At 39.1% G+C, this 243,793-nt stretch overlaps 3 protein-coding genes, 1 long non-coding RNA gene and 3 pseudogenes across 12 annotated transcripts; 3 read left to right on the top strand and 4 right to left on the bottom strand.

Moving 5' to 3' along the window:
* Window positions 1-9,548: 9,548 nt before the first annotated feature.
* Window positions 9,549-85,280, top strand: MAP3K1 (mitogen-activated protein kinase kinase kinase 1). Its single transcript, XM_036065669.2, has 20 exons — window positions 9,549-10,038; window positions 51,344-51,494; window positions 54,316-54,516; window positions 58,563-58,763; window positions 59,386-59,502; window positions 59,867-60,015; window positions 65,184-65,305; window positions 65,904-65,985; window positions 66,095-66,278; window positions 68,214-68,492; window positions 72,102-72,223; window positions 73,761-73,852; window positions 74,320-74,509; window positions 74,822-76,100; window positions 76,468-76,620; window positions 77,366-77,528; window positions 79,108-79,239; window positions 80,325-80,467; window positions 81,196-81,327; window positions 82,651-85,280. The coding sequence occupies exons 1-20, from the start codon at window positions 9,557-9,559 to the stop codon at window positions 82,798-82,800; spliced, it is 4,524 nt and encodes a 1,507-aa protein (XP_035921562.1). The 5' UTR covers window positions 9,549-9,556; the 3' UTR covers window positions 82,801-85,280.
* On the bottom strand, window positions 15,251-129,693 carry LOC118518721 (uncharacterized). Of its 3 annotated transcripts, XR_013445809.1 has the most exons (4): window positions 129,535-129,693; window positions 87,525-87,622; window positions 80,629-81,108; window positions 72,797-73,072 (listed from the first exon to the last, which is right to left on the bottom strand). It is a non-coding gene; the product is annotated as an uncharacterized LOC118518721 (long non-coding RNA). The 3 variants fall into 3 exon arrangements; XR_013445808.1 differs by lacking the exons at window positions 72,797-73,072; window positions 80,629-81,108 and adding an exon at window positions 15,251-15,491 and having other exon boundaries at window positions 87,378-87,622; XR_013445810.1 differs by lacking the exons at window positions 72,797-73,072; window positions 80,629-81,108 and adding an exon at window positions 129,274-129,345 and having other exon boundaries at window positions 86,960-87,622.
* LOC118518718 (hsc70-interacting protein pseudogene) lies at window positions 113,655-114,752 on the top strand (annotated as a pseudogene).
* Window positions 129,694-129,713: 20 nt separating the features above from the next.
* Window positions 129,714-136,591, top strand: SETD9 (SET domain containing 9). 3 transcript variants are annotated; one of them, XM_078067308.1, is made up of 6 exons: window positions 129,714-129,846; window positions 131,290-131,657; window positions 132,873-132,996; window positions 133,275-133,390; window positions 134,343-134,391; window positions 136,102-136,591. In XM_078067308.1, the coding sequence occupies exons 1-6, from the start codon at window positions 129,749-129,751 to the stop codon at window positions 136,187-136,189; spliced, it is 843 nt and encodes a 280-aa protein (XP_077923434.1). In that variant the 5' UTR covers window positions 129,714-129,748; the 3' UTR covers window positions 136,190-136,591. The 3 variants fall into 3 exon arrangements, with proteins under 3 accessions (XP_077923434.1, XP_035921565.1, XP_077923435.1); XM_036065672.2 differs by having other exon boundaries at window positions 134,286-134,391; XM_078067309.1 differs by lacking the exon at window positions 134,343-134,391.
* Window positions 136,592-139,826: 3,235 nt separating this feature from the next.
* MIER3 (MIER family member 3) lies at window positions 139,827-179,346 on the bottom strand. 5 transcript variants are annotated; one of them, XM_078067305.1, is made up of 14 exons: window positions 179,242-179,346; window positions 171,500-171,586; window positions 168,969-168,993; window positions 165,813-165,958; window positions 158,320-158,454; window positions 156,975-157,095; window positions 155,941-156,026; window positions 155,682-155,754; window positions 153,338-153,489; window positions 150,997-151,078; window positions 149,272-149,366; window positions 144,161-144,288; window positions 143,935-144,077; window positions 139,827-143,829 (listed from the first exon to the last, which is right to left on the bottom strand). In XM_078067305.1, the coding sequence occupies exons 4-14, from the start codon at window positions 165,909-165,911 to the stop codon at window positions 143,372-143,374; spliced, it is 1,572 nt and encodes a 523-aa protein (XP_077923431.1). In that variant the 5' UTR covers window positions 165,912-165,958; window positions 168,969-168,993; window positions 171,500-171,586; window positions 179,242-179,346; the 3' UTR covers window positions 139,827-143,371. The 5 variants fall into 5 exon arrangements, with proteins under 5 accessions (XP_077923431.1, XP_077923430.1, XP_077923429.1 ...); XM_078067304.1 differs by lacking the exons at window positions 171,500-171,586; window positions 179,242-179,346 and adding an exon at window positions 170,451-170,530; XM_078067303.1 differs by lacking the exons at window positions 171,500-171,586; window positions 179,242-179,346 and adding an exon at window positions 169,841-169,933.
* An 8,584-nt stretch (window positions 179,347-187,930) lies between these two features.
* On the bottom strand, window positions 187,931-189,515 carry LOC118518713 (importin subunit alpha-1 pseudogene; annotated as a pseudogene).
* A 36,833-nt stretch (window positions 189,516-226,348) lies between these two features.
* Window positions 226,349-227,882, bottom strand: LOC118518715 (large ribosomal subunit protein uL30 pseudogene; annotated as a pseudogene).
* Window positions 227,883-243,793: the final 15,911 nt, after the last annotated feature.

The raw sequence follows: 243,793 nt of genomic DNA, 5'->3' as shown, positions 1-243,793 counted from the left end.
TCTTCTTCTTCTTTTTTTTTAACATATAATATATTATTTGTTTCAGAGTTACAGGTCTGTGATTCAACAGTCTTACACAATTCACAGCACTCACCATAGCACATACCCTCCCCAATGTCTATCACCCAGCCACCCCATCCCTCCTACCCCCCACCCCTCCAGGCACCTTCAGTTTGTTTCCTGAGATTAAGAATTCCTCATATCAGTGAGGTCATAATGATACATGTCTTTCTCTGATTGACTTATTTTGCTCAACATAACACCCTCCAGTTCCATCCACGTCGTTGCAAATGGCAAGATCTCATTCCTTTCGATGGCTGCATAATATTCTATTGTGTGTATATATATATATATATATATATATATATATATATATATATATATTAGGTAGCATAATTTTTAAAAATCTAACCACTACTAATTGGCATCTGGTGCACTGTTACTCTGTCATGAATATAAACACCGCTCTAAAGGACATTCTCCGTTTTCCATAGAATAGAAATGGTTCTCTGCAGCATAGAAAACTGTGCTGCTTCAAAGCAAAGTTGTATTGAAAATTTTGGAAGGTATTTCCCATTGCCCTCTATGCTTCTGCACTGGATGCCTCCTATGCCCACCTCGCATCTCAACCACCTTTGATTTCCATTACTGCTGCAGCTTTGTGCAGCTGTCTGCAGCGCAGACATTCCAGCCTGACCTCATCATCTCTCATTTCTCCCCAGGGTCTCTCAAGGCTGTGTGACGGATGCCTGGGGACATTGATCAGCTTTTGCACATGTGCATACCTTGAAATGTGAAAGGCCCACAACACTTCTTGGTGCAACTCTTACCCAATGATGACAGGAGCTGGTGGGTAAATGCTTCCTTCCCCTCCCCCATTCTTCAGGTGGGCAACTGTGGGGCATGATCCACAGAGCTCCTCAGAAGGTCCCTGAGGGAGCCAGTCCAGACTGCCTACAACGGAGGTGACCAGCTAGAAAAGGCTCCCTTGGACTGGCTTTACCCTTCCCTTTTCACTCCCTGACTCCTGTGCCCCTGTCTCAGTCTCTGCTTTTGGGGGGACTTCAGTTAACATAGATACAGATTAAATCCTATCATTGGTGACTGTTTTTTCTTATCCTCAGTCACATCAGGCACTGCCTGCCTTTTTAATTCTTGTCATTGTTATAGGGAAAAGAAATAGATCTCACTGTTATAATTTGCAAGTCTGAATAATAGTAAGTTACATATAAAAAACACTTTAAAACATCAGCAAGTAAACCATAATCAGGAATCTATCATTTCTTCTAACATTAAAACCCTAAGGAAAAACACTTCATTGCCCCCTTTTTCCCCAGATGAAGGTAGTACTTTCTGATTTTTACACAGTAATTGATACAACAGAGACAATAACAAGCATATAACATAAGCAGAAGTCTTTTCCTACTGTCTTATAGCCCTTGACATATTAAGACGGCACTAGCAAATGATGGGTCCGTAATTTGAATTGGGGCCTTTGTCCATATGTGTCAGTCTCTGATAAAATGTTAGACTTTCATAAAATGTTAGCGCTGAAATAGATGTTAAATACATCTTGTTCAGGATCCTTTGAAAATGAAAATCCAGGGAAGGGAAATGACTGAATGACTCACCCAATATGACACAGACAGAGGGAGCGATAATCTGGAACTCCTGACTCTGGGTTTGGTGTTTTTCTTACTAAATTATGCTCTCCTTTCTTCAGAAACTATCATTTAGCTTTTCCAAAACATCCTCAGTCCTTGTGTCTGATAAGAGCCCATTTACTATTGAAATATAATAAGATAAGAAATGTTATTCATAATATCACCATAGAGACATCACAAAGGACTAGAGGTTTCCCCTGCTATACAAAAACAAAGTAACAACCATTAATTTATATGGAGAAGTTTTTGAGCATTCCCTGATGCAAATAATAATAATAATAATAACCTCTCAGGCTTTTCTGATACCTGATGACACGTCTTTCTAACAGATGCCAAAATAAATCGAGATAAGGCACAGAAGCTCACAGACACAGTTCAAAGCTATGGCGGCTTGATGCTGAGATGCTGAGAATTGTGTCTGAGTTCATATTTCTTTTGGTTAGTGAAAATAGGTACCGATGTAGGTCTTCCACAAAAGCAAAGAGCTGTAAGGAGAACTTTTGAAAAGCGGGGGATACCTGTATTTTTAGAGCCGTTATAGCTTTGTAATGGCGACCTCTTGAAAGAGCTTTCTAATGGCTCCAAAATTACAATTGTAAATATAGAATACTTGGGATCCTGGGATCCTGGCACACCTCACCGGTCAAAGGTGACATAAGATACGAGGTCAAGATAAGAATCTAAAATAAAAAACAAAATAAGACAAAACTGACAGTTGCTAGGGAAAAATCAAGATCAATGAATAAAGGGGTCAGAGACTTTAAATTTATTAGAAGCCTATAGCTACCAGCATGTAAAGGGAGCTTGGAGATGACTGCATTCCTGAATTCTCTTTGTCTCCTTGGATATGTGAGAGATTTTCCTTAGTTTTCACATGTATAGTTTCTTTTTGTATGATAAAACCATTTAAAATAATGAAAGTTTTAAAAAGTCATTGGAGGGCAACCCCTTTAGGGGTCCCCTCTCTCCTTGGGAGCTTTGTACTATCACTTTGCTATCGCTCAATAAACTTTGCTTTGCTGCCCACCAGTAAGTAAGTAAGTAAGTAAGTAAGCAAGTAAGTAAGTAAGTAAGTAAGTAAATAAATAAATAAATAAATAAATAAAAGTCTTTGGAGGCGATTTATATATTTAGGCCAACTGAGTTTTAAATGCATTCTTCCAATTCCTATTATGGTTAATTAACTGATAATTCTGCTCAGTTGGTTTTAGTCATATATTATTTCAGTACAGGGAACTGTTAATATTTGTGGAGCACCAGCTAAGTGCTATGCACTTTACATAATTTCAACTTTATTTATTGCTAGCCCCCGTCCTAGTTTGAGTTCCCCTAAAACCAGACATTGAGACAGGATTTTAATGCAAATAGTTGTATGAGAGGGGAATGCAGGGGAGTGGAGAACTGAGACAGTAAAGACAGCTAATAAAGGTTGTATTTCCAAGCTGGCAATCACTAAGTGTAACTGGAGTTCAATCCTGCTGGGGGAAAAAATCTGGAAATCATTGTGGAGCACACTCCTGAATTATCTCACCCCAAGGATAAGAAATTCTGGTATGTTGATCAGTGTTTAACCAACAGCTCTGGTAGAGGATGGGAGTTCTGATTTGGAGCATTTGCTAATAATTCCCATGGTGTAAATACACTCATCATGGTCAATTTTAAGCTACCAATGTGACATCACTGAACTTGAAGTTGGGAAGACACATGCCCTCCAGGTTCTTATAAACTGATGCAGAACCGTCTGCAGTACACCACTGCAACACTCATCATTGGTTAAGGACTGCTCAGGATAGAGGTGTGGGGTCCACTTCCAGCAGCCTATATAGTCAGCAAAGTGACTTCAGAGGCCAGAGAGATGTAGCTGGCATGGAAATCTGGATGATGTACACCGAAGTAGCAGTAACAGTGAGAGGAGAAGGGGGAGGCTCCAACAGAAAATCCCCATGTTTCTGATGACTAAAGTGTGTACAACTTGCCAAAGGTCATGTAGCTAGTAATGGAAGAACTGAGATTCAAACACCAACCTGGCTGATACTGAAGTCTTCTTGGGTCTGCTTCTCCTATCGAAAGCAGTATCACAATGCATTAGTGAACAAAGAAAATTATATTGTATTATTTATGGTAGATTAAATTGTTCTAACAAATAGATCTAAATAAGTAATGGCACAAGACAATAGAATTTTCTTCCTGGGAACAAATTCAGGCTATCTAGAGGGGCTGTCCTCTAGCTAGTCCTTCAGGGACCCTTTCATTCTGTGACTCTGCTATCCCATAGGGCATTGTAGTCATCTGTATCCAGCCAGTGCCATTCCTTTAAAGCCATGGTTCACATTCTATTGATGAGAACCAGTCACATGGCCATATCTAACTGCAGGGACGGCTGGGAAACAGTCCTGGCCGGGCAGCTGCTTCCCAGCTACAACTGTATGGAGCAGATACTTGTTGGTTAATGTTACTTGTGGCTGGAACAAAGGAACAGACACTTGTGGCTGGAGCCGGGGCCTCAGGACAGGGTGAATAGAGAGAGCAGAACAATTAATGGTGGAAAGTAGAAGGAGGAGATAGATTGAGAGGTTCAGGAGGATAGAAAGCATATCTGCTACTTCAATCCTATGGTATTCTTGGGCCTTGTATGGTGACTAGCACATAGGAGAAAATGCACTTAATATTTGTTGAATGAATGAAAGAAGGAATTTGGATTCTATTCTCTATGTGATGTGGAACCATTAAAGAGTTTGAGGAGAAGGGACAGAATCAGAACTGCAGTTTAGAAAAATAACTGACAATAGTGCCTAAAATTTATTTGAAAGGTTAACCACCGGAGGTAGAAAGTAATTTACTTATATGTTACCAATTTCTATCTGTTGTGATTTTTTATTTCCTGAACACATAAACATGGATATTTTTAATTATACCCCAATCTGGCCTAACCAGGCATTTAGGAGCATATCAAACTCATAAGTGTTAGGTACAACGGCTCTAGGACTGGGCTGCCTAAATCACAGCCACTAGCTACATGCGTCTTTTGAGCACCTGAAATGTGGCTAGTCCAAAATGATGTTCGAGATGTTCTGAAGTATAAAATACACACCAGATTTCAAAGATCTAGTACAAAAATAAATGGTAGAAGTTATCATTAATAATATTTTATATATTGATTACATATTGAAATAGTAATATTTAGGATGTATTATATAAAATAGCACAATACTGTAATTAATTTCACTTCTTTTTATTTTTTAATGTGGCTACTAAAAATTTTAAATCACATATGTGACTTGTATTTATGGCTTGCATTAAATTTTATTAGTACTGCTCTAGTAGATGCCAATTTTGTATACCTGTTTAGCAGTTTTCACCCCAAAACAATGCAAATCAATTGCAAAGTGAGGTGCAAATGTTGCAAAAGACGCAGAAGTTAATTAAGCCACTGGAAGTGGTACTGAACTTCTCAGCTCACATGTAAAGCCTTTTCACTATAGGATTCAACAGAGTTGAACCAGACCAACAAGGACATCAGTTCAAAGAAAGCAACTGAGTATTACAGGAGGACCTTGAGATAATGTATGAAGTCTTCAAATACTTTTTGCAAAAATAATAATCAGAAATAAACCACAAAAGTCAAATGGAGAAAGAACACCTCACCATACATCAAAAACATTAACCAACATGACTCATTGAAAGAATTCAAAGAATCAGTGCAGAGTTGTAAAGGTAGCAGAATTTTGCTAACTGTGAGAGAGATCAATTTCATAAGCTATAGTTTTATTTTGAAGTAGAAAAACCTAATTCATCTGTTTTTCATTATTTATAACAAAATTTAGTTTCTGATTTTAAGTACATGCAAATATATGAAAAATATTTAGATGGCTGGTTAATAAAAAGCAATCATAAATATGTATATGTTTATGTATGTTTATAAGATATATATATCTTAAATATCTTATTTTAGCTTAAAACATAAATAACAGGATTTTGTTTTGTATGGTTTGGGTTTTTTTAACCAGTATTTGGCTGTAGGACCTTGGTCTGTTGTATGTGGGTTCGCTATTTAGAGTTTCATATATCTATGTCACATATCTCACTATCTACAATTTTCACTTTTAGTTTTTTAAAGCAAAGTGAGAACTGATAGATACTTGCTTTCCCAATCTTTTACAGTTATCCCATCCACAACTAATTTGATAGAGTTTTTTTTAAGGATTTATTTATATATGATTTGAGAAAGAGAGGGGGGAGGGGAAAGGGGAGAGAGAGAGAGAGAATCTCAAGCTGACTCCCTGCTGAGCATGGAGCCCAACCCCCGGGGGCTTGATTTCATGACCCTGAGATCATGACTTGAGCCAAAATCAAGAGTTGGAGGCTTAACCAACTGAACCACACAGGCGCCCTAAGAGAGACTTTTTTCAGTGTCTCACCTTCTTTCATTTTCCAAAACATTTCACTTAGCTTTCTAACGTTCTTTTTGCATTCACATACCCATGTTTTATTAATTTAATAATTTAAGTGTTTAATTAAATTTCATAAGGACAGTTATAATAGGTATAATCAGGTTTGGGAACAAGTAGGACAGATTTTCTTGGGGCCCACAGTTCACCTGGAGGGAGAAGTGTATAGGCACCATGAGCATTCATTGTGCTCTGGCGTCCCTCTGCATGTTGTACGCCACACTAGGAATGTTGCTGGACGAATCAGCTAAGTGGAGGCTGCTTAAGAAACTTTCTACCATAATGTCACCTACACTGTCCTTGTAGGGGGCCAATTACCCCACAAATGACAAGATTTCCTGACTTAGAACATGTAGAAACACCTGGAAGTATGGTATCTGGAAAGTGGAGAAACCAAATTCTAGCCCAACTCTCCAGCACATATTCTGTATTAAATATATAAATATATATAAGCCTAATAGAACACAAGCATTCTCCAGGTTACATTCGTACTCTTTATGTCAACCTAAGACATAGATCTTACAAACAAGCATGAAAACACACACACACACACACACACACACACAACCACACAGATCTGAAATCCTCTAAGAGTCAGCCTGATAAATACCTAATAAAAATATTTGCAGATAGGAATGTTTTATTTAATTTTGTAAATATGAAAAACAACAAATACTATCTTCAGAGAAGAGGAAAAATCCTTGCATGTGCATGGTAGGGGCTAGGTGTTTAATAAATATATGATGAATGATGTACAGTCTGAAATATTTCTGCTGGTGCCTACTAAATCTGCTCATTCTAAGGTCAGTGATATTTATACACAACCAAGAAATGCACCAACATTAAACTAGATACTCCAAATTAACGTGTGTAGGAACTGAAGTGTGACAATTCCCAGAAGCACTGTGTAGAAGCAGTGATCTGTAAAGCACCGGCATAAAGGTTAGCAAAGTTTTCATGGCATAAATGTAATCATTGCAATGCTTGTATCTAAGAAAGGATAGAACTAAAGAGCTTGGGAATAGTAACTGGAATTTTCAGTGCACAAACAACCTTTGAAAAGACACAAGTCTCCTTTATGCCATTAAAGGAATCAAAATAAGGCACTTGAAGATATGCATTTGAGCAGTAACATAAAGCAGGAGCCAACAGCACCAAAACCAGAGCTAGAGTCCTAACCATGCTTAAGACAGAGAAACTACAGTAGCAATCCCATGGGTTAGAGACTTTGTATTAACATATGACAGAGGAAGAACATCCTTTGCAGTCAAGCATGTCCTTTGATTATTTCTCTCTCCCTGTCTCTCTCTCTCAAAAAAAAAAAATCAGTTTGTCAGTGTACAGATGCATAATGACAACCCAAATATTTACATAAAAGATCAAGGGCAAAATGACTTAAAGCATCAAAAACTCGGCAAAAGACCAGTACTGGGGTTTCTCCATGGTGGTGTGGAGAACTGGGGCTAGTTGACAGTGTTGTGTTTGGTACAAATAAAGAGTTTTGCTGGAATCTTGTTCTACTTTGCTACTATGGCCAAACTTTAAAACTGGAACAATTTTGAAAGGCTAAGGGCGTCCATTTGCTTTTCTCATTTACAGGTACCAGAGTATGTGTATGCCATTTAAAGGTTTTTCAATCTAAATAGGAAAGAGGAAAGTTTATCCTTTTCAATTTAGGATTTGGTGGGTGTGGCAATCTGGGAAGACCTGGGAAATAACTAGTGTTTAGCTTGGATGATACACTTGGCAACCATTAAAAGAGTGTATAATTATAGCCTAAATGTAGACTTCAAATTTTAACAGATTTATCTAAACTTTCCAAAATTTGTACCGTTGAATATAACTATCTAAAACTATCTTACGGCAGATGCAGCAGTACTCAAAATATTGAGCTAATATAAAATCAATACCATTTTTAAAAATCCCTCGAATATCACCACCCTCCTCAGTTAACATTTATAGTCGGGAAGGAGACTTTCATTTTACCTAGTTTCAAGAAGTCAAATGAATTATTTTGTAGACAGTACTGACTTAACGTCTAATTCTATGAACACTGACAAGATAGCGCTCCTTCTGTTCGTGAGGAACCCTCCCCCTCCCACCCACCCCCATGTCTTAATTAACGTGCACAAAATAAATCTAGGGATGCATGTCCCTGGTTGTGGGAGGTTTCCCCTCACAGACAAATCAGCTCGAGGAAAAGGAGAGAGGGGAGAAATAAACGCCACACAGAAGCTCTACTTGTCAGAAGAAAGGTCGAAAATCATTAACATGTAAATGGTGCTTTTTCCATTCCAAGGCTCCTTACCGCCGAGACTGCCCCAAGGACTGGAAGGGTTCGGAACGCCACGTTAGGCAAGTCGGGGGGACTGCAGGGGTGGGGGCGGATGGAACCCGGACGGTGACCCGACCCTGCCGGGAAGAAGGACGTGCCGCCAGAAGCATCGGATTCGGGGAGGGCCAAAACCTGGCCGAGGATGACATTATCGAGCACTTTCTGGCACAGCCTAGGTTCCTTCCCCTAACATGCTCTTTGTGGTCCTGTATACTGCTGCCTTTCCCAAAAACAGCGGAGGGAAAAATAAAGATGTACAAGGACTTCCGCCCCTCCATGTCTCTCTCTAGCGAGGGCGGAGAAAGAGGTGAGAGGGATGTCCCAAATCGGTGACTTCAGGTTGTGAACAAGAGATCCCAGGAAACTTTGAAATTTTTATTTGTAGCTCGTGTTGAGGGAGAGGAGGACAAAAGAGGAGAAAAGGTTTTTTAAAAAACTTTTTTTGGGGGGGGCGCGGCTGCACGTCTGCTAAACATTGGGTTTCTTTCGCTTTGCATCAGGCGACAACCCAGGGCGCCACCTGCGCGTCCCGCGCGGAGTGGGGGAGGAGGATTGGTCCTCGCCCGGGTTCCCCGACGCCCACCGCAAAGGGCAGTGAGAATGACAGACCGCAAACCCTCTCGCCTGCATCCCCTTCAACGCACTACACACCTAAATTCGAACTGCAACTCTCGTTGGGCGACCTCCCGACGAACCGGACCGAGATTGCGGCGGAGAGGAAGCGGCGCACTGTAGCCGCCGAGGCTCCTCCTCTCGCCGGTGCAGCCCGGGACTACCTGGCGCCCAGCGAGTGCAGCACGCTAAGCCCAGGGCGCCTTTGCGGCGGTTACGTCCCAGCCCATTTCGCCGGCCCGCGCGCGAGGCCGGGCGCACAGCCCACTCCTTCCACCTGCTCCCCGCCATCCCACCCCCACCCCCACCCACCCCGGGCCGGAGCCGGTGCGCCTGCCAGACCGTCCAGGCCAAGCACCCGGCGGGCCCTGCTCACGCAGTTGGCGCAGGCGGCTCTACGCTAGCGGCGCAGCGCCCGCCGGTCCGCCCTCCCCCTGCACTCTCCCCGCCCCCTCCCTCCCTCGCAGGGGCCGAGCGAATGTAGCCCGCGAGAGAAAATGGCGGCGGCGGCGGGGAATCGCGCCTCGTCGTCGGGATTCCCGGGCGCCGGGGCGGCGAGCCCCGAGGCGGGCGGCGGCGGAGGGGCTCTCAAGGCGAGCAGCGCGCCCGCGGCAGCCGCGGGACTGCTGCGGGAGGCGGGCAGCGGGGGCCGCGAGCGGGCTGACTGGCGGCGGCGGCAGCTGCGCAAAGTGCGGAGTGTGGAGCTGGACCAGCTGCCGGAGCCGCCGCTCTTCCTCGCCGCCTCGCCGTCGTCCTCTTCCACTTCCCCGTCGCCGGAGCCCTCGGAAGCGGCGGCGGGCGGGAGCGGTTTCCAGCCTGTGGCGGTGCCGCAGTCTCACGGAGCCGCGAACCGTGGCGGCGCCCACCCTCTGGAGCCCGCGGCCGCACAGGACAGCGGCGCCCCGAGCCCCGCGGGGGCCGAGCCCGGGGAGAAGCGGACGCCCGCCGCCGAGGCGCCTCCTGCAGCGGCCCCCGCCGGGTGAGCAGCGCGGCCGGGGACGCGGCGAGGACTTGGGGGGCGGGCGGACAGACGAGGGCAATGAATGAACCCCGGGCACCGCGCACTGCGTCCCGGGGCTCCGCGCAGCGAGGCTGCGCGCCGCTCGCCGGGATCCGAGCCCTCGGGCACCCCCTTTGACCCCTCCGGCGTCGGGCGGTGGCCCGGACCTGGCCTGGGGGACGGAACGGGGACCCGGGGCGGGGACGTGCCGGAGAGTTTGTTATTGTTTGCAGACATGTGACAGGCGTGCGAGCCGCGCTGCAGGGACCCGTTGAGATAAGGTGTGGGGCCCCGGGCTGGCTTTGTGGGGCTCCCGGAATCGGGACTCTCCGAGGTGACCCGGCGAGGGACCCTGGCGCTGCCCTAGGGGCTGGGCTGGGGGGCGGGCAACAGCCCGGCGGCGGCGCCCTCAGACGAGAGTCCCGGGATCGCTGGGGGTGAGGCCCGAGCCTGCAGACAGGCGGTGGTCAAAAAAGGGGCGGGGTGGGTGCGGAGCCCAGCCTTAGGCCGGGTAGGGGGGCTGGGGCGTCGGGGAACGCCGTGAGGTACACCGGACCTTGACAGGCGAGCCCCTCGTCAGGTACCCGGGCCCGGCCGGGAGCCGGCCGAAGGCAGTACGGCCGCAGGGCGCTCCGGGTGGAAGGCTCTGTAACGCCTGTCAAAGCGGTGTGGGCGGGCGGGCGAGCGGGCGGGCTGCAAACTCGGGGACTTGGAATATTTTAGGACTTGGGCTTTCTCATTGCGTCCCTCAGGGGCTCTACATGTTCTTGGGAATGCGCGCAGCGCCACTAAAACTTGAGTGACTTCTGTTTGGAGTTTGAATTTGGCCTTTGAAGTTTGCATTTGGCGGAGTGGTGTAAGAGCCAGGACCGGATGTGTCAGCCATTCAGTTTCAAAGCAGTGGTGACTGCTCCCCGCAGCCTCTCCGGCGTGGCTGGGGACCGCGGCTGGGGTGCGGTGCTTCCTGCTCGTGCAGCTGCGCGGGCTACCCGCCGGCTGCGGGATTCCAGGGACCACAGTGCAGTGGGCTTCGGCTCAGATAGTCCTACGTGCCTATGCATTACGGTACGTGTAAGGTAACAGACCAGCCGTTCTTGGCCTGACACTTTTTTGGCAACTGGAAATCTTTATGTTAAAGGAAATTCTTTTAAGTGTGACAGTCGTAATCCTTGTTTTTAGGAAATCTGACTAGTGTTTGCACAGCGTAGTCTTGATGAGTATTTTGAGTTGCTGGAAATGTTTTCGTGATAGTTAACCATTGCCCTGTTGAGTTTCCTGACCTTTATTCTGGGTATTTTAAAGACTGTGTCTTAGATTTGTTTCCCTAGTGAGACGAATTTGACAATAGGAATCCTTGGTTTGGGTTAATTATCTAAAGTGCTTTGGCACTTTCTGAGCTTGATATTTTTATTTATTTAAAACCACAGTTCATTTATTACCAGGAAGTTGCACACCCCACCAAAAAACAAAAAACCCTAAAAATTATGGTCAACACTGCCATGGCAATCTCGAGAGGAAAGGAGATTTGTGGCTGTGATAGTTTTCTGTGTGCACTTGTAAATATAAGTTAGTGTTACAAGAGCTAAGTTTCTCTACACTTTCCTGCTTCTGTGAAGATTGGATTAAAACCTCACTAGAATAATTCTTTGAAGGCAGTTAGTACTACAAATGAGCTCCAGATAAAAATACTAAACCTTAAATTTTAGAAGTTAATTTTATCTGTTCTTATGAGAGCAACTTTTTGAATACAGTAAATAATTTAGTGTCAGCATTCTAGTCCTGTTGATGAGCTATGACTATAGTAGAGGAGCAACCACTGTAAAAATAATGTATAGAAGTTGTTTAGAGTTGCCTCCACACAAAATAAGACTAAGGTGGAGGCAGATAGAATTGAGGAACTGAGTAACCCATGTTTAATTTTTGCATGTTATAACATAGGTGGTTTTGCCCTCTTAGTTGAAGGAGTGGATTATAATGCAGTGTGTGAAATAAGGAGCTAATCAGCATAATCATTTTTAAAAAATGAATTTCACTAGCCAGAATGCTGTTTGTTCACCCCAAATGTAATACCTACAGACTTCGTTTATAGTAAAATGTTGATTCTCTAAGCTTGAAAATACAGTGATTTTTCCTTCTAGTTCCTTGTGTGTGGGGTTGAAGTTCATTTGCATCTATTGGTATAAATACTTTGATTATAAAGAGTTCAGTGAACTTTACATTTTACTTTTTTGACAGTAGTTTCATTTGTACTTTCTGGAGAAAAATATAGCACTGAGATTTTGAAGTATTTTAATGTTTCAGGAGTAGTATGGGTCTGGAGTTCCCTTCTGTCTAAAGACCTGTTGTATTTTTAAAAGAGAGTTCTATGATTTTTAATTTCGGAATTTCCTTCAGTTTTTTTGATCTTTAGATGTAGAAACTGAAAATGTGGAAAATAAATTTGTGAAGTATAAATTGTGTAAGTTATATTCATATTAAAAATAAAAGATTTTTTGTCTGTCCCTCTCCTTTAAGGTAATAATTGAAATCAATGAAAGTTTTGTGCCTGTAAGTGGCGCCCAAGGGTTTGGAATTTTAATTTATATTACAGAATTAGGAACTTTTTCTTCCTATTTATTGTTTTTGAAGAAAAATTACAGTGTTACTTTCCATTGAACAGGCTGTTGTGAGTTTGGTAGATATAATTACTCTATCCTATTTTTGTAACTTAAAAAAACCCTAACTATCAATTTGCTGGCTCCATGAAAGAACAAGATATGCTGTACTTGTTAATGTTAGTTTTTGTTTAAAACTAAAGCCATTTCATAGGCTGCTTTGATATCCTCATATAGCCCCCAGCTTTCACTTCCTTTTAGAAGCTGCTAGGTTAAAAATATAATTTAGTGACTTTTTACTAGAGGAGATATAGGAACATTATTATCTAAAAATAAGTTGTAAAAAATTAAGTTGGTGATTTTATGAAACAATAGAAGTAGTTACATAAGGTTAACTTATGTGAATGTGTGAGTTTCATAGTTATGAATTGTCTACAAATTCTATTTTAAATCAGGTAAGAACATTAATGCATTCTTCATTATACTTAACCTTATTAAATGTAATTCTGAAAGAAAAATATCAGAGCTATAGTTGTTGCCAACTTTTGTTTTATTTTCATATCTGATTTTGGCAAGGGTGACTGGTTAACCAACATTCCTTAATGTATGATTTCCAGTACATTATAATAACTCCATTTTGTTAGATACAAAAACCAGGAAGTAGCCCTGTTCATTGATACTCTTTCCTGTCTTCTATAGCACCTCCAGCATATGTTGCATGTCTTAGAAATGGTCATTGACTTACTGACTTGAAGATTTCAAAACATGGAAAGAAAGGAGTGTTCTTTGTTTTCAAGAGAGCAAAATAACCAGCTACAGCTTGCCTAGGCTGTCTGCTCATCAGTCCTTGACACTGGCTATAAGCATTCCAGAAGAAGAAATAATGGGGTGGCAAGGCAGTTAATGGTGAATGGATTCCCCTGAGGGAAAATATAGGGCATTCAGAAGTGGTCTGAGTGAGAAAGGACAACTTTTGCATTTGTTACCCATTTTCTTGGGTTGAGAGGTATTTCTCTGTAAAGAAGGCAATAGAAAAACGTGGCATGGAACAGTAATGGTCTCCAGAGGCTGCTTAAGAACTACACTATATTGCACCTCTAACCTTGGGAACACTTTGCCTATGGTGGTTTTCCTCAGTCCTTTCCTCTTTTTATATCCTAAGTCAAAAGTTAGAGCTACTTAAAAATGTAAATGGGTAGAAGATTAATGTGAGGAAATGTGCAGTTTTAGGAACAGACCCAAGTTGTCTTTAACAAATAATTTAAGGACATTTTTAAACATGAAAGAAGTAACCAGGAACAGAATTAAAGTAAATGGTTCATTGCAAAACAGTGAGATTAGTCAGGTGCTCTTCTTACAGCAAGATTATAAGAGGATTTTAGCTGTGGCTAATACATGTTCATTGAGTATACAGATATGTTTGGATTCCTTTTATGTAGTCACCTTTCTTGCCTTCTGCAGGTCAGGCCAGTTATATATAGTATCTCATTTCATTATCACTACAGCCCTCCAAGGCATTGTAATTTCTGTTTTCAAGAGAGGGAAACTCATTTGTGATGCTAAAGCTCTGTGATCACATAACTAGAAGACAGAGCCAGGTCAGTCTGACTCCACAGTTCATTTCTTTGCACCATCTATGCTGCTTTTATTTTTCCAAATTAATAATTAAATTGATAATTTTTAAGGAGGAATTTGTTCTGCAGGAGTCATAATAAACATAATAGGTCTCTACCCAGTGCCATTGCCAATATATTTGTCTCTTTATATGTATATACTGCATAGCTTTCTGTAACCTGGCCTTGTATATGTAATACAAGTAGACTGTACTTAGATCACCTTACTGTGTTAGGCAAGGAGAATAATTGATTCACGTTGAGTGTTAGATTTTTTTGATTTCTGCTGTATTATAAGTGGAGGGAATTAAAGAAGGTGAAATTAACATCACTCATGAATCTTAATCATCACACATGGAGAAAAATTGTTCCAGTACAGTTGTACCCTGCTCCTTTATTATTTTTTATTTCATTCATCCAAGGTTTACAGATCTCTACAAGATGATGGTCTGGGTGGTAGAGAAAAAGATCATTGATGCATGGCCTCTGTTTCTCTTGGTAGGTTCTAGTATGAACGTGTTTAACAGTACTATATTAAGTGCTTTAAGAGAGATGGGAATACAGAGAAACTCCCAGATTAAAAACTAGTGCCCTGAGTCTCATCTACAACCTTCCACACTATATTCCTATAGTGAATACAGTGTTATCTCCCTAACTTCCTGAGGAATTAATTGGCCTTCCAGGCTAGTAGTTAAGGGTGGTGGCTTTGTTCTGCTTTCTGCTTGTATATTTGGGCTGCTAGTTTTTGCTCCTTTCCTTTGGTCTCTTTCCCCTTTCTTAGGACAGGTATATGCTGTAGTTTTTCTATTTCCAGAGTAATGGAAAAAGGAATCTAGATATAGATTAGTTTCAAACTATTTCTGCCTACGCTCTTAAGAGGAATATGTACGGAACTGCGAGTTCAGATGTGGTTTTTTTTTTCTTTCTTGAAAGAGAACATTAAAAGGGGGTATGGAGAGCAAGGAACTCAATATATACCAATGGTGGTTTTAAAATTTAGTCTTTATTATTAGTAACAGCAACTCTGCTAGTTAAGAAAACGTTAGGGGATGCCTGGGTGGCTCAGTCGGTAAGCATCTGCCTTCGGCTCAGGTCATGATCCCAGGTTCCTGGGATGGAGTTCCGCATGGGGCTCCTTATTCAGCAGGGAGCCTGCTTCTCCCTCTGCCTGCCGCTCCCCCTGCTTGTGCATGCTCTCTCTCTCTGACAAATAAATAAATAAAATCTTAAAAAAAAAAAAGAAAACGTTAGGAAATGTCAAATATGCTCTAGAATGTAAGATAATCAAAAAAATATCCTTATCTTAATTTACTCTATGGCATATCATAGTTAGTTTAGGTATGTTTAGGTATGGAAGGGAGTTCTGTATTGTTAGTGATTGAATCCTTTGGAATACCAGTCTGGTTAGTTTGGTTTAATAGATTGAGATGTCAGAGTGCCAAGAACTGTTAAGTTATTAATACCCACCAAGCATATATTTCTGAGTACAGTCTGACACCCGGGAATTATTAATGAGGCCATCGGACCTCTTGAAGACTGGGGGAAGTCCTTGGAGCTTAGACAGTGCTGTAGTTAGTGCATTAACTAAGTTTATCACATGAAAGTATAGTGATGATGGGTGTATATGGAATAAGGAGAGAGTAGATACTGGGTGGAGACTTTGCTCTGACAAATAGACATGATCATTACCTTTTGTTATTGCCTAAATAGTCACTTAACTGATATATTATAAAATAATCTTCAACTGGTCCTACAGCATTCTGATACTAAATATCCGTTATTAACAAATGAGGAACTCTGTCTTACTATTTATTCCACTGCCTAGTACCTAGACTAGTGTCTGACACCCATGAATATTAGGTGCCCATAAATGTTAGGATGAATTAATTTTCCCAAAGTGGTTATTTTTAAATTACTGTATCTGAAGATTACAATTTACTTTGATGTGATTTTAATCATCGTCTAGTTTAAGGCAAGTTTTGAAGGCAAGAACTGTTTCTTATGTTGATAGTAGCAGTAGGTGGTATTTAGCAATCAGTGGTTGATAATATTGACTGATTTTATATAACGTAAAACTTAAAATAATTATTTTAATAGCTAAGTGTAGTTACAAAGTAATTAGAGTCATGCTCAAACTGTCAAATACTGAGAAAATTGAGTTTCTGATACTTGAAGTGACTAGCTATTGGGCTAATACTTGAAGTGACTAGTTATTGGGCTATTTGGTTACCTTCCTGATTTTCTTCTTAACCTTGGCAGTTCTTCCTTGGTGGCCCATCATCACCCTCTGGAACATAAATATTAAAAGATCCTTAGGGTGATCCTAGGGCTTCTGTCATTTTGTCTTCTCCATTCCCACCATTAATGCCTCTAGATAGTTATTAACCATTCACAAGTGATTGCAGAATTTGTTTTCCTAGCCATGACCTCTCCTAAACTCCAGACCTACACCTAACTGTCTGTGTGACATAGCCATACTCAGATATCTAAAATAAAATTCAGGGTTTTCCCTACACCTTGTCCTACTAATATATTCTCTGCTCATGAAATGGCAGAACCAGAACCTAGGAGTTACCCTTGACCACTCCTTGTATTTAGTCCACCATCAGAGCCTGGGGATTTGACCCTGTTACCACATCCCAAGGCCAGACTTGGATGGTCTCTTACTTGGACTGATGTAGTAGCCTCCTGACTTGCTCCCTGTATCCTACTTTCTCCCTTCCCATCTGTTCTCCATTTTATATGGCCAGAGTGATCATTTTAAAATGTTAATCTGATTATAACAATGTTCCTCTAGAAAAGTAAATAAGATTAAGTATAAAAACTTTCAAAAGCTTGCCATTTGGTTAAAGACCAGAGAATCCTTATCATGCCCTACTCAGTCCCTGCCCTGTCTGGCCCTTGCTGCCTCTCCAGGCTCATCTCAGATCACACTTGCCCTTGTTCTCTGCAGGATTGCCTTCTTTCATTTCTTCAAACTCAGCACACCACCTCCTGCCATCGGGCTTTGGCATGCACTGCATGCTCCCTCTGCTGGAACACTTTCCCCAGTCCCAAGTCAGCACTTCATTGTTCAAATCTTAGCTCCCTGATAGCTCTTCAGGGAAGCTCTTCTTCCCTGATCTCCCAGACTGGCTTCACAGCACAGTGTCCTTACTCTCAATGTTGTGATTTTACATTTGTTATCTCATCTGATAAATGGCTGTCTTCTCCAGAAGACTGTAAGACCTGAGTGGGCAGTGCCTGTGGCTGGATAGCGACCCAGCACCTAGCAAAATGCCTGGCCCATAGTTGCCCGTTGGTAAATATTTGTGGAATAAGTGAGTAAGGATAATAATGACATGACGAGTTCATCCTCATAGATCATTTGTTTAACACCTTTGGGCAGATGTAGTCTAGGTCCTAGCTGAGACAGGATTACACAGCAAAAGCCTAGATGATTGGTGTGGCCTAATTCTCAGTTTGTGATAGATTCATTGGGAGGTATCTGGACTGTAAGACCTTCCAAGTGCCTTGAGTGAGGTAGGACAGCTTAATGTGGCATGGAGGAAATAGCTATATAGTAGTCCATGCCTCCCCTTTCCATGGTTTCACTTTCTGAGGCTTTGGTTACCTGCAGTCAGTCACGGTCTGAAAGCAGATGATCCTCCTCCTGACACTGTCATCAGAAGGTCACTAGTAGTTTAACGCTTCATCACAATGCCTACGTCATTCACCTCACTTCATGTCATTGTGTAGCCATTTTATCATGTTACATCATCACAAGAAGGGTGAGTGCTGTACAGTAAGATTTTGAGAGTGACCACGTTCACATAACTGTTTTAAAAGTATATTGCAATAATTGTTCTATTTTATCAGTATTGTTACTCTCTTACTGTGCCTAATTTATAAATTAAACTTTATCATAGGTATGTATGTATAGGAAAAAACATTGTATATATAGGGTTTGGGACTATCTGTGGTTTCAGGCATCACCTGGGGTCTTGCAATGTGTCCCTAGTGGATAAGGGGAGACTGCTGTACTGCGTGATAATCTGCTATAGGTTTGAAGAGTTTACTATCTGTATGTGATTCTTTTGCACTTACTAGGGAGGTGAAAATGGGTGTGTATGTATATTTATGTATATATGATATCTATACTCAGGTTCATATTCATATATACATAAATATACACATAAAGGTTATGCATTATTATAATGATTCATTTTTTCAAATTCTCAGAATGTTATATAAGCTCAAGATGCCATTTTAGGGTTCTTGTCCCTTGAGTATTTATTTCTTGAGTATATTTATGTATATATGAGTATAAATATGCTCAAAAAGGTGTTATGCATTAATGTAATTGTTCTCTTTCAAGTACTCGTAATGTAAACTTAAAATACCACTTCTGGGATTCTTGTCCCAATAACCCTACTGTCATGCAAAATTAATTTTTTATTAATATTAATTCATCTTGGAGTAAATAGAAGTTCACGTTTGCATTGAAGAAAAGATTTGCTAAGCAAATACTGTATGAAATTTTAGGAACCAAGAGCCCACGTAACAGAAAACACTTTAAAGTACTGGTGGTAACTAAATCCTACAGCCTCCCTTATCTAGAACATGGTTTAGCACTAAGAAGTAAGGAAAAAAGGCTCTCAGCCGCCAAAGGGCCTGTAACGAAATCTGTCCTTTGAAGTTCTTTGATTTTACGCTTAACAAGAGTTTCAAGGGCATTGGCTCAGGATTCACTGACACTTATTTAAGATATTATTCTTGTGGTCTTGTCCATTTGGTGTCCCCAACACACAGTGATCAAAAGCAGCCAATTAGAAAGACTAGCAGTACAAGGAAGAGACAGGTTCCCTGATGGCTGCAGTATAGACAGAGAGACTTGACAGCAAGAGAGGAGAGGGAGGGAGAAGAGGACATCACAGCATTGCTGTCAGGGGACACCTGATGTGGGAACATTCATTTCCACATATCTGGATAGCTTCTCAGATTATAGATTTATTAAATGACAGAACTTTCCACATTACTTTTTGGGTACCAGTTTCCTTATGTAGAATGAGTGTGATCAGGATTGTTTGTTTTTATAATGGCGAGTGTGGCTCATCATTACAAGCTTGTGTTTCTGTTTACTCAGTGAACTGAATTAGAAGGCCTATTATATTTTAAGTAGGATTTCCATTCGAGATAGTTGTAGAAAGTATTTTGATCCTCAAAATGGTAAGCTTCTAAGTTACCTAGAAGAGGTAGTCCTATGGCCTTGATGATACTGAATAAATGAAGTGTTCTTTAGAATTGCATAAAATTGGAGGGTACTCAGTAGAAATGTCGTGTGGATTGTCTGTATGGGAAAATCTTTTTTGCTTTATTTGTGGGACTGAGTCATTTTATACCCTGCAGTTTCTTTAAGATGCTTATTAATCACCATCACTGGTATACACTGACCTTCCTCCTAGTGAGACTGTGAAGAGTCAGGCAGTAAGCTCCAACTTTGTAACATTGATCAAGTTACTTGATGACTGCAAGTTTTTTGGTTTAATTACTTCAAAAACATTCTTCATGTCTGTATGCTCTAAGATGAAGAGTGTTTTGAAACAGACATTTCATTTCTTTTTTCTCCTTCAAGATAATGAGTTGGCTACATCTCTTATTTTCTGGATTTCTGTTAGTATTCTTAAATTCTGCTTGTGTAATAAGTAAGATTCTTTTTTTTTTTTTTTAATATTTTATCTATTTATTTGACAGAGAGCGATAGCGAGAGCAGGAACACGAGCAGGGGGTGTGGGTGAGGGAGAAGCAGGCTTCCCGCTGAGCAGGGAGCCCGATGCGGGGCTCAATCCCAGGACCCTGGGATCATGACCTGAGTCGAAGGCAGACGCTTAACGACTGAGCCACCCAGGCGCCCCATAAGTAAGATTATTTTCATTGAAACTTAAATTTTATAAAAGATGTGACAAATTAGTGTAGATATTAATATTCCTGAAAAAGTTTTAGTGTTTTAATCTAAATTTATTTTGAATTTTGAAAATATGTTTCAATTACTCTGGTACACTGACATCTCCAGGCTGTTGTATGAGGTCCTCATGTTTCTGGGATTCAGAATTTATAGTATCAAACCTCATTAATGAAATTATTAGACAATCCCTCTTGAAAGCAACAGAACAATTTTTTTTTAAAACTTACATCTTTATCATTTAACAAAAAGGACTGTACATTGTAGACTACTATAGGCTTTGCTTTTTTCTTGACAGTATTTTGTTATCTTGATACACATAGAGTTGTCTTTTTAATGACTGAATAATATTCCATCTCATGAATGTCACATTAGCCAGTTTCCTGTTTTTAGACATATATAGTTTGTTTTTGGATTGTTAAATTAAGCTTCAGTGACTACCATTGTATATACATTTTCATATATTTGTGCATCTAGTTCTATAAAACAAATACTCAGAAGTGGAATTGCTGAGTCAAAGGACATGCATATTTAAAATTTGATTCTATAGCTGAAGTGCCCTATCAAACATTGTACCAGTTTATATTTACCTCACAGTATGTGAGACTGCCCATGGCCCCACATTTTGGCCAACATTGCATATCATCAGTCTTTCATTTTTTGCCAGTTTGGTAGATGAAAGATGGTTTCTTATCCTAATTTACATTTCTTAGCTTTTTAGCATCATTGTACAACTTGTCCTATTTATTATCAGTTTCATATTTTTTGGTATATTTCCTTTCACACGTGGGTAAGAATTGTTTATTTTTTCTTACTGGTTTGTAATCATCCTTTGTATATTAGAATTTTAGCTCTGACATGTATTGGAATTGTTTTCCTCCACTTCTGTGTTGTGAGTTATGAATTTCGGTTATAGTATTTTTCCATAAAGAAGCTTTAATTATTTTTTCAAATTTCAGTTCTTTCTTTTCATTATTTCTGTCTAGGTCTTATAGAATGGCCCACAGATGCAGTGCTGAATTGTACCTAAGAGTACAGACGCATGAATTCTAATCAGAGTTTCACCACTATCAAGTAGGGTAACCGGACAGTTACTTAGCTTCTTTGACTTCAGTTTTCTTAGCTGTGACATGAAGATACTACTTCGTAGTTGTTGCAAAGACTGTGTGTTTGTATAGTTCTTCAAACAGTGCTTGGTGCATGGTAAACACTGTATAAGTAATAACTATTATTATTCCCAAGTGCAGAATTATCACAATTCACCAGTGTTTTCTAATATGTTTTATGTATTAAAAAATATATTTTTATATATTTATTTGAGTGAGAGAGAGAGAGCATGCGAGGGGTGGAGGGAAAGGGAGAGAGAATCTCAAGCAGACTCCATGCTGAGCGCAGAGCCTGATGCAGGGCTCAGTCTCACGAGCCTGAGATCAGAACCTGAGCCCAAACCAAGAGTCGGATGCTTAACCAACTGAGCCACCCAGGTACCCCTATTTTTATGTATTTTAAAAAAATACTTTAACCTTTGATCCATCTGAAGTTTAAGGGGGTGACAGAGGGCTCTAACTTAATTTTTTCCAAATGACTAGGTGTTCCAGCACTGTTAATTGACAAAAAATATCCCCTTTATCATATACTAAATTTTCAAGCATTTGGAAGTTCCCAAGTATATTTCTTTATTCCAGATCTTTTTCTTACACGAGGGGCCTAAACTTCTAAATAATCACATTTCAAGTTTTGTACAAAGATTAAAAGAAAGTCACTGACTAAAGAGAAAGGATATATTAGATTATTAACTATATGTTTGCTGACTCGTTCTGATTAATATTTTGGTTCCTGAAATGTCTTAGCTTCAGTGACAGAACCCTGCATCCAACTGCCTCTGGGATAGCTTCTCTAGAAGGTACAGCTCTGGCAGGCACTGCAGCTGCCATGTGTCCAAACTGAATCCCTGTCCTCCCCAGCCTTCCTATCCTCTCCCTTAGATTTCTTGGTTGTTTGGGATGCCTGTTGGAGTTCCTGCCACCGTCCCCCTAATTACTGTGCTCTTACTCTACTGGCTTTCTCATCTTCAGCATCCAAGCAGTCTCCGGTTCTAGTGTTCCCAGTTCTCTGCTAGCTTTGGAATCTACACCACAGCTGCTAACCCCGGGTCACGCCACTGTCACCTCATCCCAATTCTTGCAAAGCTTCCTTTGTAACTAGTCTCCTGCTTTTAGACATGTCTTCCTGTCTTTTCCCTACACTGCAGTTAGAGTGGGGCTTCTACAATGCAGGTCTGACCGTGACACTTCCGTCCACGAAACTTTCCTTCATCCTCAGAATGAAGTCCAGACTCCTTATTGTAGCTCAGAAGCCTCTGGTGACCAGCTCTGCTCACCTCTTCACTCCCTCTTCCAGGACACCCTGCTCCAGACATCCATGTTCCTCCATGTTCATATTGTTTTCCTAGCTTGCCCCTTTTTTCTCAGTGTGCTGTTTCCCCTATCTGGAATACTCATTTCATCTCCACTGTGAGATGTTTTTAAATATGTTTTTATTCCCTTTGCAATAAAGAATTATTGGTATTCTACTAAATATAAATGCGGCTATTTGGAGAAGTCAGTACTGTATTGTGAATTCTGGTGAACTCTTTAGAGTTCTTCAGTATCTGAATTAGATTTGCCACTTTTAAACCTCTTCAGTTTTTCCTCTGTCACTGCATGCATGGTCATGTCTTACTGAATGGCAGTGTTTACAAAGAGTTGTTTGGAAAGTATACATTATTGTAAAGTGAGTCAGATTTTTCCATTTGTATTAAAATCTCAAAGGTGCAATGTCAGGAAAATATTTTGGTGCCATACAGTGTATTGCTGTCTTTGAGAATAATCCAAGACCATCCCCAGTCAGAGAACAAACATGCTCCAGTGCTGCAAGCGCAGGGCTTGACTGTGTCGGGGGAACATGATCACAAGGTTTACCTCGGCTGCCTGGCCTCCTCAGGCAAGGTTCCAGGGAGCTAATGGGCTATAGGAAGACAGGCATGTCAGATGTGGGGTCATTTGAAATCTCTTTTTGTCTGGTCTGTGGCTGTTCTCTCTAGAGAAACCAAAGGGCAGAGTAGTGAACATGCCAGGGCGAATGCCCATTGCCAGTGCTCTTATGCCCCCTATGCCACCACTGTCTGTGCCTCCAGGAGCACTCTGCGTGACTGCTGTGAGCCAGGCACCAAGGTTCTAGGAACCCAGCAGGGATGATGCCTGTGAAGGAGTTTAACAAGGTAACAGGCTACTGATGACAGGGTCTGTGCAGGCCTTCGTCAGCAGGGAGTGAGGCGGGTATAGGGAGGGTATTCTGGGAAATGGGAGGTCCGTGCCAAGTCTCAAAGAATGCAGAGTTGTTAAACAGGTGAAAGGGGCTTGCGGGAGGTTTTATGACCGGGGTGGCAGAGTTTGGGGGAGGAGGCCCTCTGCTGACATGGAGAACTGCAAATATAATTCAGATAACTCTGGGTGGAGAGCAGGGTGTAGATGGGGCTCAGGAACGAAGCTGGGGACTGTCCGGAGAGCCATGCAGAGTTCTCTGCTTCCTTATTGCTCCCACTGGCCAGTCCTTAGATCTTTGTGCTTAGGACAAAATAAAAAGCTTTTGTAGTTTGACAGGTAATCACGGTGTGCTAGGAAGTGGGTCAGGAGGCCCAAAGGAGTTACATCAGAGCTGGTGCAAGATAGTCTGCAGCCACAGGTCTTTGCACTGCCAACAGCTCCCACAGTTTCAGAGGTTCACGGATTCAGAGGTGTTCTCTTGTAAAACAAATTCCATCCACTTTGATCTCGCATGTGGTTTTGGAACTGCCCATTTGTATTTCAGAGACAACACAGTGTAGTGATTAGGAACCTGCGTCCTAAGAGTCAGACCTGTTAGCCACTTACTACTATTGGACTCCGGGGAAGTCACTTAACTTCTCTGAATTTCAAATGTTCTACCTCAAAAATGGTGTGAGCGGAGTGATTAGATGAGATAATGAAGCATGATTCTTGACCCAGAAAACTACTCAGTAAACATTAACTGTCAATAATATCACTGCAAGTAACTATGAAGACTCACTAATTAATACTTTGTACAGATGAGGATGAGGTTAAGAGACTCAAGTTTACCTTACTAGTTGCCATTAGTTTAGCAAAGGTAGTGTGTATAGATTATACACCATATTGAGAGCAAGTTATTTTTCTTCATTATTTTGAAATTATTTGCTAGAATAATGGAAAACACAACCTTCAAAACTGTGTGATGTGGGATAAAGCATATCATTGCTAGTACATAGATCAGGGATCTCATCACTTTGTGAGGACATAAGGCTGGTCTCCTGGGTTTGGTTTTCCCATCTGTGAAAAGAAGAGATTGACTTACATAATCTCTTGGTTCCCTTAAAGCTCTAGCAACTTTCCACTAATTTAATTGGAAAATTACCTCTTGTGACTATATTTAGTTGTAATTATTGAAACAACAATTCGTTTTTGAACTTACCATCTCTTGGAATTTTAAACCTGGATATCAACTCTAAGGAGAAATTCAAAGGAGAATTAATGAAGGCTCAGAAAAAAGAAATCATATTTGTTAAATGATGAGAAAATACTTACTTTTTTAAAGCCTATAACTATACTGGGAGAATAGTATTTTGCAAAGTGGAGAGAAATGAGTAGTTAGCATGTTTGTGTTTAACAGATTCTGTTAGAGAGGAATTTTTAAAATAACTTTAAATCTAATTTTTGGGGGAGCCTGGGTGGCTCAGTCGGTTAAGTGGCTGCCTTCGGCTCAGGTTGTGATCCCGGGTTCATGGGATTGAGCCCCACATTGGGCTCCCTGCTCAGTGGGGAGTCTGCTTTTCCCTCTCCCTCTGATGCTCCCCCTGCTTGTGCTTTCTCTCGCTTTCTGTCAAATAAATCTTTAAAAAAAATAAATCTAATTTTTGGTAACTATACTGTTAAAAATTGTCTTTCTTTACTTCAGCTTTAGTTGTATAAGGATGGATATCCCCAGGGATGACCTCTAATAAGCAAAGCCTTGCTTGGACTTTTTCCTGTGTTTATAAAGTTCTTTCCATAAATGCAAATATGTATACATACTTTCCTTTTTAGTTAAAACTTTAAAATATGTGGTTTGGTGACACTTAGTTGTATTGTTTCCTGATCATGAAAATTCAAACTTAATTGTAGTGGGCGGGGTTCTTTGCACGTAATTTGAATAGAGTTGGCAATTCTTAGTAAGTATGAATTTCACTGTGAATTTTTTTTTAATCTAATAATTTGGGGCTCAAGTTCTAGAAAAAGTTGACTTTCAAGTAGATTTGGAATAGGACTTTTTAACTGACTTAATCATTGTGATTGTACCAACTTCAAGCATATCCACAGAAAACTCTTGCCCATTGCTATTCTTCATACACAGAACTGAAGCTGCTTCTAATTCATTGCTGAGCACATCCAGCACTAATTACTGTTTGTTTAGATTCCTGGTAGTGAGGAATACCTGACCCTTCCTGCTTCCATCACAACCCGTACACTTAGTTCTGAATGTTGGGATCAGTTATTCACATATTTGGGAGCGCTTATTACATGCTACAGGCACCTGATTTATTTAGACACAGCTACTGTGAGAAATAGAGCAAGTGCTTTTGAGTCTCAGTTGCATTAGCACCATTCTTCTAGCTTATTGTGATGCATTGTGATAACTAGCAGTAGTTTTTGTTACCGCTAATAAGGCAGGTAAGACTATCATTTGCACAATGCAAACTGAAATCATCCTTCAGTTTTATAAGTGCATGGTGGAACATTCCCTCCGCTGCAGGAGGATTTGCTAGGAGTTTTAAATATGTCAAAGATGCATGAGAACAAAGCCTTCCCTCTTGGGGCTTAGATCCATAAAGGCGGTTTTGGCACCAAAGAGAAAAGGTTTATGCTCAAGAACTTCTTGCTTTCTCTTCTCTCTCTTAATTCCTGGGCCAAGTTTTGGTGATAAGATAGAAAACCATTAGTTTCTGAAGTCAGCTTATCTCTGAATACAGCAACTTGGTAAAGAAATGTGCTCAGAATTACATTGTGTAATATAATGCTTTATTCTTATTGAAGGTTCCCCAAAATACTGAATGTTGCAGATTTTAATTACTAAAAACAAATTAGTAGAAATTTCTTATCTGAGTAGATAATATGGTTGGTCATACACCAAGCCAAGATGAAATTATTTTTTCTGAGTTCTGTCTCTGTTTCATATTCCCTTGCCTACAACACATACACATCCCCTGCCCCGCCCCCGGCCCCCAAACACACATGTAGGTCTTGCCTTTTCATTCGTGCTGACAGGTTGTTCTGGGACTTGCTATTACAGGGTCTTCAGTAAGCCACGTACACTGAATTCTTTGCCATAGCGAGGTTCCTATAATGCCATTGCACTCACACATTTTCATGTATTTCTCAGTTCTTTATTAAAAATAAATCTTTATAAATTATTTATTGAGCATGATAGGGTTTGTCTTTGTGATCAATCTGCTCTACACTTTGAGTTACCTATACCATACTTTTACTCCTAGGCTGATTTTCTGTCCTCATGCTATTGAGTTACTTCTGCCCCAGTATATTACTTTGAGCACAGGAGCTACATTTTATATTGCCTGAAGCCCGATTGTTTTTAACTCTGTCACAAAATTTAGCCCAAAGACCTAGAAAAATATATGCTATCAATTAGTTACTTTTTAAAATACCTAATCTAGGATTGCTTTTTAAATTTTTTAAATTTTTTATTTTTATTTTTTAAAGATTTTATTTATTTATTTGACATAGAGAGAGAGCACAAGCAGGGGGAGTGGCAGGCAGAGGGAGAGGGAGAAGCAGGTTCTCTGCTGAGGAGCCCGATGCGGGGCTTGATCCCAGGACCCTGGGATGATGACCTGAGCCAAAGGCAGCCACTTAACCGACTGAGCCACCCAGGTGCCCCTAGGATTGCTTTTTTTAAAGTGTACTAAGGGAGATTGCCTGCATTAAAAACATTGATAATAGCACTTACATTTTGTAAAAGTTTCTGCTTAAGGGATATATTTTAAATATTCAGTTTTTTCCATATGCTTCATAGCCACATGAATCAAATCTATTTAAATACAATATTAATATTCTCTCTTCTTTCCATAAACCATTAAAATATCCTTGGAAATTTTATAATTTCACCATTCCAGCTCTTTATTCTACAACACTTTTAACTGTGAAAATGGGATAAAATCTTGGGTTTTTAGGATGATGTGTACGAATTTGGGGTTTGGACACTGTGAAGACCTAACAGCCATCACCAACTCTCCTCCAGGATTGTGTGTCATGGAGGAAATGGTGAAGTCAGCACTCTCAGCTGTTGTGGCTTTCATTTTCTGCCCAGCAGCCCAGTAGTTATTTCGGGGTCTCTCCTATAAGTCTGGGAAGTGAAACCTCACTGGGTCTTACCCTGGATCCTGGGCAAAGAGGGGTCCTCTGCTATGCTGCAGCTGAGGCCAGGGTGGACTCCCTGCCCCAGTTCAGTTCAGATACCACAGAACTGCTTTTGGATAATACTCGCTCAGGATATTGACGTGTTCTGCCCTGCTGGAGCATAGAAGCCACCAGTGGGACTTTTTTAGGAGACTGGATCAGGAATGGGTGGGATGGAGAAGAGAAGGGACCGTTACTGGTGGCAGTGGTGGCAGCATCAGCTAGAATCAATCTTTACAACCAGTGGACTACAAAACTTAATCAGGCTTATTTATTACAAGGTAGTTAGACTCTGACAGAGGGAGATGGACCACAGAAGACCCAGGCCTTAATTTTTTGTTAACCCGTGATTTGTAACCTAACGTATTCCTAATTGTTCATTTTGTAATTCAAGTTTAATCGGACTACCAGTGGGCCTTTAGACTGCCCTTTCAAAAAATTGGTAGCGTGTTCATTTCTGCACTTATTAAATGATATTTGGATTCATTAACTGTTTCTTTCTCTTAGAACTTTAAACATTAAAAACAACTTTGAATATTCTAGTCTTTTTACAATTGCTTATGTAGGACTGATGAAAAAAATTAGGAACAAATCAATTTTTCTTTGACCTCTCAAGGGTCAAATAGCCCAACTTAAAGGTGAGAGAATGTGGAAAATACTTTGAAAACCAAAATTATTCTGATATAGCACTTCAACTTTCTTTCCTGTTTCAGTTAAAATTAAAAGCCGAATCAAATTGCGGTTCAAATTCAAGAGTTCCTTATGGATGCATCTGATTCCTTGTTTCCCCGTTCAGCTGTTGTATAGGGAATTTTCATGTGTCTTTAGTGGAAAGGTATTTAACCTGCTGTCCAGGAGCTGATTGTAGTAGACTAAGTATTAGCATTGGCTTACGCCAGCTGGCCTGTCCCCAGTACTGTCTTCTCAGCTCTGCAGGAGATTGAGCCAAGTACTTTAGCCTCTTTGAGTTTGTCCTCATCTATGAATTGGAAATAATACCTTTCGTACTTTTAGAATTAGAGAAGATCAAACGAGATGTTGTATGTGAAAGTGCTTTCAAAGGGTAAAAATAAAGCACTAGGATTTATGGTCCCAGCACTTTAGAATTCCAGAGTGCAAAGCACCTGCCTCCCTAAATATCACAGTAACATTAGAGATGTTCAGTCACCAACAGGGGGTTGAGCAGAGCCGTGGAGTGCGGGGCTGGGGCGGCTGGCCGGTGCTGAGTTCCCTCAGCTCATTCTAGTTCAGCAGTATATTCCTGTGTGCTGGTCTTATTGGAAAGAGCAGTAATAATTCACTTCCTCCATGCCTGGTCCACTGGGTGCATTATATAGTTTCTCTCACTTAAGCCTTGTACTGTCCTTGTGAAGTGCAGTTTTATTCCCATTTTACAAGTGAGAAAGCAGACACTCTGAGAGGTGAGGTAACTTAGCAGCTAGCCAGGCGGTGAAGCCTGGCTGTGAACCCTCATAGTTTGACTCTAAGACTGTGCTCTTAACCTTTAAATAGTCTTTTACACACACACACACACAAAAGATACATATATATATATATATATATAAAATATATATATAGTAGGTATTTTATATATGTATAATATATATATATTTTAAAATCAGGAGATAGGTTTGAGTTCCAATAGCACACACAGTTTATTATCTGTTACTTATTTCTTTGTCTTGGCTTTTATTGAAGTAAAAACTGTATCTGGTGATGACTTTTTAAATTATGTTTGGGTCCTCCAAAATACACAGGAAGCATCATTGAACCATGTTAACGTTTTTCCTTGTGACGTGACGTTCTTATAAAATAAGGCCAGTTGTAAGCACAAATAAATTTAGACTTCACTGTGTTTACTGTGCTAGAGAAGAGAGTAGGCCCCAGGCTGCAAATATAGTTGAATTCCTTAACGCACGGAACTTTGCCCGCAGAATGGGAGATGTGCTTGGAGTGCATATGCATTAGAAGTGGTCATTGTTAACACTGTGGAACCTTCACCCTTCAGAGAGTACACGCACAGACTTTGTGTCCCTCGCACCCTGTGACACAGCCATCATTCCCATTTTGCAGATGGTGAGAATACCTCAGAACAGTTAGCCTCCCCACGCAAGTGAAGTAGTAAGAGGCAGAGGGAAAGTCTGACCCTCTTCTGTATACACACCCACCCCCTCCTATGCTGCCTCTCCTCAGCTTACACTGGAGTGGCCTAGTGCATGCTCTGAGGTAGCTGCCTTGGGTGTTTCAGACGTTTTGAAATTTATTTCTTTATACCTAAGTATAATTATTAGAACTCTTTGTCAGTCCTGAAAAAAATAACTAGTTTTCATGTCCAGTGGTTTTAAATTAAAGCTCAATTCAGGCTTTAGCATTCTTTTAGTTGGTGTATTTTAATTGTTGGCTATTCCTTTTTTTACTAATTTGAGTAAAGATGTCAATATCTAAGGCTACCATCCGATATAGAGGTATGCCTAAATGAATTTTAGTTCATTTATTCTCTTATTGGTGTTTGTTCTTGCCTAGTAATGTAAGTTAACAAATGGCTGCCTACCAAGTGTGGGATCTTTAGTTTGTGTTCAGCAGGCATCTTCTTTGATAATTAAAAGAGCTTAGTGGCTTTGAGAGAATTCAGTAATCTCCCTGACCCTGTGCCTCCCCCACAAACAAAGGAGATAATCTTTGAGTTTAACTACAGAAAGGCCACTCAGGTAAAAATGAAATCTCCTTCAGGGCAAGATAAATATCTTTGCCCTTAACTGTGTGTTATTCCCTTATTTTGTTTTCTTGAAAATAATGGTAATGTGTTTGCTGTCCTATAAATCTTACATATGTGCTGCTTATAGAAACTTAACACTATCATTTCAACTCAGTCCATGTTTACTGGCATACTGTGTATATACTACTGTGGCTAGGAACTCAGTTGGGGAGGTAAGAAGATTCAATTCTTGTGTTCTCTAGCTAGTTATTGACTCCTGGTAGCTAGTTTCAGGAAGAACTCTTGGAGGAAAAAGGAGTTGTCCATTCTACCTGGATTTGACAGTATTCATGTATATACTGGATATGAGGACAGCTTCATAAATGCTGCCTGTTGATTATCCTTTTAGGGTACAAATGATGTAGGCAGTGAAGAAAAAAGATGAAGAAAGAAATACTGTTATGCCTTAAGAAAGCCCTTTTAATAAAAATGTAAATTGGCACACACAAACACACACACCCAAGAAAAAAATCAAGAATGATGCAGCGTCAAACTCCTGAAAATTATTTTATTATGTATATTTTATTTATATACATCTTTTAAGAAAATAACTTGTGGAAAGTAAGATATGCTTAATCTTACATCTTATTACAGTGATAATAATTCCGGCTTTGGGATTGAAGTTTCATGGCTTCTCATGAGTGTTTCTAAGGATACCTTTGCTCACTGAACCCTGGGTTGCTCAGAATCTTCCACAATTGCTGAGGATTGAGGAATGAATGGGGAGTTGGCTGTGGGCAATTTTAATTCCCTTACAGATAGGCCCTGGCTCATATCTGGACCTCTGAAAGAGTGGTAGGGAAATCCTAGTTCAGATTCCTTCTTCTGAGGAGTGCCAGGATTTCCTGGAAGGAGAGCAGAGGAGAACCTGCAAAGGAGCCTGAGATGTCACAGGACAGATGACACCCAAAAGGCAGGGGAGAGGACTTTGTCCAAGGAGAAAATGGTCAGCAGTAGCAGTGTCACTGGGCAAGGAATGCAAGGGTGGCTGTGCATGTCTCCTGACCAGCAGTTTTAGCGCAGCGGTAGGCATCGGAGCCACTGTGCCTCGTTAGGGGGTGACAGAGCAGTGAGGAGGCACAGGCTCCTCTTGAGAAGCTAGTGGAGGGGGGCGCCTGGGTGGCTCAGTCAGTTAAGCGTCTGCCTTCAGCTCAGGTCATGGTCCCAGGGTCCTGGGATCGAGCCCCGCATTGGGCTCCCTGCTCAGCTGGAAGCCTGCTTCTCCCTCTGCCCCTCCCCCTGCTTGTGTTCCCTCTCTTCACTGTGTCTCTCTCTCATAAATACGTAACATCTTAAAAAAAAAAAAGCTAGTGGAGAGAGGGGAATGCCTACAGGTTAGCAAAGGCAAAGAAGCATTTTAGGGTTGATTTGGTTGGTTTTTAAAGAAGGCTAGGAGAGGGAAGAATGCTTATAGGCTGAAGAGATGGAGCAAAGAGAGGAGGTTTTGTTGTTCAAGTAGTGAGCTTGCTTTTCTGAAACACTGACATTTCTTGAGGAGGAGGCTTGGAGGGCACTTGACTGAATGGGAAATAGGAAGCCAGTCTGTGATTAAAAGTTTGCCATGGTGGGCGCCTGGGTGGCTCAGATGGTTAAGCGTCTGCCTTCGGCTCAGGTCATGATCTCAGGGTCCTGGGATCGAGTCCCGCATCGGGCTCCCTGCTCCTTGGGAGCCTGCTTCTCCCTCTGCCTCTCTCTCTTTCTCTCTGTCTCTCATGAATAAATAAATAAAATCTTTAAAAAATAAATAAATAAAAATAAAAAATAAAAGTTTGCCATGGTTATGAAATATGTAGATAGGCATTTTCTCTGTGTTTAAATTATTGCAATTCATGACATAGCAAAACATTCACTCACTCAACGAATTTATTAAGAACTGGCTGTGTGCCAGGTACTAGGAATACACCAGAGATGGAACAGACAAAAAAATCCCTGCTCTTACAGAGATTATGTTCTAACAAAACTAAGTGTTTTAAGTGTGCTTGGAACCCATTTCATGGTTTCTACGTGCACAGTTTGGTCATGTTTTATGGACTTCCCTGCAGATGACAAGGAGCACTTTTTTTTTAAGTGACTTTCCCTGCCCCAGGTGTTCAGAAGATTGCTTTCTTTCCCAGCCCTCTCGGTGGCTCCTTATATTTCTCTACCCCTTCCTATTTGTCACGCATAGTTACCTCTTAGAAATAGTGTCCTTGTCCTTGTCCCATTTTTAACTTGGTCAGCACGCAGACCTAACTGGTAGCCAATCAGAATTTGATGTTGAAGGTGTGGTGTGGTGACGCACCTGGGGAGGTGATGCAAGAGTACTTTCTTGGTAATAATAAAGTATCAAAGTTTTTACATATTTTTAGAAAAATAGTTTAGGACATACTTAGAAATATACCTATAAATATTACTTATGTTACATAACTGGTAGGTAGTTTTCTTGATAAGTGGTAGAGAGATGGCTTATACTTGGCAGGTATGCAGTTTATCTTATCTCTGCCTTAGGTAGAGGGTGACTTATTGCTTAGATATGGCTAGTTGTTGTGCCGTTGACAAATTACACTCTCTAAACAATTTTTTAAAGTTTTGTCATATCTTGTTTATGTAAACATCATATTGTGATTGGAACGTGGTTGAGAACAGCTGCTTTAGCTGATTGGTGAACACTCTGGCCATCCATTCAGTTCTGTTGAAGAGAAAGAACCCAGGAGTGTCCCATGCAGTCCGCCATCCTGAGAATGCTTACTTGGAATCATGAACAAAATTGATTCTCAAGTCTCTAGTCTCATGGTTTACATTAATTAATTCTTTTGAATTTTGTTTTAGTCATCTTTGTATTTTTAACACAAAACTTGCATTGTACCCTCCCCCAAATCTTAGAATAAAATTGGCATTCTAGAAGTAGATGGTCTGTTTTTCATGCTTATGCTGTGGCTTCAAATGCATCCTCCAGCTGTATCCCCCTAAACTAGGAGAACCCAGGTTTGAGGAGTCTGGATTTGGGGTTCCAACACTGCCCCTTCCCTGGACACACTCCATTCGTTGGTCCCCTTAGCTAGTTCCCTCTGAGTTTGCTTCACAGTAAGATGTAGTCTCATGGCTTCTGCCTCTCCCCTCCCAGACACAAAACCTGTTGGGGTATCCTTCAAGACTTTTTATTCTTATTAACCATAGGAAAATCAACAGGCATTAACAAAACTAGAGTTATGGATAAGCTCCAAAGTTATGGGAAAGTTTTTTCACTGAAATACAGATGTCTAGGCTCATGGTTCTTGACTTCTTTTACAGGGGATGAAATCTTTTACTCCACAAGGGATGGTCCCAGCTCTTCTCTCTTTCTGCAGCCCCTAGAACTAATGGTGGATACTTGGTTTAAACAAAGGTTTCAGTGAAGCTTATTTACATCCTAGAGATCTTTCTGGTCTAAAGGCTCATATTGAAAAGGCATTGATTTTTCCCAGCCTGCTATGTACAGGTGCCAAGCATTAGAATGTCCGTAATATTAGAATGGAAGACATGGGCCTTACCCTTAAGAAAAATATAGCACAAGGGGAAAGATCAATCTGTTCCTTTATTGAGCACTTATTTATTAAGTACCAAGCTTTCTGCTAGGGCAGGGAATGTGTTGAGACCCATTTCTGTCCTCAAGGATCATTTCTTGCCCTCACAGTCAAGTGTTGGAGACAGATAAGTAAGAGACCATTTTAATAGTGCTATTTACACTTAGTGGGGATAGAGGAATCCATCCCTCACCCCAACCTCAGACTGAGTTAGAGGGGCTGTGACTAGTGGGGAAGGCTAAAGGCAGTATCTGGGACAGTTTCTCTAAGGTAGAGATGACCCTAGAACTTGAGTGATAAGAGGCAACCACAGGGCACTGAGACTAAGAGATATGCCTAAGGAAAACTAGACAAATTTTATTTTTATCTTTTCCTTCTTCTGTATTGTAGATAAATTACATTTTATTGTCAGCTTTGTTCCCATTTTTCAACTTAAAAGTTTTCAGGTTGAGTATCAGCCAGAATGGTAATGAATTGAGTCGAAGTTACTCCAAGTAAAGGGAATATTCATATGCATGCTTATGAAAAAGAGATGCTGCCACGTTTTTAAACAGCAATAAACACAATAATATAATTTATATAAGTACAATCTTTTGCCCCATTTCCATTCAGATTATTCTTTTTATAACTGAATTCATTAAAATTAGAAATGGTTATAATGACTGTCTTTTGAGGCATATACCAGGCTAAGTCATAAGTCAGAACCTGCCATTTTAAAATAAACGCAATTATTTGGTTCTTCTAAATTGTAGCTTTTGCTACAGTGAAAAAAAAAATTGGCATATTTATGAACACCTCCATTTCTGTTGAAATGAGGAAGACATTATTTAGGTAGAAAGTAATAATTCAGACTATATTTGGAACAGGATATCAGAATTAATATGTCTTTAAAGTGATTCGTGGGGCGGATGACATCTTTGATATTAATATTCGCCTAAGTTACATTTTTAAGGAAAGAGTGCCACCTACTGAATGAGGATTTTTTTCCCCCTTGCCTGTCATTCCATTCTAGAATGTTCTGTTTCACTTTGAATTCTTACTTTTTTTCAACTACAAATAGGTAGCTTATGCCAGCCAGTGAACAAAGAAGTTAGGTTCACTCCTGATATCATCATCTAATGGATTAAATAGGGTGGCTAGTATTCTTAGAGGAAGTTTGTGCCTCCAAAACCAGTTGTAGAAAATAAAACATAAACATAAACATGATCAGCGCTTTGCAAGTTTCAAAACCTTCCCATGATTTTAATGTATTGATTGGCCCAAAGGTTTCTGTTTTGTTTTAAGATGGGTATGTGTACACTCCTTGAGTGGGAATAGGTGAACAAATGGCTGGAAAGAAATTATTCCAACGAATAACTGAAGGGGAGCAAGGAACATATGACATTGGTCTCAACATCTGGTGGGGAGACCTCAGTCACCTGGAGAATAATATTAGTACAGAGATTATTTGATCACAACTTGGCTGTAGGTCATCTGGGGAGATTCCTGAAGTCAAGTTGGAAATCCAAATACCTCTTTCACAGTAATGCATATGGTACTTTTGGTAGTTATGAACAAGATGTTATCTCATCAGTGAAAGGCTGAGAACATGAACACTAGCAAACACACCAGTAACAGAATTAAAAGATTTTATTTGAGAATTTTACATGGCCATTATTTATAGTTTATTGGCACATTTATGGTGTTTTGGCTTAATTTATTGCTAGGCATCAAACATTTGCAGCTTTTTCCACTTGTTTACTGGACTGTGTAAGTAGAGAGTGATTTTTTTCAAGAGGAGCAAGACTGTATGACACATTGATTTATTACTTGCTGTTATAGACGGAGTAATTGTACAGCCCACTGAGGAATGATATTTTATATTAAAATCCTGAACTGAAAACCAAAAAAAATATACAGTGTAGGGCATTAGAATTTATTCCATATAAAATGTTTATGTTGTCTAATCCAAACATGTCAAGCTTGTGTCCTAAATACCAGATGTAATTAACCCAAGGTTAGTCACGTTTTCAGTTTAAAGAATAAATTGCAGCTAAGAGAGTAGATCTTAAAAAATAAATTGTAGTGATGTCTAATCTTATTACATAAGTAAGGAGTGATAATTAGCTGAATGAATGACACGTAGTCTCTGAAAACATATATATATTTTTTAATTTGAGAGAGAGCTCACGAGCTGGTGGGGAGGGACAGAAGGAAGAGAGGGAGAGAGAATCTCAAGCAGACTCCCTGCTGAGCACAGAGCCTGCCGACATGGGGCTTGATCCCATGACTCTGAGATCCCTGAGCTGAAATCAAGAGTCGGGTGCTCAACTGACTGAGCCACCCAGGCACCCTGCAAAACACATAATTTTTAATAATACAAAATACAAATATTTTAGCAGTAATTGGGTTTTCAGGTTAGTATGCAAAATGACACATTAAATATTAACATATCCCAGCTTTTCTTCATTTTAAAAAAGCAAACCATCACTTTTATGACACAGATCAAGCACTTCTGAAATTATGACACCAGATTATGAAAAAAACAAGCTGTGTGGCTGCAAAGAGCCCTGGAACCATGGGAGTTAGGATTCAGCTTGGCCATTGTCGTAAGTGCAGCTGAGACTTGGCCACAAAGCATCCATGCTTCATTTCTCATTTCTGGCCACTACTTCACATCTTTTTGACTTATAGCACTTAAATATGCAAAAATGGTTGTGTCTTTTAAGAAAGAGAAATCTGTGGTTAATTCGTTAAAAAAAAAAACCAAAAACCCAGAAGAATTTTTAACGTAAAACAACCTAAAAATCCATGTTTTGTGGTCTCTCCTTTCTTGAATGTTTGTCCTGACAGTTTGACATTTCTGAGAGAGCTTTGATAGTCTTTTAAATATAATACTCACCCCTTTTCATAATTAGGTTTATTGCTTTTATGGTAGTGACCATCAAGTATACAGAGTCTGAAAGTTTAGTATTTCCTAGCCTAAGTTTTCACAGGGTCTGCGGATCCACCTACGTACTTTGCTGATGATGGTGCTAGTGATGTTAAGAAAGGATTCTCACATTTTAAAATACTGGGAGCCACTGGATCGTAGGAGTAGCAAAGAATATTTTACACAAATAAACTATTAGAAGGTACTCTTCAGATTTAACGAATAAGGGAGTTTATGAGTCATGTTGAGGTTTATCTTTTTTGATATTAATATTTCCCTTGCAGGACTGCAGCATGTATGTAGTGGCATTAATAAATGAGTCATAATGTTCACATTGGATGGCCCTGAAGTATTGCCTTGTAGTCTGATCTGATTTGGTAAATTCTGGAATTCCAGAAAGGTTGTGAATTACTGACGATCATGTAGCTGGTTAATGGCAGTTAGGACTTGACTATGAATCTCCAAACTCCCCAATCTTTTTATTCTTTGGTTCTTGAAGCCTCCCACAATGTAGAGAGTAGTAGTTCCGTAGCATGTGCTTATTTTTAAAGATTTCGGCCATATAGAAAAATACAGAGGGAAAAATATTAGGGAATAGTATAATGAACAGCCATAAAACTTTCGCCTGTATTTAATAAATGTTAATATTTTATAATTTTTGCTGCAGTTGGGTATGTGAATGTGTGTACTTTACAGGAACAAATATTAAACAAACAGTTGGAGGCCTCCTTGTCCCCCTGCCTCCCTCCTGGCACCCCACAGATAGCAGACTACCTGATAGACATGTACAGCAGTTACCTCCTGAAACTAGAAAAAAGTTGTATTTTGCTATTTTCATCTGTTTTTCAACTAATGTATTGTTAAAAGAAAATATGAATCAACATAGTGTGCAAGGAGGAGGATGGGACTTTGAGGCCAAAGAAACCCAGTTTTAAAACTCGGAAATCCCACTTACTTTGAATTCCTAGTCAAGTTACTCGATCTTTCTGCAAGAGTTTCTTTGTGCCCACCATGAAGATGGTGTGTTTCACCTTATAGCCGTGGTGAGAATTAGAGCCACTATATGGACAACATCTAGCATAGTACCTAGTACAGAGGAGGTGCTCCCTAAAGAGTAGCTTTAATCAACATCAACATCATGAATAATAATAGGTAATTTTAGTAGTTAAATTTATTTGGGTCCCTACCATGTAATTGGCACTTGTTGAGTGCTTCATTCATGTTCATTCACTTTAACATTCTGTTAGATGAGAACTATATGCAAAGGGCTTAAAACAGTGAAAAGCACATAGGAAAGTGCATCATAAATAATACCTATCGCCGTTTTGCAGAAGAAACCCTTTTAGGCACTCTACATATATATTAACTTACTTAATCCTACTAGTCACACTATGTGGTAGGTATTATTATCCCCATTTTACAGTGAGGAAGTTGAGGTACAGAGAAGGTAAATACCTTGGGCCAAAGCCATAGCTAATAGTGTCAGATCTTGGATTTGAACCCAGGCAGTTTAGCTCCAGAGTTCATTCCCCTTATCACTGTGCCATACTTTTTGATTATGTGTGTGGTTATGACTTCTGTTTCTACCCTATCCTAGAAACATATCCTTCAAATTATGTCCTCTCTAGTGAATAAAAAGTCTTTTTGGTTTTGTTGTGTGTACAACCCAGATTTTACTGGTTTGAGTGGCTGCTGCCCCCATCAGTACCCCTAAGACACCCCACCCAGCCACCCCCCGCAATACTTTTTAGCTCCCCAGTGCGGGTCTGACATGGCTCGTGAATGCATTTGGTCTGTTGCCCTGTAGCTGTCTCTGGACAGTGCTGCCTCCTTGTCCATTGCCTTTGCTTCCTCCAGCCACATTGGTCTCACTGCTTTTCCTGGGTACTGACGCTCTTTCTGCTCTGACCGCCTTCCCACCAGTCACTGCCAGGAACACGGCTATCAGTGCCAAAGACACAAGAGTGATCCCACTGTGCCAGAGCTTTGGGAGTTTGCAGTGAAGTGAAGACTGTGCCCCAGGTCCCTATTTTATTTCACATTCTGGGGCTTTACTCGAGGCATGTGGAGATGAGAGAAAATGGCTTGTCAGGTTTTTTGTTTTTTTCCTTTGGCTGATGTCTCATCTTCATCCAAGACCCAAGTCCTTGACAAAGAGTGAGTAGACAGGGGCAAATCTTAGTGACAAACTCTGGCCTCTGCTAATAGTTAGACTAGGCGAAGTTTGAATATCTGACACCCCCTTCTCTTAGGATGGGTTCGTATCAGGTGATTTTACCCGTCTCTGAAGCTGGCTGTCAGGTAATCTTTTCCCCCCCATATTTTGAATTCTTAGAGCCTTAGTTGCACTAAAAACATGCTGAATTTTGTGATAGCTTGAGAAGTCTTTTATATTAAGACAGTAAGACAGCTAGTTCTCTGGATTCTTCTTAAACATACTAATTTGAGCCAGAAGGGATTGTAAAGATGATTCAGTACAGATTTCTCACAGTATATCCCCCAAACCACTACTCTATCAAAGGTGTTCTGCTGAAAGGGACTTCTGTGCCAAATATGTGTAAGGAATGCTGTGTACCTTCTTCCCCCCGCCCTTGGAAAATGAAGTGCACATAGGTTTTTAAATAACCTGCTTAACTTCATCTTATCTCACGTTTCCTAACAGCAGAATCATAAACTGTTTAGTATTTTATAGAACATTGTTTTCACCAAAGTTATATCTTTTGTCTAGAAAATCTTTCAGCCTTCATCAGTACCATACCTGCCAGTCCTGTTCTTTCCTTTAAAATTATTCAGGTATGACCTCCTCTGTGGATCTTTCCAGGATTCCCCTAGATAAAATTAAGGATGGATATCCACTCCATCCTTGCAACTGTTTATGATACATTAAAATACTTCATTATAGGAGAGATGGCATCATACTTTCTCTGTTGTGCTAGACTAAGCACCTGGAGGAATAGAGGTCCTATCTTATTTATCTTTTGTTTCTTTATCCCACTTTGTATATCTATGTCTCTTGCCTAGCCCAGAGCTTCCATGTAGTAGACGTGCCAACATTCATTGAACAGAGTGGTTTTCTAGTATTAAAAGCATAAAGAAGAAAAGCAGCATTTGTCAGGAAGTCATTCTTCCTCATTCTGAGCATCCCAGTTAACATGCCTTTCCACCAGCTAGAAGGAAGTACTTTAGAAATACTATCAGCTGTTCTGCAGTATTTGAAAGAAATCATTCTCCTAGCAAAGGCTGTAAGAGCGCTTTGTGCTGTAATCCAGTGCTATACTCTCTTCTCCATTAATCTGGGAACATTAAAAACAGCCCAAGGGTTTTTATTAACATCGATGGCATTCACTCACAATGTTATATTTTTAACTGTAAACCAACTTTTCTTGAAAGGGGAATATGTACAGTAACAGACCAATTTCCCAATTATTAGTCTTACTCATTTGCTCTCTTAAAAGAATACTCAAGAAAAAAAGAAGAAGAAGAATGTAGCAGGAGGGGAAGAATGAAGGGGGGGAAATCGGAGGGGGAGAAGAACCATGAGAGACGATGGACTCTGAAAAACAAACTGAGGGTTCTAGAGGGGAGGGGGGTGGGAGGATGGGTTAGCCTGGTGATGGGTATTGAGGAGGGCACGTTCTGCATGGAGCACTGGGTGTTATGCACAAACAATGAATCAGGGAACACTATATCTAAAACTAATGATGTAATGTATGGGGATTAACATAACAATAAAAAAAATTAAAAAAAAGAATACTCAAACTAAGCTGCCATGTTTTTTGAAAAATAATTGACATAGTAAAAATGCAGTTGCACACCCACTGGAGAAGGTTCCAAAGAAAAGCATACAGAAGAACTTCCATATAACATTGATTTGGGATCTTTTTGATGAAAAGCAAAATGGTGAAGGAACAGCCATCCCTTCCAACAACCCCCTGTCCCCTTACCTGCTTTGTACCATGAACTGTGTACTAGATGGAGGACAGGACACACAGTGCTTTGCTGGAAACTGTCTCACGGTAGTGGTGTAGGGAGTTCCAATCTACTTCTCTAATGTACTGTAAAAGCTCACTATACTTATGCATCATTTGTCATTTAGACATTCCCAACCCTAGATCTGTTATGTAGCACAAAAGGGGAATTCTTGAAAGGAAATACACATTTAGCCAAATACTATAAAATATTAGCATCCTTTTCCTTGCTTACTGATCTGTGTTCAACAGTTAGGAAGAGGATGCTCAAACGTCTCATTTTTTTCAAAGGTTTCTAAAGGTTCTTCGTCAAGTATCAAGGACACACAAAGGAAGAATAAACAGTGGAATTTTTAGCAGTGAATATCAAAAGAATACAAACCTACAGGATAAAAAGTTTTTGAAGCTTTCATGGGTTTTTGCTGGAAAGGAGCAAATGAAAAATGGGACCATATTCGTCTTAAACTCCCTTTGTAAATACTGGCTGTCAGAAACTAAAGTTTATGTTAAGCCTGGTAGATGTCCCACGTTTGTGGGTGCGAAGAAAAGAATAACGTGAATCTTTCTCCCTGGAAATATTGTTACAAAGGTCATTACTTTGATGAGTAAAAAAAAGTATTTTTGAAAAGTAAGAAACATTCCCCTGGCAGCTAGTTAACTTTTCGGTCCATTTGTTTTGTCTGTCATTGCTAGAAGAGTAGCATTCATTGTTTTTCTCTCAGTAAGATTTTCATATATTTTGTGAGTTTGGTGAATCTTAGAAAATCACAAAACTCATTTCTGTTCACTTCTGACCATTTTTACAATTTTCACTTGTCTACCATAAATATTACCATTTCATTTTACACTGAACTTGAGTCATTACAGAACTGAAAGCATGTGTTTCACTTTAGTCTGATTTGTTTTTTATGCCGATACATAAGGGGTGTTACCTTGAAAAGATGTCTGCCTTCACTGTCTCTGCTTTTTCTCTTTGAGTGCTTTTTTACGAACATATTTTCTGATTTCAAATTGCTAATCTTGTAGGATTTTTATTTCCCTACTAACTTGATTACTAACTTGACTTGTCTTATTTCCTTTAGTTTTCTTTAAATTCTTATTGCCTCCTGGCAGGTTTTAACTTCTATTGTAGACATTTTCTTGACCAGTCAGTTACACATTTGTCAGTACACGTGATTATTATCTTACATATCCTCTGACTTGATAAAGTATATATAATTAATTTCAATTGATGTAAATGTATTTTCAGATTCATCTATTAGCACATTTAGAAGGAAGAGTAATTTTTTTTTCCAGATTTGGATAGAATATCACGGTTCCATTACCACGTAATGTCATCAGTAATGCATATTAGACTGATCTGTTTGTGGTAAATTAATTAATTTGAATGTGGTAGTTTTTAATGGAATCTGCCATTACATTTCTGAGAGATACAGATGTACCAAGGAAACTTCTTAACCAGGTTTTTGCATTGCTGCTTTATATTCTTCCTGCGACTAGGCAAGTGTTAAGAGTGATTTTGAACATTATTTTTCACTGTATCTTGTTCTTGGTTTATGTGGTTCTTAGGCACAGGAAACACAGCCCCTTTAGTTTGATGATATTTACTCATGTATAAACGTGTCTACCTGAAAGTCCAACCTTGGTGTTTTACCTTCAGTATGTCAGTAACTTTGAAAGCTACTGAAGTCCATCCAAAGGCTTGTGTGTTAATTACACAAGATTTATTTTTCCTGCAAAGCAGTTTTATCAAACTTGTATTTGAATATTGCTATGGAGATGTGATCAAGAAAGGTGCCTTTTAATCATAAAACAGTTTTGAGTAGAATTAAACAAAAATACAGTTCATAAAAGAAAACAACCTAGAATCTTTTCTTTCTTCACTTAATAATATATGTTATGTACATTAAAAAGTATTTTTAATGGTGTCTGAATTTAAAAGTTGTAATTACCAGTAATAATTCACTTATCAATCCCTTAGAATTTATTCAGTGTTCGTAGAGTATCAATTTCTTTAAATATATCCATACACATTTATCACATATATAAGAACATATAATGTATAACCATGTAGTTAAAATACACTTTTTTTTTTTAAGATTTTATTTTTAAGTGATCTCTACACCCACTGTGGGGCTCGAACTTAAAACCCCAAGATCAAGAGTCCCATGTTCCACTGAGTAAGCCAGCCAGGTGTCCCAAAATACACTTTTCTTTTTGATTTGCTTGAATTCTCTAAAAGGAGCCTTTGAGGCATGTAGTTTACTCCATAGACTAGGTCATAGGTAATTGACTGCCAAAAAATTCCACGTGGAGTTGCTGCCTTTACAAATGCTTTGATAGTGGGGCATCTCCTCTCGGTGGCGCAGTCGGTTAAGTGTCCAGCTTTTGGTTTTGGATCAGGTCGTGATCTCAGGGTTGTGAGATCAAGCCCTGTGTCGGACTCTGCGCTCAGCGCAGAGTCTGCTTAAGACTCCTTCTCCCTCTGCCCCCCCCCAAAATAAATAAATCTTTTTTTTTTAAAATGCTTTGATGCTTTGATACTGTCTAGTAGCTCTTTGCTTTTTGTAAACTCCCTGTTACTATATTTGCATAATGATTGTTGAGCTAATATTTTACAAATTACTAATTTAGAAGTCAGAAAACCTTTTGAATATTCTTCTTGTTCTCTTTGAAATTGTTTTTATGTCCCAGAGATACTGATGGTAGAAGTTATGGATTAAAAAATAGGCTGTGTGTGTCTGCTGGGTACTACATCTGCACAGTGTTATTTCCCAGATAATTTGTTTATTAGAAATGATAACCAGCTACTTCTGACTGAATCAGCAATTATTTATGGAGCCCAGGGCATCTGTTGCTGCGGGTGCCCTCTGTTGGTGGCTGCAGGACATGCCAGGGGAATGCACTTCCTTGTCTGCGGTGGCCTAAGTCAGCAAGTGAACAAGCAATTGCAGTATGTTTACCCATTAATATATTCTATCAGTTTAATTTTGGTTAATTTCATATATACTCTTCACGTTTCTATACCATGTCCAACTTTTCAAAATCTTGTAATTTTTGCTGAATAATTTTAATCTTAAAACTCAGATGAAGTGCCATTTTAACAGAAACTAATCCATGAAGTCAGATAAACTGAATTTTAGTATGTTCAGATAATTTGGAATAATTTATAAATAGAATCAGTCAAAATCACTAAGGTGGTATTAAACTACTTATAATCATTGTTGACAATAAGTTATATTATTGTCTTTGTTATTTGGCCTCCTTATTATTTAACCTTTGATGTTGTTAACCAGAACATGGGCTTTTTGAGGGTGAGATTCTGTGCCTATATCCCTCAAAGGACTAAATAGGAAGATTTGTACAATACTAGAAATAGCTGCCCCCCTCCCCAGTAAAAACTTCTGATAGTGATTCCGCATATTATAACATGATTATACCATGGCCATATCCATATAAGAAATCAATAGTCCTTTGTTGTGACAAAGAGAACATGGTTACTCTTTAGGGGAAAAAGCAATTGCCTGTTTCTCATTGTAAATAAATAGGAGTCGTGCCATCGTTGGTTTTCGGGGTCAAATATTACTGAGCATAAGTTGGAATAAAGCCTTTTGGGGACTAATTATCATACACACGTGAGCCACTTTATATACTATTATTTCTTACGTAAAATTAGATATGTTGTGGTTGTTGTATTATAAAGATGGAAGGGTTGGACGGACCATTGATTTTATTTAATTCTTCCTGCTCAGAAGAGGGAAAATGCCAGTAGTAGCCCATATCTCTCAAGAAATTATCTTATGGGAAAATAGTTTTTACAGATATTTTGGCCTCAGATCTTGGTCAACAAATTTTAGGCACTTGTAAATACTCATTTTCCTTTTGACCTGTAGGATATAAGAGACTGTGGAATCATTCCTGTCTGGGTTTCAATCCTGTATTTTTCACATACAGACTTTATCACCTTGGACACAACTTAACCTCCTTGTTTGTTTTTTCTTATCTGCCATTGGGATAGTAAAAGTCCCAAGTCATGAGAATTGACTGAGGTGACCCATGTGGAGCTGTTAGCACAGTGCCCTGTCCATGGTAAGGGATTGTTAGCCTCTGTTGTTAGCCTTATGCTTCACCACACACTCTCCCCATTCTTACCTAAGTCCTTCCTTCTCTTGACTTTTACCTGGAAACTCAAATTTTAAGGATCCCACAATAGACGAGTCTTATTTTGGAAGATAGTTCCTCCCTTGCTCTTCTCTCCCCTTGGTCACAAAGCTTGTGGGTTTTAATATATGAATTCCTCCTCTTTTGAGAACTTCCCAAGTAGACCTCAGTTGGGTGGCTCTGAATTGTGCCTATCCCAGACATTTCAGTGTATTTTCCAGGGTTCCTTGAGATTCCTTGGACACTGACAGAATTGAGTTTCTTTCTATGTAAAGTTATCCATAATGTGAACTGTTCTGGAAGTATTAAATATACTAAAGTTAAAACTCCATTAGTTTCTAGAAAGGTTTCATATGATCATTACATACTCTTATTACAGTGAAGTGCTCTATTAATGAAGAGAATTAATGTGCTTTTTTAATTCTTATAATAGTCACCATTGTAAAAACTAGTTTAAACTTTGTATTCTCATCAGCTAGATAAACAGCACAGATACCTGTTGTTGAGTCATTGTAAAACCAAATCAGAGTTGACAGTGACCTGCCATAGCAGACAAGAGTCAGATTGACCGGGGTTTGAATCTTGCTCTTGCTCCTTATAAACCGTGTGACCCCAGGCATGTAAATCAGCCTCTCCAAGCCTCAGATGGTAACGACCTCATAGGGTTATTGGGAGGGTGAAGTACATGTAAATATCTATAAAGCACCTAACACCTTGCCTGGCATGTAACATTAATTTTTTTCTATTATGATGTAAGTGTGGCAGCTATTTCTCCGTATCACTAGTTGTTGACTAACATACGTATTTCCATGGTAAAGATGAACCATTTAAGAAATACCTTTTAAAAATCATAATTAACTTGATAGAATTCTATTTTTGAATGTTTTTCTAGTATCTTTTGTGTGCCAGAGCAGTGTGCTGTATTAATGCTGTAGTCAGGCTTTTTGGGGATACAGGGAAGAGAGACATATTAGGGTTTATTTCAGTGCAATGTAAAATGGACCCAAGAAGTTTCCTCCAAGGCAGCGCATACATGTGGCCTCTGGAGAACTTGGTTATTCACCACCCAGGGAAGTTTAAAAGTAGCTCTGATCATTGTTAACAGCATATCATGTGGCCCAGGTACAACTCTTAAGTTTATTTGCATTGCTTTTTCCCTTCCTTCCATTGCCAACCACATCTTCTAATTTCTCTTTCTTCTCTCTTATTTCTGTCTTATTGTTCCTACTTACTGCTTTGCTCTTTTTCTCTATTTCGATGCCATTTTTCCTTCAGTGACACTATCTGTGTATCATGCAATCACATACCCACAGTGGGCAGATATGGTTAAAATGTACAGTACCATCTGGTTTAGAGGGTCTTTGGACCAGGGCACATTCTTGCACTGGCCAACTGTGGACTGCAGGATGGGTTCAAATGTATAAAGCACGGTGCTCCCGAGCATCAGGCACCATCCTTGAAAGGGAAGGTGGCTATGGCTGGATAGGCCCTCTGGCTTTGGTTCATGTGCCTTTTGTGGCCTGTCGAGGACATTTGCTACTGATGATAGAAAAATGAGTAGGATGTTGTAACCTGTCCCAGAAGAACTCCCAGTGTGGTGAGAGAAGCAGATACTTAAACTAATACTCAACTTTATAATGTATTATAATTAATATTAACTCAGTGGGGAGGGAGTGGCAACTGCTATAGAATGGTAGTAGGAAATTCTTTACTGAAGACATGTAAGATGATAGGGTAGTTCTGTCAGGGAAAAAAAAAATCATCTGCAATAGCAGAGAGGTATGAAATACCTTGGTGTGCTTCAGAAGAGTATTTTAGTGCTTCGAGAAGTGGTGGCTAGTGTTTAAGGGGCTCCGGGAAGAGGGTCTGGTATATGATACCAGTGAGGTCAGTCAGAGAGGTAGAAGCAGAACTGGGGAAAAAATCACCTCCTAGAAGTTCAGGGAGAGGAGAGCTATAAGAGTGGCAGTCCAGTCAACAATAGTTGCTACCACAGGTAGTCAGAGGACCAAGTGACTTCATTAAGAAGGGACCATTGAACCATCTCATCTGTTAGCAGGTAAATTCTGTAGGTCTAGAAAGGGACCAGAACAAGAAGCCTAACCTCAGAGAAGAAAGGTTCTTTGAAGCTCTAGGTTGATCAAAGATTCATTCTGAGGAATGTTTAGAACCAAAAAAAGCAAGAAAAATGTTTTGTAAATAAACAGGAAAGGAAGATAAAGCTTAGTTTGTAACAATGTTTAAGTTTCTCACATCTGTCTGGCTAAAATTTCATTTTTTTTTTTTTTTTAAAGAATTTATTTATTTGACAGAGGGAGACACAGCGAGAGAGGGAATACAAGCAGGGGGAGTGGGAGAGGGAGAAGCAGGCTTCCTGCTGAGCAGGGAGCCTGATGCAGGGCTTGATCCCACCCTGGGATCATGACCTGAGCCAAAGGCAGACGCTTAACGACTGAGCCACCCAGGCGCCCCAAAAATTTCATTTATTTTTAAAGTCTTCAGAGTGGTTTCTCAAAATATGTATGTTTGTTTTGTCAAAGAGTCAGAAATGTACAAGCTATTACTTCAGTTACAATAACAGGTATTGGTTGTAGGTACTAATGCAAAAATAACTCTCCAAAACACTCATGTTTAACCAAAATGAATTACAGGCCCTCTAATCTCCTGGTGATTTAGCAACTGTCTGTTTAGATTAGTTTGTGTTTAAAAAAAAAAAAGATGTTTCCTGTTATAGCTATAGTATTAATTGGATAAGAAGATACATGAATGCTATATACATACACACATGATTTTGTTCCTAGCAAGTAGAATAGGATTTACTGTATATTTCATTGAATCTAAGATCCCATTGGTTATAAATTGAACGATTATCTTATATAAACCCTACCATAAATTACAACATTTGATTCTAAGAAGCATTCAGATTTCACAGATAGTAAAATGCAAAAAAATACACATTTTAGAATTAGTGATATATGATTATTATTTAAGAAAACATTAGAAATAACTTTTTGTTTTATATTTATAGATTAATTTAGGAACAACAAAAATTGCTCTACTGAATAAAATCTAAATTACAAATATAGTCTTAATACAGAACTGTAAAAAGATTAACGTGAGTAGTCATTAAATTTTAAAACTAGGAAGGTCCTTAGGGCTGGCAAAGTTGTTAATAAATGATCATTCATTTAATATATGCTTTGAAACCCATCATAAGCCAGACACTGTTAGATGTTGGATATATAATGATGGATAAAACACTGGTCCCTGCCTTCATGGAATTTATAGTTCATGGTGGGGAAATAGGTTTGCAAATTGCAATGAGCACTTTAAAGGAAAAGTACAGTGCTGTGAAGGAATGGAACTAGGGATTCCTAACCGAGATTGGGACCATCTCTGAGGTGTAGAAGAAAAGTTGAAAAGTGAGTAGAAATGAACAAGATGAAAAGCAGACAAGAAACAGTCTGTGCAAAAGTCTTGAGCAGGAGCGATGTTGGAGTTTTTCAGGCAGTGGAAGAAACACAAGGAGGGGGGTGGGGGTCTAAGTGACTTCATTTGAGATAAGACCAGGTGGTGCATGGCCACATAGGACCTGTTAAACATTTTGAATTTTAGTCCAACCCAGGGGGATACCACTGGAGGGTTTTAATAGAGGAAATAACCCTGGCTGCTCTGTGAAGCCTGGATTGGAGTAAGATTCAAAGTGAAAGGGCACCTGGGTGGCTCAGTGGGTTAAGCGACTGCCTTTGGTTCAGGTCATGATCCTGGGGTCCTGGGATCGAGTCCCACATTGGGCACCCGGCTCAGCGGAGAGCCTGCTTCTTCCTCTGACCCTCTTCCCTTTCATGCTGTTTCTCTCTCTCTCTCTCTCAAATAAATAAATAAAATCTTTTAAAAAAATTTACAAAGTGAAGAAGCCTCCTTAGGAGTCTTTTGTTAGTACAGACCAGCTAAGTTGGCAACTTGACCTGGGGGGTTGGAGTAGAAGATACATTTTCTTGAAGGTAATTTGCCAGTATCACCAAAAATCTTAATTTGTGTACAAATTTGACCCAGCAATTCCATTTCACTGCATTTGTTCAGAAGAAATAATCTTATATGTATGTAAAAGTTGAGGTACTAGTATGCTTATCCCCTATTATTTATTAAGAAATTGGTTTAAGTGATTACACTATTTTCCAACAAGTGGAAAGGAAAGAGGCAAATCACGCCAACTTTAAGGAGGCCACATCATCAGGAAGCTTTGTTTAGACAGGGAGAGTCTTCTCCGTGTTTGGGTGTGTGCCAGGGAGAGAGACACTGAAAATACAGAATGGAGAAGAGATACTCATAAAACAAATTTGGGGGAGGAGAGACATTTAGGACCAAAGGGAGGATAAGCTCCTTTGTCCAGGAGTGCAGGAGCTTCTAGGATGAAAATGCACTGCAGTTGTGCAGTGTGACTTATTTTTTGAGAACTAGCCTGGGAACCTAGCCACGCCTTGCAACATTTTTACTGGAGGGGAAAGTGTTTGCTTTTCAAACCAGAGAGTTGTAAGTGAATTTTTGGTATGCAGTCAGCCCATAAATTGGGTTGCCTGTAAATCCGAGCTTCCCTGGGTAAGTAGTAACTGAGCAGGATAAAGTTTTGGGAGAACATTTCTCTACCCTCCCTCCCTTCTTGTCCTTCCCTTTGTCCTCCCCCGCCCAACTCCTTCTCTCTCTCATTCTCTTCTTTCCCTCTCCCTTTCTTTTCCCTTTCTGTCCTCTCTTCCTTTCCCACTCCTCCCTCCCTCTCTACTCTTCCTCTTAGACACCCAAAAAGTTATATTTTATACTATAATCAGAGCAGGAAAAAGAGCCAGGCACTTCTAAGTAAATAAAAATCTCCTTCCTTCCTTCCATTCTTTATTTACCTTTTTTTTTTTTCATATAGGCTCTTTCTTTTCGACAGTTTTCTTATACCTGTATGGCGGAAATATTCTTCTATACGCTCTTAATGCCCATTTGCAAGTTTCAAATGTTTTGTGCTCTTTTGCATTCCTAAAACTATCTAGACCAGTTTCTCTGCACAGGGGTATTTAACTTGTTAATTTCCACTGCCCTCACAGAATTGATGCTTCAGGAAATCCAATTAACCATTTCCTTTCTAGTGCATATTTAGTTTTAAATAGTTTTTTTTTTCTTTTTTTGCTGGTTCTCTGAAGATACTGATGCTCTATGGTTGTAATTAGCTGGAAAATTCCTAGAGGAGTTTGCATTTAACTTTTTATAAGCTTGCGGTTATCGTCTCTGGTATTTCCTTGAGTATTTCCTTTTCCTGTGTAAAAAAAAGAAAAAAAAGTAACTGTTCTGTATCTTTATAGAATGTCCAAAATAGTTATTGAAGTTAGCTTAGTATTTTTTAAATTGTTACTTCTCCCAGAGTACAAATGCTTTAACTATTTCCTTATGAAACAGGTTTTAAAATCCATGCATATGCATTTTGTTTTGTTGTATATATCCATATGTGGATATAAGTGTATTTGAAATTAGTGGATGCTTTACCATTTAGGCTTTGTAGAATTAATTCTCAAAAGTTACTAGCTTCCACATTATTTTATTCTGATAACTCCACACTATATTATGGAGTAAAGGTCAGATGTTTGTACCAATTTTTACTTTTTATATACAGAGTATCCCCAGTGCTTTGATGTGGAATTATTGTTGGGAGAATATAAATTTAATTATTTAGGCTTTGAACAAATATTGTGGGATCATAGAATATGGGTGAGGTTACACTTAGCTTATTAAATATTTATTTAGCTTTTTTCCAGAAAATGAGCATATCCACCAGATTCAATCTATAGTGACTTAAATTACTGAAAATGCTGGGATAAGTTATTGGAAATCCTGGAAATCCTTAAATTATTGGAAATCCTAGAGTAGTAAAATACTCTTCTAAATATCTGTTAAATACTTCAGGACGTGAGAATGGTGTAATTGGAAACAGTGCAATGTTCACGAATGTGTTCGTTAATGCCATACTTAATGTCTTGGGATCCATTTTGTTAACTACCTGGGAACAAAGGTCTGCATTAGTATTATTAGTAAGTCTGTACATTCTAAATAGAACCTTTCTTTTTAAAGGCATTATTAAACTCACATTATCATGTGGCATGGAACATTAGTGTATATGTGATTCACAGTGATACTTTCATACTTGGCTTAAATCATTGGGGGGTTTTTAGCAGTTACCTTTGTAGTTACATGTCCAATGAAAGTATAAAATACTATTTGTTCTTGGAAATTATTTTTTATATATTAATCTCATTCTTGTTTCTCCCTCCATTTTAGTCGTGAGATGGAGAATAAAGAAACTCTCAAGGGGTTGCACAAGATGGATGATCGCCCAGAAGAACGAATGATCAGGGAGAAACTGAAGGCAACCTGTATGCCAGCCTGGAAGCACGAATGGCTGGAAAGGAGAAATAGGAGAGGCCCTGTGGTAAGTGGCTGTGGGTTACCTGATGTAAGGAAGAAAGCATAGGAGGAAGTGGGAAATGAAGCATAAATAGATCCTCTTTTAAGCTTTTTTTCTTCTTGATTTTAAATGCAGTCGTTTCATTTGCTTGATATTCTAGCCACTTGGAACAAAATACTGCTAAAACTATGCTCACTAAGCACCTTAAACTGTTATAGAAACTAAACTGGTTGGGTTGGGGAGGTAATGCTTAAAGCAACACTGCCCCCTACTGTCAGTAGCTAAAATCCTTTTAGTAGAGATTTATATTGTGCTTTAAAAAAGAAAAGCATTTTTTCTCATTTTATTTTGATATTCTTTCTCTAAGGTAGGATCCAAAGATCTGAGTTCCAGAAATCATCCAGGAAAGCAGAAAGGTTGAATAGACTCATGGGGTTTGAGGTAAATTTAAAAGATGCCCAGAGTTTGGGGAAAGAAAACCTAGATTGATAGAATTAGGAAAGAAAGGCATACTCTATCCTTTGCCATGGTTATTTTCTTTTAAAGTAGACAAATACTATGAAATGTGCTTGTCTTTCTAATAAAGGAAGTAGATCTCAATTGTTAATTAAGTGTCCCAGTATCAGTCTGTATCAGCAAGTTTTTATTTGCTTTTTGTTTGTTCTTTATAAGTAAAGATGACAAGTTAAGATTTATTAGGCTTGGGGGAGGGCAAGGGATGGTGGGTATAATCATAAAAGTTATTGGGCAAGCTACTCACTCGGCAATTGAAACCCTTCAGCTGTATGATCATCTAGCCCTACATGCATCCCACTTGCCTTTTTTTTTTTTTTAAGAGAGGGAGAGAAAGGGGGTGGGAGGAGCAGAGGGAGAGGGAGAGAGAATCTTAAACAGGCTTCATGCCCAGTGCCAGAGCCCAACATGGGGTTCGATCTCAAAACCCTGAGATCATACCTGAGCTGAAATCAAGAGTGGGACGCTTAACCAACTGAGCCAGCCAGGTGTCCCCCACTTGCCTATTTAAGTTCAAATATAAATTAATTAAATGTGAATAAGTAAAAATTTCGTTCCTCAGCCACATTAGCCATGTTTCCAATGCTCAAAAGCCACATAGACTTCCCTCATTGAGCTGCGTTCTGTCTTGCACATTCTACCCAATGGTGCTAACCCATGGAGCTAATATAGAATATATTTAATTGTTCCTTTATATACCAGCTTTTTAAGCTAAGCTGCTATATTACCCATGAGTCCTTTCCTTTCCAGCTAAGCTCCCACATTTCTTCCATTTGTTTTTCATATGAAGTAGTATAGTGAGAACCCCTGACTGTTTTAGTAATCATGTCAGAGGATGCAGATGAAGAAATCAGGAATTCATCTTAGCAAAGAGAAAGTTCTTTTGAAACATCTTATAGAAGGGGGTACATTTTTGCCCAGTTAATATAAAGAACCTTTGAGCAGTTTAAACCATCTGAAGTGTGGATGTGCTGCTTTCTTGAGCTCCTTATACTGGTGGAGAGTCCAAATCTTTTGAGAATACCGTAAAGCAGAAATCATAACTTTTTGAAAAGAAGCCAATAAAGCCAATCCTTTATTACATATAAACTAAGGACATTCAGTTATCTAAGGCCAAATTTTTTTTTCTCAAGTACATTATATAGGACAGAGGTAAAGAGGGAAGAGATGTGTGGAATAAGACAACATGTAGTCCTTAAGTTCAGTTATGCTACCCTACATCTCCCTAGTTTACAGATTTCATACTACCCTTAAGTTTATAGTCTACTTGGAAAGTCTGCTTTTGTTTGTTTTTATGTTTTATGTAAATTAAATCAGGTCCTTCTTGAAACGTGAGGTATAAACATCCCCAATTAAGAAAATGCAACTTATAAATAAAAATAAAGGCATGAAATACCACAGAACAGTATGTGACTGTATGCCAAATGTGTGGAGTAGGCAGAGAGCAGTAACAATTTAGAAAGAAAAATGTCAGGCTGATAGAGTTAAGTGCATTTGTAAAACATAGGATTTTAACCGAGCCTTAAAAGATAGGGGTTTTTCACCAGGTGAAGGTATGGTGTCTGGTGTGCTGCAGGCTGAAGATGTGGAGTGGGGGGAGGGGAAGTGAAAGCCCAGGAAGACGACAGGTTAGTCATGTTTGATAGGCACAGCAGCTGGCTAGTAGAACAGTAGAAGAGTAGTGGGAGAAAGGCAGGGAAGGTTAGGTAAGGCTACAGGGTTTGACCTTTTGGTCAGAGCTAGATTAGGTCTGTTGAGAAACAACAGGTCTTGCAACCTGCCTTTCTGCTTAAGAGATTGCTCTTCAAATATGTAGCTTCTATTGGTGATTCTGAAATACATGTCTAAAGCTACTGTAATAAAACATTGCAAAAAAAAAAGACAAAATGGTTTTATATTAATCAGACTATTTGGGCATTTAAATTATGCCCATTATTGTTTTCAAGATCATGTATTTTCTCAATAGAAATGAAAAAGAAAGTATCTCCTTGAATCTAGTTGAATGTAAAAGTGCTTATTTTGCACATTTGTTTATTAACCTGTGATTATTGATTTTGAATGTTAAGTGATTTAGGGCACATAATAACAGATAATACTAAATTCTAAAATTATGTGTAACAATTTAGTGATAAAGCCTAAATGAATGACATCTGTGGGGTAAAAATAGTCTTAACATTTATCGTTTGAAGTAATACTAAATAAAAGTTGATAAATTGTTATGTTTGTATAATATTGTGTAATGAAAACTTGAGTTCATTTCTTGGTCTGATGTATTCAAATTTACTTACTTTTTCTATTTTTAAGTAATCAGAATGTTGGGATTTTAATTTAGGTGGTAAAACCAATCCCTATTAAAGGAGATGGTTCTGAAATTCACAACTTGGCAACTGAGTCTCAAGGAGAGGGCCAGGTGAGCCCCGCGTCACCCGTTCCCAAAGGCCGACGCAGTCCTTCTCCTGGCAGCTCCCCATCAGGTCGCTCAGTGAAGTCAGAATCTCCAGGAGTTCGGAGAAAAAGAGTTTCCCCAGTGCCTGTAAGTTAATGTTTCAACAAGTATGTTAAGTTTCTACAATTTTTAGGTACATTTATAACACAGGAAAGACTGGCTAGCCATCTGTTAGAGCAGCATTTCTCCAAGTGTGGTCCACAGACCCGTGGTTGGGGGAAGAGAGCAGGTCCTGAGACCCTTTCTGTGGATCCATTAGATCAAAATAAATTTTGTAATAAAACTGGATGTTATTTGCCTCTTTCACTGCATTAACATTTACAGTGGTGGGTAAAGCTCATGAACTCACCTAAATTAAAGCTATGACAACAGAAATTGGGGTATTTTTGGCAGACATTTTCCTTAAGATGAGTTAAGTGAAGGAAGGAACTTCAAGAAAGACAATTGAAATGTTCTTTTCACCAGTGAGATTAGAATTTTGGGAAACTCATATCCACCACTGTAAACTTGACAGTTTCCCGATACTTGAATTTTCTAACAAGATCAGTGATGTTATCAAATGTGATTTTTTTTTTTTTAATGTATTGCACAGTGAAATGTGTAAACATTTAGGAGATCTGCATAACTTGGTGAACCAATATTTTCCCAATGACCAATGCATGATGAAACAAAATCATCCTTAGGTAAATGATCCATTCACATTGTGTAAGATAGACCATCTGGATTTTCATGTGTAACAGTAGGAAAAGTTTGTTGATGTGGTTTCAGATTCCATATCACAGTCTTCTTGGGACTAGTATCAAAGAAGAGTGTTCATAATTATTGGAAGAGTCTTTAAAAATACCTTTTCCAGCTGCATATATTTGTGAAGCCACATTTTCTTCATGTACTTTAACCAAAACATCATTATCACAGTAGACTCAATGCAGAGGCATGGATGAGAATCCAGCTGTCTTCTGTATTAAATCAGACATCAGAGAGATTTGCAAAATGATAGGTACTATCTTTCTGAGAGAGAGTAAGACTTCTAGTGGCAGAAATGCAAGTTAAAATTTACTTTCTAAACTTGAAGAGCAAAGAGCAAATGAGTGGGTGGTAGAATGACTAAGATCATGACCACAGGGCGAGATTTGGTTTTCCTTTGATCAGCATATAAATCCTTCCAGAAGTAAATTTTAAGTAAATTTTTTTACATTAAAGCCCAAGATACCCAACAGTATTTATTGGCTTTCTGTTGACACATCTTTAAATGAGCTATTTTTTTTTTAAACTTAAAACAAGAACAATCTTGTTATTGCTCATGAATCTGCAAATTAGGTGGGGCTCAGCAGGAATGACTTATGTCTGTTCCCCATGGTATCTGCTAAAGCTAGAATATCCAAGGTGCTTCCTTACTCATGTGTCTGGTGCTTCAGCTGGGATGCCAGAACAGTTGGAGGCTGTTGGCATCTCTTCCTCATACTGTGGAAGTTGGGTTGCAACACCAAGTTTTGCAAGCTGGGAGAGAGCATGGAACAGATTCTCTGTCTCTGTCCTCAGAGGGGACCCTGCTGACACCTGTTCTTGGACTTCTAGCCTCTGGATCTATGAGAGAAATTTCTATTAAGCCAAAAAAAGATATATCAAGAGGGCAAGTCCAGTGTGGAAGCTTTTATCAAGCTACCTTGTTTCCTAATGCCTTATTGCCCAAAGGTAGTTACATGCTAGTTGCATATCCAGAATCAGTGTGGTGGGGGACTACACAAGGGTATAAATACTGGGAAGTATGGTTTATAGGAGCCATCAAAGTATAAAAGTCTACCACAAGTATATACAGAATTGCGTTTCCCAGAGAAAGACATGTACCATATGACCTCACTGATATGAGGAATTCTTAATCTCAGGAAACAAACTGAGGGTTGCTGGAGTGGGGGGTGGGGTGGGAGGGATGGGGTGACTGGGTGATGGACACTGGGGAGGGTATGTGCTCTGGTAAGCGCTGTGAATTGTGCAAGACTGTTGAATCTCAGATCTGTACCTCTGAAACAAATAATGCAATATATGTTAAGAAAGAAAAAAAGAAGAAGAAGAATGTAGCAGGAGGGGAAGAATGAAGGGGGGGAAATCGGAGGGGGAGAAGAACCAAGAGAGATGATGGACTCTGAAAAACAAACTGAGGGTTCTAGAGGGGAGGGGGGTGGGAGGATGGGTTAGCCTGGTGATGGGTATTGAGGAGGGCACGTTCTGCATGGAGCACTGGGTGTTATGCACAAACAATAAATCATGGAACACTATATCTAAAACTAATGATGTAATGTATGGGGATTAACATAACAATAAAAAAATTAAAAAAAAAAAAGAATTGCGTTTCCCCTTCACTCCCCCACTTTAGGGTATATGTTAGTCAAAGTTACCCCTCATTCTTTTTAACACCAAGTTAGCATTTCATTATCTGGATAAATCATAGTTTATTTAATGAACTGCATACTAATGGGGACATGTATATTCCTTCTTTTCATTACCAAAAAGCAGTCCTGCAAACATACTTTTTATACATACATCATTTTACACATCTGTGAGCATATCCGTAGTCTGAATACTTAGGTCATATAACATGTACATGTATACTTGTTTTTTCTTTTACTTTGTAATAACTGCCTATGAAAAAAACGGCCGGATTGAGATATAATTCCTATACTGTACAATTCACCTGTTTAAATTGTACTATTCATTGGGTTTTGGTCTATTCAGAGTTGTAGCCATCACTACAGTCAACTTTTAAAACATTTTCATCACCTCAAAAAGAAACCCCAGACCAATTAGCAGTCTCTGCCCAGCCCTCAGCAACCATTAATCTGCTTTCTTAGTCTATATATAATTTGCCTATTCTGGTTATTTCATAAACAGTAAATGGAATCATGCAGTATATGTGGTGTTTTGTTACTGGTTTCTTTCACCTACCATTATGTTTTCGAGGTTCATCCATGGTATAACTTGTATCAGTACCCCATTTGTTTTTGCTTGGTTTTTCTGGGTTTTTTTCCCCCACAAAATATGTTTATCAATGTATGCACTGATTTTTGCCATGTACGTATATATCTTAACAAAAATATTAGCTATGCAGTATCATTCTTGTGGTTTTTTTGTTTGTTTAACATTCAAAATTAATTTCCGATTGACCCAATTCTCTGTAATTCTTTTTGGAAGTACTCCATTTTTAATTATAGAATAACATTCTTTTGTATGGATATACACATTTGGTTTATCCATTTGTTAGTTGATGGACGTTTGGGTTGTTTCCACTCTTTGGTTATTATGAATAATCCTGTTGGGAACATTTGCATACGCATCTGTTTGTGTACATATCTTTCACTTCTCTTGGGTTTACACCTGGAAGTGGAATTGCTGGCTCATGTTTTCCAAAGCAGCTGTACCACTTTATTTTCCCACCAGCACTGTATGAGGGTTCTAATCCTTCATGTTCTCACCAACATTTATTATCTTTAACAATTAAACTAGGCATCAAAAGAACTAGAATTTCCACTGGGCATTGATATAGAAAGACCAAGTTCTAGAGGAATCAGTGGAGTGGAATGAGTGATATATATCACCTTCACCACAGGAGATTTTGTCAGCGTTCAGTAAAATGTCTTAATCTGGGGAAAGTCCCTTGCCATTAGTTCTCTACAGAGTGTACCACGGGAGGAATTCCATGGTGGTGTTTATAAATTACCATTGCAAAAGAGCATTTAGTAACACATTAAGTGGAAGCCAGGAAATTGGATGTTTAATTTTTATCACTAGAAACAAGTCATTTTGCTTGCTTATGGATGAATTTTTATGCTTTTAACCTTGGTTTACATAGTACTTTTCAAAGAACTCAGATATTTTCATTTTGTAAAATTACCACATGGTTGTCTCACTCAGCCAAATGTTTATCATTAGTTTTAAGGATGACTGAGATTTTAGAAGTTTACTTGTGATGCATATGTCAGATAAAAAGCATTTGCAAAACGCATTTTATCCCATTTTATTTTGGGGCATTTTTTCAGAATATAAAATGCCACATGGCCATCTGGTGTGACCCTTTTTTAGGTAGTTGTTTCTTACCAAGAAGTAAGCAATTTACCTAATAGAAAAACAATGTTGTAAAGTTTCAGAGTGGGCGAATCACACCACCTCGAAGAGCCCCTTCACCAGATGGCTTCTCACCATATAGCCCTGAGGAGACAAACCGCCGTGTAAACAAAGTTATGCGGGCCAGGCTGTACTTACTGCAACAAATAGGACCCAACTCTTTCCTGATTGGAGGAGACAGCCCAGACAATAAATACCGGGTGTTTATCGGGCCTCAGGTAGGAGTTTTCACCATTTTACATTTTATTAGTATCTAGTACTAACTCAAATGTATGTACTATAACATTCTTAAATTTAGATCAGTTAATTCTCTTTAGTTAACTAAAGTGAATTTAAAATATATTTTGTGCTAGTAAACATTTTTATTTAATGTATTTGTGAACGTCTCTAGTATGACTCAGTATACTTTAGAATACAAATTTGATTTAATAAATTCACCAAAAATAAGAGATTAAGTCATAGTGTAGACTTTTCTTACATATCCTTATATATCTTACTATAGAAGAATAATGAAGCAGGGCGCCTGGGTGGCTCAGTCGTTAAGCGTCTGCCTTCAGCTCAGGTCATGATCCCAGGGTCCTGGGATCGAGCCCCACATTGGGCTCCCTGCTCACCAGGAAGCCTGCTTCTCCCTCTCCCACTCCCCCTGCTTGTGTTCCTGCTCTCGCTATCTCTCTCTCTGTCAAATAAATAAATAAAATCTTTAAAAAAAAAAAAAAGAATAATGAAGAAAATTAATAGAAACTTCGTTAGACTTGGAAATATAAAAAAAGTGATCATCTTAGGAATTCTAATAGAACCGCAGATTTATTACCAATAGGTTCTCTTTTAACTCTTTAGAACTGCAGCTGTGGGCGTGGAACATTTTGTATTCATCTGTTGTTTGTTATGCTCCGGGTATTTCAACTAGAACCTTCAGACCCAATGTTATGGAGAAAAACTTTAAAGAATTTTGAGGTAATTTTTAATAAATGCTTTAGAGTAAAATTGCTAACAAATTTTTATGGCTCATTCCTGACAATTTTCCATGAGCTCTAAATTTAAATAGACAGTGGTCATTTTGAAGCTGTGAAGATATTTAAGAATTATTTGAGGCTTATCTCTTATAATCCATTGACTGATTAGTTTTTTCTTCCAGATTGAAAAGAAAGTAAACACTGACCTGCTGTAAATCTTAGTAAGCTATATATATTCTTATTTTTGAAGCTCTTAAATTGGCTTTATGAAAATTTTATGAAATAAAAGACAATTCAATCTCTAGAACTCTTTATCTGTATATTATAGTGCGAATATCATTGTTACTGTCTTTTTTCAATGTTAGGTTGAAAGTTTGTTCCAGAAATATCACAGTAGGCGTAGCTCAAGGATCAAAGCTCCATCTCGTAACACCATCCAGAAGTTTGTTTCACGCATGTCAAATTCTCATACATTGTCATCATCTAGTACTTCTACATCTAGTTCAGAAAACAGGTTAGTACTTTTTAAGGAATTAAAAGCATTAATCCAGTGTTATTTTTTTATTTGAGAGGTCATTTTTTGTATCTGTTTGTTAAGTTGCTCTAAAATAATTTACTTACTGAATCTTGGCTTTGAAGTTAAAATCAGGGGTAAACAATATTAAAGGTCATCTGAGTATATGTGTGTAGGCACACATATACGCATACATATATATGGACTTTTCATCCTGAAAAACTACACTGTTGGAAAATGGCACCTTAAAAATCAGAGTATAATAAAGAGTCATAAGAAAAATCAGGTGGCAAGTATAAAATATAAGTGGCTACTGTTTATCAATCATTACTTTTTGCCAAGCACCTAATATGGTGTCTCATTCTGTTCATATACCATCCTCATTACGTAGGTTTTATCACTCTTTTGCAGACAATGAAGCTGAGACACTGTGTAAAAAATATGTCTTTAGTTCTTTTATAAACAAATTATATACAAGCCAAAGTGGTTTTCCAAAATCACTTTCCAATGTAGGACCTTTAAATTGTATGACATCACCACTTCTTTCATAGATATTTTCACAGAATCCTCATTACAGGCTGTTTTACTTGTGAGAACACAAGGATGCTCTTCTAAACAGACTAATCATTTGTAATTAAGAGATAACAGTAGCCGTTAATCACAGGTATTGAAAATCTGCAGCGCTTCTCAAACTCTTCCATTGCCTAGCTGCTAATAAGAATGAACATGTAATGTTGAAGGATCTGAGATACAGCCCAAAATGACAGGTGTGAAAAAATTTTCAAGTCTCATGTGAATTTTCTTTCTTTTCCAAGTTCTTTATTGGGTTTCTTCATTGGTTTTAATGTAAAAATGAGTTTTTTAAATTACTCCAGAAAGGAATGCTGCTTCTCTTAAAAGGGTACCTCCTATATGTTCCTGAGGCACCTGTTTGAGAAGCACTAGTCTAAGTGATTAAGTCCCATCTTCATCCAAGCAATTTTTTAAAGTATTATTACTACTTCAAAATTCATGAAGAATAGAAAGTAATCAGGTCAAGGGATTTTTGAAGAAAAGAATGGAGAGACCTATGGGAAAAGTAAATGTTTAAATTTTCTTATTTTTGATTATTGATTTTAGAATTGCAGAGTTTTACAAGTTTTTTGGGAATTTTAGAGATTTCTAGTTTACATGGTTCAGTGATAACTGAAGCCAAAAGAGGTCATGCAGCTCAGCTGAGCAAAGGCAGAACCAGAACCTCAGTATCTTGACTTCTAGTTCAGGGCTCTTTCTCTTACTCCTTATCTCTTCTAAATAGATGAAAAAAGGAGCTTTATTTCTTGCGCTTCCTGACCCAAACGTATTCTGGAGCTCTTCTCCTTTGGATTCACATTCCTGTAGCTTTTTATTTTGGAAAAAATAAAAAATGTTTAAAACCAGGTAGCCAAAGTTAAAGTAGAAAGTTTCTCTCTAAAATAAATGAAGATACCTTCCAAATATGAGCTGGCCATACTATGGAGGTTGTATGAATTCATTTGGATTAATGTATCCATGGGGAGAACCACTGAAGCTGTCATCTTGATATACTGAGTAATTATACTGTGTAGGTAAGTAGGTTAATATTTCATGTAATCACAGATTTTTATATCTAAAGACTACAATTTAAAAAAAAAAAAACAGGAAATTTGTCTGGAGACCTGATTGCATTGTAATTAATTTTAAATTATAGAAGAAACAACAAAAGCCAGAATTGGGACAAAGTGAACCTAAGGTCCTAGTAGGTAAATGGGCAAAGGGCATGAAGAGAATATTCACAAAAGAATTCCAAGAGGCTAACAAACATGAAAATGGTTTAGTTAACCTAATAACTAAGGAAATGATCATTAAAAAAAGATACCAGATTTATTTAGATAATTAGTAGAGACTTTGTCATGAGACAATTTAGTTCTTGTATAAGTATTTGCTTCACTGTATGTCAAGTTCTATAGCCTTTCTGGAAAAAAAAAATGTGGTTTTTAAAATGTTAATATTTGTTGATGCAGTAAATGTACTTTTTTTTTTTGACAAAAAAATTTAATCTGAGAAATGTACAAGATTTATATATATGACTCTTTGTCAGCATTATGGAAAAAAATAAGAACAGCTTAAATATCCAGCAAGGGAATGGTTAAAGTATACCCATATTAGGAATAGTTCATGCAGCTATTAAAATTATGCTTCTAGGGCACCTGGGTGGCTCAGTTGGTTAAGCATCCAACTCTTGATTTCAGCTCAGGTCATGATCTCAGGATTGTGAGATTGAGCCTGGTCTCAGGCTCTGAGCTCCGGAGGGAGTCTGTTTCAGATTCTTTCCACTTTTTACTGCCCCTTCCCCTGTTGTTGCTTGCTGTCTCGCGCTCTCTTTCTCTCTCTCAAATAAATCTTTAAAAAAAAAAATTATGCTTCTGAAGAATACTGAATGGCATGAAACAAAATCTAGGTTGTAATACTGTATGTTATGCCTGAACCCAATTTTTATATATGAAGGTATTGTGGGTGCATACATAATGAGTAAGAATTTTAATGGTTATTAATAGATGGCATTATTATGGGTGACTTTTTTATACTTTGGGCTTTAAGGTTCATCAGGTCTCTGTCAGAACTACTCATCTCTGCCCCTGTAGCAGAAATAGCCATAGAGGATAAGTGAATGAATGGGTATGGCTGTGTTCCAGTAAAACTTTATTTACAAAAGCTGGAACAGGCTAATTTGATCCCCTTGTAGTATGCTAATACCTGCTCTCTACTCAAGTGACTTTACTTCTGAAAAAACTGTGCTAAAAAGAAAATGTGAAATGTAAAAGAAGTGGGTACAAAAATGTTTCTACTGGTTTCTTAAAATGTGAAAATACAGAAACAATTCATGTCCAACAATAAATAGATGCTGAAGTCAGAAAAGCATTTGAGTAATAAGTTGTACTTGCAACTGGACTAAATTGTGGAATTTTATTTTTTCTTCTAAGCTATTTTTGGTGTAATTTTAAAATTACTTGACCTGGGATCGTCTCTGCCATTAATATTTTTATTACAGACTGTTGTACAAATCATTTCTGCCATGGTTCTGTTAATTTTTGTCATTAACCACATGCATATTTGACAGCACTTCCCCACTCCACATAGCTCCATAATTATGAAAAGAGATAAAGAGAAGGGGCAGATAATCAGGAGGGAAAGAGACTAGTGTGTGTGCCTTCACCTCAGGAATCATGCATCATGACTGCTGGACCTGTTTGTTCAGCTTCTATGAAAGTTTTTTAAGCAAACTGTTACTTTGCTGTCAGTCCTTCAGACCTGTTTTTCAGGAATTATATAGCTTAAGGTTGTAGAAGAGTAATATTAGGCCCAGAGAAAAGCCTAAGCTTAGTAGAGACTCGAATTTTTTGGGGTAGGTAGATTATGAGATATTCTCCTCAAATTAAAGCCTACCACAAACTGATTTTATGTCTCTGGCAGCTCATTTAACATCTCAGAACCTAGTCTTTATATTGTAATGGAAATACGGTTACTGATTTTTAAAAGCCACTCATAACATCATGAAGGTTCAACAAAAATTTATAAAATATAAAACAAAACCCCTCTCTCCAGTCTGGGCTGCATACAAAATAACTATTGTTAATAGTTTAATACAGCTTTTAAAAATTAAATAAAGGAAATAAAACTCTACCCTGCATTGTTTTTTTATACAGACACACACACACACTCCTCAGTACTTCTCTCATTATATTTTGATCTGAAACTTGTTTTATTTTTTTTTTAACTTTAGATACCAGGACCATTTTCCTGAGTCAGTACAAAAATACACACTACTTTCTTTTCATGGCTGTATAAGATTATGTAGATACGCCACAATTTATTTTGCCATTGCCATAATTAATGGACATTTAGTACACCTAATTTTTTGCCTATTAAATTTCTTTGTTTATATATTCCAAATAACTCTGTAGGATAGCATCCTAGAAAATAGGTTTTTTAGGTCATGTATATGTACATTAAGTAATTTAAGAAATACTAGCACTTCCCTTTCAAAAAATTTCAGTTTTTACTCCCACCAGCAGTATATATGAGAACTTGTTTTCCTATGCCAATATCAAGGCCAGATGTTACCAACCTATACAATTTGTGTCAATCAGATTATTAAAAAAAAAAAGATATGGTTTCATTAATATGCACTTTATACTTCATTTTTCATACTTAACTGACTATTGGTATTTTTCATTTCAATTGCCTTTTTATCTTCTTTGCCCATTTTACTATTGAATTACTAGTATTTTTCTTACTGATTTTTAAAAGCACTTTGTGTATTAAGAGTATTTCAAATATACACAATAAAGTTGCAATATTGCCATAAATTGGAATCATTCTATACAAATTAGAATTCTGTCATGCTTTTTTTTTTCACCATATAGTATATTGTAGATGTCTTTGTCATTTATGAATGTCTTAGATCCTTTTTAAAAGCTTCACAGTGTGTGGTGTACTATTTTTTTTAACCTTCTTTTGATGTTCATTTGGTTGATTTTTTTCTTTATGCTAAACAATACTGCAGTGAACATTCTTTTATATACATACACACGTTTATTATTTTGTCTGTTTCCTTATGATATATTCCTAGAAGTCTAGTTGAAAGGTTTTGCTTATTAACAATGTGACATATGTTTCTAGCTTAGTTTCTAGGAAAGTTGGATCAGTTTATGGACCCACAAAAAGTGCCTGTGATGGGCTTTCAAACTTACCTAGATAGATGAGCTCTAAGTCCTTTCCAGTAATTGAAATCTTGAAACTATTGACATATCACATGTTTGTATATAGTCAAACCTTATAGCAGTTTGTTCAAAAGGTACAACAGCAGAATTGAGGGGCTACATCGGTCTCTAAGATTGTAGTTCGTATACTGAATTGTATTCATAGCAAGGAAAGGTTAACACATACCCACAATCTATAAATACTAGTGGTGTGAATCTCATTTAAAATTACTGTATAGTAATAGGAGAAATAAATATTTCTCAAATAGTTCCACAGAAGATGCTCCTAACAAGAATTTCTAATCAGTTTTTTCATATTGTAAAGAATCCAAAATTGTTTTTAGCTATGGTGTTAATTCTGTATTATATTCTTTAGCATTTAATGCTTTCCTTTCCCCTTCCTCGTAGTATAAAAGATGAGGAGGAACAGATGTGTCCTATTTGCTTGTTGGGCATGCTTGATGAAGAGAGTCTTACCGTGTGTGAAGATGGCTGCAGGAACAAGCTGCATCACCACTGCATGTCAATCTGTATGTGGCTCTTTTTCTCCCTGTGCTTCCTCAGCACAGTTACTCTAGGAGTCAACTGTATTATTTAGGGTTTTAACCTGACTTTTGGGGGGAGAAGAAAAGAAGTATATCTAGGCCCTTATGTAAAGTTTTCAACGAACTGGAGTTTAGGATTTGTTAGGAGTTGAGCTTTGTAAGCAAAGAAATGTAATATAGTGTGATACATGTAGTAATGGAAGGCATGCACAGAATTAAAAACATAATTCTGGTCTGGAAGGTATACGTGGAAGTGAGGAGGTAGAAGAAGACCTGGGCAGGCATGACAGGGTAACATGAAAGCAAGTTTTGGAATGACATTACCAGGTGATCAAGTGGGCAGAATGTTTTAAAAAATAGTTAGCAAAATACATGTTGTAAGAAAAATAGCATTTGCAAAAGGTACACACATCAGAATAATTTTACCTCCTGTGTTTGCTTGCTTCTAGGTAAATACATCAAATTATTTTTTGAGGTTCCTTTGATATAAACCTATACTAGCCATTAGCAGCAATTATTATATACAACCACTTAATGTTAAGCATTTATATATTTTTTAAGTTTTTTTCCTTTAATTTTTCAGGGGCAGAAGAATGTAGAAGAAATAGAGAACCTTTAATATGTCCCCTTTGTAGGTCTAAGTGGAGATCTCATGATTTCTACAGGTAATTTTGGATTTTGAATTAATGATTTGGATATGTTTAATGAAAGATAAAAATGTTCTCAAAGTGTTATTTAAATCTTTTAACACGCCTTTGTTAATATTTCATTTAGCCACGAGCTGTCAAGCCCTGTGGATTCCCCTTCTTCCCTGCGAGCTGCACAGCAGCAAACCATACAGCAGCAGCCTTTGGCTGGGTCACAACGAAGGAGTCAGGAGAGCAATTTTAACCTTACTCATTATGGAACTCAGCAGATTCCTCCTGCTTACAAAGATTTAGCTGAGCCATGGATTCAGGTAAGTAGTTCTTATTCTTCACTTCTCAAATAAACCTTTATAGACCAATTAATGTAGCTATCTCCCAGTTGTTTATATTGTAATTTGCTTCCCTCCATCATGACTGATAATTCGATTGAAAATTTTACCTCTGGTGTTAACACTCTGCTGCTTATTATAGAGTTTAAACTTCAAAAATTCTTGGAGTCTCACCTCCCATCTCTAGAAAGAGCTCTGAACCATCAGACATCAGGATTATCTAAGGATAGACACTAGACTCCTTCAATGCTAACTTGTTCAAATGTTTAATCCCATTTCTACTAAGAATTTCTGTCATTTTTCTTATTTATCACCATTTAAACTCAATTTCTCTTTTCTGTATCCTCATGGCATATATAGTAGGTGCTTAATAATTGCTGAGTGGATGAATAGGGAAAAAAATGTATGGCTTTTACCTTATATTAGCCATTTTTATTTGAAAGGGCAGTTTCCGGTTTTACTTTCTCTTCTGATGAAATGTTTTTTCTTCCTCAGTAAATTGGAATTTCTGTTGGTTGGTTGGTTGGAGTCTAGTGATTTTCTTTGTCATTGTCTGCTAAGTCTATTATGTTTTTAAAATGTAGAATCCCAAACTAAACAACGTCTCCAGTAGACAGTAGTGAAGTAAATGTTTTCAGTAATCTGTTAAATTCTGTTTAATGCTCTTAAATTTGTAAACAGACACACCAGCTCATTCAACTTGTGTGTCATTAGGATTTCCTTTTTCTTTTTATGACTATTATAGTCCTGCAGCTTTTGAATTCTCTTTTCTCAGCATGTAAGTAACCTATCATGAATCTAATAAAATTTGCAAACTTAATAAACATACTTTATTTCTTTTATCTGGTTCATTAGTGGTATTGAACATAGGCCCTCACCTGCCCCTTCATGAGTCCTCAAGAGAACTCTCGATACTTAGGAGCTATTGGACGCATTCTTTCAAGGCAGTGGTGTAGTCGGTTTTGCTTAAGCTTTAGGCTGGGCTATGCTATCTACTCCTAGTTTTTTACTAAGAATATGACATAAGACAGAATTAAGACTTAATCCATGGTATGCTCTTTAACACTATGTGCCAGGCATATAATAAGTTGACTATATTCTAGTTGATTTATTCTCCTTTACTGTCACCTTGTAACAGAACACATTTAAGTAAATCATCATTTATTTGCCCTAAAATTGTGTTTATTCATCTCTAAAATTTAGAAATTTTTCATATGATAAGTTATCTTAGGTTTTAAGTTTACTTTTACCTAATTGGCCCATAATGTCAAAACCATGTACCCTTTCCTTTATTTAGGGACTCTTGGGCTTTGCAGGCATGGTGATTTGCTGATTTGAACATGAGTTTTTTTCTTTTTTCTTTAGATTTTTCCACTCCCTTCATTATAGTTCCATCTATTTTGTTGAGGGTTTTTTTTTCTTTAACCTTTTTCTACAAGACAAAAATCACAGTAAAAGTTTTTGACTTACCACTGTCATCTATAGGAGAAATACTCTGTATCTCTTGGAGACTCTAGTGCCTTTTTTGGTTTGGCTTTATCTTGCTTCAGTTTTTTCTCTCTTTAACTACCTTAATACAAATATAAAGTTGGGGTTCTTCACAGATTTTTTTTGTCGTAAGTATAGGAGTACAGAAACATATACATATCCATCTAATTACTTAATGGAGTTCACTCTTAATTTTATTTGAGCTAATAAATGTAAAAGAGTTTGGATAATTAGCAGTTAAACTTGAATATAAAATTCCTCCTTCTGATTTTTAAGTGGCCAGACATAATTTGAAACTGTGTAGATTGGTGAAGATTTAAGAAATGTCCACAATTTTCCTTTAGTAATCAAAAATCATGCTTATATTCAAATACTTGAGGTTCATTAGTTTTTCTCCACATTGAATTCATTGTGTTTGTTTGACTATAGGTATTTGGAATGGAACTCGTTGGCTGCTTATTTTCTAGAAACTGGAATGTAAGAGAGATGGCTCTCAGGCGTCTTTCCCACGATGTTAGTGGGGCTCTGCTATTGGCAAATGGGGAGAGCACTGGAAATTCTGGGAGCAACGGTAGAAGCAGCCCGAGTGCTGGAGCCAGCAGTGGGTCTTCCCAGACCAGTATCTCAGGAGACGTGGTAGAGGCATGCTGCAACGTTTTGTCAATGGTCTGTGCTGACCCTGTCTACAAAGTGTACGTTGCTGCTTTAGTAAGTAGCTTTATTACGTAACCAAAGCATTATGGGTGGGTTTTTTGTTTTGTTTAGAGCTTGTAGATACCACTCTTAAGATCCAGTGAAACTACTTTACCTGATTTAATTTTGGAAAATCCAAATCTTTATTCCATAATCCCAAGAAATTGCAATTTTCCATTTATTCTCTTCATTTGGATTTTACTTGTTTTAATCTATTCAAGTTTTCTTATATACTGTTTACTTTTCTCCCCTAAAATAGCCATGTCTTGCTGTTCATATCTTTAAATTTTCCTTCCACCTTACACATGATCAAATTAAAAATGCTTTATGGGATAGCAAGTGATAATTACTTTGATTTTTTAAAAATTTGATTATTAGACATTAAGGAGAACTGGTTATTAATAAACATTGTTGTATGGAAATTCAGGATCCTTTTCACAGAGGAGGGCTCCATGACATAGATGACTGAGTTGTTTTTCTAGTCGAAGCTATTAGAAGTTGTCTTTGATGAGTGGGATGGAATGAGGAGGTTAATTTGTAATTTTGGAGGCTAATTTGACTTTCTCCATTCTGAGTATACATATCTTTAAAACAGGGTTTCTCAACCTCAGCACTCTTGACATTGAGCCAGATAATTATGCTGTCTCGTGCACTGTAGGATGTTTTAGCAGCATCCCTGGCCACTACCCGCTAGATACCAGTAGCAAACCTCTCTTCTCCCTCCCACCCCCTTCATGACAACCAAGAATGTCTCCAGGCATTGCTGAGTGTCCCCTGAGGGTCACAATTGCCCAGTTCACAACCACTGCTTTAGAATAATTCTTACCTAGTTCGTTTTTAAAACTCATTAATCTCTCTGCTTCCACTCTCAGTCTTTTTCTAACCCATCCTATAACAACTATGCCCTGTGAATCTTCTTTTTGAGAGGTAATATAGCCTGACGGTTATGAACATGAATTTGGAGTCAGAACTGAGTGCTTTCATAATTTATCATCCTAACTGGGGTACTTGAATAATCTGCTAGTTAAACTGGGACTAGCCTAGGCAATCTGAACATAAGGTCAAGATTATAGAGACCTTGATTCAAATTCTGGTTCTTCATTTGCTGGCAGTGTGACTTTAGGACTCATTAAATTTCAGCTTTCTCACATATAAAATAATGAAAATGTTACCGCTTAGGTTTGAAATGAGATTGTGTAAAACCTCTAGCCATAATGTCTGGCACATTGTAAGAACATTGACTATACAGTAGCCATCAGTATTCCTTAAAGACCACTTTGATTATTCCCTAGGTTAGAAACCCTTAAGATGATTCTGTTGCTTTAGCTGCATTTCCAAAAGCATATTTCATGACAGTTTGGCAGGATTATGAAAACCTCCCCTGAAGAAAGAGTTCTGTGTTCAGTTAAAATTGACGCGCAATGAATTACACGAGTTAAGTGGGTCTGTTCACTGCATGGCTTCTAGGAACCTTCAGTAAGCTAATGTACATTAGGAATTTTTAAGAGCAAGAAGTAGAATGCATTATTTCCCAAATCTATCTTACCATGGTCTGTTTTTTTATGTAGAATATCCAGGGACCAGCATACTGTAAAGACCAATGTTCTTGGCCCAACTTTTTACCTCTTTTTCTTACTATTTTCCAACACAAACCTTCAGGCATACTTGGTTGTTCAATGTACTGCCTTACTCTCTGGTTGTTTCTTCTTAAGTTCACATGGTTTCCCATGTAGTTTGTGAGCTGTGAAGTGAAGAGACTGAGAATCATACTATATTCTGACTCCTCTATAATTACTTAGTGTGCCATGCACAGTGGAGGCAGAAATGGCTCCTTCCCTTAAAGCTCTCCATTCTTTCTCCCTTCCCTTTTGTCTTTCCTGTTTTCCCTTCCCCTCCCTCATTTGCTGAACCATTTGAGAGTTATTTGCAGGCATCATATGACATTTCAGCTCAAATATTTTAGCGCGTATCTTTTAAGAACAAATACATTCTTCTGTATAACCACAGTGCAATCAGCAGACTCAGGAAATTTAGCATTAATAACAATATTATTATGTACTTATGAAATCCATAATCAGATATCCCCAATTGTTGCCAACAGTGTCCTTTACGGCTAAGCCACAGACCTTACTCAGTTTTTACCAGTTTTTCCATTAATGTCTTTTTTCTGTTTTAGGATCCAGTCCAGAAACTCACATTGCATTTAGTTACCGTGCTCCCTTAATGTCTTCCCATCTGTGACAGTTCCTCAGTCTTTCCTTGTCTTGGATACATCTTGACATTTTTGAAGTGTGCTGGCCACTTATTTTGAAGAATGTCCCTCATTTTGGGTTTATCTCATATTTTCTCATGATTTGATTGAGTTTATGCATTTTTCATAAGAATACGAGAGGTGATGTTGCCATTCTTAGTGCATTGTATCAAGGGGTACATGATGTTGGTGTGTCGTATTATTGGTGATGCTGTCTTTCATCATTTGGTTAAGGTGATGTCTGTTGGGTTTCTTGCTATAAATTACCATTAATAAATGTCTTGGAGGAGATACTTTGAGACTGTGCAAATATCCTGTTTCTCTTAAGAATTTTGCCCACTGATTTTAGCATTTGTCAGTGGATTTGCCTATGGATTGAAAGTATTAGTTTGTCTTGTTGCTTAGATAGAATACTATTTATAATACCTGAACAACATTAGGCAAATTAACAAATAATTTGCAAAATGCATAGTAAATAAATTAGTTTTTCAGGATTAGAGTACATATTTTTCTGATAACTTCATTGCTTTTGTGGCATTTGTTGTGTTGTGTGCTTTCCCGAATACTAAAATTAGGTTGTTTACCTGGTCCCTTCAATGACAGAACATTATAAAAAAAATACAGTAAAGAGATTTTAAGGTATTTGGAACTCACTCAGACTATATAAGAGAACATAAAGTTTTGGATGGGAAGGTTTTATTTTTAAAGCAACAGTCTTACTGAAAATTCAGAAATCAAAACGAGTCTTCTTTTTTATTTTAATGAAATAATCAAAATACGCCTTTTATCTGGTTTACTATTTAAATCAGTATTTGCTCTCTAAGAGCCACTGGTAAAAGTTCTGTGCTTAACACAAATGAGGTAAAACTTACGAAATTATGGAATTAGACCTTATTATTATGGTGCTCTAATGGTGATTTTCTGTTTCCCTCATTCCTTCTATATTAATTAATTGGAATTCTTCTATCAAGAGGAACTGTCTCTTCTCTCCCCATTGATGTATTTCTTCAGTTTTTAAATTTATACCAATATAGGCTGATGGGTATTTATTTTCATCTATGGATTAAAATCCAGTACTATCATCATTTAATTTGTTGCTCATATTATTCCATCTTTGGCATTGGAAGCTCTTTTTTAACTTCTCATTTTGAAATTCATACTTCAAAAATTGCAGAAATAGTTCAGAGAGTTTCTTTGTACCCCATCTGTTTATTTATTCATTTATTTGTATCAGTATGGATTCATGGATTATTTATTTATGGGTTATAATCCTTTCCTGTCATTATTTATTTTATTAAATCACCTCAGATTATGCCAGGGTCTCTGATGCTTTTCAAATGCAATTAAACTGACCTTCAGTTTTTTCCTCCCAGAAAACGTTGAGAGCCATGCTAGTATATACACCTTGCCATAGTTTGGCAGAAAGAATCAAACTGCAGAGACTTCTCCGGCCAGTTGTAGACACCATCCTAGTCAAGTGTGCAGATGCCAATAGGTAAGGCCCTATTGATGAACTGCTTCAAACCCTCTTATATTAAAAGCCTAGCAACAAGCCTCACACCTGGTGAGTATTTGATACATATTTATTAAATGAGGCTTTGAATATTGTTTTCTAATATGAGATTTGAAATTAAAATGTAACACTTAAAGCTGTTGAACACTAGGGAGAAGGACTAATGACAGGCTAACAAACTGCATGGATAACCATATTGTGTTGTGATTGATTTTCTTTTAAAGTAATATTCTTAATCTCAACTCCAGTTGAAAGAACAATAGGTGTTATATACATAATCTCATTTTAGAGAATGAGTTACATGGGATAGGAACCAATAAAATCACTGCATCTGCTTAAAAAAACAAAACAATTCCATATTTGCTGTGTAATGGAATTTTACTCTATGACAGTTTATGCTGAAAAAACCCCACAGCAACAAATTCCGTATAGCCCTGCAATATCCTTAAAAACTGACAAGGAACAAGAGTAATGCTAATTGGAGGGGTAAGGATAGGTAGAGAAGTGAGGCACAATCATAGTAAAAAATAAACTGTGCTTTTATGAGACCACTGGTTCGCTCACTGCTCCTTTAATGAGTACAGCTGGTGCCAAAGGTCATTGGGCATTCTCCCTCTTCCCGTCCCACCCTTCTCTGGGGGCGGGGGGACACTGAATCTCCCTTGTTGTGCCTCAGCCATTATACCCATTTGGAGCTTGCTCAGCCCAACTTTTGTCTTCCTAAGTCACGTGATGTAGTTTGTAGGTTTGTATGGTCTAGGTGCTTAGATTTGACTTGCTTGTCATTTCATGAAGTCTGTCTTGTGCCTCCATTGTTTTCTCTACACAAGCCTATGGATAGAAAGTATTAGAGTTTGTCTTGTTGCTTAGAATACTATAATACCTGAACAACATTAGGCAAATTAACAAATAATTTGCAAAATGCATAGTAAATAAATTACAGTTTTTCAGGATTAGAGTAATTTTTCTGATAACTTCATTGCTTTTGTGGCATTTGTTGTGTTGTGTGCTTTCCCGAATACTAAAATTAGGTTGTTTACCCGGTCCCTTCAATGACAGAACATTATAAAAAAATACAGTAAAGAGATTTTAAGGTATTTGGAACTCACTCAGACTATATAAGAGAACATAAAGTTTTGGATGGGAAGGTTTTATTTTTAAAGCAAGAGAGTCTTACTGAAAATTCAGAAATCAAAATGAGTCTTTTTTATTTTAATGAAATAATCAAAATACGCCTTTTATCTGGTTTGCTATTTTATTTAAATCAGTATTTGCTCTCTAAGAGCCAGTAGTAAAAGTTCTGTGCTTAACACAAATGAGGTAAAACTTATGAAATTAGACCTTAAATAATGAATATTATTATTTGTAGGGACATTGTTAATGTGATCTTAGTGGTGGAAAAGCAAACACTTGTGGAAGCTTTTTTCCCCACCTTTTCACATAGCATTACATTACTATTGTCCTTTTAATGTGTATTTTATCTAAGATCCAAGTCTGACGTTGCTTCTTTCATTTTTAGTCGTACAAGTCAACTGTCTATATCAACACTGCTGGAATTATGCAAAGGCCAAGCAGGAGAGTTGGCAGTTGGCAGAGAAATACTTAAAGCTGGTAATAACTTTTTACTTAATATAGCACGTCTTACCATTTTCCTTCGCCGACTGTCTAATCCCGTAATCTCTGATAGGGCAGTTGTAAACGGGAGTTTGGAGTAATTGTGTAAATTGATTGAGTCAGCTAACATTAGAAATATGAATTAATCTAAGAAATTCTTTCTTTTTTAAAAGATTTATTTATCTGAGAGAGACTGCACAGGGGAAGGGGCAGAGGGAGAGGGAGCAGACTCCCTGCTGAGCACAGAGCCAGACTCAGGGCTCAATGCCAGGACTCTGAGATGATGATCTGAACCAAAATCAAGAGTTGGCCATTTAACTGGACTGAGCCACCCAGGCGCAACCCCTAAGAAATTCTTAAAATGAATATAATTAGAGTATTATTCTTGGCATTATGCTATTTTGATCATGTTTTTAGATTTTCATATCGCTGCTTTTCAATTATTTTTGCTTTCCTTTTCATAGGATCCATTGGTATTGGTGGTGTTGATTATGTCTTAAGTTGTATTCTTGGAAACCAAACTGAATCAAACAACTGGCAAGAACTTCTTGGCCGCCTTTGTCTTATAGACAGACTGCTGTTGGAATTTCCTGCTGAATTTTACCCTCATATTGTCAGTACTGATGTTTCACAAGCTGAGCCTGTTGAAGTCAGGTAATTTTTCTTCTGCAAATATATTACTTTGTTCTTCCTTTCTACTCCATCCCCACTCCCCTAAGAAGGACACATTTTAGATTCATGAAAGACTCAGAAATTACAGAGCATATATAGGTCACTAATACCTTAATCTTTGATTGATATAAAAACCTCAAGTCTAGGCTACTTAATTAAAAATTTATAGATCCTTTGTTCTGAAATTATTTTTTTAAATGTGTAAGTTGTAAATTAGTACCTTTTTTAATTTGCATATATTTTGCAGTAATTTTGACTTGTCTAGTAATTGAATGTGTTTTTTTTTTCTTTCAGGTATAAAAAGCTGCTGTCCCTCTTAACCTTTGCTTTGCAGTCCATTGATAATTCCCACTCAATGGTTGGTAAACTCTCCCGAAGGATATATTTGAGTTCTGCAAGAATGGTTACTGCAGTACCCCATGTATTTTCAAAACTATTAGAAATGCTGAATGTTTCCAGTTCCACTCATTTTGCCAGGATGCGTCGTCGTTTGATGGCTATTGCAGATGAGGTGGAAATTGCTGAGGCCATCCAACTGGGTGTTGGAGACACTTCGGATGGTCGACATGACAGCTTTTCGCAGGTGTCTGTCCCTACCAGCTATCCAGAAACCAGAGAGAACAGCTCCCTTGAGTGCACAGATCATTTAGAGAAAACTGGAAAAGGACTGCGTGCTACAAAACTGAGCGCCAATTCAGAGGACATTACTGACAGACTGGGCAGCATTTCAGTAGGACTTCCCAGTTCAACAACAATGGAGCAACCAAAGCCAATGGTTCAAACAAAAGGCAGACCCCACAGTCAGTGTTTGAACACCTCTCCTTTATCTCATCATTCCCCATTAATGTTTCCACCCTTGTCAACTCCTTCCTCTGCCCCCTCTGCACCAACTGGTACTGGAACAGATGTCTCTAAGCATAGACCTCAGGGATTCATTCCCTGCAAAATACCTTCTGCATCTCCTCAAACACAGCGCAAATTTTCTCTACAGTTCCAGAGAAACTGTTCCGAAAACAGAGACTCAGATAAACTTTCCCCCATCTTTACTCAGTCAAGACCCCTGCCCTCTAGTAATATACACAGGCCAAAGCCATCTCGACCTACCCCAGGTAATACAAGTAAACAGGGAGATGCCTCAAAGAATAGCATGACACTTGATCTGAACAGTCCTGCCAAATGTGATGACAGCTTTGGCAGCAGCAGCAATAGCAGTAATGCTGTCATACCCAGTGATGAGACAGTGTTCACCCCAGTAGAAGAGAAATGCAGATTAGATGTCAATGCAGAGCTCAACTCCAGTATTGAGGACCTTCTTGAAGCATCTATGCCTTCAAGTGACACAACAGTAACTTTTAAGTCAGAAGTTGCTGTGCTCTCTCCTGAAAAGGATGAAAATGATGATACCTACAAAGATGATGTGAATCATAATCAGAAATGCAAAGAAAAGATGGAAGCTGAAGAAGAAGCAGCTTTAGCAATTGCCATGGCAATGTCAGCGTCTCAGGATGCCCTCCCTGTAGTTCCTCAACTACAAGTTGAAAATGGAGAAGACATCATCATTATTCAACAGGATGTAAGTATAGTCTTGAAGAGATTAGAGAGTTTCCTTGGACCAAGCTGAAAGAAATCTAACTCAGAAATGATGCTTTTCACTGAGTTAATCGTGAGAAGCAGTTTTTCACATAGAATTATACAACAGTTTTGTGTCGTTGCTTGACCACAAACACTACTTGCCTATTTCAAAGGCATTTCTGGTTGCTTCTGTAATGGTGATCACTTCTGCATTTGACATTGGTCACCAACACTGTCCCTTCAGAGGTCAACTTTATAGGTGGTTTGGGAAGCCAGACCGAACAAGAATAATATTTTGCCAGACTAATTTCACAAACTCTTCCTCTTGTAACTTAACAGTAAAAAGATTGCTTTCATTTAATACGTAGACACCAGAAACTCTACCAGGACATACCAAAGCAAAACAGCCTTACAGAGAAGACACTGAATGGCTGAAAGGTCAGCAGATAGGCCTTGGAGCATTTTCTTCCTGTTACCAGGCTCAAGATGTGGGAACTGGAACTTTAATGGCTGTTAAACAGGTAAATATCTAGGGAGCACATAAATGACTTAAATTATAAAAACGAAGCATGAGCAAATAAGAAAAATAAAGGATATGTCCCTGTGTGTATACGCTTTAGTTCTTTTCAGAAACCTGAATTTCAAAGTAAATACTGCTGAAGCACCAAAAGCATCATGAATTCTAATGAAAAGCTGAAGCATGATTATTTTAATGAACTATAGAAATGACCCCTGAAAGTATAGTCTTGAAGCATGATTATTTTAAGATGCAGCATCACAATGGGCCTCATAGAGGTTGTTTTTGGTTTGGGTCTGTGCTTTTTATAAACAAGAGTTAGGGTTTCCTACTCCTTTTAGCAGTGTTACCATTGCAGCAGCATCTTGGGATCTCTGTAGTTGACTTTTTATATTGAGCATGCTTATCAAGATAAGAAAATAATAAAGCTTTCATTTTTAAACGATGTTGGTTCTTCTATGAATAGGCTTTTCTCATTCTATCTTTAAACAGTTTTGGAGGATTGGCAACATCCCAGTTTTTTCCCTTTTTCTGATATTTCACTGCTTCTTAAGCTAGACTCTCTTTTCTAAGAGCTTGACTTGGTTTTTTATAAAGTATCTACATTGTATCCATGAGCATAAATGCCAACTCCTGTTAATCTATAAACTGATTTGAATTTGTCCATTTTAGATCAGATTGTTAGTGAAGTTTGTAAATAGAATAATTCATCAGAATTCAAAACTTTGTAAACATGGTTATTGAAACAGGTGACATATGTCAGAAATACATCTTCTGAGCAAGAAGAAGTAGTGGAAGCATTAAGAGAAGAGATCAGAATGATGAGCCATTTGAATCATCCCAACATCATTAGGATGTTGGGAGCCACATGTGAGAAGAGCAATTATAATCTCTTCATCGAATGGATGGCAGGTATGTTCCTGTTTTAAATCGCCAGTAATAGTACATGAATTGAACTTTCTGGCTGATACTAAATTTAGGAAAAACAGTTTAATAAAGACTTATTTTTAATAAGTAGTTGTTTTTCTAAAAGCAAATCATCCCTAACATAATACGAACCGGAAATACTTTTTTTTGTCTTATACTGACTGACTGGTGGGCAGCAAAGCGAAGTTTATTGAGCGATAGTACAAAGCTCCCAAAGACAGAGGGGAGCCAAGAGGGTTGGGTTGCCCATTTTGTCTTACATTTAAATATAAATAAGATATTCATTGTCTCAGTATCATATGATCTCACTGATATGAGGAATTTGAGAAACAAGACAGGATCATAGGGGAAGGGAGGGAAAAATGAAACAAGACGAAACTGGAGAGGGAGACAAACCATAAGAGACTCTTAATCTCAGGAAACAAACTGAGGGTTGCTGGAATGGAGGGGGGGTGGGAGGGATGGGGTGGTTGGGTGATGGACACTGGGGAGGGTATGTGCTATGGTGAGCGCTGTGAATTGTGTAAAGACGGATGAATCACAGACCTGTACCTCTGAAACAAATAATACATTATATATTTATAAAAATATTCATTGTCTCTACCTTTCAAACTTTTTCAGTGTTTCTTTTTAAATGATTGTGTAGCACTGTTTTATAGGAATAATTTTTTTAAAACCTGCTATATATAAGACTCATGTTTTTCCAGGTGGCCATCAGTGGGACAGATTTGAGATGTTTTAACGTGACAATATAAAAATGAAATTAACATATAACTTGGAAAAATTATTGTAGGTAAACTAGCACTGAAGCATAATGTTGAACCTAATTATCTACTTGAACAAATAAAAACTGAATTTTATGTGATATCATATGTACAGTAAAACAAGTAACTTGGTCTGTAATAAATGATAAGTGCGTGGTTTAACTTCTTAGATTTTTTTTTGCAACTGAAGGAATGGATTTCTATTTACATATCTGTTCTTTAGTATGTTCTCTGATGTTGGTTATAGCTGTGTTGATTGTTGTTTTTAGGTTGACTATAATAAATACTTCTCAGTGTGAGGTTTATTGAGTTTGTGACCTGTCCCAGGTCAGAGCTGGTAAATAGTAGAATATGAAGCCTCATGCTGGATCTTCTGGCTCCTCTCTTGTCTGGCTTCTCTCTACCTTCTGCAAAATAACATGTTAGCATTCTTTACTTAAGTCTTACTAAGAAAGGTATTTTGTGTATCTTGGTCAAAAAGAGAGATGAATGGTACATTGCAGAAATAGTTCCATTGTTAAGTTTTTGTTTTAAAGTTGTTAAGTTTTAAAGTTTTCTGAAATCTTGACCTTCCAAAAAACTATTTCATGAAAGCTTGATGAAAATGTCTAATTGATAGGTTTTCAGATTCCTGGAATGTGTTAGTTTTAAAATCTGTTTGACTTCTGATGCAGAGGATAAATTTAACATTTCAGATGTGAATGTGAGCTCTTGTGGCACAAGCTTATATAACCAAAGTGTAATAAATAGTTTCAATTTTGGCTTGAGTTTATGATAACTATTATATGTTTGTCTTATAGGGGGATCTGTGGCTCATTTGCTCAGTAAATACGGAGCCTTCAAGGAATCAGTAGTTATTAACTATACTGAACAATTACTTCGTGGCCTTTCGTATCTCCATGAAAACCAGATCATTCATAGAGATGTCAAAGGTAGGTATTCTTCTAATTATTACCTACTAGTAATAAATAGAAAACAAATGTAGTTTTACAACTTGGACCTTTGTTGATGGTTTCTAACTTGAGATCAACTATGGGATTGTTTCTCCTGAGTAACTCAAACCACTAGAATTAATAGAAGTGAAAGGAACCTGTGGAGTCATGTAATCTACCCGCTTCGGAGAGACTGACTTTTCCAGTGTTACTGCTCATTGATGGCAAACCAGGTATAAAAATCAGGTCTCTGATTTCCTGTCTTGGTCTCATGACCTACTGCCTCCCCAAAAGCTCCTGTTCCTGGTTTTATTTAGAATAATTGGGATATCATGTACTTCTTTTGAGAAAAATCCTTTCAAATCTTTTGCATTTCATCTTATTAAGAACAAACTTTGGGGGGCGCCTGGGTGGTTCCGTTGGTTGAGCGTCTGCCTTCGGCTCAGGTCATGATCCCGGGACCCTGGGATCGAGCCCCGCATCGGGCTCCCTGCTCAGCGGGAAGCCTGCTTCTCCCTCTCCCACTCCCCCTGCTCATTCTCTCTCTCTCTCTCTCTCTAATAAATAAATAAAATCTTAAAAAAAAAAAAAACAGCTTTGGTTTTCTGACATGAATGTCTCTGGCTAGTATTTGACATAACCTATTCAAGTAATTTTACATTAATTTTTTATAATTGTGAAAGGACTATATATTTTGAATTGGTCTAGGTGAGTATGTTTCAATAGCACTTTGTCTTAAAATGGAAACTACACTAAAATTTTAACTTTGAGGGAAGATTTTTGTTGGGAATCATTATATTAAAGGTTTTCAACACTTAGTAACATTTCATTAAATGTCTGCCTTTATCTCTTTCTGCCTTGTTACTTTGATCTTCCCTCTGAGGATTTGGATTTTATTTATTTTGTACTGTTGATACCTGTGTGCCTTTAGCAAGAATGAAGTGAATTCAGAGGGGAGATTTCTCTGAATGCTTCCATGTCCACTTCCTTTGTTACTGTCCTGTTTCGTGAGTAGTATTTTACTGAGTTTTTAATCTGTTCTTTTGTTTTTAACATACAAGGTCATTTGCTGTTTCTGTTGACAGGTGCCAATCTGCTAATTGACAGCACAGGTCAGAGACTGAGAATTGCAGATTTCGGAGCTGCAGCGAGGTTGGCATCAAAAGGAACTGGTGCAGGAGAGTTTCAGGGACAGTTACTGGGGACAATTGCATTTATGGCACCTGAGGTGAGAAGCAGCTTTCAGTGTGATAGAAGAAAATATTTGGAGTTCTGTGTGACAGAATTACAGCAAATTAGTTTGCAGTGTTATTCAGTATATGCTTACCAATTAGAAGCTCATGGCTCTAAAATAAGGTTTTAATGATATCCTTGATTTCAGACCCTTACCTTTCCATCTTTGTCTTGACAAAATTTTAAAAGACACGTTTTAATAGTTTTGCTTATAAGGCTATTTCTAACAAAGAATTTTGGGGTAATTTGTACTACTAGTGTTGTAGTACACCCAAAGAACACATAATTAGGAATCTCAACCATTATTCTCTCCCTATTCCAAAGGGAGGTGAGCACAGAGAAGCTGGTCTTAGTAGTAGTGGAAGAAGTTTAACTAAGCATTGCTATTCTGAATCAGGCTTCTTCTGTTGTGTTCCGAACTCTTCATGTTTATATGTAGTGATAATCATTGTCCTCTGGCTCCACAGTTTACTTAAGTGCACTGGGGATGCTTGGAAATTCTGTGATGCGACTCTTTTTCAGAATCTCCGAATTCTCCAAAATACTTTTGTGCCACATAGGAGATTAAGCTTGTTGATGAAATAAATGAGACATCAGGGTAGTCCATGGAGTTGCTGTCTGTACCAGTGTTTTGATCTGAAATAAAAAACTAGAATCCATAACTACAGAATGTCTTTCTCTTTTTTTAATGAGTCATATTTCCAAATTAACTCTCTATTTTAGGTACTAAGAGGTCAGCAGTATGGTAGGAGCTGTGATGTGTGGAGTGTTGGCTGTGCCATTATAGAAATGGCTTGTGCTAAACCACCTTGGAACGCAGAAAAACACTCCAATCATCTTGCTTTGATATTTAAGGTAACTGTGATATAAAAATTACTTCTCTCTGCTAAAACTGGCAGGAGGCCGATTTTCATGGGTTCTCCTTAACTAACTCTCAATCTCAGGTGAAAGCATATCCTCCTTGAAATAAATATGCATGTATACATCTCCAGGAATTTATATGGTGTGGTGAATGTTGGCAGCATGTACAGTTGGTCCTCATTTTTCACAGTAGTAAAGCTCTATAAAATCACAGTGAACAGTGAGTTAGCAAATGATGAATCATTGTTTCTAGGTGAAACATGTAAATAGATATATCCAACTTTCAAATGTAAAAACATAGAGCTCTTTATGTACACAAGCTGCCAGTTCTTAAAATCTGACTTACTATTTTACACCCGAGTCGGGTACCAAATCCTGTCTGTTCTACCTTTCTGACAACTCTGAAATCCATTCTGTCCATTTCCAGCAGAGAAGAATGTAATAGTTGAGCTTTTTAGCTTTTGATCCAGACATGTGCTAGTTAAAAGCTCGGGCTCTGATGTGGGATGGGGTAACCGGGTGGGACATTGGGGAGGGTATGTGTTGTCATGAGCACTGGGTATTACATAAGACTGATGAATTACAGACCTGTACCCCTGAAACAAATACATTATGTGTTAATTAACTGAATTAAAAAAAAAAAAAAAAGCTCGGGCTCTGGAGTGATACAGACATGGTTTCAAACCGTGGCTCCAGCCTTTAATAGCCCTGTGGCTAGGGAAATGACTTATTCGATCTACCCTCTGTTTTCTTGGTTGTAAAATGGGTATAATGACAGCACCTACTTCATGGGATTATTATGGGAATAAGCAAATTATCTCTGGGGCTGAGTAAAGCGAAGTCCACTGCACCAGCACCCTGTCCCGGCACCTCCCACCTGCCATAACAGCCTCCAGTCCTTCCCACACTTTAGAGCCCTTCCTCAATCGGTGCAGCTGTGTGTCTGATGCACTAAATGGACAGGTGTGGTCTCTCTCACTTTGAATAGCTCTCTGTGCTGAACAATAGAAAATGGAGGCGAGCATATAGTATAAAGTGAATACTTTACCTACCTGTCTAAGCATTTTGGTGCACTTAGTCGTGTTAATTTGAGACAATAAGGGAAACCCATAGATCCATCTGCTCAGGATGTATTTGGTCAAATTTCTAAAAATTCTAAAATTGGAAGGTTCTTGGAGGAAGCCTCCCATCCAGCAGGTGAGTTTTTCCATAGATTCTGTCAGAATAAAGTCCACGCACTTCAGCTTCAATTCTTCCATGTGCAGGATGCATGTGTACTACAGAAGTCCCAACTGTGCCTGGTGGTTTTTCTTACAGATTGCAAGTGCAACTACTGCTCCGTCAATCCCTTCACATTTGTCTCCTGGTTTACGAGATGTGGCTCTTCGGTGTTTAGAACTTCAACCTCAGGACAGACCTCCGTCAAGAGAGCTACTGAAGCATCCAGTCTTCCGTACTACTTGGTAGCCAATTATAAACTATGATGGAGACAGGATGCTCAACAAGGCAAAACTTTTGTGGGGAACCACGCTGATAATATGCTGGCCTTCATGCCACCGAACAGCAATGAACAAGACCAGTGGGGAACCCTTAACCTAAGTATGTGATTGACAAATCATGATCTGTACCTAAGCTTAGTATGCAAAAGTCCACAATTTGTGCAGAAACTAAACCGTGCCTTTCAAAGAACTGGCCATAGGTAAACAGGAAAGCAGTGAAGTTTGCATGACTAATTAACAGAAGCGTATTTTTGGGTTTTTTTGGAGCACTTTTTCAGCAATATTAGCAGCTGAGGGGCTCAGGATCTATTTTAATGTTTCAATTATTCTTCCATTTCATATCGTGATCACAAGCAGGGGGTTCTGCAATTCCGTTGTTTTTTGTCACTGGCTATAAATCAGTATCTGCCTCTTTTAGGTCAGAATATGCTATAACTAGCAGTAAATATATTTTTAAAAGTTGGTAACTTCTTTATGAACCACAGTTGACCTTTATTTTTTAAATGCCCGGGCAATTGTGGTTCACTGTGCATTTTACTGTTGGCCCATTCATTTCGTTTTTGGAAACCATGGTTCTATATTTTCATTTCACCTTCACTTTTGTTTAATATTCAGGGAAAGGTGATCTTTTCAAACCAGAAAAAAAAAAAAATAGAACTAGGTGTGAACTAGAGTTTATTAAATATCTTGCTATTGCAAGAGGCTTTTTTTAATACAGATTTAATTTTGTTTGTTTTTAAAATTGGAATATAATAAAATACTACCCTCACTGAGTCAGTCACTGCTCTTTTCATATAGGTTAAATATAAATTAAGTGAAAATCAACTATTCTCTGTGATGCAGCTCAAAACCAAGATCAAGATTACCTTGAAATTTGATTTTTTTTTTTTTTATGTATTGGTTTCTTTTGTAGGAAACTTCACACTATTGAAGTCTTATTTTGTATGTAACAATCCATCATTCATCATCCATCACCACTAATAGTAACATTAAACTGCTATTTTCCTTCTACCATGCATTATTTCTTTACAATAGGCCTGGCTGATAATTAAAGAAAAATTAACTAATAACTACCAATGAGTAATAGTGTTTTTACAAAATAAATTTGCTTGGAACTCTGAAAACAGTTCAGAACGAAAAGTGAAATTGAATTTGACTTACTAATTCTTGGATTTTGCACAATTATCTAATGGTTTTCATCTGAGTTGAATTCAGATGCATGGAATCCTGAAGGAAAATGGCAGCTCTTTTATCCTTTTTTTGTGAGTCTTTTAAATCAAGTACTGATTAAATATTTAATACAACTTTTTGAGATGTTAAGTTTAACTCTTCAGAAGCCAGTTGAATTATTGCAGAGTGAAACAGAATTGGTTATTCTCAAAGACTCAGGATAAACTAAATAAGCTATATAGAGTACATTTTAAATGTACATCACAAATTGGAAGTAAAATAAGTTACAAGATAAGTTTACAGGGATATATTGCATATAATTTTTAAAAGGCAGGTTTTTTTTTTACGTGAATGTGTCTCTTAGTGAAATTTTACATTCCTTTGTTTTGGAAGATTGGCAATATTTGAAGAGTTAAAAATAGTACCGAAATGTGAAGTTTGGTAGCTCTAAATGTGTTGTACTTGACTTTCTTTTTTATTTTCTATCTTTTTTATGTGTGTGACTACTTAGAATTTTCACAACCCTAATAAGATTGTTTCCGAGTTTCTCATGTGCAAGCTTTAACGGATGCACTCTTGCCATTTTATGTACTGGAAGATCATCACTAGTCAGATTAATACTGTGTCTGACAGAAATGTAAACTGTATAAACTGAGGAACCTCAGCTAATCAGTATTACTTTGTAGATCACCATGCCCACCACATTTCAAACTCAAACTGCCTCTAGATGTCCAAATCCATTGTTTGAGTTTGTTTGCAGTTCCCTCAGCTTGCTGGTAATTGTGGTGTTTTGTTTTTTTGTTTTGTTTTCAATGCAAATGTGATATAATATTCTTATTTTCTTTGGATCAAAGCTGGACTGAAAATTGTATTGTGTAATTATTTTTGTGTAATTATTTTTGTGTTCTTAATGTTATTTGGTACTCAAAAGTTGTAAATAATGTCTACTGCTGTTTATTCCAGGTTCTACTACCTCAGGTGTCCTATAGATTTTTCTTCTACCAAAGTTCACTTTCACAATGAAATTATATTTGCTGTGTGACTATAATTCCTAAGACTTCCAGGGCTTAAGGGCTAACTTCTATTAGCACCTTACTGTGTAAGCAAATGTTACAAAAAAAATCTCTGGGTTAAGAAAATTTGGCTTAAATGTATCCTTTGTTATTTTAAATATATCGAGATATTTTAATTAAAATTTTTACCCCATTGAACCAATTTTATAGTATTTGTACCTATTTTGGTGTTTGTCTTTATAGTAAATAAAAGTTTTTGAACAAAGGTTGGTAATTTTATTTATTTTGCCACCTGCCCAGTTATGTCCTTCATAGCTAAGGGAGCCAGACCAAGATCACGTGTTCCTCGTAGTCAAGTTTCTTCAGTTTCATTCAATCCAGAATCATTCCTGAGTTTTTTCTTGACCTTCATGACTTTAATATTTTTTAAGATTACAACTTATTGTTTTATAGAGGTCCTCCGTTGGAGTTTGGTGCTTCCTCATGACTGGATTCAGAGTATGCATTTGTGACAGGAATATCAGAGAGGTGATGCTCTGCTCTTCTTGGTGTGTCTTTTTTTTTTTTTTTAAGATTTTATTTGAGAGAGTGAGGGGGGGTGGGTGGGCAGAGGGAGAGAGAGAAACAGACTTCCCGCTGAGCAGGGAGCCCTATGCCGGGCTCTTCTTGGTGTGTCTTACCAGGGGGCGCTACAAAGCCAATTTGTCCCAATGCTGGTGATATTAACTGTGATCATCTGAGTAGGCTTCATCACTAAAAAGTTACTGTTTCCCTTTGTAATTAATATCTAGCTTTATGTTAAGTATTTTGCAGAGCTGATACTTTGAGATTACATAGTTTGTTCTTCATTCAACTTTAACTCTCTGCTCTTAGCTTTCTTGGATTCTGAATTATTACTCTGATAGTTGCCAAATGGTGATTTTCTAGTTCTTGCATTATTTTATTTTATTAATGGACATTTTGCTATAAAGAAGAGCTTTCTCTTCTCCCACTTATTATTCATTTATATCAGAGTGGATTTGTGGACTCCGATTCAGTGAGAGAAAATCGATTACTGTCATCATATATTTGCTCAAATGGTCCAACTCAGCCATTGGGTGCCTCTGAAAGCCAGCTTCTCTGTCCACTGGCAAGCCACCAGTATTCTTTGAACACTTCCATACTTAGAGACCCATCTTGTGTGTTCTCTGCTTCAGCCCTGGGATCAGCCATTTTCCAAAGATTCCTTTGATGGAGACTGGTATTTAAAAACAAGGTGCTAAAAATACTCATTGCTCTTGGGTGTCATTTTGTCACTTGCTCCCAGGCTCTCCTGGTAGAGGTAGACAAAACTACTATATATCCACTATACATAGATTTCTTGTGCATATGAGAAATATACATACATACCTACACACACAAACCGTGAGTTCATACCAATCTAATTTCAGTTTACCACCACCAGGTTCATTCAAGTCTCCCCCCTTTCCATATTTTTAACCCTTTCCTGGACAGTGAAAAACCTGACTCCCATGTACCTCAAGATATTGACTTATTTGTTCAAGTCCTTTTCCCCACCCCAACCCCCTGTGTAACCAATCTGATTCCCAACAGGCAGCCTTCCCTGCATGGGGCCCAACCCCTGCTGGACTATCTTTGTTCCCATTTACCTGTGGGCTTTAGTATATATATGTTGCGTATATATTTTTTAAAGCCATCTTACATGTATATTTAAAAGTTGTATAATACATATTGTAGCATATATATATGCAATGTACTTTATTTTTTTAGAGCACTTTTAGGTTCACAGCAAAATTGAGCAGAATATTCAGAGATTACCCATATGGCTCCTGGCCCCATTGACTCACAGCCTCCCCGACTATCAACATCTAAGGACTTTTTGACAACAAGAAGGAAAGCTCTTCCAAAAAAATTAAATTTTTTTTAATCTTAAGTGAAAATTATAACTCTTTTAACAATCTACCTTATGTGGCTTGACATGTTGTATACTTTCACATAAATACTACTACTGTTCCCAGGCAGCACAGATTAAATTTAATTGTTTCTGTTCACACAACTCTTTTTATATTGTGTGGAATTAAAGAAATAATAAAAACTATCCCCTTGGGGCGCCTGGTGGCTCAGTCGTTAGGTGTCTGCCTTCGGCTCGGGTCGTGATCCCAGGGTCCTGGGATTGAGCCCCGTATTGGGCTCCCTGCTTGGTGAGAAGCCTGCTTCTCCCTCTCCCTCTGCCACTCCCCCTGCTTGCGTTCCCTCTCTCGCTGTGTCTCTCTCTGTCAAATACATAAAATCTTTTAATAAAAAAAAAAAAAACTATCCTCTTATGTTAAACTGTTGAGAAGGGGAATGAAGATTTACTCACCAGCAAGTATTTGTCAGGCATACCTTGGAACAGTGATTACACTCGTTTTCACAAATGCGGAAACCAGCCAATTTCAATCATTCTGCAATTCAAGCTACACCAGTGAACTCCTTTGGACTGCCCCACAGTTTTAGTCTTAGATTGTACCTTGTGGTTGTGTGCTCATTTCCACTTTTATCCTTCGTTTTTCTGCCAATAGTCATTTCTCACAGGATCAAACAATCAGAAACAAGATGAATTTAACCCTGCAAAATAGGTAATGTCACGAAGTAAGTGTGGGTTCAGACGGCATTTTCTGTCTCTATGTTTGTCATAAAGGTTCTGTATAATATGAAAATATGCATCTTTTTTTTTTTTTTAAGAGAGGAAGCGAGGGAGGCAGGGATGAGGCACAGGGAGAAGGAGAAAGAGAATCTTAAACAGGCTCCATGCCCAGTGTGGACCCCGACGTGGGGCTCAATCTTACAACCCTGAGATCACAACCTGAGCTGAAATCAAGAGTTGGATGCTTAACCAGGCGCCCCCAAAAATGTGCATCTTTTAAATAGGCTTTAGATATTACTGTTAAAGGGTACACCTCTGTCATTTCCAGAAAATATTACCTTTGAAAACAGGTTTTTGCCTTAGAGGAATTAAAATAAATTCTGTTGTTCTTTGATTCTATTTAAAAGGCATTAATCATTGTGTAAAAGGACCGTATCTGCAGGTTAGATACAATCTAAAAAAATGTTGGGGTATCATGCTTACCTGGAAATGCCAATGAATGCACATGTGAACTAATATAGTAATTCACTTGTTATAAAAAATGAAATACTGCTGCCACTGGGGAAAACAGTGACTAACAGAAACTTCTGCAAACTGTCATCTTTCTACATCATGACAATTTTTAGGTTTCTAGGGAACAGTAGTAGGTCATAAGGACGGACCTGGAAACCACAGAGCATGAAACATACCCTGGGTCAAATCTGGCTCTGCCACTTGACATTTGACCTTCTGAACCTCCACTTCTGCCCCTATAGAATGAAAGTGACAGTGTTGTGTGAAGTAAAAGAACCTATGTAAATGGCCTACAACATTGCCAGGCACACTGGATGCACAATATATGTTTAATTGAATGAATGAGTGATCCAAAGGTTACAGATCAAATACCTATGTGGCTAGAAGTGTCCTTAGCAGGGCCTGTGGCCAACCTGAGAGTTCATGCCAAATTCATGTTCAAGAAGGGGGTCCATGCTTGCCACATTGGAATGGGAAGAAATAAATAACAGTGTTGCCAAAGCCTCTATAAATTTTTTTTAAAAGAAGTTGGAGATCTGGATTTTATCTGCAATTTCCTGGTGTTTAAACATGGGAAACTAATTTAAAATTTGGATTAGGAACTACAGGCTAAACAAAACTCATACGCTAGATCTGACCTGTGGCCAGCCACTTTTTGACCCTGACTTTGGTCCAGGCTTATAAAACAAAAGAAGGTAGAATATTGGAGGAGAATCTCCACTTGACTTTTGTCTTCTAAGAGCTATAAGAAAAGGGGAAAGCGGAGATGCTGATTACAGATGCTACAGAACAAACCCCTGAGGAGAAAATTAATGTCTAATTATATGCACTAATGTGAAATGTTTACCACTAAAGCCTAATTATCATGTAGCAAATTATGCATATGTAGCATTCAAATATGCCATCACTGTGATATCATTAACTTTGTGATTTTATTTGACAACAGATACTCTATCTGTATTATGTGACTGAAGAACTTATCCATGATTGAAGCCAGCCTCATTACTTTGTAGTCAACCTGGAATCACTCTAGCCCATGCCTCATGGCCCTCATAGCTTTGCCAGCCACGTAGGGCTAAACCTAAGCTAACGTGATGATGGAAGAGGCAAAGCCATCACACCCCAAAGTAGCTTTTCCGACAATGCTGAAACAACTATTCGAGTTTAGAGATAATTAAATGCCATTTTCCTTTAAAGTCAATTTGCTGAAGGAGATTTCTCAATATGTATAAAGACATACTGAGGGGCGCCTGGGTGGCTCAGTCAGTTAAGCGTCTGCCTTCAGCTCAGGTCATGATCCCAGGGTCCCGGCATCCAGCCCCACATTGGGCTCCCTGAGTGCTCAGTGGAGAGTCTGCTTCTCCCTCTCCCTCTGCCTGCCACTCCCACTGCTTGTGTTCGCTTGCTCTCTCTCTGCCAAATAAATAAATAAAATCTTTCAAAAAATAAAAAAAAAGACATACTGAGAGAATAAGCGTTTAACTAGGGTGAAAGGGAAAGGAAGGAAAGGAGGAGAAATAACAGGGTACAGGAGATACTGAGAAATCCTTGGCAGGAAGTGGCATGATTGTATTTTGTAAAGATCATTCTAGTAGCATCTTGAAGAAAGAAACACAGTGGTACAAGAAGCCGAGACAAAGTCAGATGATAACTACAGTGTCCAGATAAATTATGAAGGGGGGCGCCTGGGTGGCTCAGCTGGTTAAGCGTATGACTTGATCTCAGCTCAGGTCTTATCTCTGGGTGGGGAGTTCAAGTCCCACAAAAAAAAAAAAAAATTATGGAGAGTGACATAAGTATCATGGCAGCGTAACAGGTCCCTACCAAAACTGAATCATGAACAAACAGAAAATGTGAACAGACTGATAACAAGTAAGGACACTGAATCAGTAATCAAAAAACTACCCCCCCCCCCAAAAAAAAGCCCAGGAGCAAGATGGCAGAGGAAGTAGGAGACCTAAATTTCGTCTGGTCCCAGGAATTCAGCTGGATAGGGATCAAACCATTCTGAACACCTACGAACTCAACAGGAAATCGAAGAAAGAATAGCAGCAACTCTCTGAACAGAAAAGCGACCACTTACTGGAAGGTAGGACGTGCGGAGAAGTGAATCCGAGGCAATATTCGGAAAGACAGACAGTGGGGGAGGGGGCCTCCGTTGGCCGCTTCTGGCAAGTGATAGAGCAGCGGAGCACAAAATCGGAACTTTTAGAAGTCAGCTCCGCTGAGGGACGTCACTCCGGTGGCTAAGCGCGGGGTGGAACCCTCACGGGACAGTGTGGTCTCAGGACCCTCAGGGTCACAGAAAGACCGGGGGTGCGTGAGTGTGGCAGAGCTCCCAGGTATCGGAGCGGGGAAGCCGGCTGCAGAGACAGACCCGAGGAGCAGGCTCTCAGCTCAGGGTTGTCATAAACCGTGATCCGCAGCACAGTCGGACCACTGCTCCTCCAGCAGGGACCCAACAAGCGGCAGATCCGGGGAGACTCCCCTTCCTCCCCTGGGAGGAGTGGCGCGGAAGCGCACCGCAGGGATCTGCTGGGTTTGGAGACTCCACACGGGGTCGTGAGCCAGAGACAGAAACGCTCAGTCACAGGCCGGGTGAGCACGGAGTGCGGCCAGAGACCAGGAAGATGGGAGTGACTGAATGCTTTTCTCTGGGGGCGCACTGAGGAGCAGGGCCCCGAGTTCTCCGCTCCTCTGGGGCGGAGACTGGGAGGCCGCCATTTTCACTCTTGGCCTCCAAAGCTGTATGGAAAGCTTGCAGGGAACAAAAGCTCCCTGAATCAGTAATCAAAAAACTACTATTAATGAGGTGCAATAAAAAATGGAGGCTCTAACTGCTAGGATAAATGAGGCAGAAGAGAGAATCAGTGAGATAGAAGACCAAATGATGGAAAATAAAGAAGCTGAGAAAAAGAGAGATAAACAACTACTGGATCACAAGGGCAGAATTTGAGAGATAAGTGATACCATAAGACAAAACGATATTAGAATAATTGGGATCCCAGAAGAAGAAAGAGAGAGAGGGGCAGAAGGTATATTGGAGCAAATTATAGCAGACAACTTCCCTAATTTGGGGAAGGAAACAGGTATCAAAATCCAGGAGGCACAGAGAACCCCCCCCAAAATCAATAAAAATAGGTCAACACCCTGACATCTAATAGTAAAATTTTTGAGTCTCAGAGACAAAGAGAAAATCCTGAAAGCAGCTCAGGACAAGAGATCTGTAACCTACAATGCTAGAAACATTAGATTGGCAACAGACCTGTCCACAGAGACCTGGCAGGCCAGAAAGGACTGGCATGATACATTCAGAGCACTAAATGAGAAAAATATGCAGCCAAGAATACTATATCCAGCTAGGCTGTCATTGAAAATAGAAGGAGAGATAAAAAGCTTCCAGGACAAACAAAAACTAACGGAATTTGCAAACATGAAACCAGCCCTACGAGACATATTGAAAGGGGTCCTCTAAGCAATGAGAGAGCCTAAAGTAACACAGACCAGAAAGGAACACAGACAATATACAGTAACAGTCACCTTACAGGCAATACAATGGCACTAAATTCATATCTTTCAATAGTTACCCTGAATGTAAATGAGCTAAATGCCCCCATCAAAAGACACGGTATCAGATTGGATAAAAAAACAAGACCCATCAATATGCTGTCTGCAAGAGACTCATTTTAGACCCAAAGACACCCCCAGATTGAAAGTGAGGGGCGCAAAACCATTTACCATGCTAATGGACACCAAAAGAAAGCTGGGGTGGCAATTCGTATATCAGACAAATTGGATTTTAAACCAAAGACTATAATAAGAGATGAGGAAGGACACTATATCCTACTTAAAGGGTCTGTCCAACAAGAAGATCTAACAATTGTAAATATCTATGCCCCTAACATGGGAGCAGCCAATTACACAAGCCAATTAATGAGAAAAGCAAAGAAACACATCGACAACATTACAATAATAGTGGGGGACTTTAACACCCCCCTCACTGAAATGGACAGATCATCTAAACAAAAGATCAACAAGGAAATAAAGACTTTAAATGACACACTGGACCAAATGGACTTCACAGACATATTCAGAACATTCCATCCCAAAGCAACGGAATACACATTCTTCTCTAGTGCCCATGGAACATTCTCCAGAATAGATCACATCCTATGTCACAAACCAGGTCTCAACCGGTACCAAAAGACTGGGATCATTCCCTGCCTATTTTCAGACCACAATGCTTTGAAACTAGAACTCAATCACAAGAGGAAAGTCAGAAAGAACTCAAACACATGGAGGCTAAAGAGCATCCTACTAAAGAATGAATGGGTCAACCAGGAAATTAAAGAAGAGTTTAAAAAATTCATGGAAATAAATGAAAATGAAAACACAACTGTTCAAAATCTTTGGGATGCAGCAAAGGCAGTCCTGAGAGGAAAGTATATAGCAATACAAGCCTTTCTCAAGAAACAAGAAAGGTCTCAAATACACAACCTAACCCTACACCTAAAAGAGCTGGAGAAAGAACAGCAAATAAAGCCTAAACCCAGCAGGAGAAGAGAAATAATAAAGATCAGAGCAGAAATCAATGAAATAGAAACCAAAAGAACAGTAGAACAGATGAACGAAACTAGGAGCTGGTTCTTTGAAAGAATTAATAAGATTGATAAACCCCTGGCCAGACTTTTCAAAAAGAAAAATGACCCAAATAAATAAAATCATGAATGAAAGAGGAGAGATCACAAACAACACCAAAGAAATACAAACAATTATAAGAACATATAATGAGCAACTATATGCCAGCAAATTAGATAAGCTGGAAGAAATGGATGCATTCCTAGAGATCTATAAACTACCAAAACTGAACCAGGAAGAAATAGAAAACCTGAACAGACCTATAACCACTAAGGACATTGAAGCAGTCATCAAAACTCTTCCAACAAACAAAAGCCCAGGGCCAGATGGCTTCCCAGGGGAATTCTACCACACATTTAAAGAAGAATTAATACCTATTCTTCTGAAACTCTTCCAAAAAATAGAAATGGAAGGAAAACTTCCAAACTCGTTTTATGAGGCCACCATTACCTTGATCCCCAAACCAAAGACCCCATCAAAAAGGAGAATTACAGACCAATATCCTTGATGAACATGGATACAAAAATTCTCACCAAAATACTAGCCAACAGGATCCAACAGTACATTCAAAGGATTATTCACCACGACCAAGTGGGATTTATCCCTGGGCTGCAAGGTTGGTTCAACATCCGCAAATCAATCAATGTGTTACAATACATTAATAAAAGAAAGAACAAGAATCATACGATCCTCTCAATAGATGCAGAAAAAGCATTTGACAAAGTACAGCATCCTTTCTTGATCAAAACTCTTCAGAGTAGAGGGATAGAGGGAACATTCCTCAAGTTCATAAAATCCACCTATGAAAAACCCACAGTGAATATCATCCTCAATGGGGAAAAGCTGAGAGCCTTTCCCTTAAGATCAGGAACACGTCAAGGATGCCCACTCTCGCCACTATTGTTCAACATAGTACTAGAAGTCCTAGCCACAGCAATCAGACAACAACAAGAAATAAAAGGCATCCAAATCAGCAAAGAAGAAGTCAAACTCTCACTCTTTGCAGATGATATGATACTTTATGTGGAAAACCCAAAAGACTCCACCCCAAAACTGCTAGAACTCATACAGGAATTCAGTCAAGTGGCAGGATATAAAATCAATGCACAGAAATCAGTGGCATTCCTATACACCAACAACAAGACAGAAGAAAGAGAAATTAAGGAGTCGATCCCATTTACAATTGCACCCAAAACCATAAGATACCTAGGAATATATCTAACCAAAGAGGAAAAGAATCTGTACTCAGAAAACTACAAAATACTCATGAAAGAAATTGAGGAAGACACAAAGAAATGGAAAAACGTTCCATGCTCATGGATTGGAAGAACAAATATTGTGAAGATCTCAATGCTACCTAGACCAATCTACACATTCAATGCAATTCCTATCAAAATACCATCCACTTTTTTCAAAGAAAGGAACAAATAATCCTAAAATTTGTATGGAACCAGAAAAGACCCCGAATAGCCAGAGGAATGTTGAAAAAGAAAAGCAAAGCTGGCGGCATCACAATTCCGGACTTCAAGCTCTATTACAAAGCTGTCATCAACAAGACAGTATGGTACTGGTACAAAAACAGACACTTAGATCAGTGGAACAGAACAGACAACCCAGAAATGGACCCTCAACTCTATGGTCAACTAATCTTCAACAAAGCAGGAAAGAATGTCCAGTGGAAAAAAGACAGTCTCTTCAACAAATGGTGTTGAGAAAATTGGACAGCCACATGCAGAAGAATGAAACCGGACCATTTCCTTACACCACACACAAAAATAGATTCAAAATGGGGGCGCCTGGGTGGCTCAGTCGTTAAGCGTCTGGCTTCGGCTCAGGTCATGATCCCGGGGTCCTGGGATCGAGCCCCGCATCGGGCTCCCCGCTCTGCGGGAAGCCTGCTTCTCCCTCTCCCACTCCCCCTGCTTGTGTTCCCTCTCTCGCCGTGTCTCTCTCTGTCAAATAAATAAATAAAATCTTTTTTTTTTTTTTTTTTTAAAGATTTTATTTATTTATTTGAGAGAGAGAGAGGCAGGGAGAGAGGGAACACAAGCAGGGGGAGTGGGAGAGGGAGAAGCAGGCTTCCCGCAGAGCGGGGAGCCCGATGCGGGGCTCGATCCCAGGACCCCGGGATCATGACCTGAGCCGAAGGCAGACGCTTAACGACTGAGCCACCCAGGCGCCCAATAAATAAAATCTTTAAAAAAAAAAAAAATAGATTCAAAATGGTTGAAAGACCTAAATGTGAGACAGGAGTCCATCAAAATCCTAAAGGAGAACACAGGCAGCAACCTCTTTGACCTCAGCTGCAGCAACTTCTTCCTAGAAACATCGCCAAAGGCAAGGGAAGCAAGGGCAAAAATGAACTCTTGGGACTTCATCAAGATAAAAAGCTTTTGCACAGCAAAGGAAAGAGTCGACAAAACCAAAAGACAACTGACAGAATGGGAGAAGATATTTGCAAATGACATACCAGATAAAGGGGTAGTATCCAAAATCTATAAAGAACTTATCAAACTCAACACCCAAAGAACAAATAATCCAATCAAGAAATGGGCAGATGAACAGACATTTTTCCAAAGACATCCAAATGGCCAACAGACACATGAAAAACTGCCCAACATCGCTCGGCATCAGGGAAATCCAAATCAAAACCTCAATGAGATACCACCTCACACCAGTCAGAATGGCTAAAATTAACAAGTCAGGAAACGACAGATGTTGGCGGGGATGTGGAGAAAGGGGAACCCTCCTACACTGTTGGTGGGAATGCAAGCTGGTGCAGCCACTCTGGAAAACAGTATGGAGGTTCCTCAAAAAGTTGAAAATAAGAGCTACCATACGACCCAGCAATTGCACTACTGGGTATTTACCCCAAAGTTACAAATGTAGGGATCCGAAGGGGTACGTGCACCCTGATATTTATAGCAGCAATGTCCACAATAGCCAAACTATGGAAAGAGCTAAGATGTCCATCGACAGATGATGCATAAAGAACATGTGGTATATATATACAATGGAATATTGTGCAGCCATCAAAAGGAATGAGATCTTGCCATTTGCAACGACGTGGATGGAACTGGAGGGTATTATGCTGAGCTAAATAAGTCAATCAGAGAAAGACATGTATCATATGATCTCATTGATATTAGGAATTCTTTATCTCGGGAAACAAACTGAGGTTTGCTGGAGTGGTGGGGGATGGGAGGGATGGGGTGGCTGGGTGATAGACATTGGGGAGGGTATGTGCTATGGTGAGCGCTGTGAATTGTGTAAGACTGCTGAATCACAGACCTGTACCTCTGAAACAAATAATACATTATATTTAAAAAAAAAAAAGAACAAGATAGCAGGAAGGGAAAAATGAAGGGGGGGAAATCGGATGGGGAGACGAACCATGAGGGACTATGGTCTCTGAGAAACAAACTGAGGGTTCTAGAGGGGAGGAGGGTGGGAGGACGGGTTAGCCTGGTGATGGATACACTAAAGAGGGCACGTACTGAATGGAGCACTGGGTGTTATACGCAAACAATGAATCATGGAACATTACATCAAAAACTAATAATGTAATGTATGGTGATTAACATGATAAAATTAAAAAAATTAAAAAAAAAAAAGCCCAGGACAAGATTGTTTCACAGGTGAATTCTATCAAACATTTAAAGAATTAATATCCTTCTCAAAATTTGCCAAAGAACTGAAGAGGGAACACTCCCAAACTCAATTCATGAGGCCAACATTAGCCTGATACCAAAGCCATATAAGGACTCTACTGGCAAAGAAAACTACAGGCCAAAATCCCTGATAAATACAGATGTGAAAAATCACAACAAAACATCAAACTGAATTCAGCAGCACATCAAAAGGATCACGCACCACGAACAAGAGGAATTTATTCCTGGGATACAAGTATGGTTCAACATATACAAATCAAAAAATGTGATATGCCACATAGATGCAGAAAGCTTTTGACAAAATGGCAATATCATTTTATGATTTAAAAAAAAACGCTCAACAATTGGGGTATAGAAGGAACATACTTCAACATGATAAAGGCCATACATGACAAGTACACAACTAACTAACATCACACTCAACTAAGTTTTCATATATATAATTGTTATTTTCCCTTAAAGTCAATGTACTTAGGGAGATTTCTCAACCTTTACATAAATATGCTGCCAGGATGAGGGCTGTACATAACTTAGTTGTGTAGATGAAAAGTTGATAGCTTTTCCTCTAAGATTAGGAACAATTAGGGGTGCGTACTCTCACCAGTCTTACTCAACATAGTACTGGAATTTCCTGGCCCGAACAATAAGAAAAAAAAAAACTAAAAAGCATCCAAATCAGAAAGAAAGAAGTAAAACTGTCTTTGTCTACAGATGATATAACCTTATATACATAAAATCCAAAAACTCCACCAAAAAACTGTTAGAACTAATAAATGAATTCAGTAAAGTTGAGATACAAAATTGATGCAGAGAAATATGTTGCATTTCTATACAGTGATAATAACTAGCAGAAAGAGAAATTAGGAAAACAATCCCATTTACAATTGCATCAAAAAGAATAAAATACCTAGGAGTAAATTTAACCAAAGAAGTGGAAGACCTGTACTTTGAAAACTATTAAAACACTGATAAAAGAAATTGAAGAAGACACAAATAAATGAAAATATATACCAATATACCATGCTCCTGCTCTGGAAGAATTAATATTGTTAAGATGTCCATACTATCCAAAGCAGTCTATAGATTCAGTGCAGTCCCTATCAAAATACCAACAGGGGCACCTGGGTGGCTCAGTTGGTTAAGCGTCCAACTCAGGTTATGGTCTCATGGATTGTGAGATAGAGCCCTGCGTTGGACTCCCCACTCAGTGGGGAGTCTGCTTGAGATTCTCTTCCTCTGCCCCTCCCCCTACATGTGTGCACTCTCTTGCTCTTTCTCAAATACATCTTTAAAAAAAAATAACCAATAGCATTTTTCACAGAACAAGAACAAAGAACCCTAACATTTATCTGAAACCACAAAAGACCCTGAGAAGCCAAAACAATCCTAAGAGTAACAAAGCTAGAATTATCACAATCCCAGATTTTAAACTATACTACAAAGCTGTAGTAATCAAAACAGTATGGTACTGGCACAAAAACAGAAACATAGCTGAATTGAAGAGAACAGAGAGCCCAGAAATAGAGCCACACTTATATGGTCAAATAATCTATGACAAAGGAGTCAAGAATACACAATGGGGAAAAGACAGTCTCCCCAATAAATGTGTTAGAAAAACTGGACAGCTACAAGTAAAAGAATAAAACAATCACTTTCTTATACCATATACAAAAATAAGTTCAAAGTGGATTAAAGACCTAAACACAGGAGCTAAACCATAAAAATCTTAAAAGAAAACATAGTAAACTCTTGGACATCAGTCTTAGCAGTATTTTTTGGTTCTCTCTCCTCTGGCAAAGGCAGCAAGAGCAAAAATAAACTATTGGGATTATATCACACTAAAAAACTTCTGCACAGTGAAGGCTGCCATCGACAAAACAAAAAGGCAACCTACTAAATAGGAGAAGATATTTGCAAACGATATATACGATGAGGGGTTAATATCCAAATATATAAAGAACTCATACAACTAAACACCAAAAAACAAACAATATGATTTAAAAATGGGCAGAGTACCTGATTAGTTATTTTTCCAAATAACATCTACAGATAGCCAACACACATGAAAAGATGCTCAAAATCATTAATCATCAGGGAAATGCAAATATATATAGTAATCAAAATGGTATGGTACTGGCATCAAAATAGATACAATGACAAATGGAACTAAATTAAGAGCCTAGGCATACACCCTCACATATACAGCCAACTAATATTTGACAAGGGAGTCAAGAATATTCAGTAAGGGAAAAAAAAAAACTCTTTTCAAAATGGTGCTAGAAAAACCTGGGTAACAATTTTCAGGATAATGAAACCAAACACTGATCTTACATCACTCATAAAAATTACCTCGAAATGGATTAAAGACTTAAATATAAGACTTGAAAATGTAAAACTCCTAGAAAAAAAACACAGGGATAAAAACTCTTGATGATGGTCTTGGATCATTGTTTGGATAGAACACCAGAGTGGAAGCAACAAAAGCAAAAGTTAGTAAGTGGAACATGAAACTAAAAACTTCTATACAGCAAAAGAAACAACAAAATGAAAAGGCAACCTACTAAATGGGAGAAAATCTTTGCAAGTCATGTATCTCATAAGGGGTTAATATTCAAAATATGTTAAGAACTCACAACTCAATAGCAAAAGCCAATCTAATTAAAAGATGCACAGAGGATCTGAATAGTTTTTCCAAAGAAGACATACAAATGGCCAAGAGATACATGAACAGGTGCTCAACATCAATAATCATGAAGGAAATGCAAATCTAAAACCACAAGGAGATATCACCTAGGGGAATGTAAATTAGTGCAGCCACTGTGGAAAAGAATATAAAGTTTCCTCAAAAAATTAAAAACAGAACTTCCACATGATCCACTAATTCCACCGCTGGGTATTTATCCAAAAGAAATGAAATTATTATCTCAAAAAGGTATCTGCATTCCCATGTTCACTGCAGCATTATTTTCAATAGCCAACACATAAAAACCACCCAAGTGTCCATCAATTAGATGAAAGGATAAAGATGTGGTGTGCGTGTGTGTGTGTGTGTGTGTGTATGTGTTATTCAGCTGTGAAAAAGAAAGAAATCCTATCATTTGCAACAACATCAATGAACCTCGAGGGCATTATGTTAAGTGAAATAAGTCAGAGAAAAACAAAGATGGTATGATCCACTAATATGTAGCATCTTAAAAAACAAACTCACAGATACATAGAACAGATTGGTGGCTGCCAGGGGTTGGGGGTTATAGGTGGGCAAAATGGGTAAAGGTGGTTAAAAGGTACAAACTGCCAGCTATAAGTCCTAGGAATGTACCGTATTGAGTACAACATGGTGACTACAGCTAACAATACTATATTGTATATTTGAAAGTTGCTGAGAGTAGATCTTAAAAGCTCTCAGCACAAGAAAAAAATTGTAACTATGTGTGGTGATAGATGTTAACTCAACTTATTGTGGTGGTCATTTTGCAGTGTATACATATATCAATCGTTATGTTGTACTTATAAAACTAATACACTGCTATATGTCATTTAAAAAAACTTATCTAGAAGTGAAGGGAAGTAGTCTAGATGGCTTACAAGGTTCTTTTCATGGTCTGACTTCTGCTCAACTCTCTCATCTCCTGGACTATCACCTTCTCAAGACCAAGACAACTTCCCAGCCATTGCTATTTCCCAGCACGGGGAATGTTGTCTTTTATCATCACACTCCTCTACTAGGACATTCTGTCCCTCTCTTCACTTGATTCACTCCAACTTATTCTTCAAGACTTACTCTTAGTTCCTCTAGAAAGTTACCCCTACCCATGCTGAGTCAGATGATTCTCTCCTGTAATGCTTTGGCAGCCATAACTAAACTTTTTCATCCTTCCCCCACTGGGCTATAATCTTTTAATTACATTTCTTCTGTAAGAGACTATGAGTTTTGCAGCTGTAGGAAGAGTATCTTATTTATTTCTGTGCCCTCACTGACTGGGGCAGGGGCTGAAACAGACTAAACCGTGGCTTGTTGAACCAAATGGCAAGGAGAAATTACTGACTAAAAAAATATAGCTGATTTCTAACTTAACTAAAATATTTATAGCTTAAGTGACTGATGAGAACAGTTTTCTGACTGTATATTCTTAGTGGGATATATTCAAGAACTAAAGAAAGCAAATAAATATTTGGTTTCGGTAGCAGTGTCATAATTCTCAAAGCATTTTGCATACTGTAGGACAGAGTGAATAAGTAAATATATTGATGCCACTGAGAAACAGGGTTTTCACTGTGGGAGAAGGAAGATATAAATATGAATGGGAGAAGGTAGGGGAAAATCAAACGTTATTAAATTTCAATTGGCCATGAACTCACGGTTTTTTTGTTTTTTTTGTTTTTTAAAGATTTTATTTATTTATTCGACCACAGAGAGAGAGACAGCGAGAACAGGAACACAAGCCGGGGGAGCGAAAGAGGGAGGAGCAGGCTTCCTGCGCAGCAGGGAGCCCGATGGGGAGCTTGATCCCAGGACTCTGGGATCATGACCTGAGCCGAAGGCAGACGCTTAACGCCTGAGCCACCCAGGCACCCCGAACTCATGGTTTTTAAAATATAGTTTTTAGTAACGATGAGCACACCTCTCTTCTCAAGCTTGGCGTCTAAGGCTGACACCTTAAATGAAAAGAAACAGGGCTCCTTATATAAATAACTAGTTCCAGATCTGGAACAATAAAATAGAAAGTGAGCCTAAAACATAAGCCTAATGGGGCAAGTCAAAAGGATACAGCTTAACAGGGCTCCTACAGAACAAATCTGGGGCAATTTGATCATCAAACAGGATAATGATGTTAATATGCTGGGAAAAAAAAAAAAAAGATCCAAGAGCCAACAGTGATTATGACAGGGCAGAGAATGAGAAAAAGAAAACTGTTCTTTACAAAAGAATACCCTAAAAAAACTAAAAATACAGAAAGGGGGATCAAATTAGAAACACATCATTTCATGAACTCTAGTGTAGTAATGGACTCAGGCAAAAATCCTCATTGATGCTGAAACTACTGAGTGACAGGTTGGGAAAAAGGACCCTCTCATGGCCACAGAGCATCACTCTAGAGATTACTTAAAAATATAATGGGAAACTATTATCTTCCAGTTGAGGTCTGTTGTCACTTTTAAAAAGTGCTCACATGTAGCATCGCGTTACCAGGACAGACCGAAATGATGTGACTCCTGATGCAATGCAGTAAGTACACATTATATATAATATATATTATAAGGATCTGTACCATCAAAATTAAAAGTCTACCTTTTGCCAAAAGTGTCCAAGTTGAATTATGAGGAACAATCAGAAAAATGGTGAATATAAAACATTTATGCAAGACACCAGGTCTGATCTCTTCATAAATGTTTTATGTCTTGGGGCACCTGGGGCTCAGTTGGTTAAGTGTCCAACTCTTGACATCAGCTCAGGTCTTGATCTCAGGGTCGGGAATTCAGGCCCCACGATGGGCTCCACACTGGGTGTGGAGCCTACCAACTAACTAACTAACTAACTAAATAAATGTTTTATGTCATGAAAAACAAAAGCATGGGTAGACTAAATTAGAGCAGATTAAAATAGACAAAATGCAATGCGTGAACTCTGATCCAATTTTAAAAACAAGTCATATTTGAGATAGGAGAAATTTAAATATGGACTATATATTCATGATATTGCATATGATATTGGTATTACATAGAAAAATGTTATTCTTAGACATGTATCATATGACCTCACTGATATGAGGAATTCTTAATCTCAGGAAACAAATGAGGGTTGCTGGAGTGGTGGGGGGTGGGAGGGATGGGGTGGCTGGGTGATGGACATTGGGGAGGGTATGTGCTATGGTGAGCACTGTGAATTGTGTAAGACTGTTGAATCACAGACCTGTACCTCTGAAATAAATAATACATTATATGTTAAAAAAAAAAAAAAAGATAGTAGGAAGGGAAAAATGAAGGGGGGGAAATCAGAGGGGGGGACAAACCAAGAGAGACTATGGACTCTGAAAAACAAACTGGGGCTTCTAGAGGGGAGGGGGTGGGGGGATGGGTTAGCCTGGTGATGGGTATTAAAGAGGGCATGTTCTGCATGGAGCACTGGGTGTTATACGCAAACAATGAATCATGGAACACTACATCAAAAACTAATGATGTAACGTATGGTGATTAACACAATAAAAATAAAAGAAAAAGAAAAATCTTATTCTTGTAAAGCTGTTCAAATGGAAAGGAAAAAAAGAGAGACAAAGGGAGGCAATCTTGCAAAATATTAACAATTGCTGAAACTTAAATGGTTTTTCATTGTACTTTTCCATAGGTTAGAAATTTTCAAATAAAAGTTGGTAAAATACTTCTAAGTTTGTACGGTTTTTGGTTTGCCATCATTTCTTTTTTTACATTTTACCTTGATTTCCTTCTTTTGCAGCTAAGTTCCTCCATTTCAGTGGCAATTCTTCCCACACTAATTGACCACCAGTTTAAGAATTATTTAGGCAATTACCTAATATCCAGAAGAGGGCAGCAGAGTAAAACTTTTCTTTAATTAAAGGATGATCTTGGTGTGTTAAACTTTGCCAGTTATCTGAAAATCAGACTTTACCTCACCTCTCTCTCATGAATAAAGCAGTTGTGTCAGTGTTCCTCTTAGAAAATTAAAAAACTCCAAAGGCTCTCACTGAGACTTCTATTTTTCCAGTCTAAAATCTAGACTCAATGTTTATTATCTGATAGGTCATTCCTATTCTCCTGTCCCCTCTGACAGTTACAACCAAGGAGAGGCTGTATCAAGACACTTGGTAACTTCTTTTCTGGTCTCCTGTTCTGAAAACCATCCTGCTCCTAGCTGGCCATCCACGTGCCCACCCATCCATCCAGCATTCATCTACCCCCCCCATCCCCGCCCCCCATCCGTCTTGGCAACCACTATTCCTCTGAGCTTCCTAAACTATTTCTACATGGTAGTGCTCTGGAACCTTCAATGACTCCCTACCACCTATACCTCAGATCTCAACATTTCCAATGGTGTGATTCTACTCTGCCTGAAAACCTAATTTCCTACTACTCCAAATGCAAATTTTTGCTTTACTCAGATTATATTTTTGCTCTGTGAACCCATTGTGTTCAATCCCATCTCTGTACCTTTGCTCATGCCCATGGTTCTCAAACTTCTTGGTCTCATAATTTGATCTGAGAGGCAGCTGAGAACCAATCGCATGGAATCTTCCAGTTGATATTCAAAGCTGCCACAACCAACAGTGTACTACAGAATTCTATGGGGCATCATTCACACTACTGTCCTAATAGATTTGTGGATTTATTACGTTCCACTAGATGGCAGTAAAGTGTCTGGAGGAAGTGGTGGCTTTTGCTAATTTAAAGACTAACAGAGATCATTTTTTTCTTCTCCTTTTTATGCAACATTTTAGGTCCTATACAGCACAAAATAACTTCCAAATACTTTGTGACTAATTTTGTCAATATGTAATATACTACTGTAATTCAAAGAACTGGCATTAACTCAATATCCAATGAAATGCCTTATCACATACTTTCCTTCTCAAAATTTTGCATCACAGTATGCGGTTCTAACACTCGATTCTAAAACATTTTTGTCCTCAGACTCCATTATACTTTTGAAGATTATCAAGAGTCCCCAAGGGGCTTTTGTTTATATGGGATATATCTACTGATATTTCCTAGATCATATGAAAACTAATGCTCTAAAATATTTATTTATTAATTCATTAAAAATAAAAACTCAAAGCCTATTACATCTTAATATAGATAACATACCTTTAAGAAAAACAGCTAATTCCCACCCCCTCCCAAGTAGTGAGAAGAACAGCATTTTTTACAGTTTTGCACAAGTATTTCCAGCTTAATAAAGGAACTGGATTCTTTTTTTTTTTTTTTAAGATTTTCTTTATTTGACAGAGAGAGAGAGAGAGAGAAAGAACACACTCATGAGAGAGTGAGCACACAAGCAGAGGGAGCAGCAGAGGGAGAGGGAGAAGCAGACTCCCCACTGAGCAAGGAGCCCTAAGCGGGACTCGATCCCAGGACCATGACCTGAGCCAAAGGCAGATGCTTAACTGACTGAGCCACCCAGGCGCCCCAAGAACTGGATTCTTGAGACAGGGGAAGATGGCAGAGTAGGAGGACCCTAGGATCACCTCGCTCCATGAATACAACTAGGTAACTATCAAGTCATCTTAAGTATGCTAGAAATCGACCTTTAGACTGACAAAACAAACTCCACAACTAAAGGTAGAGACCACATTGAAGAAGGTAGGAAGTGCAGAGACGCAGTTTGGGAGAAACAGATTGTGGCCACTGCAGTGGGGAGGGAGCTATGGTCGCAGAGAAGGACTAGAGACAAGCTAACACACAGTGGAAGGCAACGGGAAAATGAATCCCCATAGCAATTGGCTTAGAAAGCAGGAGGGCCTGAATTTCTTGAGTTCTTCCAACCAGCTGGGCTTAAAGCCTGGAGTTCTAAAGGTCAGCATGCTTGGCTCTAAGAGAGTTCCGGAGGACACTGGGGCTGCTGTAAGAGCAAAGGCAGGTCAAACACTCTGCAGACTTACAGCATGGGAACAGTGATCTGAAGAGCACCTGGGGCACACATGATGAGGTTAGTTCCTCATCTCAGAGCATATCACAGAGAGTCAGCATTCATGATGAGACTCCTCCCGGAAGAAAAGAACTCACAGACACCATTTCCCATCCTGCCCCTTAGCATAAGTACAGGGCCACCTGCAGGAACCAGCACAGACAGTTGCCACCTAACTTACACCAAGCCCCGCACCCCCACGCACTGGTGGAGCCATCCCTCCCAGTCACACCTGCCTCAGTCCCAGCATGGCAGGCCCTTCCCCCAGAAGACTGGCCCAAACCCATGCTCACACCTCATCTCCTAATGTGGTAGTTTTGGGACCCTCAGTTCTGGTGGCAGTGGTACAGCCCCAACAGGTCTCATTTCACAAGCAGACCAGAGCACACCTACTTGAAACTCACCACATTCAGGCCAGGGACCAAAGACTGCCCACAAGAGGCAAAGAGAGCCTCTGCAAACGACTGACCCGATAAAGCAGCCAGGACACAAAAGCAGAGTGCATGCAGCACACAATGGATATACTCTCAAGAGCACCAGGCCCTAGGGAACAGGTGACATTACACTGCAGGGACCTCTTCTTCATAAAGCCATTACTCTCAAGAACAGGAGACATAGCAGACTTTCCTAACACAAAGAAACAAGCACAGAGACTTAGACAAAATGAGAAGACAGAGGAATTTGTCCGAAATGAAAGAACAGAACAAGACCACACCAGGGATCTAAGTGAAAAAGAGATCAGTAATAATGCCTAATAGAGAATTTAAAGCAACAATCATAAGGATACTCCCTGGGCTTGAGAAAAGAGTATAGGACATTAGTGAGACTATTAACACAGAGATAAGGAATAACATAGAAGAGATAAATGGCTCAATAAACAAAATGAGAAACATACTTAATAGAATAAACAGCAGGCTGGAAGAAGCAGAGGAATGAATTGGTGACCTGGAAGAAAGAGTAATAAAAGTAATCAAGCTGGGGGCGCCTGGGTGGCTCAGTCGTTAAGCGTCTGCCTTCGGCTCAGGTCATGGTCCCAGAATCCTGGGATCGAGTCCCACATCGGGCTCCCTGCTCCGCGGGAAGCCTGCTTCTCCCTCTCCCGCTCCCCCTGCTTGTGTTCCTGCTCTCACTATGTCTCTCTCTGTCAAATAAATAAATAAAATCTTAAAAAAAAAAAAAAGTAATCAAGCTGAATAAAAGAGAGACAAAAGAATTATGCAAAATGAGAATAGACTTAGGGAACTCAGTGACTCCATCAAACATAGTACATTTGTTATTACAGGAGTCCTAGAAGAAGAAGGAGAAAATGGGGCAGAAAATTTATTTTAAAAAATAATAGCTGAAAACTACCTGACCTGGAAAAGGAAAGATATGCAGATGCAGGAGTCACAGAGAACCGCCAACAAAATCAACAAAAGCAGATCCACACCAAGACATATTGTAATGAAAATGGCAAAATATAGTGATAATGAAAAATATTAAAAGCAGAGAGACATGGGGCATCTGGGTGGCTCAGTCAGTTAAGCATCCAACTCTTGATTTTGGCTCAGGTCATGATGTCAGGGTCCTGGGATCGAGCCCCACATCAGGCTCCACACTCAGCATGGAGTCTGCTTTTCTGCCTCTTTCTCTCCCTCTGCCTTTCCCTGGGTGCACATGCATGCATACCCTCTCTTCTCTCTCTCTCTCAAATGAATATATAAATCTTTTTTTAAAAATAGCAGTGGGGCGCCTGGGTGACTCAGTTGGTTAAGTGTCTGCCTTCGGCTCAAGTCATGATCCCAGGGCCCTGAGATCGAGTCCTACATCAGGCTCCCTGCTCAGCAGGAGCCTGCTTCTCCCTCTCCCCCATGCTCATGTTCTCTCTCTCACTTGCGCTCTCTCTCTCCAATAAATAAATAAGATCTTTAAATAAATAAATACAGCAGTGAGACAAAAGAAGATAGTTACCTACAAAGGAAACCCCATATGGCTATTGGCAGATTTTTCAGCAGGAACTTTCCAAGCCAGAAAGGAGTGGCACGATATACTCATAGTGCTGAATGGGAGGGGCGTCTGGCTGGCTCACTAGGTAGAGCATGCAGCTCTTGATCTCAGGGTCATGAGTTTGAGTCCCACATTGAGTATAGAGATTATTTAAAAAAAAAAAAAAAGTGAAGTGCTGAATGGTAAAAACCTGCACCTCAGAATAATCTATCCAGCAAAGCTCTCATTCAAAATAGAAGGAGAGATGGAGTTTCCCAGACAAACAAAAACTAAAGGAGTCCTGCAAGAAATACTAAAGGGGACTCTTTGAGTGGAAAGGAAAGACCAAAAATGACAGTATGAACGTGTAGGAAACACAAAAGCAGTAAAAATTAATATTTCTATAAAGTATCAATCAAGGAACTCACAAAATAAAAGGATATAAAATATACCTTACACCATATACCTAAAACATAGGGAGGATCCATACTTGGATGATAATGATGATGAGATGGACCCAGAGACAGAAGAAGCTTACAAAAAGTTTTGTTTGGAATCTGAGCATAAGCAAAAACAGTAAAGCTAAATTTCAACATATCAGTTTTATAAATCAGTTATGGTGATTTAGCAGAACACAGGAAAACAAGAAAATGTGTCAAACTTATACCAAATTAAGGATGTTGAGTTATGTTACTAATGTATGCAACTTTAATTTTGTTTAACACTATCTGCCAAAATAAACTTTATTCCCTATAACTTAAAATGTGTGTGTGTGATGCGTGTATATGCATACATATGTGTGTGTGTGTATATATATATATAATAGTTTATTATGTACAGTTAATTCCACTGTTTTGGCTGTAATAATATCAATTTTGAAAAAAAAAATCCTAAGCTTGCCTCATCACTCAAACATGGCTAGATAACTACTGGATCATTCAGAAAACCCAAGAAATCGATCTGAGGACTGAAAGAGCAAACTACACAACTAGGCAGAGAGAAGAGGCCACACTGTGGAAGGTGCAGAGACGAGATCTGGGGGAGAAAAGGATTGTGGGTGTTGCAGAGGAGAAGTAGTGGTGATCATCAAGAGAGGCATGAGAGAGAAAGCGAATACACTGGAAGAGACGGTTCCCCTTCTTGGAGCACATCTGGACGAGGTGGCATTGCCTCACCAAGGACAAAAGAGCCCACAGATGCCATTACCTTCCCCTGACTCTCAGCATAGGTGCAGAGACACCAGGGTGGCTAACCTGGACACTGGCTTTTTGCTGCACTTTACTCCAAACTCCAAGCTCCTGCGCTTTGGTGCGACTGCCCTTCTGGGACAAACCTGTACCAGCCCCAGAAGAGTGAGACCCTCCCCGAGAGCACAAGTGCAGGTATGCCACATACCAGGTCCCTCTATAGTTGAGAGTTTCAAAACTCAGCCAGCCTCCCTGGGATAGAACACAGGTGCACTGTGCTGCAGGACAGGAAGACAGCCCAGAGAGGCACAGACATGGTGAAGGCAGGGATCTGAGGGAGGCCTGGGACACATGAGGGGAGACTGTTCACTCTTCTGTGAGGGTTTCCTGGACAGTGGTGGGCACAAACCCCTCTTCAGAGACAAGGGAGAGGGCTGGCGTTATTTCCCTCCCCAGGCTCTCAGTATAAACTAACACCAGTAAGCAGCACAGCACCAACAGTGGAGGCACAGGCTGCTTACGCTAAGCCCTGCCTCCTGCACTCTGCATGTGCTTCTTTACTAGGCCAAGTGTACCTGAGAACCAGAGCAGCAGGCCCCTCACCCAGAAGACCAGCCAAAGCCCCCCACATGCACCAAGTCTGCTGACCACAGAGTGCTGCAAAGCTTCAGCTCTAATGGAAAGAGCATCAGGTCTCTTTTAACAAGCAGCCCAGAGCACACCTAGTTAAAACTGACCACACTCTGGCCAAAGTGCAAACACTCCCCACTGCAGGCAAGGAGAAATTCTGCAGAGGACTGACTGGAGGAAAAGAGCAGCCAAAACACAGCAGCAGAGTACACATAGCATATACCAGAAACACTTTCTGAATCGCCAGGTCCTGGACAGTTTATGACCTTTTCTTACTAAAACCATTACTCTCAGGAGCAGGAAACATAACAGGCTTTCCTAACACAGAGAAGAAGACAAAGACCTACACAAAAATGACAAGATGGAGGAATTCATCCCCAAAAAAGAAAAGGTCATGGCCAGGGATCTAACTGAAATAGATATAAATAACATGCATGATCCAGAATTTAAAACAACAATCGTAAGGACACTAGCTGGACTTGAGAGAAGCATAGAAGACACTAGGGAGTCCCTTACCACAGAAATAAAAGACCTAAAAACTAGTCAGGCCAAAATAAAAAAAAAATGCTATAAGTGAGATGCAAAACCAACTGAATGTAATGACCACAAGAATGGAAGAAGGAGAGGAATGAATAAGTGATATAGAAGACAAAATTACTGAAAATAATGAATATGAAAAGAGAGAAAGAAAAATATTGGATCACAAATGTAGACTTAAGGAAATCAGCAACTCCATAAAGTGTAATAACATTCATATCATAGGAGTCCCAGAAGAAGAAAAGAGGGGAAAAGGGGCAGAAGGTTTACCTGAGGAAATTATAGCTGAAAACTTCCCTAATCTGGGGAAGGAAACACATATCCATATCCAGGAAGCACAGAGAACTACCATCAAAATCAACAAAAGCAGGCGAACACCAAGACATACAGTAGTAAAATTTGCAAAATACAGAGATAAGGAAAAAATCCTAAAAGCAGCAAGGGAAAAGAAATCCCTAACTTACAAAGAAAGACAAATAAGGTTAGCAGCAGATCTCTTCACAGAAACTTGGCAAGCCAGAAGAGAGTGGCAAGATATATTCAATATATTGAATGAGAAAAATATGCAGCCAAGAATACTCTATCCAGCAAGGCTGTCATTCAGAATAGAAGGAGAGAAAAAGAGTTTCCCAGACAAACAAAACTAAACCAGCCCTACAAGAAATATTAAAGGGGGGCACCTGGGTGGGGCTCAATAGGTTAAGCATCTGCCTTCGGCTCAGTCATGATCCCAGGGTCCTGGGATCAAGTCCCGTACCAGGCTCCCTGCTCAGCGGGGAACCTGCTTCTCCCTCTGCCTCTACCCTTCCCCCCCACCCGCTCTCTCTCTCTCTCTCAAAAATAAATAAAAATTTTAAAAAGCAGTATTAAAGGGGACTCTGAGTGGGCAAGAAAGACTAAAGCGAAAAAGACTAGAAAGGAACAGAGAAAATCTTCAGAAACAACTACTTAACAAGTAATACAACACACTAAATTCATACCTATCAATAATCATTCTACATTTAAATGGATAAAAAACAGGATCAGTCTATATGATGCCTACAGGAGACTAATTTTAGACCTAAAGACACCTGCAGATTGAAAGCGAGGGGATAAATGGAGAAGCATTTATCAAGCTAACGGACACCAAAAGAAAGCCGGAGTAGCCATACTTATTTCAGACAAACTAGACATTAAATCAAAGACTATAACAAGAGATGAAGAAGGGCACTGTATCATAATAAAGGGATCTGTCCTATCCAACAAGAAGATTTAACTATTGTAAATATTTATGTGCCCAACTTGGGAGGACCCAAATACATAAAAAAGTTAATAACAAACAAAGGAACTCATTGATAATAATACAATAATAGTAGGGGACTTTACAATCAGAGAAAGACAAGTATCATATGATCTCACTGATATGAGGAATTCTTAATCTCAGGAAACAAACTGAGGGTTGCTGGAGTGGTGGGGGGTGGGAGGGATGGGGTGGCTGGGTGATGGACATTGGGGAGGGTATGTGTTATGGTGAGCGCTGTGAATTGTGTAAGACTGATGAATCACAGACCTGTACCTCTGATACAAATAATACATTATATGTTAAAAAAAAAAAAGAAGAAGAAGATAGTAGGAAGGGAAAAATGAAGGGGGGGGATCGGAAGGGGAGACGAACCATGAGACTATGGACTCTGAGAAAAAAACTGAGGGTTTTAGAGGAGAGGGGGCTGGGGGGATGGGTTAGCCCAGTGATGGGTATTAAGGAGGGCACGTATTGCATGGAGCACTGGGTGTTATACGCAAACAAGGAATCATGGAACACTACATCAAAAACTAATGATGTAATGTATGGTGACTAACATAATAAAATTAAATTTAAAAAAAAGAGGAGGGGACTTTAACACCCCATTTACAGCAATGGCTATATCATCTAAGCAGAAAATCAACAAGGAAACAATGGCATTGAATGACACACTGGACCAGACGGACTTAACAGACATATTCGAAACATCTCATCCTAAAGCAGGAGAATACACATTCTTCTCGAGTGCACATGGGGCATTCTCCAGAATATTACATACTGGGTCACAAATCAGACCTCAACAAGTACAAAAAAACTGAGATTATACTGTGCACATTTTCTGACCACAATGTTATGAAACTTGAAGTCAATGACAAGAAAAAATGTGGAAAGACCACAAATACACAGAGGTTAAAGAACATCCTATGTTCTTTAAGAATGAATGGGTCAACCAGGAAATTAAAGAAGAAACTTTAAAAATAGATGGAAACAAACAGTAATGAAAACAGGAGAGTCCAAAACCTTTGGGAGGCAGCAAAAGCAGTCATAAAAGGAAAGTATATAGCAATACAGTCCTTCCTCAAGAAGCAAGAAAAATCTCAAATACACAACCTAACCTTACACCTATAGGAGCTAGAAAAAGAACAAATGAAGCCTAAAGCCAGGAGAAGGGAAATAATAAAGATTAGAGCATACATAAAAGATATAGAAACAAACAAAAACCAGTAGAACAGACCAATGAAATCAGGAGCTGGTTCTCTGAAAGAATCAATACAATTGATAACCCCCTAGCCAGTCTTACCAAAAAGAAAAGAGAAAGGTCCCAAATAGTTAAAATCATGAATGAAAAGGGAGAGATAACAACCAACACCACAGGAATACAATTATAAGAGAATATTATGAAAAATTATATGCCAACAAATTAGGCAATCTGGAAGAAATGCATAAATTCCTAGAAACATATTAACTACCAAAACTAAAAATGGAAGAAACAGAAAACTTGAACAGACCAATAGCCAGTAAAGAAATCGAATCAGTAAACAAAAGTCTCCCAACAAACAAAACTCCAGGAGCAGATGGCTTCCCAGGGGAATTCTACCAGACATTTAAAGAAGAGTTAATACCTATTCTTCCAAAATGTTCCAAAAGACAGAAATGGAAGGAAAACTTCCAAACTCTTTCTACAAGGCCAGCATTACCCTGATTCCAAAACCAGACAAAGACCCCACTAAAAAAGAGAATTACAGACTAATATCCCTGATGAAAATGGATATGAAAATTCTCAACAAAATACTAGCAAATCGAATCCCTTCATGAAAAGAATCATTCACCACAGTCAAGTGGGATTTATTCCCCGACTGCAAGGGTGATTCAATATTCGCAAATCAATCAACATGATACACCACATGAATAAAAGAAAGGGTAAGAACCACATATCCTTCCAATAGATGCAAAAAAAGCATTTGACAAAGTATAGCATCCATTCTTGATAAAAACCCTCAAAAAAGTAGGGATATAGGGGACATATCTCAACATCATAAAAGCCATATATAAAATACCCAGAGCTAATATCATTCTCAATAGGGAAAAACTGAGAGCTTTTTCTCTACAGTCAGGAACAAGACAGGGATGTCCACTCTCACCACTGTTATTTAACACAGTACTGGAAGTCCTAGCCTCAGCAATCAGACAGGAAGAAGAAATACAAGGCATCCAAATTGGCAAGGGAGAAGTCAAACCTTCACTATTTGCAGACAACATGATATACTATGAAGAAAACCTGGAAGACTCTACCAAAAAATTGCCAGCACTGATACACAAATTCAGTAAAGTTGCAGACACAAGATCAACATACAGAAGGAAAATCCAAGATGGCAGAGCAGTAGTAGACCTTAGTTTTGTCTGGTCCCAGGAATTCAGCTAGATAGCTACCAAATCATTCTGAACACCTGTGAACTCAACCAGAGAACTAAGAATTGCTGCAACTCTACAAATAGAAAAGCGACCGCTTTCTGCAATAATGACAAAACGGAAAAACTCACCTCAAAAAAGAGAACAAGAGGCAGTACTGTCAGGGACCTAATCAGTATGGATAGAAGTAAGATGTCAGAACTAAAGTTCAGAATAACAATTATAAAGGTAGTAGCTGGGCTTGAAAAAAGCATAGAAGACACTGGAGAAGCCCTTTCTGGAGGAATAAAAGAACTAAAATCTAATCAAGTCGAAATCACAAAGGCTATTAATGAGATGCAATAAAAAATGGAGGCTTTAACTGCTGGGATAAATGAGGCAGAAGAAAGAATTAGTGATATAAAAGACCAAATGATGGAGAATAAAGCTGAGAGAAAGAAATATAAATGGCCCCCTTCCACACGACCACACTGAGCTAGTACCCAGGCCTGGAATCGGGCCGCAACCTCAGCCTCGCCTGCCGCCTGCCACCGCCTCTGGACCATGGACCCCCGCAAAGTGAGCGAGCTTCAGGCCTTCGTGAAAATGTGTAAGCAGGATCCAAGCGTCTGCACACCAAGGAAATGCGCTTCCTGTGGGAGTGGGTGGAGAGCATGGGGGGTAAAATACCACCTGCCACTCATAAAACTATATCAGAAGACAATATGAAGGTAGAAAAAACAGTAAGAAGGCGGAGGAAAACATAAAGACAGATGAACCATCAGGTGAGGAAAGTGATCTAGAAATTGACAATGAAGGTGTGATTGAACCAGATACTGATGCCCCTCAACAAATGGGAGATGAAAATGTAGAGATAACTGAGGAAATGATGGATCAGGCAAATGATAAAAAAGTGGCTGCCATTGATGCCCTAAATGATGGTGAACTACAGAAAGCCATTGACTTGTTCACAGATGCCATCAAACTGAATCCTTGCTTGGCCATTCTGTATGCCAAGAGAGCCAGTGTCTTCATCAAATTACAGAAGCCAAATGCTGCCATTTGAGACTGTGACAGAGCTATTGAAATAAATCCTGATTCAGCTCAGCCTTTTAAGTGGCGAAGGAAAGCACACAGACTTCTGGGCCATTGGGAAGAAGCAGCACATGATCTTGCCCTTGCTTGTAAACTGGATTACGATGAAGATGCTAGTGCAATGCTGAAAGTAGGGGGCCCAGAAAATTGCTGAACATCGGAGAAAGTTATGAGCGAAAACGTGAAGAGCGAGAGATCAAAGAAAGAATAAAAAGGGTTAAGAAGGCTCGGGAAGAACATAAGAGAGCCCAAAGGGAGGAAGAAGCCAGACGACAATCAGGAGCTCAGTATGGCTCTTTCCCAGGTGGCTTTCCTGGGGGAATGCCTGGTAATTTTCCTGGAGGAATGCCTGGAATGGCAGGGGGGATGCCTGGAATGGCAGGAATGCCTGGGCTCAATGAAATTCTTAGTGATCCAGGGGTTCTTGCAGCCATGCAGGATCCAGAAGTTATGATGGCCTTCCAGGATGTGACCCAGAACCCAGCGAATATGTCAAAATATCAGAGCAATTCAAAGGTTATGAATCTCATCAGTAAATTGTCAGCCAAATTTGGAGGTCAAGCATAATGCCCTTCTGACAAATAAAGCCCTTGCTGAAGGAAAAGCAACGATCACCTAATGGATGTCGCAATAATATAAACCAGTGTACCTCTGACCTTCTCATGAAGAATGCTGGGGTGCTGTGAAGAGAATCCCTACCCCTCTGCCCCACATGCAGCTGAAACATTCTATAGTGGTTTGCCATTAGGGTATTCATTCAGATAATGTTTTCCTACTAGGAATTACAAACTTTAAACACTTTTTAAACCTTAAAAATATTTAAAAACATATTAAAAGGGTGTGTTAGTCCCTACATTTTTCTTTACTAATCATTTCAGTTTTTTTCCTTTGGATTAATTGGGCAAGGAAGATACTTCAGTGTGGAAGATTTATTGCTCAGTTTGAGTGAAATAAAGGTTTATTAGTGGGAGGCAAATATAACATTTAAGTAGATTAAAAAAAGAAATATAAACAACTACTGGGTCATGAGGGGAGAACTCAAAACATAAGTGATAGCATAAAGCAAAACAATATTAGAATAATTGGGATCCCAGAAGAAGAGGAAGGGGAGAGAGAGAGAGAAGGGCAGAAGGTATACTGGAGCAAATTATAGCAGAGAACTTCCCTAACCTGGGGAAGGAAACAGGCATACAAGGCCAGGAGGCACAGAGAACCCTCCTCAAAATCAATAAAAATAGGTCAACAACCAACATATAATAGTAAAACTTATGAGTCTCAGAGACAAAGAGAAAATCCTTAAAGCAGCTTGGAACAAGAGGTCCATAACCTACAATGGTAGAAACATTAGACTGGCAGCAGACCTATCCACAGAGACCTGGCAGGCCAGAAAGGACTGGCATGATATATTCAGGGTGCTAAATAAGAAAAATACGCAGCCAAGAATACTTTATGCAGCAAGGATGTCATTCAAAATAGAAGGAGAGATAAAAAGCTTCCAGGACAAAGAGAAACTAAAAGAATTTGTGATCACTAAACCAACCCTGCAAGAAATATTAAAGGGGATCCTTTAAGAGAAAAGACAGCCCAAAAGTAACACAGACCAGAAAGGAATAGAGACAATTTACAGAAACAGTGACTTTCCAGGAAATACAGTGGCACTAAATTCATATCTTTCAGTAGTTACTCTGAATGTAAATGGGTTAAATGCCCCAATCAAAAGACACAGGTATCAGATTAGATAAAAAAGCAAGACCAATCGATATGCTGTCTGCAAGAGACTCATTTTAGGCCCAAAGACACCTCCAGATTGAAAGTGAGGGGGGTGGAAAACCATTTACCATGCTAATGGACATCAAAAGAAAGCCGGGGTAGCAATCCTTATATCAGACAACTTAGATTTTAAACCAAAGACTGTAATAAGAGATGAGGAAGGACACTGTATCATAATTAAAGGGTCTATCCAACAAGAAGATCTAACAATTCTAAATATTGATGCCCCTACCATGGAAGCAGCCAATTATATAAACCAATTAATAACAAAATTAAAGAAACACATTGATAATAATGCAATACTAGTAAGGGACTTTAACACCCTACTCACTGCAATGGACAGATCATCTAAGCAGAAGATCAACAAGGAAACAAGGGCTTTGAATGACACAATGGACCAGATGGACTTCACAGATACATTCAGAGCATTCCATCCTAAAGTAACCGAATACACATTCTTCTCAAGTGCACATGGAACATTCTCCAGAATAGATCACATACTGGGTCACAAATCAGGTCTCAAGCAGTACCAAAGATTGGAATCATTCCCTGCATATTTTCAGACCACAAAGCTTTGAAACTGGAACTCAATCACAAGGGGAAATTTGGAAAAAAACCTCAAATACATGGAGGCTAAAGAACATCCTACTAAAGAATGAATGGGTCAACCAGGAAATTAAAAAAGAATTTAAAAAATTCATGGAAACAAATGAAAATGAAAACACAACTGTTCAAAACCTTTGAGATGTACCAAAGGAGGTCCTAAGACAGAAGAATATAACAATACAAGCCTTAAGAAACAAGAAAGGTCTCAAATACATAAACTAACCTTATACCTAAAGGAGCTGGAGAAAGAACAGAAAATAAAGCCTAAACCCAGCAGAAGAGAAATAATAAAGATTAGAGCAAAAATCAATGAAACAGAAACCAAAAGAACAGTAGAACAGATCAACAAAACTAGAAGCTGGTTCTTTGAAAGAATTAATAAGATCGATAAAGTCCTACCCAGACTTACCAGAAAGAAAAGAGAAAGTACTCCAATAAGTAAAATCATGAATGAAAGAGGAGAGGTCACAACCAACACCGAAGAAATACAAACAATTATAAGAACATAATATGAGTAAACTAATGCCAACAAACTGGGCAATCTGGAAGAAATGGATGTATTCCTGGAAACTTATAAACTACCAAAACCGAAACAGAAAGAAATAGAAAACCTGAACAGACCCATAACCAGCAAGGAAATTGAAGCAGTAATCAAAAATCTCCCAACAAACAAGTGTCCAGGGCCATTTGGCTTCCCTGGGGAACTCTACCAAACATTAAGAATTAATACCTATTCTTCTGAAGCTGTTTCAAAAAATAGAAATGGAAGGAAAACTCCCAAACTTGTTCTATAAGGCCAGCATTACCTTGATCCCAAAACCAGACAAAGACCCCACCAAAAAGGAGAATTATAGACCAATATCCCTGATGAACATGGATGCCAAAATTCTCACCAAGATACTAGCTAATAGGACCCAAAAGTACATTAAAAAGATTATTCACCAGGACCAAGTAGGACTTATTCCTGGGCTGTAAGCGTGGTTCAACATCTGCAAATCAATCAATGTGATACACTATATTAATAAGAAAAAGGACAAGAACCATATGATCCTCTCAGGAGATGCAGAAAAAGCACTGGACAAAGTACTGTATCCTTTCTTGATTAGAACTCTTCACAGTGTAGGGACAGAGGGTACATACCTCAAATCATAAAAGCCATCTATAAAAAACCCACAGTGAATATCATTCTCAATGGGGAAAAACTGAGAGCTTTTCCCCTAAGGTCGGGAACATGGCAGGGATGTCCACTATCATCATGGTTGTTCAATACAGTACTAGAAGTCCTAGCCTCAGACTAACCAATCAGACAACACAAAAAAATAAAAGGCATCAGAATCAGCAAAGAAGTCAAACTCTCACTCTTTGCAGATGACATGATACTCTATGTGGAAAACCCAAAAGACTCCACCCCAAAATTGCTAGAACTCACACAGGAATTCAGCAAAGTGGCAGGATATAAAATCAATGCACAGAAATCAGCTGCATTTCTATACACTAAAAATGAGACAGAAGAAAGAGAAATTAAGGAATTGATCCCATTTACAATTGTACCCAAAACCATAAGATACCTAGGAATAAAGCTAACCAAAGAGGCAAAGGATCTGTACTCAGAAAACTATAGAATACACATGAAAGAAATCGAGGAAGACACAAAGAAATGGAAAAACAGTCTATGTTCATGGACTGGAAGAACAAATATTGTGAAAATGTCTATGCTACCCAAAGCAATCTACACATTCAGTACAATCCCTATCAAAATACCCATCAACTTTTTTTACAGAGCTGGAATAAATAATCCTAAAATTTCTATGGAACCAAAAAAGAACCCGAATAGCCAGAGGAATGTTGAAAAAGAAAAGCAAAGCTGGTGGCATCACAATCCCGGGCTTCAAGCTCTATTACAAAGTCGTAACCATCAAGACGGTATGGTACTGGCACAAAAACAGACACACAGGTCAATGCAACAGAAAAGAAAACCCAGAAATGGACCCTCAACTTTATGGTCAACTGATCTTGAACAAATTAGGAAAGAATATCCAATGAAAAAAAGACAAGTCTCTTGAACAAATGGTGTTGGGAAAATTGGACAGCCACATGCAAAAGAATGAAACTGGACCATTTCCTTACACCATAAACAAAAATAGGCTCAAAATAGATGAAAGACTTAAATGTGAGATAGGAATCCATCAAAATCCTAGAGGAGAACACAGGCCTCAGCCACAGCAACTTCTTCCTAGACACATCTCCAAAGGCAAGGGAAACAAAGGTAAAAATGAACTACTGGGACTTATCAAGATAAAAAGCGTTTGCAAAGGAAACAGTTGACAAAACCAAAAGACAACCGACAGAATGGGAGAAGATATTTGCAAATGTCTTATCAGATAAAGGGCTAGTATCCAAAATCTATAAAGAACTTATCAAACTCAACACCCAAAGAACAAATAATCCAATCAAGAAATGGGCAGAAGACATGAACAGACATTTCTCCAGAGACATACAAATGGCCAACAGATCTATGGAAAAATGCTCAACATCCCTAGGCATCAGGGAAATACAAATCAAAACCACAATGAGATACGACCTCACACTGGTCAGCATGGTTAAAATTAACAATTCAGGAAACGACAGATGTTGGCAAGGATGCGGAGAAAGGGGAACCCTCCTACATCGTTGGTGGGAATGCAAGCTGGTGCAGCCACTCTGGAAAACAGTATGGAGGTTCCTCAAAAAGTTGAAAATAGAGCTACCTATGACCCAGCAATTGCACTACTGGGTATTTACCCCAAAGATACAAATGTAGTGATCCGAAGGGGCACATGCACCCCAATATTTATAGCAGCAATGTCCACAATAGCCAAACTATGGAAAGAGCCCAGATGTCCATAGACAGATGTATGGATAAAGAAGATGTAATATGTATGTGTATATATACACAAACACACACACACACACACACACACATATACATACACACATACATACATATACATACACACAATGGAATACAACTCAGCCATCAAAAAATGAAATCTTGCCATTTGCAATGGCATGGATGGAACTAGAGGGTACTATGCTAAGCAAAACAAGTCAGAGGAAGACAATAATCATATGATCTCACTCATATGTGGAATTTAAGAAACAAAACAGAGGATCATAGGGGAAGAGAGAAAAAAATAAAACAAGATGAAATCATAGAGGGAGACAAAGCATAAGAGACTCTTAATCATAGGAACAAATTGAGGGTTGCTGGAGGGGAGGGAATAGGAGGATGGGATAACAGGGTGGTGAACATTAAAGAGGGTTCGTGATATAATGAGCACTGGGTATTATCACTGACCTCTACCTCTGAAACTAATAATGCATTATATGTTAATTAACTGAATTTAAATTTAAAAAAAGAACACAGTAAGACTTGTATAGATGGGGAAATTTTAATCATATTTCCCCCACCCTCTCCAAAGGGTAGAATAACTAAATGGATTTTGAGACAATGAATCTAGGAAGAAACTATTTGCCATGCTTAAAGTTTAGATGTGAAAAACTTTTGTATTCATCATTAAAGAAAAACTGACAAACCAAAACAACCCAAAACAACAACAAAAACCAAAATCAATATATAGAAATATTGCATTTCCATACACCAGTAATGAAGCAGCAGAAAGAGAAATCAAGGAATCAATCCCATTTACAATTACACCAAAAACCGTAAGATACCTAGGAATAAACCTAACCAAAGAGGTAAAGGATCTGTACTCTGAAAACTATAGAACATTTGTGAAAGAAATTGAAGAGGACACAAAGAAATGGAAAAACATTCTATGCCATTGATTGGAAGAACAAATGTTGTTAAATTGTCTATACTACCCAAAGCAATCCACACATTTTATGCAATCCCTATCAAAATACCACCAACATTTTTCACAGACCTAGAACAAACAATCCTAAAATTTGTATAGAATCAAAAAAGATCCCGAAGAGCCACAGGAATGTTGAAAAAGAAGAGCAAAGCTGGAGGCATCACGATTCCAGACTTTAAGCTGTATTACAAAGCTGTAGTGATCAAGACAGTATGGTACTGGCACAAAAACAGACACATAGATCAACAAAACAGAATAGAAAACCAGAAATGGACCCACAATTATATGGTCAACTGATCTTCAACAAAGCAGGAAAGAATATCCAATGGGAAAAAAACAGTCTCTTCAACAAATGGTATTGGGAAAACTGGACAGCCACATGCAGAATGAAACTGGACCACTTTATTACACCATACACAAAAATAAATTCAAAATAGATTCAAGAGCTAAATGTGAGACAAGAAACCATCAAAATCCTAGAGGAGAACAAAGGCAGCAACCACTTTGACCTCGGCCGCAGCAACTTCTTATTAGCTATGTCTCCAGAGGCAAGGAAAACAAAAGCAAAAATGAATTACTGGGACTTCATCAAGATAAAAAGCTTCTGCACAGCGAAGGAAACAATCAATGAAACTAAAAAAAACTTAAAAAAAAAAAAAAAGGGTTAGTATCCAAAACCTATAAAGAACTTACCAAACTCAACACCCAGTAAAACACATAATCCAGTAAAGAACTGGGCAGAAGACATGAACAGACATTTCTCCAAAGAAGACATCCAGACAACTAACAGACACATGAAAAGATGCTCAACATCACTCATCATAAGGGAAATACAAATCAATACCACAACGAGATACCACCTCACACTGGTGAGAATGGGTAAAATTAACAAGTCAGGAAACAACAGATCTTGGCAAGGATGCAGAGAAAGGGAAACCCTCTCATACTATTGGTAGGAATGCAAACTGGTGCAGCCACTCTGGAAAACAGTATAGAGGTTCATCAAAAAGTTAAAAAGAGAACTACCCTACAATCCAGCAATTGGACTACTAGATATTTACCCAAAAGATACAAAAATACTGATTTTAAGGGACACATGTATCCCAATGTTTATAGCAGCATTATCAACAATAGCCAAATTATGGAAAAAGCCCAAATGCCCACTGACAGATGAATGGATAAAGAAGTTGTGGTGTATGTACACACACACACACACACACACACACACACACACAGGAATGTTACTCAGCCATAAAAAAGAATGAAATCTCGCCATTTGCAATGATGTGGATGGAGCTAGAGTGTATTATGCTAAGCGAAACAAGTCAGTCAGAGAAAGATAAATGTCATATGATTTCACCCATATGTGGAAACAGAACAGATGAACATAGAGAGAAAAAAAGAGAGAGAGGTAAACCATAAAACAGACTCGGGGCATGGCTCAATCAGTTAAGCGTTGGATTCTTGGTTTCAGCTCAGGTCATGATCTCAGGGTCATGAGATCGAGCCCCACACTGGGCTCTGTGCTCAGCGCAGTCTGCTTAAAATTATTTTCCCCCTCTCTCTCCCTCCCCCTCTGCTCCTCTCCCCTCACTCTCTCTCTTTCTCTAGCTCTTAAATAAATAAATAAAGGGGCGCCTGGGTGGCTCAGTCGTTAAGTGTCTGCCTTCGGCTCAGGTCATGATTCCAGGTCCTGGGATTGAGCCCCGCATCGGGCTCCCTGCTCCGCGGGAAGCCTGCTTCTCCCTCTCCCACTCCCCCTGCTTGTGTTCCCTCTCTCGCTGTGTCTCTCTCTCTGTCAAATAAATAAATAAAATCTTTAAAAAAAAAAAAAAAAAATAAATAAATAAATAAAATCTTAAAAACAAAACACAAGACCCTTACCTACAGAGAACAAACTGAGGGTCACTAGAAGGGAGATGGGCAGGGGGATGGGCTAAATGGGTGATGGTTATTAAGGAGAGCACTTGTTGTGATGAGCACTGGATGTTTTATGTAAGTGATGAATCACTAAATTCTACTCCTGAAACTAATATCCCACTATATGTTAACTAAGTGGAATTTAAATGAAAACATGAAACAAAAAAGAAAAAAAGATCTAAAATCAGTGATGTAAGGTTCTACTTATGAAGCTCAAAAAAGAGTAAAACCAAAGAAAGTAGAATGTATAAAATACAGAACAGAAATTAACAAAATAGAAAAAAGACAAACAGAAGAGAAAATTAATAAAGCCAAAATCTTTCTTTGAAAAAAACAGAAAACTCCCAGTTACAACGAGAAAGGAAACACAAACCACCAAAATCAGAAATGAAAATGGGGTTCTCACTATAGATAATATAGACGTTAAAGGGACAATAAGACTGTATTTATGAAAACTTTATGCCAATTTGCCAGATTAAATGAACAAATTCAATGAAAAATATCTTACTAAACTTGAAAGAAGATGAAACAGAAATTTTCAATAGCACTATATCTTTCAAAGAAATTGAATTCAGGAGGAGGGATCGAGATGGCAAAGTAGGAAGATCCTGAGCTTACTTCCTCCCATGGACATACCATCACCAACTACATACAAAACAACTATCTCTGAAGACAAACTGAAGACTACCAGAACAGATCTTATACAACTACAGATATAAAGCCACATCAAGATGGTGGGAGGGGCAGAGATGTGATCTAGTCAGGACCCACAGCCCCTGTGCAGTGATCTCCTGCAGAGGGATAGCACAAACATACAGGCCCTCAAAGAGGAACAAGGGGTCCAAGCCCCACATCTGGATCCCCAGTCAAGAAACATGCATGGGAAAAATGAGTCCCCATTACAAACGGCTGTGAAAACCAGTGGTGCTTACATATGGGAGACCCAGAAGGCAGTAGGACACTTAAAGGGCAGGTGCATAATGTCACTCGCTCCCAGTTCCAGAGCAGAGGCAGCAGTTGGACAAGCACCTGGCTTACACGGAAAGGAGACCCATTCACCAATTTTAGGACATGTGCCACAGGGGAAGGGATCTGTTAGAACATTCTCCAAAGAGTATAGTGTTAACAGACACTTTTTTATTCATTTCCCTTCTCCCCAGCTGGCCCAGCCTGGCAGCAGCCATTTCTAACACTCTACCTACTGCGCTAGCACCAATCATCTGGCCGCAGCCTCCCTCTGCAGACTTCACCAGCCCAACTTGCCTGCCCCAGCCTGGCACCCCCCAAAGCTGTTCCCACCTGGCCACACCTGGACGTGGAGGCGGCTGTACCAGAGTCCCAGCCTCCCCATTACCCCATCCCCGCCAAGCAACCTCCATCCGAGGGGAAAGAGCCGAACACTAGAGGACCTTCGACAGTCACAGCCGGACCTCACCGCCAACCACACGGGAGGCCTATCCCATCCACACACATGCCCACCAGCTGTTGCTCCAGGACTTCACAGCCAACTGCATGAGGGGCCAACCCTGCACATGAGCATGCTCACAGCAGTTATGGCCTGGACTCTCAGCCAGACAGGCACATCCACAGCCGACGTGGCTAGGCTTCACAGAAAGCTGCACTGGGGAACAGCCCTGCACACCAGTGAGTCCACACCAAGTGCAACCCAGCTACAACAGGAGGGTACCTGCAGCCCAAACAGGGGAGACCACTAGGGCACCTGGCTCAAGTAATGAGGGGTTGGGGGGTGGGGTCGCACAACTGGACCTGACAGGATACCTTCTGCATAAAGCCACTCCTTCAAAACTGGAAGGAAACCATCAACAAAATGAAATGCACCCTATCTACTAAATGAGAGAAGATATTTGCAACTGATAAAACAGATAAGGGGTTAATATCCAAAATATATAAAGACCTCATACAGGGGTGATGGGTGGCTCAGTCATTAAGTGTCTGTCTTTGGCTTGGGTCATGATCCCAGGGTCCTGGGATCGAGCCCCACATCGGGCTCCCTGCTCGGCGGGAAGCCTGCTTCTCCCTCTCCCTCTGCCCCTGCTTGTGTTCCCTCTCTCGCTGTGTCTCTCTCTGTCAAACAAACAACAACAACAAAAAATCTTAAAAAAAAAAAAAAATGAACTCATACAACTCTATCAAAAAAAAATCCAATTGAAAATGGATAGAGAACCTAAATAGACATTACTCCAAAGAATACATACAGATGGCGAACAGACACATGAAAAGATGTTCAACATCACTAATCTTCAGTGAAATTCAAACCAAAACTACAGTGAGATATCACCTCATACCTGTCAGAATGGTGAGTATCAAAGACAAGAAATAACAAGGTCAGCAAAGATGTAGAAAAAAGGGAAAACTTGGGTACTGTTGGTGGGAATGCAAAATGGTGCAGCTGCAATGGATAGTCTGGAGGTTCCCCCAAAAATTAAAAATAGAAATACCATACAATCCAGCAATTCCACAGCTGGGTATTACTGGAAGAAAACAAAAGCACTAACTAGAAAAAATATATGAATCCCCTTGTTCACTGCAACATTACTTACAACAGCAGAGATATGGAAACAAGGGTCTATCAATAGATGAATGGATAAAGAATATATGGTATAAAAATATACAATGGAATACTATTCAGCCATTTAAAAAAATGAAACCTTGCCATTTGGGACAACATGGATGGACCCAGAGGGTATTATGCTAAGTGAAGTTGAGTCAGACAGAGAAAGACAACTATCAAATGATTTCACTTATATGAGGAGCCTAAAAACAAACAAACAAAAAAACAGAAACAGACTCATAGATACAGACAATAATCTTGTGGTGCCACAGGGGAAATGGGCAAAATAAGGAAAGGAGATAAAAGGTATAAACTTCTCAGTTATAAAATAAATAAGATGGGAATGCAATGTACACTATAGGAAATATAAGTGATAATAATGTAACAACTTCATCTGGTGACAGATGGTAGCTAGACTTATAATGGTGATCACTTCCTAATGTATATAAATGTTGAATCACTATGTACACCTGAGAATAATATTGTATGACAACTGTACTTCAATTAAAAAAATGAATTCATTATCAAAGAAAACTACAAGCCCAATGGTTTCACTGGTGAATTCTATCAACATTCAAGGAAGGAAAAACAGTACTCATATACAAATTTTTTGGTTTTTTAGAAAGTAGAGAACACTTCTCAACACATTTTATGAGGTCAACATAAGCCTAACACCAAAACCTGAAAACAAAACTACAAATAAGCCATGAAGCTGAAAAATTTAAAACACACTTCAAAATAAATGTGAGACAACAAAAGCATAAAAAAACCTATAGGGTATGACCAAAGTGTTACTCATATATGAGTTATCTCAAGACTTCAAGGATGGTGCGACATTTGACAATGTGCCATTATAATTCACTACATTAACAGAAGAACATAGAGAAATTATGTGATCATCTCAATAAATAGCAGAAAAGCATGTGATATTACCATTTAAAATTAAGACAAAAATTCTTGACAAACCAAAACTAGAAGAGAACTTTTTAAACTCATAAAGTATACCTACCAGAAAATTATAGTAAATATTAAACTTGATGGTAAAACCTTAGAAATAAACAGAATAATAAAGTAGAATTATACAAACTAATATGGAGAGACTCCAAAATATATTTCTGAATAAAAGAAGTTGCAGATATTTACAGTAGTTTAAAAACACTCACACCTATTTCTACGATTTTCTGTAGGAATATACACAGGTATATAAATACATAGAACTAAGATTTGCAGAAAACACATCAGCCTGATAACTTCTGAGACCAGATGAGGACCAGGACTGGAGTAAGTACAAGTCACAGGGTGTGGTTAAAGGAGATTTTAGTCTTTTCTTCCATGTTTCTATTTATTACCAGGAGAATGTTGTTTTTTATGAATAGCTTAGGTAACTAAAAAGTAATTTTAATACCATAAATTTAAATTTAACATAGTACTGGAAGTCCTAGCCAAAGCAATTAGAAAAGAAACAAAGACATCCACATTGAAAAAGAAGTAAAACTGTCACTATTTGCACATTACATGATATTATGTACAGATAATACATCTAGAAAACCCTAAAGACTCTACCAAAAAACTGTTGGAACTAATGAACAAATTCAGTAATGTTACAGGGTAAAAAATCAGTATATAAAATCTGTGGTTCTATACCCTAATGATGAACTATCAGAAAGAGAGATTAAGAAAACAATCTCCTTTACAATTGCATCAGAAAGAATAAAATACAGGGGCACCTGGGTAGCTTAGTCAGTTAAGTGTAGGACTCTTGATTTTGGCTCAGGTCATAATCTCTGGGTCATGAGATGGAGCGCCACATTGGGCTCCACACTGGTGGTCATGGAGCCTGCTTAAGATTCTCTCCCCCCACCCCCCAAAAAAAAGATTCTCTCTCTCTCCTTCCCTCCACCCCACCCCCACCTTCCCCAGGGGGGTGGAAAAAAAGAATACACAGAAATAAATTTAACCCAGGAGGTGAAAGACCTGTACCCTGAAAACTGTAAGACATTAACGAAAGAAAGTGAAGAAGACACAAATAAATGGAAAGATATTCCATGTTCATGGACTGGAAGAACTAATACTGTTAAAATGTCCATACTACTCAAAGCAATCCAAAGATTCAGTGCAACTCCTTTCGAAATTTCAATGGCATTTTTCACAGAACTAGAACAAGTAATCCTAAAATTCATATAGAACCACAAAAGACCCCAAACAGCCAAAGCAATCTTCACAAAGATGAGCAAATCTAGAGGGATCATGCTCCCTGATCTCAAAGTATATTATAAAGCTCTAGTAACCAAATAGTATAGCGTTAGCATATAAACAGACAGATAAATGGAAGAGAATACAGAGTCCAGAAATAAACCTGTATTTACATGGTCAAATAATTTATGACAAAGGAGCCAAGAATATACAATGGGGAAAAGATGGTCTCTTCAACAAATAGTGGTGGAAAAAGCGGGCAGCCTCAAGCAAAAGAATGAAACTGGCTTACTATCATACACCATACACAAAAATGAACTCAAAATGGATTGAAGACTTGAATTTAAGGCCTGAAACCATAAAACAAACTCCTAGGCGATGAGGAAAATACAGGTGGTAAGCTCCTGGACATCAGTCTTCACAATAACTGTTTTATTTCATCTAACACCAAAAGTAAAAATAAATAGTGGGACTACATCAAAGTAAAAAGCTTCTGCACAGCAAAGGAAACCAACAACAAAATGAAAAGGCAACCTATGGAATGGGAGAAAATTTCTGCAAATCATATATCTGATAAGGGGTTAATACCCAAAATATATAAAGAAATCCTACAACTCAACAGAAAAAAAAAAAAACAACACAATCCAATTTAAAAAATTGGCAGAAGACCCGAGTAGACATTTTTTCCAAAGAAGATATACATATGGCCAACAGACACATGAAAAGATGCTCAACATCACTAATCTTCAGGAAAACTGAAATCAAAGCCACAATATCACCTCACATCTGTTAGAATGGCTATTCTGAAAAAGACAAGAAATAACAAGTGTTGGCAAAAAATTAAAAATAGGGATATCTGGATGGCTCAGTCAGTTAAGCATCTGCCTTCAGCTCAGGTCGTTATCCCAGGGTCCTGGGATGGAGTTCGGCAGTGGGCTCCTTGCTCAGCAGGGAGTCTGCTTCTCCCTCTGCCTGTCACTCCCCCTGCTTGTGCGCTCTCTTGCTCTCTCACTCTCTGACAAATAAATAAATAAAATCTTCTAAAAAAATTAAAAACAGACCTACTATATGATCCAGGAATTCTACAGCTGGGTATTTATCCAAAGAAAATAAGAACACTTACTAGAAAAGATATATGCACCCCTATGTTCACTGCAGCACTATTTACAATAGGCATTACATGGAAACCAATGAAGTGTCCATCAGTGGATGAATGGATAAAGAAATCATGGTGCGTATATATGTATACACACACACACATATATAGACACATACAATGGAATATTACTCAGCCATTAAAAAGGAAACCTTGCCATTTGAGACAACAAAGATGAACCCTGAGGGTATCATGCTAAGGGAAAGACGACAGAGAAAGGCAAATAACATATGATTTCATTTATATGTGGAATCTAAAAAATAAAACACGCTCATAGAGAACAGATTGATGGTTGTCAAAGGTTGCCAGGGGCTGGAGGGTAGGGGGTGGTTATAAGATAAGTAAGATCTGGGGATGTAATGTATAGTGTGGTGACTATAGGTAACAATACTGTATATCTGAAAGTTGCTAAAAGAGTAGATCTTAGAAGTCTTCATCACAAGAAAAAAAATGTATGTATGGTGACCAATGTTAAATAGATTTATTGTGGTGATCATTCTGCAATATATACAAATATAGAATCATTATGTTGCACAGGTAAAACTAATATAAGTCATTATACATCAATCAATAATAAATAGGGTCTACGCAAAGTGGTCCCTTGTACTGGATGGACAACAAAGATGATTACCCTACATGATAAAAATTTTAAAAACACTGGAAATATATATAAAAACTTTTTTTAAAGTATATTATTATAGGTAAATATTCTACTAGTTCTTTTGTGCCTTTTAAGTTTAGAGACCATAAAACCACTTTCTTTGAATGCCATTTATTAATACATCCTGGAACTGAATTGACCCCATTTAGCAAACCAGGTAAATCTGCAGGATGCCAATTTACCAAACACAACACCTGACTGCAGAGCCTCTAACGTTTACCAACATCCTGTATTACATTAGAGTGAAAGAGAGACTTTGGCAGATATTCTTTCTCTCCTTGTATTCCTTTTTGGAATTGAACAAATTAGTCCTAAAGCCACCTGCCTTTACCTGAATTTTCACTAGGTCTCACCTGTTTTCTTTAGACTTTTGGTTAGGATTTCACCTTCACTCTCAGGCAAAGAAGCGGAGAGCAGTTTCCGGCCTGAGGAAATGGCACCAACACATTTCTTAATAAACACTTAGTGATTTGAAGATACTTGCAAGATTCTTGTAGTTTGCATCCACTGGAACTAAGCGCGGTCTAAACTTGTCCTAAGTGGGTGTGTGTGCAAATACACGAGCGAATGGAGAAAGTAAAGGGGAAGACAGGGCTTCCCTCAGCTCTACGCACCTCTGATTCAGCCAGCTGGGGTCAAAAAGGAGCGGCACAGACGCCGCCGGCAACAGGCTCCAGGGGAGTACCAGGGCCCCGCAGCACCGAACTGAAGGCGGAGGGCGAGGAGGGGCGGGACGGCGTGGCCTCCGCTCCTCCCCGGGCCGGGGCGGGCCCGAGACCGCGACCCACCTCTCCCGCGCTGCCCTCGTCACAGCGCCGCGGGACAGCCATGCTCGGCCGCCTGCTGCGGGGCCTGTGGCAGCGATGGCGCCGTTACAAGTACCGCTTCGTTCCTTGGATCGCGCTGAACCTAAACCACAACCCGAGGTGAGAGGGCGAGACCGGCAGAGCAGGGCCACCTTCTTTCAGCCCCACGACGCGACCCGGGCCGCTGGACCGGAGGCAAGAGGGCCCTAGGTGGGCGGAGCCTCCGGCGAGCGGAGCTTCAAGCGGACAGAGCTTCAGGCGGGCGGAGCTTCTGGCGGCCCGGGGGCCCGAGGCGGGCGGGCCTGCGGTGGGTGGAACCCGAAGAGGGCGGGGCCCGAAGTGGGCGAGGCCGAGGCTGGTGGAGTCCGAAGAGAGCTGGGATACTGACGAGGGCGGGGGGCCTTAGGAGGGTGGGGCCTGTGGCCTAATCTCCCATGGTACCCCGCGCTGTCAGACGTGCGAGGCGGGCGTTGCCCGCGGGCGGAGGCGCGTGTTCTCGGTTGGAGGTCTGTGCTGACCCGGGCTTCTGTCCCGGCAAAAAAGGAGAGGCTTTTGAAAAAGAACAAAGCTCTTACGGCGTGAGAGTGCGTGGTCTTCTCTCCGCTAAGGCATAGTTAGGAGCTTGAAATTCCCTAGAGAAGCCAAACCGAGGTTTATCTGGTGAAAGCAGCCCAGCTTGGCTGTGAGGATAGCAGCTTGGACTGACGCATAAAAACGAGCAAAATGCCGCTAAAAGCACGTCGGCGTGTTGGGTTTAGAATAGTCTTTGCCTGAAGACAGGGATCTAGCTGCGTGGGTGGCCGGGGAGTCAGTGTCGTTGCCGGCTCTAGTAAGTGGCGTGCTAGTGATCTGGAAGAAGTTCACGTAATGCTCACTGAAATGGGCACACTAGCGCCACTGAAAGCCAGTTAATAACCAGAGAGCTTTTCCAAAGTTTCATTCGGCGGAAAAATGAATTCAGGGCCATCCTTACTATAGAATTGTGAGGCGGGAATTGCTTTCTTTTTGTTAAGAATTAAAAATAATACCATTATGCAAATAAAAATGATGCAGCCATTAAAGAAGTAGGTACTCCCTGGAGAGAATGTGACAAAGTGTATAATGTTAAATTTGTCTTTGAAATTACACATCTATAAAAAGAGCCATTCCAATATGAGGATTCTTACGTGATGTTCACATAATGGCTGTGTATGTGGTGGAAAAATACTAGCTCTGTTTCGGCTTATGGCTCTCCCACTTAACAGCTTTAGGATGTTGGGCAAGCTCCCCAACATCTCCAAGCCTCAGTTTCCCTGTCTGCAAAAAGGAGATAGTGAATGTAAGGACCCAACAGCATTTGGTACAGTTAGAGCTTTCACAAATGTTGGCTATTGTTAACTTGGGTAGGTATTGTCCGGAGTTAGGTCACTAGAACTACCCCCAAACAACTCTTTTCTGAACGTCTTAGTTTCATCGTATTCAGACATAGGAGAATAATCATCATTAAGGCCAGTGAGTCAGAAGGCATGAAGCCTGGCTTTTGTCAGTTGAAGGGTAGTGAACAGAAACTTTTCCTGTTTTCAGGACCCTCCGATATGTTCCAGAGGAATCCAAAGACAAAGTTATCTCAGATGAAGATGTCCTAGGAACATTACTGAAAGTTTTCCAGGCTCTATTCATAAATGATTTCAATAAGCAATCAGATATCTTGACTATGCTTCCAGAAACTGTTAAATCAAAATATCACGACCTACTGTCAGTTCAACATCCAAGGGTGAAACCGCTTGAATACAGACATGAACAGCAAAATACCTTTAAACCAGAAGAAATTCTTTATAAGACATTGGGTTTCAGTGTTGCCCGAGCAACTAGCTCATTGATTTCTGCGGGAAAAGGTGTCTTCGTTACCAGAGGATTGGTACCAAAAGGCGCGGTTGTATCTATGTATCCTGGTAATGGCACAGTTAGTGCTTTGCCAAGAGTTTCCTATTTATCGACTAATATAAGTTCAAGTAAATACATGGTCCTGTAATCCTTCGAGTAAGGGGTTGAATTGGAAACTCAGATTTCCACAGATTTTTAAATCCTGATTTGGAAATTAACCATAAATTATTTTATGTGTTAGAAAGCATCCTTGAGTATTTGTTGGGATAAATGCACTTTTCTTTTAAGGAAATTTTTGTAGCTAATGTTTAAATGTGGACTATAGTATGGCCTACTTTGATAAGATGAATTACTTAGAAAGCACTAGAGAATAAGTCAGTTGGCTTACATAATTGGTAACTAAAGGTAAAAATAGTATGGGTTAAAACAGGAAAGACAGAATTTAAACCCATAAATCACTGGATAAAGACCTTCCTGCCATTTCTACACTTTGAAAGTAAAGCAGCTTCTTTGCAAAAAGGCCATTGACTAGAATGTTCAGGAGAGTATGTTATTTGTTAAACTAAGATGATATTATTTGGTGTAGTACAAAAATGTGTGAATGTTTAAGTCAGACCTATATTTTCAAAAAGTCATTCTGCTATTTTCTAATTTACATCCTTAAGCAAGAAAGTTGGTTTCCTCCTACACAACTAACCTAACTCTGTAAAGACTAAATAGAACAAGCCAGCAACAAATGAATACTGAAACAAATTTCATAAAATAGCATGCCTGGAACATAGGACAGGCCCAGCAAATATTTATTTTGTCCTTTAGTCCATTGCCAGTGAAAGGAGAAACAACCTGAATGTCAGACTCATTTATTCCCATTCTGTCTGCATTATTTTATCAGTTATTAACAAAATACATTTCTTATCAAAAGGCTTTTTAAATGATGTCAAATCACAGCCTACTTTAAAAAGCAAAACCAAACCAAAACAAAAAAACCCCACAACTTTGTAAAACTGAACCTCAAATGTGGTGTTCACATTTTAATTAACCAAGATAGTCACATTTTATTTTGCTGTGTGAACAAGTTGGTCCTCCGCTCCATTTACTATTGAGCACTCTTCAAAGGAGGAAAGTAGCCAAAGAGAATGTGATAATCTAGACTGGAAGTGAAATATTAGAAAAAAGGTAGAGAAATTAAATTTCTTTCATGTTATATATATGTTCCAGAGAAAGGTCCTTGTGATGTTTATGATTTTTACATGTTGCTGTGTCTTTATCTTATTGTATAATAGGTACAGTATATCAGAAGTATGAGCCAATCTTTTTCCAATCCATTGGAAATCCATTTATTTTTAGATGCTTGGATGGGGTACTCATTGATGGAAATGACAAAGGAATATCAAAAGTTGTATACAGGTAAGTTAGTGCCCATGTTCAAATTTAATAGAGGACCACAGCAAAATGTTTATGACCACTAGCCTTTTTACTTTCAATAAAAATCTGTTTAAGCAGTTGCTAAGTAGCCACTCAGTTGCCCTATTGACTAGATAAAACTTTTTTAAGAAAAAAAAAAGAAAAAAAAACTTTTTTAAGAGAAACTGGACTTGTCAGTTCTAGGGTTAATTTTGTACTTTTGGATTTTATTGTAAGATATAAAAGAATAATCCCTTAGCTAATTCTTTCACCTGTTTCAGATCTTGCAATGGGAGGGATCGACTTGGTCCTTTCAAAATGAGTGATAGTACATGGCTAACATCAGAAATTTGTAATCCACTGGCCGTAGGACAGTATGTCAACAATTGTTCAAATGGTAAGTTGGCATCATGGGTCTGTGAGACAAGATATAAATACAGCAGTGGTAATTTTCCTCTTTTGCCCTATGACTGAGTGCGAGAGGCAGTTAAATTTAACATCTCAGCTATTCAAAGCCCATAAGTAAACTATAACATTGTGGGAGCAGATATCAAAGAACCTGGGGAAGTAGTGATATACATTAATTGAATAACTTACTGTTTTTCTTCTGGTTTTGCAATAAATATAGGCAATTGATAACTGCTCTTCTGATCATCATTATTTTAGCATTTTTTAAATAGTTAACTTAGAAATCATTCAGTCAGTGCCTCGGTAGAGCCTAATAGGTTAAACTAGGCTGGTATCCCCTTTCTGTTGCTGTGTGCCTGAGTCACTTACCTTCCCATAGGGCTTGACTTGCCCAAAAGTTTAAATTTGATCTGGCTACATTTAGCATAGGTTTTGGTGTTAGGGAGTTGTGAACTTGAAACCTGACTCTTCTACTTAATCTTTAACCTTTCTGAGCCTCTATAAATAATAGGGGCACCTGGGTGGCTCAGTCCGTTGAGCATCCGACTCCTGATTTCAGCTCAGGTCATGATCTCAGGGTTGTGATATCGAGCCCCAAGTCGAACCCCGAGTTGGGCTCTGAGCTAGGCAGGCAGTCTGCTTGAGATTCTCTCCCTCTGCCCCTCCCCCAACTCACACATGTGCACTCTCTAAAATAAATTTTTCAAAAAGAAATAATAAAATACATATATATATATATAATCTAGTAATGCCTGGAACATAATAGTGATTATTTGAGCATGTTGTTCTAATTTAGAAAACTACACATCAAGTGACGTAATTCAGTACTGTTTTCCACGACCTTATAAAATGACTGTTGCTAAAAATTATATACTTATTCCTAGACAGAGCAGCTAATGTCTGCTATCAGGAATTTGACGTGCCTGCAATTTTCCCTGTAGAGCTGAAGCAATATCTTCCGAACATTGCGTACAGCTGTGACAAACAAAGGTTAGTTTTTTTTCCCTCTCTCCTGTCTTATGCTGTACTTAAAAAAACACATATTTTCTAGGGTGCCTGAGTGGTTCAGTCAGTTACCGACTCTTGGTTTTGGCTCAGGTCATGATCTCAGGGTCCTGGGATCGAGCCCTGTGTGGGGCTTCACACTCAGCTGCTCAGCGAGGAGTCTGCTTGTCCCTCTCCCTCCCCCTCTGCTCCTCCCCCAGCTCCCGGGCCTCTCTCTCTTTCTCAAATAAATAAATAAATAAACCTTTAAAAAAAACACAACTCGGGGTAGTTTTTTTAGTGAAAAATTATGACTTAAATTTTGATTTTCATCATACCTGAATGTGTTAATGTAGGCTTATTTGAAATTTAAAATTTTCCATTAACCTAGCTCATTCTGCTTCTTATTACCCATTTTTATTCTGTGTGGTACTTAAAAGAATCAACCTTAAAATTTTTTTCAAGTGATTCTGTTATTTTTCTCCTTACAAAATCTTCAAATACATTTTTACTTTAATCATTTTAAGGATCATGTTCTTCATTTCACTTGAGAGTACCCAGTTGAACAAAAAGGCCAAATTACACTATTAGTTCTTTTGCCTATTTCACTATTAGGTTTGGAAACTTAACAATGAAAACAAGGTAAATATTCAGAAGATACATATTTGTAATGTAAGGTTTATTTTCTCTTCATTAAGTGGAAAGTCTACTGAAAGTATTCAAGTAACAATTTCTACATAAAAGTACTTCTGTAGAGTTCTTTATCAGCAGTGCTATAAGAAGGTACAATCATTATGTTAGGACAGTTATTAGCAAACTTTACTTTGTCTGGGCCCCATTAAATCATCCTTTTAAGATGAATGAGATTTAAAACTTAGACTATTTTCTTTATTTAAAACTTGAGAACTTCTCTGTCTCTATTCATGTGTGTTTGTATAGCTAACAGTTTGGGTTTTTTCGCCGTATACTCTGGAGTATAGTGTCATTAGTGTTCAACAAGTATAGGAAACGTTAACTGAGTAGGAACATTGAAGGTTACATATGTCTTACGGTGTCCATAAAAGTATTTTTTTTAATTCCAATTTTTTTTTTTTTTTGAGAGAGAGAGAGAGAGATAGAGGATGGGGAGAGGGAGAGAGAGAATCATAAGCAGGCTCCATGCCCAGTGTGGAGCCCAACACGGGGCTCGAACTGACAACCCAGAGATTAAGACCTGAGCAGAAATCAAGGGTCAGATGCATTTAACTGACTGAGCCACCCAGGTGCCCCAAAATTCCAATTAATTTTAAGTAATGTTTCCAGCTTTGCAGAATCCAAAGATACAAATTAATTTTAAAATGTTAAACTATAATAAATGTCATTTTAAAATGCTTTTTGTGATACCAGTTTTGGGAGCCTGAACATAAAAACAACACATTGAAGAACTAGTCAGTTGTATAAAGTTAACTGATTTGTGCTTTTTTTAAATGATATGGAATAGACATAATGTACTTTACCTTCATCAGGGAAAATAAATAAATAAATTTTTAAATAAATAAATAATAAAATAACTCCATCAGGGATAAGAGCTATTTCCTCATGGAAGGCAAATAACTAGGACAGTAGTAAGAAATTTGAGTAAAATTGTGTCTATAAAATCTATATTGGTTATATTAAAAAATGAGCTTGGATCTGTTAATACTTACACATTTTGTATATTTTTCTTTTTGTTTTCAGCCCACTTCGATGTGTCATTCTTGTAGCACTCAGGGACATCAAACAAGGAGAAGAGCTTTTTTCAAACTACTATACAATTGTCAGCTAACTATGAACTAGAAATTAGGTTTTCTGCTATTGAGTTCATTCTAAATGTTTTTTGTTCATCATATCTCTGATTTCTACCAATACAACAAATATTTTGAGGCCTAATTGGAGTGGGAATTTTTTGTTTTTATTGATATTGTTTTTATGATAAAAGCTCTTTGTTTCATTACAATTTCAAATTGTCATATAATTCTGATCTTAATTGGCTTTCCCCTAAATATACAGTAGCTTATTAAATTAAAACCTACTGCCTGAACTTAAAATTTCAAATGTTCTTTTATTTTGTATATCTCTGTGGTGGTTTATAAAATTCCAGCCAAGCCATCATCATTTCTTGCACTGTTGATTTGTACAAACTTCTGTAAAAACTGTATTTTTATGTAATAAACTGAAGCAAAAAATATATGTTGTGTTGTCATGAATTGTGTGTGTGTGTGTGTGTGATTTAAGGATTGTTTTAGCTAGGTAAGGGGGAATTGGAATTTACTCTTACTTGAACATTCACACACATACACAAAGTTTAAAAGAGTGAGAGAGATGGTTTTAGCATGGAAATAGAAGATAGTGGTGGTGGGAAAGACACGGATTCCCATTCTCTTCAGTGGGGAGTGCTGACATTAGTGATGCTCCTGGCCTCTCTCGCCATCTGTTGGAAGAAGAGTGATTTCATGAGATTCTCTTTGGAGAAGAACTAGGCACCCATGGCCCAGACCCCTCTAGTTCCTTCTCTGTGGGCTGTCTGCCCAGCCAATGACAGACAGTGAGTCTATTCAGAGGTGGAGTATTAGTGAGCTGACCTGGCCACAGCTCTGAAGCCACCTTTTCCAAAGAGTTTCACTCATAATACTTACTTTGATCTCCATCGACCTGACTCCTGCATCTAATTCTCAGTTCCAAACTTGGATGGAGAGGAGGGTGTTATTTATTGGACCCCTCAAATCCTAATGTGGAACCTCTATAACCAGACTTTAACCACCTAAACTGCTACATTAACAGCTTTTCTCACTTCATTTATTGCAATTTCAGTAGTCTAATTGCCTTCCCTGTTTCCACTCCTGCTGCCTTTACAGAATGGATCACCAAGAAGGGTTCTTGTAAATGTAACTCAGATCTTGACCCGCCTCTGCTCAAAACCCTCTTATTACTCCTCATACAGTGGAAGAAATGCCCAAGTGCTTCACATATATGATAGAGCCCACTACCTTTCTTTTTTTATTTATTTATTTGAGAGGAAGAGAGCACAAGTGGGGTGAGGGTCAGAGGGAGAAGTAGACTCCCCACCGAGCAGGGAGCCCAATGCGGGACTCAATGCACGACTCGATCCCGGGACTCCAGGATCATGACCTGAGCCGAAGGCAGACGCTTAACAACTGAGCCACCCAGGCGCCCCACTCACTACCTCTCATCTCCTGCTTATTCTACCCCAGGCGAATCTGCCTCCTAACCACTCCTGGAAACTGCTGGGCACACTCGCAATTCAGGCTTCTGTTCTAGTTCTCTGTGCCTGCTGAGGTCTTCCCCCAGGGAGTCACATGGTTCATTCCCTCCCTCTGTCGCCTTGCCCAACCAGCCTACTGAAATTTACAATCCCCAACTGCCAGCCCTGAAAATTCCCATTACACTTTCCTTTTCCTCTATCAGATTTATCATGTATGGATAGTAAATGTACATTTGTGACAGAATCCAATTCCTTTTCTCAGCCTCACTTGTCCTTTATTTGTGTCACCAAGATCCTGGGAAAACAGGGAAACTAATCTTATTTAAAAAAAAAAAAGCCAATCTGCTTGACCACTTGACCAAGAAGATCCTGTTACCCAGAACCTTAAGTAAAATACAGAAATACCTACTCCTGTGGACGTATTTGATGGGCTAAGGTATTTAGGATTGAACTCTTGCAATGTAAATAAATTTAAAACTAGTTCAGGAAAAAAAAAGTACATTACATAGAAAAAGATCAAATATGATAAAATGTCAATTGCTCAATCTGGATTTTTCTTTATTCTGTTCTTTTAACTTTTGTCTTAAAAAGTTCTTCTTTTAAAGCTAGGGGCAAAGTCACCATTAGCTGAAGGGTAATTTATGTCTTCAAGCTTTTAGGGAATACCTACTATGTGAAGGGCCCTGGGAGAGTCAAAGAATAAAATATGGTTCCTGCTCATAAAATGCTCGTGGTGGAGTATAAAGCTTGCCTAGTATCATGATTTGGTCTGCACTGGAAGGGTGAAAAAATTTTTTTAATGTAACATAGATATTTTACAACAGAACCATCTATCTTTCTTACTAGATTAACTGTTTAGATTTATAAATGGCTGATTTCATTTCTGACATTCTGAAATGCTTTTATGAGTTCTATACCAGAAAACAACTCCATGAAGTACAGGCCTTACCTCTGTATAAACATCTCATCAAAACCGAGTTACACAACAGCCTGGGTGTCTCTCGAAAATGAATGTCAACTAGTGTAGTAAACCTAGGAACACATGAGCACTCCTGATCTAGAACCACAAATTCCGTGCCCGTGCCCAGCTTTGTCAGAGAGTCTCCACAGACACAGAGAGGAAAAGGATCAGAGAATACCTACCTGGATGGGAAATGGTAAACAGCGATATGTCCCGGGGATGAGGACATAGTGTATATAATGAAAAATCCAACCTACAGATTGAGAAGTCAGAGAAGCAGCAAGCTCAAAGCCTGTCATTGATGGCAATTATGGCCAACAAGGGTAAGGCCTACAAGTCACGAGAAGCTCTGCTCCCACAGGGCTCTCCTCCCTCCCCTAAAAGCCTCAAGTACTCTGCAGGTCTCACACAGTACGCGGCTGCTCTCTTGGCTAGAGTTGAAACACTGGTGCTTGTCCCCACCTGAAGGCACTTCTGTGTATCTGTCCACCACAGAGGCCTGCACATTAAGGTTCTGTGGGGTCTGTGCATGAGGGAATGTAGTTTTAGACAAGTAACCAAAGCAGAGGAGTCAGAGTGTTTGCTTTCATTTTATCCTCTTCGTGTCCTTGTATAAAATCTGGACCTTATATGCAATCTGATCACTGCATATTAAGAATGGACTAGATTCTTTCTCCCCCTTCTTCTGCTCCTCCCCCCCAATAAATAAATCTTACCAAAAAAAAAAAAAAGAATGGACTAGATAAAGCTCTGCTCAGAGCAAATGAAATATGGGGACAAACTTGTGAAACTAGGCTAAGACGAGATTGTCAGCTTCAAAAGATGAAGGTTTAAAGGTATTCCTAGAGTCTACTAAACTATGAATACTATGGAGAAGACTAGTTTACCACAAATATATTGTCAAATAATAACATCCGATCAAATTTCAGATAACATGTCTTCCTAAAAGACAAAGTTACCTAGAAGAGTGTTTGAAACATAAAAGACATTGAATAAATATTTACTGAATTAAACTAAAAGTGTAACAAGCCTCACTTTGGGACAGCTGTTTTAGTACAGATGAAAATCTGTTGTAGAGGATTTAAAGAAAATTTATCTACCAACTTTGTCACTTACCTATCTTATTTACAACGGCAAAATCCAATTGAAAAGTGGTGAAGTATCTACCCATGTGTTATAGCTTAAGATTTATTAAATAAGTATCCAATTATGGCAAATACTCACACGAACCAAGAAAAAAAAGATTTCCAGATTTTTATTTCTGGAACTGTACACCAGGTATTAAAGTACAACAAATACAAAATAATGCTCAAAAAAATCAGTGTTTATGTACAAATATTAAAATCAATGCAACAATAGCAACTTCCTCTTGAACATCTGATACTAAAACTTGTTGTGATTGTCACTAATTAATCTCATACTCACAGGGTACTTATTTCAAACTGGGACAACTGGAATCACTGGTCATCTAAGAGGAATTTTAATATCTACCATATTTAACAATAAAACTAATAGTTTCCTCCTTTTAGTGAAAAAATTAAGAACTTTTTAAAAAACATAGTAATGTCAATATTTTTATAAATTATTTCAATTTCCATTTGTAGGCAATGTGCTTTGAAACTCTGGGCAAACAATCTCCTTGGTGGTCAGGTTTATTCATTAGTTTACATTCAAAGTTGAAATATTCACTAGAGACTTTGGTTAAATTAAATAGTATCACTATGCTCTATTAGATCTGATGTTCTCAAATATTTATGACCCTCAATTTTAAAAATTAAAAAGGAAACAATTGCACAATTCTTTGACCTAATTGTACACACTTTAGTATTGTTTAAACAGTATTCTACATCCTTCAAGTAAATTCAGCAACTGACCATGACAAGAGGAAAACTAAACATTTAAAAAGCTAGCATGGAAAAGATGAAGTACGACTAACAAAAGTAAAGTATTGCTATAATCACAGCACCAGTTACACTTCTAAATGAATCCGCTGTCCTCTTCAAATTCCCTGTACATAAAAGATACATCAGCCAACAATGCAACAGCTCACCATGGATTTTTGGTTTGTTCATAAGAAAATAATGCGGCAAAAGAAAAAAAGAATTTATCACAGTTTGTTATAAGAATTGTGCTTAACACTTGATAATAAAGGCATTATTGTTTCTTCATGAAATTGCAAATCAGTAATTTTCATGCTCTCAAACGCAATTCTTCTAATAAACAGTAACAAATTCTCTGTTAAGATGCTTAACTGGAGGAAAAAAACAACCCAGTAAACCCAGCGTTCAAAAGAAAATTCAATAAATAGCTATTTTACATGGATAAAGTCATAGTGGTACAATTTATGAATGTCACATCAAACATGCACAAAAATGGTATTTATACATGGCAGAAGCAGTCAGAAAATATTGAATTAGATCTAAAAAGATATGAAGAATTTACATATATATACAAAAATCTTGCAAATTATTGCCTCATTTTAACAAGGAATTAAAAGTAAACGTTACCAGCTAGTTAGCACTCTCTAAGAGGCTAAAATCAGAATGACATTTAAAAATCTGTTTAGCTGGAATTTATTTTTCTCTCATATCATTTTCTGGATTTTGGTCAAAAATCTTTATTTAAATAACTAAAGTGTCCATTCAACTTGCTGATAATCAAAACTTTAGATAAGAAACACTGTTTCCATCTTATATCAAGATCCCAGCAATGCATAGATAAACTGAATATGTTACTGCATCAGCTACTGAGAATGGGCATGTTCATTTAAGTGCAACTGGTATTAGCATTCAGTCATCTTTGTGTAAATTACTTTAGACAAACCAGCCACTGTAAACCCAGAGTGAAAATCAAAGTTATAACAATGGAAGATTATGGCCAGTATCTTACTAAATTATAAAAGGTATACTGATTTTTAACAGAAGAAATAAGGTTCAAAGTTTAGCACAACACCACAGCAATAAGAAGCTGAGAACTTGGATAAAAATATCTGAAAGCAACACAGAGCCCAGGCTACCCATTATTTACTGTGTGCATACAGGAATGCTAGACTTTAGATGTATAAATTAGAGACTGATTTTAAGTTATTAATTTAACTACTTTTGTCCACTGTGCTAAACTAAATTTTATAGTAAATATACTACTGCGTAAACACTTCAAAGCAATCTTCATTAAAATGCTGCAAAGAAAAATAAGAATACACATCATCCAAAACTAAGGATGTCATTGCAGTTCACAGTTTGTATAATAAATACCCTCCCTTTCCATCACTACTAAGGTCACTACAACCTATCTACTCGTCAGCACAACCTTGAAGCAACTTATTCTTACAAATATGAGCAATGCAGCCAAACATTTAAGTTTTTTGCAAAGCAAGACAACTAGTAGAAATTGGAAATTAAGACGGTGCCCCCCCCAAAAAAAAAAAAACCAAAGCAAAATTGTCTTAACTGAACTATAAAAGCAAAGCTTATTACACCCTAATACTGTATTACATATTGTTTGAATTCACCTTTTAACTTAAAGATGCATATCTAGAGAGCAAAAATGGCCAAAGCTTAGGACAATGGCTTCTCATTCATAATGTCTGGAATAAAAATAAAACTGAGTTTGAGATGCATCTGAACGTATATCACTTTTTAAAACTTAAAGTGGTAAAGTACCATTCTATTTCAGATAGAAACTCACATTTTTCTCACCAACTGTTCAAGCTAAACAAAAAAGTTTAAATATACTTCAAGGTTCTACTGCATTAAGTGTAAAATCTAGAAGTCCCTCCAAAATATTAACACTTTGAACTGCAGTGCTACAAACAACTTAAGAAGCGTCCCAAAATGTAAACCATTGAGTGGCAACATCCTAGGCTTTGTAGACCGTGTCCTGAAAGTCAGTTGCCTCAGGATAAACTAAATTATCAATGACCAGTATGATTTTCACAATTATAATCTTGACAATGGTGGACAAAACCCCAACTGAATACCACATCTTCAAATGCCAAATTTTTAGCCAATAAACGGAGGTACACAGAACTCTTCCCACAGTAAAATGACCGATTCTGTGTAAGGTAGCCCTGGTCTAGAATTTTAAAACAGGATCCAAGCAAGCGTCTTCATAATCTGCACGCAGTTCCTCGTGCTGGCTTCCATAAAGATGGACTTGCTGTTTTGTAAACTGAAGTGCTCTAGTTGAATAACATGAGAGAAGTTTCCGTTTTAAAAAAATCCTTGCATGTTTGTGCAGTTTAAAGAAACCTACCCCTGCTTTTATTTAATTAAGAAAATAAAACCAAAAAATGCTACATTGAGCAGGGATTGGGATCGGTACCTGTAAACATTGTTATTCCACTGCATCCATTACGGCAAAAGGAATTTACACGAAAAGAAGCCACTCCATTCAGTTCAGAACATCTGTGCTGGTTTTGAGCTGGTGGCCTCTGTCTACAGGTTTTAAAACTGGGAGTGAGGGCAGTGGGGAACAGAAAAGAATAGAAAAAGAAGGGAGTGGAGAAGAGGTACTGGGGGATGAGGAAGAGATAAGCAGAGCTTAAAGCTGCACCACAGAGTTCAATCTTAGTTCCCAACTCTGCTGATCATAGTTCATTTCCACATTTATGGATTGAAAAATGAAAATACTCTTGATAAATCAAGATATAGTTCTATACATACTGACATCACTGATGTCATAGTGAAAAGGTTCAAACTTCCAGTGAAAGACTAAGCAGACCTGACCCTTTCCTCAAGTTTACCGGTACTGCACACCCACTGCTTCTGGGCCCCCCACTCCCGTCACTCAGAGGGAAGAGCGGCATGCTGATGCAGAGCATGGGCACTGATGAAACCATTGGTCTCGCTGGCAGACAGACTGCCAAAGTCAGCCACAGAGACGGCCATTTTGGCACTGGTGATGTGATGTGTGTGGTTTTCAAAGTCCACACCCAAATTATTTACAGAAACCTCATTCATAAAGGATTCAGGAACAGCAATGCCCATTTTCAATCTCTTTGCCGGTCTTTCTGACTCTTCACTGCACATGTTCATGGGGTTTAGCTCCGAGTGATAAAATCCAGTCTCAAATAAATTAAAACAATCACTTTCCCCATTGCTCGGCAGGGTGAGTAACTCCTCTGTTACGACAGGCACATGATTGACTTGTCCACGGGGTGTGTTGCCCAGTGGAGGAAAGCTATCATCCAAACAATTCACATCCGGGGGGTTGCAGACGGTTGCCACACTGTTGGTCAGAGCTAAAAAGAAATGGAAAATGGTTTAAGGAAGTGGTCCCGTGTCATGAAACAAAGACGACACAATTTTGCCCTAGGCTAACAAACACAAAAAGATGCTCATTTTACCTGTCAAGTCACTGGCAGTGAAAGAGTTGAGAATGTTCAGCTGTTGATCAGGAAGAGGCTCAGGTCGATTAGAAGTTAAGGCTGAAGAATTTACTGTCGAACCCAGAGCTTCTGTTTCATCTACCAAACGATCCATATAGTCCCTGAAAAACATACCCCGATAACTTCAAGACTGCCTATCACAGTTAAAAACAGAAGTCTCTAAAGTCAACCCCACAGTACTTACGTAACTCCAGGGTGATGGTTATATCGTTTCTTTCCAAATCTTGTCTGTTGAGCAAAGTAATCATAACGTTCAGATTTCTTCCACATATAGTAGAATGCTACACATTCAGCAACTGTTCTAGTTCTCACCTAACAAAAAAAAAGTTAAAATTTTAAATAGAAACTAATAGACCCAACCCATTTTTCAGTAACTTCTTTTTTTAAAGATTTTATTTGTTTATTTGACAGAGAGGGCGCGTGCGCACCCGCACAAGCAGGGGGAACTGCAGAGGTAGAGGGAGAAGCGGACTCCCCAGTGAGCAGGGAGCCCAATTCGGCCTCGATCCCAGGACCCTGGGATCATGACCTGAGCCGAAGGCAGATGCTTAACAACTGAGCCACCTGGGCGCCCCACCTTTTTTTTTTTTTTTTTTAACAACACTGTAGTTTCAATCCATGGGTCTTATTTTCTATCCTCCCAATTATAAATTCTGAACATTTAATAGTAAAATGTCATTACATTTACATTTTCAATAATAAGGATACCTTCAAAAGTTCAAGGTTTGTTATTTAAATCAGAATCTATTCATTTATAAAATAAATGTGTATCCAGAAATGATCTTACACCTTTACTGAAAATCTTAAAACAGTGGCAACCTTTACTTTTCCTCACTGAACTCTCACCGTGATTCTGACTGCAGCAGCAGTCCTTCTTAACCCTGAGGGGTCCATGAATGGGATTCACTGGCATCTATTAAATTCCAAAATTATAGGCAGGTATACTTTTCTGGGGACAAAGGATTCCATAATGCAAGAGAGACGTAGAACCCTTAGAAAAGGGAGCCGCACGCAACTGCATCTGCAGTTTAAGATGATTTGTTACCTAACGGCAGGGTGTTTTCCTTCAACATGGGTTTGGTTCACCACTCCAGCAGAGTTTGGTAAAAACAACAACAAAACAATAAAATCTGAGCCTTGCCAACTTGGCTCCACATCCAGACCAGGGCTGCTCAAACTACACAGCTACAGGTATGAGTTCAGACATACAGACAAAATTCTGTATCCTTATCTAATAAATACTTTCTCCACTACTTAATCAGTATCCAATAAAGAAGTTTCAGAGTCTCTATCCTGATTAGTGAGCATGACATGAGTTCATAACATAAGGAACAAGCTTTTTAAGCCAAGAAATAAAGTATACATTTCAATAAACATCATACAGTTTAAGTCTTTGTGGCAAACATAGGCTTTTTGGGGACAGAGACCTTTCCTGTCTTATTCACTCATGTACCTCTAGCACTTAAAACGTCTGGTAAATGGTAGAACTTAATTATTTAGGAAATGAATAGATTTCATAAGTCATTGCAAAACTTATGTTTTATTTTGACTTAAACAACCCAGACTTCTTGAAAAATGTTTTATCTACTCATTAAATTAAATACTTCATCTCATCTTTGAGAAAACACTAGGTTTTCATACATACAAAAAGGCACTAAACTATTCAACATCTTACTGGAAGGTCTAGCAAATGCAGCAAGACAAGAAAAAAATAAAAGGTATACAAGTTGAGAAGGAAGAAATAAAACTGTCTCTGTTCACAGATGACATGATTGTCTACATAGAAAATTCCAAAAATCAGCAAAACATTCATGGAACTAATAAATGATTATAGCTAGGTTGCAGGATACAAGGTTAATATGCAAAAGTCAATTGCTTGCCTATATACCAACAGTGAAAAACCAATACTGAAATTAAAAAATACAATACCATTCACATTAGCACCCCAAAAATGAAATATTTAGGTACAAATCTAACAAACTACATGCAAGACATACATGAGGAAAACTATAAAACCATGATTAAAGAAATCAGAGATCTAAATAAATGGAGAGATATTCCACATTCATGGGTAGGAAGACTCATGACTGTTAAGATGTCAGTTCTTCCCAACTCAACCTACAGATTCAGGGCAATCCCAATCAAAATCCCAGCAAGTTACTGGGTAAGTACTGACAAACTAATTCTAAAGTTTATACGGAAAGGCAAAAAAACAGAGTAGCCAACACAATATTGAGAGAGAAGTACAAAGTTGGAGGAATGACACTACCCAACTTCAAGACTTACTGTAAAGTTACAGTAGTCAAGACAGCGGTCTACTGGCAAAAAAAGAGACAGATTAACGCAAGAGAATGGAGAGCCCAGAAATAGAACCACACAAATGCAGTCAACTAACTTTAATAAAGAGTAAAGGCGATGCAACGAAGGATAGCCTTCTAAACAAATGGTGTTAGAACAACTGGACATCCATATGCAAAAACAAAAAAAAGAAAGAAAGAAAGAAAAAGAAAGAAGCTAGACACAGATCTTAACAACTTTCACAAAAATAAACTAAAAATGGAATATAGACATAAATGTGAAATGCAAAACTATAAAGCTCCTAGGAGAGAACATAGGAGAAAAGCTAGATGACTTTGGGGATGACAATGACTTTTTAGATGTAACACTAAAAGCATGATCAGTAAAAAAATATTTGATTAGTTGAAATTCACTAAAATTAAAACCTTCTACTTTGCAAAAGACACTGTTAGGAGAATGAAGAGCCATATACAGGGAGAAAATAGTTGCAAAACACACATGTGATAAAGGACTATTATCCAAAATGTGTAAAGAGCACTTAAAACTTTACAGTAAGGCAACAAACCATTCAATTAAAAAATAGGCTAAAGGCCTTACCAGACACCTCACAAAGAAGAGACAGAGATGGCAAATAAGCAAATGAAAAGATAGTCCACATCTTATGTCATCAGAGAAATGCAAATGAAAACAACAAGATACACTACACAACTATTATAACAGCCAAAATCTAAAACCCTGACAACACCAAATGCTGGAAGGATGTGGAGCAAGAGGAACTCACAGTGCTGGTGGGAATGCAAAATGGTAAAGCCACTTGAGCAGACATTGTGAAGGTTTTCTAAAAAACCAAACATACTCTCACCATAGAATCCAGCAATCCCACTCATTGGCATTTAGCCAAAGGAGGTGAAAACTTAAGTCCATGCAAAAACCTTCACACCAGGTGTTTACAGCAGCTTGTAACTATCAAAACTTGAACGGGACCACGATGTGCCTCAAGAGGTGAATGGATAAACTGGTATATCCATACAATGGAGTAAAAAGAAATGTGATAAAAAGACATGCACTATCAAGCCATGAAATGACACGAAGAAACCCTTAAATGCGTACTAAGTCAAAGAAGCCAATTGTATTAAAAAATACAATACCATTCACATTAGCACCCCAAAAATGAAATATTTAGGTGTTTAGCCAAAGGAGCAATAAAGGCTACATAGTATATGATTCCAACCATATGACATTCTGAAATGGCAAAAGCATAGAGACAGTAAAAAGCCAGGTGTTGGGGTAGGGCTAGAGGAAGGGAGAGAGGAATAGAATGGAATTGGTTGTAGTACAAGGAATTTTTAGGACTGTGAAACTATTCTGTATGATACTATGTAATGGTACAAATCATTACACACTTGTCAGAACCATACAACACAAAAAGTGAACCATGGACTTCAGTTAATAATAATATATCAATATTGGTTCATTAATTATAACAAATGTATCACACTAATGTAAAATATTAATAGTGGAAGCTGTGTATATGGGGGAAGGGGGTATATGGGAATACTATGTACTTTCTGATCTATTTTTCTGTAAACCATAAATTACTCTAAAAAATAAAGTCTATTAATGAAAAAGAAAAAGGAATAAAATATTGACCTACCCACCTAAATACTTCAGAATCTTATGTTCCTTTAGGATGAAAAGAGATAATAATAAACAAACCATACTTTAAATGAAACTTAATTATTCCAAACTATTGGAATATACACATTCACACACACTTTTTAAAAAACTGACTTTATTTTTTAGAACAGTTTTAGGTTCACAGCTGATGTGAGCAGAAAGTACAGAGTTCCCACATACCATCTTCTGCTCCCAAATATGCACAGCTTCCTCCACTATCAATTTCCCACCACAGTGGTACGTGTTACAATTGATGAATCTATACCCACATATCTTTATTACCCAAAGTCCATCATTTACATTAGGGTTCACTCAGGTATTATACATCATATAGGTAATGACAAATATATATTGACATATATCCACCATTAGAGTATCATACAAAATAGTTCCACTGCCCTAAAAATCCTCTGTACTGTGCCTATTCATCCCTCCCTCTATGATAAATCTTGAAACCACTGATCTATTTATTGTCTCCACAGTTTTGCCTTTTCCAGAATGTCATATAGTTGAAATCATACAGTAGATAACCTTTCCAGATTGGCTTCCTTGACTTAACAATATGCATTTAAAGGTCACCTCATGTCTTTTTGTGGCTTAATAGCTCATTCCTTTTAGAACTGAATTATATGCCAGTGTTTGGATGTGTCACAATGTATTTATCCATCCACCTCAAAGGACACCTTACTTGTCTCCAAGTTCTGGCAATCATGATTAAATGTGCTATTAACATTTTGTGTGGATATAAATTTGCAACTCTTTTGTGTAAATACCAATGAGTACAACTGCTGGATCATATGGTAAGAGTATGGTTAGCTTTGTAAGAAAATGCCAAACTGTCTTTTAAAGGTGCCATACTATTTTGCATTCCCATCAGTAATGAATGAGAGTTCCTGTTGCTCCACATTCTTGCCAGCATTTGATGTTATTAGAACACTTATAGTTGGTTTTAGTAATCAGTGTTTCTTCTTTCAGCAACTGCAGTTCTGGCTGCTAAAGAGAAACATTTCTGAGGCCACAAACATCTGAATAGCTTAGAAAGAAATCAAAGTCAAGGAAAACGGAAGAAAAGTAAGACTACCTAGAAAACAGTCAATCCATTCTCCATGAGTAGAGTGTAACAACTATGTATGTCAAAAGATAGGTGAGTCCTCTATCAGCCATCCCACAAGCAGGCCGTGTAAAGCAATGTAAGAAATGCTAACGTCAGGAAAGCATTAACAAATTCTTCCTTTTTTTTCCCTACCCAAGTGACTTAAAACTTATGTGCTTCTATTCACTGTCATTATTAAGCAATCTGTACTAATTTGCCTAACTTACCTTATTCTTCTGTATAAGATGAAAATCTTTTCCAAAAAGCATGAGTGCATGTTCAAAGCTCCGGCATTCTTCTTCTGTCCACGCAGTCATTCCTTCTAAAGAAATTAAAGAAACTTCATTGGCCTCAGAGCTCTTTTATATGAATTGCTAGTTTACTTTCAGTATGTTTCCCCTATAAAAGGCCATTAACTATCCCTCTCTCTCTCTCTCTCTCTCTCTCACACACACACACACACAGTTCTGTATGCAGGAGATTTCAGTTAGGATTACCAAAAGTAAGCACAATACAATCTTATTTAAAAATCAACAATACCAAAATATAAACACTGGGGTTTTCTCCTCTACATGGAAGGATAAGAATGTAATGTTTTTCTATGATTTATACGCATTGTTTTTCTGACTTTTTTAAACAATGAGCATATATTTTTTCAAATTAAAAAAAAGGTTATTTCCTTTATGACGAAAAAAAAAGCCTCATTTTGATATTATATCAAAACCATAGTGCTTTTAATTAAAGACCATAAATAATCAATACATATTTATTTAAAGTCAGTTTGCAGAGTGCTACACTCTGGAAATCCAGTGGGAATAAGAAACAGCCCATACTCTCAAGACTAAATCCCATTTAACTTCTCAGAAGACGCTAATGTGAGTGACCTCAAATCTGTTTGGGGCAGAGGAAACCTGAAGTCCTTCATTCGAAGACAATGGGGACCAGGTCCCCATCAAGAGTAGTCCACCACAGGGGCGCCAGGGTGGCTCAGTCATTAAGCGTCTGCCTTCAGCTCGGGTCATGATCCCAGGGTCCTGGGATCGAGCCCCGCATCAGGCTCCCTGCTTAGCGAGAGGCCTGCTTCTCCCTCTCCCACTCCCCCTGCTTGTGTTCCCTCTCTCCTGTGTCTCTGTCAAATAAATAAATAAAATCTTAAAAAAAAAAAAAAGAGTAGTCCACCATAAAGATAAAACATAGTTTGAACTAAAGTAAAAACCAGTATTTAGTTTTTGAGATTAGGAGAGCTTAAAAATAATTTTCTCAAAAAAGCAACTTTTATAAGAAAACATTTCAACAGACTATCTCAACCTACAAGTTTAAATGTGCTGTTTTCAGTTTTTCTATTTTTCCAAATCACTTATATACTATTACTGAGTATTATTTCACTCTATATATACTTAATGAAAGCTATGGTGCATGCAATTACTTATATAATGACAAAACTACTGAAATTAAAGTTAACCATTTTCCCCGACACACACAAAACAAAGCCTAAGTATCGTAAAAATTTTATTACATGATTACTAAAAATACCTTCCTTGTAATAAATTCAATGGAATATATTATAATACATGTTTTTTATCTTTAATCTCCTTTTCATTTCCTGTTTGGTTTAAAAAAAAAGAAAAAACAACTTTTCTTTTCAATGAAATCATAAAATCATTCTTTTTAATTACTTTGGATATATTGTCATCTCTGGGGTCTGCTTTGTTCTGTAACTATTTCTTCAAGAAAGTGGAGGTGACAGGGGGGTAACTAATTTGTATTTGAACAATCTCTGGTACGTCTAAAAATAGAGGGCAAGAAAAGGAAAAAATTATTGGCTATGAAGATGAACACAGATCTTACAAAAGTGTAATAGGACTGCTCCATCCTTTACAATACTTTGTTATTCTAATCCCCAAATGAGCATCCCCTTTCATTTCCCTCTCTTGATCCCAAGAGTTCCTCACCTTGAGATGCCTTTCCGTTGCAGCAGTACCTTTCAATTGCTTCCTTTATATTATGGTTACACTTGAGAAGTTCATATAATGCCTACAAGATAAAGGAAAAAAAAAAAAACTATCCAATAAAAATTACCAGAAATTCACACTTAACAACAGCATTAAAACAAATAGACAAAAAAACACCAGGACTAGTAAGAGTCTTGACAAATACTGTCTGAAATGCTCTCTAAATGCAAGACATTTAGGGGTATGCTTGCCGAAACATTTAGTCTACTTAACTGTCCTGGTGATGGACTCTGGTATCCCAGGAGTTTGTTCATTTTCACTCTACCCCTCAGAAGTCACCCACCAGTATCGTTCTTTTTTTTTTTTGCCAGGCCATCTGAGCTGGGCAATTTCCTTATTTTAGATGATTTTTTTCTAGTTGGGAAAAATTAGAACTATGGTCTTATTTCTTGATATCACCTACTCCCTGTCTTTTAGAGTGTTAATAAGAGGGAACATCAGCAGGCCTAGAATAGAAGGATGGGTACTTGAGTGACTAGGGTTTATAATGGTCTCATGGTCTACTATGAAGGGTGTCATTTTCTTAAAATTAGAATTTCTTCTCATTAAATCTGTTTGGAATTACAAATATACTAAATAGCAGTGGAGAGAACTTAATTGGAAGTTATTTAATAATCCACCTTCCCAAGTAATTTCCAAGAAAGGCAAAGATGGCTCAATATTAGTAAATCTATTAATACATCAATAGGCTAATAATCAGAACATAATCATTAAAAAACAATCCAGCTGCTAAAAAAGCATCTGATAAATCAGTATCCATTTCTAATTTTAAAAAGACAAAAACCATAATAAGTGTAAGTGGATGGTTACCACCTTAGTATAATAAAGACAACCTATATCAAACCAAGTACTGGTATTATTCTTAATGTAAAAACCTTAGATATATTACCTCCCATCAAAAGCAGGCCTCAAATCACTACCACTACCAAAAGTCTCTGAGAGTTATGGCTAATGCAGTAAGATAGTAATAGGAGTAAGAGATATAATAAATGGTAAGGAAGGAACCAAGGTATAATTCAATAATGACTTTAAGACTAGAAAGCCTGATAAAAACAACTGAAAAATTATTAGTTTCACTAGCTTGAGAAAAATTAAATTTTTAAAAAATTGGTATTTCTCTATATTAACAGTATATTATAGATCCCATTAACAAAAGTATTAAATACACATAAATATTTAAGATATTGACGAATTAAGTTAATTAGATGCATGTGATATCCAAACAAACAAAAACATCTGAGTGATTAAAAAAGTCAAATACATAGAGAGTCAGATCATGTTCTTGAACTGGAAGGTTTAATGTTTTAAAGGAACTAATTCTTCCAAAATTAATTTATAGTTTAATGGACTATCAGTACAAAAACCCAGTGGGGATTCTTTTTGACAGCTGCAAAGCTACTCTGAAATTCAACTACTACAACTTCTGTATATTACTTGGGAATTCAAGTCTGAATCCAACTATCTCTGGATATTCATTTCAGTTAGGATCATTGAAGCTAAAGATACAGAGTGAAAAGTATACAAGAGGGGCAAAATGATGTCAGAAGGCAAAACCAGGGGCATCCAAAAAAAACCCTTACTAGGCAATACTTCCAGCCCCATCCCACATACAATCAAGAGTATCCTGCAACTATAGGTACACAGTGCTTAACAAATGCTCCTAAAGCAAATTTATACAATCTTAATAGGTAATACTTTTCAACACTTCCTGAATAGAGTTCAAGAATAATGCAAAAAATACCTTTATTATAAAATCTAAAGTCCAACCATAGAGAATGTTTAAATAAGTGATATTACAGCTACAGGATGGAACATTCCATCATCGGGAACGAGATAGTAAAGAATTCTCAATGCCAAGGAAAATAAGTGATTCAAATTAAGATATGTGCATACATAGAGAAGAAAGGACCAGAAGAGAAAACGTGAAACAATATGGAGTAGTTATCACTAGGTCTTGGGACTTTTTTTAACCAGTGTTTTCCAAGTTTTAAAAATCTATATAAAGAGAGATATCCAGTTCACACGTAAGAAATACTTGAATCACATATAAGAAAATCAAGAAGGGTGCCTAGGTGGCTTAGTCGGTCAAGCATCTGACTCCTGATTTCGACTCAGATCATGATCTTAGGGTTGTAAGATTAAGCCCCTCGTCATGCTCTGGGCTGGGCGTGGAGCCTGCTTAAGATTGTCTCTGATCCCCACCCCCGTTCCCCCCCCCCCAAAAAAAGGAAAATCAGGAAGAGATTAGTTAGCTGCTGTTTCAACAGAAGTTAAAGTATACCTGTTCATTGTCCCTTGTGTGTGTTCCTGCAGATATCCTATCCATTATTTTTTCATTTCCAGTTCTTAATGAGGTCTCAACAAGGTACTCCTTAACTTTGCTCTCCAAAACCACACCAGGGCGCCAAAGTAACTGGTCTTCATTTTCATACACTGATAAAGAAAATCCCATTAACACATTAAAAATAGTGAACATACTCCTAGATGCATACAAACTGCTCTTCCTCTTCTTTGATACGCTATACACTGGGACAACTAACTTTGACGACAGCAGCAATTTGACTGTCTCACAACCCACTGGTAAAGGTATAATTTTTTTTTTTTAATTTTATTAAGGGCCAAGTGTTCCAGTGGCTACAGCAAGCAGCTTTCTCACTGGTTGATTTCCTATCCAATCAGAAGGCTTTCTATGCCTAGTGAAATCTAATGTAAAACCCAGAAGGGTGTTTTATATTCTCCTAATGAGGGGGTAAAAATAACCTGTATAAATTCTTTAATAGCCTCTTGAACTCTCTAACTGCCTGTATGATGTGTATACAGGTTAAAAACTGCAAACAAATAAAACACACAAAAATAAATAAAAGCCAAAATATCTGCCAATAATGAAATACCTAAGAAAGGTAGATTTTTACTTTACTAATTTCCTCCCAAAGGGTGAATTTTACTTAAAGGAGGATGCACATTCATCAAAAATGGAAAAGAATGATTAACAGTAAGAGAAGTAAACTTTCCAAAATCTCTTAAAGAGGTTGATACATTAATAAGCAGAGTGTCACTAAAACAAGGTATATATATTATTAATGCACACATTGCCACCATACTTAAAGCTTCTACTTCACACACTAAAGTAACACAGATGGCCCAAATATTTATCCCATTGCTTCAAGTGCAATGCATTCTTCAAGTGTAGGATAAGTACTAAATATAGCTAATAAAATAATTTACTGAAAGCTCCCTATTTACCAGGGACCAGGATCAGTGCTTTATATTCACAACTGTGTGAGGCAGGCATTATCGCTCCCGGTGAACAGGAAAGGTAAAAATAAAATGTGCCTATGAACCAGTAAGACTGACTTTTGATGTAAATTCCTCTCCTCCTTGTCATAACTGAAATAGGTAAAACAGTTTGGGTTTATCCCCTCTAAGGATAGAGAAGGTAGAGCTTCCCTCCTGAATGTGTACAAGTGAGAGAGGATTACATCCATTATGTTTAATCTAAGAACTGATGTGGCTGAGCATGTTCTGATGTCAAGGGTGTGTGTCATTTGGGTGGGGGGGATGGAGAGGCTGGGTCATCTGAATATCAGCCACTGTTTTGCTTCCCTGGGACAACATCATTTTGAAAGTTTAGGAAAACATTGTTATTAGGGGCTGCCAATGCTAACAACCCTAGGGTAGCCAGTCTCCCCTTCCTTTAAATGGAGGATGACCTAACAGGGCAAAGGAAAAAAGAAAAACTCAGGAAGCGCTGTGTCGCTGTACTGTGTTGGCCCCGTGATGTCACAGGGACAAATCGACTCCTTAGGGAAAAGGTCAAATGCACACGGCCAAATCTATATGCTTCCCAAGTTCAGCTAGGGAAAGGTACCTGTATTTTTATTTTCCACCACATTTTCAAGACCAACTATAACTGGGATCTACCAAAAATGCGAAGAAAAACTGATTACACTTAAGTAGGGGTGTACAAAAGAAGAGAGAATCCTTGTGCTCTACCACCTTCTCTTTCAGGGCTTACACAGGAGAATTTCTTCTAGAGTCTTTATTCATCAAGAATTTTCTTTCCAAGAGATTTTATCTCTAATGTGCTCATTATCTCAGGTTATAAGATTCTACCCACTTCTACTAGAGTGGGATGTAGGTCAAGCAGATGCACCTGCAGAGGCGTTCCACTACCCTACCTGGTGCCTTAGCATACCCATAAGGCTAAGAAGCACTGTACAGAGACAGAAGTGGTTCTCTGAGTCTCAGCGTTAATTCTGATATATTATTCCTGAGTCAGGCCCAAACTTTCGCTGACTCCAACTCTATCTTTATTCCGCCAAGGTTGATGGGCACCTAGGTGGCTCAGTTGGCTAAGCATCTGCCTTTGGCTCAGGTTATGATCCCAGCATTCTGGGATCGAGCCCTGCATTGGGCTCTCTGCTTGGTGGGGAGTCGGCTACTCCCCCTCCTTCTGCAGCTCCCCCTGCTTGCACGCTCTCTCTTTCTCTAATAAATAAAATCTTTCAAAAAAAAATTAATGTATACTGCCAAGGTTGATATGTAATCAAATAATTAAACAAACTATTAAGGGATAACTTGGCCTACCATATATTATCAAAATCAAAACCAAAAGTCTTACTTACCTTTCTCATCACCAACATACTCTCCAAGGTAAGGGGGAATCTCTGCCTGATACTGTAAACCAATCATTATTTCCTACAAGAAAATTTAGAAGTAAAAACAACTTATAAAAATATACTGAAAAACAAGTTCCAACTCATTGAATTACTACAAGTCAAAAGAAATTTCATCTTACAACAGCAAAATTATCTTCAATTACTTCAGAAATGAAAAAAGCTACTTTAGTCCAAACTAAGTTATTATGATAGTAACTCAACTTACTTTCCTCAAATCTTCAGGTGAGTTACCACTGTCTGTTTCAACATCTTCAACTTCTGATTCCTTATCTCCATCACATGTAGTATTTGCTTAAAAAAAGAAAATTAAATTTTAAAAAGGTTTTTATTGCCTATTTTTGCAGCACGTGCCTGGCATGTGGCATTTTATAAAAAATCATTTGAATGAATGAGATTAGCACAAATATACTCAACTTCTTGTACTATTCTCACATTTTAACACTAGTCAAAACAAGAAACTGAAAATACTAAGAAAGTGTATGGTACCTTAAAATTTTTTGTTCTACTGTCAAATAGTTTGGGAAGGCAAAAGGAAAACCACTACGGTCACCTTAAAAAAGAACAGAAAGCAATAGAGTTCTTATTATGCTAACCCAGAATGGGACAAAGAGGTGTACATTAACTCCATCAAAATTATGGTTTTGCACAGATACACCTGTATGTGTATTTGCATTTGTTAAGTGAACAGTTCTTCTATGATCAAAATACCTAAAAAATAAGCAAGGCTGCAGATAAGAAATTATTTCACTTCAAAGACCTTTTAAATATTACTGATATACATTAAGGGATAACACCAAGAACTAAAAAGAAAAAGAGAATTAAATAAATCACTAAAAACATAAAAAAATAGTTATTGAGCATCTGATGGTTTTCAAAACCAGGAGAGTAAAGGACCTTTTAAAACAAGTCCAAAAAATGTCCATAAAATTTCATGGTTGAAGAACTATGATTGGTTATGATAGCAACAGATGAATCTTGGGAAAGAAAATAGCCTTGCAAAACTAACCAAATGTTTTAGGTTTTAAAACAACATGTTGGTTCACCTCTATCCCAATAAATAGTTATAATCGTTATCAGATTGTAATAGAATTGTACTTCCATTAAGTAAAACACTTAGAATATTCTGATGAACGATTTTTTTTGTTTTGTTTTAAGTCTGATAAGCTAGTGAATGCCATAAAATGCACTGGAGCCAGAGTATCAGTGCTACTACTCATCTGTAATGACTGAGCTTCTTACATCGTAAAGGCCTAGGGAAGAAATCAGAAGTTTCATGGGAAGTCACAGACGGTGTCAGATCATCTGCAGAAGACTGAGTTTCCTCATCATCACCCGACAACAGGTCTTTTGCTATTTCCTCCTATAAGAATAAGAATGCAGTGCTAGAGTTAGAAATTACTACATCTCATAAAAAAATTTTTTACTTAAAAAAAGGAAATTAGACTTCATCAATTTCATATTATTCATAAACATACTATGTATTATGATACAATTAAGAACTTGTTGAAGGCCCCTTTTGAGAGAAGTAAATCTGAAATGCTCCCATAATTTACTTCATATACATATGTAATAACACTTAATATTTAATTACATATAATATTTAATAACTATATTATTATACACTTAAAAAAATCTGCCTAACTTATGGATAAGCAGAAAGCTTATCTGAACCTGCAAGCTAATTTTTAGTGAATTTACAACAAAAATAATCTTATGTCTAAGTGATTAACAATTAAACTCACTTTCTACCAACGTAAATAAATAAAACCAAAAAATTCCCCGAACTCTTCTCTTCCAATAATTAAAAAAATCTAACCAATGAAAAACTCTGACTAGAGATATAATTTTAAAAGCAACACGTTTGAATTAACTTTTATCTAAGTACAGAGTCATCTGTGTGCCTGGTACATAGGCACTCAGTATTTGCCGAGTGACTACAGTCATTAAAGGTATGGTACATTAATACCACATCTGACTGAAAAGGGGAAACAACAAAACTCACAGGAAGAGGTGCCAAGGTGTGGATTCCTCTCCCTGTCTGAGAGTCCCTTTCCAGAGACCACAGAAAGCTAGCAGAGACCGTGGCTGTGTGAACTGCCCTCAGCAGGGACTATGCCTTCCCCACAACCAACAATGTGACACATGTGTCACCAAGGCCTTGGCTGCTGTGGCTGCCTTCACTCACAGAGCCCAAGAAAACAGAACTTCTCCCCAACCACTCCACATCTAAGCCAGCTTGGATTGAAGGCTTCTGGGGGATTTATTAATCAATGCATTCAAGTGTTCAGAGGATCAAAAAAAGTTAGGGCAAAATCTAAGTTTAGATACTGTATGTCAACATAGGAAAGAAAAACTTTATGGGAGAACGCTCAAACATACAAAGTATTAAGAAGCTACTAGTACTTTTAAAGCAGTGTAATCAAAGCCAAACAATATTTAAATCGGTCACCGAAATGATAAAGAGCAATGGGTCAATAAGAAATTTACATTTCAGAAATACAAAATGCTTTTAATGAAAAGGAAACTAATAAAAACAGCCAATGGTAATGGATTTGGAATTTTTCTTTTAAATGCTTGTACTCACTTTGTCTAGTGTCATGTCTGGTAGTTCATCAGCAAGTTCACTTGGGGAGCTATTTGTACTGGAATTTGCCACTGCCGGAATTGTAGGTTCATAGCCATAGAACGCCAGTAAATCTTCTAAAGGCATGTTTCCTTCCTATTCAAGCCAGGGCACAAACATAAACTCAGTACATGTCACAATACAGAAGCACAGATAAACTGTGATGCCCTTAATGTTCATAAAACACATTATCAAAAAAGCAGTATCAAATCAAAGCCAAGTTTTAGTTTTTCTTTTTGTACTACTGCTAGAAAATAGGCTCAGTCAGAGCTATTATTAACTTATTAACAAAAGCCTAATGATTAACATCTTCATTTTTATTTCCAGCATCATTTCACTCTTTAAAAAATTCCTCAAATATTTAGTGATTTTTTTTTTAAGCATTCAACATTAGTATAAAGATTTACCTTGAAAGAACTTACAAGTAATCAATCAATAACTTCATATAATACTCAGTGTGTTTCCTTGGATTTAACAGTTGACCACTTGGTTTAATTCTTCATGTTAATTGGATGACAGCCGAAGGGCAACCACTTTTAGTATATGTGCTGCCGAAGCGAGCACCAAAGGGCAACCACTAACCCAATAATATTTATGTATTACTCTTCAAAATTATCCTTTCTATTACTAGCACCATATCTGTATTTTGTACAATTGTTTTAGGTTTCTCGTCCATAAACACCTACTGAAGTTTATTATCATTACGGCCATCTTACAGGTGACAAAACGAAGGCTTAGTTCTGGGTTCAAATTCCAGCACCACCAGTTCACTTACTGGCAGCGATGCTTTGATAAAAGTACATACTTTGGCTGCAATGCTTCCTATGTTATGAATACTTATGCTATGCCACATTTTGGCACCCTTTTCCCCCAACTAATCCATCTGGAAATAAGTGGTGTATTTCCTTTTTAAAAATATCTTAATTCAACTACTAAATTATATCCAGCTATTTACAACTATTCAAATATATAAATACAAAATAATATATCTACAGACTAGTTAATTTGCTCAATATTTTAGAGATGTTTATGCTCATCTATTAAGAAATTCATTAAGCTTGCTTATAGGTTTCGTTTTCCCTTTAAGGCAAAATGCCTCAGTCATGAAGCAAAAGCATGAAAATGCTAAAACATGTCCTCAGCTGATCACAAAGTGAGCTGAAATGAGCCAGTGATGATTTCTAGAAAGCCACTGTCAGGCTCGGAGGGGTGCCCAAGAATCTGGCCTTCTTCACCTTTACAGGTCTGGAACTTATATTTTTCACTGTGCCTGCTTCAAACAGATTCATGCTAAATGAGCTTAGAAAAGGTTTATGACAGAATGTGACTTTGTAAATTTGCAGTAGGAGACATGTGCCTTTCCAGTGACCATACCAATCATGTCACTCATGAAATCCTTTCAGCTTGGGATTGGAATCAGTTAAAAAGCTGCTTTGGTAGCATGGAGTCAGCACAAATGGAGTTGGATGGTCAGGATGGACAGAAGTTCACCCATGCCATGGGGAAACCTCGTGAATTATTCTTCTCCCAAATCAAAGAACAGAACCCCTCAAATGTGCCCAGAACCAGATTCAGAGTCTCTCTAGCCCTGCTCCTTGCAGATTCCATGCAGCCCATTCCCTTTGGCTCATATTGGTTCTAAGAGGAGACTGGGTTAAAGCTTTTGCAAACCACCTGTCTGTATTATTTCTTCAAAACCTCATAGTTTCAGATTCTCTCCATGAGCTGGGGAGATGTCAATTTTCATGCATCATACACTAATAATCCACCTTTCCATCAATACAGCATTTACTGGGTTCTAGGTACTATGCAGAGGTTGCTAGCTGTAGATACAGAAATTTAGAGAAAGTCCCTGCTCTGAATGAGTTCAAGTCTTAATGGAAGAAACTGGTAAGTTAACAATTATAATACAATGTGTTGATTGCAAAAATCAATTCCAGAAATGGTAGTATACACTGGTAGGTACAGAGAAGGGAAGAACTAAACTCTAGGAATAATGGCATGCGTGAGGTTAGGGAGGTGCCACATAGGGTGCAAAGACTGAGCTAAGTCTTGACAGATGAGGGCTGTGTACTAGGGACTTGTGGTGTGTCATAAGAAACACTGACTGAGCAGTTACTGGGTGCCAGTAGGCCACTGTGCCAAGTGCCAGTATGAAAAATAGGTCTTGCCCTTCTACAGAATACAGTCTAGGGGGCGGAGGGGAGGGAGGATAATCACAATACACAAATATAAAACTGCCAATTACAATGAATGCAAAGGAAATAAATAGGGTCCAGAATAATGTAGAGTCTACTTTCACAGGGTCAAAGGGAAGACAGAGAGTGTCCTTTACTCCCAGGGTAATGCGAAGTGAATGGAGACTAAAAAAAAAAAAAAGTCGGGGGGGGGGATGAAGGGGGAGTGCCATGACTTTATTTCTTCTTAAATGTTGGGCAACTACATAAAGAAAAGTTTGAGGAGGTGGAGAGATAAGAGAAAAGCAGGGAGACCACCTAAGGGTTTCATGCTGGATTAAGGTAGTGATATAAACATGGAGAGAAGTTAACAGATGATATATATTCTAAGGTGGAATCAAATGGGTTCCTGGATGTGGGAGTAAAAGGGAGAGAAATGTCTCTCCAGATTTCTATTTGAGCAACTGCCTATATGGTGGTAAGTTTTACTGAGATAGAAAGGACTGAAGTCAGTTAAGCATCTGCCTTCGGCTCAGGTCATGATCCCAGGGTCCTGGGATCAAGTCCCGCATCGGGCTCCCTGCTAGGTGGGGAGCCTGCTTCTCCCTCTCCCTCTGCTTGCTGCTCCCCCTGCTTGTGCTCTGTCAAAAAAATAAATAAAATCTTTAAAAAAAAAATAAAAAGAAGAAAGGACTGAGGATGGGTTTCTGAAGGAAACAAAAGTTCTGCAGAAGACACAAGTTAAGTCTGAGAGGACTATGAGACATCTAAGTAGAAGAGTCAAGTTGGCCAGCAGCCTGGTGTTCATCGAGGATCAGGCTGGGCTAAAGATATAAATCTGGCATTTGTTAGCATCTAGATGATATCTAAAGCCAAAGAAGGCAAGAGGATACAAAGAAAAGAGAAGGGAATATATGCTTTATTAGAAGAACTTCCAGATATATTACCCTACAGGCAATGGGAGATGTCTGGAAAATTTTAAGCACAATATGCATTTTGAAAATAACATTCTAGGGGGAATAGAAGAAGGAGAGCCTCAACTAAGGAAGGGAATTATCTGAGCAAAATTAAGAGAAAAGAATGTATTTCTTGACCTACTTGATAAAGTGAATGAAAGTGACAGAGGAGTCTAAAAGGACTGCCTGTTTCTGGCCTGCAAAGGCTAAATACCTATAGCACCGTGATGAGACAGAAACATCAGACAAACTCGAAGGTGGACAGTGGGGTAGTAAATGATAATTCAAGGCAAAAGCTGAAGCAATGGGCTTGAATGAGATCATCCAGAAAAGGCATACAGAGTGAGAAGACAAAAGCTAGAACTCTGGGAAATGCCATCAATTAAAATGTGGGCAAAGAAAGAATGGCTCATAAATACCAGAGAGCAGAACTAAGAGAAAGCAGAATTACATAAGCCAAGGAAGAAGCAAGTGTGGAGAGACCAGAGATAGTCACTTTAGGCCAAATATCAAAGAGAAATCAAGCGAAATAAAGAGAGATAGGAATTCTCTGTACCTGTCAAGCAGGAATTACTGGTGATCCTACAGCCTACTGGGAGAAACAAAGCTGAATCGATGGAGGAGAGAAAGTACATGAATGAACTGAATGGAGGGGAGAGAATACATACAGTATAAAAAGAGAATCACTAAGGGCAACACAGGGTTAAAAGAATTTCTCCCAAATTTAGGAAACATATGAGTAGGATTCTCTGTGCTGATTTTAAAAAGTAAGTGGGAAGGAAAGACTTAGGGCAGGAGGGATGGAATTAAGAGTTAGCTTAGGATGTGGCATATACTCTTGGGACAGTAGGGAGAGAAGAATGAGTATAAAAGTTAAGTTTGTATGTGTGGGCCACATAGGAGATTCCACGTAGTCACTCATGAAAACCCTACTTTCTCTATAAAGACACAAGTATGATCATCTGTTGAGGAAGAAGGTGACTATCTTAGTGGAACTTCATCAACACATTCAAGGAATGACACTAGTTACCTAAAGGGAGCTGGTGCTAAAATACAGAAATTACTTGTACTAAAAACTTGTATAGCAAAACCAGAAAAGGTGAATCTAATCTCTGAAGCACTTCACAAATGAGCTTTCTATTAGACCTATTAATAAAGGACTTAGTTCTCTGAAGCACAAAAGAAGTTTTTTAAAAAAATCAAATGAGTAAAATCTCAGTCTCTGAGATCTGTGGTGGCTAGATCAGCTTAGAAGTTTGATCCAGCACCTTATCACAGGTAGAGAATTTTTCTCTTCTTTTTCTCAGGTATTTTGTTGACCCTATTTAAATTTTAAGGGGCATATTTGAGTCTAGTCATACTTATAAATGAACTATTTTCTAACTCAAAGGTTTTATATCAGGAAGAACATAAAATCTAGAGGCAGAGGACTCACTAACTGCTAACCATTACTGTAGGCAAATCACCTAACTCCCCTCACCTACATTTCTTCATCTGTAAATAGAAAAGTATCATAATTTCCTTGATCCTATGACGCATAACCTCACGTGCCAGAAATTAGGATGCATCCCATTATCAATGTACACATTTCCCATAGTACTGTTCTTCCCTGCCTCCATCTATATTACTTCTTTAAATCTATGGTACATTTCACAATCAACAAGGACTCTTAACCAAGGAAATAATGCTAATACTCATCCAATACACCTGATGGTGTTCCTGGATTGATCAACAGAAATTGTCCAAGTGAAGTGTAGAACAATTTTCATATGATGCCAGTCTGATATCTTAAAATATGCATTGCAAAACAGTATACATATAGTTTTAAAAAATTAAAAAAAACAAACCAACCCACAAAACAGGAAGGATCTATACCAAAGTGCAAGTGGTAGAAAAGGTGATTTTTACTTTCTCATTCCACAATGAATATCAAGGGAGAAATCTACGTATTATTGTAAAGAACTTCTCTAAAAGTTATAGCTGGAGACTATTAAATTAAAACCTCACAAAACAATAACATGAATAAACTATAATAAGACACAATGTAAACCTTATTTTATACGTTTAATAACATAAATCAAGTCACATAATGTATTCTCTATACCAAAGTTCTACTATACAAAACCTGTTTTTATCTCTTATTTTTAATACATACTGTACTAAAAATTTGTAAGCACTAAAATACAGGCCATATTTATAGTCTATAAACTATCCAGTTTACTATGAGTATAAAAACTTACTGTAATTTCTAAAAACAAACATTAACATCAAGCCCCTAAAACTGTGAACACGTACAAATACCTAAATCAAAGTTCCAATAATAAAAGATTAACAGAGTACATTAAATGATATAGAAATAATTTTAAATTTCCTCTATAAACGATCTTTACTCTTTATATTTGTGTCTCTATCTGCTATTTTTTATTCAGTTTCATGTTTCATTAAATATCAACAAAGAATAGAGACCACATCTACATAGTTATGCTTTACTACAGATAAGAATTATAGTTCGGAGGAAGTGGGAAGTCACTCACTCTTAGAAATAGCTCCTCTTATCCATTGTTCAATGAGAGAAAGATTAGGCTTCTAAGTGGAGACACAGTTCTTAGGTCTTCACTAGAATCTGTTTAAAGATCACCTGTAGTTTTCTGTCCCAATTTCCAAGAATGTCATAAAATACCAAGAAGCAAAACTGTCCAAGTACAGAGAAGTTGAAATATTTAAAGACCTCTAATTTTTCTGAATCTTCAAATTAGTGATAGATACCATTACAAAGCAAAAAATTAATTACCAGTGTTTATTTTTTTAAGATTTTTATTTGACAGAGAGATAATGTTAGCTGGATTATATAATTCTCAATTATTCTAGGCTACCCATTCATAAGAGGTAGGAAGAAGTGCCCGAATAAAGCCAAGGCAGAACTCAAGACTCTTGGACATCTTTTCTTATCAAAAGGCAATATTTTATCAATACCCCTGAAAGGATCAATACCCAAAGCTTTTCTTAAGTATTTCCCAACCATTTTATCTCTATATTCTCACATCTGTTTGGCTGTAAGTTGGTTTTGTTTTTTTGGTTTTTTTTAATGATTAAATCTAACAGCAATTGTGTTGGATTAATTTGTCAAGTGAATGAACATGTTTAGAAATTTTCAGGTCTACCAGAGTAAGCCTGGAGTCTAGATCCTGAAGACTGCCTCTGTTTCCCTGTATATTAATATGAAGGGAGAAATGCAATAAGAATTCATCTCTGCCTCACAAAGATAGCAGAAGAGATTATGTAAGAATGTGTCTTGTCTCTTTGAAGAAAAAGAGGTATAAAAACTCAAAGGATTATTATTATTCCTGAAAGCTTTTGTTATTCTGGGCTGATCAGAAATGTGCAAATAAGGTTAATTTATAGATAAGTATAATCCTACATTTTTCAAGTGACCCCTATGGAGACCTCTCTCTGTAGTCCTGGTATAAATATGTGTTTAAAATCCAGTTCATGGGCGCCTGGGTGGCTCAGTCGTTAAGGGTCTGCCTTCGGCTCAGGTCATGACCTCAGGGTCCTGGGATCGAGTCCCACATCGGGCTCCCTGCTCCGCGGGAAGCCTGCTTCTCCCTCTCCCACTCCCCCTGCTTGTGTTCCTGCTCTCGCTATCTCTCTCTCTAATAAATAAATAAAATCTTTAAAAAAAAAAAATAAATAAAAAAATAAAATAAAATCCAGTTCATTTCCATTTCTATTGATTGTGGGTTAAAGAAGTTATAAACTACATTTACTCTTGCCAACTTTTTAAAAGATGGCTGAGGGGTGGAAAATGGGACATTATTATTTTACAATTAAAAATAGAGTAAAACTTTTTCACTTTCAATGTTCTTTTAGTATTCTACCAGATTACAAGTTATTTAAAGGAAAAGACTTCTCCCTGTATCTACTGCAGTGTTTACTTAAACTCAAGTGTGATGCTAAGTAGAATAGTGTGGTATAATGCACTGGGCTGGGCTACGATTCAGAACCAAGTTTAGGGCCCACAGTTCTCTATATCTCATTATTCTCATCTGTAAGATGACCACATGTACCTACTTCACTGTGCTTCAAATACTTAAAAATTAGATTAAGAGATATAAAATAATTTTGAAAAATTAAATAAAAATCTACTTATTAGGCTTTCCTTCAAAATAATGAGAAAATCAGTGACAGTCCATAAAATTAGGTCAAAAACAAAGATCCTGATCCTGTTTTTATTTCAGACAGACTGTAAAATAATTTATAATAGAATTTCAAAATCTTTACTGTAAGTTTGCTATTAAAATACGAAAGTAAAATCCTTTACCTTTTCTAAGTCTTCAATTTCAGAACTGAAGTTTTTACCCTCATCCATCATTTCCTCTTCTTCAAGAGTTCTTTCATCATCATAGTCATGGACCAACATCTCAGCAGTGGGGTCAAAATCATGATCCTCAGAAGACAAAGACCCAACTGGAATGAAACAAACAATCACTTTACACATTCACAACGCTACTTACGAGAGAAAATAATTTGTGTTCTTTTGCCAGTTCCTTTTAATGTTTATATGTGAGCTTTATTAAATGCATTTACTATATACTTAACAGGTTATAAGGACCATACAGTTCTGAAAAGATATCTAAATCAGCAAAAGAACAAGGCAGAGTAATTTAAAAACACTTTAATAAGAAGTCCAGTCCATGAGAACAGAACTTATAATGGCAACAAAGTGATTTAAACGGAGGAGTCCTAAAAAAATGTTCTAAGAGAAAAGTCAAACTTGTTTGTCAGTTAGTTTAATGCATTTGTCTAAAAGCAACAGAAAAATGAAAGAAGGATTATTAATGGAAGATTTCAAAAGAATCTGTTATCCACTAAAGCTCAACACTTCAGGCAAAGAGAATACATATGTTACCCAACTTGCAACCCTCAAAGGTACAAAACACAACAGAAATCTGGTTCATGAGAAAAATACAAGTTTTTGTGAAGCAACTATACAGCAAGTCAGTCTCTAAAAGTAGTATGTCACTTTTCATGTCCATAACTGTATTTCAAGCTCTCCGCACAGGCATTAAATTGTAAGAGCATGCTTTTCTTTGTACGACTAATAAGGTAATTAGTTTTTAAGATTATGTGAAGGAAATATAGAAAAATCATATCTGCAGGTTTTTGGAAGATGTATCCTGCTGCAAGTTGTTTTGGCCAATTCATACCGGTTTATAAAATTGTAATGCTTTTTATAAGCAAATGTGAAGTCAACAGGATACTCTGAAAACAAAGTTGAGAAATGAGTAAGATTCATAATCCCAAGAGAATGAAATCGAATCTATGAAAAACAGAATTTTCTGTTTTACTCTAGTATCTAATTCAATTAGACCAGTAACTCTCGAAGCAGGGAAGCAAAGAAGTACCAGAATCTTGGAGTAGAGGAAGGGTGAAGTGGAAGGAAGTACATTTAACATAAAAAGTTTGGTCTGTTTTTAGTAAAGCTATTTAATATTTTAAATTTCAAACATTTAAGGACAGCATGAGATCATTACCAAAACACTGACCTACACCAAGGATTTTTCACTATGAGAAAAAATACAGACATAATTCAATGATTTTGATTCTGAGTTTGGAGAACTCTAATCATTAGTCCTAAAAATAACACAATTTCTATGGAACTTAATTCTTTAGGAAGCTTACATTATGATGCTATTTTTTTAATGTTGAAAGATATTATCTGTTCATTTTAAAACCTGTTGAAATACAGATGGTTTAACTTAATTTTAAGGAGAAAAATGAGTATTTATTAAAGAGCTCAAAAGCACAACATCCACTATTATCAATTTCCTATTTTGAGGAATTCCTGGAAACCTCTGTGGTATATAAAGTGTCAGGGATGAAACAGATGGTAACTTTTCCACCTCTTTAAGGCAGAGCTCTGTCCTCTTTTGTAATCCCCACATCACTGGTCACAGTGCTCTTCCCTCTTAAAGTGGAAGGTATTCAGTTAAGGGCCAGAAATCAAAGGGCCTAGGGGTCTACTCCTGGCTTTGTCCCTGGCCTGCTGAGACCTGAGGCAAGTCATTTAAACTTTCTGGGCCCAGGTCCAGTTTTTCATTTGTAAAATGCATAGTGTTGGCTTAGATGACCTCAAGAGCCTCTTCTAAGCTCTAATATTTTCTTTAAAATTGGCTAAGTGATTAAAAACAGGTTATAAAAGTTTTTTTAAACACCAAAGCCACAATGTCTTCTTGCTCTTTATTTAGATTGCAACTTCTTAAAAGCAGACAGTGATGCAAAATGGAAAAATTCCATTATCATCCAGATGTTTGGCATCATGTATAGAAATATTCTGTTCCTGAAATCAGTTATGACAAAGAAATGTTTGTCTCAAAATTACAAAAACTTTTTAAAACAATTTTTTAAATGTAAAGATGTAGACAGCTATTTGAAAAATAACCACAAATTTCTTCTGCTTGGTGACTAATTATTTTATAATACCTTGAAGGATAATCAAGTGAGACCTTAAAAGTCAACTAAATGCACAAAATAGCATGCAAGGAAATGGGCTGTTCACTCTAAGGCAACATGTTGCAAGGGAAAATTTGGGAGCTTTTCCAGGCTCTATTAATTAGGTGACTCTCAGTAGAGAAAAAGTCTTATCAAGTGTAAAATAAGGGACCTGGAGTAGTTCAGAGGTACTTTTCCTGTAGACTATCAGAGGGAAAAGACAGCCAAAAAAGGGCTGGAAAGGGGGTGAGAAATTGAAACCAAACTGTCCTCTCCATGATGGGACTCAGGGGAGCCAGAAACCCCAAACTGTATGCAATGATGCATATGTGGAGAGTTCAGGAGACAGTACCCTGCGTTCAATCAGAACCTGACAAGTGTTTCCCATTTCAAAAAGGTTAATCACTACTTGATGATCTAAGGCTGCCTCACCTCAAAATTTTGTATTACCACTTTCCTGTGACAAACTTGGAATTCTATGTTTCTTTTAGGTAGCTTTATTGGAAAACTGGAACTCTCAAGTTCCAATTTTAATACGATCTATAGTCATTTTTCAATTGTGAAAAATTTAAGAGACAAAATAGAGATGGGGAGTAATCCCAAATTTTCGACAATTTAAAGAGTTGATTTCTCGAAAAAGAAAATCTAACCTGGGAAAGTTAGTGGAAAGTTAATTTGAGATTAACTGTTTCAGGCTTGGAGGAAAAAAAACGGTATGTGATAACTAAAGATATATTACTTAAAAAGAACACTTGTCTGTTAGCAGCTTTGTAACTAGTTATTTTTTTCAGCATGAAAAAAAAAGAGAAAAGTGTAACTGTTCCTTCCTCGAACAACTGAATTACCAAAATGTACGTTGAAACTCTTAAGAACAATGAAAAAACTCGCAGGACAAATTTTTGTGCGAAAACCTTTAGTAATAGATCTCCGAGCCCCCCACATTACCCTCTGGGACCCACTGACGGGGTAAGAAAATAGGACAAACCTGGGCTCGAACTTCCAAAAGAAGCCTAGGAGAGAGAAGAAAACGTGCGGTTAGATCGCGCAGCCGGGGGGAAGAGGCAGCGCAGGCAACAGGGCGCAGAGGAGGCGGAGCCCAGAGCTCCTCCGCAGCTGCCAAAAGTACAAGACGTAGCTTCGCTCCAATCGCTCCCAGCCCCTTTCGGGCCCCTCTTGGCTGCCTCGCCTTCCTCCCCGAGTCCCCAGTGTGCAAACTCGCAGACCCGGGACGAAGCCCAGAGTCTAACAAGCAACTCCAAGCCGCCCCTTGGAGCTCAGCAAGTTACAAAGCGGAGAAGCAAAACCCAGAGCAGTCGCCTCACGGCATCGGTCCCCAGTGCCCGGCATCTCGGGAGTCCCCCAAATCCCACCCGGTTCTCCACGGACCCAAACAACACCTCCCAAAGTAATACCCTTTCCTGGAAGGGAATCGTCCTCCGAGCACCTATTCTACCCCTGGGGCCCGAGAGCCCCAATTCCGAGGCTGTCCTCTGACCTGAGCGCAGGCCAGCTCGAAACTGGACACCCGCCCCCAAACCAAAGCGCAAACCCCCCATTCTCTCTCCCGAAACTGGAGACGCGGCCCCTCAGTCCCAGAGATGCTAGTTCCTTCCAGGGTGTTCAATCCTTCCCTAGGCCCGCCAACGAGCCCCTATCCCCAGCGAGCTGCAGCCGAAGGGGCTCCTGCTGCGCCACCCCCTCCCCCCCAAGCTCACCAGTCCCGGGGGACACGTCCAGGGCAGCTTTGCTCGCCCTGCCTCCCTCCTTCAGCCCAGAAGAAAGTGGGGTTACCGAGAGCCCCCAGAGATAACGTCGAGAGTCTTGGACTGCCCCCTTCACACCCAGGGGCTCCCCCACCTCCAGGGCTGCGGGGCGAGGAGTCCCGCTCTCATCCCGCGAAGCTCGGCGGCCGTACATCCCGCTTGCCTCGGTGCCCGGAGCAAAGTGGAGCGTGAGGCTCCTTGGTGCCGCAGCCCGGACCCGGTGGGCCGGGGGCACAGAGCACTCCTCCCGCAGGACAGTGGCGCAGCCCGCTCCCCGCTTTGCAATCCGGCCGCGAAGCGGGGGGAGGGGGGGGCTCGGCCGGTTTCCACCCACCCTGGCCCTAGAAAGCAGCGCGGAGGCTCCGGCGGCCCGCGTCAGCTGCCCGGGGGCATGGCACGGCGCCGTCCCCAGGCCGGGGCTCGCTGCCGCCGGTCGCCACCTCCGGTCCGGCCCCGTCGCGCAGCCGGCTCGGGGCCGGAGCCGCCGCGGCCTAGTCCCGGAGGGAGACCGCTCCCGCGCCCGCTCCCGCCCCCCGGCCGGCCCCGCCACGGTCCGCTGCCGCCCCGCAGCCCCCGCCCCACCGCGCCGCTCCCCCGTGGGGCCGCGGGAAGGGCCCCGGATCCCCCAGGCCGGCTCCGGGGGCGCGGGGGGCCGCCGGGCGCCCGTTCTAGCCCGGCCGCTCCTGCCCGGTTTCTCCGCTCACCTCCGCCATATTGGTACCTTTAGGGCGAACGAGCAGCGCCGAGCCCAGTCCCCGGATGGGGCGCCTGAGCCAATCGCAGCCGCCGCCGCCGCCGCCGCCGCCGCCGCGGTCCGCCCGGCGGCGGAGGCGGCTCGGCCCCTTATAGGGCAGGGCGGCCCGCGACACCCCCGGCCCGCTCGCACGCCCACCCCGCCCGGAGCCCCACGCCGCACCCCGCGCCCCGCGCTCGCTGCGGACGGGCCGATGCGCACCGGCGCTCACCCGCCCTTCCCCTCTCGGCTGGAGTAAAGTTCCTGCCGAATTGGAGGCAAGTGGGGGACAAATGGAAACTCGGGCATGGGACGGACCCACGTCCAGGCAGTCGAGGCCGAAGAGCCGGCCGGGGCAGCGGAGACTCGACGGACGGACACTCTAGTCCGGTCGGACGCGAGGGAGGCCGTCAGGAGACGTGGAGGGACAACTCGACAGACGTCCCCAAGTGAAAAGAAAGGAGGTGATCGATGCAGTGGACTGATGGACAAGAGAAAGCCCCGGAAAATGAGAGAACTGACTGATGGACGGCAGGGTCAGTCCAGAGTGAGAGGACAGCGACCAGGCACTTTGCGGTTTCCCCGAAGAGACCTGAGGAATGCGGGGTGCAAACCGGCATATCCTGGCTCCTGGAGTGGCCGGTGGAAGTGGTCATTTGCCACACAAGCTTTGGAAGATAGCGACAGTACAGAAGAACGGGCAAAAGATCGACAAGGCAAAGAATTTGAAGAGCCTTGCACAATTCAGAGGAGACATTCATAAAATATAAACTGCGCATGTACCCCCAAAATTAGAACAATCCTAGGGGTTATTAGTTACTAAATAGTCCAGGGGATGACCCAGGGGTACACGCTTGATAGGCCTGTAGAAGAGCAAAATAGTATATCCGAGGCCCTAAATTGAGTCTCAAAAACTCTTACCTCCGCCCCAGAAGGCCATTTGCTTAGGGTCAAAAAGAAAACTAGTCCTGTGGGCAAGTGGATGGGTGGAGAAGGGAGAACAAGGCTTAACAGACATACCTGCTCTTACAGGTGCCTTCTGGCCATTTGCTCTTCATTGGGAGAGGTAAGTCTAACTCCTGGCAGATCCATATCCACACTGAACAACTTTAAGCAAAGTACACAGAAACATTCACTAATAAGTCATGGGTAGCCCACAGAAGTAAATCCTGCAAGTTCAAGTCATTATGTCAAGTCGACTTGGTATAGGATTGTCTTGAGGCAGGAAGCCAGAAATAACAATATGTATGGAAAAGAAAGTTAAAAAATGTGGAAGAGAAAAGTCTCCTGTAAGGTGCATGGATAAGGCAGATGCAAATACTCAGAAAAGTATGGCAGGACCCTACAGAGACTTGCAGAGGAGAGTGATCTCGGACATCAGAGTTCTTCTCCCAATTGTTGCTAAAACATGTCATATTAAATGACAGAATTGAGGTTTTTGCTCACAAGTTGAGAACCTTTCTAGAAGCTGAAACTTTCCATACTTTTAATCCACACACGACAGGTCTGCTTTTATGCTGGGGTCACCTTTGATTCTCCACTCCAAGAGAACATACAGAGGCTGAGGCTGAAGACTGGATTATGGATAGGAGGGGAAAGAGTTACTTTCAACATTTTGGCCAAGGCATCTTAAAAATTAAAGTTACTCCATTGGTAAACGTTATTTATTTATGGAAATTTTAGGGGAAAATCACTTCAACCATTTCAAAACATCGTAAAGACATGGAAAATTACACTTTCCCTGCTGTGAAAGATATCTTTCGACCTTTTGTCCAGCCAAAGCTGAACTTTGAAACCAGAGGCTTGGCACACGTTGTATGTACTGTCCTCAATGAGGCGTTTAGAGTTTTCAAAGTTAAAAAAAAATGGCTTGAAATTAAGTGCAAGTGATTAACTTTAGAAATGTTGCAGTGAGCATGCCCTGTGGACAGAGCCATTAAACAGTGTCCTGATCTGCTTGCCCACAGCATGAGCCACCACAGACCAAGTCAAGGATCTGAATCATGAAGAAAGTGTCTCCAGCAGCCTGCCTTGTACTTAATACTAGGAAAAATGTTTTCTTCATAGCAAAACTTGGCTAATCCAAACTATAAATGCAGTCTTAGATTCCATTCTGCCATGTCCAAGAGGTATAGAGACTCATTCATTTGCATGAACTTAGTAGAGTTTCTGCAGATTCTTTTTTTTTTTTAATAAACTGTAAAGATTCCATATAGGCATTTGTAATTTTGACTGCTTATATTCTCATAGTTTATGTAGTCTGTGTCCAGGGTATTAAATAAGGATTCATAGAAAAATAGTGAAGCTAAATAAATTTTCAGTTTAAGGAAGCAGAGCTATTTTCTCACCTTCTAATCACTAGAGAAAAAGTTTATTGCCTAGTCTTACATAACACATTCCTTTTACGATAAAGTGTGTAAAGTCTACCTATGTACATGGATCTTTCATTCTTTTTGATGACAAGACTTCTAGGAGTTGGTAGAGAAAAAAAGTCTCGTTGTTCCAGGGAGTGGAATAAAAAATCGCTTTTTACTGTTGTTTTTATTATTCTGTCACTACACAACGGATGGCATTATATAGAGAACAAGTCCTATGCTGGACACTGGGCACTATAGGATCACCGTAAGATTCCTTATCTCTCAAAAGCTTATAGTGTAACTGTATTCTTGTATGTGGTGGATGGGAACAAGAGGAAGGAAAACTCAAAACTGAAACCGTGGTAACCCTTTAAGGAGAACCAAAATGTAACAGATCCTCCAGCCATCTTTAAAAATGAAGTAAATCAGCCTGGGTGGCTCAGTGGGTTGAACATCCAACCTTGGTTTTGGCTCAGGTGATGATCTCAGGGTTGTGAGATCACGCCTCCCCACCCCTCTACCTGTGGTGGGGCTCCTTGTTCGCTCAGTGGGGAGTCTGCTTGAGATTCTCCTCTCCTTCTCCCTCTCCCTCTGCTCCTCCCCCAATTTGTGCGCGCGCTCTCTCTCTCCCATAAAAAAAATTTTTTTAAAGAAATAATCAAGAAAAGTTTATAAATGTGTACTTTCAGACATTTTACAAAAAATAGGTAAAATAAGAAAATGTAAATATGAAAAATGAGGACCAGGAGGTTAATACCAGAGAAAAAGTTAGAACAAGAATATTCAGATAATGAGATGTAACACAATATGAGAGTTAAACCATAAATTTGGCTTGCAGCTTTCTGAAGAAAAAGCAAATAAATAAATAATTGCAATTAATTGTTTGATTTTCATTGTCTTTGAAGAGAAATATACAAATTCTTCAATGACAACAAAGCTTTTCAGCACACTTTAGAAGAAATATCTTGCCTGAGCTACACAGTAACATAGTAATGTAGAAGGAAATACCCTCTACCAGACACTCAAATGCATTAGCAGGTTTTACAACACTATTTCTTTTAGTGACCATCCATGAAAGTTGAGAGTACTATATGGCTGTATGACCTACTGAAAGCAGTTTTAATAGGGCCACCATAATGCAATGCAAATATTTAGCTTTCTACAGATTCCATCTAACCCAAGGGAAAATAATAGGCTATCCAATGTTAATGTCTATGGTAGTTAGGCAGGCATAATGAATGGGTGAAGTAGGTTAATATGAAGGCAAAAATGGGGGCAATAGCAAACCAATAGATAATAATCCTGCCTAAATGGGGCAGCCACAAACTTAGTCTCAGACTGGCTCTTGCCTTATAAGGATGTGGGCCCAGTGCTTCCAGACATTTCAATTTTCCAAAAACAACTAGAAAGTCATATTTTTATGAAATCTGTTTTTTAAAACTTGTCAATTAAATTTTTAAACACAGTGTAGGCCAAATAAGTCACATTAAGTAAATCATGCTGTGAGCTTCCAGTTTGCAGACCCTAACATAGAATATCCAATCAATATTACCTCTCAAAATGGTTTCAGATAGGGCGCCTGGGTGGCTCAGTCGTTAAGCGTCTGCCTTCGGCTCAGGTCATGATCCCAGGGTCCTGGGATCGAGCCCCGCATCGGGCTCCCTGCTCTGCAGGAAGCCTGCTTCTCCCTCTCCCACTCCCCCTGCTTGTGTTCTTGCTCTCGCTATGTCTCTCTCTGTCAAAAAAATAAATAAAATCTTTAAAAAAAAAAAAAAAGGTTTCAGATAAGACTGTAATGCCAACAATTCAGCTCTCCATTGGATTAAACTACTTGCATTTTTTCTAAATATATCTATTTCTCCTGTGAGATACTCAAATATTTTTTTTGTTAGAATGAATGACTAGTCTCTGAGAAGACTAATGCATTATAATAAGTTTTGACTAAGCAAAGATTGCTAACAGAAGGGAGATGCTCTTCAGAAAAAAAAAAAAGAGTATTCACAGAGATGAAAAGAGAATGAATCCTTAGTTCGTTACAAAGACGAGAACCTGTCCACAGACATGAGAATCTATCTGACCCATGAGTCAAGGCTATCCTTAAAATATGATGGAGGCATCAGGCTAACACACCTTTGTAAGGTGATCCAAATTAGATCTTCAACTCAGTAACTTTAAATTTAAGGGATATTCTCAAAAGAATTGTGAATATTTATACCCCTTTGCACATATCCAAGTTGACATCTAATTTTTCCATTGTAAGTTTAAAGAATTGCAAAGGATATACTTCCCAATGTATTACAGTGGTGGTAATTTAAAAAAAAAAAAAAGGCCTTTATTTAACACTTTAAAATGTATGCAGTGGGGGGGCACCTGGGTGGTTGAGCATCTGACTCTTGGTTTCAGCTGAGGTCGTGATCTCATGGTCATGGGATCCAGCCTGGAGTGGAGTCTGCTTGGGATTCTCTCTCCTTCTCCCTCTGCCCTTACCCCCCTCAAATAAATAAATCAATCTTTTAAAAAATAAAATAAGATGTATGCAATGGAATCTAAATACCATAGCAATTTGATATGTCCATCATTCTTTTCTATAAATAGAGAATATATTTCTTCTTTAACAGTTGGATATTTTATAATTCCTTTTTCTCTCTGAACTCATATTCCCATCCTATTTTATCCCAGTGTAATATGCTTAAGCCTAAAAGTTTTCTTTAAAGATTTTATTTATTTATTTGACAGAGAGAGAGAGAGCACAAGTAGGGGGAGCAGCAGAGGGAAAGGGAGAAGCAGGCTCCCCGCTTAGCAGGGAGCCCGATGCGGGGCTCGATCCCAGGACCCTGGGATCATGACCTGAGCCAAGGGCAGACGCTTAACTGACTGAGCCACCCAGGCGCCCCAAGCCTAAAAGTTTTTTGGTGATGCCCTACTATGTTTTTCTACAACAAAAAATACCCCTATAAATTGACACTCAAAGTTAATAATTTCCCTCTAGATTTAAGTTATCAGTCCAATTATTATTTTTAGTCCTATTATTAATTCACAATTGATCAAAACAATATACCTGTATTACAAATTTTGATTAAAGCTTATTGAACGAAAATCAAAACTGCACTGAAATCAATCTCTTAGTAAGATGAATGGGACCTTAAAAAAATTAGTTCATGTACCTGTGGATACATTTTACAGAATACTAGAATGAGAACGAGTTTAACATTGGTTCCATTCTTTATGTGTATAGAAATAAACTCTGAGAAATCATATACATACAATAAGGGCTTTGTTGTTAAACCATCACTGAATTCTTTGAACCCTTAGTAATATATCATGTTGTGATCTTCCATCAAACATTATTGTTAATAATCTTACACTGTTATTTTGATTGTCTTCAATTTTGTTGAAAGTGAAGACTTAAAAACTACCTTATTGCAAAAGGATTTGTTACCCAGTCCTTAATGGTCCTTCACTATAATTCACTTCAATCTTGATAAATACCAAAAAAGACTTTGCCAAGACTTAGCAAATGACTGATTGTACTGGTTACTTTTTTTTCTCTTAGAGGCACATGTTTAAGCCAACACACCCAGAAAAGGGAGGGAAAATGGAAATATTCTTAATTTTAATACTTTCTTGTCAATGTAGTATTTTAAAATAAAATCCTTTTTATCTTGTCACATATTTTAAATATATTTTTGTCAAAACCATGGAGCTGTAGATTCAGCCCATTCAGTTTGTGGAAAATATTTGCCAGGCAACCCAACTAGCAAAGACTGTCCCCTTTGTCAAACCAAACTGCCAGGTCAGATTTGCTTTCTTTCAGAAAAAGTCTGACTTCATTTTCCAATTCTAATGAGTGTGTTAAATCATATTTTGAAGCATATTAAAAACCACTGGGAAATAAATCACAAAACATGTTACTATAAAATAGATTACTAAAAGCAGGCAATCCAAGATTAAAATGATGTAAGATCTAATAGAATTTATTCACTGTATCATAAGTTATAAAGAATAATCAACATGCAGTTCCTCATTACTTCATTTATTTTCATTCAATGTAATGTGTAGCTAAAATTGATAAGTTATTTATATTGCAAGGGATATGGTAAAAGGCACAGTAATCCTTTGGCAAATGTGTAGATGTATGTATTGAACTTTGGTATTTGCTTTGGAAAAAAAAGAATTAGGAGTAAAAAATCAGAAATACTCCACTAATTTCATTTGTGTTCAAACTTAATATTTGATGATACAGAAAGGTATGTGCTGCTAAAAATAATCAGTCCAGGAGTTAGCCTTTCTTTTTATTTTTAATAGGAAGTGGGAAAATATCACAAGATGAAGTGACATAAGGATTTTTATCTGTGAGTTTTATCAAGTGTTTATAGATATATAGAAATCTGAAAAAAATTTTCAGTTTCCTTTCGGAGACATGACCTACAATGTATATTGAAACTACTTGAAAACACTTGTTTAAATAGTGTTTACTATTGCCTATCAATGCTGGCTTTACTTTGCTCTTTCCAGAGCCCTCCTTCAAGAGCAATGCATTTTTTGACAGTGGTCAGGAGAGAAAATGAATAAAGTCACTAAATGAAAATTATTCTGCCTCTCACTATCTACACTCCACAACATACTGTCTGATATCAAAAAATCCCAACAAGGACCAAAATACTCCATTCTTCACACCATGCTTAACCTAAAAAATATATGACAGGAAGATTTAACATGCATTAAGTAAGTTCTATTAGCTTATTATATATCCTTCATTTTAAGGTGTATTTCTAAGAATACACCGTGAGGGGCGCCTGGATGGCTCAGTCGTTAAGCATCTGCCTTCGGCTCAGGTCATGGTCCCAGGGTCCTGGGATCCAGCCCCACATCGGGCTTCCTGCTCCGCAGGAAGCCTGCTTCTCCCTCCCACTCCCCCTGCTTGTGTTCCCTCTCTCGCTGTGTCTCTCTCTGTCAAATAAATAAATAAAATCTTAAAAAATAAATAAAAATAAAAATAAATAAAAAATAAAAATACACCGTGAAGATTTCTTCTTATATCTTAGTAACTCTAATTGTAAAAAAAAAAAAAAAAAAAAAATTCACTTCTCTAGGTCAATTGACCAAAACAGAAAACAGATTGAACAAAACAACTATTTAAGTACTGACAAGTGCTTCGTAATTCTATGTTGTGCTGTATTAGAATGGAAACCAGAAAGAGTCTTAAAAAAGCTTAACTTGACAATTTCAGAATTTCAGCACTAAGTAACAGGCAACCAGTTTGGAGAACTGGGTTTGCAATGGAATGCACAGGGCATGGATAAACAGGGTCTTCTCTCAATGGAGGATCATTATCATCTCCCAGGGTATTAGCAGAACTAGACTTATAAATTATCTTGAAGAAAGAATGCACAATTTAAGGAATACCAGTGACTTTGCTCTCCATCCCCCCAATGAATTTTCTGGTGTTAGCTTGAGATGAAAGACTTGCATCTTCTATACTCTTGGTTGGCTTTTCAGAATGTGAGCATCTTGCTGTATTGAGTGTAATTCTGGTGTTTAAAGGTATAATTTTGGGGGCAGAAGTATAGCGTGGCCTACAAATACAAGCCAACTTCTTCATCTGGTGTTCAACTAAAGAGATACCTATTACTGAAGGAAAATTGACTCCATTGGACTTTTTGAGAGGCTTTATGTCTACTTCCAATGTGGTAGTTTCCTAATGCTTTCTTTCTTCAGTTCAATTTTTTAAAAAAATTATTATAGGGGCACCTGGGTGGCTCAGTCAGTTAAGCATCCAACTCTTGGTTTCAGCTCAGATCATGATCTCAGGGTTGTGAGATCAAGCCCCAATTTGTCAGGCTCCAAGCTCAACAGGGAGTCTCCCCCACCCCTGTGCTCACTCTCTCTTAAAAAGAAAAGTCCCCCCCACCCCTGTGCTCACTCTCTCTTAAAAAGAAAAGTAAATAAATAAATAAAATTGAGAGTCCCCCCCACCCCTGTGCTCACTCTCTCTTAAAAAGAAAAGTAAATAAATAAATAAAATTTAAAATCATTATTATGTGGGTGCCTGGCTGGCTCAGTTGGTGGAGCACACAACTCTTGATCTTGGGTTGTGAGTCTGAGCTCCACGTTGGGTGCAAAGATTAATTCAAAATAAATAAAATCTTTAAATAAATAAATAAAATAATTATTATGAAATGTTTCAGGAATATCAAAAAGTATGCCATTTAAATAGCTTTTTATCTTTCTTTTTCTTCATTTAGTTTGCACAAACTAAATGTAAATGCAGTATGATTCCACATTATAAGCATTTATTGAGTACCTATTAAGTGCATATTATTTCATATAATCCTCTCAACCACCTTGGAGGTGGGTATTATCTCTATATTATAGATATAGAAACTAACAGAAATTAAAACTTACCCAGCTTGCAAATGACAGAGTTAAATTTGGGCACCAAGCTGCTAGAGCTCTTTTCTTCATATCAAGATGTCAATGGGGAAACCAAGAACTATTAAAAAAAAAAAAAAAAAAAGCATTTAGTTGAAATCTTGGTAATTATGAATGAGACTAAGCAAACTCTTTTGGAGGAAAAAACATGCTAAACTAAGGGACCCCACTGGGATTAAGCCATGAAACTGGATAAAAGAAAAAATGTGTATCATATCAACTTATTGTAATAATCATTCAGTTAGGTAAAATAATCTGAGTTATATAGTGCTTAAAAGATAGCAAGCCGAGAGAGCACAGACCGTGTCCAACGAGTCCCTCTTTGAATACACTTGGCCTAGCACACCACTTGGCACATAGTGCACACACACAGTAAATATGTGTTGAATGAATGAATGAATCAGGATCTAGTTCAACTATAGCCACTTCCAAATGACCCAAGGTATACAATATGATGGTAATAGGCAATGTGTCCTAATGCATCATTTGGAAGGGTGTTTTAGAGGCAGCAGTCATTCACTCATTAATCCATTTACAAATCACTTCCATGCTTGGCCTTTGGTTGGATTGGGCCCACCCATGCAATGCACATACCAGGAAGTCCAGCCAGGGACACGGGCCCTCTGACTTCACTGTGCATTCAGGCAGCCCTATTGCTCACCTGTTCTGACTTGTTGTGGTCCATCTCCCTCCCCCACCTCAGACGCCTAACTCCCCATGATATCGCAGCCCAGAGTAATGTCCCTCAGGGCCCCCTTACTTTTATGACTCACTGGAACATGCTTCTTTGGCTTTCACCCCCTGCATTCCCTCTGGAACCTCCACTCATCCAGAACTGCAAGTTTTTCCTCGTCCACACAAGCCACCTCAGCTCTACCTGGCCTTCCATCTGGGAGAGGAAGGGACATATTGAGCTCGCTGTGCTGGGATCTACAAAACTACAATGCAAAGCAGCTCTCCTCACTCACCAACTTGTATTTCAGCTTTTGAAATACTTATACCCTAACACTTATCTTTACACACAAATGAATCCTCCCCACCACTGAGTGGATTTCTAGCCAAAATGACCATGTCAAAGTTGTGCAAGGACAAGTCTATTCTTTTTTTTTTTTTTAAGATTTATTTATTTATTTTAGAGAGAGATAGTGCATGAGCACGTGGGGAAGAGGGGCAGAGGGAGAGAGAGACTGTCAAGCAAACTCCTCACTGAGCACACAGCCTCATATGGGGCTCGATATTATGACCCTGAGATCACAACCTGAGCCAAAATCAAGACTAGGACCCTTAACTGGCTGAGCCATCCAGGTGCCCCAAGAACAAGCCTATTCTTTGGCAGAACTTTTAGACGTAGAAAGGACTTTCTGGAACTGGTTATATCAGAAGCATTTATGAGCTGTATTAGTCTGCTAGGGCTGCCATAACAAAGTACCACAGGCTGGGTGACTTCAACAGCAGAAATTTATTTTCTCACAGTTCCATTGAGTGGAAGTTCAAGACCAAGGTGTTAGCAGGTCTGGTTTCTCCTGAAGCCTTTTTCCTTGGCTTTTAGATGGCCACTTTCTTGTTATGTCCTTACATGGCCTCCCTCTGTGTGCACGTATCCTTGGTGTCTCTTTGTGTATCCAAAAGTCCTCTTATAAGGACATCAGTCAGATGGGATTAGGGCCTACCCTAATGGCCTCATTTTAATTTAGTCACATCTTTAAAGGCCCTATCTCCAAATACAGTCACATTGTGAGGTACTGTAGAATTAGAACTTCAACATATGAATTTGGGGGAACACAATTCAAGCCATAACATGTGCCCCCCTCAGATTCTTTCCACCCAATCTGCCTCTCAGACTCACAGCTTCTGCCATGGATGACCAACTCCGTGTAGGGAACTGCATGCTGGTATCTGGCTTCTTCTGCCACTTCTGTACTCGGACAATACACCAGCTGCAGAGCATGGAATCTGGCTTCTTGAGTAACTACTGGAGGGGCTAGATGGTGTAGGGCAGAAACATGAAAGTTTTGATTCTATATGAAACAAATTTGCAGACATGGGAGACTGAAGAGTGTCAGGCAGTTAAATTTCCTCTCTCTTTCCCTTGGATGGATAACTCTAGGGTACTGGTTCTCCAAGCAACCTGTCTTGAGATGTCCAGTGTGGTTGAGTAGACCACACCTGCTCAGCCCACCTGCTGGGCCTCCTGTGACTTTTTCATGAAACAATGACCAACATAATTATGCACCACCTTGCATTGCTTCCCGTCCTTCCCCGTTTAACTTCCTTTTTTCCTCACTCTTGTTGCCATGGCTTTGCCATCGCCAATTATCCCCAAATACATCATCACTTAATCCTTGCCTCAGGCTCTGTTTTCTAGGGAACCTGCGCTAGACCACTGGCACACTTGACAAATGGAAAATGAGACAAAAAAAGTCCTGGTAATTAGAGACAAATATTGACAAGGAATCTTGGGGCTGATAGTGCACTATCAGTTAATCAAGAACATGGTCCTGCATGATATATATTGAGTTCAGAAAACTCATCATCACTCTTAATGAAATATAAGATTAGAAAGTATATCAGTCAGTTCAAAATAGAAAAACAGAAACCATTCTAAGAATTAAAAGAGGGGAAATTCAAATAAATAAATAAAAATAAAAACTAAAATAGAGGAAATGAAACCACGAATTGGTTGCACAGGTCCTGAAAGAGCTGAGATTTCAAACAGACGACTGTCAAGTTATCCGGAGATTTGCAAAAGCAGAAAGTGCTTCCAGTCCTAAGCTGAAGAAACAAAGAATAATCAATGTTACCACAGCCCAGGGGCCAGTGAGTGGGGGGAGCTGGAACTAGGGTGTGCTTGCCTAGCCAGAGCTGTACTGGGGATGGAACCAGAGACAGAGAAAGAGGGACAAGTATCCCGGCTTCTCTCTTCCTCTCTGTGATTTTCTGCCAGTGCCTCCCATTACCTGAACCCAAGAAGAAGCCAGCTGCCCCAGGAGCCTGCGAAATGAAGCTTGTAGGAATTGCTGCCCTTGCCCTACAGAGGAGTTCAAGGGAATTAATGGCACAAGCTCAGGACTGGCCCAGAAAACAAAGTAGGTTAACTTGGAGAAATTGTTAGATGTCAATAACTCTATGGGGCAGGGAAGTGTACCTTGGGAGAAAAAGTATAACACAGATACAGCATAGTGGACATCGGAATAAAACAGACCTGGGTTTAAAGGTTACTGGCATTGATCTGAACCTCTGTTTCCTCTTTTCAGTCTGTGTTGTAACCCTCTTAGAAAGAGTGTGTCATACTTTAGATTGTCCCACTGAGGGATGTGGAAGCTGGAATTATATCCACCAATTCCCATCCCCATTTGAAGCTAATTCCTGGCATTACCTCTCAGGGACTTTTGTCCTGTCCTTCAGGAGGGCCCAGCCCATTGTCTCAGCCAGATAACATTCTTGGGCAGAGAAATGCAGGAACCAGGTGTGTAAGGTGCCATCTGAAAGTGGCTTCGGGACTGACTGAGGACTATGGATCAGGCATCAGCAGCATCTACTGCGGACGGATAGCTGGAAAAGCTCTGAAGATCATATTAGACCACAATCCAGCCTTAAATCAGTACCGTTGCACTTTCATATTTTCCTAGACCAGTACTGACTTCACTGACTAATACCCACACTTAGAAATACATTTTTGGCCTGTGACTCAGTACACATGTGTGCATGTATATATACACATATACAACTGAAACAAAAGATTCATAAAATTATACTTATTCTAAATAACATATACTCTGGGATTTTTCCATTTCATTAGATTTTTTTTAAACAAAGGTTGCAAGTCTTGAATTGATTTCATGACCCTCTAAAGACTGTTGGTTCGTAACCTAGCTATGCAAAGTGTGGACTCCCGCCACAGCAAGTTAAAGAACTGAAGCCAGAATGTAAATAAGCTGTGTCATTATATAAATAAAGTCATTAAGCACTAAATTCAGTTGACATTCTTTCATAGCAAGATATTCTCAGTGAAGAAAGCAGTATGTTGATTGATACGTTATAAAAGTCAAAAAGAAGTTTTCTAACATTTGCCCTTTTCTGTTGCTAAAAGATCCCTAGCCCTCCAAAGTCTTGTTCAGTTATTTCTCGGGGTCTCTGAGGAACATCTCTGATGCTGTCATCAAACTACATTTACAGAAGGTCCCCGCCCTCCCCTCAGCGCTGCTGGCTAGAAGCAAGGGTGAAAACCACTGCCCACTCCTTCCACTCACGGCTGCAAGGAGGACCACTTGACCCATACTCCTGGGCTCCCTGTTCTGCTGCCATCTAGCCTAGTGGAAACGAGATTCGAGTTCCCCCTCTGTAGACGAAAAAGAGAAGGAAACTGGGTCCCCACTACGACTCTGGTTTCCAGGTGTCCAGGTTGCAGATGAGTTCTGTGAAGCTACCATCTTCCAGGATAGCTGTCCTCAAACGGGAGCACCCTAAGGCAGTGGTTCTCAACCAGGGGTATTTTGCTCCCCAGGGGCACGTGTGCCAAGGTCTGAAGACCTTTTTGGTTGTCACAGTGCGGGGCGGGGGGGGGGGGTGCTAATAGGGTTTGGTAAGTAGAGGTTAAGGATGTTGCTAAATATCCTACAACACACAGGACAGCCCCCCATAACAAAGAATGAAATGACCCAACATGTCAAGAGTGCTTGGAGGGAGAAACTGCGCCCATCAGTGCGCGTCGTCTTCCCTGCGGCGAGCGGGCACGGACTGTTGGCGGCAGGCTGGTTACACATCTTTAATTTCCAGGTGTACCGTTTCCTGACTTTGGTCTGCAACAGCCAGCCAGGTCTCCTTTCCAACCTCCCTCTCTTGGTAACCTTTTTCCCAAATCCCAAATATGCATGCCCACGTCTAAAAACTTAGGAGGTACCTAAGAAAGGACAGGTGGAAAATGCCTGGCTCTCTCCTGTGCGGAGGGAGAAGCGGTGAGGCGGTCCCTGGGGGCAAAACAAAAAGCTTCGTAAGAATATGAAAGCATCAGTGGCTTGTTTCATGCAGGTAACAACCGTCTGGCACGTCTCTGAGTTTTATGCCCCTATCTATCTGTTTTAGAATGAGAATCCAAAAGTAAGATAAATCCATCACAGGGAGACATAGGAACACGTTTATATGAATTGATGAATGAAGTCCGACTTCTTCTGACTGCAAATTCAATCTGGCTAATTGGTTTGACAATGAAGACTGGCTTTGCCATTTAGATACACAGCAGACATTACCATAAATGAAACTGGTTAAGTCTGCGGGCCAAGGTACACTATATAGTATGCCAGAAATGACATCCTTTGCAATTCCTTAGATTTACAATAGAAAACTTTTCACATTAACTTAAAAATGTGAGAGGATGGTGATACAAGTCAGAATATTGGTTACCTACAGGAGGGAAAGGGAAGGTATCACTAAAAAGGGAGCAGGAGGGAGCCCGCTAAGTACTGGAAATGTTCTACATCTCCATCTTTGTGGTGATAATGTGAGTGTGTATAATAGGAAAAGTTCACTGAGCCGGTACACTTAAGATTTGTGTATCTTAGAAAAGTTTTATTTTAATAAAGACAACAGCAAAAGTGAAGGGGGTTTTCAAAATTCTTTTGTGAGACTATTCAAGCAAAAAATTTGAAGACCACTGTTGTAGGAGACTGAGAGGACTAAATTTTCCTAAAGCCATGGTCCAAAACATATCTCTCCTGTCCTCTACCCTCAGGACCTCTCCTCCCTAACATGTCACATTTTCCTCCCAAACTCCTTTTTTAAAAAATTAATTAATTAATCAATTTTTATTATTATGTTCAGTTAGCCAGCATATAGTACATCATAAGTTTTTGTTGTAGTGTTCAATGATCTATTAGCTGCGTATAACACCCAGTGCTCATCCCAACACATGCCCTCCTTAATCCTCCCAAATTCTTACACCAAGCCCCCAGAAGTCTTACTCTGTAACCACCACCTCTTACATCCTGAACCAGTTCCCTGGGCATTTCTCTCCACCACCCGCCTTCACTGAGATCTGCTCCCCGCCTTGGTCTTCCCTGCCCAGCCCACCCAGGACACCACCCTTTCAGACTGCACAAACCTAGGGTCAGGAAGAGAGGTCCATGTCCTTGATCCTCTGATAGGAAGCCAGGATGCTCCAACCTCTGAGAATCCTAATATTCATGATACTGTCTTCACTCCTGGTCACTCTCATTTACTGACTACCTGGCCACTGCCCTTCACCAATGGACGATCCAGTGTACACACTGCCTTCTCCACCCTGATCCCTGCTATTCTCTTGGTTGCATTTATACTTGAAGAACAGAAGATTTTAATTTTGATGAAGTCCAATGTATCCATTTTTTCCTCTTATGGTTGGTACTTGTTGTAGCCTATGTAATTTTTTGTCTTCTCCAAGTTTTCTAAGACTTTCTCCAGTATCTTTTTTTTTTTTTTAATATATTATAGTTTTAACTTTAACATTCAGGTCTATGACCCATTTTGAGTTAATTTTTATATATAGTATGAGCTAAGGGTCAAGGTTCTTTTGTTTTCGATAGAGATACACAGTTGTCCCAACACCATTTGTTGAAAAGCTTTCCCCCATTGAAATAACTTGGCACCTTTGTCAAAAATCAACCGGATATAGACATAGATATAGATAGATAGATTTTTGATGGCATATATATATATATATACATATACATATATAAATCTATTTTTTCACTCATATATATATGAAAAATTATATATATAATGCCAATTACTAGGCTCCATGTTTTGATTCATTATTCTATATGTCTGTCATAAGACAATTCTTGATGACTTATAATAATATAAGATTTGTAATAAATCTTGAAATCAGACTGTGTAAACCCTTCATCTCTGTTCTTTTTCAAAATTATTTTGGCTATTCAATATTCCTTATTTCCATATGAATTTCAGATTCAGTTCATCCGTTTCTACAAAATGCCTGCTAGATTGCACTACTGGGTATTTACCCCAAAGATACAAAAGTAGGGACCCGAAAGGCTACGTGCACCCCGATGTTTATAGCAGCAATGTCCACAATAGCCAAACTGTGGAAAGAGCCAAGATGTCCATCAACAGATGAATGGATAAAGAAGACGTGGTATATATATACAATGGAATATTATGCAGCCATCAAAAGGAATGAGATCTTGCCATTTGCAACGACGTGGATGGAACTGGAGGGTATTATGCTGAGCGAAATAAGTCAAACAGAGAAAGACATGTATCATATGACCTCACTGATATGAGGAATTCTTAATCTCAGGAAACAAACTGAGGGTTGCTGGAGTGGGGGGTGGGGTGGGAGGGATGGGGTGACTGGGTGATGGACACTGGGGAGGGTATGTGTTCTGGTAAGCGCTGTGAATTGTGCAAGACTGTTGAATCTCAGATCTGTACCTCTGAAACAAATAATGCAATATATGTTAAGAAAGAAAAAAAGAAGAAGAAGAATGTAGCAGGAGGGGAAGAATGAAGGGGGGGAAATCGGAGGGGGAGAAGAACCATGAGAGACAATGGGCTCTGAAAAACAAACTGAGGGTTCTAGAGGGGAGGGGGGTGGGAGGATGGGTTGGCCTGGTGATGGGTATTGAGGAGGGCACGTTCTGCATGGAGCACTGGGTGTTATGCACAAACAATGAATCATGGAACACTATATCTAAAACTAAGGATGTAATGTATGGGGATTAACATAACAATAAAAAAATTTAAAAAAAAATGCCTGCTAGTATTTTGCTTGAGATTGTGTTGAATCTATAGATCAATTTGGAGAGAAATGACATCTGAGCAACAGCGAGTCTTCGAATCCATGAACATGACATATCACTCTATTTACTTAGGTCTTATTTACTTTCTCCTAGCAATGTTTCATAGTTTTCAATGTACAGGTCTTGCACACCTTTTACTAAACTTATGCTTAAATATTTTATGTACTGGGTGCCTGGGTGGCTCAGTCGTTAAGCGTCTGCCTTCGGCTCAGGTCATGATCCCAGGGTCCTGGGATCGAGTCCCACATCGGGCTCCCTGCTCAGCAAGAAGCCTGCTTCTCCCTCTTCCACTCCCCCTGCTTGTGTTCCTGCTCTCGCTATCTCTCTCTCTGTCAAATAAATAAATAAAATCTTTAAAAAAAAAATTTTATGTACTTTTGATAGTATTTTAATTTTTTTAAAGAAAAGAGTGGAATTTTTTTTTTTAAAGATTTTATTTATTTATTTGAGAGAGAGAGAGAATGAGAGAGAGCACATGAGAGGGGGGAGGGTCAGAGGGAGAAGCAGACTCCCTGCCAAGCAGGGAGCCCGATGCGGGACTCGATCCAGGGACTCCAGGATCATGACCTGAGCTGAAGGCAGTCGCTTAACCAACTGAGCCACCCAGGCGCCCAGAAAAGAGTGGAATTTAATCTTTATGTACAGGACAGTGCAAGAGAGGAGATTCCACATAGAAATAAGAAACCCACTGAGAGGAGGAGCTTCACACAGGTTGTACAGTTTGGAACCCGTCAAGTAGAGTTTCGTTGTAAAAAGTGCTACAATAACAAAACACATTTAAAAAGAGTTCTCAGTAGAGAAACAGTAAGACAAACTTCTCCCAAACAGAGCACACAACAAACAACGTTCTGCCTCAGCTGCACAATCTAAAAGTTAAAGGTCCCGGCAGTGCCATCCTGAACTTGGAACGTATAGTCTTCAGAGGTAATTTCTGGCACAGCATTCTGATCTTCCTCTTCCTCTACAGAGAAATACTTCTCAATCAAGTTTAATGAAGCTTTGTACACAGACTCATTTTCATGGTTTTGTAGAGCTTCAATTTTGTCTAAACCTCCACATTCTTCAATCATTATACTAAGTTTCTCAGTTTCACCTAGTTTCTCAGCAGCCTGAAAGATGTTTGAAATGGCATCCAGAATAACCAGAATAATTTTGGTATCTTTTGCAGTTACGAGGTTCATCAATGGTTCTATTACACCACAATGAACGAGGTATACAATCTGTTCAACTGTCCCACCACTTGTATAGTTGGTCACAGCCCAGACAGCTTCCTTTTGTGTCTTAAAGTCTGCCTTAGAGAGAACACCAATGGGAATGGGACTAATCCATGATTCACAACTTGCTGTATCTGGTCCTGGCGGCCAGCTATGATGTTTGACATTGTCCATGTAGCTTCCTTCTGAATATCAGTTTTGGGGTTCGTTAGGAGGCTGGGAAAAACAGCAAGTGCTCCTGCATCTATTACAACCTGAGTCTGTTCATCTGTCCCAGTGACAATATTTCCTATGGCTCTTAGCGCAGCAGTCACAATGGGCAATTCAGTAGCTCCTAGAAGCTTCACAAGCTGGGGCACAACTCCTGTTTTCACAACCATTTCAATCTGTTCATTTGGACCATCAGTAAGGTAGGAAATGGCCCAGCGGGTATCTGCCAATACTTCTGGATCATCATGATGCAGATGAACTAAGGTAGGAAGAATCTGCTCCACAGCATCTAATGGGGGTGCAGGATTCTTGTTGCGACAAAGGTTTGTAAGTGTCCAAGTAAGGTTACGTAAGTAACCACATGCTAAAGATGACATATCAGGAACTGCAAGGAGAGCCAATAGTGGTTCAACCACTCCATACTTGATAACCAAGTCTCGAAAAACTGAACCATCACCTGCAATGTTTCCTAGAGCCCATGTAGCTTGTTTACTGATGTGGGCATGGGAAGATGCCAACAGAGAAATGAATGCTGGGATAGCACCTCCATCTACCACAGCCTTGGTCTGTTCTGACGTCCCAGAAGCAATGTTAGTGAGAGCCCAAGCAGATTCAAACTGAATGGGACCACAATCAGTTCTGCCCAAGAAGGACACAAATTTTGGAATCAAACCAGCCCGGATTATGTTGTCTATGGGGGGCTGTTTTTCCCTAGAAAGCAGTTTCCTAGCAGCTTGAGTAGCCTGGAGCTGGCTTTCCAAATTGTTGCTATTTATGCCTTTGACAATGTCATCAACAGACTAATTTACAGTGCCCTGGTTGTTGCGGTTTTCCTGTAGTGGAGAGGTAGCCTCATCAGGAAACGAGCTTACGTTTCTCCTTTTCAGCATCTGGTCGTCTTTCTTAGCTTTCCTCAGCTCCACGTTAACTTCTATTCGGCGCTGCCTCATTTCTGTACTGTCTTTCCCCTTGTTCTTGAATCGTTAAGGCGGGCAGCCGGTGAATTAGCATTCTCGTTGGTGGACATGGTTATGAGACAAAGGGAGAAAGCTACACGGCTGCTCAGGCTTCCACAGGAGGCAGTCCGGGGCGTGCAGTCTGCGGGTCAGCTGCCCTCGAGACGTCCACCATGGATCACCCCAAAGACGATGTGTCTTTGATAGTATTTTAAATGGCATTTAAAATTTTCACTTTACCATTGATTGTTGCTAGTATATAAAAATTTAATTACATTTTGTATATTGACCTTGTATCATACAACTTTGCAAAATTTATTTATCTTTTTGTAGCTTTTGGGCAGATTCCCTTAAATTTTCTATGTTCACAAATATGTCATCTGCAAATAAAGACAGTTTACTTCTGCCTTTCTGATCCATATGCCTTGTTCTTTTACTTGCTGTATTGTGATGGCTAGGACCTCCAGGAGAGTGTTGAATAAAAATGTTGAGAGTATTTATTCTTCCTTGTTCCTGATATTCCTGCAGCAAAGCATTTCATCTTTCACCTTTGTGGTGGTTTTGAAATATATTCACAATTTCTCTTATACTCCTCCCCTCAGAGAGTGCAGTCTTTTCCCCTTCCCCTGAATGTGAGCAGTAGTTAGTGACTTCCTTCTAATGAATAGATTCTGTTGGAAAGGACTGTGACTCCCAGAAGATCAGATCATAAATGGCATTGTGGCTTCCTTCTTGCTTTCTCTTTTTCTTGGATCACTTACTCTTGGGGAAGCCATTTGCCAAGCCATGGGAACACACAAGAAGACTTATGAAGAGATCCATATGGTGAGGACCTAAGGCTTCCATTAAATAATGAGTAAACACCTGAAGCCTTGTCCCAACAGCTTTGTGTATGGGGCTATCTTGGACACAGATCTTTTAGTCCTAATCAAGGCTTCAAATGACTGTAGTCCCAGTTGATATCTTGAATGCAACATCATGAAAGAATCTCAGTCAGAACCACTCTACTAACCTGCTCTCAAATCCCTAGCCCTCAGAAATAGTAAGATGGTAAGTGTTTATTGCTTAATTTGGGGGGGTAATTTTTTACACAGCAATAGACAACTGATATAGCCATTAAGTATCATGTTTCCTGTTTATGTCCTTTATCAAGTTAGGATATTTCCCTTCTATTACTAGTCTGCTGAGAGTATTCATTGTGAATGAGTATCGAATTTTGTCATGTACCTTTTCTGCATATATTGAGATGATCATATTCTTTTTCACCTTTATTCTGGTAACATGGTGATTTCCAATGTCTTTTCAACCTTTCATTCCTAGGATAAACTTTATCATTTGGTGCATCCATACACTGAGAAATATCAAGCAGTAAAAAGGCATGAACAATTGATACATGCAGCAGCATGGATGAATCTCAAAAACACTCTGGTTCCATTTATATAAAATTCACAAAATGGCAGAACTAATCTAGTGACATAAAGTATGTTAGTGTTTGCCTGGGGCCAGAAAATGGGTGGCAATTGACAGCAAAGGACAGGAGGAAAGGGTGATGGAGATGCTCTATATATTGAGCATAGTAGTGGTTACAAAAATGTATAACTCATTGATCAGTACCCTTAAAATATAAGTGAATTATATCTCAAGAGAGTTGATGTTTAAAAGTTTATGCTTGAGAGGCACCTGGGTGGCTCAGGCAGGTAAACATCTGACTCTTGATTTCAAGCGTGGAGCCTGCTTGAGATTCTCTCTCTCCCTCTGCCTCTGCCCCTCCCCACCACACAGGCTCTCTCTCTCTCTCTCCCTTAAACAAACAAAATAAAATAAAAGTTTATACTTGAATTCTATAAAACTATATAGCTTAAGAATGTATTTCCTAATCATGCCCATTAAAATAAAAATGTTAAGAGAGTAGGTCTAGGTTATCTTTAAACATGGTTATCTGTGTTACAACTAATGCTAGCAATATGGTTAATAACCACAGTGAGGGAGAAAACACCGGCCCAGTTAATGGATTTAATCTATTCCTGAATCTAAATGGTTGTTAAGTAAAGGCTTCTGCTGTGTATAGAATTGTTACTGAAATAAGTGTACTCACTGAGCCTGGTTTCCTAAGGTAAAATTCAAGTATGCTTGAGAAATCCAAACCCAAGTCAATTTTCCAAGTCAGAAGACTCTACTTAAGTTATCCTGGTCTAAGAAAGCGGGGTTAAACAGAAACACAATCCATGACTTTTCTGATGGCTTTTCTCTTTGTGCTGACAGCATTTCCCCTTTAGTTGTGATAATACTGAAATCTGTCTTACCCTCAACTAGGACTCTTCAGCCTGGAACACACAGAAATGGTACAAATGCCAACAGTTGTTTCTAAATAAACCAGTCATAAAAGAGAAGTCACTGATAAGAGAAACGATTAACATTATCAATTGTAAGTTACTGTCAGTAAAAACAGTTATTTATTATTACCATACCTAGTGCAGGGAATCCTTTCCCTTATCTTTCCCTCTGCAGAAAATAAAAAGAACAAAGGAAATGAGAGATTACCTCTAAACCGAAAATTGCACTGGCCATGTCATCATCCTTGGCACACTCAGGTTGGAATCCAAAATGATTGCTGTCCCCAGGTCAGCCCCTCCTCAGCCCCTCAGCTGGTCAGTCCAGCAACTGGAATATGAAAGAAAGAAAAGCATTACTGTCAGTCACATTCAACCTTCTTTTTTCTCTATTCTTTTCTTTTGGGGGTGGCATCTGAGAACACCAACATCTGCAAGCCTTTTTCCTTAGCGGGGGAAGTCAAGGGCTAATTCTGCCAGTGTGATAGAAAACACCTTTTACAAGAAACCAAAAAATCCCTGAGATCAAGGAAATGCAGGACACCTAAGGTTAGTGAGCCGAACAGGAGCCAGGAGCCAATAGTGAGAATGAGGGAGCCATAATCAAAAAGACAGATATGAGGGCGCCTGGGTGGCTCAGTCGGTGAAGCGTCTGCCTTCCATTCAGGTCATGATCCCAGGGTCCTGGGATGGAGTCCTGTGTCAGGCTCCCTGCTTGGTGGGGAGCCTGCTTCTCCCTCTCCTCCCTGCTTGTGCTCTCTTTCGCTATCTGTCTCTCTCTCTCTCTCTCTCGAATAAATAAATAAATAAATAACTTTTAAAAAAAGACAGAGATGATAGTGAGTGTTGACAGAGATGGGGAAAACTGGAACCCTCATATACTGCTGGTATGAATGTAAAATGTTGCAGCTGCTTTGAGGAAAACCAGTCTGGCAGTTCCTCAACAGGTTGAATAGAGAGTTACCACATGACCCAGCAATTCCCCTCCTAGATGTACACCCAAGAGAAATGAAAACGTATGTCCACACAACAACTTATACACAAACGTCATAGTGGCATTATACATAAGTGCCAAAAACTGGAAACAACCCAAGTGTTCATCAACTGAAGAAAAAAACAAATAAAATGTGGTATATTCACATGACAGAATACAATTTTGCAATAAAAAGGAATGAAGCACTGAAACATGCTACAACATGGATGAATCTTGAAAATATGCTACGTGAAAGAAGCCAGTCACAGAAGAGCACATATTATATAATTCCATTTGTATGAAATGTCCAGAATAGGCAAATTTATCCATACAGAAAGTTAAATAGTGGTTGCCTAGAGCGAGGGAGGGGGTGGGAAGGTAGGTGGCACATAGAAGGGCTGGGGTTGTTGTGTTTCTTTTTGGGGTGATAAAAATATTCTAAAATTGATTGTGGTGATGGCTGCCCAATTCCGTGAATATACTAAAAGCCATTGAATTGTACATTTTGAATGGGTGAATTGTATGGCAGGTAAATTACATTTCAATAAAGTTATTTAAGTGGGGGGGGGGGGAAGAACCACGGGACCAGGGCAGGAATGGAAAGCCCAGGAGCTAGCCAGAAGAGAGGGTTGAGAGAGAGAGTAGGCAGGTGGGGCGGCCTGAGGCAGCTCTCCTAGGCTGGTGCTGGGAGTTGCTGTTGCTGGTGGTCTGTATTTGCAGCAACACAAGAGCAATGATAGGTTGAGCTGAATTTAAAGGACTGGGGGTAGGCTAGACGTCTACTGTTTTTAAAACAGAAGACTGCTTCTATACTCACTATTCAAGAACTCCAAAGAGGCTGCTTCTGTGTTCAGGTTTTTTTTAGGAGACAGGTGGTGGGCACTACGTTGATCTGTTTATTTAGGTCTTCAGAGTCTGGAAGCTGAGTTACTCACACTCAGTTTGAGACACCTTATCTTCATTGATCCCATGTAAGGCCTTTTTTTGTATGTTCCTTTACGTTTATTCCTTTTTACTCCCATAATCTACCCAAGCAACCTTTCTAACGGGCATGATGAACACCTTTTGGTTTGTATGTATATGCTTGCATGCTGAGTGTTACTGTTTTGTATGCATGTGTTCTTACATTTAATAAATATTGTTGTGATAGATGTTTTAGTAGGGTCTGCTTACAAATTTCCACTGTTATCTACCTTTTAGCTAGCTGTGCTTAACACTGCACCTGGCACCTAGTAAGAGCTCAGTAATTGTTAATCATTAATAAATAATTCTAGACCAGTGGTTCTCAGCCCTGGATAATCTGTCCCCCCTTCCCCCTCTCCCCTAAAAAACATTTGGCAATGGCTGGCGGCATTTTTGGATGTCTCGACTGGAGAGGTGGTACTAGTATCCAGTGGGTAGAGGCCAGATATGCTGATAAACATGCTACAGTGCCCCAGACAATCTCAAAACAAAATGTCAAAAGTGCCCAGGTGGAGAACCCTTCAAGAGAACAGGAACCATACAGGTGTTCATTCACGATTTTATCTCTAGCACCTAACACACCTCATAGTCCATAGTAAGTATTCAATAAATACGTGTTGGCACATTCATGCAAACCGACTAAATGGGTGAAATGAGTGAGGGTACACCCTCACAGTTGGGCTCCAAGACTTCAAAGGGGGCACAGACCCCTTTCCCAGAAAATTAATCCAGACCACTTATGCAACTTAAGTGTCCATCATCAGATAAATAGATAAGAGGTGGTGTGTGTATATATATATATATATATACCATATACTCCATATATATATCCAGCCATTAAAATAAATGAAATCTTGCCATTTGCGACAACATGGGTGGACCTAGAGGGTATTATGCTAAGTGAAATAAGTCAGAGGAAGACAAATACCATATGATTTCACTCATATGTGGAATCTAAAAATAAAACAAATCAACAAGCAAAACAAAACAGAAACAGACTCATAGATACAGGAAACAAACCGCTGGTTACCAGAGGGAGGAGGGGTTGAGTGGGTGAAATAGGTGAAGGGGGTTAAGAGGTACAAACTTCCAGCTGTGAAATAATTAAGTCATGGGGATGTTATGTACAGCATAGGGAATATGGTCAATAACACTGTCATAATTTCGTATGGTGACAGATAGTAACTAGACTTACGGGGATCATTTCATAATATATAAAAACATAGAATCACCATGATGTACATCTGAAACTAATAGGATATTGTATTTCAATTACACTTCAATAAAAACAAAAGAGAACAAAACACAAAGAGCTAGTATGTTCCAGAGAGACTGGACCAGAACACAGGCCAGTACTCTTTCCACTAGGATACCCTGCTACTAAGCAGGTTCTTTAAAGACACATGAAAATGATTTTGATAAAGTAATACAAAATAATCACATTATCAAGAGGGTTGGCATAAAAGGGAGCCGCATAGCATACATCCTAAAGACATTTTTATGCTCACGTTCCAGAATGCAAAACTAGGAAATCATCAAAGTACATAGCTAGTTGTCTTTTCTGTGCTTGGAGACATTTTACAGAGAGAAGTTTTGCATGTGGTCCCGAAATTTCTCTGCTCATTCAAGTTTTGGCTCTTCTTTTTATGGCACAGATCTACACAACAGCAAATGCCATTACCTTGAGTTCACGCATGACTGTCGCCTGTGTCACTCTGTGGGATTCAGCCAGGCCTGGCAATACTCACGGATGGATGGAAGGGGGAGAGGCAGCGGGCCTTGGATGTATCTCGGTTGGTCCCCACGGGTCAAACACAAGGGAGGGAGAGGGAACCGAGCAGCTGCAGCTGCAGTGAATTCTGGTTTTGTGCGGGGCAGGCGAGCACTACTGCAGACAGCCTGAGCAGGCGTTTGAGAGGGAACAGGAGCCCAGCAGGTGTGTGAAGCACAGGAATGGGGCATTCAAAGTGGATCACCCTTAGAAATTCAGGACCCCAAGCCAGCAGTCTGTCAGCCCGGGGGATATCTTTGAATCTGATTCCTGGGAGCTGGACCGGCATGGCCAAGGATAAGAGATGGGACATCAGCCAGGTTATTGACAATGGGCTCAAATCCAGAAGCCCACATTCAAGAAATGGAGCCTGTGAAAGTAGATGGAGAATTCAGGAACCAAGTAGGTGCTGCCGAAGGATCCCTATGTGGGTCGGTGGTAGCTCAGCTGGAGTAGAAAGGCTGCACAGTGGGGAGAGGAAAATGAAGAAACCAGGCTTCAAACTGATCAAAAGGAGATGGGGGGTTAACAACTGTCAGGAGGCTGTGGGATCTCTGATGGTTCCTGTTGCCCCATTATGAGCACAGTAACAGGCACACTAGAGTCTCTGGGTTCCAGAACATTCCCTTCCCATAGGCTGCCCTGGAGTAGACTCACAGGTCATACATACCACAAAGCTATTATTAAAGAGAGAAAGGAAAACTTGGGCAACTTAAATATTTACAGTATTTTTTGCAGTTGACTGTTAGTCAACTTCTTTCACTCTCTCGTGCCACCTTGCACCAGCACCAGCCCATGGAGCTCTTTCTACACAGCCAGCCCTGACCTTCTAAACGTGTGAGGAATCTCCTTGAACAAAGCCCATCAGAGATGTCTACATAGAGAGAAGATGAGACAAACAGAAGGAGGGAGGGAAAAGGGACCAGCTCTAAGTGAGGTCTGAGATGGAAGAACACTGAAAAGGAAGTTGTATAAAGAGAATGCAGGTGTGCTCCGAAGCATTTTGTGGTAGGATTGAGTCACCCTGTGTATAAATCTTTTCAATGCTGGTCTACAGAGAAATGAATAAATGAATGGCCAAATGAATAAATCAGTGAATGAATCAAAGAATCAATGGACTGATAAATGTATGAATGATGATGATGATAGGAAAATGGCAATGAGCAACCATCATTACACAAATGTGTGTGTGTGTGTGTGTGTGTGTGTATGCAGAGGGAAAAGATCAAAGAGTTGATGGGTGTCACCAGCACACGGAGGGGCTACTCAGGCCCTGACGGAGGGATTGATGACAAACTACAGGAGACTGACAAGCCCTAAAGTGCCTCGGAAACCCTCACCCCTAGGATGGTGACAGACATGTGTGGCAGGTGCACCCTCATAGCTGGCAGCTGTCATGTTCAACTCTCCCCTTCCCCCATCCAACCATGGGGTGTGGAGCAGAGAGGCCCAAGCCAAAGAACCCAGTCCTTTGTCCAACAGTCCCTTATGTTAACTCCTGACAATACGAGAGAAACAGAAGCACTCACAGAGCATATAGGTAATGCTTTCATGCAAAAGAAATCCTATGCCTCTGAAAGACCAGCTACCTAGCATTGGCTACACTGATAGTCTATACATGTGCCACGTGATGGATGGTGAAATTGAGTCTATACAGAGTGAGGTGACCTCCAGCTGGATTTTATCTAGCCAATCCACAGGGGAATAATGTGTCCTAATGACCTATGTGGCTGACCTTTACAGAGTGAATATTGAGTTCTCAACTGATAGAGGGGGTGAGTACGAGCATTACCTGGGGAGCTTTGTCAAACTTCACACGCCCCAGGAGTCCTAGCCCTGATTCTGTTATTCCCTGCCTGAGACAACAGCTACTAGATAGAGGGCAAGGAACTAGATCTGAAGTTGTTTGCGTCCAATACAATGCCTACCACTCAGTCTCTGCTGAATAAATGGATGAATAAATCAATTTAGTTGTTTTTATAACCACAGAATTTGGAGTCTGGAGAGACCTTAGAGTTCAGCCAAACATCTTATTTAATGACAGAAATAAGGTCCAGAGTGGTGAAGTGACTTGTCCAATATCACACATTTAAACACTTAGCATGGCTACTAAAATTATAAGATTATTCAAAGTAGTATAAAATGTAAATTAATCAGCAAACGTAACTGTTTTCTACAAAAGGCAAAGCACCAGTTTGAGAGAACTGGTCAGATGGTCTGATTAAGAGGAAAAAAAGGCATGCTAGGATCACACATCAAATGTGGGATACAGGGGCCATGGATCTGTCCTATCTTTAGGTTCTTCCCCTCCACAGTCTGAAAAGCCCTCCTGCCAACTAAGCCTTATCCTACAACTCTAAGCCTACAGAGTACAGCAGATGGGCATGGTTTATCAGGGAAGTATCTCCTTTAGCAAGAGAAAAGGAACCAGTGTCACAGGCCAATTCGGTGCTTCACAGAAGAGTCTGAAAGAGATGTTCATTAATTGGGAATGATTTAGATGAGATTCCATTTCAAGACATATGATCTCTATTATGAAAACCCTCACCACCATTGAAATGTCTTTTCCTGAAGCAACAGCAAAGTCTTAAGAACATGGCTATCGATTTCAGAGGAAAGGCTACTTATTTCTACTGTGAAGAGCCAAGAACTCACTCAACACTGAAACAGCCACAGCTTTTTCATTGTGCAAAGACCAAAATAAAAACCACAGCCTCTGCTTACAGGTTAAATTCTTTTCAATCCTTCGCACTCCAAGGATCTATACGTAAGTCTACTTGGCTTTAGGTTGCCAGAGAGCAGGATGTTATTGTAAGCAAAAGCACCACCAAGAGTGACACTTTCCATGGGGCCACTAAGACACCACTTAACAATGAGGCGCGATCATCTTCTTGGACTGTGCTTTGGAGACTGAGCAGCCAGAAGGAAACACTGATGTGAAGGGAGTGCAACCGTGTCAAGCAAATGGCCCAGTCCTTTTGAGAGTAGGGGCACTTTATGAAACTGGGCTCCATAAAGAAGTTCCATCATCTGTCTTTGGATTTTATCCATCCATCCAAATAGTTTAAACCAAAATCAAGTATTGCCATGTAAAATATTTTAAAAATATGTGTGTGATCCTGATTAAAAACGTTTAGGGCAGCATGCTCTTAGCCTCTATATTTCCAAAAATATCTCTCGCATATGCCAACAATTGAGCCCACAACCCGCGTTATCTGTGCCTTCAACCACTTGCACTGTTCTTCATCTTTGAAGCCAGCTGTTAAAGGGCATTAAGAGCGAGGTCACTTAGCCTCCAAAGAGGATCATTTGACAATGCCACACAAAGTCATCTGCAGATACAAGATAATAGTCTTTGCAACTGTGTGTGGCCTTGCACCATTGCACAGTGTCATTGAGAACAGACAAGTCATCACGGAGTCCTTTCTGAAATTAAAAAATGCATTCTACTGCCTTGTTTTCCCTGAGAGAACTGATTTTGAAATCCACCAGTCACATAAGATTTAAAAACCTTCAAATGGCATGACTTGCAATATATACAACATTCCATGAGTTCATCCTAAGATAAAATCATCCCTCATCCCTCATATTTTCATCTAACTCTGGTGTTAATAGTTAAAATAACAAAATTTTAAGGAAGTTCTTAAAAATCATTTAAGTACCTAAGCAAATTTGAAAATAAAAAGTTTCTTGGCCAGAATCATTTCCTCAGAATGTTAAATGCAATACTTAGGTTAATATGGGTCCATGTGCCTTAGGTTAATATGGATCCATGTGTCTTAGGTTAATATGTATTTAACTGCATCCTTCCACACAGACCTTGACATAGGAATGTGTGGAAGAACGGCAAGAAGCCTGTCCTAGGCTCACATCTCATTTTCCAAGGAATTTCCATTGTAATAAACCCACTCTAAAAATATTTTGTGGTGAGAGATTGTAATTCTAAGTAATGAGACATTTTCTTCTTATAGCCCATGATATAACAGTTAAAGTTGGCAAACCCTCCCTTGGTCACACTTACAATCAGCTGTTGTTTGGTCAAGGCCAATGAAATTAGGCAACCCTGCACTAGTTGTAAGAATGAAATGTTAAATTAGCAATTCCGCTTTAATGAATTTATGTTAAGAAAATAAAGATATGGGGGCGCCTGGGTGGCTCAGTCGTTGAGCGTCTGCCTTCGGCTCAGGTCGTGATCCCAGGGTCCTGGGGTCGAGCCCCGCATCGGGCTCCCTGCTCGGTGGGAAGCCTGCTTCTCCCTCTCCCACTCCCCCTGCTTGTGTTCCTGCTCTCACTATCTCTCTCTCTCTGTCAAATAAATAAATAAAATCTTTAAAAAAAAAAAAAGAAAAAAGAAAAGAAAGATATGAACAAAGATTAATATACAAAGATATTCATGGCAGGATTTGTCTTATAGGGAAAAATTGAGACCAATTTTAAATGTTCAATAACAGGTCACTAAACAGACCATGATACTGTCATAAAAAATGATGATTGAGGGGGACCTGGGTGGCTCAGTCAGTTACGCGTCTGCCTTCAGCTCAGGTCATGACCTTGGGGTCCTGAGATTCAGCCCCTTGTCGAGCTCTGCTCAGCGGGGAGTCTGCGTCTCTCTCTGCCCCTCCCCTACCTGCCCCCCCCCCCCGCTCATGATCTCTCTCTCTCTCTGTCTCAAATAAATAAATACAATCTTTAATTAAAAAATGATTGAAATGTAACAATGTTTACATTAAACATTGAATAATGGAAACAGTTGTAAAATACTAAGGACAGATGAGCTTATTTTGAGAAAAAAAATTATATACAGAGAAAACAGTCCAGAAGAATATATGGTATAATTATGGGTTATGTTAACTTTCTTCCTTCTTTCTAAGTTTTCTAGAATAAATATGCAAAGACTTACATAACTTTATTTTTAAAAGCCCATTTTATAGAAAAGAGTAACAATGTCAGAGGCCAAAAATGCTATTTGCCAAATGTTTGTCACAAACATCCACAAGCCCGCCTTCCTACTTGAAAAGTCAGGATGCGCTAACAGGATGAAACAGATAGCCCCACATCTCATGACTAAATTCAATGAGAGGTTAGTTTTTATAAATGCAATGGTCCAATGCAGCTGTCCCTAGGCAGCTCCCTTAAGCAATTCTTCTCTGAGCAGTGATCCAGGAACCAAGTCTCTTTCAATCTATTGGCTTCACTAGATTCTTTACATTAGGTCAACAGGGGAGGGAAGAGAGAATTTTTAGGGTTGCGCAGGAGGTTTTCCTAGCCACTCCCAGATATAACACATAATACCACCCAATTCCATTGTCCAGAACTCAGTCATATTACCATGTCTAACAGTGAGGAAGACTGAGAAAAATCTAGTTATGTGACTGGAAGAAAAAGGAAAATAATTTGGTAATCAACCAGCCAGTTGCAGCCACACTACCATCACCAAGATGAGCACGACTTCCACATGGTAACCCTACTTGGTACATGGAGGTGAGAGTGAGACATCCTTCCGAGAAGTAGAAAATGAAGAAGTGAAAATCAACCTACTGAAGCCAACCCAAATTCCTGAAATATATCAAATTCCCACTTACTTGAGCAATGAACAGGAGAGAATGAGATGGACGTTAAAAAGGAGGGCATTCTCACCTACGCCTTTTATTCCAGGACTTATTTTTTTCAACTACCAACTCATGATCACCATGCCAGAATGGAATGTTTCATGCGATCCCTGACAGAGATCTAATAGATTGGCTAGATGCAGGTGACTGAGGATCTGATAACACCAGAATGAGCTGGGTTGACTTGGGTCCACCCTTCAGAAACATGACTGTACCAACAGATCTGAAATTGTGGCACTATCAAACATTAATGTAGTCAAATATTTTAACCTGAAACCTAACAAGGTGAAGCGCTCTATCTGAAGAAAGAGTATGTTCATAGAAAATGATCTTTGGAGAATTCAGTAAAAGAGAGAGCTAGAAAAGAGAAAGAGTTTGGCAGGTTCTTCATCACTATTCAGGGAGAGACATTAAATCAGACTCATTGAACCCTGTGGCTCTCATGCTTCTAAATATTTCAGCATATTATATCATTTAATTCCCTAACAACTCTATGAAATAGCTACTGTTGTTATATCCTTCCAAGGAATGAAGAAACAGATGGGAGTGCAAATGACCTGCTTTAAGTTTTAAGTTTTCAGTTTCTAAGCATCAGTGTCAGAGGTGACCAATGGTTTCTGATGTGTCAGTGAGCTCACTGAATCACACAGGACATGAAAATCATGGTTACTCAAGAGGTGTCCTATGGCAGGACAAGAATAATTCATCAAGTCCCACGTTGACCTGAATGAAATATTTCCACAATCAGTTGGTCCTAAACGTGGCTGGTGTTATCTGTGAGCTTATAAAACAATAGTTCCCAAACCCCATCCCAACCCTTACTAAAAGAACACCTCTAGGAGTAGGGTTCAAGGATCCATCTTCTTACAAAGCTCCTACAGTGCTTCTGATATACAGTAACTTTCCGGAATCATACACTTGAAATGTTCCATTTAAAAACTCAGCCATGTCGATGATGGAACAGGGTATCCTCAATGGTATGCATAAAATTCTACTCACCGTAAAATGTCTACTCTTCTGTAAATTAAAAGGTTAGCTTTTAATTTTGTAAATTAGTCTTTTAGAAACTTGATCAGCATGAGTAGATCCCTCCAAATCTGTCCATTTCACTTTGTGGTTTGGGTAGGGTGGCCAATAGTCCAAAAGCTTTCCTGGTATTAACACTGGAAGTCCCACATCCCAGGAGATTCCTCTGGTCAAACTGGTATGGCTGGTAGAGTGACCAACTCATCCCAGTTTGCCTGAGAATGCACCATGTTTTAAAATTGAAGGTCCCACATCCTGGGAATCCCCTGAGTCCCAAGCAACCTGTGTTGGTTACCCTAATTGGTCACAAACCACTGCCTCCCTCTGAGACCCTGCATAGTCTGATAACCTCAGACAAATTCTCTATTTTATCGTTTACTAAAATATATCTTCCCAAGACTCAATGATATCCAGAGTTTTTAGGAAATAAGGATTTTGTTCCTAATGAGATCTCATAAATATTAAAACATATAACTTATGGGGCACTGTGGAGACTTATTCAGAAAAAAGAAAATCGTCATTTAGGATTTCTCAGAAATGGAATGCTCTATAATTTTCTTGCATCCTTTCATAAATAAGACTGAAAAAGCAAAGGGATCCAAGGAAGGGATCCAAGAGTCACACCAGAAATGTGATCATAGAAACTCCAAGGTCCCTGGAACCTGCAAAAAATTTAATGTCAGCAAGTGTTCCCAATGCCTCCTTCCTTGACCCAATGCCTCTCTGACTTGGGGTTCAGGCTTCATTACCCATCTCGCACACTGGCTGATTATGTTTCAAGTGAGTGACCCAAGACAGTGAGTTTGCCTAATAGATTTCTACTTTTTTTGAAACCTTTCCTTTATGCAAGGATTGGTGAATGCTGGGTCAGTTGTTCATATATTGACACACTTGAATATTCATAAACAGTATTTGTTTTAGTGTTCCCAAACTGTTTCATGAATGATTCACATGTTTGACAGCAACCTATGTTATTCAATTTATTTAAAGACTACAATCAATATAGCATGCTGCTCCAAAACATAGCAACCAGTCCTTTAACTGTAGTGTGCTTTAAAATTTCTTTCCAGTTATTTCTCCATCACACTGAACTACAAATATAGGGTAATTACTAATAATTCTATCTCCATTTGCATGTCACCACAATCAACATATTGATTGCTTTTTGATTATAATAAACGGTTGGTTAAATTGAAGGTTTGCGATTAAGAATGTTAAGCTCTGATATTTATTTAATTCAGCTGCACCAATTTAGGCGCTACATGGTAATTTCATAAAAGCTATTGAGAATCAGAGTAGTTATTTGAATCAAGTTATAAAGAGAGCCCAGTTTCCCCAGGAGAATCTGGCATTTGAGTAAATTACACCAAGTAGGGGTTTGGTTTTGCCTCTTAGAGCATACAAATCACTCCAGCATTATGCTCATTTTGATATGTAAATATCAAAGCAGGGAAAAAGCAGGAAATTTCTTAGGTTAATTTCTTACTTTACGATTTAAGGAAGAAAGCTTCAGAGAAACACTAAATGAAACCTTATTTACAAAAAACTTTGTCCTGGACCCCAACTGGCTGGGTGAAGAGGACTGAAAATCCCCCATGTTTTAGAATCCCTTAGGAAGAGATACCAAGTTTTTGTATAAAAACAGTATTGTGATTACAAAAAGCAGCCCAAACTAGAATGATCAGTGACAGGAAATTCTGGCTAACATCATGCAGACTTCACTTTCATCTCTTTTCCTCTTATTTTCTTTTAATGGCCATCTCTCAACACCTTCCTCAATTTTTTAATTTAAGAAGCAAAGTATGTTCCATTGAAACCTGTGTCTCTCACCTCCCCCAACCAAGAACGTGACAAAGTTATACAGAACCAGCTTTCATATTTTCTCAACTCTAAGGCATGCATGTTTTATATTATAATGTTTCTGAAATCAGAATATGTGATTAATAGATTCTTTCCTTATATCCCCCTTGAAAGCTGTTATTCATTGCTTGGTCTCATGATTCATATTGTCTTAAAATGAAACTATGGTACTGTTATTGCTCATGGGGTCCTCTAAACTAGAGTTCCCTTGAAACTATAATCAACCTGGGTCATACCTGACTTTGTACAGAAAATCAAGTCCCTCCTATTCATATTCACTGTGGGGACTAACTCTTCCAGATACCCTACTTTTAGTACAACATGGTTCACTTCCATGTCAACTTTTTTGTCATCTCTTCTCTCCTAGACTTTCCCCCACACTATTTTGTCCTTCCTTTCTCATTCTGAAATTCCCACTGTCTGTTCTTGACTCTTGTTTCTTCATCCTCTCTGCATTTCCTTTTATATCTAATCTAGACCCCATAACCCATCACTTCTACCGTTCTCCATCCAGTTTCCTTTACTGCCTTCCTCTTTGATCCTTCCATCACATGCCCAGCAAAACTCCATGACTGGAGAATGCAACCGCCTGCCTTTGTGCCCCACACCTTGTCTGTTCGGCATGATGGAAAAAAAAGAAAACCCCAAGTATACAAACTCATATAGTCAGGCCACTCTGAATTCATGTATTCCAAACAGGTCTTCAGGGGCTATAGGGCAATCCTTCTGTTGTCTGGGTAGCTCTTTACTCCCACTCTCTACAGAAATCATTTGAAACTTCTCCCTCCTTTTATCAACCTATATCCCATCACTTCTCACTCTCTGTGTGAGACTTCACCTCAAGGAAAGTAAATTCATCATTTAGGAACTCCCTCAACTTTGTTCTACTCAATGCACAAATTTACTTTTGTCTGTACCTCCTCCTTCTCTTCCCCATTCCAAACTGGAAAAGATGGCCTGCCTTTTATCTAAATCTATTCTCTTTACCTGTAATCTGATCCCATTTGGTTTTACCACCTCTCAGTATTGTATCTTTATTCTTGCCCTCACATTACCTCCTTCCTGAAAGCATTTAAACAGACCCTAGTATTTCCCATCTTAAAAAAAAAAACAAAAAAAAAACATTTTCAACTCCACATCCACCCAGGCTCTCCCTTCCATAGATAAGTTTCTTCAAAGAGGTGTCTGCTCAATATCTCCTCTTCCTCACCTGTCATTTACTCCTTGGCTGCTGCAATCTTGGCTTTTCACTCCACTGAAGTGACTCTCACTGAGATGTGCAATCTATATTGCCAAATCCAGTGGACACTTGCAAGTCTGTATTAGAGCTCTGTAGCTCTTGACTATATTAACCATGTCATTCTTTTGATGATCTCTTTCCTGCTTTTCTGTGAAGCCGTGGCCTCATGGTTTCCATTCTGCTTCTTTGGCCACTTGTTATCAGTCTCTTTCTCTAGGCACCTCTTCCTCCGCCCAGCCTGTGAATGTAGGTGATCCTCAGAGCTCTGTTTGGGTCCTCTTCTCTTGTCCGCTGGATGATCTCTGCTATTTCTAAGCCTACAGTTATCATCCATACTGTGTCAGTTTGAGTTTTCCAAGAAGCATCCATCAGGATGTGATTAGATATGTAAGAGATTTATTGGGGGAAACATCTGTGAAGGATAAAGGGAAGGCAGCAGTAGTAGGTTGGGAAAAGCAGTTAGTTCATGATGTCATCTTGACACCTGCAAAAGAAGTGGGTGAAGGAAAGACCAGTCGGAAGAGTCTCAGACTGATATGGAGTTCTAAGACAGTTTCATTCAGGGGAATCCTGGAACCAAAGTTGCCTATTAAGTAGTCCTGTGGCTAGCTGGAAAGTGTGGCCTTGGTGTGAACCCAGTGTAAGATTCAAAGGGGAGAGTCAACTGGGTCTGTCAGTGAAGTGTGCTTCTCATAGCAGGTTCTCTTGAAGGAGGTCTGAGCAGTGCACTTTCATGGCTATCATCCATTTCAACCTTGTCAGGGCCATCTGCCAGACTCCTGATGGAGCTCTTTAAATACAAATGTATCTAGATCTTGTCCTCTGAGAATTTTGATTTAGTTAGTCTTAGATGAAGTCAGACATATTCTTTGCAAAAAGCTCCATAGGCAATTCTGATTCCTAGCCAAGTTTGGAAATGAAGATCTTCATGTCGATGGCTCAAATTGCTCTATTCAGTCTAGGTCTTCACCCCAAGGTCCAGATCTATATAATCAACAGCCTACTGGGTCTTTCCATTTGGATGTCCCAAATTAAAGTCAACATAATCTGCCCCAAGCCTGTTCCTTTTCCTGCATTCCCTACTTCAGTGAATGCCAATAACTTTCACCTTTCAGTGGTCCAAACCAAAAGCCATGGCATCATGATTGACTCCTCTTTCCCTTACTCCTCACCACCTCTTAGTCATCGAGTCCTGTTGATTCTGCCCTCTTGATATTTCCTGAATCTCTCTCTCTTCCCTAGTGTCACTATGTTATTTCAAGCTATCATTCTTGCCCCCATTCTTGTCCCCTCCAATTCATTCTTTACACCACAGCCAAGTAATCATTCCATAACTTGCATTTGGTAATGCCACTCTATTGTCTCCTCATGGCTCACAAAATAAAGTTCAGAATCCATTATACATTACACAAGGCCATACACATTTGGACCCTTGTTTATCAGCCTCTGTCTTAACTCTTGTCAGTATCCTACCTCCTGCTGAGCTACTTGCAGTTCTGGGAGATCTCTAGGCATTTGTATCAGCTCTGACTTCTTCCTGGAATATACTGCCCACTTCCTCTCCTTAATCCCCAGTCTCTCAAGGCTCCATCTGAATTCATTCCCTCTGTACACCTTCCTTAAGGTCAATGTCTCTTTCCACTTCCACCGAGCTGAGTTAGAAGCCATCGCAATCCCATCACACCCCACCATTGCATGCTTCACAAAGATGAATGTGATCCTTCAGGCTACGAATGTGCCTTCTTCACTGGAAGATCCCCAGAACTTAGCACAGTGGAGCTCTCAGCTAAGTACCTTGCAGGCTATGAGCAGTACAAAGAGCACAGGCTTTGAATTTTACCAGGGCCTATTTCTGGATAACCTTGGGCAAGGACTTAACCCCCAGTTTTCTCATTTGTAAACTGAAAAATATCCCTCTGGATGCCATAATGTTCAAGTGGATCATTATCTAAAACATGGTGCCTGTCATCTGGAAGTATACCCTCAAATTCTAGGTTTTTTTGATTCTCTTCACTTCTGCAAGATCTCTGCTTAACACTTCATCTAATTGAATCTGATATGCCATCTTCGTTGTTTCCCCCTTAGAGCTGTATCCTTCCTGTATATTAGACCATCTTCCCACAACTCATCCACATAGCTACCTTCCTCTTTTCTTTGATTTCTTCCATGAGCCAATTCCTGTACCTCACTGCTGAGGCAGACACCACTAATGGTTTTTGCAGAAACTGTGGCGTCAGACACAGCAGCAGATCCATAAGTTACTGCACATCCATGTGAGCAAAGGCTAGGGCTTGAATCCCCAGGTGGGAAATGATAAATATAATTGCTGAAGTGGATACCATTAATGGTTTTTGCAGAAATCATACTGTAAGATCCTCCATCATATGGACACATGAACTCCCCCAAGAGCAACCAGGATAATAAATTCTGGTGTATCAGAAGTTCTTAGCCAGATCTTGGGCATTAAAACACAATCTTGTGTAAGCTTTTGCTAGGGACAAAGCAAAAGCTAGGTAACAAATCCTTCTCACCCAGATGTTCTAAAAAAAATTGACTTAGGACTCCTGTCCTACATAGACTAATTAGCTAACTAACTAATTAAATCCTCTAGTATTTACTGAGTACCTCCTATGTACCAGGCATTGTGAATGGTCTAGGGATAAATACAGTTTGGAACGAAAGCAGTTTAGCACAGTAGTTAAGAACATGGGCTCCAGCTCCTGTCTGCCTGAACTCAAATGTAGGCCCCATCACTCATCATTTGGATGACCTTGATCAGTGACCTGTTGGTGTGCCTCAGTTTTCTTGTCTGTAATTGGGTATAATGATAGTACATTTCTGATAAGATCGCAAATAATAAATGTGTTAACACATGTTAAGCCTTACTTAGAACAGTGTCTGCCACTATATAAATTTAAATAATGCTAACCATGATTATTGTGGAACCCAGCCTAGGTATCCAGCCTAGCCTTGGGGAACAAGAAGGGCTTCCTAGAGGAAATGATGTCTAAACTGATACTGGAAGGATGATGGTATGCGAAGAAAAGGATGTTTTAGACAGGAACTGCATGTGCAAAGCTCCATAGCACAGTTGACAATGATCCACGGTGGAAAACTGTTAGAGTTGCTGGGTTATAGAGTGTGTGTGTGTGTGTGTGTGTTGGAAATAGGAGGGCTGTAGAGAGAGATGATAAAGGTAAGCAGGTGTGCCACCTGTCCTCCATTTGTCCCTCTTATTTATACTCTCCTCCACCCTGCTCTTTGTCCAGAGGCTAACTTCTATGGACTACTTTTGTGACTCCCTTGCTTACTGGCTTCCAGTTGTTATTTGGCCACTGAGAAGCTCTGGAAGGCCATCAGAGGGAGGTAGAAGAGTGAAGCTGGCCTTACTCCCTGGTTCTATTTCAAATGAGCCACAGCTTCTTCCAATCACCCCTCCTCATCCCACAATCTTTCCCAGGCATGAGGAAAGAATCCCAGCCCAAGAAAGTACCTGGGGAAGGAGCTCACCAAGCCTGATATTCTTTGGATCCCTGGATATTCCTAACACTCACTGGATGTTTGTGACCCTGAGGAGCAAAGAGAAAAAAGCTATCTTTCTCTCTCCTTTTTAAAAAAAAATATTTAATTTTACTTATTTTTTTTTTTAAAGAAGGCTCCATGCCCAGCATGGGGCCTAATACAGGGCTTGAATCCACAACCCTGAGGTCAAGACCTGAACTGAGATCAAGAATCAGATGCTCGGGGAGCCTGGGTGGCTCAGTCGTTAAGCATCTGCCTTCGGCTCAGGTCATGATCCCAGGGTCCTGGGATTGAGCCCCACATCGGGCTCCCTGCTCGGCAGGAAGCCTGCTTCTCCCTCTCCCACTCCCCCTGCTTGTGTTCCTGCTCTCGCTATCTCTCTCTGTCAAATAAATAAATAAAATTTTTTAGGGGCGCCTGGGTGCTCAGTCGGTTAAGCGTCTGCCTTCGGCTCAGGTCATGGTCCCAGAGTCCTGGGATCGAGCCCTGCATCGGGCTCCCAGCTCCACGGGAAGCTTGCTTCTCCCTCTCCCACTCCCCCTGCTTGTGTTCCCTCTCTCACTGTCTCTCTCTCTCTGTATCAAATAAATAAATAAAATCTTTAAAAAAAAATTTTTTTTAAAAATCAGATGCTCAATTGACTGAGCTACCCAGGTGCTCCTATTTATTTTTAAGTAGGCTCCACGCCCAGTGTGGGGCTCGAACTCACATCTCTGAGATCAAGAGTCACATGTTCTACCAACTGAGCCAGCCACGTGCCCCTATCTTTTTCTTTGCATACCCTTTTTTTCCCCTTAAAATCTCCAAGGACCAAAAGGTTGCATTTCAACTTTTCACTCTATGTTGTATCTTCTTTGTACCTTGGGACAGATGTCTTCACAACCTAACCATCTGATGGAAGTAGTATCTGCTTCATGCTATGACATTAACCTCTTTGTTCTGAATGCTCTGGAAATGGGGTCCATAAGATGAGTTAGCCCCACAGATTACCTGGGAAAAAATACATTGGTTCAATATGCTCCTGATATTTTACCTGTTACACAAAGATTAACAATAATGTATATATAATGCACTACACAAATCCTGGCATGAAAAAAGCACTTATACGGTACCTGTTATTATTTTGTAAGTTAGAGATGACAGCTGATGTGATTGTTCTAAATTCTTAAGCAGTGATTCTAAAGGGCTTTCTCTACTGCATCCAGATGACTAGAGCCCTACTTTCACAGCCTTTCTTCTTTCTCATTTTATGTTTTGTTTTTTTTTTAACTCTGTATCTGGATTCTTCTGTGTGGAGCTGTGGTAAGAAAGAGTTGTCTCAATCCTATTGTCACCTGCCAGGCTAATCTGTTGACTATTCTGGTTTCCAATATTCTTCTGCTCTGCCCTTGGGAAACACATCTCCAAGTAGGAATGGGCCAACCACTGCAGTTGTTCCTGATTCCAACCCTGCAAAGCTCTCACCAATATAACTTTCTCAGGGCCACCTGAACTTAAACCTTTGCCAGGCCTGAGAGTTGTCGGCACTACCAGGCATGGCCTCTAGGGGCACTCAGGTCTCTCCAGTCGCCACAACTGAAGCGGTCAGGTAGAGATCACAGGAATGGGCTCTTTTACACAAAACAAGTTTTTGATCCTAATGTAACTAGAAAAGCACTAGACAGATGTTATTTGCACAGTTCCCAGGTTCTGTGGAGTAGGAGAAAATATCTGCGAGCTTGACAAATGAATAATATCTATGATATATAAGGAACTCTCAAAACTCAACAGTGAAAAACAAACAATCCAATTAAAAAATGAACAAAAGACATAGTCATTTCCCTGAGGAAAATACACAGATGGAAAATAAGCACAAGAAAGATGTTCAACATCATTAGCCATTAGAGAAATGCGAATTAAAACCACAATAAAATATCACTACACACAGCTAAAATCCAAAACACTGACAATACCAAATGTTGTCAACGATGTGGAGAAACCCAATCACTCATAAATCTGGTGGAAAATGTAAAATGGTACAACCACTCTGGAAAAGAGCCTGGCAGTTTCTTTAAAAATGAAACATGATGGGACACCTGGATGGCTCAGTCAGTTGGGTGACCAACTGTTGGTTTAGCTTGGGTCTTGATCTCAGGGGGCTGGGTGTTTCAACCCCCCTCAGCTCCACCATCAGCATGGAGTCTGCTTGTCCCTCTCCCTCTGCTCCTCCCTCCGCCCCCTCAACCACCCCCCCCACTCATGCATGCATTCGTGTGCTCTCTTTCTCTGTCCCTCTTTCTCTAAAATACATAAAGAAACAAACAAACAATCTTTAAAAAAAAAAACAAAAAAACGAAACATGCAACCACCATGCTACCCAGCAGTTGCACTCCTGGGTATGTACACAAGAGAAATGAAAAATTATATTCACATAAAATGTGTACACAAATATTTACAGTAGTTTTATTCATAATAGCCCCAAACTGGAAACGGCTCAGATGTCCTTCAAAGAGTAAATCGTTAAACAAACTGTGGTACATCCATATCATATAATACTACTCTACAACAAAAGGAAAGAAACTGGTGATGCACACAACTTGGATAAATTTCCAGGAAATTATGCTGAGTGAAAAAAACAATCCAAAAGGTTACAGAATATATGCTTCCATTTATCTAACATTTTTGAAGGACAAATTAGAGAAACAGAACAGTGGTAGGCAGGAGTCAAGGAACAGGGTAGCTGGTAAGAGGTCAGTCTGGCTACAAGAGAGCAACATGAGAGATCTTTGTGGTGATGGAAATGTTCTGTTCTGTCTCTTGACTTTATCAATGTCCATATCCTAGTTGTGATACTGTTCTATAGTTTTGTAAGATATTACCAGTAGGGATTAGTGGGTAACAGGATTATGGAATCTCTGCATTATTTCTTACAACTGCATGTAAATCTCTAATTACCTCAAAATAAAAAATTTAACTTAATAATGGAAAAATGTTAGTTAAAATTCAGCAATTTTTCAATATTGGCATAATTTACCAATATTGATCATTAGTTACTTTGATTTACCTGTTATTCCCTTATTAAAGTCATTTTACTAACTTCAAAATATGACCAAGCTCCCTACCTTCAACCCACATACATATACACATACGTGTTCACACATTTACCTAGATATTAAATACTCCTACTCTGCAGGTCTAGTGTGGTGCCTAGAAATCTATATTTCTAGCAATGAGATAATTCTGATACACACTAAAACACTTCTTTAGGTGAAATTTGGTATCTTTCCCTATCAATCTAAATTAATATTCCAAGGTCACCTCTAAGTGACCATGCAGTGTCACTGGGAGGATAGAAAAGTCCTTGAGTTTGCTAGGCAAACATCTTCCCAGGAAGTCTGGCTCCTGCTATTTCATAGGACATTCTTCTTATCGGAACACATACCCTCCTGCTTCCTGTGTGAGTAACACCTTCATCTTTGCTCACCTCTCCAGACCTGTACCTGGTGACCCATTCAGTTTCATATGGAGGAAAAACATGGCATTGAGAGTCTTAGGGTCAAAATGAAGGTCTTTTGAAAAGTCCAGATGTTCTGATTTTAAAATAAAACTCCTGCTGTTACAGTTCTGTCTCCCGCAAATGGTAAAGAATGAGAAGAAAGTGCCCTGTCAAAACAAAAGCTCTGGACTCCATGTAATCACACATTCTTGTCTTGGGGTAAAGGTTCACAGCTAAGCTAAGGGATAGCGTTTCCTCCTAAAAATCTATTTAAGGCAAACGGGGATTTAAAAAAGACACACAAGTTACCTCTGATACCAAAGAGAAAGAATTAAAACCTGCACTAGACAGCTGCTTGCTTCCCAAAATATCTTGGCAGTATCACAGCTGCAAGTTTTCTGAAATCTGAGGAATCAGATTCAGAGAGAAAGTTGGGGGCTAAAGACTCAAGACTTTAGAATACCAAAGCATTATAAAGTTGAGAGGAATTTTGATTGACTAGGCAAGTAACTCATGCGAAATAAATCTATGTCAAGGCAGGGGAGCCATGCAATGGCTTTGGGAAAGGGGAGTGAATATACTTTTACGTCCTAGCACTTGAAGACCTTTTCCAGCATATTTCAAGGCCAAGTGTAGACTCTTCTATCAAGCCAGTAGACTTTCTCCCAGGAGACAAAAAGATAAACTGTACGTTTCCTTCTCTCCGTTAGAGGCAGGTAGTGAGGAATGAGCAGGGACTGAACATTCCTGAACACTCCACTTGGTTTTTGTACTGGCCAGAGGACTTGATTTCACACACTGAAGATTTGGGGTCATCAAGCATAACAGGAATTTATCACCGGGAAACTTGAAGAATCTAGCTCCGAAAAGGAATGAGAACCAAGGTGGGCCAAGCAGCCAGGCCCCCTGCTAAGGTCATGCCAGCCTGGCTGGGCGTTATTGCTGCTGTAGCTACCACTGCTATACACGGAACGCTGCCAGTGGCTTAGCTACCACTGAACCCTGAGCGGGGTCACTGTTGTCCACATCACCAGGGAAGCAGTCTCTCCTGAGAACAGGATGAATCAGAATGAAAGGTCCTAATGATTCAGGACCTCCAGAAGCGTAGCCCATAAATTTCTATTTTAAAATATAATCCCCAAGGTGATTTTACAAAATCCCCTGATTTGGGTAGCAATTATTTAAATATGGAATATTGTGGGGCGCCTGGGTGGCTCAGTCGTTAAGCGTCTGCCTTCGGCTCAGGTCATGATCCCAGGGTCCTGAGATCGAGCCCCGCATCGGGCTCCCCGCTCCGCGGGAAGCCTGCTTCTCCCTCTCCCACTCCCCCTGCTTGTGTTCCCTCTCTCGCTCTCTCTCTCTCTGTCAAATAAATAATCTTTAAAAATAAATAAATAAATAAATAAATAAATATGGAATATTGTGTTATTGCTCTGCTCAAAGCTTTCCTGTTTGTTTCACGTTCAAAATTACTCAATGCCTATTTATTACCTATGGAAAATTAAGTTCAGATTCCTTAGACTAGCATTCAATATCCCAGGTCCTCTGGCCCTATCCCATTTTTTCCAGACATGTCTTCCTCTCTCTTCCGCGTACCCAACATGGCAGTCCCACTGAACTGCCTTGATCATTCCATGGCTCTGCAGATACGCCTCTTGGCTCTGTTCCTATCTTTATCTGCTGAAATACTCTTCATTTTTCAGGTCACCTCCACCACAAGTTTTCCTTAATTACTTCTCAGCTTTCTCTGACACGTTTCTCTTTTGACACATCATATTATAACTCTGATATAGATTTTTGGCATATATGGTATTTATAGTAATAGATATCAATCTTTGCATCACCTGTTGTATAGAGAATAGTATCTGATTCATAGTAGATATTCAATTAATATATAAACAAAACCCATCTTGGAAAATTTTCCAACCAGATTTATAAAGTACATTAACCCTGAACAATGCTTCCAATTAGGGGCAGAGCTTGCCACAAATTCTGGTATCCCAAACAGTAGTCTGTCTTTCAAATTTATAGATCATGATTCTTTAAAAGGAATGGATGACCACACTAAATCCCCTCAATTGTTGCTTACCCTAACACTGAACTGAATACCAATGAAACTATGTTTTACATAGATAGATCACACCCTGCCCTCAAAAGTTAAAATTAAGAATGTCTATTAACTTACAGCAAATATTACATAAAGATCATTACTGTTGATGGTAGCCAGGAGATAAATACTTCATTGAAATATGTAGCAGTGAACTTTATATAGAAAATTCCAAAAACCAAGTATCTATTTTTTAAGTGGTCAAACACAACGAAAAGGTTGCTCCTTTACCTCTCAGGTCAAAGTCTGAAAGCCTGGAGTGATTGATTGGCACAATGATGTGTGGTTAAAAAGGAGGGAATGCAAGCTGGTGCAGCCACTCTGGAAAACAGTATGGAGGTTCCTCAAAAAGTTGAAAATAGAGCTACCCTATGACCCAGCAATTGCACTACTTGGTATTTACCCCAAAGATACAAATGTAGTGATCCGAAGGGGCACCTACACCCCAATGTTTATAGCAGCAATGTCCACAATAGCCCAACTATGAAAAGAGCCTAGACGTTCATCAACAGATGAATAGATAAAGAAGGTGTGGTATATAGATATACAATGGAATACTACTCAGCCATCAAAAACATGAAATCTTGCCATTTGCAATGACATGGATGGAACTAGAAGGTATTACGCTAAGCAAAATAAAACAATCAGAGAAAGAAAATTATCACATGATCTCACTGATATGCGGAATTTGAAAAACAAGACAAAGGATCATAGGGGAAGAGAGGAAAAAAATGAAACAAGATGAAACCAGATTGGGAGACAAACCATAAGAGACTCTTTTTTTTTTTAAGATTTTATTTATTTATTTGACAGAGAAATAGAGAGCACAAATAGACAGAGCAGCAGGCAAAGGGAGAGGGAGAAGCAGGCTTCCCGCTGAGCAGGGAGCCCAACTTGGGGCTTGATCCCAGGGTCCTGGGATCATGACCCGAGCCAAAGGCAGCCGCTTAACCAACTGAGCCACCCAGGTGCCCCAAGACTCTTAATCTTAGGAAACAAAATGAGGGTTGCTGGAGAGAAGTGGGATGGGGGGATGGGGTGGCTGGATGATGGACACTGGGGAGAGTATGTGTTGTGGTGAGCTCTGGGTGTTATGTAAGACTAATGAATCACAGACCTGTACCCCTGAAACAAATAATACATTATATGTATGTTAATTAATTGAATTTAAAATTTTAAAAAGAGTCAAAAAAAGGAAGGACTAAGTTTGGGATTTTTCTGTGGTCACCTTATGTCAGACAGTCAGTGCTGTGAAATTATAAATACAATAGTGTTTGCTTTCATTTTTCTCTGTATCTTGAATGTTTCCCGTCCCTTTTGTTTGGAAGTTACAAAACCAAGTCAGCCAAAATGAAAATAGAAAAACAAAACAGAGAGCTTAACTCCTTTACTTTGACTTGGCAGCAGATCAGAACTACATAAACATAGAAGTGAAATAAGTGTGGGGAGGGGCTTTATTTATGGAACTGTGAGGTGATCAGTGAGTTTGTGGAGAGTCCATCCAGAATTCAATCTATATTCAAGAAAGGACTGTGAAAAAAGCCTCCACATAGGATGATCGCATGACTAATTCATTTATTCAACAAATAGTTACTACATGTCTGGCACTGTATGTCTTGGAATAAGTGAGACATAGTACATAGTCTGTCTCCTCATAGAATTTATTGTTCAATAAAGGAAATAAGTAACAAATGATTGTACAGATGATTACCCTGCTGTGGTGGAAACAGTTACCACAAAGGAGATGCACACAGTGTAGTCTGAGATGGTAAAACAGGGGTCCCAACCCCAACTCACCTCTTGGCCTCCAGACTTTCAGTATACCTCTACTGTTTGTCCCCAACTTGTTCAGCTCTTCCTTTTACTCATTATGTCAGTTTTAGGTATTCCAGCTCTCTCTTCTCCAGAGTTCTGGCAATCATTTATGCATCCAGAATTTGGAAAAACCAACAGTTATTTTCTACATAGTATCCTAGTCTGGACAGAGATAATCAGAAAAATTATCACCATGGATGATCCCAGACAAGATTCTTCAGATTCCTATCATTCTAAAACAGAATCTGCATTGTCCACACAATGCAGTGTGAGAGGCCCACACTAAGTGACAGTACTCCATGGCCCACCCTCCAAGAGCCCTCTCGGTTTCCTTCAGTGGCAATGGGAGCATCATGGTAGCCTCTGTGAGCTGATACTTCATGTGAAATGCTCACAGCCAGATTTTGTTTCTGCTGTACTCTTGGGGGTTGGAAGCATTATTACTGCTCAGGCATACTTACTCATCAGTATCTCTGATCTTGACCAGCTAAGACAACGCCCACAAACTGGGAAAGTTCTTGATTTTTACATTAGTTTTTCTCATTTGCTTTTAGGTTATGAGCAAGGAGACCTGGTATGACCAAAGATGTTATGATAGTGGACATCAATCTGTGGAGAAGCAAAACTGGGGATGAGGGGGTCAACAAAGTTCTGTATAACCCATTTATTCAGATATGCAACATTTGTTCACCTCTTCTGCATACTTTTCTGGGTTGCATGCTAAAGAAGACTCAAGGTGAGAAAGATGTAGTTCCAATTTCTAGGCAATAGGTTGGATTGAGCTGAAATAAAAGGATCACCCTCAAACAACAATATTGCTGGTAAAAAAGAAAAAAGTCTAACAAAAAATTTTAATACATAGCTAAACTTGAAAGTAAGTAAAGGAAATTCCCAGGTGCATGGACATGAAACAGGAGTTGGAGCCAAACCTCTCGAGAAAATATTGATAAATCAATATTAGCCTCAGAGGCCAAGGACTGTAATATTAGTGGTTTCATTGAGATGAGAGGAGAGGATTTGGGCTTCCCACAAAAACCAGGCTCACAAGGCTGTTCTGCTCATGATGAAGAAATGCAAGGACACTAACTGCTGTCCAGGAAAGGGTCAATGAAGCTATTTATCCACTAAGACAAAGTGGCATCTATCAGAAATCAGGACCCCAAATATGCATCACAAGTGTGGGAGGCTACAAATTCAGACTACCCTGTGGAAGTGTGAACACCAAGCCAAAAGATTAACCTAGAAACTTTTCCAGAACCAACGAAACCTTTAGGGCTCTAGAAGAGGCATCATAAAACTATCTTGAAGGGATTTCTTCCATGTTGAGAGTCCCCAACACCATGCCCAGGTCCAGTGATTTGCTAGGAGGACACACAGGATTTAGCATATACTCATATTCATGGCTAGGATTTATTACATGGAAAGGATACAAAGCATAATTGGCAAAAAGAAAAAGCACATGGGCAAAATTCAGAGAAAACTAGTTACAATTCTCCAAGAGTCTGCTCCCAGTAAAGTCACATAGGACACACTTAATTCCCCCAGCAAGGATTTGTTACAACATATGAAATGTTGTCTACCAGGGAAGCTCATTAGAGACTCAGAGTCTAGGATGTTAACTAGGTACTTGGTCAGGAAGGCATCCTCTGCCTATCTCATACGCAGATCCCAGACTCTCGAAAGGAAAAGGAAAGTAAGTGTTCATCATAAAACAAACTGTACAGTTTAAGCAGAGAGAGCCACTCTGATCAGTCCTGATAATAGTGGGCCCACTCATGAAATCTAAGTATGAGATATAGAACCACGAAGAGACCTTAAATATTCTCATCACACACCAAAAAGCTAATTATGTGATAGGATGGATGTTACATAACTTGATTGTGAGAATCACATGTATCAAAACATCACGTTGTATGGGATGCCTGGGTGGTTCAGTCAGTTAAGCATCTGCCTTCAGCTCAGGTCATGATCCCAGGGCCCTGGGTTCGAGACCCACATCGGGCTCCCTGCTCAGTGGGGAGCCTGCTTCTCCCTCTGCCTGCCGCTCCCCGTTTGTGCTCTCTCTCTCTGACAAATAAATAAATAAAATCTTTTTAAAAATCACGTGGTACACTTTAAATACATTAAAATTTTGTTTGTCAGTTATACCACAATAAAGCTGGGGGTGAGGGAGGGGGAGTAAAAACAAACAAACAAAACCTGAATCCATTTCTGTTGGTTACAACCAAGAACCCTGATGCATATAAGAACAGTCTGAAAGAGGGGCGCCTGGGTGGCTCAGTCTGGCGATGGGAGAAACATACACTCAGAGACCTGACTATGTATATGTGGAAGGTGCTATAACAGACACACCTACAAAGCACTCTGAGCACCCAGTGGAGGGTATCTTTTCCAACTTGAGTGGAGCAGGGGTCTAGGTCAGGCTTCACAAGAAGCTAACAAAACATGAAATGAGTCTTTAAAGGTCCATAAGATTTCATCACACAAAGAAGAGAGGAAAAAGAATTGTATTTAAAGGGAAAGGTATGATCAAATGTATGCTAGGAAGAAGCTGAGCCTGAAGATAAACTAATTAGGGTATGAGCACCATTACATGTAAGGTTGAAGATAAAATAGGGAGAGTATCCGAAGAAGGCTATGGGAAATCAAGGTAGATAAGTAGGTAGAACTAATTTCTTAAAAAAAAAAAAAATCCCTTAAATTGACATTCCAAAATGTTTGCATTATTCTTGTCAGATTTCTGGCACTTTTAAAGCCAAGGCATATTGAACCATCACCTGTGTGAGCTGGGGGGAGAAACGCAGGTCACTGAGATGAGGAATGGATTGGAACTAGAGGGTCATATTCCAGCCCCAAGGCTGGTCACTGAAAACAGGGCAAAACCCAGTAAATTCTTTTAGGCTTATAAAAAGCCTTATTCAGATAAAAGAGCAAAGAGGAAACAAAAGACATACAGATTAGCGAGATGATAAATTTATATCTAACTATATCAATAATTGATATAAACTATATAACTATATAAATTTAAATATAACTATATCAATAATCACAACTGTAAACCTTAATTAAAAGACAGAGATGATAATGTACCAATTTTGGCTCATCAGCTGTGTTATGGACTGAATTTTGTCCCCCCCAAATTCCTTTGTTGAAGTGTTAATCCAGAGTGACTGTATCTGGAAATAGGGTCTTCAGAGCTAATTAAGGTTAAATGAGGTCATATGGGTGGGACTCTAATTCAATGGAACTGTGGCCTTGTAAGGAGAGGAAGAGACGGTAATATCTGCCTCTCTCTGTCTGTCTGCCTCCGTGTGTGTGTGTGTGTGTGTGTGTGTGTGTGTGTGTGTGTGTGTGTACTGCACCCAGAAAAGCAAGAAGGCGACATCTGCAAGCCAGGAAGAGGGCCCTCATCAGACTGAATAGACTGGGTCCTTGGTCTTGGACTTCTCAGTTTTCAGAACTGTGAGAAATAAATTTCTGTTGTTTAAGCCACCCAGTCTATGGCATTTTGTTATGGAAGCCACAGCAGAGTGAGAAAAATTGTAACAAATGTACTACACTAATGCAAGATGTTAATAATAGGGAAACTGGGATGCAGGAGTGAAGGGATCTAGGGGAGCCCTCTGTAGTTTTCACTCAATTTTTCTGTAAACTCAAAACTGCTCAAAAAAGAAATTCTAGTAGTGTTTTTTTTAAGGCAGAAATTGTCTAACTGGTTATAAGGTTATAAGGCAAGGTTCCCTATAGGGTGCCTATAAGAAATGCACATTAACTACAAAGACATAAAAGGCTAAAAGAAAGAGGACAGGAAAAGATATACCAGACTAACACTAATCAAAATAAAGCTGGGGAGCCTGTATTAATATCAGACACAAAAGGTTTCAAAGCAAAGAATCTTTCCAGAGATACAGAAAGTCAATTCATAGTGATAAAATGTCAACCTAGCACAAAGACACAACAGTCTTCAACATTCATGCAGTAACAGAGCTTCAAATAAACATAAAGCAAAAACTGATGGGATTGCAAGGAACAGTAGATAAATCCATAATTATAGTCAGAGATTTCAATAACCCTCTCTCAATAATTAATAGAACACATAAAGAAAAATCAGTAAGTCTATAGAGAAGATTTGAACACCACCGTCACCAACATGATCTAATCAATGTTTATAGAACACTCCAACCCCAAACAGCAGAAAACATACTCTTTTCAAATGCATACACAAAATATACCAAAATATATCATATTCCGAATCATAAAACAAGTCTTGATAAATTTTAAATGATTTAAGTATTAAAAAGTATATTTTCTGAACACTGTGAAATTTTTAATTTAATTTAATTAAAAATCAGTAACAGAAAGATCTTTGGGAAATCTCCATATACAATTGGCCCTTGGATAACATGGGAGGTAGGGATGCTGACCCACCACACAGTCAAAAATCCATGTATAACTTTTGACTCCCCCAAAACTTAATTACTAAGAGCCTACTGTTGACTGGAAACCTTACCGAGAGCATAAACAGTCAATTAACACATATTTTGTATGTTATATGCATTATGTATTGTATTCTTATAATAAAATAAGCTAGAGAAAAGAAAATGTTATTAAGAAAATTGCAAGAAAGAGAAAATACACTTACAGTACTGTGCTGTATTTATTTTAAAAAAATCTGTGTATAAGTGGACCTGCTCGGTTCAACTTGTGTTGTTCCCAATTCATTCAACTATAATTGGAAACTAACACATTTTTAAACAACAAAGGGGACAAAGAAAAATAATCAAAATTAAAATTAAAAAATATTTTGAACTGAGTACAAATGAAAACACAATATACCAAACTGTATAGGATGCCTGAGTGGTAGAATAAAAAATGGCCCCCCAAAATGTCTACATCCCGATCTCTAGAACCTGTGAATGTTACCTTATATCACGAAAGGGACTTTGCAGATGTGATAAGTTAAGAACCTTGAGACAGGGAGATTATCTTGAATTATCAGAGTAGGCCAATGCAATCACAGTAATCCTTATATGAGAACTGAGGAGGGGTCAGAATCTGAAGAGAGGGCAAGCTGGAAAAGGGATGCCGGGCTGGCTCAGTTGGTGGAGCATGTGATTCTTGACCTCAGAGTTGTGAGTTTGAGTCCCACATTGGGTGTAGAGATTACTTAAAAAAAAAAAAAAAAAAAAAAAAGCTGAAAAGGGCAAAGAAACATAGTCTCTCCTCAAAGATTCCAGAAGGAACCAGCCATGTCAACACCTTGACTTTAGCTCAATAAATCTGAATTTGCACTTTTAACCTCCAAAATTGTAAAAGGACAATTTTGTATTGTTTTAAGGCATTAAGTTTGGGGAAATTTGTTACAAAGTCAACAGGAATCTAACACAGCCCTTAAAAATACAACTTAGAAGGAAATTTAGAGGAATAAATGCCTAACTTTTGCCTTATGAAACTAGGAAAAAAGCAAATTTAAAGTGGCAGAAGAAAGCAAATGATAAAAATCAGAGCAGAAAGCAATGAAATATAAAACAGAAAAACAATAGCAAAAAATAGTGAAACTAAAGGCTGGTTCTTTAAAATCATTAAAATTGATAAACCTCTAGCCAGACTGATCAGAAAAAGAAAAAGAAGACACAAATAACCAATGTCAGGAACGAGAGAAGCGATACCCCTACAAATACAACTAATGTTAACATAATAATAAGAAAGTATTATGAATAACTTTGTGCTAATAAATTCAACAACTTAAAAAAGGGGACAGATTCTGCAAATTATGAACCTTCACTCAAGAAGAAATAGATAATTTGAATAGCGTTATATCTAATAAAGAAATTGAATCTGTAGTTAACCTCCCTTCTTCAAAGAAAACTCCAGAGCCAGTGGCTTTACCAAGTTCCTCCAAATATTTAAGGAAGAAAAAATGCCAATTATGTACAAACTCTTCTGGTAAATTGAAGCGGATGGAATACTTCCCAATTCATTCTATGGGGCCAGCATAACCCTGATACCAAAACCAGACAGAGAAGAAAAGAAAACCGCAGACCAATATCCATCATGAGCACACACACAAATATTCCAAATAAAATTGTAAGTTTAAATTGTATACAACAATACATAAAAATGATAAAACATTATGATTTCACGGCGTCTATCCTCATGTATTCCACATTACATGGGACTTGAAGAATACAGAGAATACAAGATTAGCTTACTATTCAAATATCAATCAACATCATTCACTATACTTTTTTTTTTAGCTAAAAAAATAAAACAACCAGAACCCCATGTAATCATGTAAATACATCCAGAAAAAAAATTGTTCCCTAATAAACTAACAAACAAACAAAAACTCTGAGAAAACTGGGAATAGAAGGGAACTTACTTAGTCTGATAAAGTGTAGCCTCAAAAACAAACAAACAAACCAAAAAATGTATGGCTAACATCATATTTAATGGTGGAAATTAAATGTTCATCCCCCATAAATTCAGGAATAAGATGAGAACATGCATTTCTACCATTTCTATTCAACATTATATTGGTGGGCCTAACCAGAGCAATATGGCATAAAATAGAATAAAATAAAATAAAATAAAATAAAATAAAATAAAATAAAATAAAATAAAGTAAAGTAAAATTCATATGGCAGTGCAAAGGACTTAAATTGCCAAGATGTCTTTGAAAAAAGAAAAGCAAAATTGGAAGACTAACACTACCTCATGTCAAGACTTACTGTAAAGCTATGATAATCAAGATAGTGTGGCATTGAGAGACAAATAGATCAATGAGTCAGACTAGAGAGTCCAGAAAGAAACCTACACATAAATGAACAGCTGACTTTTGACAAAGGTGCAAAACCAATGTAGTGGAGAAAAGATAACTTTTTTCACAGGTAATGCTGGAGCAAGTGGATATTCATATACTCCAAAATGAATTCTGATCGATATCTTGTGTCATTAAAAAATTAATTCAAAATGGATTATAGATAGAATAGTAAAACCTAAAACTATAAAACTTATAACAAAACGGGAGAAATTTAAAACTGTTGTGATCTCAAGTTAAGCAAAATTTCTTAGATATAAAGCCAAGAAGGAAAAAAAAATTATAAATTGTATTTAAACAAAATTAAAAATTTCTGGTCTTCAAAAGACATTTTTTCAGAAAATGAAGATGAAAAGCCCCAGATGGGGCACCTGGCTGGCTCATTTGGGGGAGTGTACAACTCTTGATGTCAGGATTGTGAGTTCAACCCCCACACTGGGTGTGGAGATTACTTAAAAATAAAATCTTAAGAAAAAAAGAAAGAAAGAAAGAAAGGCCACAAACTGGGAGAAAATGTTTGTGAATCATATTTTTTATAAAGGTCTTATATTGACTATATATATAAAGAACTCTCAAAACTCAGTAATGAGATTTAAAAGCAGGGACTCAGGGACACCTGGGTGGCTCAGTCAGTTAAACGTCTGCCTTCGGCTCAGGTCATGATCCCATGGTCCTAGGATCGAGTCCCATGCTGGGCTCCCTGCTCAGTGGGGAGTCTGCTTCTCCCTCTACCCCTCCCCCTGCTTGTGCTCATGCTCTCTCTCTCTCTCTCGAAGATAAAATAAAAGCAGGAACTCAGATATTTGTGCGCTCTTGTTCATTGCAGCATTATTCACAATAAACTGAAAGGTGAAAGCAACCCGTGTCCATTTATGGAGGAATGGACTAAAAAAAAATGTGTTATGTACACACCATGAAATATTTGGCCTTAAAAAAAAAAAATCCTGACATATACTACAGTTTGGATGAATCTTGAGGAAATTATGCTAAATGAAATAAGCCAGTCACAAACAAACTAATACTATATGATTCCACTGATAATGAGATACCTGAGAGTCCTCAAATTCTTAGGGACAGAATGTAGAATGGTGGTCGCCACAGCTGGGGGTGAGGGAAAAATAAACAGTTATTGTTTAATGGATACAGAGTTCCGGTTTATCAGGATGAAAGAGTTCTGGCAAAGGAAGGTGGTGATAGTAACACAACAATACTTAATGCCATTGAATTTTACACATAAAAGTGGTTAAGATGGTAAATTTTATATTAAATGTATTTTATCACAATTTAAAGCAAACTCAATAAATAGAGAACAACCCAATTTTTTAAATTGGACAAAATGTTTGAACACACATTCCCCAAAGAAGATATACAGATGGAAAATAAACATATGAAAAGATGCTCAACATTGTTAGTCATTGGGGAAATGCAAATTAAAACCACAATGAGAGATCACTACATACCTATTAGATGACAAAAATTTAAAATACTGACTGTACTAAGTTTTGGCAAGGATATGGAAAATTTGGAATATTCATATAATGCTGATGGGAATGTAAATGGTACAACTGCTTCGGAAAACAGTTGGGTAATTTCTAAAGAAGTGAAATATCCATTTACCATATATGATCCAGCCTTTCAATTTCTAAGTATTTACACGAGAGAAATGAAAGCATATGTCCATACAAAGACTTGTAAAAAAAATATTTATAGCAATTTTATTTGTAACGGCTAAAACCCTGGAAACCACTCAAATGTCCATCAACAAGTAAATGTATAAACAAACTGTGGTGTATCCATGTGATAGACTATTACCTCCCTCCTTTTATTATTCCTTTTTATTAACAAAAGGAACATGGATAGATCTCAAAATAATTATGCCAAGTGAAAGAAGCCAGACAAAACAATAGTACATACTGTATGATTTCATTTACATGCCATTCTAGAAATTACAAACTAGTCTATAATGACAGAAAGCAGACTGGTGGTTGCCTGAGCATGGAAAGAAAGAATGAGGAGGAACAGGAGAGGAAGGAATTAATTACAAAGGGGCATGAGCAAACATTTGGGGGTGTTGGATATATTCCTTATCTTGGTGGGGGTGGTTTCGTGGGTGTATGCATAGGTCAAAACTTATCAAATTGTATGCTTTAAATATATATAGTTTATTGTATGTCAATTTTACTTCCATAAAGCTGTTAACAAAATAAATAAAGGAGTTTTATAAGCTCAGACTTGATCTGCCTCAGTGAATTCCATCTGTTGGTGGAGGCAGAGATTGAGGAGCATAACAACTTGGAATTTTCACTTTGGGAAATGACCAAGGAAGACAACCTGTGATGAGGAAAAAAATATTGCTGAGCCACATGGAAAGTTTTGGAGGGGTCAAAAAGTGTTCATTTTCTCTACATTTAATCAAAATGGCAGGCCTCAGAGTCAAAAGATATTGGAGCCAGGATGGATCTTAGAGAAAGAAAATGCAGTTAAGTTTTTGTATTTTTCAGATGAGGAAATGAATCCAAGAGAAATAAAGGGCCTTGCGTAAAGTCACATAGCTTGCCGAGGTAAGCATAAAATACGAGTCCTCTGAACCCTACCTTAATGTTGTTTTTTTTTCTATACCTAGATATCCTAAACCCTTGGGTAATTGCTAATCTAGGTCAGTCTAAGAAAATATGGGAAAAGGTAACACCTATGAGACTCCAAGATAATACCTATGAGAATCTTTCATGGCCATGTGGACAGCTGAGAAGGTAGAAGGGACAGCACTACCTCTACCTTCATATGTTCGGTCCCCAAACTGTCTTAGACAGACACCACTCCTTGTAGGCCAGTAATGCCCTCCTGGCTACCCTCAGAGTCTAGGCAACTTGAAACTATTACTTCTGAGGTGAATTCCTTACAGGCAGAGTCAGTTATGCAATAATGCTTGTCTTAAAAACACAAATTTGGTGCAATGTGATTCATATATTAGGAAACAACAGGAGTACGGTGCACATTTACCTTTGCTGTGTGAGGTGAGCTCTTACAAGTGAGAAACTGGATGGAAGCAGAACACTGCACTCAGCAGAACTGAGTGGCCTGGGATACCCAAAGTGCACATGCAATGCACACCCCTCAAATATCTACCACCTATCTCAGTTCACTGCAGGTGTTACGTCGTGCCCAACCACATGTGCTGTTACAGTCTTTCCTCTGGGTTTAGATAACCTAACTTCCTACCACTTTGTAGTGAATCACAAGCTGCAACCTGTTCAACACCTAGGTCCTCAGATTTGAAGTCTTCTTAAGGCAAAGTGCCATGTTTATTGTGTTATTTGTAAATTTCTTTTTTTTTTTCAACTTGAAATCAGTCACTGTTTATTAACTGACCAGATTATAGTCGTGGGAGACACCTTACTTCAACCTTCTAAGGAGACTAGTGACCTGGTCTTCCCTGCTGTCACCATCTCCACCTTCTACAAAATCTGCGACCTTTGTCTTCCTTCTGCCTCAAGGAGAAGACAACTGGAAGGTCCATGGGAAGTTGTTTCCCTCTCTGAAGCATTTTCCAACAGTTGAGATTTCATGAATAAGATCCTCCATGCATTGGCGACTGGGTGGCTCAGTCATTAAGCGTCTGCCTTCCGCGGGGGTCAGGATCCTGGGGTCCTGGGATCGAGCCCCACATTGGGCTCCCTGCTCCACGGGGAGCCTGCTTCTCCCTCCCCCGCTCCCCCTGCTTGTGTTCCCTCTCTCGCTGTGTCTCTCTCTGTCAAATAAATAAATAAAATCTTTAAAAAAAAAGGATCTTCCATGCAGATAATGCCCTATTTACCAAGCATTGGAGCAATCAAAGTGTTATTTGTCGGGACGATTGACTTTTTTGTCGATTTTGCTATGACCACGGGGTAGATCAATTCATTTACTGACTTCAGACTTCGGTACCCCGTGCTGTAAACGGCTCCACCATCCTCAACATGTTAACAGAAGCCTTGCTGAGCTTCACAGAGGTGCCACGGAAGAGCTGACACAGGTGACGAAGTGTCAACACCTTTTGGATCTTTGGGCTCACACCATTGATACCTCTGACCCTGAAAACAAATGCCCATTTGAGTTCTACAGTTACATAGAAGTTGCTCACTTTTCAGAGGGCCTGGGTGGCTTAGTCGGTTAAGTGTCTGCCTTGGGTTCAGGTCATGATCTGGGGCGCCCTGCTCAGCGGGGAGTCTGCTTCTCCCTCTCCCTCTGTCCCTCCCCCTGCTCATGCTCTCTCTCTCTCTTTTTAAACATTTTATTTATTTATTTGAGAGAGAGCGAGTGAGAGAGAAAGCACGAGCAGGGGGAGGGGCAGAGGGAGAAGCAGACTCCCGGCTGAGCAGTGGGACTCGATCCCAGGACCCTGAGATCATGACCTGAGTCGAAGGCAGACACTTAACCAACTGAGCCACCCAGGCGCCCCATAAATAAAATCTTAAAAAAAAAAAAAAAAAAAGAAGTTGCTCACTTTTCTTGCCAACCTCACAATTCAAATCTTACTTCTGTACATCCTCCAATTTTCGCTATTATGGTGCTTAGCTTTTTCATAGATAAGCTTCCTCCTTGCTTTTTGAGGCATCTTTTGGGCAAATTTCTCAGGTGCTTGATCTTCAGCTCTGCAATATTCCTTTTCTTCGTCTTAATGGTTTCTGGCACAGCAGGAACCTTCTTTTTCTCCTCTTCTATACCATTTTTTCTGGCTGCTTATGAATTTCTTAACCATTTAACATGTGTAAAACGGTGCTAGCATTTTTATTAGGTTCCTATACCTTTTTCTATACTGTGTCACTGATCAAGTTTTGGCGTGTTGTCTCTCTGATCCCATCTTTTCCCATAAGCCCTGTGGTTTTCTTGCACTGTTGTGCATAGCATGGTGATTTTTATGAGTGTATATGTCACATTAGAGCCGAACTTTATCAGAAGTGTGGGGTAGACCCTTGAAATACTAACCTTGGGTCCAATAGCTATGCCCATGAACATGCGTGCACGCACGCACACACACACACACACAGTTTTGTTTAAATACTACTGGACAGGGGTGCCTGGGTGGCTCAGTCGTTAAGTGTCTGCCTTCGGCTCAGGTCATGATCCCAGGGTCCTGCCATCAAGCCCCACACTGGACTCCCTGCATGGTGGGAAGCCTGCTTCTCCCTCTCCCACTCCCCCTGCTTGTGTTCCCTCTCTCGCTGTATCTCTGTCAAATAAATAAATAAAATCTTTAAAAAAAAATACTACTGGACAGGTGTCCTGTCATATAAGTTTGTTTCAGAGCTGACAGGGAAACAAAGTCTCCTTTTCAGAGCCAGCCCACACAATGATTGTTATTTACAGCATACCAGTCCTTTGTTCCTTCTGAGCAGTGACAGATCTGGGACGCAATGAGGACGATTAGCACTGGTCAACCAGCAAAGACAAGTATTAAGTCAGCTTACATATAATGGATCGGGCTTAGCAGTGACCCACCCTCTTGGCATCTTAGGTGCCAGTAACAATATAAGTCAAAGCATGTTCCATCATGGCCTGCATCATAATCACGTGCGGAACTGAACAGAATGTAGATTCCTGGGCTCCACTCCTGATCTGCCAAATCAGAGCCTCTAAGATCAGGATCAAGGAATTAGCATGTTTGCAGGCACTCAGTCATCCTCGGGCACCCTGAGCTTTGAGAACCACTGGACTAGAATGTCTACGTGAATCGCAGCAAGATACACGACGCAGAGCCAGGTTCCTGGGGGCTTGATACATAGCTTAACTACTTTTTACCTAAAACAACTGGCTCTCACTGCTTTATAGATCATTATTATCCAATTACAACGGCTTTTGTCCAATTTTAGACCAATATTGTTGAGGCTTTGTCACGGGTGCCACATGCCGACCTGTTGTGAGGGAGAGGAGGTTGATAAAAAGAAGGAAAGGCGCGACAGAATACTTCGACATATTCGAGAGTGTCGTTTGTAGCTGGTTCATTATGTTCATATCCCATCTAGCTGTCAAAAATTTTCTAGAACTATTTTTTTTAGAACTTTGAATTAAATTCTCTGATGTATTCTGAAACAAAGGCAGGACATCTATAGCTTTCTAATGAATAATTTCTATAATCTATAATCTAGCCACTGATTAACTGGTACGAAGATCTGCACTTGTGTACAAGATGGGCTGGGAACAAAACAGCAGTTAAAAGTTGCAGAGATAGGGCACCTGGGTGGCTCAGTTGGTTAAGCGACTGCCTTCGGCTCAGGTCATGATCCTGGAGTCCCTGGATCAAGTCCCGCATCGGGCTTCCTGCTCAGCAGGGAGTCTGCTTCTCCCTCTGACCCTCCCCCCTCTCATGTGCTCGCTCTCTCTCATTCTCTCTCTCAAATAAATAAATAAAATCTTAAAAAAAAAAGTTGCAGAGATATTATGAGTACATTAAAGGAATATAATTATTTTTCTGCAGAAGGTAACCATTATTGTGATGCAGCACATAGAGTAATGTCTCATAATCACCAGCAAGTATTAATGTGATGTTTAACATCCTCCACCTTGGAAGATGATTCAAGTCAAAGGCAAAATAAGGGACGATCTTAACTGAAAGGAGATCTTAACCCTGTTAAAGAGATCTCTTAAAGAGAACTTAACTCTCTCCCTAGCACACCCAAATACATATTACAAAATAACTCTAATACTTCCTAGGCTGGGGGGAAAAAGCAAGTTCCTCTTCTAGTGTGTGCAAAAGAACATTGTAACTAAGATGTGTTTTTGAAGGAAACAATGAAGAAAATGGACATAAAGGTACAGAATTAAAATGGATTTGCTTTGTCTCTTGAAATTATTGAAACCAGAACTACCAAGACGGAATTTATTATGCATGGTTCATAAAATGGCACCACGTATCAGAAAATCAATGTGAGAATTAGCTAAGTGCTATAAACCTCCATTACCAGAAGTTATGCTGACAATTCATCTTGCCCACCTTTTCTAAACATAATTTGGCTTTACCTGTTCAAAAATTCTCACTTTCTAATGGCATGACAAAGTGTCAAGTTGGTGAAGTATTTAGGAGTAAAATATCATGATAACTACAACTTAATTTCCAAGATTATAAATACATATAATGTCCAGAGAAAGAAAAAGCAAATATAGCAAAATATTAACTATACTGAATCTAAGAAGGAGCTATATGGGTGTTTATTGAAGGATTCCTTCAACTTTTCTGATGTTTGAAAATTTTCATAATATAAATTTGAAGGAAAAAAAAGAAATACACAATTTAGCCACTTAATGAAAATATTTAGTCACTCCAGAAACCTCGGTAATCATACCCAAGCCTGTGAGTACAATTTAGTATGTAATTCTGATTTTATGACTTAGCGTGGCACTCCTCAAAAATTATGGCTGAAGAAGGAAGTGTAACCCGAAACTGCCCTGCCCACTGCAATTCTTTCGATGCTGAGTATATTCGCCTCCAGAAGTATGACCAGTATATTAAATGTTACAGTGGTTTTCTACCTTTAGGCCCATTCTCAAAGATTTTCCCTCTTCGTATGATTGACTAGCAACTGAATTGTCATAATGTGGAGATCAAAATGAGAAGCTCTGCAGAGAACAGGTTTTACGTTAAGTCTTCAAATCAATAAGGTTGTAAAATAGCAAAATGTTTCTAAATAGACTTGAGTCCATGAATAACATTTTGTTCATCAAAATAAATGACAAAGTGGATTTATTCATGGAGTGAAATCATGGAATTGGAATTTTCTCCTGGAAGGGTCACAGATGTTTAAATGTTGTATATGTTTATATTTTTGATATGTTATGTATATTTCTGTTTCAGGAACTTGAAGAACCTAGTCCATCTCAGATTCTCTCCTCCTCTCTCCCTGTCATCATCCTTCTTCTCCAATCCCCACTGCATCTGTCTCAGCCTTTCATCCTTGAAAGGTGGCTTTGGGCAAAGGACCACATCTCATCTGCAGAATGAGGAGAAGGGCTAAAGCACCTCCCAGTCCTCCTGGATCCCACAGCAGTGTAGCTGCATTTTCTTTTGCCAGCAAATTGTCTTGTTTACTCTCCTCACCCCCTGGGAACACACCAGCCTCAGGATCTCTTCAGTCAATACTTTAAATGGCCCCTTTCCTGACACATGAACAATGAGATGTTTTTCTGTCTTGCTGCCTCTCCCTCTCTCCTTCTTCCTTTTTCCTACCATCTTCCATTTCTGTAAGTCCAACAAATGATCACTTTCTGAGTTTCTAATATTAGCCCTTAGGTCACCTGACCTATTAACCCTTTCACACTGGCTTCCCTCTGCACCTGCTGGACCATTATAGTTCTAAATTCCATGGAAACCAAAAGATTCTTAAAACATGCTTAGTAAAGCCTAGTTTCTTCCATTCTCTTAAAAATGCAAGTTTGTGGCAGGTGATGTGTCTAATGTCATTAGCTGGGACTAGTTAAATTCTCTACTGGACTTTTTAGGTATAGCCCCATGACTTCCCAGTTACTAAATATGTCCGTCTATGTCACCATGTGCATAAAGTTCCAGATGTAATGTTAAAGTTATGACCAAACAGACACAAAAACGGCAGCACATAGTTTTCTAAAGCACCTTCAAGATGACAGGTATTGTGTATGTTCATCTGCTGCTATTATTAGAAGCACTTCATACTGACTAAGCTGTTATTGAGGATGAAGTGGATTAAGACTTATGGAGCCTGAATGGTAAACACATGACACAGGGCTTCGGAGGCAGGCTAGGTGTGTGTAGTTTTATTCTGCACCACACCTCAAATGCTCAGCAGGGAAGCCTATGTTCAGGGCAATTTCTAAGCAGCAGCAAGGCAATTCAAATATTTGAATGACTCATCTAAATTGACCTTCCACAGCAGCCTAGCTAACCTCAAGGCATGGGCAAACTGGCAGCATAATGCCAGGGTAGAAAGCACTGGAGGGGAAGCCAAGGAACCATAGATGCCCACCAACTAGGCAGATGCATCGTCATACCCCTCCATGCCTCTGTTTCCCCATGAAGTTCAGGGACAAGAAAATCTGACTCCTAGTTGCCTTGTGAAGTTTTTTTTGGAGGACTGCAGGAAATGCTAGCCATGTGCTTAGAACGGGGAGTGATGCTGGAGGGCAAGCACAAATGGGTTGCCAAATCCCAGCAGACACTGAACCCTAGATAGACAGAGGGGCGTCATTCCCATCACTTTTTAATGCGAATGTCTTTATTTTATTTTATTTTTTTACTTCATTTTGAGAGAGAGAGCGTGTGTGCATGTGGGCGGGGGGGGGGGGGAGGGGTAGGCGAGAGCATAGGGAGAGGGGGAGGGAGAATCCCAAGCAGGCTACATGCCCAGCGCAGAGCCCAACGGGGGGCTGGATCCCACGACCCTAAGATCATGACCCTAGCTGGAACTAACAGTCCGACGCTTCGCTGACTGAGCCACCCAGGCAACCCAATGCAAATGTCTTTATATGATGATCTAATTAGTAACTAGAGATCCATTTGACACAAAGCTCAACTAAGCTGTGATGTGACTGCCCCTCAAGGAGAGTCCTAGAGGTGAGGGCAGAGAGAGAGCAGGAGCCTTTGAGAAGTGTGTGCTTGAGATGATAATCTTTGAAGAAACACATCTCTTCAGAGGGTGTGAGGGCCAACAAATAGAAGATCCTGCCGCCTTCTAGCAGAGACATTTGGAGGAAGACTCCTTGAACTGGGCCAGGGCAGTGTGTTTCCGCCAGCCATTCTCTGTAGGTCTGGCTCGAGAACCCCACCACCCCCTAAGTGAAGAGAGAGCAGCATGAGGGCAAAAGACACACCAAGTGAGATCTCTGGATGAATCTTGTTTCCCCAGAGGATACTGAGAATAATCAACAAATAATAAAATAAAACCCATGGAAAAATAGCCAAACAAAAGAAGGGGCATCATCCTCAGACGAAGATAATCCACAGGAATCAGAGAAGAAAACAAAAAAGTCTGGGAACTCTTACCTCCTCAAAAGAATGCAAAGTAACTGACCTCTTCGAAACAGATTCAGAAAAGCATAGGGTGGATTAAGATGGAAAGACAATGGAATGAAAAGAAAAGGGAGGGGGTGAGATGACTCTTAAAACAGCAGAACTGAAATCCATAATGGAGACGATAAAGAACAGAATTGGCAATGCGGTGTCACCTTTCTAGAGGGCAGTTTAGCAACATGTGTTAATATCCTTAAATATATACATGGCCTCTGACCCCACAATAATATTTCTAGGGGCACCTGACTGGCTCAGTCCATAGAGTGCGCGACTCTTGATCTCAAGGTTGTGAGTTCGAGCCCTACGTTGGGTGTAGAGATTGCTTAAAAATAAAATCTTTTAAAATAATAATAATATTTCTGAAAAATTTAATCCAAGGGAATAGTAGTACAAATTTGCAAAAGTACAACTACAGGATGTTACTGAGGGCTTTTTAAATTTTTTTTTCTTTTAAAGATTTTATTTATTTATTTGACAGAGAGAGACACAGCGAGAGAGGGAACACAAGCAGGGGGAGTGGGAGAGGGAGAAGCAGGCTTCCTGCCAAGCAGGGAGCCTGATAAGGGGCTCGATCCCAGGAGCCTGGGATCGTGACCTGAGCCGATGGCAGACGCTTAACGACTGAGCCACTCAAGGCGCCCCTGAGGGCTTTTTTAAAAAAAGATTTTATTTATTTGAGAGAAGAGAGAGAGGCAGAGCATGAGGAAAAGGGAGAAGAACACTCCCTGCTGAGCAGGGAGCCCTATGCGGGACTCCATCCCAGGACCCCAAGGTCATGACCTGAGCCAAAGGCATATGCCTAACTGACTGAACCACCCAGGTGCCCTGGGGGCTTTTTCAGAGTAGAAAAATAAGTGTTCACCACTAGGGAATTACTGAAATGAATTATGATATTATCATAATATTAAAATGAACATAGCATTGGGTGCCTATATAGTTTATATATATCATATATCATGCTATATATATTATATTATGCTGAAAATAAAGCAGATTACAAAATAGTACATAGAGTAAAATCTTAGTTCAGTTTTTTTTAAAAAGTCTGTGTGAAGCATAGAAAAGAAGTCTGGAAAGATCGTATTATTAACTTTTGCTGCATAACAAACCATTCTAAAACTTAGTAGCTTAAAAGAACCATTGCTTTAGTTCATTATTTTGCAGGGCAACAAATTTGGGCTGGGTTCATTTGGGCAGTTCTTCTGGCCTTGAGCTTCATCATGCATCTGTGGTCAGCAGCCTATTGGCTGGACCTAGCTGGTTTAGGATAGTCTCAGCTGTGACAGTTCATCTCTGCTCTTCCTGGTCTCTCATTCCAAGGAAACTATCCTGAGGTTGATCATAGTGCGTCCCAGGGTTCTGAAATCAAGAGTGAATCCTGAGCTGAGAATTGGCATGTTAGTTCTGCTGCATTTTTTTGGCCAAAGTAAATCACAGGACCACCTCATATTCGACGGCAGGGAAAACAGATTCTACCTCTTGATTGAAGGAGCTGCCAAGCCATATTGCAAAGGGATGTGGATATAGGAAGAGGGATAATTGTGGCAATTTTTGCATACAATCCACCACAAGGATGTACTAGCATGTTAGTGGTACATATTTAGGACATGTAATTACAGGTGATTTTTATTTTATTCCTTGTTTTCCTATACTAGCAACATCTTTTGCAATGAACATGTACTACTTTTGTCACTGAAATCAAGTTGCTATTCCCATCTTACCATTTTACAAAAAGTTTTTAATGGCATTGCAAAATGATCATGGTATAGCCTTGAGTAAAAAAGCATGATAGAAAATTTACAAGTATATTCACAATATATCCTAAAACATAAAATGCATAGAGAAAGGTCTAGAACATTTATCAAAATGTTCACAATGGTACCATTTAGGTGTACAGTTATGGATATTTTCCTTTTTTTAAGATTTTATTTATTTGTCAGAGAGAGAGAGAACGCACAAGCAGAGCAAGCGGCAGGCAGAGGGAGAGGCAGGCTCCTCACTGAGCAAGGAGCCTGATGCAGGATTCTATCCCAGGACCCTGGGATCATGACCTGAGCTGAAGGCAGACGCTTAACCAACTGAGCCACCCAGGGATCCCGGATATTTTTCTATTTTACTAAAATTCCTAAATTTCCTATAATTAAAAGAAATTACTTTTTTTTTTTAAGAGAGAGAGAGTGAGCGGGGGGAGGGGCAGAAGGGAGAAAATCTCCAGCAGCCTCCCCACTAAGCACAGAGCCCCATGTGGGGCTTGATCTCACGACCCATGAGATCATGACCTGAGCTGAAATCATGAGTCCAACGCTTAACCCACTGAGCCACCCAGGTGCCCCTAAAAGAAATTAACTGGTAAATGAAAAAGTGTTTTTAAAATGACATTTAAAGAGACTCTTGACTATAGAGAATGAACTGAGGGTTGCTAGAGGGAAGGTGGGCCGGGGATGGGCTAGACGGGTGATGGGCATTAAGGAGGGCATTTGTTGTGATGAGCACTGGGTGTTCTATGTAAGTGTTCTGGAACCAATATTACACTATATGTTAACTAAGTAGAATTTACATAAAAACTTGAAAAGGAACAAAATAATAAAATGAAATGACATTTAAAAGAAGGCTAAGCATTCATGTCTGCAAGACTTTTCCCAGAACCAAGAGTGACAGCGAGCCGCACACTGAGAATGATTAACTTGGTTCTCTGCATTTGAAATTTAATGATAGGAAAATCATTTTTTGCTGGAAAACAATGGCAACCTTGTTCGTCTACTTATACAAAAGCATTGAGAAAAACGTCAGTAACCGTGCAAGTTCCACATACTTCAACACAACTTAGTCAAACCTCTCTATCTTGGAGATCCTGGACACTGCCCAGATGCTACAAGAACTTCTGCTGTATTGGTTTCTTCTAGGTACATCCAATGGACTGCGACTCCAAATGCAGGAGTGACAGATGGATCTGCTCTACCCTCCACCAGCAAGGCCAGGCTAATGTGAGGAAGAGGAGCTCCTGAGGCACAAAGAGGGGACCCTTCTTGTTGAGGCCAGCCTGCACGGGGCTCCCCTGGGAGTGAATGCCTTACCTTAGACCCGGCTCTCCTTGACAGAACTCATCTTACTCTTGTTCACCAGAATACAAATACTCCCAAATTACGACTCTCATGCTAGGAGTACTGACAGTGTCCTAGCCAAGGTTCCCAGAAAAAAAGAGTCTGAAGCCACAGGTTTATGTGTGGGTGCTTTACCAGAGAATTCAGTCCCAGGGAGCAGGAGTGAGACTCAAAGACAGTGAGGTAGGGAAAGACAGAGAACCAACATGAAGAGGATCTAGCAAGCTGGCCACCAATAACCTATAACTCAAAACCATGAGATTGTGCCCCTGAGAAACCACATAAATGGCATCTCAGCATCATCTTGGGAAAGGAAGGGGGGAAAAGGGAAGGATTTATCCATAGGTTCCCAGCTATTATTGGTTGAAATTTCTCCCTTGAGGCGTTAATTCCCCCACACTGACAGCGTACCCTTGAGCAGTACTACTCTTAGATCCAGAAAAGAAGGACTTAGGCCTTGGACCTGAGGCTCTCGACTTGCCCTGCTCACCACAAACCCTGCGAAACACAAACACACACACACACACACACCCCAAATATCAGAGAGCATGTCTGCCGCTTGGGATCCTACCATCAGCCCTGGCAGAGCACAACCTGTAACCCTAAACATCTGCTCCTGTTCGCACCCCAGGGGAGTCCTTCTTCACATGGCTTGCCCTGTGTCCTCCAAACAAAAGGCAACTGTGTCAAAATGCCATGAAAATGTGCGGGTTGTTCCAATGCCAGTATTGGAGGCCGACGCCCTTTTGGAGTTCAGGGCAGATTTTAGAAGCAGAAGTGCTTAGGTTAGAAAAAGACAAATTTGTTAACTTGTCCAATTCTTCTCAGAAAGCAGGAAGGCAACAGATTCTTTCACAGTGAAGTATTTCCCAGTGGTGCCAAGCATTCTTGTTCTTCCTTGTGTTCCAACTTGTGGCTCGGGAGGAAGCGACAAACTTTAGTATGTCTCTCACATACTAAACCACCTTCTGTATTTTGCTCTGAGGCGGTTACTGGATCTCTGCAAACTACACTTCTATTTTCTGCCAATAGGGAACGCAATGGGGGGGTGGTCTGCAAGGCCAGAGACGGGGCGCTTGCTCTTCCTTCCTGTTTACTGGGTGTCCCTGTCAGCTCGGCAACGATACCTGGTTTGTGTCCAGCTTTTTGTGGTGGTCCCGCAACCAGAATCACAGCATCCACTAGCCAGGAAGCTCTCCCTGTCCAAAAGTCTCCACCTCAGTTCTGCACTGACCTCCTCCAAACTTCTAGTTTCTTCTTCCTTCTCCCACCCCTTGGCGTGGTATCTTCTACTGATACTATTTTCAATGTTACCTTTCTGACCCCTTTTCAGTGTTTAAGTTCTCTGATACGGTTTGACCAATTCCTTAAATATTTGCTGTTAAATACACTGGTGTGATTTCTCTTTTCCTAACTGGCCCTAACCGACACAATAGATCGGGATGAAGTATAACAATTCTTTACAGGGCAATTGGATGGACACTGAGTGCTGGAATTTAAATAAAGTTTCAAAAACTGAAATACAATTTTATTTAAATTGAGTTTTAATTTTTATATTAATGAATTATGATGTACATTGAACATTTTAATTTTAATTTTAAAATCTTGAATATTTTAGAAGGAAAATATCTTACTTTTAAAACATAATGTATTGGGGCGCCTGGGTTGCTCAGTCGTTAAGCGTCTGCCTTTGGCTCAGGTCATGATCCCAGCGTCCTGGGATCAAGTCCCACATCAGGCTCCCTGCTCAGTGGGAAGCCTGCTTCTCCCACGCCCACTCCCCCTGCTTGTGTTCCTGCTCTCGCTATCTCTGTCTCTGTCAAATAAATAAATAAAATCTTTAAAAAAAAATGTAAAAAAAAAACCAAACATAATGTATTAGTTAGGATTAGAGAGAGAGACTTATTTCAATGAATTGGACTGGGTGATTGTTGAGGCTGGTAAGTCTGAAATCTATAGGCCAGACCAGCAAGGCTGGAAGCTCGTAGGCAGAAACTGATGCTGTGTTCTTGAGGCAGATTTTTTTCTTGTCAGGGAAACCTTAGCTTTTACTCTGAAAGCCTTTCAACGAATTAGATGAGACCCACTCACATTGTGGGAGGTAATCTCTACTTAAAGTCAACTGATCATAAGTGTTAATTACATCCACAAAAATACATCCAGAGCAGCAGCTAGATTAGCGTGATTGAATAACTGAGTAGTATAGCCTAGCCAAGCTGACACATAAAACAAACCATCATTTTCATACATAAAATACAAAAAATAACTTTGTATAAAATACATAAAAATGTTTTATTTTTAAAATTTCTACTAATTTATATTTTTGTAAATATATTTAAGGTTTGTGTTCCTTGAATATTGTTATATTTGATTTAGAAATGAAAAATACAAAAGTAGAGCTTAGTAAAATTAAAAAAACAGATCCTCCCCCACTGAAATGTTGACCCGCTGCTTAACATCTTCCTTTCAATACACCCTCTCTGCCCTCACAGGCCTATCCCTGACATCTGCAGAGACTGGGGAAACAGTACAAATGGAGTCTACCCATATTTTCATTTTTTTAATCAATAAATAAAATCTCCATTTGTTACAAAATTTGAAGTTGCAGAAATTTCACCTATTTGTTCAAGTTGTATATTTGATGAGAATATGTTTCTTACTCATTTTAATTGTTTCTGATGAGTAATTAAAACAGAATTTGTGGGGCTCAGTCATTAAGCGTCTGCCTTCGGCTCAGGTCATGATCCCGGGGTCCTGGGATTGAATCCCGCATCACATCGGGGTCCCTGCTCGGCGGGAGGCCTGCTTTCCCTCTCCCACTCCCCCTGCTTTTCTTGCTCTCGCTCTGTCAAATAAATAAATAAAATCTTTAAAAAAAATAAAACAGAATTTGTAATGTAATGTCTTGTTTGCTAAATTTATGGTGGTCATACCCAGCTGAAGGCTGCTCATTTTCCTTATTTTCAACTTTTGAAATTTTGAGAAGATCACCTCTTTCCAAAATTGGAAATCTTGAATACCTCTGCAAAAGATGCTCTTATTTGGCAATGTCCTTCAAATATGTTACAACCAGGGTGTCAAAATGTTTATGATCATTGGTATTTTCTGTCAAATTGCTTTATAAAAAACTTCGTTAACAACTTACTAATGTAAATCTTTTCATTTATTAATTTTTTGGGCTAATGTGGTAGGCCAAATTGATGGTAGGTCAAAAATGATACCTTGTTTTCATTTTAATTATTACGAAGGTGAAACAGTTTCCCAAGTGTGTACTTGAATCAACACTGTATATCATAAGGTATAAAATTATTTATAGTTCCTGACAAAGCAATTCTACTTGTTAATTTATTCTAGAGAAATAATCCATACTAGGTATAAAAATATTTTTTCTGGAGTTACTATAATGTTGGAAAATTGTAATGAAGTTCAATTGGTGGGAACTTACTGTTTAATTATAATAAATTTATTTATCAAGTTTATGCAGCCCCTAAAAATGGCTGCTATATTAAGGCTAGATGCTATCATGGGGTGGCAGGCAGAAGGAAGGAGTGGGGAGACTCATAAGAAAAGAAAACCCAAAACCCAAAACCTCAAGATACTAATTACTTGTATCCTTTGAGCACATTGAGATTTCTTTTTAACACATTAAAAAGACCAGAAGAAAATTCATCAAAATGCTAATGGTGGTATATCAGGGTCATAAGACCACAAGTATTTTTTTCTTCTTTAATTGCCTTAAAATTTTCTATAAAGGGGATATAACTTTTTAATTAGAAGGTAAAAAAAAGAATTCTATATATGCCACTAAAACTTTTGAACTCATTAAAAATCTTCATTATTCAGAGCTAAATGAAATATTCAACTTTTCACTTAGTTTGGATCACCTTGCTTCATGATTTATTGTGAAGGCAGGAACCATGGGAAGAAGAGTCCATAAGGTTTTCTTTCATCACCTACAAACATGTTTGCGTACTGGATTGCCCTTTCCCATTGTCTTAAAGAAACATCCTGCCTGTTTTCCAAAAGCAAATCCTCCAATTGTGTTCTTGGTTTGAATTCCTTCTTTCTTCCAAAACTTGGACTCACCCAGTGTAATCTCTCCCATGTGGATTTGCCTCTACTTTCATTGGATCCTCCTCTGAAGGCTAATGATGCTTAGCATCTTTTCATGTGCTCACCAGTCATTCATACATATTCTTTAGAGACATACCCTTTGTCCATGTTTTTAAGGGGGTCATTTGCCTAATACTTGAATTGTAAGAGTTCTTTATACAAGTGTTCTGGATACAAGTTCCTTATCAAATATATTATTTGCAAGTATTTTTCCCCCATTCTGTGGGTTGTCTTTTCACTTTCTTGATGATACCATTTTCAGCACAAAAGCTATTTATTTGGATGAAATCCAATTTATTAGTCCAATGAAATCTTTTTTTCTTTTCTTGCATGTGTCTGGTGTTACATCTCAGAAAGCTTTGCCTAATCTAAAATCCACAAAAATTTATCCTTAAGTTTTCTTCTTGTTTTTTAAAAATATTTATTTATTTATTTGAGAGAGAGAGAAAGCATGAGTGGGAGGGGCAGAGGGAGAGGGAGAGAAAATCTCAAGCAGACTCCAACGCTGAGCTCAGAGCCTGATGCAGGGCTCAATCCCAGGACCCTGAGATCATGACCTGAGCCGAAACCAAGAGTCGGACGCTCAACTGATTGTGCCACCTAGACGCCCTCCTAAGTTTTCTTTTAAAAATTGTATAGTTTTAGCTTTTACATTTGGGTCTATGATCCATTTTGAATTAACTTTTTCTATGGTATGACAGCAAGTTCATTCTTTTGCATGCGGCTATCCAGCTGTTTCACCATTTATTGAAAAGACCATTCTTTGCCCCAATGAATTGTTTCGACACCCTGTCAAAAATCAATTGATCATAGATGTAAAGGGTATGTTTTTGGACTCTCCATTCTGTTACATTGATCTATATATTTATCTTTGGCCAGTACCATACTGTCTTGATCACTTGTAGCTTTGTAGCAAGTTTTAAAATCTGGAAATGTGACTTGTCCCTACTACTTTCAACCTTGGACAAGTTACTTAATCTTCTCTTTTGAGGTTTCTCATTCTGTTCAATGATGGTAAAAAGAGTATCTCCTTGAGATTATAAAAATTAGTTTCTACAGTCCCAGGGGGAAAAAAAATACGATTTTTCTGTAGCCATAAAAATGCGTGCCACGATTATCATATTTCAACACATTTAATCAATCGAGGACAATGTGCCTCAGAGAATGTACTTCTGCAAGCCAACCAATCAGTGCCAGCCCCACATTTCTGAAAGCCAGCCAGTCAGGACCACTCCCATGCCACGTGATGCTCTAGGAAAAGGGTTCCACTGTCAAATAAATTTGGTAGAAGGCTGCATACTTTATTTCCTTTTTAGAGGTTCACAGTGGCTCGATCCTCAATCCAGTTCCCCAGGAAACAGATTGAAATGGAGATTTGTGTGCAGGTAGTTTACCTGGGGTGCCTTTGGAAACACCACCCATAAGGGAGTGTGGGAAGTAAGACTGGGCAGAAGGAGAAGTTTCACTACAATACGCTGGCCGTAGATGATGCCACAGGGAACTTTGGAGCTGGGATCCCCGGTCAGAGTTGTTATGCACTGGGGCAAGAGGGGTCAGGCTTCTCTAGTCATTGGATGCAGGCTGCGCCAAGGATGAAGGGGACTAACCATGGGCAATTCATCTCTCTTCTACCAGGGAGGGAGAGAGCTGTGAGCCATCAGCTCACATCAGCAACCAGCTGTTCTGATCCCTCAGCTGGGAGAATGAGGACTTCAGTGCTGAAGGGGGAACCTGGGTTGGGTGACACAACAAAGTATCTACTACAGCTCAACTATTCTGACACCAGTTCTCTGACACCAACTGAGTGTCCTACAGTTAGATTCCAATCCGATGCTAATGAGCCGGAGTTAGTGAAGACCCCACAATTTAAAGTCCTTCTCAAGACTGTCTCCCCTTCAGGCACCAGCTGCAAATCTCAGGGACTACCTGCACTTCTGACTGACTATAAATTTAGGAGTTCCCACAATCCCTTCAGTTTCAATAATTCGCTAGAACAACTCACAGAACTCACTAAGCATGCTATGCTTATGATTATAGTTTTATTCTCGAAGATACAACTCAGGAAGAGCCAAATGGAAGAAACACACAAGGTGAGGTAGAGGGTGGGGGGGCCGGGGGTGAACAGAACTTCCATGCCCTCTCCCTGTGGAATCTGAGCATGACATCCTTCTAGTACATTATCGTGTTCACTGACCAGGAAGCTCTCAGACCCTCCCACTGTTACTGGGGTTTCATTACATAGGCATGATTGATTAAATCACTGGCCATGTGACTAAACTTAATCTCTAGCCCCTCTCCCCTCCTCGGAGGTCAGGTGCCTGAAATTTCCAACTCTCTAATAACATGTTTGGTCTTTTTGATGATCATTCAGCCCCCATCCTGAGGCCAGCTGGGTACCCCCACCTCCAGATTATGTCATTAGCATAACCAAGATACCCCTACAACTCAGGAAATTCCAAAGGTTGATGAAGCTCTGCACCAGGACCAGGGACAAAGACCAGATATTCTGTATTATACCATAGTTAACGTATTAATAATTCTGGGCTATTCCGTACTTTAAAAAATGATTTAACTTGCTTAACCTGGTATTTCCTCAATTTACTTGGCCATGACGCCCCATTTTATGGACACTATGTTTTCCCTCCACACACCTTTTAGCACACTTGGGAAACACACTTTGGGGAATAGTACTCAAATGTTTATTTCTCTGAGCTCCACTGCTGCATTTCCAAAGGCTTGATGGCTGAACCAACTACATATTTTGTGGGGCCTAGTACAAAACCAAAGCGTGGAGTTCCTTGTTCAAAAATTATTAGGAGCAGGGATGCCTGGGTGGCTCAGTTGGTTAAGCATCTGCCTTCCAGCTCAGGTCATGATCTCAAGGTCCTGGGATCGAGCCCCATGTCAGGCTCCTGATCACTGGGGAGCCTGCTTCTTCCTCTGCTCCTCCCCCCTGCTTGTGCTTGCACTCTGCCCCCCGGAAATAAATAAACAAAAAATCTTTAAAAAAAATTATTGGGAGCAGCATTAGCAGAGCATTAAGCCAATCATGGGACCCTTCTGAGCACAGGGCCCTGTGTGACAATACAGGTCACACTCCTATGAAGCTGATCCTACCTGATGGACTCTTTCCTACTGTTGTCTATTTCAATAATTGGCCACATTGACCCAGTTTCACGGGTTATCATTATTGACTTTTCCTTCCCTCATCTTGAATTCTCCCACTTAAATCTCTCTCAGACTTGTCCATACCTCTTTATCCCCACTGCCCACCCCCCTAACTCAGGCTATCATCACTGCTCACCCAAGACTGCTTTGGCCTCCCACCACTCACACTGCGTTTTATCTCACACCTCCACAAAGGCAGCCAGGGTAATCATTCTAAAAAATGTGGATATCAGGGCGCCTGGCTGGCTTAGTAGGTAGAACATGTGATTCTTGATCTTGGGGTTGTGAGTCTGAACCCCACGTTGGGCAGAGAGATTACTTAAAAACAAACAAACAAACATATGGATCTTATTATGATCCCCCCCCTTTCCTGCTTACAACTTAATGATACCCCTTGCTTTTGGGAAAAGTTCTAACACCTTAACATGGCTTAAAGGCCCT

This window comes from Halichoerus grypus, chromosome 2 (genome assembly GCF_964656455.1).
Source record: "Halichoerus grypus chromosome 2, mHalGry1.hap1.1, whole genome shotgun sequence".
NCBI classification, from domain to species: Eukaryota; Metazoa; Chordata; class Mammalia; order Carnivora; family Phocidae; genus Halichoerus; species Halichoerus grypus.
This window is presented reverse-complemented; position numbering and strand designations above follow the sequence as displayed.

Bases quoted from the DNA above. Each gene is read 5' to 3' on its own strand.
- MAP3K1 (XM_036065669.2), top strand. From the start codon at position 9,557: ATGGCGGCGGCGGCGGGGAATCGCGCCTCGTCGTCGGGATTCCCGGGC. The intron at 66,279-68,213 runs GTAAGTAGTTCT...GTTTGACTATAG, and splicing joins TAGCTGAGCCATGGATTCAG to GTATTTGGAATGGAACTCGT. The intron at 73,853-74,319 runs GTAATAACTTTT...TCCTTTTCATAG, and splicing joins CAGAGAAATACTTAAAGCTG to GATCCATTGGTATTGGTGGT.
- MIER3 (XM_078067303.1), bottom strand. From the start codon at position 169,900: ATGTACGGCCGCCGAGCTTCGCGGGATGAGAGCGGGACTCCTCGCCCC. The intron at 168,994-169,840 runs GTGGGGGAGCCC...TCTCTCTCCTAG, and splicing joins CTCGCCCCGCAGCCCTGGAG to GCTTCTTTTGGAAGTTCGAG. The intron at 165,959-168,968 runs GTTTGTCCTATT...GTTTCATTCCAG, and splicing joins TTTTGGAAGTTCGAGCCCAG to TTGGGTCTTTGTCTTCTGAG.
- SETD9 (XM_036065672.2), top strand. From the start codon at position 129,749: ATGCTCGGCCGCCTGCTGCGGGGCCTGTGGCAGCGATGGCGCCGTTAC. The intron at 131,658-132,872 runs GTAATGGCACAG...ATTGTATAATAG, and splicing joins GGTTGTATCTATGTATCCTG to GTACAGTATATCAGAAGTAT. The intron at 134,392-136,101 runs GTTAGTTTTTTT...TTTTGTTTTCAG, and splicing joins TACAGCTGTGACAAACAAAG to CCCACTTCGATGTGTCATTC.